General features: G+C 41.9%; 7 protein-coding genes and 1 long non-coding RNA gene across 12 annotated transcripts; 3 read left to right on the top strand and 5 right to left on the bottom strand.

Annotated features, from left to right (window-relative positions):
- Positions 1-18,204: 18,204 nt before the first annotated feature.
- LOC311022943 lies at positions 18,205-18,792 on the bottom strand. Its single transcript, XR_014598157.1, has 2 exons — positions 18,686-18,792; positions 18,205-18,380 (listed from the first exon to the last, which is right to left on the bottom strand). It is a non-coding gene; the product is annotated as an uncharacterized lncRNA (long non-coding RNA).
- An 18,003-nt stretch (positions 18,793-36,795) lies between these two features.
- ksr2 (kinase suppressor of ras 2) lies at positions 36,796-131,332 on the bottom strand. 3 transcript variants are annotated; one of them, XM_084024821.1, is made up of 22 exons: positions 131,135-131,332; positions 121,571-121,711; positions 120,180-120,330; positions 100,877-100,912; positions 99,580-100,081; positions 79,921-80,093; positions 70,273-70,342; positions 69,036-69,119; positions 68,657-68,742; positions 67,805-67,825; positions 67,431-67,540; positions 63,887-64,055; positions 63,153-63,194; positions 61,307-61,376; positions 58,459-58,507; positions 57,132-57,493; positions 53,069-53,165; positions 52,850-52,983; positions 51,097-51,231; positions 48,551-48,680; positions 47,225-47,358; positions 36,796-37,274 (listed from the first exon to the last, which is right to left on the bottom strand). In XM_084024821.1, the coding sequence occupies exons 1-22, from the start codon at positions 131,306-131,308 to the stop codon at positions 37,268-37,270; spliced, it is 2,877 nt and encodes a 958-aa protein (XP_083880947.1). In that variant the 5' UTR covers positions 131,309-131,332; the 3' UTR covers positions 36,796-37,267. The 3 variants fall into 3 exon arrangements, with proteins under 3 accessions (XP_083880947.1, XP_083880946.1, XP_083880948.1); XM_084024820.1 differs by lacking the exon at positions 36,796-37,274 and having other exon boundaries at positions 44,226-47,358; XM_084024822.1 differs by lacking the exons at positions 36,796-37,274; positions 100,877-100,912 and having other exon boundaries at positions 44,226-47,358.
- A 5,863-nt stretch (positions 131,333-137,195) lies between these two features.
- On the top strand, positions 137,196-141,301 carry rfc5 (replication factor C (activator 1) 5). Its single transcript, XM_084025155.1, has 11 exons — positions 137,196-137,343; positions 137,835-137,899; positions 138,114-138,250; positions 138,370-138,449; positions 138,570-138,643; positions 139,122-139,281; positions 139,640-139,721; positions 139,875-140,004; positions 140,359-140,436; positions 140,747-140,801; positions 140,909-141,301. The coding sequence occupies exons 1-11, from the start codon at positions 137,297-137,299 to the stop codon at positions 141,006-141,008; spliced, it is 1,008 nt and encodes a 335-aa protein (XP_083881281.1). The 5' UTR covers positions 137,196-137,296; the 3' UTR covers positions 141,009-141,301.
- A 153-nt stretch (positions 141,302-141,454) lies between these two features.
- Positions 141,455-146,223, bottom strand: wsb2 (WD repeat and SOCS box containing 2). Its single transcript, XM_084025156.1, has 9 exons — positions 146,037-146,223; positions 145,679-145,847; positions 144,703-144,905; positions 144,486-144,617; positions 143,608-143,708; positions 142,825-143,021; positions 142,480-142,569; positions 142,273-142,389; positions 141,455-142,089 (listed from the first exon to the last, which is right to left on the bottom strand). The coding sequence occupies exons 1-9, from the start codon at positions 146,074-146,076 to the stop codon at positions 141,876-141,878; spliced, it is 1,263 nt and encodes a 420-aa protein (XP_083881282.1). The 5' UTR covers positions 146,077-146,223; the 3' UTR covers positions 141,455-141,875.
- A 1,262-nt stretch (positions 146,224-147,485) lies between these two features.
- On the bottom strand, positions 147,486-155,277 carry vsig10 (V-set and immunoglobulin domain containing 10). 2 transcript variants are annotated; one of them, XM_084024722.1, is made up of 9 exons: positions 155,011-155,277; positions 154,595-154,906; positions 153,519-153,824; positions 150,814-151,104; positions 149,393-149,677; positions 149,027-149,140; positions 148,842-148,854; positions 147,906-148,048; positions 147,486-147,815 (listed from the first exon to the last, which is right to left on the bottom strand). In XM_084024722.1, the coding sequence occupies exons 1-9, from the start codon at positions 155,060-155,062 to the stop codon at positions 147,721-147,723; spliced, it is 1,611 nt and encodes a 536-aa protein (XP_083880848.1). In that variant the 5' UTR covers positions 155,063-155,277; the 3' UTR covers positions 147,486-147,720. The 2 variants fall into 2 exon arrangements, with proteins under 2 accessions (XP_083880848.1, XP_083880847.1); XM_084024721.1 differs by lacking the exon at positions 148,842-148,854 and having other exon boundaries at positions 149,014-149,140; positions 155,011-155,276.
- Positions 155,278-156,807: 1,530 nt separating this feature from the next.
- On the top strand, positions 156,808-158,401 carry pebp1 (phosphatidylethanolamine binding protein 1). Its single transcript, XM_084024837.1, has 4 exons — positions 156,808-157,002; positions 157,327-157,436; positions 157,721-157,821; positions 157,985-158,401. Exons 1-4 carry the CDS (start codon positions 156,868-156,870, stop codon positions 158,200-158,202), a joined length of 564 nt encoding a protein of 187 aa, XP_083880963.1. The 5' UTR covers positions 156,808-156,867; the 3' UTR covers positions 158,203-158,401.
- Positions 158,402-159,263: 862 nt separating this feature from the next.
- On the bottom strand, positions 159,264-219,782 carry taok3a (TAO kinase 3a). 2 transcript variants are annotated; one of them, XM_084024823.1, is made up of 21 exons: positions 219,638-219,782; positions 197,461-197,591; positions 190,102-190,338; positions 187,688-187,759; positions 186,749-186,850; positions 186,415-186,460; positions 185,338-185,434; positions 184,743-184,856; positions 183,701-183,792; positions 183,417-183,510; positions 181,151-181,232; positions 176,880-177,047; positions 175,803-175,997; positions 173,602-173,739; positions 168,121-168,357; positions 166,993-167,121; positions 165,806-166,009; positions 164,946-165,185; positions 164,259-164,471; positions 163,600-163,782; positions 159,264-160,656 (listed from the first exon to the last, which is right to left on the bottom strand). In XM_084024823.1, exons 3-21 carry the CDS (start codon positions 190,231-190,233, stop codon positions 160,495-160,497), a joined length of 2,700 nt encoding a protein of 899 aa, XP_083880949.1. In that variant the 5' UTR covers positions 190,234-190,338; positions 197,461-197,591; positions 219,638-219,782; the 3' UTR covers positions 159,264-160,494. The 2 variants fall into 2 exon arrangements, with proteins under 2 accessions (XP_083880949.1, XP_083880950.1); XM_084024824.1 differs by lacking the exons at positions 173,602-173,739; positions 175,803-175,997; positions 176,880-177,047; ... (9 more) ...; positions 197,461-197,591; positions 219,638-219,782 and adding an exon at positions 168,924-169,088.
- Positions 219,783-221,154: 1,372 nt separating this feature from the next.
- On the top strand, positions 221,155-229,463 carry suds3 (SDS3 homolog, SIN3A corepressor complex component). Its single transcript, XM_084024835.1, has 12 exons — positions 221,155-221,375; positions 223,115-223,184; positions 223,320-223,375; positions 224,203-224,274; positions 225,493-225,512; positions 225,627-225,783; positions 225,983-226,078; positions 226,305-226,366; positions 226,466-226,487; positions 226,688-226,793; positions 227,688-227,772; positions 228,595-229,463. The coding sequence occupies exons 1-12, from the start codon at positions 221,264-221,266 to the stop codon at positions 228,691-228,693; spliced, it is 957 nt and encodes a 318-aa protein (XP_083880961.1). The 5' UTR covers positions 221,155-221,263; the 3' UTR covers positions 228,694-229,463.
- Positions 229,464-243,793: the final 14,330 nt, after the last annotated feature.

The following is a 243,793-nucleotide window of genomic DNA, read 5'->3' as shown; positions in this document are numbered from 1 at the left end:
CAAACATAAGCACTGTTAGTTTACTTTAGGACACAAGAGGTTTAAAAGCTGTATGTTTTACACACCTCTGTACTGGCAGTCAAGTCAGTCCTAGTTTGGCAGACCCACAATGAAAATCATTAAAATACAAATACCTCGGGGTGCAAGGACCCCTACCATACCCTACCAAATTAAAACGCTAAAATGAGTGTAAAACAATGTTAAAAGTCTGTCCTACCAGAGCCACAGGGAACAGTCACAGCACTGGCCTGCACAAAGGATTTTGAAGAAAGAAGAATAACTGCTGCAGTCACACCTGCTGCCAATCAGTCCCTCCTCCTGCTACACTTTGAAGCCCAACAAGTGTTTTGGCGGTTATTTGAAGTCGTTTTGAGAGGTGTTATGGTAATACAAATTAATAAAGAAATTATCTAACGAAACGGAGCTACAGTAGACTACTTTGGCACACTGGTTTGGCAGTGTGTCCATGACGCTTCAGTTCACGAAAGCTCTGAAATCAAATTAACAGGGAATTCAATTAACTCAAATAGAATATGTGTAAAAGATGTATCTAATGTCAGCAGTTTGTTTCCCTGGCAACTACCAAGGTTGGGGCCTCTTCGTGTCATGTTTGAACTTAGTTGTCTGCGCACGAGCGTAATTTGCATTAAAAAAAAACAAATAAAAAAAAAAACAGTTGAACTCAACATGAACGTCCTGCGTTGTTCTGGTGGTGATCCAGCAGTGCGCAGCCCAGGGACCAAATGTCAGGGTCCCGTTATTAGATATGTTTGTGGTCACGTCCTGTAAAGTGACAATACCAATCAGCGTAATTGCTGTACTTTATATTGTGCTAAATTAAATGGCAAAACATTCATCTCAGACCAGTGACTCTTAGTCCAACTAGTTTTTATAGGCTACCTCAGTATGCAAAGTGGGCAGGTATTTTGTCGGCAATGCGTCATGTAAACAGGTTGGGTTACTTATGTTCCTTATATAAAAAAAACTACGCGACAACGTGTACGACGTGTTCCTATAATTAAGCACGCAAACACAGCTGCTGCTCGTACAAGCAGAAAAAAACAAGCAGTTACCAGAAATGCAAACAAAACAATGACATTATTTAAATCTCATTAGCGTAGGCTAATAAATCAAATTTTTCTAAAAAAAATATATATATATATATCCGAACTTAAACGTCGAGTCATTACAATTGTGCAAAAATGCGCAAGATGTTTCTGTTGAGCTTGAATTTAATGGGAATTTCCCAGAGCAACAAGTTTCATCACACTTTTTTACGGGGATAGAAACAACAACAACCCCATAATAAGGCTGAAAACTTGTATGTCTTGTGTGACAAGAGAGGAAAACGCATCATTCGTAGTCACAGGTTTGCGCCTCGTCAGTGCGGGAACGCTCCATCCATCCTCAACAAGAGCGCTTCTACATCCCCATCCAGCGGGGGAATGCGCAGCCTCACGCAGAAACAAAAAGGAGACATACTGGAGGGAATTATAAAAGGACCAACTCACCCCCCGAGAACAAGGTCGCTGTCACAACGACCTGCCGCAGTGAACTTGGAAATTAAAAACTCCTGCGCTCCTCTCTACCTCAGCAGCGTCTGCACGGGTCCGTCATCCAAAACGCGTCTCCAAGTCGCAGCGGCGCGCTCTGCCTCTAGAGACGAGGCATGCTTGTGCCTTTTCCGCGCACCGGGGCGCCTTATAAATGCAGAGCAACGGGAGACACGGTGACGAGCTGGGAGAGAGCCGTGCGCGGGCATTTAAATGAACTGTGGGTGGGTTTAGTTATGTCGGCTATCGTCATCACCCAGCATGCGGCAGCCGACTCTCCTCACATTCACAGTCCAACCCAGAGCACCACCGTTGGCCTTCAGAGGGATGCGAGGGATACAGAAAGGTGTGTCGCCGCTAAAGCGTGAACACTCGATTGGGGAGCTTCTTGAACTCGCAGGAAAGTGGGATTATAGGCGCGGGGGAGGACGTTTGGAGCACTGATCCGTTGGAGAACTGGAACCGAACAGGCTGGAGAGATGGGGATGCGACTAAAACACCCATCTTCACTTCTGTTACACTTTACAAGTCTTCTTGCATGACAAATCTACATTACAGACAGACGGCCCTGACCAATTTGGTGCCCTACACAATATTATAGGTGAGCCCCCACGCCCACACACACACGCGCGCGCGCGCACACGCACACACTCACTATAAATCTGCATACATTCAGATTGAACTGATGTCTTTGGGGTTTTTTTTTAATAGAAATAACCCCACGAAATAAAAATCGCATTAGAAACAAGTGACATCAATAAAATTATAGATAAGTTAGCCTATTGCACAAAATTAGCTATTAAAGAAACAAACTACAATTAATGCACAAACCTTTTTTTGTTTTTGCTGATGCTGCATCACTGTGCTGTGTGTTCTGTTTTAATAAAAAAAATTATAAAGGATGAAAAATTAACAGACACATGGTGTTTGCTAGACATAGGTCTCTAACCAGAGTGCACATAAGCAGCAAAGTGGCTAAGGCATGGAGCAGTATTAATGTGCACTTTAATACTGATGTAAAGTTTGAAGGCTTACAAAAATGTTTTCTAGAGGGGACAAAACAAATAGCATTTGAATTGACTACTACAAGTAGTCGGATAGCCAGATATAGGCTATGACACAGCCAACAACTGAGACCTTCCAAATGTATTTAAGGTGGGCAACGTTAATTGATGTCATGTCTAACTATTTGATTAGCAAACCATATTACTATCATCCAAAAGTAACTCTTCATTTTTTCATGATAACGCTTAAATAACATCTTTTCTGGGGTTACGGCACATCAGAATCAGATACCTCAAGTAAAAACATTTAGATCCCCCCCATTTGCAGCACCCCCTATGGATGATGGCGCCCCTTGCCCTTGAACTGTCAGCACAGAGAGACTGAGCACAAATACAATTAACCTGCCATACTTGTTAAGACATTTTATCAATTTAGCCTGAGATTGAGATTAAAATCCTCTATAAAAACTGAAAGCAATAGCCTTAAAACAAGACAACAGTTTATTGAGCATTTACCTTTACAGGGTTTTTGAATTGTGCCCTCAGGTGATCCCTTTTTAAATCATTATGCAGGGAGCCTCAAATAGAAAGAGGGGAGATAATTGCTCTTTATCTCAGCTCTATTCTGCAATAGAAACAAGTCATGTAAAAAGCCAGCCGCAGCAGACCTTTGAGGCATGTTATGTTCATGAAAATATAGGATGCATGTATGAAAGAAATGGAGCTACAGTGGTAGAGAGGCAGGGGAGAGGACCAGACTACTTACACAATCTGTGGAGACAGTGATTTAAAGGCAGTGTGTCCATAAGGCTTGCGAAAGCATTGACTGTCAAGCTCTGAAATCAATTCCTCACAATTAACAGAACATGTCAGAGTAAGTGACAGGGGTTGCAGATGAACAGTCAAAAAATTAGGTACTAACTCCGATTCTTAACTCCTATTTCTTGACCTCTGGGGCAAATGTCACGGGGTCAAGGAAAGGCGATAGAACTTAAAAGGACTTAGGAAAAGACGGCCTCGGTGCTCAGAGAATCCGACCGGACTTTCACTAAGCTACGTCATTATAATGCTGCTGATGATTGACAGCTGATGATCGGCACCGGTGAAAGACGTGGGTCTGCGGTGGAGAAACTACAATAATGGACTACAAAAAGCGTGTTGTCCACTTCTCCACATGTTGGTTTTATAAACAGCTGGTTCACTGACCGGCTTCAGGTCCAGCTGCTCCTCCTTCCTGTTTGACTGGTTGCTTTATTTATATTTTATTTGTGGTTTTAGTTTAGTTTTCGTCAAACATTTGTAACATGATTTAAATAAATAAAAATATCATTAAATTATTATCACTGTCCACACACATTTATCATCACAATTCCAATTACTATATGTCTGCATGAAAGGAATTGTTAAATATGCAAATAAGCATATCGTTTGTTTTCATGAACGGCCGAGGCGTGCAGCACTTTAAATGTTGCTCTCACAAGGAATTGTGGGTCGGTGTGATCTCCTTTCCTTTCGTATAGGAAGGTCCGTTGCATCCTATGCTAAAGGAGATCTGAAAGGAAGCATTGGAGCTCCTTTCCTTTGCATTTAGAGAATTTGAACGGCCTCACCTCTGCTCAGCCAGCCTCAGAGACTTTTGTGGACACCTCAGTCAGCATTTCCACTCAGAGAGTTGTGAAGCAGAAGTTTGTCGGATTGTGGGACAACCAGAGTGCTTGACTCCCATGCTTATGTCCATTAATGTTTGTGAATAGCAAAGACTTAACGCTGGTATTGCAAATCATGTTTACAAGTTTACTTGGTTTCCCCAACCAAACTTTCCATAGGGGCATCTCAATAACGAAATATTTTCTATAATAATAATACAAATAATAATAATAATAATACTTAAGATTACAATAATAGTAGTAATTATAATAATAATAATAATTATTATTATTATTATTATTATTATTACTATTATTGTTATGCATCTTAATTGTATTACAGTAAACGTTATAAAGTTGTGTTTTTCAACCTTTTTGTACTGCTTATTTCCTGCTGGAATAAAATAATTTAACATTTAATGTCGAAGTCGCTATGTTTTCGATGCCTTCACTTTTTTGGATTAAATCAGACAGGGATGTTGAATAAAGGTGTAGCACAGCACTACATAGAAACATCACCAGCCACCACTGGTCTAGACAATAATCAGATACAAGGCTTTGTAAAACATTGTTTCATTCAAACTCAAACAAGTGGCAATGCATGCAAGCAATTAGCTCGAAGTCATACAATTTTCCCAAAAGCAACATTTTGCAGTGATGTCCTCTACAGCCAAACACACCATCCAAAACACTAAAAAGTGAGCAAACTGTCCCCCCCTCCCACTGTGTTGCGGCTGGGATTCGGTGATGCACTCGGCTGTGTTATCACTTGCAGCTCCTACTTGGGGTTGTGAGTCAGCAGGCAGTCTATGGCAGTATAAAATAGGTAATAAAAGGTGTGTTGATAGTCATGACAACCATGAGAGGTCCTTGAGCATTCAGCCTCAACTGGCCACCCAAAATGTTGTTCCGTTTCCAACAGCAGAACGCGATTATCAGCCATGGACAGACATGGAGGAGCACACTCACACAAATCTTCTGGGTCGTCTGGTCACTTAGCCATGATATATTTGCTAAATCTGCATGAAGTTTTTTCAGCTTTCCAGCCTTTCCACTGCAATTTTTAATGCAGAAAGCTTATCATAAAAACAGTGAATCTAATATCAGTATCGAAAATACCATGGATACATCCCAAAATGCTGGATGGGGTATACCCTTCAGATATAAGCTCACTTACGCTACTCAGCAACTCAACAGTTGTGGTTAAACACTGTTGTGCTACCTAGTTTTCCATGAGTGTCATGCTCAATTGCACTTGCACATTGTAGCTGCTGCCGGACACACTTAAGGGCCATTTCAGGACCAACCCTTTGGCTGCAGAACCCCTTTTGTAATGCCTGCAGGCGATGCAATGTGACTGAATCACCAAGTATGAAAATTTGGCTCAACTCCTGATTACAGTGTCTAGCCCACTTTGGTAGAGGTGTGATAGCGGATGTCACTCTGGACATTGAAGCCCCTCTTCTCTGTTTGCCGTGAGCCTTTGTTTTCCACCAGCATTTCTTGAGGTTCTCCCCAGAATAATAGAAACATAATAACCTCCATCTCTCAGAACGGCTGAGAGTGGAGTCCTTCTCCTTGTGTTATCAGCAGGTGCCGCACAGACATTTCGGGAGGTACATAGATTCCGCTATAGCACATAGTTTATTAAGCTGTGGGATGAGATATAACCTGGTAGAGATCAAAATGCGCGTGGTTGATCATGTTCCATCACTGAGACTGGCCTTTGCCTCGCATCATCTATCACTTCATGTGTCTGCTCCCTGTATATCTCACACATGTGCTCACACACACACACACAGCAGGGTTTAATGAAAATTTAAAAAGAGAGATTTCATTGAATCCACTTTAAGGATGTATCTTTAGACACGCATACTCTCATTCACTGCACACACATACACCCACAATTCCGCGGTCGGCCATGTCATTATGTCAATCACTTCCTGCTTGAGTGGTACCATCTGCCCTCTCATAAAGCCACACACCATGTGGATCGCTGTGCAAAGCCCCTGCTTAGCCCAGTTACGTCGCACATTGCCCAGAGTTAAGACTCCCTGGTTAAAATGACATCGGCTTCTTTGTCTGCATCTCCCCCACTTCCTGTTTGACCCTTTTTTTTTTTTAAATCCCATTAAAAAAAATATTCATTCTGTTTGCATATGTTTTCACGGCTTTATGAAAGCCTGTGCCAATGATTTCCCAACGCACGTAATCCAGAACCACTATAATTCACATCTCTTTAAATTCTGTCTTTTCCATGTAAGGTTTTCCGTTCCATCAACCTGTTGAACCGACAGCCAGTCCTTCCCCAGAAAATAACATTGGTGCATGTAGCGTGCCGAGGGTCTGACTGTATTTGCAAGACAATTACTAGCATTATCACAGCCGGAGTGCAAGTGTGAATGTAGGCTATAGTGAATATTTAGCCTCAATTTTACAGATCCCGTGCAAAATGACACAATACAGCATACATAAGGGCACATCTTGTCTTGACACTGCAGTGCTTTCACATTTAAACATTTTTAAGGCATGTAATTTGTCATGTTTTGGACAAGTGTCTTTTGTTTCGATGGCATCTTTTACTTAAATATTTTCCCATTGTGTTCTTGCTTCCCGTCTGCATAGTGAATGGATCATGAATTAAAATAACTGTGTTTACAGACAGAATGTGCTTTAAATGATAGGATCGCTTTGTAGTGTTAATTGTGGAATCAAATTAACAATATGAATGGGGAATTATGTATGATTAAAAACAAAACCCTCAACTCAACTTGTGTGGAGTGATTACATGTTGGACTGAATGAATGTTTACTGATTACGTAGATGTCTGCAGCTCTATGAGCGAATACACGCTAATGAAAAGAATTCCAGAAATCTGTTTCAATGCTTTTAAGATTTTTTTTTTTTTTTTTTTTTTTCGTTTTGGACCCACTGTGGCCGGATATCTTGTGGCAAAACCCTAAAAATCATTCTTGGACCCCCAATTTTTAGCAGTGCAGCGGTTCACCACTGCTACAAATATTTATCGAGGACCAAAGGTCATACAGACATTCATGGTTCACTGAGGATGAATCCCAATGACTTGAGTGATCCCCTGAAGTTTTGTATGCAATGCATCTCTCTGAAATTTTGTACCGACATTCATGCTCCCAGGAGGATGAATGCTAATTCGGTGATCCCCAAATTCATGTTATTTTCTACACTCATGCTTCTCACCATTTTTGCACTTTTTCTTTTTCTCAGCCTCTGCTCAAGGGCTTGTTCTTTTTTTTTTTTTTTTTTAAGTCCCAGTCGGCAAGTCTGGCGGATCGAGGACACTCGATTTTGAATGTTTACAACTCTCACACTCCTCCCCCACGACCACGAGCTCCTTCCCCTCGACTTCGTGCCCTTTGAAATCCCTTAGATCACGCCACCTTTGAAACGCGGGTCCCATGTTGACTCTGGTTTTATCACGGGCACCGTCACAATCTTTCTTTATTTCCTTATATTCCACCGGTGTTTTCTTTTCCTTGGTTGTTTTGGACCTCCTCGTTTCGGTGAGGAATTGGAAGCTTGTTGCTACTTCCCTCCACCTCCCCCCTGTGATAGTGGAACGACCCGAGTGGGGAGGGGCTCTGTGTGTGCACAACACAGCCCTGCGTGCTGATTGGACAGGATGATCCAGGCTCTGTTGATTTTCTCGATTTTTTTCGATTTTTGCTCTACTGCACGTAGAGGCTTGCTTTTTTTTCTAATGATTTATGTTGTTCTATCGGAGCATAGTGTCGGCTTCGGTGAATATGATCAAAAAATGTTGCCGACTGGGACTTTATACATTTACATTTATTTACTATACATTTTTGCATATTTTTCCATTATTTTTCCAATTCACATCTATGTCCCTTTCTATGTCAGGTTTTGTGAAATAACTAAAATCAAACTTTGTATGATGACAACTTAAGCTTTAGATTTACACAATCAATGTCTGCCACTATTTTGAGTTATGCCTATACTCTTCAGTTTCTTAAATAATTTCTTGACTTGCTAGGTTTAATGCTCGAGGCAAATGTAACTCACTCCCTCTAGGAAGGGATCTGGCGGAGTACTAAACTTCATATTCACCATGACATCTATAAAGAGAGCCTTCGGGCCTACAATTTAGTCTTAAAAAGTGCGAGAGAAACATACTCTCCAATATCATAAACAACAACACTAATAAGGCGAAAACCCTATTTGCAACTGTTGACAGACTGACCAACCCCCCAACACAAATACCAGCTAAACTCCACTCCACACAGAAATGCAATGAGTTTGCATTCTTTTATACTAATAAAATTGAAGGCATCAGACGCGCCATCAATATCTCAAACAAAAAAGTTGGATCACCACCCTGTTCAGGCAAAAGTAACACAGCAATGATGGCAAGCTTTAATGCCATAGACTCTAAAACTCTAGTGGAAACGGTGACAAATCTAAAATCATCCACCTGCTGCCTTGATGCTTTACCTACCAACTTTTTTAAGAATGTTTTTGACTGCCTATCAATAGACGTATTGCAAATAGTTAATAACTCCATTCAATCAGGCAATTTCCCAAAGGCCTTCAAAACTGCAGTCATTAAACCTCTTCTAAAAAAGCGGAGCCTAAATGCCTCTATTATCAACAACTACAGACCAATTTAAAATCTACCCTTCATAAGTAAAATAATTGAGAAAGTTGTCCTCCAACAACTAAATCACTTCCTGGCTTCAACTGGCTGCCACAACAACTTCCAGTCAGGATTTCAACCTTTTCATAGCACCGAGACGGCCCTTATTAAAGTTGTAAATGACATCCGTCTTAACACAGACTCTGGCAAAACTTCAATATTAATGCTATTAGACCTCAGTGCTGCATTTGACACTGTCGACCACTCAATACTCTTGGACAGGTTGGAAAACTGGGTGGGGCTCTCAGGCACAGTCTTAAACTGGTTCAAGTCATATCTACAAGATAGGAACTATTTTGTTTCCATTGGCGACTTTGTATCAGAACCTACCAATGTAACGTGTGGAGTCCCCCAAGGTTCAATCTTGGGGCCAACTTTATTCAACATCTACATGCTCCCACTAGGACAAATCATGCAAAATAATAACATTGACCACCATTGCTATGCCGATGACACCCAAATCTATGTAGCACTATCACCAAACGACTATCGCCCCATAGATCTTCTGTGCCAGTGCATTGAGAAAGTCAAAGACTGGATGTGCCAAAACTTCCTACAACTAAATGAGGATAAAACTGAGATAATTGTTTTTGGTGCTAAAAAAGAAAGGTTTAAAGTAATTCAACACCTTCACCCTCTGTCCCTGAAAACCTCAAACAAAGCCAGAAATCTTGGGGTTATTATGGATTCTGATTTACATTTCGACAGTCACGTTAAATCAGTAACAAAATCAGCCTACTATCACCTAAAAAATGTAGCAAGACTTAGAGGGCTCATGTCAGCTCAAGACTTAGAAAAACTTGTACATGCCTTTATTACTAGTAGGCTAGACTACTGTAATGGTCTCCTTGCAGGTCTTCCGAAAAAAACTGTCAGGCAGCTACAGCTTGTTCAGAACGCTGCTGCTAGAGTTCTTACAAAGACCAAAAAATGTGAGCACATTACACCAATTCTTAAATCCTTACATTGGCTCCCTGTATGTCAGAGGATTGATTTCAAAATCCTCCTGCTCACATATAAATCACTACATGGTCTAGGACCGAAGTATATCACTGATATGCTCCCACTACATAAGACTTCTAGACCACTAAGATCTTCTGAGACCAATCTGTTAGTGATTCCCAGAGTAAACAACAATCACGGGAGAGCATCATTTAGTCACTATGCAACAAATGGCTGGAATAAACTTCCTGAAGATGTAAGACTTGCCCCAACTCTGACCACTTTTAAAACTAGACTGAAAACTTTTATGTTCACCATAGCTTTCTGCTAAATCTTTTAATGTCTGCACTGTTTTTAATTATTGCAAATATGTTTTTATTCTCTTTTCTTTCTGTAATGCATTTTTAAATTTGTTATTTTCTTTTAATTCTTCTATATATATATTTTTTTCTTTTTCTTCTCACTTTGTTTTATGATGTGAAGCACTTTGAGTCTGCCTTGTGTATGAAATGTGCTATACAAATAAAGTTGCCTTGCCTTGCCTTGCCTCTATACTTTAGTTCTGTATGCTTATATGCTTATCAGCATTGAATTTCATTACAAACCGAAGAGGTTGAAATGACAGGTGGCCTCTTCAATGTATATCTGCTTTTTAACCAATCCTGTGATTCAGCCTCAAACATACCGCATGGTGTGGCTGTGTAGCAAAGAGTGCATGGTTCCTAATATTGGCATCAAAGGGAATCATTAAATAAGAATGAAAAAGAGAAAGTTAGTCCATTTGGCAATTTACAATGCAACAAAAAACAAACAATGGAGGACTTTATTTTTCAACAGTTTAATACTTCAATACTGCTTTCAAAGAAATGTGCCGGAAAAGTTAACTTCAAAAGGCATTTTCAATTTTGAGCCAACAATTTCTTTAGTACGGAGCCCCCCTGGTGTCAGTCAAGAAAAAAAAAAGCCATGTACTAAACTGAGGGAACGGATTGCTAAACCGTGCGCACGGTTTACTAAACTGAGGGAACGGATTATTAAACTGAGGGCACGGATTGTTAAACTGAGGGAACGGATTGACAAACTGAGGGAACGGATTGCTAAACCGTGCGCACAGATTGCTAAACTGAGGGCACGGATTATTAAATTTGGCAACCAGCACCTCAGGATATGACGTCAGCTACTTCTTTTCAACATTGCGACCGCACCTCACAGGTAAGTCGATGTATTAATATTTACGAGTAGCCACATCAGACTGGACACAGCTCATAATAAAAATGCACGTGACTATAACATAGTGATCCACTTGGCATGCATGTTCTTACCTTATCAATCTGTCTGGTGGGAGCTTAGGTGAGCTAGGTTTCATATACCTTCAGGAGATAAAAACAAAACAACAACAAAAGTTTTAGTGGGGACATGACAACTTACAGTTGAAGTAGTGATGCACCAATATATCGCCAGACAGTAATGGCCTTGAGGGACTGTACTAGACATTCAGAACATTAATATAGCTGTGTGATGGTCACAGTCGTGGCCACACAGCCATGATACAAGGGTAGTAGCCCTTTGCACCTACACTCACACTATACACCATGTTTCTATATTTGTTACCATATTTTGTTTATGGGCATTATACATTCAATAGGTTAACATTTAAATATTGAAATAACTCACACAGGTTTTGGTTGTATACAATACAGTGTTTCCCCTAGAATTTTTTTCAGGCCCGGTGGTACCCACCGAAAAAACCCTAAACAGACGAGACGTGTGGGATGGTGTATTGGTGCAGTTGGATTAAGTCAGGTGGCACAGCAGTCTGCAATTCTGCAATTATTATATTTGCATTCAACATTGTTGTTCAACCAGAGTGTATTCAAGATCACAAGGAGAGAGTGACTTATTAAGGTGCTGGTTGATGGAAATGATCAGGGTCCAGAAAAATATGGCTGGAAAATGATGAGCATCACATTAATAGCTACAGATACTGTAAAACACTACAATGACATATGAGTGCATATATTGTCTTATTTTATCAAGTAAAATATAAGTTATAGGTTTACTCAACAGCAGTTAACTCAAAGTTCCACATCTTATCAAAAACAATCCTCCCCCCCGGGGAGGGGGGGCAAACGGGCCGGTTGTACATACGTCATCACGTCCTAATACTACACACACATGGCGTGATGTTGTTTTTAAGGAGCGCCGTCTCTGCTTATATTTCTCGACAACACTCGACCTGCATCAGCGCATGTGCGCACGAGCGGATCTGTGCGAGCAGACAGCGCGAGCGCAGCGGGTTTTGGACGGAGACACAGCGGCATTTTTATTATGTAAAAATAAATAATAATGTAATGTAATAAAATAAATATTATGGACCCTATGGACCGGTTCCGCTCACACCACGAGTCTGAAGAGTGCAACAGCTTATCAAAATACAGTGTCAACGTTCCGTGTTTTCAAAGTAGAAAGCGACATCGTGGTGGTTTAACGAGGCGGAACGGCATCAGAACAACATCAAGCGCGTAAAGGACAAGAAGAAGAACGTAGCGGGAGCGCGCGGCGAGGATTGTTGCGGCCGCGCGTCTTGCGGAGCAAGTCTACTGTGCTGCGCGGAGGCGCTCCTAATGTAAATGATTATTGATTTATGAATGAATTGATAGGTGGCTTATTTTTGGTATATTGATTTTTTTTTTTGGCCTGGCGGCAGGTCTCCTTGGCCTGGCGGGCCGCCAGGCCTGTACAATGGTAGGGGAAACACTGCAATATACTTTATTATTTGACAGTAGGCCTACATTAGTTTCTATTTGAGCACACGTGTTTAGTTAGCTTTTGTTCAGTATTGTTTCTAATTTCTCTTTTGTTCTTTTGAGTTACCGGTGCTGCTGGTGCTGTTGGTGCGGCTGCTGGGATCCTCCAGATAAAAGGATCCGCCCCCACAAGCTCGACCCTTTTATAACAGGCAGCACTAATTGGGCCAACCCAAGGACCGGTGCACCGTGGGGGGAAGTTTAGTGGTTTAGTTATGTTTATTATTTTCCTTAGATCATTAGTAATTTCAGTTTTGTTTGGTTATGTATAGACTGTGTTTATTCTATAAGTTACCTTTCCTAAGTTGTTTTGTTTGGGAATTAGCTGTGGTCTTTTGTGTTTAGGGTTAAGTTAACCCCTCTTTTGGTAGTATGGGCTGACCACCCAGTATATAAGTTCGCCCTTGTGTTCATTAGTTAGGTCTGTTTAATTCTGTTCTGTTTTGTCTTCTGTTAGTTTATTCAGTTGACTTTTGTACAGTTCTGTTAATTTGACCTCTTTTATGGGCCCAGACCTTATGTTCATTTGAGTAATTTTGTTTCTGTATATTTTGGGTAAATAAAACCCCCTTTTTTTGAAGTTACTATCTGTTGTCCTCATTGCAACCGACTCGGTCCCTCACAAGCTGCAAAAAATATTTTCTATCTTTCTGTTTCACCACTATGTATTTACGTATGGATTAAATTGTGTCCTGTTTGTTGTGACAGATGATCCAGCCATATATGCTGTGACTTTTATGACATTATGTAGGAAAAAATGTACTCAGATTTAAGGTAAAGAAAAGACAGGACTAGAATGAGGTGTGTGGAAAAAGAGTTGTAAAAAGCACAATATCAATAAACACTCTATATGTCACTCAAGTTAGAAACCATACAAATGGATTGTTTGATTGATACAGTATAGGCTTTATAGCGTGCAGGATTTATCTGTACATGATGTTTAAAACGGTGCATTTTAAACTGTCAATTTAAACAATCATCTATAGCCTAATGGCACGAAGTGGATGCTTTACCGACTTAAATTATCCATATGATATGACCCATGCGTGGCAATACACCGACACAGGTTACATGCGTGCATAAATGTAATATCTTACACATGACACCTTGTGTCCCGGTGTGGGTTGAATAGGCAGAGTAATTGGAAGTCTACAGACAAAGTTAGGCTAACATGATAGCGCGGGAGGCTAACTTTAGCTGCTTTGCTGCCAACGTTAACAGCCACAATAAATGCAATTTTACGAAAGCTGTCAATGTACAATGCTAAACACAATATAGCATTAACTGTAAGGCTACTCGTAAATATTAATACATCGACTTACCTGTGAGGTGCGGTCGCAATGTTGAAAAGAAGTAGCTGACATCATATCCGTAGGTGCGGGTTGCCAAATTTAATAATCCGTGCCCTCAGTTTAGCAATCCGTGCGCACGGTTTAGCAATCCGTTCCCTCGGTTTAGTAAATCCGTGCGCACGGTTTAGTAATCCGTTCCCTCAGTTTAGCAATCCCTGCCCTCAGTTTAATAATCCGTTCCCTCAGTTTAGTAAACCGTGCGCACGGTTTAGCAATCCGTTCCCTCAGTTTAGCAATCCGTGCCCTCAGTTTAATAATCCGGTCCCTCAGTTTAGTACATGGCTTTTTTTTTTTTTTGACTGACACCAGGGGGGCTCCGTACTTTTGTCTGTTTCAACAGACAAAGAACTGGTTTTCGACAGGAAAACTGGTTCAAAAGCGGCACCATCTCTTTGCTGGTCTTGAAATGTTTGCTAACCTCCTTAGGGGCTAGGGGCGGGGTTAACCCTTGAGGTGACAGGTGAAAATACTCTGCTGCAGTAGCAATTAGTAGCTATGCTTCCTTGAGTAATGTAAGCTGACGGGTTAGCTAGCCAGCCAGCATGATATTGCTAACACTAACATTAGCATGCTACTTTTTGACTGCCGCTGGCTCACTAAACCTTACCAACTACCAATGTAACTAAACATCTGGCTTCACAGCCTTGTGGACAAGTTTGTGATTAAACTGCTGTTCTCTTGTTTGTGTTTGTAGAGCTGTCGAACATCGACAATATTGAATAGAGGCCCAATCTGCAGATGACTAAACATCAAACACTCTGATCACTGATATTGCACACACACTGCTCTACACTTTTGAATACATTGTGAGTTCAGTATTTTGTGTATTTCATTGTATTATTTGCCAAAATAAATACATTTCCTGAAGAGACATGTCTGCTTTAGTATGCTTAATCAACAGAGAAACACATTGCAAGTAATGTAGATTTTGAAAATGATTATTCACACGCATGCACATTAATTATACACAGCTGCCTTTTCACTCGACAAGGAAAAAAATGTACATTCTAGTGTAATGAAAGTATGTATATATACATATGGCTTGTGTGAAGAAGCAACAGAGAGAACTTTCCTTTTGGTAACAGCTTTATTAGCAACCCGTGCTACTACCAACTACATTATAACATGGCCCGGAACAATAACAACTGCCTCAGAATATATCCGCCTCTGGCCGCAGGGCACCATGGGAAATGGAGTCCCCCCCCCCAGAGCAACCCAAGAGTCTAGCACAAAGTCCCGCAGGTGTTGAGGCAATCGGGGTGGCCAGCGAGTCCGCTGGGAAGGTGTGTCTGTCGGGTCAGAGGAACATATCAGGGTCTGAGGCTGGACCTCCGGGTCGGCCTCACCTGCAGTCAGGGTTGGAGTATCCCTGACAGCCAGTGCCAATGGCTTATAAGGGGCCAGTCTATCGCAGTGCTTGACCATCCGGACCCAGTACACTACATCAGAGAGTTTCCCCAATACTATGCACGGACCCACCCACTGGCACATGAGTTTAGGGGACAAACCTTTTTTTCACTCTGGGCTAAACACCCACACACAGTGTCTCACAGCAAAGTCTGACCCTCGAGAACGCGAGTCATAGGCCCGCTTCTGACGGGTCCCAGCATCGGCCAGGGGCTGGCGTGTCAGTTCGTGAACCCCCAGCAGCCACTCAAGGAGGTGGTAGAAGTAGTGCACGTAGTCGGGGTACACTTGGTGGATTGGACTGCCTGCAGAACTATAGGGAGGTGCAGGTCCCAGTTCCGCTGTCACTGGCTGGTCATGATCGCGAGCTGAGTCACCATGGTCTGGTTGAATTGCTCCACCAAGCCGTCACTATGCAGATGTAGCGGCGCATCTTCTTTACTCCCAGTCTCCGGCAGACCTCCCTAAAGACCCGGGACTTGAAGTTCTGCCCTTGGTTACTGTGCAGCTCCTCTGGCACCCCGAACCGGCAGAACATCTCGTTGATCAGGTATTCGGCGGTGGTAGTGGTGGTCTGATTGGGAACCGCATACGCCTCTGGCCACTTGGTGAAGTAGTCCATTGCCACGAGGACGTACCAGTTCCCGCTGCCGGAGATTGGAAATGGATTGAGGATGTCGACGCCCACCCGTCCCCACCTGGTACTGCTGTAGAGGGGCATGGGAGTGGTCCTGGCGACAACCCTGCCAGTAGAACCGGGACCCGAGGCGATGCAGCGTCTTCGTGACTGCAAAGTGCCTGGAGCCCACTGCACCATTGATCAGTTGGAGGATCTGTGAGCATCGTCGACGGGGAACCAGGAGTTGGTAGATGTGATGATGTCCCCTGGGAGCCTGCCAGCAATGATAGATGAGGCCCCCATGGAGGACCAGGCTGGACCACATGGAGTAGAGGGCTTTAGTCTTTGTGTCTAATGGGGATACAGTTGTCCATGCCGGCCGCTGTCCCTGCTCCAGCCAACTCTGTACCCGGGAGAGGACGAGGTCTTGCCTCTGATCTTCTTGCAGTTGCTGGTGGTCGAGGGCCTCAAGGTCACTGCTGTCATTGTCTGTGGGGTTCGGTGTGCAGGACTACCACTCTAGGGGTTGATGTCTCCCTCTCGTCAACACGTTGGCAGTATTTGCAGTCCCTAATCTCACAGGGCCAACGGGACAGGGCGTCAGCATTGTTGTGGAGCCGGCCAGCGATGTTGTATCTTAAATTCCTAGTTCTGTAGTATCTTCAGCCGCATGGCCAGCTGACCCTTGGGCTCTTCGAAGTGCAACAGCCAGGTGAGGGAAGCATGGTCAGTCTGCAGCACCTCTGTCCATAGAGGTAGGGACCGAAGTGGCAGAGCACAAGGATGATGGCAAGCAGTTCTCTGCGGGTTACACAATAGTTCCTTTCATGCCGGCTCAGGCAACAGCTGTAATAACCTGTTCCCCATGCTCCCCCTCCTGGGACAACGATGTCCTGGCCCCCACGTTGCTGGTGTCGATGTCAAGGATAAACGGCCGTTTGGGGTCGGGGTAAGCCAGAAGGGGGCTGTCGTAAGGGCAGACCGGAGCTGCGTGAAGGTGGCAGTGCAGTCCTCGCTCCACCGGAACACCTTGGCTTTCTGGGTAAAATGATGTAGCCAGCTGGCGATGGAAGCAAAGTCTCTCACGTAGCGGGTAAGAGTCCTTCCAGGTGGCTTCCTTGAGGAGGAGTCAGTAGTCCAGGCAGAACCACTAGGTACTATCTTTCTTCCTCACTGGGATGACAGGTGCCGCCCATGGATTATCAGAAGGCTCAATGACCCCCGCGGCATCTCTCTAATTTTCTCCTCGGCCACATTTCTTTTTGCAAAGGGCAGGAGGCGTGGGCAGAGATGAATGGGACGAGTGTCTCCGGTGTCAATGTGGTGCTGGACCAAGCTGGTCTTCGTCATTGGCTGCGAAAATATTGATAAACAGTTCAAGCAGTTTCTGCAGCTGGCCCTTTTGCTCCGGGTCTAGACCCTCACAGCGCCGCTGGAGCAGATTCTTGATGGCAGCTCTGGTCTCCGCTGACAGTGTTTTGGCTGGGTCGAGGAGCCGGGAATGGGCAGTGGAGTGACATGTGGCCTGGTTCCCAGCACCTGTAGCAGCCCTCTGAGTCTCTGCGGGCCTGCCCTTGGCGCGAGTGGACGTCACCTGGCGTCACCTCTCTCCGCACACCTGATGTCTCTCCCTAGGAGCACGGCCCCTTGGCTGCAGGATGTGCTCCGCCCATTCCACCTAGGTTAGTGCTGAGGGCAGTGTCATTGGCTCAAACAGGCAAATGTACTCCTGTAGTTACTCTGGTTGGAGGCCCCGGATGAATGCTTGGGGGGCGAGTTCTTTCTGTGTGGCACTATTGACGGTTGGGTAGCCTCGTCATGCATTGTAGGTCAGCAGCATAATCGCCCAGCCTCTTCCCTTCTCTCCTCTGCCGGCGAACCAGCTCATTCCTGGCGTCATCAGGGAACAACTGGTGGCTAAACCGACGTTGTATGGCCCGCTTGATGTCGGCCCACTGTAGGAGCTCCCCTGGCTGTAGATCAGTTACCCCTTTTCCACCAACGCGAACCTAGTTCAAGAGCCGGGCCGGTGCCATGCTGGTTCGCAGTTGGTTCAACTTGCGAACCGTCCGAGAACCTGTTTGTGTTTCCACCGGCTAGAGAGCCTAGAGAACCACGTCATTACGTCACTGTATACGTCTGAGGTTTCCCCGCAGCGCTAATTTCAAGCATAGCAGACATGTCTCTTCAGAAAAAGTGTTTATTTTGGTAAATAATACAATAACAATAAAATACACAAAATACTAAAATCACAACATTTTTTAAAGTGTAGAACAGTGTGTGATCAATAGATCGGAGTGTTTGATGTTTAGTCATCTGCAGGTTGGACCTCCGTTCAATATCGCCGATGTCCGACAGCTCTACAAACACAAACCAGAGAACAGCGGTTTAATCACAAACGTGTCCACGACGCTGCGAACACAGATGTTATGTTACGTTGGTAGTTGGTAACGTTTAGTGAGCCAACGGCAGTCAAAAAGTGGCATGCTAACGTTGTTCTTAGCAATATCACGCTAGCTGGCTAGCTAGCCGGTCAGCCTACATTACCCGAGGAAGCAAAGCCACTAGTTGCTGCTGTTACGAACGTAATCACTAGCTTGGTAAACTAAACAGAAATGTGTCATTGGTTTGCAATGAGGTTAAACATTTTAAAAGTGAAACTTACCGGGAACAGTAACGTTAGTAAAACTCCGCACTCCGCAGCGGCGTATTTTCCCCCGTTGCCTCGAGCGTTAACCCCACCCCCAGCCCCTAACGTAAGCCGGGCCCAGTTCCAGCCCAGCAAAGAGTTGGGGCCGCTCGGGAACCAGTTTTCCAGGCCGAGAGCCGGCTCTTTGTCTGTGGAAACAGGAAGAACTGGTTCGCGATTGGGCACGGCTCCGAACCGGCCCTCAAAATGCCTCGGTGGAAAAGGGGTAAGAGAGGGCCTTTCCCTCCAGGGCGAGGGACATGCCCCGCTGTCTCTCCCTCAGTCCATGCATTAAGCTGTGCCGCCAGCTGCACTTGAAGCAGGTAAGTCTCTGGTTGCTCATCCCCATTGTAGTGTGGGATTAAGGTAGAGCCGCGGTAGATCCAGAAGGTGCTGTCTCTACTCTGGACAGTGTGACGCTGGTGACAGCAGCAGCTGCAGTGGTTAACTCCGCTCACCATGGCGAGGGTGCACTGATGGCAGTGGTCCCTCCAGCTGCCGCCGCCAGCGGGGAGCACTGGCGCCGTCAAGGAGGAATTTGCTGTCCTCGCTTTGTCGGCCATAATGTCTGTCTAGTGGCAGAGTTGCTAATGTTTCCTGTACCTCGAGCCAGCCGATGAGCCATTGTATCTCCTCCTCGATGGTGATCATTTTCACTATCCCAATTCTGACACCAATGTGGCGAGCTCGGCTCGTGTGAAGAAGCAACAGAGATACCTTTCCTTTTGGTAACAGCTTAGTTAGCAACCCGTGCTACTACGAACAGAGTACACGTTATAACATGGCCCAGAACAATAACAACTGCCCCGGACTATATCCACCTCCCACCGCAAGGCACCATGGGAAATGGAGTCCACACTAGACAGGCGAGCTGGACTAAGCCATGCTACCTGTAACGTAGATAGCAAACACTTAGCTCTACATCAGGGATCATGGGAAAGACTACAGTAACATTCGGGTTTCATACATACCAACAAGGCCGATGCTCGTAGTCGTTGATTAGGAGACACTAAACAGGAGTGCCAGGCCGTAATCACGATCAGCTGCAGGTATAGATAAATAATTAACTAATTAATCGCACAATTTGCCGTAATTAATTGCAATAAATCACTTTCTTTCTTCTTAAGAATAAAGTATGTTATAATGGATATTTAAATGTAAAATGATGAAATTTATGTAGAATCAACAGATTCTCTCATGTGAACTACAGATTTCCAAAGAAACCATCAAGGCCATCAAAATTAACTGTCAGCTTGAAAAAGAACAGAAAACAGAACATTTCAAAAAGTTCCACAATAGAACATGCAAATATGGAAAAAAGAACAAGGAAATATTCTGCTGTGAAGTCAAATTGACAAATCCTTTTCACTCCATAGAACAACAAGTCAGCTTAGTCCTCCTTTACATTCAGCCCGTTACTGAGACAGACCAGTCTGTTTACATTGTCATAGGACAAAGCAGCACACGCCACATCTAGTGTTTCTCATGCAGACAAATTACCGGGATAATTAAAAAAAACTGCTCGGCGATCGCTCGCCCCGACCCCCGACCCCCCTCCCGCTGACGCCACAGCCTCGGCCAAAATCTTACACTGAACTTGGAGACCGTGATGGTTCTGCGTTGGGTTTACGTGTCGAAATGCAATTCAATGCCACACCGGTAAAGGGCGCTATGTATTTTGTAAAGACTGACCGACCGACCGAGACTCTTGACGTATATCGTCGTTAGCCTCGTTATAGCCTATTTGTTTACTCTCCGGCTTTAAACATTCACTATTTTTCAGAACTTGGTGTTTTATTTCTTTGTGCAAAAGCGACAAGGTGCAAACAATAAAACGAGGTGCAAACAATAAAAGTAGCCATTTAAAAGTTTAAATGGCGGTGTTTATGAGTGGAAACCGGATAGCGGTCTCCAGCGGATGTAGTTAGCGGACCAATCACAGCCAATGCCGCTGCGTTGGTGTTGCGTCGCCTCGACGCGCGTCTAGGATTTTTGGGAGGTGCACGTCAGGCCCTTGCGTTGGACGTAAAGGGGGTCTGCAAGGACGTAAGGGGTCCGCAAGCCCCCTTGCATTGTGTCGACGCTGAAGCATAACTTGGGCTTAACAGCTTTGCGGCACGCGTCGTCATAGGTCTTACGTCAGCCGCCACGGTAAGTAAACAAAACACAGCTGCATTCATTTCGTTAAAAAAAATTAACACGTTAAATATTTCATAATTAACGCAAAGATTAACGCGTTAATTTTGACAGCACTAATAAATAGAGATAACAAGTACTCTGTGCAACGAATAAAAGGGAGCTAAACCTTTAAAACCGCATACCTCGGGGGAGAGACAGCTAATGCTACAATGAGGTCAGATTCCCTATGGCAATGGCAGAGTTAGGGGAAGCAGAGCTACAGGTGGAAAAAGGAAGTATTAAGGCTAGGCATAAATTAACCTGAACAATACAGCGAAATAACAACATACCTGGCGACAGACTCCTGCGTGAAACCCAGAGACAGAAGACGGAGGGGGAGATAGTCCTACCCACCAGGCTACTTTATTCCCTGGTATAACCTGGAATCTAAGTGAATGAATGAACAAGTTACGTGCCTGCCCCGCCCCCCTCGTTAGCGGGATCAGAGTGTAAGGGAAGCAGGGAGGGTCAAACAGAGCCAGAATGCGACTGGCTACACCATCATGTCCTACAACACAGCTTGTTTTGAGTTTAAATGAATGAGTTTCACGTGTCAGCCCATTGGTGTGTAGTTTGGGGGGTTAGCCAATTGTATTCATTCAATCACACAATACAGAGGTGGTCATTGCAGAGGCAGATCTGCACACTGAGAGGTCACTTTTCTAGTTTTGTGTCAATGTTGGGTTTTGGTTCTGTTTTGTTTTAATCCAAACATCAATTCTAAAACAGTTGCCAGTTATTGTTGTAACTTGAGATGTTCCCCTCCCGATACCAATTCCGGCTGTGGGTATCGGCTGATACGGAGTACCTATACCATTGTGTTTAAAAAAAAAGAAAAAAAAGATCATACTACGCCTGCATGACTGTGATATGATTATCATTGTGGTAAGGCCTGGCTCAGGTTAAACCCTTTGTAAAACATGAATGAATACAGCAAATGGAAGCCATTGATTTCTTAATAGAACACTATAAAATAGAAATCCAGTCTTTGCATATGTTGCACAGGTCTCTCAAGTTTTTAACTTTTGGCTGAAGGTACGTGTCCACCGGCAGCGTTATTTCCACACTTCCCATTCATTGTCTATGTAAGAAGCCGTGCAATGCCTTTGCGTCGCGCCGAGTTACTAGAGACGGGGCGCCGCCTGCCACGAGCTCTCAAGAATCGTTTAAAATGACCTGCATAGCTTATTTCTCGCATAAAATGTTTTCAGAAACACATTTCGGTGAACTATTTTCGTAAAATAAGAGAATGTTTTTTTAAATTATCCCGGTAATTTGTCTGTGTGAGAAATACTAGATGTGGCGTGTGAACAGGTTGAAATGCATGTGAGACTTAAGAGCCCTGTGTTGCATGTCGCCGTCTTACTGGTGGGAACATCCACTGTGAAGTACTGCCAAACCGCCGACATGATGCACTAACATTAGCTCCTTTTAACAGGTGTCACGTGATCAATTCTTCTTCGCTCCTCGAAAAAACAGCAGCTGCCGATGGCAGTACAGCGCAACTGTTTTAAGAGCGGCGAAGAAGAACTGTGTCAAAGCTAACGGAAAAATAAATTACGTGGTATCGGATCGGTGCCTGGACTCCAGTACTCGCCGATACCGATGCCAGCTTTTTCAGCAGTATCGGAGGCATTTCCAATACTGGTATCGGAATCGGAACAACTCTAGTTGTAACATTGTGAACTACTCTTTGTTGTTTGCACCGGTTCGTCATGCATAGATGAAATGTAACAGCAAATCCTTGTTTTCTAAAGCAACGTCTTATTGTTTCAGCATTTGAAACCCACGCGTACTTGGCCTTTTTGACAGGAATGCAAAATATTCCTCCACACAGTTGTTTTTACATGACTGCATCATGCAAAACTAACATTATTAGGCATATTTCCACCAGTCTTCATATATCATATATCCTCCAAAAAACAAACCTTTCATGAATGGCTATTTCAAATATATAGGATTCCTTATATATGTACATTTAAATTCAAATGCATATGCAGTGCTAACCTTACCAAGACTCGCTCTCCAAAAGACCAAAAAATCCTTTTAGATTTTCACGATCAATTTTCAGAGAGGACCTGGAATATATGCTCGTCCGAGGCCCAGCATGGTGGTTAGGGGCTCAGAAGTTTTCAGCTTTACAGCTTCTGATGAAATTGAAGATGGGAAAATTCAAAGTGAAGAGGGCATTGCAGGCAAAACGGTGATAAAATGAGAAGGTCTGAATATATGCAAGTCGAGGCAAGCAGCTTTCCACTGGCTACGATGTGGAGAACTTGCTCCTTTTGATGTGATCCGAAACATAACATCACTTTTGATTCCCCGTAGCTCCTGGGTGAAACAGAAAATCTGGAAACACCAGCAGGCCATTGCGAGGCAGGAAAACAGCTAGGGCATTTTATGCAAAATCTCTCACTTGAAAAGAAAACACCCACACACACTTGTTGGCATTGAGATTGTCTTGGAACCAACAAATTGAGCACAGCTAAAAGGGTCAACGCTGGAGAGCTAAAGACAGACAAATTCAAAAAGCCAAGGGCTACGCCATACATGGAAATTTGCTGTTGTCAAGGTCATGGGGCAAAATCATTTTCGACACAGATGAGCTCTACTTTGTATTACGTTTCTCAGCTACACAACCGACTGTTGTGTATGATAACGGAAGTGTGTGTGGTTTCAGCCCTGAAATGCTCGTGGGTGTTATGCAAGAGCTTGCAGTGTTTGAGAGGTGGGAAGTCTTTTATTCAAACCATATCATATTTACTGGACTCCTCTTCACATTTTGTGAATATTTTATTATATGCAGAGTCTGAATCTGTAGCTCAACTTTTTGTATTTCACAGCCATTTCACTTTAAACAGATTTTAGCCAGCTTCTGGAGCTTTTTATTCAGTGCGGCGGATGCAACAAGGCTGTATATTATTTGATGCGTGCCCTCTGCATCATGTTCTTCGTCTTATCTCCAGCTTCCCATTTGAAAGTTTGATGCCTAACTATTTTCATTGGACTGTCACATTGTGCTTTTTTTTTTATCAATGTTGCTGGCAACAATGATTTTCCTAAAACAAATAAGCCAAAATTCATGCGGACCGGATGGCTACTATTGGCTCAATGTTCCGATCCAATTCTCGCTCACTCTCCTCCTCCTGCTCACGTCTCGTCCCGACTCACTTCCGCGTTTGAAACTACGAGCGGACAAGATGCTTGTTGCCCTGAGCAGTTCAGGTATGGAGCAGGGCTCTCACGTGAGTTCAGAGTGAGATTTTGGCTGAGGCTGCGGCGTCAGCAGGGAGGGGAGGAGGGGGGGGATTGTGGCGAGCGATCGTTGAGCAGTTTGGGATCAGCAACTGTATAGCTTATTTCTCGCCTAAAAAGTTTTCAGAAACACATTTCGGTGAACTATCTTCGTAAAATAAGAGGGAGGTGGAAGGCTGCTAGGGGAGAACGACACGAGCTCGGAGGAGCACAGAGGGGAGGGGTGTTTGTGTGTGTGTGTGTGTGTGGGGGGGGGGGGGTGCTTTTTTTCAAACCTTTCAAATTGTAGACTACAGCTTTAACTATGCCAGGGTTTTGGGGAATTTCCTCCTGTAGGTGGCACAGTGAACTGTGTTGCACCCTTAGAGCCGTTGAATTAGCATAGCCTGATATTGTTTAGTTCCTTCGTAAACAAAAAAAACTGAACTATTTCGAAAAGGGAGAAGGAATGCATTGAGTTGGAGGGCATGTACAGGTATGTTCATACCATGTTAATTTGAATCTGGTGATAGCAATGTGCTTTCCTTGTGTGTGACAAGAATGTGTGGCTGAAGCATTAAGTTGATACATTTTATTCATTAGTTTCGTTTTTTATTTCTGTTATTACAATCCTCCTGATTACAACCTCCTGCAGTTCTGTGCAAACCGAAACATTTATCTTAACATCAGTTTTACAATACAAAGTTAGCCTTCATTAACCTTCACCAGACTTAATATTGAGCATGCCACACATTTCAGAGTTTCCTGGAAGACACTTTGATTGGTCATAGAAGACAAAGCACATGTGCCACTGATACCGTCACACTAACAATGGCTTTGTACGATTAAGTGTTCCAACGTGTGTGAAGATGTGGAGTTTGCATGTTCTAACATCACAACATTTATGTGTACAACAGTCCATGTACAATATCAATGATCAGAGTGTTTGATGTTTAGTCATTTGGTTGGACCTCCGTTCAATATCGTCGATGTCCGACAGCTCTACAAACACAATCAAGAGAACAGCGGTTTAATCACAAACTTGTGACTTAACATCTGGCTTGTGAAGCCAGATGTTAAGTCACGGTGGTAACATTTAGTGAGCCAACAACAGTCAGAAAATAGTATGCTACTGTAATTGTTAGCAATATCACGCTAGCTGGCTAGGTAGCTGGGCAGCTTACATTACCCAAGGAAGCATATAATAATTGCTGCTGTTACCTACGTAATCACTAGCTTGGTAATATAAACAGAAATGTGGAGTTTATAACGAGGTGAAACATTTTAAAAGTGAAACTTACCAGGAACACCAACGTTAGTAAAACTCTGCAGCAGCATATTTTCACCCGTCGCCTCAAGGGTTAACCCCAGCCCCTGACGGAGGTTTGCGAACGGTTCAACACCAGCAAAGACTTGGTGCCGCTCTGGAACCAGTTTTCCTGTCGAGAGCCAGTTCTTCGTCTGTGGAAACAGGAAGAACTGGTTCGCGATTAGGCACTGAACCGGCCCTCAAAATGCCTCGGTGTAAAAGGGGCATTAGAGGCTTGGAACTTTAGAACTCTTTAAATTACTTTCCCAAATTGCACTAAAGCACAACTATGTGCTCCATGGGAATGGCAAATAATTTCGAATTCATAATCTATAAAATGAGGATGAGCCCACTGGTCCTATTGATCTCTGGAACTTTAAATTAGTTTTGAAAAAACTTCTGCCAAACGAGCGCAGGTATGAATTCTGTGTTGTGTTTCATTGGTCTTAAACAATTGGTGTGGTCATAGCAAAGAACCATAATGGCTCCTGCAAACGTCTATAAAGATGTTAGAATCTCTGTGGGAAAACAAAACGCAAATTATTTAGACGATATGAGCCGGTTAATGTCGTTATCCACTGAATGTTTTGCATTATCATCATATTTCAAACGCTTCTTGATAGCTTGCACACACGTCCAGTGTCGCCAACAACCTCGCACCAAAAGGAACGCTCACTGCAATAGCCTCATCTTTCTATCTTAATGTCGATAATCAAAGTTGAAGACAGACAACTTTTGTGCCTTTGTATTTTCACCATCTTCCCATGCAATCTCCCTTAAAAAAATGCTGCCAGCAATAACGACGACTCCGGCCCTAAGGTCAAACTTGCCATTTGCTGTGAATCTCTTCCTCGCTTCGTCTCATAAGTCAGCAGCCCCTCTGCAATTTCTGCAGGACTTCACCTCGGGCTCAGTAAGCTGTGCAATGCAACAAAACACGTTTGCAGTTTGCTTTTTCCAAATGTGTTGCAACATTATAGAAGATCGGACTCGGTGTCTTTCCAGCCAGTGCTTTGTTATAGTACTTTTATGAAACAGTGTGAGCCAGAGCTCTACACCATATTTCATGAAAATATTATTTTAGAATCACATGTGCAATGAAACTATATTTACCCATTTCGAATTGATATATTTAATATCTCGTGTTTCTTGACTTACATTAAAGCAACACTTAAGAAGTTTTTCTCTTCGGTCCCCCTACAGGTTGGAAGCGGAATTGTCCATTACTGCCGTCGTAAATAATTTAGCCTACCACAGCCTACCGTCGCACGCACGTTATTTGTTTGTATGTAGAACCGGCTCTGGAAACGATGAACGATTTGAACGATGTCCAGTGACAAGGTAGAGTAGCTAACGTCTTAGCTAAGATTAGCTAACATGAGCCATAGCGATAGTTACATATATATTAGCACAATAGCTAACGCCTTAGCTAAGATTAGCTAACATGAGCCATAGCGATAGTTACATATATATTAGCACAATAGCTAACGACTTAGCTAACATGAGCCAATGAAATGATCGACAATGTATTGTACACAGATGCACACTGTTGGAAAAAAAGTCCAGCAGCAACAAAGCCAAGTCACCATCCGTCTTGCATTTTGTAGCGTCCTTCAGCTCTTGCCAATGAGTGTGAGTCATGCTCCCGTTTTCTTTTCTTCGCCTCATCGGACATTATACTCCTCCTTTTCTTTGCAGGCTCTGCCATGACGCCAATTTAAAAACTACCTAGCTGCAAGGTATCTTCCATGCACCTGCCGGGTGTTCTCCCACTGATCTCCACGCAGAGCCTCCACCTACCGGCTTTTGTAATGCTTGCTGTAAAGCAGGTCAAATTTGTAGTCTCATTAGAACTACAAAACCGCTACCCGACGAGGCAAAGTCACATAGTGCGGTTACAGCTGATAGATGGCACTAAATACTCTTCAGTGTTGCTTTAACAGAAAGAATCTAATCAATGAGATATTACTCGCAGGTCAGCCCTGCAATGGACTGGCGACCTGTCCAGGGTGTACCCTGCCTTCGCCCAATGCCCCCCCCGCGACCCTGAATACAGGATAAGCGGTAGACGATGGATGGAGGTATTACTCACAACAATATATATATATATATATATTTATACATAACAATTCTGCTCACTGTAGCTGTAAAAATGCATGTTTGAAAATGCTATGGTGTAAATGATATTGTCCTCTTTTCAGAAGTGGTTTTCAACCCTGATACTGGGACTCAGGATGCCTGCTGGTTTGCACTTGAGCCCTTTAATCAAGGAGTGATGTACACAAGGTGAACACAAGGTGAACCCATATAACTGCAATTAACAGTAATTCACTGTAATTAAGGGAGTGGATGGACAGAAAACCAGCGGTAATCAGGGACAATTTTGAAAGCTGCTGGTTTCTTCTCTCTAAATTTCAATAACAGTAGAACAGCTAACCAAAAACAAAAACTTTCATCTTGTGATTCATCTCAAACAATAACTTTTAACCCCCCACTTTTAAATCGATTTTCATCAGACTTTGAAGTGCTCTTTTTTGAATCAGCAGACAGGCTAATAGACAGCACATTACAATTATGGGAGCATCAGGAGAATAAAGCAGAGCAACTAAGGCCTTCTGCTGGATGCTTATCAATAAAGGATCAGTTGCACCAACTGAATAACATGTTGTTATTTTGATTAGAAGGCCTAAAAGTTACGAGGATGCAGTTTCATCAAAGTAGCCCACTTCACATGCTATGGGTGTTTATTTATATTTATAATTCATACTTGGACAGTTTATTTGTGTAGCAACATTCAACAGTAAAAGTGCCATTTGGTAAATGGATCTGCTTTTTTTTTCAACAACTCACATTTTACATGTTTAAATTCACTTGTTCACACACAGTCATACACTGATGGCAGAGGAGCCACCTGCCCATCAGGATCTAATCTAATCTGACTAATTCTAATGTAACCACAGATTCAGATTCAGGGGTTCAGTGTTTTGCCCAAAGACATTTCGGCATGCGGGCTGAAGGAGTCGATTGGAGGACGACTCGTTCTACCTCGGGGACACAGCATCCCAAACAATAAAACATGCAGATGAAATAGCCACAGATTAAAATAATGAAAATAAGCTTTTACAGTTACGGGAAAGATGCAGTAAACACTAATGTTTAGTGTTTACTGCAACACTAATGTTTACTGCATCTGACTGACTTGAATAAGCGGATTGTTTCTCCACACCTTGGGTGTTCTGGGAGTTTGTTCCACAGGTGGTAAGCATAGAAACTAAATGCTGCTTCACCCTGCTTGGGCCTGATCCTGGGAAACCTGAGTAAACCAGTCCCAGATGACCAGAGGAGTCTGGAAGCTTCACAAAGAACAAGTAACTCTGAGATGAATTCAACCCCCAAGACAGTGCCTTAAAATCTATCCTGTTCCACATGGGAAGCCAGTGCAGTGATTTAAGGACAGGTGTGGTGGTCCATTTTCCTGGTGTTGGTCAGGACTCTGGCAGCAGCATTCTGGATGAGCTGCAGTAACAAACCTTCTGTTGTAATCCGTTAATTGACTGGTTGATCTGACAGGACAGTATAGGGAACGATATATTACTGCATGTTTGTAATACTGTAGAATAGGCAAACCACCTGTGTAAACAGAATTAACAACCCAACTGGTGGCTCTTTGGTTATTCATAGTTGTGCATAAAATTAAAATATGGTTTTCTTACTATAAATCTTACAACATCAGCCTGAACCTGAAAGGGAAGTCTTACTGTATAGCCAAGGGGAAGGCAACCTAAGATACGGTAGCTTGGGTGTGCAAGAGAGTTTTTTCAAATGGCCGAGGTGCCCTGTCATCAGCCGAATGCCACATCACCTCTTTCACAGCCATTGGCAGTTGTAATCACTGTATATAAAAAGTGGAGCATAGTCATCATGACGTCACTCAGTGGTCTGTGGACATTTTGGCCGTCCCAATCTTGAATTTTTGCAACCAGTGAACGGAAGTGACCATATTTGGACTGTGGAGGAGCGACGGGTGGCATGTCGACACCCTGAGCAGCAGCCTTACTGCAGGTGGCTCCATCTGGCTTCTGGTGTGAAGCTGTGAAGCTATCATTCAAGGTGAACTTTACAGCTAAACGTTGAAGTAATTTTAGTAGCTAATTGCATTGGTAGCGTGGTAACGTGGTAGCAAAAGGAGCGAGTTTACTTCCCCTTCACCAACACTGTGTGACTATGTGCAGTGGCTCTGATAGTCTGACAACGACCGGGTGGGTTCACATTAGAGTTAGCTGAATGCGAGTTGGTAGTGGGACTGGGTCGAAGTGGAAAGCACCCATGGTCAGCGTCCTTAAGCCCATATGCCACCAGGGTACCCTAAACCTTTACATTACTTGATCAGAATATAAAATTGATGTTAGAGGATCACTCATCCTGGGTCTTCTTGCCAATGACGTTCATTTTCTGTTACTCCGAGTTTCTTTAAAAAGGGCAATGAACAGTAAAATACACTTACATTCTTGTACATATTACTTTAAGCCTCATTTCATTCTTAAGAAAACAAGTAAGCAACCTGTCAGTTGTTGTTGGTCCAAAGGCAAGTCAAAGCTTACTTCAGGTGATATCAAGAAAGGAGTCCACAGAGGCAGGGAGGATGTTTCAGTCTTTTATGTCCGCTGATTTGCATCTCCCCTCTGAGGTTTGAAATTACACTGATTGTTTCCAACGGGGAGTTTCATGAGCCAAACACATCTCCAGCTGACACAATTTGTGCTATTCTCACAAGCGGGATGGCGGCTCCCGTTTCTGACCAAGGTTTTTTTATTCTCTGGAGATAATTAAAGGATGTTTAAACATTGATGACAAGTGGTAAAACTAATTGAGGAAATCATGTCAAAGTTCAGCATCTTTTTGTGTGCCAAGGTAGTAATGTTGTTTTAGTCAAGTACACATTTACATCTATTTTCATTTAAACACAGCAGTGCTTTGAGCAAAATCAACATGCTAAAATACTAATCAAATGTGTAAATAAAAAAAAATAAAAAATGTGTAACATGTCTAATGTTTACCATGCTCACCATCTTATTTTAGCATGTTAGCATGTAATAATAAGATCTAAAGAGCAACAAAAACTACAGTGTAGGATGTTGGGAATTCTATTCGATTTGCAAGTCTTTGAGAAATTTTCATTTCATCCTCAGGTCAAACATTTTCTTATTCAATATGCAAGTATGGTTTGGGTTATAAACAAATACCTGAAGCTGGTGAGATTTCCCATCAGAGTCTTTCATGCTAATTAAGAAATATTAGTAGGCTGACAAGCAAAACTCAAGTAGCATATGTAAGGGATAAGCAATAATTATTGCAAAATGTACTAACATCAGAACTGCGTCTATAGCAGCGTCTCCTAAAAAAGAAATAACAGACCAGTAGAATGCCGTAATTGACCCATCAGAATTGAGTATTCGACAAAGCACGTTAGCACATTGCTTGGTATTGTAGTCCCACAGCAATACATTCATGGGTCCAAGAGTTACAGTTAGGTTGCAGCAGGTTAGTGGGAGACTCTAGATCACCTGTACATGTGATGAATGTGTGAATGGTTGTGTTATAGGTCAGCTATGTGTGGGAACCTCTGTTTCCTCTTTTCCAGTGGAACTTTACAATTTCCCAACATGGACCTTTAGCATTTTGGAAAGTAACCTTGAATTGTACAAGCAGGTTATTAATCTGCCTAACAAAAGCACGTGCAGCTTGCAGATTTTAAATCGTGACAAATTACTGCCACGAGCTGCAATACAACAGCATCACATGAGTTCAGTTGGTCAATATCAAGAGAATAATAAATTAGCTTTCTAAATTAAATGTCAAAACAACGTAAGCTACATTAATAGCAACATTAATGAGGTCTCGGAGCACATTATGAGTCAGTTTGCTTTAAAAAGTATATGTAAATCTTTATCTCACAGAAGGGAGTCAAAGACATAACATGATTTCAGTGGAGTGAAGCTTGAGGTCAAGGTCATTCTGTGGTTTTCTGAAGGAGCGTGTCTTCTGTTACATTTCGAGATTTATTCTACATGTCAGATCATTCAGAGCAAACAATAAGAAAAATAGAGGGGTCACAACCTTCACACAAACAACACAAAGCATCACTTTGAGTTTTTTTTTTTTATTGACAATTTTCTCTTCTCTTCTGGACAGTAGAACAAACCCAAATGTTGCACAAAAAACACAAACTTTATAACAAGGCCTGCAAATTGTAATTCATTGACATTCAGTTGAACAGCAGAAACTAAATAATTTCTGGAAGGGTAGAAAACTTTTATAAATTTCACTGTACAAATTATACAAATGAAGATCTGTTACAAGCTTGAATGAAAAACAGAGTTATGTGTTGTTGGTGGTTATCAGGAGGGTGCTGATGCTCATGGAGAAGTGGTTTGTCTGGTGATGGGCTTGAAGATTTGTTAAATCAAAGTCAGAGACCTGGAGAAGGGAAAAGCATCATGGTGTCGCAGTATGACAAAAGCATTATAGGTAGAAAATGGCAACAAAAGGATGGAGGGGAAGAAACGGACATGATTTACAGAGGGATGAGCCCTGGACAAAAATAGTTCTATACAGCACACAGCTTTCAGAATGAAAGCAGATTCAGAGCACATTTGAATCAGCAATATGACCATGCATCAAAATATAGACCAGTTGTGAGCGGTTGTCATCGGAGAGGAGGATGCTCTGTATAATTAGGCTGATCTGTTTACATTGGATCGGCACTTCCTTTTTGGAAAAGCTGCTCGTATTTGACATCATCCTGTACGTTCTCAAGTTTACACGAGTGTGATTTGATGACAGCATTAGAGTCACCTTTTAAAACTTTTTAAACAAAACTCGGGGGGGTAGTACTAATAAAACAAAGAGAAGCGAGTGCTCTCCCAAAATATTCATGGTGTTTCTTAGGGCCAAATGGCATAATAAACTTGTCAGACTGCTGAATAGTATGTTTTGGAAAATACGTACGCTCCTTGTCTTCATGCCGGGAGATAGATGAGCAGTAAATGTGAAGCTAGAAGTGAGCAATCCTGCCGCCTGTCTTGTGTGTCGGTGTATTGTTGCTGTCAACATTGAACCGTGAACGTTTCTAAGTAGGAAACATTTTCATCCACTCATCTGCATGAACTCATAATCATTTGTCATGGAAAGCTTGCTTCCCACAGACGACTGCGGCATGATACTACCTGAAAATGATTTCCAGCTAGAAGGAATTAGGCAAGCAATGAAGCTGAGGACACCTCATTTTGCAGTCTGGAGCTGACTTTCTTCGTCGGTGAATTATGTTTTTTTCATGTCCTGCCACTGTGTTTGATCTCAACAGGCCCTATTAGTCAAGTGAATGTTGGAAGTTTAATAGAAATTGCAGAGAAATAAGTCTAATGGGGTTTGTCCCCTGCCCACACTGTGTGCGCGCTCGGGATGCAGCGCTTCACGGTCTAAAAAGATGTTTCCAATCAGAAGGAGCTAGTTAGGAAAAGACTTTCAAAACATTTATCTTATCTTGTGCAGGTGCCGAGTTGAACCTGATAATGATTAAGCAGCATAGAAATGACGATACATTTTCATTCTTTTCTTTTTGCACTACCATGATCATGGTTGAATACTACTTTTACGTTCACATCATGTGAATAGGACAATTATGAGCAGTGCAAAGTCCATAAATATCATTTACTCTAAGGTAACACCATGAAAACCCAATCCCAAGAAAAGACAAAAACCAACAATCCATTTATGCTACAAGTATTAGAATATCCATCCTCTTGTGCTTTCATATCAGCCCATTCTTAAAACAAATGTTGTATTTGCTACATTACAGTCCCGGCTTTTTCTTAAAATGAAAATATACTTGATATTCATAACTTGTGCTGTGTGATGAGGGTAGGGAAATCAGAAAGTTGTCGTTAGTTTTGGTCTTTTTGAGCAATCTGCTGACGGTAAGAAAAATGTAGAATAACATCAGCCGTATCCTTATCATGCCAGCAGCACATGTGAAGCATAACAGTGGTTCTAAGTGTTCAGGCTGCAGGTTTAAAGCCAAGACAGTATATAGCAGGAGTCTGTAAAGCTGCAGGCAGAGCACACAGCGCAAACATCTCCCAGATTTGTATTGTGTGCTCTAACGGGAGCATTTAAACATGAGCATATGGAAATAAAATGTGCCTAATTCCATGTAGTGATTCTTTACTTTGAATGAGAAATTCAGCATGTGTTGTTTGAAATTGAATAGCGGCAAGGCAAGGTGAAAATTAAGAAAAGAAAGCCCCTTCTCAATCCTTGAAGAATAAAAATAAATAAAAATCGCTTAGGAATAATTAATTAAAGGGAGCTGTCTTCAGACTAAGAGTAGCTGTTCAAACAAATAGATGCAGGACGACGACAAACCGGAGCTTTTCTAATTAATTCTGTTCAAGCACTGGCATGTTTGCATTGCATTCTTTGCTGTGATGGCTGTTAATCGAGTGCTACAGACCAACTCTGAATGGCCACTAAGTCATTAGTGGCCATTCAGTGGCGAGAGCACTTGGAGTTTGAGCATTCCCCTGAATTTTTTCAAAGGTCTACAAAGACTCTGCAGGAAGGTTGAATGTGTCATAACTTGGTCAAAATATCAGAATCAGACCTTATCGGAAGGTGTGTTCCCATAACAAATAAAAAGAAGGCTTAAATTTGTGTAAAAGTCACAGGTGCATTGAGAGACCAAAAAAAAAAGACTTGAATTTGCTTTTGGTTACCACTAGAAAAATATTAAATGCGTAATCAAAACGTTCAACAATGACTAGTTAAGTCTATTAAATTGGCACTTTAGTAAAATATGTATCTCTTCAAAATATTGGACTGTTTGCTTTATCTTCATTGCATAGCCTTGAGGTCATCAGACACTTACGTAGGTGGGGGAAGAGATTGAATAGTCCTCACAAACACACATTTACATATTGTTTTTGTATCTTAGTGTCTAGGGAATTCACTCAAACAGCGTGCAGCCGCGATGGACAGAGAAACCTCATCACTTTAAGATTTATTATTTTGTAAGCAAATTCCTCGGAGAAAAAAGAGAAGTCACAATCATTCCACTGGATGCACACATCAGGTGGAGATATTTTAACATTCATCTGGTGGGTAAAGGGTTTTGGGGGAAAGACAAACAAACGGCCGTGCAGATTTCCAAGTTAGCAGACCATGTAATAGAGTCAATTTAACTGAGATGTGAATATGTTTCAGTTAAACTATTTCTCCTTGAAAGAAAAACAAAACAGTGACTGTATTTCAGTGCGGGGCGGTTAACTCCAAAGTGTTGATTTTTCATGTATTGTTTGGGAGCATAGTGGAAGTAGAGCATTTGAAGAGCCTTAATTCAGGCAAAAAAAAAAACGCTGCTTGTGTTGGTTCTTTCTAATGGCCATCAGGGGGCGACTCCTCTGATTGCAAAAAGAAGTCCAACTATATGAGAAAATGGCCCTACTTCTCACTTGATTTATTACCTCAGTAAACATTGTACACATGAGTTTATGGTCTCAATCGCTAGTTTCAGGTTTTCTTCAATCCAGCATGATGTTCATTTAGTAAATAATAGTGTCGTTAGAGTAAAATAGACCATAAAGCAGAGTATGCTTTAGGGTGTGGCTACCTTGTGATTGACAGGGTCACTACCACGCCGTTGGCTGGTCTGAGCTTGTCCGTGCTTTTGTCTTAGAACTTTAACTGCAGCGTGTTTTCAGTTCATTAAAATGTTGCTTGTAAACTTTTTGGTTGCCTAAAAATGCCTTATTCAATATTCGGTTGTACTTAGCTCCACCATCTGATGTCACTTCTATTTCCAAAAATAAAACAAGATGGTGATGGCCAGAAAACGAGATCAACAACAGCAAAAATGCTCGAGGCTACAAAACAGCAGTGACATCATGGGGACAAGGTCCACTACATCCAGTTGCCTGGATTGTGTTCATAGGTAATGTTATTTTAAGCAAATTTACCGCACAGATGTTGTAGGTAGGTTCATAGGGCGTTGATCGTTGGCATATAGAGCACAGAACTGTGGTGTTGGAGCAGAACTTGAGTTCTGCTCGTGGATAGGTTCAAGCAACAAAAGCACTTTGGTTAAAGGTATAATATGTAGTCACATTGCCGGTTTCTGTTTCTAAACACAGCATTCAAAATTCGCCTTTCCTCTCTGAAAAAGCAATAGAGAACGAGAGAGAGAGAGAGAGAGAGAGAGAGAGAGAGAGAGACAGAGAGTGAGCAGCAGTGGTCGAGCAACTAAAGAGTGAATGAAGAGAGAGGCCAGTGTTATTAAGAACAAAGCTGTGAATCAGAAGAATAAAATGTTATTTTCTGATTGTTTCACGGCAGTTGCGTTCTAAAGTACAAATAAACATCCTCACAAACCTGTGGGAAGTTGCCGGATTTTTAAATGAATGCAGCCCAAGGCATGCTTCATATTGTGTGACAAAGCAGTGGTGTTTGACCTTGGAATAAGAACACTCCCTGCTTATTGGCTGGTTACACTCAGATGTGGGGTCCGAAATGCTCTTTGCTGACACCCAGAAGAGCAAAACAATAAAACAAGAGAAAATACAAGCAGGGGGCAGAGTCTCTGCTGATACAGATGCTGCCACACACTTCTAGGGGCTCATAAGTGATGATTGAGAAGGATTATTCATGTATCAGTATATACATAGTTTTCTTTTAGGATTTTGCATATTGTACCTTTAAGGTGAAGGAAAGAGTGTGTTTCAGTCTTGTATTTTAATTCACGTTTGAGTTTTTACTCAACTGAGTACTACAGACCGCAGTGTTTGTCTATCCTTAACCAAGTGCTGCTGAACATATCCATAAATGTTGATATGCTGTAGTTGACAAAAGCAGGCCCTGAATAGCATGGGTGGAAGATACGTTCAATTAAACTATGTGTGCCTCACTGTGTAGATTAAACTGCTGTTGAAAATGAATAAGAAATTATCGTTATTTCTAGGAGACAGGGTTTCATGTTGAGGTGTGGGACAGAAAGAAAGAAAGAAAGAAAGAAAGAAAGAAAGAAAGAAAGAAAGAAAGAAAGAAAGGGTGGAAAAAATGCAGTGGTGCAGGTATCACGGAAAATCTGACCATGCTTCTCTGTCTGATGCAAACTATCTCCATATTGGGTAACTTTAAGTACAGTTCCAGACTTATTAGGCCAAAACCACTAAAAATATACAACTGTGGATCTATTGTGGTTGTGACAGAACCTAGTAGAGTATTTTGCTTAAATCATCACAAGTTGACATTGATGAGTTAAAAGGTCTTTTAAGGATGAGATCAAAATGACTCCTTTGCATAATTTGCACACTCCAGATGTTGTAATAAACAGTTTTGTAGCTGTTGTAAAAATGTCTCTCGGGCTCGCTTAAAAAAATGATATGTTGCACAATCATGGTACTAAGAAAAGACATTTGCAGCTTAAGATGACTTGCAGCATGGCATGGATGGTGCTGTATGCGGGTTGAAATTCCTCAACAGAAATACATGGGTGTCATTTTGGGGAAGGGCTTCAGGCATAGAGCGGAAGAAAGGCCTCTCTGTTTGAAAGTGTTTGTAACCCACTCTGGCAAAGTGGGCCAATGCTGACCGCTAAAGGGTCCAACCAGGCATTAGGGGAAACATGTATGTCAGAGCTGGAACAAGGACGAAGAGCGGGAGAGGTGGGGGTTGTGGAAGCAGGGTGGGGCAAGAGAGGGTGGGCGGGTGGTTTGACGGGCGGTGTAGCAGATGTGAGCTGAAGACGAGCTTCACGCAAAGACACAGTCCCATCGATGCCTCCGTTACAGCCTGGAGCAGGAAGGGGGAGGGAAAGAAAACAGAAACAACATTAAATTGGAAGGCGTCTTAACACACAGCCCTGCAGGAGACCACACTGATAACAAGGCTATGTTCTGACAGACAGCTGATAATGCAGAGCACAAAGCGCATCCCCAAAATTGCATTGCAGGTGTTCTTTTAATTTTGCCGATCCAAGAATAACAAGAACTGCAGTGATGAGAAGAGCCAGCGTCTGGAAATGAATATGTTCTGCACTGTGAGTGGGAAATGTTGGGAAATTGTCATGATGAATTACAAAAAAAAAAAAAATTGCAGCATTTCTTTATTACTGAAAATGATTCTACTGTCAAACCCCATGAAAGAAATGGTGGAAGGTTGTTGCATGTGGCGAGGAAGCACCCATTAAATTGAAGAACCAAGTCTCCTACAAAGTTATGTTTCCATACATCTAAACTGTTATTTTCTCCTGCATTGCACTGAAATTTAAACAAAACAGAAACAGAACAAAAGTACTACTTGGTTATGATTAGGGAAAACAAGTGGGAAACACATGGACTGTTTCATTTATGTGATATGTCAAAAGCAAACCACAACAAAATATGTTTCCTTCCAAACGTTATTCACACTGATGTTTTGTCGGATGGGAACGTCGAAACGGGGCTAACTGATCACAAAAACGATTTTTCATTTCATTAACAGAGAATTGGCATGGGCGGAGGTCTCTCTAGTTAGAACATATTTGGTTATTTCATGCAAGATTTTTGTATTTGTAATTCTTTTTTTCATTGGTTTGAAGTGGGTGGTGTTCAGTTGTGATAGCATGATGTCACTTAGTACTGTTAACAATCAAAATCTGATCATATTCGGGACGTTATTTGCTTTTACTGCCATTACTGGCAGTTAAAACTGCTAGGCACAGTGAGTTCCTGGAGTTTCCACAGGTTGCTTGGCAACTTTGTATTGATGAAGACACACAAGGTGGAACTTGTTAATTAGTGAGTTTAGAGTTGTTGGGAGGCTGATTTGTTTCCTCTGAACAGAGACAGACTCTATGAACGAACCATCTGTTCATCTTCTCATCTGATTCTCAGCAAAAAAAAAGCAAACATGCGTAACTGTTCCTTTGAAAGATTCAAAGATAGAATGGGTTTTTCGATGTGAACTTTAAAAATCGTGTTTCCTGTTTTCTGAACAGAGATGTCTGCAGCACTCACTCAATTAATGATGTTCACTGTATCAATAACTCATATGACTTTTTTGACTCAATAATTTCTAAACGTTGGAAAAATTCCAAATCTAAACTTTAAAACCTTTAAATGCCCACAGAATCTATCATCACATACTGTGTGGACCAGATTCTTTGCATCCACAATGGATCTTAGCCAGTCTGAGTGGCACTGTCGTTGCACATTATCTGCCAGATGGGCCAGCACAGGGCCTGCTGGAGGGTAAGACAGGGTCACATCCTCCATCCTCTTGCATTATGTAAGATTTATTTTTGGGTTGTACAGTTCAAACCAGTGTGGGTTGGCCAAGTGGTTGTCAGACAGTCACCCACTCTCAGGCTCCTGAGCATAATGTGAAATCGGCACAGTTTGACCGCTAGAAAACTTCTTCCCCTAATATGTCAGACAGGCTGCCTTGCAGGCTGTTATTATTCAGTCAGTCAAGACATTTCCACCTGATTTGATAACAAGAGTATTTCTGGCATTAGCGTTAAATTTATTCGCTCACCTATTCAGGCCAACAGATGCGTGGGATTTATTGCGCTGTGCATACAGGTGTTGCCAGCACGTTAATTAGCCTTGAGGTTAAACATGTGTTTCCTTACTGGCACAGCTTTAGGCCCAGTAATACTAAACCAACCTATATGCATATAGTGCCAAAGCTCACTCGCTCTCCCTCTCTCTCTCTCTCTCTCTCTCTCTCTCTCTCTCCCCCAAACTACTGGTCTAATGAAATACATCTTTGGCATAATAAGCCACGTGGGTGTCTTTAAATGAATAAAGAGAGCCCCACGGTCCTTAGAGGCTATGTGGCAGAGCTAATCTGCTGCTCTAAATTGGCTATTTTCAAAGTCATATACAGCATGTTTTTGTGGACCTGCATCATGTACATTGACTTATCTAATTTGCCTCATCGATCTCACCAAGTCCCAGGGGAAGGAGAAACTCCCCTGAGATTACTGCTGCTATGATTGGATTTTTTAAGGTGTCTTGCCTAACACTACATCACTTAGTGATGAGAGCTGATTTCCTACAATTCCCAGAGTACCTCATTAAAAATCTTCAGAATAACTGGTTGTGCTCAGGTGTCTGAGTTATTAAAGTAAAGAAAGAATAGGCTCGTTCAAGATGAGCCGGATGCGCACACAATCGATCACCGGCGATTGCGGCGTAGTGCATGCTGGTTAGATTTGTAACCAGTTTGTGTTGGACGTGATCCCGAAACTGTCGATGTAAAGATATAACTGGTCACAAATGAATGCAAATGTGCCCAACTGAGGTGGAATCCCCCATCACTGAATCCCAATAAACTTGAAACTGAGTGGAATATTATGAAATTGAATTCAGCTCTGAAACTAAATTTGATCATCACTGAAAATGCAATTCTCTCTATATAACCTACTTCCACATTCAAGTTCTCAGGATTCAAATTAATAGACTACATAAGAAGGGAACATAGTCATTGTGACGTTACTCGCAACGCATGCAACGCAGAATAAGACATTTTTAGGTGACCAAAATGTTACTTGTAACTTCCACGAGGACGTAATGAAAAGAATAAAGACAGACTGATTCAGTAACATAAGTTACACAGCAATATATGTCTGTATCTGGCATAGAACCCAACCCTACCTACAATTCCCACTCTATACTCCCATGAATGGCATTTCACTTCTTCTCAAACCTAGCCTAACGTAACCCAGATTCAATCAGAACAGGAATCCAAATGATGAAATGGATCCCTTAATTACCATTAATAGAAGTTCAAGTAAATGCTGACATCACAATTCATTTATGGGTATTCATTAACCAATGAGCATGCTAAATATCACACGATGTACAGCATTAGCTTACCTTACAGTGCCCAAACCTGCTAAAGGACATAATTAGGCATAGCTGTTTCCACTCTCCTTGATTGAATTGCTGAGCAGCTGATCTACCACAACTTTAAAAAGTCCATAAAACAAATTAAACAGGCTTTTTTATACCACGTCATTGAAAGTGTTTCATCTGAAATGTTTGATTGGAATGATTAATTAAGCCCACCAATTAAAGGTTGAGTAGGCGATTCTATTCAGAAACACTTTCTGTTATGTCACTTGAAATCCTCATAACATACTGATAGCAATGAATAATAACGAATACCTGGCCATATAGTCTATACTATTATCAATATTAAACAGATTTACTGTCTAAATGTTTTTTTCTTCTTTTTTTTTTAGAAAAAAAATGCTGTTCCCATTTTGTGCTGCCTGGAGCAAAATCCAAATAGCATTCAGAAATCAACTTTTATTACCGGCAGTCTGCTTTAATTTTCCTTTCAGGTCAGACAGAACAATAATTAAAAAATTGATTGAATTAAAAATGGTGATGATGAACAAAATATCACAAAGAGATGAAAGTATATGAGCATGTAGCAGTGTAGCATTTAAATATGGTGAAATTAACAAGCAAGCTAGCTGGTTAGCTAGCTTGCTAATGACTTCAGCATTTTGCTCTACTGACACTGTATATAAGAAAATGACAGTCATGGTGATGTCACACATGGGTTTCTTGACTACAATTGAAGCTGCGAGGTTCAGCATTTTGGCTGTGTGACTTATTTTTACAACCAGAGAGTCGCCCCCTGATGGCGAGCAGGGAGAATGTAAGTTTAAGGCACTTCCACTTTTCAGAACCAGAGGTAGCTGCCTGCTACTAAATTACTAAATCAGGACAAATTGATGAGTTTTCTTTGTGGAGGAATGTCTTTTCTATGGGATCCCCATCAATTCCTTTCTTTGGACTTACATTCAGCATTCTATTAAAAGAGTCATCTTTTCTTTTATTCCAGCTGTACAGCTGTAACTATGAATAATAGAGCTCATTTAACTCAGGATGTTGTGAATAAGCCTTAGCATCCCTCTGGATATATTAGGGAGTGACAAATATTTAATTTATATATCAAATTTTTATTTGGATTTTATTGTATATCATTATTCCATGACTTAATTACCCATTACAAACTCTGTAAATGTAATATATTTATTAATTATTTTATTTTTGTCTTCGTCTCTGGAAGTACTTTAACATGAAATGCGCTGAACCTTATCAGGTTTTAAGACTTTAACACTTTTAAGAAACTCAACAGAAACCAAACATTCATGCTCCGATGCGCTTCAGCCTCCCTGAGATTGGGTGATGTGGATTTTTTCACGCCTCAGTGGCTGAGGCTGAACTTTGGAGGTGGAGGTAGAGAAGAAAAAGCAGGAGGACTGGCTGGCTCCTCTATCCATCCATTTATTTATCTATCCATTTTCCCGCTCCATGCCTCCACTAACTCACTTTCTCTCTTCAACCAGTGACTCACAGGTCTGACATTGTGTGTCATATAGACACACACAAGCATGCACACACTGTCGTCAGTATACTGGCCCACAGAGGATTCAATGCAACTGATAGCCAGAAACACCCTATCTTGGGATTCACACAGTTTGAACAGCTTCACTGATATTAATTCACCATACATGAACTTGACTACAGCTAGAAAAACCTGTTAAAATTTACATAAGAATGTTTTTACATGTTTGTTTGTTTTTTTTTACTGTTAATACAAGTCCATTTAGATGCTGCCGTCCGCAGTGTTCTCTGTCAATACTGGACCTACTTTAAATAATGAGTTCACTGCCAACAAAAAACATCGGAAAATAGAAGCCAGGTTGAAATAAATCGGTTATCCTTTAACATGCAACTTTCTTGATCCAGATAGGGCATCCACATACAGATTCATTCTTAAGGTAAATTGCTATGACTTTTCCCAGCTGTACTTTGTTTTGGGTTATGACACTCCGGAGTCCAAAATGCTTCCCTCTTAACCAACAAAGCAAATGTAATACTGCAGAATTTTGCATGCAGATTACATATTCCCAGATATCTGTGGGTTCTGTTCTGATTGAATAAATTGTTTTAAATATGACTTTTTGTTTTATTTATTTTAAAAAGGAATCAGTTGCGAGAGGAAACCAAGTGCAGACTGATTATCTCCCACAAAAGTAAATACGTTTATACAGTGCATTACTTAAAGGGATAATTTACTTTCAAGGGAATTGTGCTTGTATCTTTCCTGCTTTCTGTAAGATTTCCTGAATGTATGGATGTCTTCGTAATGTTACCGCCTGCAGGTTGAAGCTCTCCTGAATGAGGAACCCAGCTAAGCTCACTTCATGGATGTCATGGAAACAGAAACTCTCAAAGGAAGAGTAGAAATAAATAAACCAATTAACTTCAAAGATAGGCGTCTCTAACCTCGACGCTACGAGGGGACACGATCGACCACAGTGCGTGCTCAGATTTCTCCTAGCGAGGACAGCTCTTAGAATATTTCAGCTCATAGAAAGCAAATTAGTCTTTTCAAGTCACTGCACGGTCTCTTTTCTTCCTTCATAGAGAACTGCAGACGAGCTGATTGCTGTATCACAACTGCACAAGCAACAAGTGGAAGCAGTATTTCTATCCAGCGCTTAAGCGCTCGTAGAGCGTTCGTCTGTGGTCTGACAGGAGAGGGAGGGTTTTTACTGGACCAATAGTTTGAAAGAATGTTTACATTTTGCAATAGTTTGAAAGAATGTTTACATTTTGCAAATGTTTGAAGTATGCTTACTTGCTTTCTTGTTAAGAGTTAGATTAGAATATTGACATCACTCTCATATCTGTCGCAAAAATGGGAGGCTACAAGCCAGCAGCCAGTTAGTTTAGCTTAGCATCAGGCGTAAACAGCTAGCCTGGTTCTGTCTAAAGGCAACAAAATATGTTACCAGGCAACCTCACCGTGACAACAAGACCTAGTGGCTGCCTCGTAGGGGCAGTATGGTGAAGTGACCCAACTGAGCAACAACCACCGCTGCTTCGAAATGAAGTCAGCGCGGAAGTGTCAGAAAAACTGCAGTTCTTCAAGTTGCCACTTGGGACCCTTTCCCAAAGCAAGTCAATCTCTATTGACCCTAATGTTAATATGCCAATATTTACAGCAGAATACACGTTTACAGCATGGTAAAAAAAACAACAACAATAAACGATTTGACCACTATGGCTAATTTTCCTGTTCATGACACCTGTATGGCGGGTGAATTATCACATACCTCACCCGCTTCAATTGTATTATGATTGTATTTGCCGCTTTGAGTGATGGGTTTCATTGCCGCTCGCTGCTAGCAGCCGGCTCGGCTGTGTCACCGACGATCCAACTCTTTTTGGAATGTGCCATTACTGTCAAGGTGATGAGGTGGAGGCAGTGTACTTCACAACGGCTCTTCAGAAACCTATGGGTGTCGTCACGGCGACTACATCTATATAATTTATAGTCTACGATGGCGCCGCTTTTTCTACTGTGATGTCATCATTAATATAGTATCCTCCTCAAGTTTTCCTATGATCACTTTTTACATTATGCACATCTGTAAAGCTTTTACAGTCTGACTCCTCTGGAGTGCCCGCTATTGGAATCCTCCAATTATGTTAACAACGTAGCCGGCCATCTACGATCTATTCGATTTTGTATGCAGGTTCACTTTAAATATTTGGAACTTAAATTTTTTTAATCAAGATCACATACTGCTCGGAACGATTAATTAGGTACTAATCACTGTCTCAACACTTCATTTGATCTTGAAAGTTGTGATAAAAATTTCAACAAAGGTAAAATATGGAGAAGGGTTGACTGAGATAAAAGATGACATAAAAGGAAACAGAAAACGTCCAAAATGAAAACATCTTTTTATTGTCATACACTTTGTAAAGGATGAGTGCAAATAAAAGAGCTTGTGATCAAAATCTACTCATCACTAAGCCATGGACCATAAGGCATCATTAAATACAAGCTTTTTCGAGCTATCACCTACAATACAAGGACGGAATCAAGGAAAAGAAACAACACAGCATCAATGCTTATGCAATTAGAAGGAAAATGGAGGAAAATAAATTTAAATGAACAGAAAACAGAAACAACAACAACAAAAAACACAACACAATTTGTACATTCAAAAGAAAGAAGTCAAAAGAATTCACAAGGAATATTGATTATACGGCAAAATGACGAAAAAACATAGTCTACAATCTGTTATGTACACTTGGCACTAATGTTAGATCTTTGATTGTTGTCCAGTCAGGTTGTTGTCTCTAGCATATGCACAGGTCACATTTTTTTTAAATTTTATTTTAAATGCTAGTCTAATCATTTATATAATCTATAAATATTCTGAAACAACCATTCGCTCAAACAAAGCTGTTGAAAAGTTCAGCAAAGCCTGATGTAAAACGTCATTAGGTATTGAGATCAAACTGCTCAATGGACAACAGTTCATCAGAAAATGCTCACATAACTTTTTTTATATATATAGTGTAGAAGGATTTTTTTCATAACAAGAATCAATCTTTGATAGTCCATCTCATGCACTTGAAAGTTGTAAACAGTACAAATATAAATGATCCACTTACAATATTTGAATCCCAGCAATTCCAAAATAGACAGACAGACTTCAAAAAACAGCAGCAGATTGTTTGTATGCATTTTCCAACACAGATGTGTTTATAATGAGGTGGAAAATGGTTATTTAACATGATAGGATTGTCTCTATCTATTCCATGTGGCCAGAGAGAAGCAAAAGCAGTATACAGCTCAAATGACGCCGCAGCTCCCGATTCATGACGATATGACTTCAATTTGATAAATATCTCCAAAACACACTTTTAAAATATATTATGAAATACAGCATGAAGTAGAAAAATGGCCTGGGGTGGTCTTCAGCATCCTGATATGTCTTTTCTGATATGTTAAAGGGAAAGTTCAGCCAGATTTAAGTTACTTACTTGTTACTTTAACGATTCGCTCTTTAGAAAAAAATTTAATCTTTCAAGAACTTAAACACAAGAAGCAAAGTTTAAGATTGATTTGTCCTCCACGGTCACTTTTCAGCAGCGTTGTAGTCAACAGTGGCCTAATTAGAGCGTCATGGTTGACGAATGGTTATAGTGCATGATACATAATTGCATACCCCTGCCTTTCTTCCAGTTCTGTCATATGTCGGCGGAAATACATTTTCATAATTTTTTTTGTCATATAGGCGCACAATATGAACAGTGATGCAATTTCAAAAGATTACTTTTTGGGGTTTTTTAAACGTTGTATCGGTGCATTCCTACTTACGGCAATTGCAGTTATGCTTCCAAAATCCTAAAAGTGGGCTTTATTTGTAAAGATTGCCTTGTTGAACAAAACTTTTCAAAACGTATATTTAAATGTAAATCTATGGTTAGAATTACTTCAAACATTACTTCTAATTGATGCTCCATATTTAAAAATGCTCAACTTTTACTCATAAAAGTTTCTCAAAAATAAACAACACAAAAGTAAAGGAAAATAATGCAAATTAATTTTTTGGACAGTTAAAAGTTGCGGCAGGATGAATTTAACTACAAAGTGTCTACAACACTAGTTTAAGTGAAAGACAAACTTCCTGACTTCTCTGAGTTTTCGTGTTTCCTTTTTTAAAGGTCATGTGCTCTCCCTTTACGCATCTAACAGTCACATCATTGTCCTGTGAGGATCCAGATCATTCTAGTCCTCACACCCAGGCCTGTTAGCATCGGGTATTTGATGCATTTAGGGTTCCAAACTATTCTATAAGACGGCTTCCCACACTAATATGTCAGTTCATATAGCGATAGAATAACACAACTTCAAATTACTGCACTGAAGAGCGAGCTTTAGATTTGTATGTGTATATCTTTTATATTCCTGATCTATGGTTAGTTATTTTCCGGGAGGTGGGGGGCTCAGAGACAGCATTTCCGAAGTGGAATTAGTTCTCCAACAGTTGATGAAATACATTTCAAGTGTCAGCGATTTCACAGAACAGCGTCAAGTGAGAAAGTCCTGGTTTGACCAGCGGCTATCCCACCAAAAGACTGTTATTGTTCAAATGTCTCACTTATGTTCACAGGCAAATATTCAAAGCACAGGCTGATCAGAGAACATTCTCCCATCAAAGACCTGTGCCAACACATCCCCACACAAACAGGGACGCGGGCTTCTTCACATTCAAATGGTACGGTGTAAATAACAGGGCATTTCTTTAAGTTAAATAAAGCTTTTGTACAGACATCCACACATGAGAGACCATGAGGTAACATTGACTAAATGGTCTACACAGTTGACAGACATAAGGAATGGCAAGACAATGCTATGAAAATATACAATGTGTGATGTACAACAATGACTTTCATTCAAAACCAAAATAAATGAATAAGACATGAGGAAAATAGATCATCGACTTTGTTCTCAAACGTGTCTTTTTTTCCAAAAAGTTTCCAAATCGATGTGATCAGTCGAAGGTTACAAGCAAGATACATCCAGGAAATGAATCAAATATAATGGAGGGATCAGGTCATTAGTAAAAGACAGAAAAAGATAAAGGAAAAATCTCCAGTATGGTTGAAATCAAACCAAAGAAAATATGAGTCCCGACTGCTTTGAGAAGCTGGACAGTCAACTTGTCTGTCCACACACATGCCAACATTCCATGAAAATACACACAGCATGGGCAGTTTTCATCACTGGGCTGGCTTTTGGATTCAGTGCATTCTTTAAGGAGGTGGGTTATTTATGTAGAGTTATGGCGGCTGTTTTTTCTCTCTTTTATATTATATATATAGTTGCTGATTGTTTGCTGTTTTGTGTCCCTAACTCATTTGACATACTCAGCTGACTTCCAGAAGTGCCCTGGGTGGGAAAGGCGACGATTCCGTTTTGGCAACTTTTCCAGTAAATCTACCAGCTTGGAGAAGCTGGGCCGCTCGTCCTGCTTGTACGCCCAGCACAGAAGCAGAATGTCCTGCAAAAGACATATTGGAAAAGGGGGCTTTTAGATTGTGCATGAGTACTGAATGAAACAACTGTGTGCGAATAATCGTCCCTTTATTTACTGCGCTGAAATATACTTTCCTCGAATATGAATTAAGTCTAAAACTGTGAAGTTGATCAAGGAGAGATATGCTGCGAAAACACTGCATGAGGTGAAAAGGAAATGTGTTTGTTAGTTTGGCCCGGTGATTTGGACTGATTACCAACACCAACAAATTGTTTCCAATGATAATGCTTCATGCAGCCATTTCCAGAAAAGCGCCAGTGATGTCACTAGAAAATGGAGGAGAAGCATGTTTTGGACGTTACTGTCAGACAGATGCTGTCATGCAAAGACCGATAAGCCCATTTGTGGGAGCAGATCAAATCGAAATCGCGTTGGTATCACCGTACACATTATCTCTGACGGATCGTTCCTCAGATTATGTGGTGACGAGCTCATCATACAAAGTAGGAAGCAATCATCCTCTGGTGCTCATAGGGGGGAAAAACAATGTCAAACAAATAGATAGTAGGCCAAATAGATAATAAAAAGCAAATGGGCGAAGTTAGTCTATCATACAATAGTGCTTAAAGTGGTGATATATTGGTGAGATGGAGCGCTGGAATGAAGCGCTCCCCTGCAGCTGCTCTTCTGCCAGAAATAGGGGCTATGTGGACACATAGCATATATGTAAAGACATGCTAGCTAATAATTGCATGTGACCAGCAAAATCTTGCAGCCACAGCACGCTGAATTAGCAGGCAGGCTAACTCCCAGAACGGTTCAAATGGAAGCTGGAGGTGTAGCGAGGGGATGTGGGTCCGTCGCTTATTGTCTATATCACGCAAAGTTAATTCCAAAGTGTTAATCAACATTTCTAAAATGTGTTGAATCGCTTTGATTTTTAATGTAGGATTTCGGTGCGCAAGCATGAAAACGGGTCATCTTAAAATAAAAAATACATGATTCCTCATTCCTATTTATCAATAGAGATTGTTTTTGGTGTGAGTTGCCTAGTTTTTAAGATATCGGCCATAGAGATGACTCTCTCAAATATATTGGGACTATATGGCACTAAGAGCAATGTCTCTTTCCAGAATGAATGACCCATTTACTCAAGTTAATCCAAAGACCTCGTTGGAAAGAGTAGCAAGAGTCAAATGAAATAAAAAGCCCTTACTGATATCTCCTTCCCCATGCCAGTTTGGGCGAGGTTGGGCTTCATCCCGCTGCCGATCTGCCATATGATCACCTCCGCTGGCTGACTCTTGTAAGGCCACTCACGTGCGTGTAACTCGTACCAGATGGTGCTGTGAGGAAAGAGAGCAGTGGTCAGTGATTTGGACCGCCTGGTCGAGAGAATGACATCACAGCTTCATAACACACCTATGGAGGATCGACATCCAGTCCAACGCTACCAGGCAAGATGTCAGTCGCAACAACTGCAAACCATCAAACTCAATGTTTTGGATCAGCTTTTCAATTAATGCACCACTGTAGATGATGCATCGGCACAGTTGGATCGCGGTCAATGCAAACACTTGCATTATGTGAATTCATTTGGTCTTCAACTTGTGGAGAACAGCACATTTTTAATCGCTGCTGACGCACCTTCCCCGTACAAATAAGCGTGTTTTCATTCTGCTGTTGCACGTCCAGTTTGAGAAGCATAAAAATAGCTCCTCGCCAGGAGTGTGGGGGGGGGGGGGGGGGGGGGGGTGAAGGCTGGTTGTCGATGAATATGCAAACTAGCTATGGGGGGTCACCTCTAGATAACACACGCGCTAACAGAGCAGCTGGACATTGTGCGACAGCGCTGCAATTTTCCTCCCTTTAGAATGATATTGCGACAGAACGATCTCCATATGGGGGACCATCTGAAGAATGCAACTGTGCTCCGACTCAACAAAGCAGGGTCCACCCCCATAAATGAATCAGTAATGGCACTGGAGGAAGAACAGGAGCCCTGGGGATTTTTAATCAACTTAGGACAAATTTTAAATTGGACTTTAGAGCAGGAGATGGAGGACACTTTGGTCTGAGAAACCTGAGTGACACTCAGAAAAGCAATCTGTGTGTAATAACTAAAGGAGTTGGTGAGATGATTTGGGTCAAAATTATTCAAAGTAAGCTATGGGCTTGCTACATTTTCACCATTTTCCACCAAGCCAGACAATTAATTTCTATTTCTTTGTAATTTATTAAAAGTATAGTTCACTTCATCACTGACTGGCTGAGACTGTGATGAGAAGATTGATATCCCTCTCATGTTTGTATGTTCAACGTGAAGCCAAACCCAGCAGCCTATACAGACTGGAATCAGAAGGATAGACGTTGCCTGCCTTTATCCTAGTAAAGCTCACTTTTTAACACATTATCGTGTTCGTTTGCTCGATGACGACAGGACTTCAGCTCAACTTGTCTTCTCACACTTTGAATAGATTGATCTGACGAGATACCTCATAGATGAACTTGAAGGACATTCAAACCAAAGTAGCAGGAGTGGCGGCCATGTTTATGTGTACTGTTGCCATCACGATCGCTGTCGCAGGCGAACGTCCGTATTAAACCAACCTGAGGCTAAATTAGTCAAATTTAACAACTTAATGGTTCAACCACAAGCTCTTGTCGCAGCGTAGGAAAACACATTGCCATCACCAGAAGAGTAACAATTTTGCACAACACATTTTCTGTAACCAGTGCAGCATTGAAGCATGGTGGAATTAGCTAACTAGCTAGCAGTCAGCTGGTTAGTTTGTTAGCTTGGCAAAGGCATGACTCGCCCCACTCTGCTTCTGATTGGCCTGTACTCATTGCCTTCGTTGGTTGATTGGTTAGTTTTAGGGAGATTTGTTAGGGTAAGGATGTCAGAGTATCAACCAGAAAGCTTTCATGGTGGCCTTGGCTATTAATGTGTGTGAACGTGTCAATGTTGACATCCGGTGGAGGGCACTTTGAGTGGTCGGAAGTCTAGAAAGTCCATTTGCCATCCGCCTCATCAATTAGTTGATGCCACGTCGCCCCTCAACATTCACATAGTTTCCTTTTTCCTGCAATCATGCAATCAGTATAAGATTCAAGAAGGAGACTATTGGTTTTCAATCAACTAAGCATTCAAACCTTCTCTCGCACCCGAACGATGGAACCAATCACGAATCAGTGTGCTCTTTATCTACTCCAATCAGCTCCTCCAGTAACTCGCTGTTGTCCAGCTGACAATGCTTATTTGTGCAGCATTACTTCTCCTCCGCACCATCATGACGAAGGGTCCATTCATAAACGATGCTGAGTCACGGGATCTCACCATTCCTGAGAATATTCCGGGATCATCCCCCAAATCAGGTATATGGGACCAAGTAGGGTCTATGTCAAAATCAGATAATTTTTAAGCAATTAACTTTTACAATTTCTAATCCTTCTCTCATTAAATGGTTAGAAGTTGAGCAAAATAGTAATTTAGAGAATCACAAATTATTACATTATCTACGTCTTTCTGCAGTAAGCGGTGAAAATCTATAATGAGATCAGAAAATCTGTTAATGAGAGTTGTCCCTTTGTCATGTTATGTGAAGTTTTAAGACACTGCTCTGTCAAAGTGAGTAAGAATTTATTGAATTCACACAAACATTTGTTTATGCTCTCTACCAACAGTGGGGCTGAGACTGTCCGACATCGGGCTCCGCCGTTGTCTGGACAAACAAACAGGAAGCATCAGGGAAGACGTACCCAAAAGCAAAGACATCTGACTGTTTGGAGAAGGGAAGTTTGTCCTCCTCTGTGTCCGGAGAGAGCTGCTGGATTATTTCTGGGGCCAGGTGACACAGCCAGCCGTTGGGGATCCTCAGTTTGTCTTCTCTACGGCTGCAGGACGAGAAAACATGGGGATGGAGACTCGTCAGGGTTTATTGATCTGGCTTTCTAGAGAGACATTTTTTAGGGATGGGGGCTGGATGGTGTGGTGCACATGCACACGGCTACATGCATGAACGTATCAGCCACCTGGAAACATATACTATCATTACATTCAAGATATATTTTAGCCTGCTTCACTTCAGTGCGCCTCCTTGACAGACGACACCTTTATGTTTATTTGATACAAATGATCACAAATTGTTATGTGCTGATAAACATGCATGCCGACAAGTGCTCTACAAGTGCCTTTTATGTATTTCAGGAACCTTAATAGGCCTACACAAGAAAATATAGATTTATAAAAAATAAAAAAATGGCAAAAATAATTAATTCTTAATGGAGGCTTTCTGGGGAGCTCCCATCTCTTTGAGGGTACCTGTATCTCCCCCGCATTTTAACCCTGGACAGATTTTGGACCAGGCTCACCGTTTCCCTGTTTCTAGTCTTGATGCTGAGTTTAGCTAATAGACTCGGGGCTCCCGCGCCGTAGTTTGAGAGAGACATGAGAGTGCCATCGATCTCATCATGTAAATCTAAACAAGGAAGCGAATAAGACCATTTCTCAGAATGTCAAACTATTCCTATAGAATAAGAGGCACTGAACAATATAGTGCTTAATGTTTGACTGCAAAACACCAATGTTTGCAGGTACTGCAGCCTACATCACAACAACATAAAATCTTGTAAAAATTAACTATAATTCAGTTCTTTACGCTGCTTATTTTATTGGAAAACATCACTGTTGCCCTCAGAGGGCTCACAGTGCTGCTGTCACTGGTCTGTCTCTCACCACTTGCAAACACTTTCTGGAGGGTTGATGAAAGTCTTGGCCTCATGGGGTCAATCTTGAGCAGATAAAAATGTGTGAATACTGGTTTGCTCAACCATGACATGGTAAATGAGGGAAAAAAATACATTTGTTAATGTAGCGAGAACCATTTTATAGCGTTTTGATCATTACCAGTGATTCACTGTTTTCTTTGTATGATATTTTCTGTTTCTGTTTTTCTGCTTTATCCAACCTCTATTGCATCTCTGCCCATCCTTGACCTGGTCACTTTTTTTATTCCTCTGAACACCTCTGTTTATGAAGGACCTCTGTTTGCCTCCTTCATCAGTTAACAGGGGATTTCTTCCATGACAACGGTAGATGGTACATGATCACACGCATAGACAGGTTTAATATTGCACACAAAATTATGAACTTTAAATTGGATCTCATTATCTATAATCCATGTTTTTTCCTATCAAACAGGAGGATGTTGCTAATGACAACAGGGGAAATAGGGGGCCAATAACGACCCTTGACAAGAGTAAATCTGAATCAGATTAAATCAGAAAAGTATTAGTGTTTGTATTACACAGAATAGTGTATGTTTATCAAAATATATTAAATAAAATATTTAGAGAAATATGTAGACTATTTACTTCCACTAAATTTTGTGTTGTCCCTGTATCATGTGTGCAAATGCTGTCATAATAATCAGCCTGTCTCCAGGACAGAATTCCTACATCAAACACGCTGAAAGACATTCTCCTGTCCTTGATGTGTGCTGAATATAATTACCTGCCAGCCTGCAAAACCCCAGATATGGTGAAGAGTCCGAAGTCGGTGATGACGATTTTGCCGTTGTCATAAAACACGTTTTTGGACTTCATGTCTTTATGTAATATCCCCTTAGCGTGGAGGTAGCCCATCCCCTGAGGACAGAGAGAGATGTGACTTTTCTGTAATATCATGTGCACTGCAGAAATGTTCTAGGGAATCAGGGTTGAGTTGTTTTACCTTCACCATCTCTTGTGCGATCTGCCTGGTCTTGTTAACATCCAGGACAACCTTGGCATCGCGCACCACCGAATAAAGTGTCCTGCCTTTACACAAGCTGAGAGGAGACAAAGGTTTCAAGTTACTGTTTTGATGTCTTATGTGATGCATTTGTTTGATTTATGATTTCAGGTCAACCTTCCGATCACATTCCTGAGTTTGAGTCCGATCCAAGGTACGTTTGTGTGAGATTTTGCAACAGTTGACGATCTGTATGAGCCACAAGGAAGTAAAATATGAACACTGTTCTTCAACTACTGTCTTCAAAATAAAATAGTGTGCGGAATCAAGTTAGGCTTGAATGTCACTTAAAGCTTTTATTAAATTAGAATCAGGACTATTCATTCACTGCCAGTTTGATTTGTTCCTGTATTCATATTCAATATTAGCTTGTTTTCTATTTTATTGGTCACTTTCTAAATTGATTATATTTGTGAGGCATCTCTGTGTTACGTAGAGCACTTTGAACACTTGTTTAAAGGCGTGATACAAATTAACTTCAGTGAGGTATTTTAATCGCTGCTGTTTATCTTGCTAATGTTGCATTCAGGGCCTGTCAGTAGAATGGGAGGAAGGGAAACCCCATTTTTACTACGCATCATTCAAAGACGATTACATTTAGTATGGAAATGTGGCTTGTTTTTGGTGATTTGTTGAGATTAAGCGGGAGACCAGAACTAAATGTTTGTCATTAACATAGAATAATAATGCAAGAATGCCACTTAAGATGTCACGACACATGCACATATCTCACTACAGTGGATTGTGGACCAGGACCAGTTTTCCCCACCTTGTTCCCATTAACGCTGATGCTGAAACAGTGTTTAGTGTTGCTTTTCAAATACTCTCTTTTTAACTGCTGACACCAGATTGCCTGTATTGTCTCGGTTTACCTCTCACATTGCTGCAATTACTTAATCTAATCGGTCATATTTGAATTACCAGCTGCTAAACCTCACAGGTGTGTAGTCCATCTAAATGATGGATGATTTCATAGATGGGTGCGGTCAGAGCAAAAGCTAAATAGGGGGGTAGGAAGGGGACCCCTCCTCAGTATCCCCCTCTCACTATCTGCTCCTCTCTTGATTTGCCGTTGCAGCTGGTGTGACCCATGTGATTTCTGGAACTTTTAACAAGGCCTACTCTGAAGCTGGCCGTGTGTGTGTGAAATGTCATTTGTGGATAAAATGCCATCATTCTGCACTGATACGTGGGCCCGCTCTGTGCCAGGCTGTTACACAGTGATGCGTGGAGGTGGTGTCACATCTCTGGAGGCGTGCCATCACAACAGCGTATTAATAGACAGCTCTACAGCCGCCCCCTGCCTCACACCTGAAGCCCTCAACCCCGACTGTGCCACGCAGGTGACCAACAAAGGACCCGGAGCCAAGAGTTCATGCATATTCATTCCCAAAGTTGACCTGACAGCAGCTGCATTTTTAGCGGCTCTCTTCCCTCAGGCTCTTTTCAACACAGAAACGTTTGAAGCTTCAGGGCCCTAGTTTCGCGGCGCAGCGCAGGGTGGCGGAGCCGGCGTAATGCAAGTTTCGCCAAGATGGGTGTGGCGGCGCAGCAGGGGGAGGCGTCACAGATTCAGCTTGGCATAGCGGAAGTTTCATGGCAAAAAGCCTCGCCGAGACTGCGCTGAAAGCCCGCCAGCTCCAACCTGGTCTACTCTCGGCGCAAGGCGCAAGTAAAGTCCATTCATTCAAGGCGAATTACAGCTGGCGGAGTGGAAGTTTGTCTGACCGGCGCACCCTGCACGCTGACTACGCCTAGTCTACGAAACTAGGGCCCTCAGTGTCACTTTAATTGATGCCTTACATGACTTATGACAACAATCACTGCTACACCTCTGGCAAACAAGGCCTGTATGAGCCATACTTAAGACACAGCGGCGGAGTTTCATGGTAGTCGGCTGATGAAAAGCTAATGAGCGCCCCTTGACACATCAGCTATGTGAGTAATTTTGCCTCATCCATCAAGTAGGAACCCGGCAGTATCATCACACATGACCCTGTGCTCTGTTTGCCTGGGAAAATCGATCCGCAGTCACTTGTGACAAATGAAACGATCAATATTCATTTTCCCCCACTAATACAACTGGAAAACGCATCCTTAATAAACCAATGAGCCACACTTCATTTTTGCAAAATTCATTTTGCACGTAGAGCTGCAAGAGTACGAGAAAGTTTGAGTTGCCTTTGTTTCATGCCGTTAATAGGAGAAGCAGAGCATTGGTGGATAACAAAGCCACCTGTTGCATTGAAATTTGCTATTATTTCCAGCAATCAGCGGTGAGGAGTTTTGAGAGGCAGCCAGCTCATCTGTCAGCTCCCCTGCACTCATGACTATTTGTGCTGGCATCAACTGAAATCCTGCATCTCAATCAGCCAATCCATTAGTTCAAAGATATTGACAACCACAGTGAATGTGAAGGGAAGGGAGCCCAATTTTACATTTAGCTTTGTTTCCTGAAACACTCTTTAAACTGTGAACGTAGTGTGGACATGTGGGGTTTTCTTTCCCTTGCTTACTATAGAATGAAGGAAAAACACAAAAGAGGAGAAACAAAGATGTAAATTGTTTTTGTTAGTGAAACATCTTTCTTTGTTCACAGCATGTGTTAATGCCAGTGGGACAGTGGCAAATATCCAAACTATTTCATTTGCACATTATCAGCTAATTAATTAAGCAAGAGTCTTCCCTGTGATGTTCTTTAACAAGAACGTAGCCCCGTCTCCCGTGTTACAATTGAGAAAATACTTGCTGCCAAAAATGCAAACACTAATCCGTGAAATAACTGAAGTTGTTCGCCATGTGAGAGAATTCACTCCAACCCCTGTAGTCAAGACAAATACAGCAGGCGATGTGCTCGTGGCTGGCTCAGTTTGTCTCATACCCTATACAGATTTTATCCATAAAATATGTTCAATGATTTCAATAATGACATACTTTTCTGTATGGTGTATGGGGCTAACAATACACAACACATCTTTGCACAATTATAATGTGGACATATCTTCAGTTGTTCAATTATGGTTATTTCTTGGGTTTGGGTTGCAGTACTTTATCATATCCCAATCCAATTATTCTAAACTATATTCATATATTACAATAAACTGGACCGATTCCACATAATGTTTTTCCTTCCACATTTATCAATATTTCTGCATTACCTTGACACTGTGCGTACTTGCAGAAATCCAATACATTTACTTCAACTCAAAATGCTTTTCATAATTGTACTCAATGGTTGTTATATGTGCCTTTATTGTCTTGTTTATCTGCTACTTGTCTTCATGTTCTTGTATGTTTTTTTGGCATTGTGCAGTAAACACTTAAAAACTAAACCTGCGTCCCAATTCAAAGTAGGCTTTGAGTATTTAATTTGTTCACACTTGACATTGAGTACACTCAAAAATGTCAGTATGTATAATAAATATGCATGATTTTGGTTGTTTTTGGACACTGCAATAAATAAGGGACATGGAGTTGAAATAAAAAAAGATTGCAAATGGAGGCTAGACAGTAGATTTGTATGACAAAAGACAACGCAGCAAGTGTAATCTCACACCTGCAACACCTGCAGAGTTAAGTACAAGACAGCCTGTCATAGAGGTGTGTGACGTGAATGTACCACATCAGGAATGATGTGAATGTCTCCGGAATCTGCCTTTACAGAGAGATCTCTCCGGTCATGCGATGGTGCGAGACGAACAGGCGAAACCAGCTTTAAAAGTGATGTACCTGCTTGTTAAACTACTGCTGCATGGCAGATTACATGCAAGCAGATGTGAAGAGTTGTTCATGTGGATTTGGAAAAGTTAACTCATAAATATTTGAAGAAACTTTTGAGTGTCATATTTGAGAATCTGATTTTTGTAACCTTTTAGGGCTACATTTTTAAATAGGTTTATTATTTGATTGTAGTGTTAATTGAAAAAAAGTATTAAGATTAAACCTGCCTGAACAAAGATTGTGGTGTGATATTTTTACCATATCTCCCAACCCGAACCCTTACCTGGTGATGATTGCCAGGTGTGGTGGACTCATGCAGGCCCCCATAAACAGCACCACGTTCTCGTGGCGAGTGTTGCGGTAGGCCATCACCTCACGCTTGAAGGCCTTGAGCTGGTCCTCGTTGTCACGCTCGATGTCGATCAAGCGGATGGCCACCTCACCATGCCATCGTCCGTGGAAAACTTTGCCAAAGCGCCCCTTGCCGATCATCTCCCCGATCTCCAGCTGCTCAAACGGGATGTCCCACTCCTGCAGGAAGATGCTGGTCTGGCTGGCCTTGCGTGGGAAGTTACGGGCCGACAGAAGCGACAGGTTCATCTCCTCGAACTCGTCACCGGAGTCCTCATCGTTGCCCTCCTCGTTCTGTGAAAGGAAAATTGAAGAGCTGAAGCCCTGCGTTTCACATAATTACAGATTTGAATTGATGATGATTAAAATGTCCTGATCCAACACAAAGAGGTGGTGTTAACATATTCTACCAAGATGTTAAATTCTGACAAACCAGAAATTCAGCAGCTGGAGGATTACATTCTGCTGAATCCTCATAAGTAGCAGTATCAGAGATGAGAAACATACATTTATGTTTGTCTGCCAAAGGCAATGTGTTAAAAAATGCGCCATGGTATTTTCTCACATCGCTACATATGCAAGGAATCTACATGCATTTCTGAAGGATCTTTTCTAACCCCTAAATTACATGTTAGGGAAGTATGTATTCGACAAACATGTACTTAGTGCTCTTCTAAACATAAATATGCAAATATGACATATGAAAAAGAAACTCTACATACTTGCACGGTGCTTCAATATAAAATCGATTTAATCAAGTTGTATGTGTTTGAAATAATTAAATAAAAAAAATTGGCCATTACCAATAGAAACATAAGAGAGTCGTGAAAAGGGGAAACAGCCAGAGGACACGGACTGATTTATTCTGATTTGATTTTAAATATAATATACTGCAGGAGTGAAAATGACCCATTCAAAGATGCCTGCTGGAATGTTATTCAAGGCAATCTGCATCATATTTTTTACCAAGATATATCATTGTTGGAGCGAGGACGTGCAGTTGCTTTCCTTCTTGGTGCTTTTGACACAAAATGTACCTGCAGGCTCCTCAGAGAGCCGAGCCAAATTATGCAACATGAGAGAACACTGCAAATGACAATGACAAGTCATGGCGAGAATGTATTTTGTCTTCATTTGGATTCACAAGTCATTTCACACCGATATTACGGTGTGATGGGGGAAGCAAAACAACATTATGGATGGACGTTCATTCAAAAGCATCACAGAGGTCACGGTTAGGGATCGAAGGAAGGACTCACGTCTGATGTTGGTTCAACTTCGATTTGAAGTAAAGGGTTGCCCTCATTCCTAAACGCAAAAGGAAAAGATGTAGAAATAAATGAGAAAAACAAAGTACAGTTTAGAAGGTTGCCGCTCCCTCTAGGTGCGGAGACTGTGACGGGAAAGCCATTCAAAGGCAATTGAACTGGATACAAAACACTTATTATACTAATTACATTACATTCAACCATTTAAGTATCCATTAAATCTGTGTACATTTTGTTATGTTGCACCTTGTCCTGCTACTTAAATGAAGTGATTGCTCAACGATTGCACCTGTGTCTGGCAATACACCTGGAACCAGTCTGTAATCATTAAAACGGTTTTTACTCTTAGATTGGTTTTATCCCAGAATCTCTGCTCAGGCTGTGGATTTTAATAGTAACTGGATCGCAGGCTCTTATGCTCCACAGGTGGCAAGAGCGCAGTCACATCAAGACCATTTGACAGATACATGGATAAAATGTGAGCAGGCCGATATGGAAGAAAGGGCACCACTAATAACTGGCTGAGTTTTCAGACCCTCATTTTTAATTTCATAGTTGTTGTACGCCGTGAACTTTCGTCCCTATTCATTTCTGACCTCGATGAACCCACTTTACCCTCTTCCTCCTCCGTCCACATAACTGGCTGTGTAACATCAGTGTGTAACCTCTCACAACCTTTCTGTGGTATATTAACAGTTCGCAAAGCAATCCTGGACTCTGGGCGAAGACCACAGGTGAGGCAGCATATAAATAATGTGATTCCTGTGGCGCCATCGGCCCCGAGCAGCGGTTCGATTTCTGCTCTAATGAGGGGAACCTGCCGGGTGTTAGGGTCTGAGACAGACCCTCATTAACCCTGGGAGGAGGTCATTAAGGCCAAAGAAACCTGCCAGCTGCCACTGGAAGAGCATACAAAGATGTGGGAAAGGAGGGACAATAGCTGTAATTAAATCAGAGGACTATGGGTTTCATAACCGCGCTAATGTATTCACATTCGTCAAAGGCAGCTAGAGAACGAGAGCCTGTGGAGTGAGAAATGGTGAAATTGTCCATCCAGAGATTTAGTAATGAGCAGAGACTCAGAGACACGAGGCTTCAAGATGAGCATTTGAGCCCCCCATCTGAGGATCTCCACCCACAGCTCCAGAACTACCTTTGGAAAGGTGCACCATATTGGACCGGGCTTAAGGAGACGGACACTAAAAAATAAGTGTTTCAGACAATACACGCATGATAACAAATAATGTATTTTTGAACATGAAAATCATTTGGACAGTGTATGTGTATTTTATCTCTTGTCTTGTTGTCTTTGTTCTGACTTGTGCTGTTGCCTTCTTGGCATGGTCACCCTTATGAAAGAGATCTTTGATCTCAATGGGCGTTTACCTGGTTAAATAAAGGTAAAAAAAACATGATCATGTTCTAATAGAAACCCTCTTTGTGCATATATTTTAGAGTGAAGCCGTTTTCGGCCCTCAGGCTTTTTATAAGATCAACAATGGTTAGAGGCAGGCACTGATTGTTAGGCCACACCCCCAGTCAATCATGTCCAATCACAGGGCTGAGAAATGTGAGCTACAGCCAAAATAATTACTTCAAACAAAATGACAAGAGCCTACCACGTGAACACATTTCAATTTCATGATTTATTTTTGTTGTATATAGGAAAATGGAAAAATGCTCTAATTTTAGATTTCTTATAGATATCCTTAATGTTATAAAACAGGCTCCCTTTTAGTCCATTTTGTAGATGAAAACCTAACCTTTGCCAGAAAACTAAAGGAACATGAGGCGGAATTATCAACCAAATGTTAACAAAGGATATTATAAATCCAGATGCCACCACTATCATTATGTATTGTGAGGTTTGTTACACATCTGTAATTATTGGCTATAAAGATAGGTTGTCTCATCATGATCAGTTGTGTGACTGGAACATATAACAATCAGTGGCTGCGTTTTGATTATAATGATTATGAATATGAATATTGCTGTAGACCTCAAACCCTCCCTGTCTATTCAAACACACATGCAGTCTGCTGTGAAGTATGCATAACATTATTTAGTGTCCTATATTTCCTTTGATTCTTATTATTTCCAAACACTGCTTGACATTTTTTTTTTTTTATCTCAAAGCTGCCAGCTGCTTCGGCAATGTGGCACAAAGACATAAAATCCAGCTATTTATTTTTAATTTTTAATCCAAATACATCTCTAACATGTATGGACTGTGCTCTATAGCGTGATTTAAAAACTCATACCATCAGCCTTCCCCCGCCAAGGACCTTTTCAAGACTGTGTTGATATTTAGAAAATACAATTAATAACATTATTTGCTACTGATTCCTCCATTACAATCCAGAGGTATGGTCCATATTTCATCACAATTGACCATCCGCGGGTTCTCTTGCCCCGTTTCTGATGATAGATTGAGATCCTGATCTAATTAACATCCGGGTCGAAAGGCATCTCATCACTCCTCCTCCTCTTCCGGTTGTTCTCCCGTGACCACTGGCTTCCTCAAAAATCCTGTGGAAATCCAGTTGGCATCTCAAGTGTAGCGTGAGCTAAAGGCCATGCTGACATTAGTCTCCGAGTATTCGTCATGTCGGCTCTCACATTGAAATTGTCACCCAAATATCTGTGCTCCAATAGGTTTGACTTGGCCTTTGAGCAGCGGCCACGGAGAAGATGAGTGGCGGGAGGAGGAGACGAGGGAGCTGATGAAGATGAGGAAGATAACTGAGAGGGCCCGATGAAGATCAGAAGTGCTTTCTTAATGTCTTTAAAGGCAGACATATGGTCTCATTGAATTACTTCTGTAATAGAATCTACTCACCCGGGTTCAGACAGGACGGGATGCAGGATGACCTGCGGGGCTCTGCTCGGAGGAGCTTCTGGAGCAACATCTGAGAATATTGGAGTCACAATTTATTAAACCAACACGTTGGAACAAAGTTGCTTTCAGTATACAATCCTTTAAAATACTGTTCATGTTGATTTCAGTGTCAACGGAATTGGATGATTTCAGCTAAAGGTAAAATAGAAGTATCTCCATTAGAAACTGGATTTACAGTATAATTATGCATCAAGAGGTTACCACTGGTATAATTATAAGTTAACACATTCCAAACGTTTGGACAAAATGTATTTCACTCCCAGGAACGTCCTCTAGTGCAATTTACTCTCTGCCACATTCTTTCACATGATGAGCAAATTAACAACAACATGTATTATTTTTCTTTTTAGCAAGCAGCAACGTAAAAAAAGTAAAGTATTTCATTTCCACACATTATTGGTACATGGTAAGTGTTTTGAAAAGTCAACATCTAGTCATCAAATTCAACATATAATGAGGTATTGTGAATATGTGCATTCACTGCCACTCAAAAACAATGCAACTGGTGTGCAGATTGCTTGAATGCAGCAAAGAAAATGATAGCTGCACAATTGAAACCACACATACTTCCTATTGAATTCCTGTATTTCTTCCTTGACATAATTTGAATGGAGATATCAATCATTGTAGAAAATGGGATTTCACTTTGATGCTTAGAGAGAGCGTATTTAATTTGATCACCACATTAGCGCGTGTCATTGTCATCATTGGAGAAAAAGAGAAAGCAGGTTGAATTCTCTTCATGTAAGATGAGTGCGGTCAGCTGTTGTCTGGTATCTACCTCTGAACGACACCAGAGGAATCGCTGTGACGCTTTGCCGCTCGTGTTTGCACGCTGTGACAATTTGTGACACAAAGTGGGACCAAAAAAAATACAAAAAACAAGCATTGTGGCACGGTGCATTAGTAGCTGGCACCGTCGCCTCGCAGCAAGAAGGACATGGTTTTGCTTTCTGTGTGGTGCCTGCGCGGATGTTTTGCATGGATTAACTCCAAAGACCAGCAAGCCAGGAGGATTGGACGCTCCAAATTGGCCGACGGTGTGAATCCGTGCCAGTCAGTATGTCTGTGATCCCTGTGACAACTTTTACAGGATATTCCTACTTTCTCCCAAAAATGTATGCTGGAATAAGCTAAAGGCGCTTGTGCAACCAAATACGAACATGTAAAGACTATAAATGAATACATTTTATATCACACCGTAATTACTGAATCGCTGGGAGGCTTATGAAAATAGATTTTCTTTTCTTTTCTAAACAGCTAACATTTACAGTACGTTTTACATAACGTGGGCGTGTCATTAGCTCCACTTACAGCATAATGAGTTTGGATTGATGAGATTAACAGTAAGTGGTAGTGTTTGACTGTTCTGTTAGGCAGCTCATAAAGAAATCTGATGTCATTGAGCTGAAGAACGGTACAATAAGCAGAACCTGGGTATTGCTGAGTGACGTATATTCTATATTTAAAAAAAAAAAAAAAAACCTGTCTCCCCAGATCTCAATTACACCTCATTCTTTTCCTCACACCACTCCAGGTTGTCTAGGCCATAATAACCTGCCAAATGAGCAAAGAATGTGTGAGACCAGTGTAAAAGCAAGAGGCTGGGCATTGACAAAACATTAGGAGGCCCAAATGAGACAAGCAATGAGTGGGTGTAGGGGACGAGAGTCTCCTCTGAAAATCACCCAACAGCATCAAAAGAGCCCTTCTCCTCACTCAATTTTCCCTGGGACGGTTGTAGTGCATTATGGGTAGGGGAAATGATCAATTAGGACTTGCTTACCAGGAAAGATGAACTGTTGCTTGTATTTGAAATAACTGGAGGCTGAGGAGAGAAACAAAAAGGAGAGCTGGTTGCTCGCTCATTCAGTATTTACATTCAAATTAGTTCTTATTAGAGATTATGACACCGTTTTGCTTCACAGCACACATTTCACAGTTCACACAACATATTCTCCAAACACTCATTTATATTGATTAACTATTTGACTTGTTTTCTCTCCCATTATTTGCATTCATTTAGCATATTCACGATATGAATTACCCCAGCAAGCCTCATGCAAGTATTGTTATTTAGAATATATTGGGCTACTCAGAAACACCAATATAGATAGTTATCACCATGAAACTTCTCCAGTTGATTATTTATATTAAGGCAATCATTTGTTTTCTGAAAATGTATCTTTAAAAATGCTCATTTATTTAAACTTGCTATTTTGAATGCTTGATTGCGTTGGATTTGACTGCCCTCGAAATTCACACACTACACAACTAAGTACACAATGAACTCCATGGAAGTATCAACACTACAGCAATAGGTGAATTAGATATTAATAGTTCCAGTTTGTACTGTAACCATGGAAACATAAAACTATCTCAGTGAGATTTCTCTGATATTGAAGAACAATCTCCAAACGTAATGAATAAAGGAGGCAAAATCTTTAGGTCCAAGTGTCTGTTTTCTATTAAGGGTTGAGGGTTGAATGCTTCCTCGGTGATAACTCATCATTCTGATACCTGTCAAGTTGAACTGTTTCTGTTGCCGCGCCGACTGTGGAGACGGATGCAGGGGCGAGGGGGGCGTGGCACTGCTGGGCAGGGGAGGGGCCGGGGAGGACGGGGTGGAGGAGGTGGTGGATGACGGATTACTGCTGGAGTCTGGCTGGTACGGGGCTGCGATGTGATCCTGAGAAGAAACAGAAAAAAAAAATGCTTGACTTCAACTTGTAATACTGGTGATTTTGCAGTCATGACATGCTTGCACTTGGCTTTACTGTTGGCCTCTTTCTGAATCGTTCCACAAGTTTCTAGATTGATTTTCTACCTTCCAGGCAACACTTGGTTTGCATTCATTTCAGTACAATATGAAAATCAACTTGCAGAGATGTGAGACTTGCCCCACAGACGTAATCCATCACAATGAGCAATATGCTGCTTTACTTTTCTGAGTAATCATTGTGTGGGGCTGCAATTGTGGACAGGAAGCATTTTCTAAACTCCCCTCAGTGGTGCATCCATGGACTAGAAAACGACATGCCTATCATATTGCACATATTTTACTCAATCAGCGGATTCTGCAGATTCCAGCTGATTTCGTCTCACCATGATTGTCATTATTACAATTATCTTTTTTCTGCTGTGAGAATGTAAAACAGTTCTTCTTTCTTCAAGCTGCTTTTGCCATTTCCGTCTCATGATCATCACAGCCAGCTCCCGACTGACCTCCGGGTACAGTCCAATGAGTCCCTCCAGTAATCTGCCCCTAGTCACATCTCTTCAGCTGAAGATGGAACTTCTGAAGACTTCCGTTTCACCAAACTCAATTTTCAGATCTTTATTATGAACAATCTCTGGATATTAAATTCAGATAATGACTTAATATAATAATTTCCCTAATGGTTTTTGTGTTCCACTATTTTCAGTCATCACTAAAAATAAAAACACTTTTTTCCAATTAAATCCTGTTTGTAAAGATGCTAAAAATGACTATCAATTTCATAGTTTGGAAATCACAACATAAAAGTAAGCAAACATTTAAACAAAAGACCAACATTCTTCTCTTCAGCAGCCAAGCCTTAAATCTCGGATGCCATTTTAATGATATCATGATAAAGAGAAAATGTTCAATTAGATGTTTTATCTTTCATGTCTCTGCATGTTGATTTCCTTAGCTAATTGAAAAGAAGGGAAATCAATGGCTGCTTTGAAGGCAAGCTAAAGATAGGGCATGCTTTGAACAATATGAAACTGCAATTTGTATTGAATTAGCTAATGTTGGAAGTGATTAATGATTTGTCAAATTCTAGCAGAAAGTAGGAGAAACAGCTTTATCGACACATTGTGTACTGTAAATAATCATTGGGTTACATCAGAGTGTGTATAGATTCCTGATGTCGTCAGTGATGATTTCTGGGTGTTGCACAAGCAGATTGCAAAAGCTTTGACAAAATGTCCTGCAGGTACATCCAACCTATCAAGTGCAGTAACGAAACATTATTTAAAAGTTGTTGTTTTTGTATCTGCTCTTGATTTATATAATATTATCTTACAGTGCAAACATTGGCAGAACAATTAAATGTTCAGATAATAATAATATTATTATTCAACTATAGCAAGTTTTGTCTTTTTGGGTCCATCCATCGTCTACCGCAACCTACACAGTCTGTAGAGACAGACAGGTAACCAGTCTATCACAGGGTCGACATGTAGAGACAGACAGGTAACCAGTCTATCACAGGGCTGACATGTAGAGACAGACAGGAAACCAGTCTATCACAGGTAGACATGTAGAGACAGACAGGTAACCAGTCTATCACAGGGCTGACATGTAGAGACAGACAGGTAACCAGTCTATCACAGGGAGACATGTAGAGACAGACAGGTAACCAGTCTATCACAGGGCTGACATGTAGAGACAGACAGGAAACCAGTCTATCACAGGGCTGACATGTAGAGACAGACAGGTAACCAGTCTATCACAGGGAGACATGTAGAGACAGACAGGTAACCAGTCTATCACAGGGCTGACATGTAGAGACAGACAGGAAACCAGTCTATCACAGGGCTGACATGTAGAGACAGACAGGTAACCAGTCTATCACAGGGCTTACATGTAGAGACAGACAGGAAACCAGTCTATCACAGGGAGACATGTAGAGACAGACAGGTAACCAGTCTATCACAGGGCTGACATGTAGAGACAGACAGGTAACCAGTCTATCACAGGGCCGACATGTAGAGACAGACAGGTAACCAGTCTATCACAGGGCCGACATGTAGAGACAGACAGGTAACCAGTATATCACAGTGCCGACATGTAGAGACAGACAGGTAACCAGTCTATCACAGGGCCGACATGTAGAGACAGACAGGCAACCAGTCTATCACAGGGCCGACATGTAGAGACAGACAGGTAACCAGTCTATCACAGGGCCGACATGTAGAGACAGACAGGTAACCAGTCTATCACAGGGCCGACATGTAGAGACAGACAGGTAACCAGTCTATCACAGGGCCGACATGTAGAGACAGACAGGTAACCAGTCTATAACAGGGAGACATGTAGAGACAGACAGGTAACCATCCTGCATGTCTTTAGACTGTGGGAAGGAACCTGAACCAGGAATTGAACCCGGGAATCAAACCCAGGACCCTCTCGCTGTGAGGCGACCGTGCTACCCACTACACCACCCGTCTTTTTGCGTGTTATCTATAATAATAATGACAATAATAATAATGGTCCAAAATGATGTCAAATGCATGCAAAAATATGGATATCACACAGCATGTATGACGTCACTCTGTCACTTCCTATTCCCTGGAACCCAGAAGTCAAATTGTGGTTAATAATATACAATTATGTATTATCAAAACAGAAGATTATTATTTATGGTTGATAACACATGTACAGTGGTTCCAACACTCCTTGTTGGCCGTCTCACTGCTGCGTGCTACCTTTATCCTGGATGCTCTCTGGTGAATGCTAGAAGGGATGGTCCAGAGGGACAAATGAAGCCTATTGGTCAGGGGGGAGTAAGTGCATGTGCAGGATGTGGCAAGGCCATCCATAGCATCCATCATGCTCAATGGGCAGCCGGTTAACTTCAATCAATTAATTACTAAATTGACTGAATATCGGCTGATCTTCTAGTGTTTTTGTCGGTAGAGGGAAAAAATTATAAAAAAATAAAAAAATTGGAAATAAATCTCATATGTCATGGCCATGGTTTTACCATTAAAAAGCAGAAAACAACTACAGCATGATTGATTCATTGAGTTACTGATCAATACCAGTAATTCACCGAGCACTTTGGCAGACGCCGGATGACCAGTTGTTAAAATAGTCTTAACTGCTCAATACCAGGGATGGTCCTTTGTATGAAAACAAACCCATCTGTGTAAACATCAATACTGCTGAAGATATTTTTGTACGGTTGCATGATCCCCTGACAAAGACACGATGACTCATAACCATATCGGGCCACAAAAAAAGATAGAAATGTGATATCTAGGACAGATTACGCTCAGATTGTAACACACAGTTTTCGCTTTCTGCACTCACCTTGTTGATTTTGTTGGTTTTGGGGAGCGTCTGACTGATGTGCAGGTCTGTGTACCTGAGCGGGTTGTTGATGTCACATGGCACTGATTCAGTCCTTACCAGACGAGCTACTGCAGAGACAATGGAGAGGAACAATGAAGCATTTGTGGGAGACAGAAATTAAACAATACTCGCCTAATAGCTTCAGGAAAAATGAGGAGAAAGTCTTTATCACGCCCAGCTTCTAATATGAAAAATTAACAAACTGCCTTTTCACGAACACCATCCATTTATCTCATATAGAAAAAAAGTCTCCTTAAGCAAATTATGTATTGAGATACTGTCACTTTCTCTTACTAAAGCAAGGCAGAAGAAGTCTAATTAGTGTTCTTTACCTTGAGTTGTTCCTTGGTGATCTTATTTGGGGGAGAAAGGGAGGGAGTGAGACAGAAAAAGGACAAAAGAATCTCAATTCTGATAGCAGATAGCGGGAATTTCTTTCAGTGCAGTCTGTGTCAGTACAAACAGTGCATGACGCAGTCACATTTGTTCAACTTAAGTGGCTTAATTAATCAGCAGATAACCTATCTGCCTAAACCGGCAAAGACTCTTTCACTTTGTTAAATGAGGACTCAAGTGGAGAAAAAAAAACCCGTCTCTTCGGTAGTTTTAAGGACGCATTCAAATAATTGAATAATCATGAGGACAGAATACAGCAGGGTTTAATCTAGATCTAGTGCACTTTTAGAAAATAATGATCCCTATAGAGAGGACAGAGATTTCTTAAGTTGTGAATATTATTCTCTCTCAGATTCTGTGTCACTCAAGATTGCTTGCACATTTTTCAAAAATAAAATTAAAGTTAATTCAATATGCAGGCAAATGCTGCGGCGTACTATATCAGTTGAACCAATAGCAAAGAAAGCTGAGATACGGACGGAGGAATGTAATTTGCAGAGTCGCAGAGTCATTCCGACGGGGTTTAAGCTCCGACGGTTTTAAGTGTAGCCTGAATATAATATTAAATATAGGCTTCTGAAAATGGACATCAGAGTTGTGAGTGCGAAAGTGCGATAGTTTTCATAATATAACAAACTGTCAAAGTAAATGCAGGTCTCTAAACTGTGTGTGTGTGTGTGTGTGTGGAGCTGGATTCTCTGATAAGTGCTGCAGTTAAGTCGAGACAAATATCGGCATGAAAGTTAATGAAAATGTGTGCAGCCGACTACATGTTACATATTACATACCTTTAAGGGATTCTCGTCCGCCTCTCTGTATGATCAATAAATGGCAAGGTGGGGCTTCTTTGGTGCATTTGTTGTGGCACTTCAGCCTGAGTGCATACAAAAAGACAGGAAATGTGACTGGCATTTGTCCTGATTTAGAGTTTATTTACACACCAAGTGGGCGAATTAGCATGTGGCAAAACAGACAATGGATACAAATTGACAATTTATTCAAGTGGGACTAAAACAAAAGAGGATAATAAGCATGTTTCACCATGAGAAATGAAAAAAAATGTATTAAGATGTCATGGAATAATAACAGAGATTTGATTATGTGCAATCAAAACAAATTAGACAAATCACTACTATTGATGCAACGAATGGTACTTGAGGCACCTACTTGCAGTTTTTACATTTCAGTCCAAACAACATTCCCTTCCCACATACTATGCATGTCTGGGACATCCAATACTTGGTGGAAAACCTGCAGGCAGAAGAAGTGAGACAGATAAGGAAATGTTTTTAAAAGTCAGGACATCCTTTTCAGCTTTTTACACATCTATATGACATATAGGAGCTGTGGATTACTGTGAGGAGAAACACTACTTCTGACCTTTTGCCTTTCAGCACATCCTCTCATTCCGGCAGACGGCTTTTGCAAAAGAAGGCGCCGGTTTCCTGCCTAACCTTTCTGTGAGGATAATAGATGCCTGAAGAAGGTACTTCAGTTAAAGTGCTTACCACCCTAATCTCCCTCACTTGCTGATGTAATTTGGGCCCATTTCACTGTCACCTTTCAGGTAACCCTGGGCGATGAACGTCTCAGGCAGCCCCTCTGCAGTGCTGGACCGAGGCCTTGTGCTTTACATCAATGCAATGAGTCCAAGTGGGGGGAGTTCAGAGGCCTGCGCTGCTATTAAGCTTCCAACACGCTTACTTCTCACACAAACAAATCCACAATCCGCAATAGCAACCCATTCGAGCGGTTGGAGCACGTATATGACTATTGGCTGTATTTACTGCCAGCCGCGCCACTGGCTGGCTAATGGCAGGTGACTAATGCAGTTTGACAGAATCCAAATCTCTTTATTAGCCCTTCTCCGCCTCAATTGGGAGGCAAAACTCAATCCAACCCCTAGCAGATTTTTTTGTGGATTCCGCTGTCAAATGTAAACGATGATGTGGCATTAAGGGCAGATTCTGCATACAGAAATGTTCTTTCAGCACAGTGGAGGGCTCGAAAGCCAAAGTGGTTCATTGTGTACCGGCGACGCAAATGCACTTATCATCGCAGGCCAACAATGCAATCACATGTTAGAAATATGCAAATTGGTGCGTCCAGAAGATTGCTAGATGGAATAATGTTTCGATTTAGAGCTTCGCTTTCCATCTTGCTGACTTTTCAGCGGGAAAAACTCCCACGTTCTGCAGGTCGCTGAGATCCCACAAATAAAACGGTTACGTTTAGGATCACTAGCATTCGGGGTTGAGCCGTGCGAGAGAGAGGAAGAGAATTAAAAGGATTTATGCAAGAGGCAATCTTTAATTGGACCGACATTGCATCACAGGTGTGTGAGGATATGCATGTCAAAGCAAACTTGGCGCACACTCACCCACACGCTGTCCTTCAGGCCTACCTGTGTTTTATTGAGTTTCCCAGATCTCTCCGGGGAATCTGCGGGGACCAGCGAGGCACTGAGAGAGTATCTGGAGGAGGAAGAGACAAGAGAGAGGTTTGCATTAAACATCAATTTTACACATATGAAATTTGGGGGACTGATGGACTTTGTAACAACAAACTGACATTTAGGTGTCAGACATAATCAACTGTTTGGATATTAAGCAGACAGTTCATCATAACTCATCACTGTAAATGAGCTCAGATCGACAGATAGAATTATAAAGGAAACCCAACTTCCAGCACATATCGTTTTACTTTAAAGTTTGAACTATTTACTATTTTTTAATGTGGCGATATCTTGCATTGCTACCTGTATTCCTTTGAGAGGAACTCTCGCTTCAAATAGGTTTCTTTGCTTGGTCCATTAGCGTTGGCAATGACACGGCAGCCTGATGCATTTATTCGCCACCTCCTAATACCAGGTGAGAACGGCAGCCTACACAGCGTTGCCTGTGAAGGCGGCTGTCTGTGGTGGGTATGCACTCAGATGGTAATGATGTGCTGGCTGCTGACAATTCAACAACAAAAGAGCCTTGCTGAAAAATGCTGACAAAGTAATAGGTTATAGGTTAAAGTGCATCCTGCAGATCATTTTTCTTCATGGTTTTTATTTTGAGTTCTGTTAAATGCCATACAGGCTATACTGTATAAGTTATGTTGTGTTACACTTTTGACAATTTCGAAATGAGTAAATAAAACATAGAACAGGAACCAACCGACACCCTTTGGAATGTTTCTTTAAAAAGTACTCAATTAGTTTAACACTTTAAATTTGAGATTTTCCTTTAAGGTAAGTTTTATGTGCATGTCTTGAAGAATAAACAGGTTTTATATAAACAGGATAACTAGGCACTGTGATATACACACACACCATTCTATCTCTCAGCTTTTGCACCTTCTGAAAATAAGCTTTGTAATAATCAAGTAATTTTCTGGCTACCTTTATGCAGAGTTATTCATGAGTATCATGTTACTATTAAGCCGGTGATGAATACTAGGAAGAGTGGAATAGAGGGGACTTGAATGTTTTGTGTGTGGCTAGGAGGAGATGGAGGAGATGAACAATACATCAAATGTGGGAATTGTGAGGATAAAGGGAGAAAAACAAGCCAAAAAGGGCCTAGAAGTTCTTTCCCTCAATGCATCAAACTGCTAATGCCTTGAAATGGAATTGTGGGCCGAGGAGTGAGATCGATCTCCATATGAGAGGACAATTAAGCCCTAGAGAAAGAGGTTGCTTTCAGCTAGAAATATATTACCTAAAAGAACAAATCCTAAAGAAATTTGAGAATGGTTTTGTCAATTTTCATATTCACAGGATGTTTTTTGAAAGGAAACAGAAAAGACATTCACAATGTTCCCCCTTGAAAACTTGTGGGCTGGAGATGAAAACAGTTTTCAGAGACAGAACTCCTCTGGAGGCAGGGGAGTAACCGAAGCCCGAAGAAGGATATTTCAAATGACAATTTAAGAGTAGATTGAAGAGAAAACTACAACCACTTTTATGAAGCAGTAAACTTCTATTTATTCCTCTTCTCGCATAAAATGTACCAATACATTTGCTTTGTCAACAGATTACAACATGTGCGACTATTAACTTCCTACAGAATCAGGCGAAACGCACCGTCGAAAGAGTTAAAAAGTGGAAGCTGTTTTTTGAAATGCTTGCAATTACAAGGATCGTTGAAGAAAAACCACACATTTTTCATATGAGGGGCTAAATCAGTCCTATTAATTGATTGCACGGCTGCGAGTCATTGACTGTGCTAATCTCATGGCCCCGGTGGCCGATAGCATTTCCTGGTCCCTGAAACACCCTTCCTCCTACTCCAGCCTCTCCAGAGGATCGGTGCCTTCCCTCCGCACTCCGATGCATCACTCAATTACACTCAATCAACATGATAACTCAATATAGAGGGGGAACTGACATCATCTGCTTCTCGTCGGCCGTGCTGGCGACTGGCTGATGATTGGACTTGTCAGCAGCGTGGTCGGGGCTGTCTGTCATCGCGTGTGCTCGCTGTTGGCGTTGCTGCCTGTCTCCCGCGACAGTCTTTGGTGATGCCGCCATCCCATAAAGAACAGGAGGATTTCTCGTGAGGTACTCGTGAGGACAAAGAGCCAGTCATATGAAAAGCAACAAGCTTGTGAAATGACTGAAACCTCAGTGCAGGTTGGGTTTGTGGCTTGGTATTTATTGATGTATTTGGGTGTTTTTGTGGATATTTCATTATGAATGTTCGTCTGCATAGCTTTTGTTTATTTAGTTTTAAGATTATATTGTTAAATTGTTTGTTTTATGTCTGTCCTCTAAAGTTGTCTGCCAGTAGCATTTATTGCCAGTGCTGGATTCAGAATGCCAAACGGCAGAGTGGAAGAGATTAAATCACTTCTGCACACACAACACACCTCCAAGGAGACAACACACATGCAGACTTAATAAAACTAACTCGACATTTGCAGACAAACAAGGTTTCTTTGGGGGTTGAGTCAGGTCAGGTCAGGGCTTATTTTCAAGTAATATGCTGAATGAAATATCAGGTAAGTTGTGTTGTATCTAGGTGTGCCCGTCCTTTGAACTCTCTCAACTAGTTTATATTGGCATCGTCACTGTCATTTTTGCAAGGCGGTAAAATAACAAGAAAGAGAAGCTGTGACCTAAACAAGGTAATCAACTGTTCTTGTCTTGCTGTATGTGGAAAACTACAGCAAGCAACTTCAGGGCGTGCACAGCATGAAATCTGAATAGGGTTGCAATTATAAACATCATCTTTATCAAAACAATCAGTTTGGTCTGGTGCGTATCTGACAAAGTAGCTGCTCAAGTAGTGTTTGCTGTCTTATTATACCACACATTAACTGAGGTAACCACAGGCGTTGTCTAATCAACCACAAGTATGTCTTCACCAAGATGTTCAAGCTCTTGATTTGTTTTAATGATCAGGGTTTGCCATGGTAGTGTCTTTCAGATCCAGGTTAAGGATGTAATTCTACAACTGACCAATATACCTGTGATGTGTTGATTGTGAAAACACATCATGAGCTTCAGACCCGTGTCCTGCTCTGCCAGTTTATATTTCGGCATTGTATTTGTCGTGCCTAAAAGCGTAAGACCAGGTGTAACAGTCTCAAGAGGTACCAACGTGGCAGTGTGACAGTCCACAGAGGGGAAACCAAACTGATGTGCAAATTAAGGTCGATAAAGTACACATGCTCACACACAGGCTTATTTTTGATAAACAGTCACATGAATAAGGCAAAACCATGGGCCAACTTAAGGCCATGAACAATCATACCAAGGCAAACTAGGGTGTGTAGTTAAAGTGCCTGATTGTGTGTGTGTGTGTGTGTGTGTGTGTGTGTGTGTGTGTGTGTGTGTGTGTGTGTGACAGATGAGCCTGCAGGATCTAAGAAACCCCAAGGCGCCAGACAACAGTGTCCTCCTCCATCTTCTCTGATTGTCCTCAGCCTAATTAAGCTGAGGTCTTCCTTTCCCCTCCTCCACTCGCAGGTCACATGACACACAGCAGACCACGGGGTTGAGAAAGCTGTGTGTGTGTGTGTGTGTGTGTGTGTGTGTTAAAGACAGAAATGTAACTGAGAGATGAGGAAAGATGTTTCTTCCTGTGTGTGGGTTAAACAGAGGGGGGCGGGTGTATGTGCGAGTGCAACGATAAAGATACTACTTGAGTTGTTTTTCTTACATTAGGCTGAGATGCCTCTGTAAGTGATTGACTGAGCGCTAAACACTGCTCCTCCCCATGGAGGACGTTTCTACCGCAGGTGAAAAAAAGAGTGGAGCGTGTGACAATTAAATAATTACACTCACTGTCTGCAGGGTCACCAAGTCATCTCAGCCACACCTACTCTTACCATGATCACAATCACAAAGGTCCTACAGCTCAATGGAGTGTAGCACTTCTAGCGCTTGGGTTAAAGCTTCGATCAAATGGGTGAACGCAATTAACGGCATAGGTATCATCAGGAGAGAAGCAAAAACTTGAGCAGGGAACGCTGAACAGAGTCAGCACAAAACACTCACAATGTCCGTTTCACTCGCTGAGACTCCGACATGATGCTCTATAGAGTGGACTGTGCAGAGCAGCAGAAGAAGTGAAAAGGACTGTAAAAAAAAAAGCTGCGTGGGCGTTTGCTGCACAATGTGCTGCATTATAGCACGAGTGTTACATGAGCGATATGTTACAGGCTGTTGCTCACCATATTTATCAGTGTTTGTTCATCCATGCGTTTTAATGAGCCCTTTGCCGAAAGGTAATAGTACACAACTGAACAAGTATTCGTTTGGAGTGGCTGCGAGAAACAAACTAAGAGAAGGGTGGAAATAGACTTCTCTATCTGAATGTGAGGGAACTCAGACGAATAAGAGAAAATGCCAGGTTGCTCAGTTGCTATGGCAACAGCTACACGCCGATCCGCCTTGTTTGCAGAATATTGTGTTGACACCTTTGACGAACACACATACACGTTAACAAATAAGCCATATACCTAAAGCCTCTGTGATAAACTGACGATAGCAAAACCCAGCACTGGAAGACAATAGCAATTTTCTTGGAAGAAACGCGTATCTCCACACGGCCGGAGGCTTTTAAAAGTGGCGGTTTAAGTGTGCCAGTGAAACAGAGGGAGGAGGGCGGGAGAACAGATGATGCCCGGAGGCCTTATGGCTCAGTAGTGACTTCCTCAGTTGAAGAACTCAAATGGCTCGGAGCATGCAGCCGAGTGCCGACAGACAGCAGGTTTCGGAGGCGAGGCCAATCTGACGCCACGGAGAGGCTTTCAGTTGACGTAAGGCAAACGCAATCCTTGGCAGCCATATGACAGTTGATAGCTCGTGGACAAAGCTGATTGCAAACCGCTTATTGTTTTAGTGAATACACAAATGTCCTGCTCCTTCGCCACTTCTTCTTACGCCCTCCATGTGTTGTTATCTATCAAATTCATAAAGAGGCTTTAAAGCTCCCATAAGTGAACTGTAAGGATGCTTAAGTGGTGGCTGACAGATGGGAAGCTCAAATGCACACGCAGCATTCAATGCATCAGGGCTAAAGAGTGCCAAGAACACAACCTGTTGAGATTATGAGAACGATGCATCAGATATGTAGCTCCTTAGCTTGTACCGGGAAGCTTAAGTGTTGTAAACATCTGTTGTTACACCACCCTGCTGGCTACTTGGCTACTGAAGCTGTTTGTTTAGATCAGCTGAGGTGTCAAGTGATGACCCGGAGTTCTTCTGAGACTGAATTCACAGCGAGATCACTGGGATGTTCGGCACAAAAACAGCATTTCAATGTAGATGCAGTAGAAGCACAGTATGCACAAAGACTCCTCTGACTGGTGATACTGCTTAAAACATCTACCCTTCTTTTCTAGGAACTATTGACCAATCCACCTCTTTATTGACTGGAGTTTATGACCTCCTCTGCAGAGTTTCATTATCTGGAATGAGACATGAAGTTGACGTGAGGGCTCTGCGCCTGAAGGAGTCAGTCAAGTCCCACCTGCAAAACATGCTTCTTGGAAAAGAGATTTTCTGTAGTTGTGACCTGATATTGCAGGTAAATAAGATATAAATATGTGGTGCAGAGCAGACCAGTGAACAGAAGTCAAAACAAAGGTAAGATGAATGTTTTCTATTCAGCCTACAAGTCAAAAATAGAAATAGAAAAGCTGAATTGGCTCTCCGATCGTGAGTCAACATGTCAACATCCCTCTCCTCATAAATATAAAACTATGACATGACGGCTGGATGACAAACATGTACGTCTTTACTGAGACGCTACGTCGATGCCAACCTCAACTATTCTCCTCAGGTAGCTCTATTTCCTAGCCCCGTTTTAAATTTAGATGTTATTTGTGGCCACTGTTTATTGCCAACTCTCAAAGGGGCCTCCATTGCGGGCTTGGTTGCTAGGAGATCTGTGACGTAACTGCACAATGTGTCTGTGAGAGGTTAAGGCGAGTGGGTGACATCATTAGAACACATGTCGAAATAAGTGAGTGAGTGAGTGAGTTGTGTGCAAAGCGTGTGAAGAACATTTAAGCCATTTATATCCACAAGCACACACTCACAGACTCCTACACTCTCTCTTTCTTTGTCTCTCTCTCTGTGCAGCTCACGCACACGCACAAACACACACACACACACACACACACACACACACATACACACACACACACACGCATACATCAGGTCTGTGTGTTGGTTGAGTCCCAGCTGGTACTGGACCTCCTAGTGGACTCAAGGCATCCGATCAAGTCTCCAACTGTTAGCTGAGAAAGCGTGAGGTGCGAGAGGTGAACTGTGCCTGAACTGTCCCTCTGTGGCCACCATACATTTTCACACGGGAGACACAATGCTTTTTCAAAATCTTGTTCTTTTTCAAAAATCCACTTGCCTCCAGGGTTTTCATAGTTCGCTAACCTTGACCAAGTGTTGTAACCATGACGATGAAGCAACAGAATCTTAACTGGAAGTGGAAATTTTAAAACAAACCGTGATCTTTTTCCTAACCTTAAACTAGTTGTTTTTATGCCTTGATCTAATCAAATCTCATCAATCATATTGTCACACCTTAAAATAGATTTATTTTCAACAGTTACACCTACAAATTACTTTGCCTTAGATAATTGCATAAGATCAGAAACTGTTCCTACATGCCTTTTCGTGAAATTACTATTATTTTTAACAAATTAAAACATTTGTCACTGTATTATTAAAAGATTAAAATCTTCAGTAGGAACTGTAGGAACGTCCAAAATGATGAAGAGATGGAAGAACACGGTTTTGTTTACAACATGGAAAATATAGAAAAATACCAGACAAACATCAGCACAGTGTCTCAACTATCTGTAGATGATATAAAACCATCTGCATCTTTTCTCCAGAACCCCACAATGTGCCGAAGACTGCCCCAGCAAAGAAACACTATTTAATGTTATCTCACCGTATTATAACCGCACCATCACAAACAGTATCTCGGGGTGAAAAGTCACACAAACTCATCGGAAGATGCCGGCGTTCCAGCTTCGACTGTAGGCACTGACTCATCCTGAGCAGACAGCGTTTGGTCACCTTGGCCAGTGTTGTGGGTCCTCTGTCTGTTTTCATTCAGACGATTAAAGAGATGAGTGATTATGCTGTTGGCTTGAGGGCCCTGACGTATGAGATGGTAGAATTATACCATGATTCCAAACATAGACACGGGATGGATGTTTAGCCTGGCTTACCAGGCAGCACACACTCCCGTCTGCATGCTCACACAAGCGTTAACACAAACACGTACACACATCTATGCCATTCCCAAAATAACAGCTGGAGAGCCCCGGGGGTTAACTGAGGAGCTTCAGAGAAAAGGGAAAGAACAATGGATTTGTAAGTGAATACACCTTATATGGCCTATAAAGCAGTTTGTAAAAAACAATACGATTCAAACATCTGGAACTTACTAGTACTAATAATGAAAACATAAATTAAAAAACATCCCTCAAGGCGTTCCTGAGATATCCCGATTGCAACAGTGATATGGACAAAAACATAACGCCTCCGGCCACAGCTGTGTGTTTGTGAGTAAAAGGCTGGAAAGAGGGATACAGTAAATCTGCAAAAGAAACAACTAAGGGATCAAAAGATTGGAATCATACAGTTTAAGTGAAATGTGGGAGTTATGACAATAGAGGCAGTTATTACATCACCTTTAAAAAAAATGTAAAAAGAGAGAGATAAATCTTATTTTTCCCTCAAGGGAAAATTTGTCTTAAACTGCTGTTGTTAAAATAAACAACACACCCTAACAGTTCACCTAAATAAAAAAAAATGTCGATGTGAATTTCAGCAGTCAATCCTGTATTTGGAGAAAATAAAAAGCTTGACTCGGGAGTAGCTCATATTACCATTGGCTAAGTGGTATTTCTGCAAAGGCGCGTGCGGCAGAAAAGAAGCGCACAAAGCAGCAGGACTCTTCGGAGCGATGAATGACTGCAGGCTTGTGATCATTATTTACAGCTTTGTGATCAAATATTCAGATACTTGCCTTTCTATGTCTATTTCTATAAGCTGAATTCCCTGGTTTCAACAAGCATACTTGTCAAGTGTCAAGTTGGTTTGGTGCTGTGCTAGCATCAAAGTTTGTGTTTACCAAATGTTTTCTGTCTTTGACTAATTTTTGTTTTAACAATGATGGAACAATCTGAAGGCCGACTGTCATTTTGACGGAGTACAACCCTTTAGCATTGGTAAACTTTATTGCAAAATATCATAGCAGCTGAGTGTCTGAAGTGTCTTCAAAAACCCTTAAGGCCTTTGCAGCTAGACTCATATTTCTTGTGCCTTTTGCACGTTATTATCATTTTTCCAACCTGTATCCAGTCAAAGCAAGCTTTCACATCAAGGACAGAATTGGGGTTTTTTTTTTCAAAAAAATGAAATCGGATTCATGTGCGTTTGTAAGCACAGACCGCAAAAGTGACCTTACGGTTGTTGTCTCCATCATCTTTTCTCTCCAGGTTGTTATAAATAAACGATCTAGTTAGTTAGTTATGTATATTATACACACACCAACACTGGGAATGATCATCTCTGTAACTGTCTCAGTTGAAAAGTCGGAATGTATTAAAAAAAGATAGCTTTAATAAGTTCCAAAACTCACGTTGTATTTGTATCTAATGAAATGTGCTTTAATCCATCACTGTGCTCAGAAAAGTTATATGTGCTTGCCGCACACAAAAGGCAGGCCCACGGCTGTAGCCAGATATTCAAACCTTCAGCTTCAGTTTGTCATCAGTAGCATATGAATTTCATATTCTTCCCAGAATAATACATTTTATATGAGACTTGCATCACCAGGACACAATTTACTTTGACAGGTGATTGGCAGCCAAAAGAGTGACTTTGCCTTTGTTTAAGACAAAGCACGTAGCCAGATACCTTTCTGTCATAAGTATACTGCTATTTTACGCATAGCAAGTGAGATAATACCATTAAATTCACACATCATCAACAATTGTAATTCAAGTACATATTTGTCCTCTCATGCGTATGGTGTGTGATTATTCCCCTCACGCCTCCAACAACAAATATGCACCGCTGCACCCCACATACCTGTTAGTCAGTGTCTACAGCGAGCAGCCATACATCACTGCTTTCCTTGACTCATCCTCCTTCACTACCCATTTCCTCTTCAGTCTAATGGCTTCCGCAGCATTCCCATAATGCATCGGCCAATGTGCAGCAACACACCACCTCCGGTCGTAATGGCGTGGCCTGATTGTTAATTTCCAACAGAGGTGTACTTAAGCATATTCTCAACGATTACGGGTGTTGGTCGTTTTGGTAAAATGTCAGGCACAAGTTTAAGATTGACGCTAGACAAAATAAGGTGGGGACATTTTACAAAGACAAAAGAGTCATTTGAGGTTGAAAATCAGTGCAGCGCTAAGGTTCACAGGACTTTCCACTCTGAGGCATTGCCTGAGAACCAAATCAGCAAATATGAAAAAAGGGATTGGAATATGAAAGGCATTCAAAAAAATCTAATTTCATAAAAGCTGCGATGCGGGTTGATTAAAAATAGAAGACTTCACTCACTTGCAGAGGGTGTTTCGGCGTGGACAGGAGGTGTGGACGGGATGAAAGTAGGGAAGAAGAAGGATCGCAGAGATCGTTCGGTGAGGAGGGGCGAGCGTTGCGTGGGCAGATTCTCACAGCTGCCCACGCTGCTGTGGATCTTAAGGTTCAAGGGCTTGGTCTTCTTCTTGGCTCTGAGGGAAAGAAGGCAAAAAAGAATAAGTACAAAAAAAAAGTGCATTGACAGATATAGTGTGTAAACACGCCAAACTGGTTTAATCAAATGCCAACAACACTTAGTTATGCTAATGGAAATATAGGTTCGTCAGTCCACCAGTTTGGTCAAGACTGAAATAGTTAAAACACTATTAGATGAACTGCAATGGCATTTGGTGGAGACTTGCATGGTCCTCAGAGGATGAATCCTATTGACTGAAGTAATCCCCCGACTATTTACAATTAAAATTGTTACAGAAACTTTGGAAAATGACCAAATTTGTGCAAAACTAAGGACATTCCCATCAGTCTAAACTGGAAGTGTTTGTGGCCAACCATGGCACTATGTTGTTATTAAACTGGCATCCGTTGGTGGCTTCATAGTCTTTAATTACCAATTGTGTACAGGGCAGCAAAGTTACTTGTTTATTTGACAGAGTGAAAGTTAAGTTATCTTCCTTCTTTACTTTGGGTTATGGCAGCATATCCTTCTTGTTGTTGTCATAGTGTAGTTAACGCACAAACACACACACACACACACACACCTTCTATTCATTCATCCCATTTATCTACTGAACCGCTCCGAGACATCCGTGATATTATTCAGTGCAAGTCACACTTAATTATTTGGTTCAACTCAAGCATCGGGGCCTTAGTAGAGCTTGCTTCTTGATAAAGGCCCCAAGAGGTAAACACACAAGGAACTATCGGCTACCTCGGGTCTTCATGCACACAGGATTTTATGCAGACGAACCAAAATAAACCACATTGTGTTCTCGGGCTTAGCTGAAGTCAAATGACAAGCAGCAAAATGATGGCAACCGTGAATGAGTCCTCAATTTGGAAGCTGTCAAAACTCCAGCGACACTTCTGGTGCACTTTATCGGACCAACGCGTTTCTGTGTGTGGTGTTAAGGGTCATCAGCAGACAACATTTAAATAGGGTAGGTATGAAGCAGCAAAACTGGAGTTAAGGGGGTGGTACTAAGTACAGAAGAGGCATTATCTAAAAAATTTGCCTATTTGATTTGTCATTCTTTAAAAAACAATTTAATTTAAAACCTTTTAATGAAGTATAGGAGGAACACCAATATACATCATACCAAATGTCACAAGAAATAGATCATAAGAGAGGCCATGACAGCATTATATACTATCCTTATTGAGAAGTCCTCATACATGCCCCTTGGAAATACACTTTAGAAAGAGAAAAATCTGAGTTCTCAAATTGTCGTCAGATTCGTAACAATATAAATCGACTCCCAAGCTGATGTTTGGGTGATCCACATGTAGACAGTGAAGGACAGGTCTAAGAGATGCACAGAGAGTAGACAGACAGACAGGAGACTATTAAACTAAAAGCTGTAGAGAAGAACCATGAAATAACTAGTATGAGTGGCAAATAAACAAAAGCCAAACCAGACAACAGCAGGCTTATATCCAGACAGAAGAAACGACATTGCTGAAAGTCCAGACAGAGTAAACCATAACAAAGACAGACGAGGAAAAAGTAAGAAAACTAATGGGGAAAAAAGAGTTTTACCCTAAAAATATACTTTTGAAAGTAAAAAAAACCCTCAAAACTGTGAGTCCCGACTTTTCACACAAAGTAACACTCATTAAGGATTTTTCCCCTCCCATGTCGGTCTCTCACGCCCCACACTGAGTCATGCAATTAGACCTGTAAACCAGCCCAGCACTTCACTCCCATCTCCTGCAATAAGGAAGCAGCCCGCAGGTTATCACTTCTCCGTCATAGAGCTTTTGTCAGCTATTCCGATTAGCTCACTTTATGCAATTTGAATCTAAATGAAACCATTCATCTCCCTGTATGCATGCCTTTATCCTAACCCGAATGATTTGTAGATTTTCATTGAGGGGGAAAGTGAAAATGAATGTAGAGAGAAGGGAGAGGATTCCCAATTTTGGTTTTTGAAAACGGCTGTCAGTGAAGGCGGGCGGGCGTAGGAGGAGGAGACTGTCAACCCCACAGTTGTTAAAGCATCTATTTAGGTTGCCGTTTCTACTCTGCATATGAAAAGTTCAAGGAAAGAGAAACTTAGAAAATACACAGAGATGACAGAAAGACAGAAGAGGAGGGAGGTGGGTGACTCGTCAAGAGAAATCAATGAAGGTGAATACTAGAGTTGTCTTTTGATCTAGTCGAGGCTTGCACATCGCGGTGCTTTTCCCACAGATAGAAATCACTGCATACTTGTGTTCGGGGAGCATTTGAGTCTTGATTCCCCTTGGGACTTCCTTACGGAGTAAACAGGAAAAAATGTTTTTTTTCATGGCATGGTTCAGGCGTTTCCTCTCGACCTATTGCAGTGATGAAATGACCCACTGTGTCATGCTTATTACCTGCTGATTTGCTGATTTCTTTGTCGTATTCTTTCTTCCTGTTTAACCCGTTGCAATGAATCATTATTGTTCTATTGTTCAATTTTAAGACCACAATTTGTTCCCATTTTTGACGTCTGTGGCATTGTTCTGGTGCTTTCACACCTGTAATTTGGTTTATTTAGTGTGGACCAAGTGAAAAAACAACACAGTGTACACACAGTGACTTTACAAGTGAACCAAGAGGAGTAAACATAAAGTTCTACAGACTAGGGACAGTTTTGACGATTGCTTATATACATACCTTAAATATGTAAAGATTGCTTCCTGAACAAATTTCACGATAACAGATTACTATTTTATCTTTTGAAATCATGCCATCTTAAAATCTTTTGGTTTGTTGGTTGGTTTGCGTTGTTGGTTCGTTGGGGTGTTTGAGTGACAGCTTCACACCAGCCCAAACAAACCATACCAAATGTGTTAGGTATGAGGGTTGCTAATTGTCAAAAAATCAGCAACACTAAGTGGCTTTAAGAAGAAGTATGTAAATTCAACCGTTGACCGGTACAGATTATTGCATGAGAGTTGAAAAAGGTCTGAGGCACGAATCAACAGACATGGTGTTGTGTCGGGATTGGAGCATAACAAATGAACATTCTGTACCCAAACAATAAGTTGAACCTGAGAAACTTGTATGGTCCGACACACACGTAATCTGTATGCACTGGACTTCAGCTCTCTGTACCACCTACTGCTGTAATCTGTTATGTCAAATGTCACAAGTAAAAGAAAATGTTATGTCAAATGGAAAATGCAAAAGATAAGATAATATTATGATGACGATTTTATCCTGTGGGTAATGGGGGCGGGACTAGATAAGCCTTGGCTTCTCTCGCTTTCCCTTTCGGCCATGTGTATTGTATTATTTGAACAAAGATGTGTGATGATGATGATTTAACTGACATGCCCGAAATAAATAAATAAATAAATAAATAAATAAATCTCAATCATCTGCAGCCTGCAAGCTGTATTGTTTTTGTTCCTCGGTTATTTGACTCGTAGGCTTCAAAGGTCACAATCAAGCTAATTTCCACTGATTTTCAAGTTTCAAATTGAAATCGTGACAACCCCATTGTACACGACAGCTTGTTTCTTCTTAAAGATGATGAGAAGTTTACTTTGTCATCCGCTCTGTCAGAGGGAATCAGTCCAATGCTGTGTGAACCGAGAGGTTTTTACGAAACCAATAAGGTGGGATCAAAGCTTTGTTTTAACTTTCCTTGATGCTTTGTATATCTGAAAGATGAGTTTGCCACTTCACAATATGCAAGCGAGGATAATAAAACATATTAAAAATGAAATCTGACATTCATGCACACACATACATGCATTCAACTACCCACTTCCTCCACATCAACTCCCCCCACACACTTGCAGAGATGCTAATTACAGTGACACCTTCAAGTAAATGTTCCATTTGATCAAAAACAGAGGAGAGCACAGGAGAACAGCCATACTTCAAATGACATATTTCCTTTACCTTCAGACATATCAAGAGGATTTAAAAAGAAAAGGCAGCATCATGCATATTGCACAGCTTTCTGCCTCGCTAACTAGCTATCAGTTGCTCAAGCAAATGGCATATCTCTGTGATACTGCAAAGCATTCAAACTGTCTAATTAGCATATGTGTCTGTCTAGGATAGTAAATTACTTGTGCAGTTCCATCTGCATACCTTAACTTTTTACCACAGAAAGATGCAGAGAGCTCTGCCGGGACCCATATGACGAGAAAAGCACCCTGTTGCGTTTTATGCAAATTGAACTGTGGAATAATATCTGGTCGCCACTCTTTGCTTCTTTAATAAAGTTGGTGGAAAAATGGAATAAAGGCGGCTAGAATAATGATTACATCTGAGAATTACTGTGATCCCTTTGAGCGGTTTCCTCCAAAGCTGCGTGTCTTGCTATCAGAAGTCTGCCCTATCGAGCCTGAGTTGAATAAAAGTTGGCAGTCTGCTTACCTGGGTGGACTTATTATTTTTCTTTCCTGAGGCAGTGTAGTTAAGCCAATGCCAAACTTAACCTTAGGGGAATTTGCTGTTATTGCACAGCAAGTGCAACAATCCAAACATCCCAGTTTGTTAATTAAAAAGCTCTATAAACTTTAAACTCTTGACTGAGATTTTGTTTCCATTGATTCACCTTGTCACAGGAGGTTTAGAAACAGTGAATCCACAAACGTCGCCACGAAAGTGGCCAATGGAAACGAATGTACAGCATCATGGAACTGCGTACATTTTTTTTATTGCTATATTCGAACCGTATGTTTGTCCATAAGAAGAGCTGACTGAACCAATACATCATCCAAGGAGCCACAAGACGCTGCCGTTGCAGACGTCACCACTAAATAAACAGTTTGTCTGTTAACACACGTGAGGATGGACATGAGGCAGGTGTGTCGGTCAGGCTGTGTGTGTCGGTGTGTGTGCCCAGAGGGGTTTTTTTTTCTTCAGGTTGTCATTTGACGTCTCATTGTGACGACATCTGCTGATCACTGTGGCGATGGCAACAACAAATGAGTAGAAAACGTGCTTTTCACTCCATCCTTCCCTCGTCTCTCGCTGGGATGTCAGAGGCCAGTGGAGTCACAGCACTCAAGTGGTGATGGGAGTCTGCGTGTTGTGGATTTGGAAAGCGAGGTGGAAAATCAGTGAAACAATGGATTGCAAAAGAGAGTAAGCCTGGATGAAAAACAGAAAATGAGAGGGGGAAGGAGAGGGTGGGGGAAGCCGATGATCAGAGGCGAAGCGAGAGAAGTGGTATGGGACCAGGGAGCCGGGGCAGAGGAGTGACAAGTTGACAGGAAGGCGGACTTTGACATGTTGTCTTTTCAGTATCTTCTTGGGAATGCGTGTCGTGGTCCAGCACAGCCTGTCTGGTTTATAGTTTAATCCCTAAGTGCTGTTGCCATGTGAAGCCATGAACAGCAGTATGGTAATGGTAATGGCTTACGATGGGTTTATGTTTTCTTTCTACAGGACAGTTTGGAAAGAATACACTTTGCTATATACACTCTCAAAGGAATGCTTCTTTCAATTGTAACTTTCTTAAAAGCTGGTACCGGTACATCAGGCGCTATTGTTTACTTCCATCACCTGTGCTGTACACCAGCCATCTCCACCAGCTGGTGATAATTTGTTGTTTAAAGAGATATTCTGTGGCTCCATAAAATAGTCTGTATCTAACCAATAGCTTGGCTCAGAGTTACAACACAACAATTCTTCAGAGCCGACACACTCCGAAAGCCCGCAATCAGGAAAAGTTATTCAGATTAGTGATGAATTGTTATTGGCATCCAACTTTTGGATGTTTGCCACCGATTCAAACACTGCCTTTTAAATATATACAAACGCACTGCTCTAAGTGTACCTAATTTGCCACTGAATTATCTTGGATGAATGGGGATGGAGTCCCATTCATCTCTGAGCCTTTAAAATACAAACAGGTGTCCCAAGATCATTTTTGTTATTGCACACAGAACAAGGAAATAATGATTCCGTTGGCACATTTGATTTTTAACTTGCGGGCACAGTGAGTTTTCTGGTAAGTTATGGCCAGCCTGTGAATTGAAGATGAATTATAATGGCAACTGTTTGCTCTTTTAAGCGTTTTCATAACAGCATAGCCTGAGGCAGAAGAGCCATCTGCATGAATCAGTTCACGTCGGGCTATCAAATGAGCATATCAGTTTCTTGTTCAGGGCAAGCTGAGTCACTGCCTGTTAGTCTGTTGGTCTTGGCATATATCACATGTATCTATCTATATATGTCTTCTGCATTGAATTCTGTTGGCGCATGCATCATTTCCTGTGAATCCCTTGGCCTTCAGCACGCAAGCCCGAAAGAGTGACTAACTGAATGAAAATTACAATATCGAAAGGTAATTGCAATAATGCAATACATTGAGTGCATACTGTTGAAAGAAAGCCATTAATACATGAATACATGAATCATATTGCCATAACTGACCCTTCACAAAGTCTCATTGTCAACTGCCCAATCAAAGATAGCATCGGCCACCTCTGACCAGGGTCAGAGAACTATAAAGGTACAAGATTATTTCATTGTCAATGTACAACAAGATGCAGTTTGTAGTCCCATTCATGCTACATAAGAAAAAAAACAACATTAGCTGGAGGAGGGTGGAGGATGTGTTGAGGAGTCTCACTGCCTGAGGAAAGAAGCTGCTGTGATGTCTGGTGATACGGCAGCTGATACTTCTGTTACACTTGCCAGAAGGCAGCAGGGTGAACAGGCTGTGTCTGGGTGGGTTTTGTTTTTTTTTAATATCCTTTGGGCTCTCCACAGGCACCTCTTGTCACCAATATCACTGATTCTCAGTGGGTACCAATGATGTTCTGGGCCGTTTTAATCACCAGCTGTAGAGCCGTCCTGTCCTGGGCCGTGCACATCATCACATAGTTTATAATGTTTCCTAGCAGGAATGCTCTGTATCGCTCCTCTGTAAAAAGTTCACAGGAATTGTGCCTTCTTAACTTTCCTACAGAAATACAGCCCTACATGAGCTCAGCTCCATTGTCTACCAACTATCACCTCCTTGGCGAGATGACGGAACTGTCATCCACAAACAGCCCTCCTCCGTCGACTCTAGGGGTGGAGGGGTGGAAGTCGATACCATATAGTATCCTGTAATTTTGCATGGCAATTTTGTATCGGAACACCTTGCCTTTAAAAGGGTCTATTAGTGCTGCTATCTCCATTGCTCATGTGTTTAGCTCCTTTGTACTCATTGCTAATTTTCTTTGACTGGTGATTCAGATGTTTCTAATTCTAAATGTGTGAATGTTTTGTATGCCAATACATTCATGAATGGACCAATGTCTATCAAGGCATGCCTGGCTGTATTGTAAATGTATAAATTCAGGACATATACATGGAAGTAATTAAATCTTTTTGTGCAAAAAAATATAATATATTGCTCTTTTATATGTAAGCAATTAGCGGTCTTAAATGTTAAGGTTTTATTATGTTCCAGCCTGGTTCGCTTATCTGTCAAATACACGCCAACAAGTCTGTGTGTAATTTTCTCCTGCATCAAATTGAATAAGAATGTATTTGCTCGATTCATTCAAAATGAAACCATAGCTCAAACCTTAAACCCTCTAATCCAAGTATTAAAGCTACAGCATTGGAAGCGAAAACAGCTATCTGGCCCACAGCCGTGCGGGTTAAGTGGTAGTTTTGAAACATAGGCAGAGCAGTAAATGACAGGGAGCCCAAAAAGAAGGAGGGGGTCAGGGACAATATGGAACCTTAAGCAGATATTATCTGTCTTGACTTCGACATCAGAGAGAAACACTGAGATGAAAGCCTCCAATTGATGGCCTGAGTGATGTACGATGGTAATAACTCCCTTTATGGTTGTTGGACAGTGAAACAGTCATGCTCTACACCAGCTATCAATGTGATTTCAGCTTTTGTGGTCTCTGTGAGAGCAACGTTTTACTTCATTCTCACACAATTTAGTGTTTAATATTACAAAAAGACGGACAGAAATTCAACTTTAATGCTTGAGCTCAGAAACTTAGGATTCATATAATTCAATCAAAATAAAAAAAAAATAAAACGTCCATACGATGAACCAAATGCTTTGAGCACAGTGTTAATGCTATAAATCTTCCCTGTGTACAGCTTGGTTGTTTCTCAGAGACCCTTTCATCATGTTATTAGATAAGAACTACACAGGTTTTAAGGATAACTTCTAATCACCCACTCAAATCCTGTTATCCGCCCCATCCAGCTCCCACTTGTTCACAAATTACCACAGAAAAAAAAGCATCAGCCAAATAAATCCATTCTCCACCAGCAACAGTGGCATTTGGGCCACTCCTAAACACTCATATAAATTCATAATCATGACTCCAATTTCTGGGCCGCCAGTGGAGCCTGGGGTGAGCACTCATTACAGCCGATAGAAGGGTGGATGGATGGAGGGGAAGGTTGGCAGCGTCTGGCTGCTAAGGGCCTGGTGTTGACATCCCTTTTCACCTGACTTGTCATTAATGGCAAAGGGGCCAAAACCCTGATTAACATGGATGAGCCTTTGTCGGAAGGGAAAAGAAGACATACACTCACATCCCCCCTTAAGACACCGCTGAAGCCGCAGCTTCCTCCCTCACACTCATACATTATCATACTAATCTGACATACAAGGCATTGTGCAGTGGACTTAACTACGCGGTGAATGTCCCATGCTGCCGAGCATGTGGGACCAATAACGCTCCGGGGTCGGAGATCGCCGGCTAATGCGACGACGTGTGTGTCCCGGGTAAAGGCCGATCTGTATCTCAGCGGATCGTCTGGGGGAACAGCGACATCGATTTGATGCCTGCTGAATTTTTTTAAGCTTTTTTTTTTCTTCCTTCACAACAAATGGCAACAACCTTGTCCTCAGAATACAGATCACTCCATGGAACAAAGCTCTGCACCAACAAGGAGTCGTTTTAGTTGACTGAGTTGAGTCATGGAGGAATTGTGAGGTTTTTTTCTTTTACTTTTTGTGCTCCGGAGCAGCTGTTGTGTTGGAGCCACGGACCCTTCCGGTGTTTTATATTGGACAAACAAAGAAACGGACAAACCATACAGACTAAACAGGAACATACCACAGCCGCAAAAAAAAACTGTCTGTCCAATTCCATTTTGCTTTGTTTTGAAATTCTGTAACCTCTGTATTAACATCATTATGTCAACAAGTACCTGTGAGATTATTTTAATTTAGTTTTTCCTTAATTATGGCATTAATATAAATCAACAACTGCAATACATTAACATGAAGACATAAGCCTCAACCTGATAATGTAACAATAGGTTAATGTGATGATCACCATTATAAATATTACGACACTCATGAGCCTTGGCTACTGTTGCTATGGAGCAGAAGTCAGTCAGGGTCAGTCATGATCTGAAAATGAACTAATTTAAGGTGCAGCTGATTCTGTTTGCTGTTTTTCACAGGTTTTGCGATCTCAGTCTTTTGTTCTGTTTCCAGGGAGAGTTTCATGCTCATCGAAGCCAAAGAAGTGCTCCAAACAGGAGTCACATGGAGGACGTGAATGGGACTTTCCTGAACCCGGAGCACCTGAAATAGATCCTCTACTCTGCAAAACTCTGCAACTCTGAAGGACTTTTTGCACTTCTTGTCGACGTTGGCTTAAAAGTTTACCACCAAAGTTAATTCTTGACCTTACTTTAATGAGGTTATTTTAAAACAGACATTCTCCTTTCCCTTTAGTCATGGCCATGAAATAACCACAATCATTTGCTCTGTGGTACCCTGATCTAGAAAACAATGGGCTTGCTTCACCTTGTCCCATCTTTTCCTTGTTCTACACTTTATCTCATTAGGAAATGTTGCTTACTTGCTTCCTTTTTTATCTCTTACAAACAAACAACTCTTTTTTTATGTTACTAAGTAAATTACCAGCATCAACTTTACTGCTGTGTTTTTCGAATAACGCTGGTGTAAACAAACCTTAAACGGCATCAGGCGTGAGAACATTAATGTCTATATTTAGTTTAGGTTTACTGTTATTTGTGTGTGCAGGAGTTAACCTATGTGTTATCTCCACCAGGAGGATCGTGCAAGTGGACACATGTGTGCGTGCATCTGTGAGTAATTGTGCACCTCAGTGTCTGTCCATGCCTTATCTCGCATTCTACGGCAATAAACCGCATACTGTTTGGGTGGTCTGGTTTCGGGGACTCACTCTTTGTCAAAACCACTCTTATCGCCTGTTTTATACCGGCATCGACAGCCTGCTCACTCCTCACTCCCCACTCCCCACGCTTAACCGGTCTCCGGGGGGGGGGGGCAATTTGGACACTTATTGTTTTGGAAAGTATTTGTCTAATGGAGCTAGCAGCACGCACACGTGTAGCGGACAGCTTGGTGAGTTTAATTTTGTTTTGACAAGATGTTAGGAAATGTCTAATACGATGATTGCCTACCTGACTTGTTTTTAAGTATTAATGAAGAGTGTTTTATGACGGCTTACAGGCCATTAGTGTCTAGACAGGGAGTCAGTCCACATCTAGGCCACTCGGGTCATCATCCCAACACCTCCTATCCATTCCCTACACACACCTAAAGACAAAAGGTGACAGAGCGTTCTCTGTCATTGCCCCCAGGCTCTGGAAACCCCCCCTTCAGATCAGGTCCAGCCCTACCTTTCAGTTTTTAGTCTAAGTTAATAAGGCTTTGTATTTTTGGATTCCGCCAGAATTCTTTTTACTGGGAAGCACTTTGGGTCAACTGCTGTTGTTTGTTTGGTGTGCTATATTAATAAAAGTGACTTGACATGAAGTGACTCAATTATGGGTTGTAGTGAAAAATCACACAATACGATGGTGGTCATGGCAGATGCAGAGATCTGCACTCTACGGAGGGCACCTTTACATCTAGATCACAGATGTATCTTTAAACATCTACCGCCTCATAGCTGCCCCTAAGTGGATTCTCTCTCTGTGGTATCCGAAGCTTGATCTCAGTCAACACCGCACACACCATTATCATTTTCCTTCAAACCACTGACAAAACAAAATCCAATCTGTCTGAATAGGTAGATGTTATGGATGACGGTGAAATAACTCATTGACAGGTTCTCAAAAGAGACGCAGAGTGAGAAGGGCGAGGACAGAAAGAAAGGGGAAACTGAGGGAGAAAGGGGAACGGGAAGGGGGAGAGAGAAATATATGATGTGTACACCAGCTCGGTGAAAGCAAACAGCTAAATTAGTCCAGGAATGGAAGCGAATTTGCATCCCCTGAGCGTTGCATGGTAGAATTACCCTGAGAGAAGCAGAGGGTGAATCATGCCAACCCCCGGCACCATCTGATTTATTAGCAAACATCCAATTCAATAAGAAAGTACTTAACATTCAAAAAGCTGTGAAAGTCTCATAAAGTGGTATTAACTATATGATATTACCATTTCCACTGGTGGGGGGGGTCGAGAAGTCGTGGAAAAACAAACACGCCCATCTTCCAGAAGGATCTTGGTGTGTGTGTGACGCGCCAAGTGGGACTGTGACAGAATTAAAACTCACTTGGCCTTTTCCGTGCACGCAAGTTACTACTCATTAACATAGACAACAAGGTTCATTAATTGACACTCCATCCCAAAGAGTCTCTCTGGTTTGGAAAGGGCACAGACAGAGAGGGGGGGATGCTGGGAAATAAAGACAAGCGAGGGAGAGAGATAGCAAGGCTGCAACATAAGCTAAATGAAATTACTGCTCCACTCCTGGCTATAAATTAAAGTTTAAGCGGTGCTGGGTATCTGGCACTTGGGGTTTTAAAGTAAAACTATGAACATGTTGCAACTGCTATCATAGCAGAGACTTCACCGTTGGCTCTACCTTCCAGATGTGACAGGATGCGACATCAGATAATAGAAAAAAGGCGTTTTATAACTACATTCTATTCTCTCCTGATTCAGCAGCCCAGAACCCTTTACAGGAACTCAGAAACCCAGCCGGTATTTTGACATTTACACCCAAGAGAAGAAAGGTGTAGAATTAGTTCCTCTGCCCCCCAAAAAAGAAAACAGCTCATGGCTGTTACAACTTGTGCACATTCATTGAAGCGGTCTTCTTGCGACGAAGTGTTTGCAGGTGCTAAGTGGGACATGCAGAAGCTGATTGAATGCAGAAATTGATTCTCACATTTCAAAGTCAAATTAGTAAACGTGGGGGGGAAGGATGCCGTCATTAGGCCATTCTCGGCTCACTGACAAGATGTTAATGAGAACATATTAACAGGGAAAATCTTCCGATTTCCGATGAGCTATACCTATATAGGAATTTCAAAATTTATTTTTATACTGGCCGTAATCACTCATGTCACGTTGGGTTAGTGATTTGATGACATTTTCACGGCATGCCAGCTTCAGTCATCACACTAAAGTAAACAGTAATATTGGCACTCTATTGATCTCATACAGGTGTGCTCTTTCACCCCGTCTCCTTGGAGAACTGGTTGCCAACTGGTGCAACTTTTTTTTGCCTGATGACAAGAAGATTATGATTTTGTGTTTACCTTGGTGTAGATATGTATCTAATTAACCATTAACTGACAATAACACATTTTAAACACTGATGCTATCAGTCAAAATAAATTGTCAACATTTTGAATAAAAGCTGGGAGGACAAATGCCCCTTTAACCCTTTCAGATCACATCCCGATCACACTGTGCACCTATTTAACAATGTCGAAAAGTTAACAAAATATTTCTCTTCCTGGCAAACGAAATACGATGTGTGCTTATCAGCAACTACCAAGCAATTTCAACCAATAATATCACAACATCAATCTGCAAGTTCGGCTCTGCACAGATCTAGAGAAGGTCGCGAGCTAAACAATAAAATCAGATTCCTCCCAACGTCCAATGTCCCACCTCTTTATCCCGTTTCACCCAGAAATACATCACGGCATGGAAGCTCCATACTCTTGAAATGCCGTTTCAGCTCAACTTTAAAGACCAGTCGACCTTAAATGTTTCTGAGCCGGAGTTGCTGCCAACTTCAAGGCTAACTCCCTTCACTTTAATCAGCAGAAGCTGAGGGAACAAGACACGGGAAATTGCCTTTGGTCTTGAGGAGTTGTCGCATTTATTCACCGAGAACTAAACTGTGCTGACTTCATCCACTGAAGCTGGTGATAAAGGATGCATTTTATCTGGTTGTCAGTGCAGCTGGGCAGCTTGTTAGGCACATTATCCACAATACTCCTGTACACAAGGCACAAATCCTGTTAATGGTTAACAAGCATCTGCTATCAGTCAGAAGGAAAAAAAATCTAATTAGCACCCATCGCTTGGAGTTTCTCACCCAATTAAATGATCCTTTCTGTCTGGGTTAGTTAGTTTGAAACTCATGGCTCTTCTTTTGCATTCTTTGGATGAAATAAAATGTCTGTAGCTGTCGTTGTGAATCCTTCACCCACTGAACATGTTAATACGTTTTTGCTTTGGTCTATGTTGGTTTCATCCGTTGGCCTTTTCAAGCATGAGGAACATCTGGCCATCAAATGTCAACATCGTCAATCTTGTATCTATGAGGTTAGCTCACATTTTAGACGTAGAAGCAAATGAACCACACAAATAGGAAAGGTAATATAAAGGGCTTCTTTGACTATGATGCCTGAGATTCCACAAACCAATCATAAAAATTCCTCAGTGTAACATGCCTGGTGCATTTCATGTGGATGGAGCCCTGTGCAGGACCCCGTTTTCAAAATAGCCTTTTATATGTTAGATGGCTCGTCATCAAACATTCAACAACCATCTCTAAAAGTGACATATTCTATTTTCAAATAAGTGCTGCATGGTGGATCTGATTTATTCTGATGTAAAGAGTGGTTCATGTGGACTACTGTTAATATTTGGAAAATCAACTGATACATATGAGTGTTAAATTTGAGAACAGAATTTGGTGGCTACATGTGAATGTGAGAGCAAGCCAATCGGCAAAATGTCTTTGTCAGTAGACTAAAGACCAAACCAGGGCTGAAAAACAACTGAATATATTTGGACTTGCACTTGACAGGTGGTGATGAAGAATATTACAATTCCCCCACACAGGTGAAAGTGGGCTTTCTTTCACATTACAACATGCCAAATTGGCAGCTGTTTCATCTCAGGGTGAGATTTTCTTGGAATTATATATATTACTGAGCACATTTGGTAAGGAGGCAATTTGCTTATTATTTCTACGGAGGGATGGAAACCGGCCTGTGGTTCGCTGCATGCTGAAAGAAAAACACATTATCCCACAGACAAACGCATTAAACCAAGAAGCACAGAGCCATAAAGAAGAAGATGAGGGTCTGCACTGGCGGATCACAGTATTTGCTGAGTTTTTACAATAAAGTGTCTGGAAACAAATTTCCCACCATGATTGCAGAAACACCCCGGTACAGTATCTGAAAAATACATCTTGTGCAGCTGATGCCGAATAAACATTGAAATGGAGGCTATTACGCATTAGAACGGCCATTATGACGCCCTGGAATCACTTAATGGCAACTTTAGAGTCACAGAACCACATAACCAACCTTAATAAAAATGTTTCCTGAGTCCATTAAGCCACAAACATGAATATGGACCATATTTCAAAATCAAACGTTCCCTGATCATCAATTTTCAGTGTAATTTCTCCAGTTTTTACGTTGTAGTGGCAATATACCAAGGGAATAAAATGCTCAAGAAAAACAGAGTAAAATGAACTAACATATGCACATGCAGAATGTTACATATGGACAACAATAGGCAATAAGTGCATTTCATATCATGAAATGTTACTTATCTATCAAAACCAAACCTCCGTTTCCCTTCAGCATGATTACATTGTTGCACATTCAACTTCTTAGTCTTTGCTACATTTTTCATTTTGTAAGATAGTTAAGCTAAGAGGCCGTATCTCATTAAGAAATAGGGAGAAAAAGTCACCTGGGGTCAGAGGGTAATCCCTGGTTCTTGTGTCCTGGCCACAGGGCTAGCCAATTAAGCAAGAGAACATGAGGACCTAAGGAGCGCTGTGGGCTTATTAAAACCATGAGGTTGGTAATAGGAGGAAATATGTATGTAGTGTGGCAGCCTTAACATATGAAATATACCCTTTTTATGATATTTTAGACATTTTATTCAGGGATTGGTTTGGTTTAGGACGATTTTTAAAAGTGAAAATCAAGTTTTACTTAATAACGCTATAGAACCACCTGCCACTGTCTTCCTGCGCTCCCAGCGTTCATAGTACACACAACCTAAGAGTTTTCTTCAGCGTCCGACTTCGAGCAAACCTGCTGTAGTTTTCTAAAACCTGTGGCCACTAAAAGCATCAGCATTATCCTAAAATCTCAAACAGAGACAGCCAGCCGAGTGGGAGACGTGTGTGTCGCTGTGAGTTGCACTTTAGTAATCGCAATAGGAAATTAGGTTCAAGGTTCATGGCATCTTTATTGTCCCCGAGGGGCAATTTGTAGTGCAGCCAGCAGAATGGACACATCAATCAAATGGCAATTTAATAGAGACAAAATAAATAATAAATAATACATGCAGTCATGTTAAGTTATTAAATGACCAGCGAAAGCATGGACTTATGTTTACAACATTCTTTTTTTATTTTGTTAACTGTTTTTTATTGTTAAAATATAAACATATCGTAAATCGGGGGTTTAATTTTTGGACCATATCGCCCGGCCCTATGAGGAAACACCACTACGGTATGACCTTTCAGGTTTTTAATAATAATAATAATAATTCATTTTATTTATGGGCGCCTTTCTAGACACTCAAGGTCACCTTACAAAAGAAAACAATAATAAAATAATTTTAAGATCATCTACTCTTGCATCGAGGAAAAAGCAAACACCAACTTTGCGATGAAGCTGATCCCCTCACGCATCCAGATAAGAAGGGAGGACAAGTGCCTCATGCCACAACTCCACCACCAACTTGATGCTTGCCAGCACCATCCTCCAACCAATTATGATGTATTATGAGAGGTACTTGGCTCTCAGAGAAGCCAGCAGATCTGCCCCATCTCGATGAGTTGCAACATTTCCAGGCACACGCAGGCCATTGATTAGAGGGGCTCAACTCACAGCCTGCAGTCTATCAGCGCTCGGGGACCGGTAATCAATTCTCTAATGCCGTTTGAGCTTATTCACTGCAGCTATGATCCACTCCTCGCCGGGCAGATACAGACGCACACACCCACCACGCACGCTCATGCGTGGGTGGAACCAAGCACACGCCGAATATAACCCAGATGGCCATCGTAAAAGCAGAGGACGACTCCCAAATATTAACTTAACAAGTGTAGCAGTGATAGGGCACTGTCATCTAATGGCATTATCAAAATGAGTGCAGCTCTCCTGAGGCGGACTCTGGTTCCTGATTACCTAGCTGTGGTGGACCCTGTCCGTGGCCAAATCTGATCAGCATAGCACCAGACACAGGCATAGCCGGTCAGGAACTCGGCCCGAGGCTCCTTATCTCTACCGGCAGGCCGTTGGTTCTTTATGGACAGGAATTAATCTGATTGGGCTCTGGTGGAGGATTATGTTCTAGTAAAACTACTAATAGGAAAGGTGGGGCATTAACTTCCTTTTTGTGGTACTTTTGTGGATGAGATGGAATTATGTTGTGGGACTTTCTAGAGAGGACAGCATCTCTGTTTGTTGCCTTCTGCCTGAATTGACTGACCCGTAACAACTTTGAATATTGTATCTGGGTAACTTTATAAACAAGATTATTTCGACAGTCAAACAAATGTGTGCAATAAAATTCATGTGGCCTCAGTCCTAAATTACAGCAATATTCTGCATCATTTTGTTGATGCTTCCAGATCATCTTCTTTCCAAGCATACACACATTTTGAGTGCATTTAGTTTTAATACTTCTTCCCCCGATTATATCCCTATTATTATTATTATTATTATTATTATTATTATTATTATTATTGTATCTAACATTAGGTTTGATGTTGTAATCAATTCATTTTCAAACATAAAATATAATTAAAAGTGGGCAAGTAATGAGCATTACTGTTCGGGACTATGCTCAGAATAATTGCTAGAGAAAAATAAATGTGTATGAGGTGCAGTAAAATACTCTGGTTCATTGATTTCACCAGGTTTGTCTCGGCAATAGAGATGCACAAATTACCTCCCGATTCCTTGGGAGATTCCTATTTTCTTTCGAAGAACTATATTTGACAGAAAGGATCCAGAATGCATTTTTTCACCCAAACAGTCAGTGTAAACCATCAGACATTCTAAATGTTGTCTTTTTTCTTTATTATTGTCATCTATGGTGATTATTTGCTGTAAATACACTATTCAAATCATTAGGAAATAAATTACTATATATTTAATTTAAATACTTAAAATATCTTGGCATTAGTAGTTTAAATGATCTGTTATAAACAGCTTGGAGCTAACTTAAGCGTTTGGAAGTTACACTCACCGGCCACTTTATTAGGTACACCTTGCTCGTACCGGGTTGGACCCCCTTTTGCCTTCAGAACTGCCTTAATCCTTCGTGGCATAGATTCAACAAGGTACTGGAAACATTCCTCAGAGTGTTTGGTCCATATTGACATGATAGCATCACGCAGTTGCTGCAGATTTGTCGGCTGCACATCCATGATGCGACTCTCCCGTTCCACCACATCCCAAAGGTGCTCTATTGGATTGAGATCTGGTGACTGTGGAGGCCATTTGAGTACAGTGAACTCATTGTCATGTTCAAGAAACCAGTCCGAGATGATTCGCGCTTTATGACATGGCGCGTTATCCTGCTGGAAGTAGCCATCAGAAGATGGGTACACTGTGGTCATAAAGGGATGGACATGGTCAGCAACAATACTCAGGTAGGCTGTGGCGTTGACACGATGCTCAATTGGTACTAATGGACCCAAAGTGTGCCAAGAAAATTTCCCCATCACCATTACACCACCACCACCAGCCTGAACCGTTGATACAAGGCAGGATGGATCCATGCTTTCATGTTGTTGACGCCAAATTCTGACCCTACCATCCGAATGTCGCAGCAGAAATCGAGACTCATCAGACCAGGCAACGTTTTTCCAATCTTCTATTGTCCAATTTTGGTGAGCCTGTGCGAATTGTAGCCTCAGTTTCCTGTTCTTAGCTGACAGGAGTGGCACCCGGTGTGGTCTTCTGCTGCTGTAGCCCATCCGCCTCAAGGTTCGACGTGTTGTGCATTCAAAGATGTTCTTCTGCATACCTCGGTTGTAACGAGTGGTTATTTGAGTTACTGTTGCCTTTCTATCAGCTCGAACCAGTCTGGCCATTCTCCTCTGACCTCTGGCATCAACAAGGCATTTGCGCCCACAGAACTGCCGCTCACTGGATATTTTCTCTTTTTCGGACCATTCTCTGTAAACCCTGGAGATGGTTGTGCGTGAAAATCCCAGTAGATCAGCAGTTTCTGAAATACTCAGACCAGCCCGTCTGGCACCAACAACCATGCCACGTTCAAAGTCACTTAATCACCTTTCTTCCCCATTCTGATGCTCAGTTTGAACTGCAGCAGATCGTCTCGACCATGTCTACATGCCTAAATGCATTGAGTTGCTGCCATGTGATTGGCTGATTAGAAATTTGCGTTAACGAGCAGTTGGACAGGTGTACCTAATAAAGTGGCCGGTGAATGTACAGTATATTTAATATTGCTGTGAACTCATCTCGTTCAATCAACTATTCAAGTTTCAGGCCAAAAAACACATTTGACATGATTACATTTGAACACATCATGACAGCATTATAATCATATTGGCTTGATACTCATTTTTACTGAGCGACATAATGAAGTCAATGTAACCTCCATTAACTGTTAGCCTTGTTATGGTTCTAAGCAGGACCATGCTAGGGAGCGACGCCGTGCTGTCGGCACACGAGCCAATGTAAAACTATCACATGTCACGTGTGGAAATGTGAGTCTACCTGGTCTGTGTTCAGCTGATCGTCTCCTGTTGAAGCCGATCAAACGGTGCATCTCAGTAAATGTCCATTGCCTAAAGCACTCAGCCACCTGATCTTTGATGTCTAGAAAAATCTTAAAATCTAAGAAATATCTCAAAAATCATGCAACGTGGAATCTAACTCATTTTTGAAGTAGTACAATGTAGCAATGATCAATGAAACCACGAGGTGATCTTTTCGCCAGAGACGGACATACATGCTTGACATGTCTTTGTAAGGATAAAAAATATATATATTTTGTGCGCTTTTCAACTGATTCTAATTGAAATACAAGCCTGTTAACAATCTCCACAGGTGTAAATAGACCTTTGACAGCAAAATGCATTCATATATTAGAATGTATCTTATTTATCTCCTTCCTGCTTTCCCAGACCTGTCAACCTATTTGGAATGATAGTCGCTTCAGATCCTGAGCTTAGACATTTTGGTGAACCCATTTGTGTGTTCCCATTTGGGCCATGGTTTGGGCCTTAAAGAAAACACAAATCTCCAACTGTTTTCCATCCCAAACCCAGAAGACTAAAAACACTTACTTTGGCGTCTGCGTGTCCTCCACGCGGTTCCCCAGCTGGAACTCATGGGATTTGCTGCGGTGCAGTGCGGTGAAGCCCGGCAGCAGATGGATGAGCTTGCGGCTGGGCGGGGGTGGCGTGCCCGGGGCCTTCACTTTGTTCCTTCGCCGCATGGGGGGAGTGCCAGGTGGGGTCATGGTGTTGACCACCAAGGGAGTCCGAGGAGGCGTGTGGCCAAAATGCCTCTGGCGGGGTGACGGGGGCAGGGAGCGATGACCAAAGTCCAGGGGAGGGAAGAGCCCTGTGGCTGGGCTGTCGACGGTCAGTCGATCGGCATATAAAGGGGGGGCCAGAGCCTGGGGGCTGTGGCACATGTGCTGGTTGTACTTGGACTGAACTTTGGGGCTTTGGGAGAGCTGGTACCGGATCCACTGACTGACCTCTGGCTGGCACACCGGAGTGTTTTCTTTGCCCGATTCAGAGGTGGGCCACTGGATGGACCAGTCCTGCTTCGCCTGGCTCCCTGTTGGAAGTGAGAGAGATTTCTTTAACAAAGGAACATACCGTACAGTATCATCCTGCTTATCTGAAGTGTAGTTTTAGCCACGCACATAGCTTTGGCCTACATTTTCCCAGATTTTGAGTTATCTGTCTTTGAGCTACCCTCCTAAAAACATAAACAATAGTGGTAAGTTAATTATTGTTGATGCCAATCACAGCTTTTTAAAGATGCCATCTGAAAAATGACATTTCCAGAAACTATGTCCCAGTTATGAAAACTGTTTTGTCTCAAATGTCTCAAAACCTGGGCAAATAAAACCAAAACTACCTGCATACCATGTATGGAGAGTGAGAACATGTTATGTGTTCATAATGTTTGTGTAATATGGTGTATCATGTTAAACTAAAGGTGTTCTTGTCATGCATTCATTCGGTACTAAAACACCCATTCGCTCTCCTTCTTGATTGCGGCAGTAAGAGTTACCCCTCCACAGCGGGCGGACATTTACAACCAGCAAATGTGTTGAATTTGGGTGATGAAGAATTAACTGCGCTGTTATCTGATGTGAACGTGGAGTGCAGAGGTTGAAATATGCTGATGTGGAGCGGATTAAGCATGGATGGATGGAGCGAGAGAGCGAGAAAAATGGAAGAGCGCACCAAAACAGAACAGGTCAAAGCTGCATGAGTCATAACACAAGACAAGTTCTAGTGAAACTAAACTTTCTGTTGAATGGAAAAGAGAGCAGCATAGGCAACATAATTGAAGGTGAGCCGTCAAAATGAGTGCTTTTGAACTCAGATGACAATACTTTACCTCCGTTACTGTGCAATTTATCCTCCTCAAGTTGTTCTTCAGAAAGAAGAAAAAAAAGAATGTGTTTATTGATCTGGCAGAGACACAACAGAAATAAGTCTGCAGCATCCTCGTTTTCTTTCCATCTGCAGTTATGTTTAGCCAAAAGGCGGTTCAGCAAAACAAAACAGTGTTGGAAGAACTGATCCTGGGTAAGTCTCAGCAGATGCAGTATCTCACACATGACTCTGGGCAAAATTTACCTCGCAATCTTCAAAAACTGCTATTGACCGGCAAGCCACATTTCATGCAAATTTCTGTCAACAACACTTTTGTTTTGTGACATTATTTTTGACATTGTCTCCAAGGAACTATAAGCATCAAAAACACAAACTTCAAACACAATCTCAACACCAGCAACATCAAATGAACCACGGAAAATATCTCCCATAAAAAGATCCCAGTGGAATTGTTAAACTTGATGGGGAAAAGAAGCCTGCGGCCTTTCCTCTTCTGTAATGTTATGAAGAAGGGGCCGCGAGGAACGACGAGTTGTGGGAAGAGACGTTTGCAAAGTCACAAGGGACATAATATGCAGGCATTTTCCAGGGTCTCATTTTCTTTTTTTCCAATATACTTTAAATTTCTAATTTATACCCCAAAATATACTCCAAGTGTTTATTCACCAAAGGTTGTTTAGCTTTACTGAAACATAGCGAAACATTTTGTTTGCAGTTCATGTCCTGCGGTCCGACGTGTATTTATTGTTAATACTGCAGCAAATGCATATAGTTCTTTTACCGATTCTCTGAGAAGAAAAGGTTATGTCACACATTCATTGATTTGTCTCCATGAACAGAATAGCAAAGTGGCTGTGGTCACCCTCTGGTTTCTGAGGTAAAATAATATGTCATCACTTGGGTTAACTCTCCTGTTGGAATCATACGTACAAAGGAAGTGTGAGATTTCTGCGGGTCGTTTAACAAGTTGCAATCATCAAGCTTAAAATGATGTTGCTTGCACTGCTAATGGCAAGCAGAGCTGAACACAACACAGAGACGCAATCTGTAGAAACCTGATGATAATTTAAGCTGTTTAAAACAGAAGGCATAAAGATGAGTACAGTACAGTTATGTGAAAGAGCTTATTCAGGCAAGGAAGGAGAATGCAAGGACCATCTGTTAGTAATAATTGTACAATGTAGGGATGTCAACAAAATTCAAATATACATTAAAATAGTAAAAAGAAATCTGAAAATTAATATTAGATTTGCGGGGAGGTACACAATGTCACATGTGATTGTGTACCTTACAAGGTCAGGTCAAGTTGAATGATGAATAATTAAAAAACAACCGTAATGATGGAACTCTGCAGCAGAGGGAGATGCCGTGTCCTAACAGCGAGCTGAGATGAGACATAAAAAGATGAGTGAGTACTACTTGTTGCCTTCTAACGTTTGTTCTATTTAAACACAAAACGCACGTTTTATGTCGTGATATTTACTGGAGATGACATACAAAGTAGCCCACGGCAACAAGGGAACTTTCAGGCGACCTCGCTCCAGCCTCCTTAAGGTATCGCATAGATGACTCCTCATTTAAACAAATCAGCCATAAAATAAATAGACGGAGAAAAGAGTGCAGCAAAGGTTCAGCTCAGCAATTAGGACATGTGCCATCGTCATCATGCGCAAATATAGTTATTGAAATATTTTAACTTTCAAGTGGTAAAAATATTTTAGGAATCAGCCGTGGTCCCCGCGTTGTGACTCTATGACACATCCATCAAACGGGAGCAAAGAAATGTCAAAGGCACAGTACAGTTAAACAACGGCTGCTCTCTGGTAATCTGAAGGTGTTGCCTTTTGTTGTCATGGAAACCTTCAGCACTGCATGGCTGATAGTTATTGATCCCCTGCACCGAAGATGTTTGTTTGGAAGGTCAAAGTAGAAAATGTGAAAAGGTAAACTTGAATGCTTTAAGGACATGAAACCATGTTCATATTTGACACCGACTGATGTTCCAAAACATCACATTTGTAGGGATTAGACTCTGGAATATGCACCCTGTTGACAACTGTAATTAACGCCGATGGATATTAGTCAGTAGGGCCTCTCAAGTCAAGCTGTGGCTGCTGCTCTGCACTTGTGCCTGAACCCCTAAAAACCCCCTTCAGAAAGACATCAGGATGCAGGAGGGACAAGTGGGCCCAAAAGATCCTCCACATATGTAGGGGAAGATGAGAGTGATGCTCAATCATGCCTCTTTTATTGGCAGGAATAAAACCACAGCAGGCCACTCAGAAATGTAAAAAAAGTTCAGCTTGACCCAGCGTGAACCAAACCGATCAAAGGCCACAGGAGGATTCACACCACCGGGGCTGAACATACCCATAAGGGGCAACAGAGGAGCTGATTGCTTTTGGTCGGGTCAAGAGATCCATAATACCTCACGTGGTGCCAATGGGTCCTGTTTATTTCAAAATTAGCACCTTGTGAAATCCAACACGGTTTTGGAAATGCCAACCAATCACCTTTAATTTAAATTCCGAACTTCCCTTTTGGCAATTATATTCATGCACACGGCAGCCTCACTTTAAAAAAGCTTTTGACAGTGCTCTCATCAAGCTGATGGCCAAGTGAAATTTGCTGGGCGAGAGAAGCAATGGACTTGAAACGCACTCATGAAACTGTTGCTTCAAGTAATGAATCCATTCATCAAGCGCACTAGTATCTTAGCAACTGCTTCAGCAAAATAGTAACAAGACTTGACTTGTGAATTTTCTTGTTTCACATGATCTCACCTCGGCAAAAACAAAAACAAAATCTAAATGAGATGAAGAACACATACCGAGCACAACCCCTCTGAGAACTGTGATGTAAGGGATTTTTTTCTTTTTTGTTTGTGTTTGTTAGAGAGTAAGTTTTAGAAGTTATTTGTCACACAGCGCTTTGAAAGAAAAATGATTGATTCTTGTGGTTTATCACATTTCAACAGAGCAGTAGCCTGCTGATAGCACGGCTTGACTATGCTTAATCACCTTCTGTGAAACATTCCCACTGGTGCTGGATTCACATTTCAACGATGCTTCTCTTTGACAATGCTCCTCGTCTTTCAGACACAAAGTCATAGTGTCGTAGTGCAAAATGATCATAATACACTCGCAGCCAATTTTCATTTAAACATCATTTAATTTAAAAACATGATGATGCTCTGAGCATGTCACATTCTTAGATCATTCTTTCTCCGCATGTATTAGCCAGTGATTTAGTCAGAACCACCTAAACCTATAGAAAAAATAAATGAAATTGAATAATAAATAAATACATTTATTCCTCTCCAGAGGTTTGTTAAACAGGTAATGGAGAGAGAAGTCACTGCTGCTCTGCTGGTGAGCAGCGTGTGCCTTTAACAGTCTTTGTACAGTGAAAATGTACAGACACAAACTCCATCAAATGTCTCTCCGACTGACAGCTGATCCAGCTGTGATCATCCGTCAGAAACAGACATCACTTCATGCGACACTTCAGAAGAAACGTCTCATGTCTCTAAAAACATATTTCCTCGTTTTCCTCTCTCTCCACGTGGCTTCTCTCTGTGCATCCTCAGAGGGGGAGGGACTAGGATGCAGGGAAAAGACGCAAGCGACGGAGAGGTAGATGCAATTTAAGTGACTTGATTCCCGAATAAAGCAATTTGAGTGACTGAAATCCGATATCAGGGCTCGGTGCATGAGACGGGTCTCGAGTACAACACTGGTGTTAGAAAATGCTGTTTGTGTTCAAGCATAACTTCAGAGGGCACACCATCAACAACCCTCCATTCTCTCCCTTCACCTGCGTGACCAAAAGGATTGCGCCATTTAGCTCCTCCTCTGGATGAGCTAAATGGTGATTAATGCAAACGGCACACCTCAACACCACTATAAGGGCAATCTTGACAACCAGTGAGGCTTCCAGAAAGGAAGCCTCATAATTGGACTAATCACCTCTGGATGATAAATGGCAGTGAAATGCCACCAGGACAGTAGCTCAGTAGTGGTTCATCCTGCTGCCACTGTAAACAGGGTTTGACTGCGTTCAACAGATGCAGCGTGCCTTTTTAATCCCAACTCTTTTAAGTTGCGGGTTTGTGGGCCTTCTCGCGTGGGGCTCAACGTTACACTCTTCTAATTAGGTAGCAGACAACACAGACCACCCAGGGGCGTTCAGGAAGATCGGCGTTGGGGGTTCGGTCAACGCTTCGACACGACAACGTCTCTTCTTCACCTCCTGTCGTCGTTGCCTCGTTCTCTCCCTGATTTTCTCTGATATTTCTGCGTCCTTCTTCACCCACATGCCTCCTTCACTTTCCACCAATATCCTCTCTTGTGTATTCCGCGCATCCCTCTCCTCTGTTTCTTTTTTTTTGTCTTCATGTCTTTTTCTTGAAAATGGCATTCGAAGCCAATTAGGTGTATGCACATGAAGCTGTCAGGGCATGGGTACATTCCTGTTAGCTATTAAAGATTACTAAAGGAAAGGCATGAGGAGACCTGTCATGCTAAGAAAAGATCAACACAATTAGCCTGATCAACACAAGAACTCGTATTTGAAGACATTTTGTACTAGAGCGTGTGTGTGTGTGTGTGTGTGTAGGAGAGGACTTGTCTAGGGGCAGGCTGGATAATGTGTGTATATTGCGGCACAAAGGACCGACCGGCTGCCTCTGAATTGTATGACTCATCCTCATTGCAACTCGCGGACTGCAATCCCAAGAGCCTGTAGTGAAAAAATTCTATTAACTTGCATTAGTTTCCTTCCTCCACCATTACACCACGGAGCCACATACATTCACTTATTATGTCCTCCATTGCCTCGGTTACGTTATGTATAAACTGACAAGAAGTATATGAATGTTCATGCCTGCCAATTTTAACATAATTCCTCATGACTCATAAACTGGAACAACATTTTATCTTGGGGGGGGGGACACGGCATAAATCTGTAAATCCTTTGCTCTCATTCATGATGGTTGGATATATCTGTACTTTTGCAACAACCCCCAGATTTTTAAGAGAAAATATAACTCTAAATTACTAAGACTAAATGTAAGAACATCCCCTGCTGCTTGCTTAGCCTTGTATCACTACTAAATACCTTAATGAGGCTGCATAACCCTTTGAAAACAGCCAAGAAGTGGTAGGCCACGTAAAATGATGGGGTGAGGTCAGTGGACGCTGAGGCACATAGTGCACACTCAGAGGTCGCCAACTTTCTGCAGTCAATCACTACAGACCTCCAAACTTCATGTGGCCTTCAGATTAGCTCAAGAACAGTGTAGAGAGCTTCATGGAATGGGTTTCCATGGCGATCAGCTGCATCCAAGCCATACATCAGCAAGTGCAATGCAAAGCGACGGATACAGTGGTGTAAATCACGCTGCCACTGGACTCTAGAGCAGTGGAGACGTTCTCTTGAGTGACCAATCACGCTTCTCCATCTGGCAATCTGATGGAGAGTCTGGGTTTGGTGGTTGCCAGGACAACGGTACTTGTCTGACTGCATTGTGCCACGTGTAACGTTTGGTGGAGGGGGATTATGGTGTGGGGTTGTTTTTCAGGAGCTGGGCTTGGCCCCTTAGTTCCAGTGAAAGGAACTCTGAATGCTTCAGCATACCAAGAGATGTTGGACAATTCCATGCTCCCAACTTTGTGGAACAGTTTGGGGATGACCCTTCCTGTTCCAACATGACTGTGCACCAGTGCACAAAGCAAAGTCCATAAAGACATGGAGGAGAGAGTTTGGTGTGGATGAACCTGACTGGCCTGCACAGAGTCCTGACCTCAACCTGATAGAACACCTTTGGGATGAATTAGAGTGGAGACTGAGAGCCAGGCCTTCCCTCCAACATCAGTGTGTGACCTCACAAATACACTTCTGGAAGAATGGTCAAAGATTCCCGTAAACACACTCCTAAACCTTGTGGAAAGCCTTCAAGAAGAGTTGAGGCTGTTATAGCTGCAAAGGGTGGACCGGCGTCATATTAAACCCTATGGATAAGAATGGGATGCCACTTAAGTTCATATGCGGGTCAATGCAGGTGAGAGAATACTTTTGGCAATATAGTGTACATCTACAGAATCCCTGCACATGAATGCACACGCACAGATGTGCAAATGTGGAAGCGATGACATATCTCCGTCCCCGGGTTTCAACAAAGCCGCACAGCCTGCATTTCTCTCGTTTGAAAGTGTCACCGCTCTGTGTGGTGGTGCTGCTGTGGTGCATTCACACGTCTCTAGCCAGCCACCCCTTTCTTTTTTTTAGAGAGAGCCCATTAGTGGCTCTTTGTGGCCAGACCCTGCCTTTGGAGAGCCAGAGAGGGAGAGCGGAGCGAGGGAGGAGAGGACGGTCGAGGCAATAAGCAGACAAGAGAGGCAGAGAACAGAGTGATAAACAATAGGCAGGAAGACGGGAAACGAGAGGGAAAAAATGAAATTGAACAAATACGGAGAAAGACAAAACAGCCCACACGGCAAATATTTCTGTATGGCAGTTTCTTGGACAAACATGATACCCTTGATATAATACCAATATGTTTGACAAAAATAACTTCAAACTTTTCTGGAGCTTGCAACCACATCTCATGGCCTTTCTTTGCTTGACCAATGTTTGGAACTGTGGTCATGTGATGACAGGTGGTCATTGGGTGGGGGGGGGATAACTCGTATCTCTTATCTCTGTTCAATGATTGTTTTGGGGCTCCCTCTCACCGTCTATGCTATGGATGTCACTTTTCATTTGAAAATTCCTACTACAGTTCTAACTGTAGTATTCAATGTGTTTGAATTCAAAGCTGGCAGTAAGTGCAGCAGACCGTGCTTTGTATGCCACTGAGGGGGCTTTCCCAAATATGCACCCATTACTTATAATTTGGCGCTCTGAGTCAAGTAGCTGTTCTCCGTTTGATTTATTCATCCATAAATATGTGACAATGACGGCGCTACTAAGCCTCCCGTGAAGTGTGACCCTGGACAACCAAACACAGGGAAGACACAACGTAAGCTGAGCGCTAAATCAAAAGCAGCCAGAGCATTTACTTGGAAGGGATCAAAGGTCACTGAGCAGGAGCATTCAGTGGAAGGCCAGAGAAAAATCACATCCGACTATTTTTGAACAGACACAGGGTTAGCATGGTCCATGCTTAGGTGGTGTGACGGCAACTGAGCTATCTCCATCAGCTTCGGCTTCAGACAGTAGCCCGACGAATCTAAAAGCCTGTTCTCTAGTTGTAGTAGGCAGGACACAGACACTAAATGTGAGAGAGTGTCAACAACGTTAAGTGCATCAATATATAATAAATTACATAAAATGTTATTGCCATACCCACATTGGATTATTTCACACTCATTCTGATTATTAAAAAAAATATCTACGTCAGGTGCAAGAGGAGGAAGGTAAATGTAGTGTGAACATGGCAAAGACGGCAAAAGAGGGCGGGTCAGAGACATCTGAAGCTTGACTGGGCTGAAGCATGGGCGGCTGGGAACCCTCTGCCAGAGGACGCCCGCCTGTCTGTCTGTCTCTCTGGACAACAGCCGCCTACGCGCAGAAATCAAGCCGATGAGACACAAAGGAAGGATGTCAGAGAAGCACACAGGTGGCGAGCGACTCCACCGGTCTGACAAACGAGCAGCAGGGAGGTGTGAATGTTTGGAGAGGACAGCCGGATACCTGCAGAATCACAAAAAGCCTGGTTTCTAGGGAATGAGTCTGAATGGTTTGGTCCTTAAAAATTAAATAAAAGAGATGCTTTGAAAAATATCTCTAATAACACAGAGTATTGATAGTTGTTTTAATAATGACTCATTAAGTTAGTTTTGTTAATTATTCAGTGGACATCTGCTACAGAAGGATGTGTGTGTGTGTGTGTGTGTGTGTGTGTGTGTGTGTGTGTGTGTGTGTGTGTGTGTGTGTGTGTGTGTGTGTGTGCGCGCGCGTGTGTGCAGAACGATATCAAACGGTTTTACAAAAGGTTGCTACGAACCATAACAACCCAATTTTTGTGATGTTCTACTGCCCCCTTCTGGTTAATTCGTGTCATTGCAAAAGCTTTGCCCAAACGGATCGAAACCAAAGTGCGGCCTGTAACGCCACCTGGTGTACAACCATGGAACAAAAGAAATGCACTTGTGGCATCACAACAGATGCCTTATCAAGTCCACACTATTTTTTAAAAAGGTCATTAAAAAAAATACCAAAAATAATGGATGACCTTCATTTATTATGAGATATGCAATTAAAAAATGTGGCTTTATGCAACACATTTTTGGCATCAAATATCACCTGACCCAATAAAGAAACTCAAGCCCCTCCAACATACGTTTCCTTGTTAAATAAATACCACCATCATACATATTATCTCATATTTATAGCTACATATTTCACTCAGGATGCACCCCATATTGCTCGCTATAATATGCTTCCTTGTGGACGGCATTGTATAAACAAAGGCAAATTATTTTGTGTTGCCGCATGTGGTAAGTGGAAGATTCTACTGACATGATGAAGAACAGACCATTTAAACTTCATGACTGTGTTTTAGATTTCAAGTTTCTTAGCTTAGCTTAGTAAGAAGTCATTAGTACTGTATTTACTTCTTAGAAAGCCTTTATTGTCATTGTACGGAATACAAATGACAAAGGCTTTACATAATTTACCAGTCAGTGTCAATAAAGTGGTACAACATGGAGTTTACAGTTTACAGAATAAAAAAATGAATGGTTGAATCAATTTGACTGCTATTGACAATCAACTGCTTCAAAATGTGAACTTGAAAGAAAGGGTGGGTGGACCTGAAGAAGCTGGACAAGAAATAAGTTATTCACTGAGAAAGAAACACTATTTAAAGCAAGAAATAAACAGTAACGTGTGTGTGATGAGATCTTATCCGCTACAACAGGAACTTGTTTTTCTTTTTTGCACTACAAACATGTGACCAATGTTTTTGTCAGTGTTCATTCAGTCAGTTTACTTTAAAGGTCCCATATTATACTGTTTTTCCTCAATTCCACACAGCTGTCAGACATCCAACAACACTGTATTCGATATGCATTGCCCCAAACCCATCCATGGTCCTGAATTTCAGCTGTCTAAAAGTTGCTGTTTCTGTGCCTGCACCTTTAAATGCTAATGAGCTCCGTCTGTCAACGCCTACTTGGAGAGCTACGGAGAGGATGGCGCTTACGCTAGCGGTAGCATGCTCCAATGTTTACGTGGATGTATCGCTATGGCTCCCCTATGTGTCTCAGGTGAAGTTGCTGGGTCCCGTATGGTTGGGACAGATCCTTTTACGAGGGTCAGTGTCGAGGCAAAGCCAGCTTTGTACTGACCCTCGTTACTGAAGCAGTCCGATGTGAAGTGGTTAGCACACACATACAAGCTAACATGAACCGTAGCCGGCACATTGTCATTAAAAATGAACCGCAACCACGGTCTCTTCTGTTCTTCTGTAGCTGGGACAGAATATAAGCACTTATGTTGATTTGTACAACCAACAACTTCACCTCGGTGATGAACGCCCCTCTAGGATATCTCCTATCATCAGAGGAGTTCAGCCTATGTAAATGACTCCCTTTGTTACGTAACGACGGGAGCTGAATCTGAACAGCCTGTAGGAGCGCCGTTGTACCAGTGGGTGGGCTGCAGAGACCATGTGGGAGTCACTTGTTTTCCTCATTCTGGGAGTTGACAGGCTCAGGGAGCACCAGTTTATAGGTATAGAGACCAGAGAAAACATATCATCCCATATATCCCATTTCATAATATGGGACCTTTAATCTAATCTAATAAAGGTATTGTTGCTATTTTCTGGCTTATTATTCATGTGGTACGATTTGTGTGGATCTATAACATGCAAGTTCCATCCATCCATCCATTTTCTACCGCTTATCCTGTATTTAGGGTCACGGGGGGGCTGGAGCCGATCCCAGCTGTCATTGGCCGAAGGCAGGGTACACCCTGGACAGGTCGCCAGTCTTAACATGCAAGTTGTTCAATCTTAATTTTAAAGGGAAAATTATTACAATAATTCATATTATGATACATTAAAGTAAAAAAAAAAAAAACTACTAGCAGCTGTGCAGTTTTCAAATTATGTGAAAAGACATCTAACATAGTACTCTTTGCTTGGCCATGTTTAAATGCTGTTTTCTGAGGTTTGTATGCACCAGGCTCTCTGCTTCACATGACCACATGTCGGCATGACACAAACATTTGAAGCAACACCCCAAACATATTTTATATTGCTATATTACTTATGTCTTTAACTGTCTGCCACACAAGAAGTGATGTGTCATTTACAGTTGGTTAAGAAGAAAGAGAGGAGCTGAACCACTGTGGCTGAACATATGAAGATGAACAGTGCCACCTACAGAGACACAAAGGTACTGGGCCTACTGTGGATTAAAGAAGTGACCTCCAGGACTGGAAGGGAATTAATACCACAGCAAAGACTGACTAGCATATGGCAATCACACAACTGGAGGAAGGCAGAAAATAGTTCTTATGGTCCAGACATCATACATAAAGAATGGTTTTGGCGAGGGCATGACAATTTCAGAGATAATGTTAGGAATCTTTATTCAAATCTGTTTTTTGGTGCCATGAAAAAATAAACTGTAACCATTACATATAACATACAGTAAGTATAATTTAGTACATACACATATGGATTATATTGGTTGTTTTATCTGGTTTGTTAGAGTTAGGCTTTACTTTAATACACCACATGCTTGAACTAATATAATGCACACATGATAAAATGCACTCCTGTTCTATAGTTCATCTCCATCTCAAAAGCAATTCTCCTTTTCTCAATTCATTAAGAAATGACTCAATGCCTTTTATACATCTCATGTATACACATCGTGTAGATAAGGCAGGATAATGAGGTAATTGATGGTCGTTAGTGAATATAGTGAGACGTAAACAGTTATCCTTCAGCGTCTTCTGGCTGATTCACTACAAACGGTAAATATTTTACTGCAAATCTTATTTTTCTAACCAAACTGTAAGTTTTCAGATTGATTTTGTACTTTCTAATAGGGGTGGGACGATACGGGTAACTCACGATTCGATACTGTGACGATATTTAAGGGTCAGTTCTGGGTCCAAAGCTGTTTATATCATGGGCGAGCGGTCATAATAAGCTATAAATGCAGTGCATGCCCAAGCCCTTCAATAAAAATAATTGAAAATATTAATCTGGCAGTGTGTTCAATTATACAATACCTTAGTTTTACTGTTTTGGTCTTAAATCCGTGCCTAATCTGTCCCGTTTTGCTTGCGAAAAGCTGGAAAGCTGACAGCTTGTTTCGCGCATGCGCACTGTGACACCGACTAGTACAGTTACTGCTAAAGGCTGTTTACTGTAGATGAGCATTTTGAATGGCAAAAAAGCTGTCAGTGAAGCAGCTTATCTGCCAACGCGCATGCGCAAAAATTACTTGTTTGAATTGTTCAGCGGGAAACTGTCAGTGGTTCATTCATTGTGTAGCCTGGTCAAAATGGCTGAAAATATTAATTATATTCAGGCTTTGCGTTCAGTGCCGTTTTCGCGGAGACCTTTTGAGGAAAAGAAAGCTATAATTTCAAGTGGACGGCCTACTCCTGAAGTAAATATCACAAAGACTGCAAAGAATTCCGTCCGTCACTTTCAAGCTAGCACGTATGAGAAACATAAATGGCTAGCTAGCCGACCCCCCTCCCGTCAAACGATCCGGTCTGACAGCGACATATTGCCTGTTCATTCATGAAAACCATCTCGAAAAACACTCTCAATCAAACAAGGTGGGGAATGAGAAATCTGCGGCGCTACTAGCCTAGTTCGTTTTAAAAACACACCGGCAGCAGCGCCTACTGATCTGAGACGTGTCAGTGAGTTACTGTAAATGCTGTGCGGAAAACCAGCTGTGGTCTGTGATTGAGGTGCAGACGGGTGAGTTTGGAGCTGACAAGAGGATCGCGCTGACGACCGCTTCGTTACATTTTTCTCATTGAAAAACTATACAACTGGCATTTAGATGATGTTTTCCATAAAAAAAAGAAGTGAAATACTGTAATAACAATTCGGTTTTAGTAATCAACCGCTTATAGTGATCAAATGTACTCTGGACCAACGTGATCACTACAAGCTGTTTCCACTAACCATATTATATTTTTTATTAAAAAATATAATGCCCCCCCACGGGCGCGCATGGTATTGACACTTCAGCATGACCACAGCAAAAGGTCACCGCTCGCCACTGGTTTATATTATACATAAATGACATATGTAAAGTGTCTGATACTCTGAAATTAATAGTATTCGCGGATGACACAAATATTTTCTGCTCGGGGAGTGACTTGAACCAACTTGTGGAAACAGTAAATCAGGAAATGGCCAAACTTCAAGTGTGGTTTAACATAAACAAATTATCAATAAATCTTGGAAAAACGAAATACATGCTATATGGTAAAAGAGGCTGCAACAACAGTCCCAACATTCAAGTAAACGGAGTTAATATTGAGAGGGTCCGTGAGAATAAGGTTCTGGGAGTGATTATCGATGACATGTTAAGCTGGAAGCCACACAGCACAATTAAAAAGGAAGCTGGCCAGGAGTGTGTCCATACTTTGGAAAGTACAAAAAATATTAAATCAAAAAGCACTTCATCTGTTATACTGTGCACTAGTCTCTCCGCACCTGCAATACTGTGCAGAGGTGTGGGGACACACATATAAAGGCTCCACACAGCCCTTGTTAATTCTCCAAAAAAGAGCCTTGAGAATTTTACACTACGCCAACTACAGGGCACACACAAATCACTTATTTATCGAATCGAAAATACTATATACTATATGATTTAATAAACTATCGCACAGCCCAAATGTTATACAAAGCATCAAACAGAACTGTCACAAGGCCAGCGCCATGACAGTTTGTGTTGCATGTTTGTCTGTTTTGTTTTGTCACTCTACCTGTTTGTATGTCTGTCTCCTTCCCCCTCCCCCTTGCACTCTGTCATCTCTCCTGGGCCTGCCTGCCTCCCACTCCACACCTGCCCTGCTGCTGCAATCAGGCCACCTGGTTCCTATCAGCTCGTCACCCAGTCTGCACTTCAGTCCTGCTCCAACCGTCAGTCTCTGCCGGATCGTCACTCTGTCCACACGGTTTGTCGTGGTCACGTTCTAGCAAAGCCAAGCCTCAGAATTTCTACTAGAAAGTTTTTGCGCTTTTTCTAACTGCTGCCTTTTCCTGCCGCAGTTCTTGCCCTGCCTGCCTGCCTGCCTGCCTGCCCAACCAGCACCTCACAACTTCCAATAAAACTTCTTAATTCTGCCAGTTGGTGTCCGAATCTTGGTTCCTAGCAAAGTCGTGACAGTACGATCCGGCCATGCAGGACCAAAAGGACACCAACCCGTTCCACCAGGCAGTTTCCCACCATGGCCAGCTGCTTGGACAGCACACCCAAGCACTGAAGGAGTTAATGGAAGGCCTCCGAGAGCTCAACACCAGTGTGATGGAGATTCGAGACCACATGAATCAGCCCACAACCTCTGAGGTTCAGCCACCAGCCCCAACGCCAGCGGAATCCAGTTCCGGGCCCAGTTCTGTACCTGTTAAGGAGCCATGGGTTCCTCCCCCTGACCGGTACGAAGGAAACTTTGGTCAATGTCGTTCCTTTTTACTGCAATGTAATCTTGTGTTCAGCCAGCAGCCCCAGTCATACTCAACAGAGCAGTCTAAGGTTGCCTACGTGATGGGGCTCCTTCGTGGAAGTGCCTTGGCCTGGGCTGCGGCCCTGTGGGAGAAGGAGTCTCCCGTCACTGCTTCCTACGCTGCCTTCACCTCTGAGATGAGGAGGGTTTTCGACCACCCCATCCGTGGCCAGGATGCCTCGAAAAGGTTACTCACCTTACGCCAAGGTATGCGTAGTGTTGCTGAATTTTCTGTTGAGTTTCGTACTCTGTCCCTGGAGAGTGGCTGGAATAATGAGTCCCTTCAAGCTGTTTTTTGTCAAGGATTAAATTATGCAATTAAGGATGAACTTGTTTCTTACCCGGAACCCTCTGATTTTGAGGGTCTAGTCTCCTTAGCTATTCGTATAGACAACCGGCTGCGGGAGCGGCGAAGAGAGAGGCAGCGGCGGCCACCCACTGCTTCCCCAGGGCACCCTCCATCAGCCTCAGGCTCCCGAGTTCACCAAGGTGGTGGAGGCTCAGCCACGGACCAGCCCAGGAGGGAACCCTCACCAGAGCCGATGCAACTTGGGCGTTTCCAAGTGGAGTCAGAGGAGCGTCAGTGCCGTATTAAGACCAACAGCTGCTTGTATTGTGGGAGACCCGGTCATTTCCTGGCCTCATGTCCACATCGCCCGGCAAACGACCAGGCTCGCCAGTAACAGGGAGAATCCTGGCGAGCCACACCTCCATTCCCCTCTCCCCTCAACCCCGAGCACAGGTGCGAGCAACATTGTCATGGAAAGGTCAGTCCATTGATATTTTTGCCCTTTTAGATTCAGGTGCAGATGCAAGTTTTCTCGATGTCACTGTGGCCAAGCAGTTAGACCTGCCGTCTGTCTGTCTTGATAAGCCACTAGAAGCTAGTGCATTAGATGGTAGACTGTTAGCCAACATAACTCGAAGGACTGTGCCCCCACATTTGCTTGTGTCTGGTAATCATAAGGAGGAGCTCAGCTTTCACATAATTGACTCACCTTCAGTTCCTGTAGTTCTCGGTCTTCCCTGGCTAGCACGACACAATCCTCAGATTGATTGGAGGACAGGGAGGATCATCAGCTGTGGGTATGGTCTCCCTTCTGATATTGTTTCAGATCGTGGGCCTCAATTCACCTCTGCTGTCTGGAAGGCCTTCTGTTCCTCAGTTGGAGCCACTGTCAGTCTGAGTTCAGGATACCATCCCCAGTCGAATGGTCAAGCTGAAAGGGCAAACCAGGATCTGGAGACCTCTCTCCGCTGCATGGTGTCCTCCAACCCATCCACCTGGTCCACCCTTACGCCCTGGGTGGAGTATGCCCATAACACTCTACCTTCGTCTGCCACAGGGATGTCACCATTTCAATGTGTTTTTGGGTATCAGCCTCCACTATTCCCCTCACAGGAAAAGGAGCTTTCAGTGCCCTCAGTCCAGGCCCAAGTCCGCCGGTGCCACAAGACCTGGCACCGTGCACGCTCAGCCTTACTCCGTGCCTCGGGCCGATACAAGCATCAGGCCAACCGTCATCGGACTCCTGCACCTCAATATGCACCTGGAGACAAGGTATGGCTTTCTACCAAGGATCTCCCTTTAAAGACGGACTCTAAGAAGCTGTCCCCGAGATTTATTGGCCCTTTTGTGATTCAAAAGATTATTAACCCCAATGCTGTACGCCTGAAATTGCCTCGGTCCCTCAAGGTCCACCCAGTTTTCAATGTATCTGCTGTGAAGCCTGTGGTCTCCAGTCCATTGGCCCCCCCTCCTCCCCCCAGAATCATCGACAACCACCCCGCCTTCACTGTCCGTCGTCTCCTTGACAGTCGCCGTCGTGGCCGTGGCATCCAATACCTGGTCAACTGGGAGGGCTATGGGCCTGAAGAGCGGTGCTGGGTGTCCCGCCGCCTCGTCCTGGACCATACTCTTGTTCGGGACTTCCACCGGGCTCATCCGGGGAAGCCCAGGCCTGGTGGGCCACCTGGGGGTGTCCGTCAGGGGGGGGGGTACTGTCACAAGGCCAGCGCCATGACAGTTTGTGTTGCATGTTTGTCTGTTTTGTTTTGTCACTCTACCTGTTTGTATGTCTGTCTCCTTCCCCCTCCCCCTTGCACTGGGTCATCTCTCCTGGGCCTGCCTGCCTCCCACTCCACACCTGCCCTGCTGCTGCAATCAGGCCACCTGGTTCCCATCAGCTCGTCACCCAGTCTGCACTTCAGTCCTGCTCAACCGTCAGTCTCTGCCGGATCGTCACTCTGTCCACACGGTTTGTCGTGGTCACGTTCTAGCAAAGCCAAGCCTCAGAATTTCTACGAGAACGTTTTTGTGCTTTTTCTAACTGCTGCCTTTTCCTGCCGCAGTTCTTGCCCTGCCTGCCTGCCAGCCTGCCTGCCTGCCTGCCCAACCAGCACCTCACAACTTCCAATAAAACGTCTTAATTCTGCCAGTTGGTGTCCGAATCTTGGTTCCTAGCAAAGTCGTGACAAGAACTCTTCCCCCAGAACCTGCAAAAATTCTTCATACACAGAGAGAGACACAATCTTAGAGGGGACTTGATTTTCAGGCAAAGGAAGGTACGAACTACGCTAAAATCCTTTTCCTTATCGGTCACAGGTGTTAGGCAATGGAATGTGTTAGAAGACGAAGTAAAAAAAACACCAACACTGAGTGGCTTTAAGAAAAAGTATGTATATTCAACACTTGACCGGTACAGATTATTGCATGCGAGTTGATAAGGGTCTGGAGCACAAATCAGCAGGCAGGGTGCTGTGACTGGATGGGAGCATAACAAATGAACATTCTGTACCCAAACAATAAGCTGGACCTGAGAAACTTGTATGGTATGATGTCAGTTCTACGTGGTAGGGAGTATCAACAATGTGGACATAAATTAGGTATGAATGCCAAGCACAACTGCTACTCCCACAATTCACGATGGAGTTGCTGAGCTGGTCACTGAATGCTGTCGACAGAGTGTTCTCAACACGGCGTGCGGGTTCTGGCGAACCTGCATGCCCGGATGGGACCTTCATGTCCGGCTACATCATGGATGGTTGGGGAAAGTGGAGAGTCATCTGCCTTGCCACTCTGGATGTGGAAGACGTCGAGGACGTGTACGTGTTCGCGTTCATGACAACTGGAATGATCGCCTTGGGATGTGGAATCTTCATGCTATATCGGAAAATGCGAAAGATCGCCACTGAGCTGACCAGTGTGAGCGTGGACAACGCCACCACTCGGTCTGCTGTGGTTGGGATGCGCTCTGACATCTCTGCAGTTCGCGAGTCCGCGGCTCTGGTGCGAGTTGAACTGGCCACTAACCGGGAAGAAATAGTGACAAATCGGTCAGCCATGGTCGGGATGCGCTCTGACCTCTCCGCACTTCGCGAGTTCCCGTTACGGAAGCGAGGTGAAGTGGCCAATAACTGGGAGGAAATGGCGAAGTTAAGGGCAGCGAAAGCTGCAGAGGACAGTGATGATTAATAAATTAAAAGAGAAATTGATTGAATTTGATGGCTCCCACACCATCCCATCAAATAGTAGCTACACTGGACTTTCTTTTTTTTTTAATTCTTTTTTAATTTCTATTTTTAATTTTATAATATTTTTTTATTTTTATTTTATTTATTTTTTTTTTCTTTTCCCCCCTGGGTAATGGGGGCGGGACTAGATAAGCCTCGGCTTCTCCCGCTTTCCCTTTCGGCCATTCATGTTTACTGTGTGAGCAAGATGTGTGATGATGACTTAATGTACATGCCTGAAATAAACAAATAAATAAAATAAATAAAATAATTAAATAAATATTTGGCCCACGATAACAATAATATCACGATACACAATATCTGCGATATTCGATATATTGCAAGACATTTCTTCAACGATATATCACGATATGTGACTGAAAAAGAAAAAATATGCATAAAAAATAAATTCCCAAACTTCGTACAATGTACAGATGAATAAACACTGTCCAGCTGGACACATTAAAGTGCATGAACATTAATAACATGTCTTATGTAAACCAGGACAGTGCTTTCTGATACTGAAAAGTCAGTAGCAACTTGTTTTATGTAAACTTGGCCCGTTTTAGTTTAACAATAGCTAAAAAAGATACGAATAACGTCAGAATTAAATGAAATATTGGGCACATTTCCGTATGCAACCAATTATGTGCAGAGTTATGTTCACCCATCCAGTACCTAAGAAGTCGGGGCTCATGCCCTCAGAGCTGGGTGAAAACCGCTTGGAGCTCACAGCAACACCGGCTAGCACACGGCTCCGCGGATCCACACATGCGGACCCTCCGGCGGACGGTAAACACGCGCCGCCCGGAATCCTGCCCGTAAATAGGCAATCGAGCCCGGCCGAAAAGTGGGTCCTCATGCCCTCAATGCTGTGTGAAAAGCGCTTGAAGCTCACAACAGCACCGGCCAGCACACAGCCACGCTTACAATTACGCACCGCGAACCCGCAGTTCTGCTCCGTCCGGAGAACCGTAAACTCTAGCGCGCCGCTCGGAATCCTGCCCGTAAATAGGCCATCAAACCCGGCCGAAAAGTCGGCACTCATGCCCTCAAGGCTGTGTGAAACCCGCTTGAAGCTCAGACCGACCCCCGGGCAGCGGGCGGCCCCCGCGGATCCGCTCCGGAGAACCGTAAACTCTTAGACGCACCGACGGGAGTCTAAAAAAACACGTAGACCCAAAATATCGATATTTGCCGTCAGTGTATCGATTTATTTATTGCGACAGAGAGCACAACAATATATTGCAATATCGATTTTTTTCCCACCCCTAATCTATGCAGTCATACAATATATAACATAAGTGATACATCATAGTTAAACTCACGCTCAGAGAAATATTGTTAATAATAGTGCATTTCAGGATGCTACGGCTACATTGACGGCTAAGTTGATTGTCAAAATAAAGAATCCATAAGCTATGTTGTTGTAGATCAGACCCAGAGGACAAGTGTTAAAAATTATAAGAATGTAGCTTTAAAAATATAATTAATGAGTTGTTTTTATATGTATTCTAGCACAAGCAAATACAATACACAAGCATGACACAAGATTGTAACTTCTTGTAAAAATAAATTGATGGCAATCAATGGCAGCATCAATTGATGAAATAAGCCATTTTATTGAAAAAGTTAAGTACTGTATATATGATTTATTTTTTAACAGACTCAAATTACTGGCATTTATTTTTTTATGGTAGAAAAAACGTAATTCTGTAGAGTAAGATTATTACTCACAATAAACATAAAGGTTTATTTTGTTTGTCAAATGTGTAATTATATTACAGTACACAATACAGTTATTGAAACTGCCAGGGGAAAAAACGTATATAAATAAAAATGTATATAAAATATTTGTATAAATAGTGTCTTTGTTAGGACGGCAAATGATTTCAAGCTCGGGAGATGTTGATGTAAAAAGCTTCATTCCAAATGAGTTAGGAATTAAACTATTTACACATGGCAGTCATAAATGGTGATAAACCAGGACACATGTTTTTTGCTTTAAGGCCGTTCAAAGGCAGGTTTTTCTATGTGTGAGCCCGTCTGTGTTTTGGGTGGACCCTTACCGAGCTGGTGGGCCTTTCTGAGGCAGGAGAGGGAGGCGTTGAGTCGGGCACACTCCTCTTCGTTGGCACCAAACTTCTGCAGCAGCTCACACACCTGCTCCTCGCTCTTCTCCAGCAGGCCCTCCAGGGTCACCTCACCTGGGCTCATCTCCTGCAGCACGCACATGCAGACACAGCACGCAGATACGCAATTGTTAACTGACTTTTTTTTTTTACCTTTTTACCTTTTCCTGTGATTATGTTTTATCTTCAGTTAAGAGTGGAAAGAGGTCATGAACTGCAAAAAAGTTGGCTTGTCTGTCCCACTTGTCTGTGGATTTTCATCTCGTCACAAATAAATCAAACATTTCAAATCTACATTTTAATGCCAAACTGTAACCACTATGGAAAAATGTGACCTGTGCCAACCAAGTACAAATGCCTGTAAATACATTTTACATCCATCCATCACTTTCTCTCACAGTGACAAACTTAATTGATAAAGTTATTATAATAATTGTATTCATTTATAATTTATACTAATGCATGTTGATCAGAGTAATCTCAGTCAGCGTCTCTCCCTCTTCTCTTACATGTGCACTCGCATGCAGGAGTGCGAGTGTGTTGCTATGGTTACGTAAACGTTTGTTTCTTTGTCGCTTAGAAACTTCCTGTAAATAAACCATTCTTGATGACACAAGTGCAGGTGGATATTTAATATAAAAATGTTTAAGGACATTGCAGGACATTAGTATTCCCTGTATTTGATCCCCCTTTTAAAAACATAACCAGGCACCAAGGATGGGGAGCATAGATCTTTATTTATGGGCAAAAATATGCATGTAATATCTGGAGTCTATGTCAGAAATGAACACAAATTTGCAAAAAGAGAAAAAGAGAAAGATGTTAATTCATGAGGCCAGAAAGGGGTCGAGTGGGTCAGGGAAAATGTCTGGCCCGGGTCCCTTAGCTTTCAGAAAATGTGGCCCCCTGAATAATATAGTTGAACAGCAGTGGACTAAAGATTTAAGAGGAAAAAAAAGTGACATGCAAAACAGTCAGGAATCAGTAAGAAGGAATGAATATTAGCTAAATAACCTGGTTCAGTTCAGAGCAATACAAAAAGTGAATGTTAAAGGTGACAAAAGGAAACAGGATAAATGAAAGGAAAATTTTGAATAAATGATGAAAGAAACAAATGCAGATGATACCATGAAAGACACGAGATGTGACTGGATGCTTTTGAGGATTATGAAAATGATGTGAATGATATGGCCTTCACACATCAGAGCTCCAGGGAAGATTTTGTTAGACACCCTCTGTCACCCATCAGTACATTATCAGATACCACATCTTCAATTTGATAAGTGATATACTACATCCTTACATTATAATGATAGGAGACATATTACCTGTGTGACCTCCTTCCTCAAGTTGACGATGCGGAACCAGTGGCCGAGGCGAGGGAAGTCCTCCAGCTCGACACTGCGCTCCTCTAAGGCCACTTTGCACTTACAGGACAGCTGGCGGCTGAAGTACTTCACCAACTTCCCCTGAGGACAAGAGGGACGAATACAGTGAGGGACGGCTGCAAATAGGCATATATGAACATGTCACGTCACGGTTATCCTGGCAAATATAATTCATTATTATCCAGATCATCATCAAAATGTGCTAAAAACTCTTAAAATGGCACTAAAACATACTGGAATCACTTTACATTATGTTAAGATTTGTATTGTATCACAGATAAGACACACAACATGTATTTGTGATTTAGTGATCATCCTCTTTAGTGGACACTGAAAAAAAATGTTAATGTATGTTTTATCCTGTATTTTTTAAATTAGATTATATTTACGATTATTCCGTGTTTTTTTATCTCGATGTGCGATAAAATCCTATATCATCCCATCCCTAATAGCTGCAAATACATTACATTTTCTTTAATCAACCCTTTTCTCCCATTCAGAAGAGTTTTTTTTTTTTCCTTCTGTTGTCATGTTGTGTTTTTTCCTCATTTATCAGAGAAGGTGCCCTCAGTGTTGTTTTAACAATCAGAAGTGAGGCCCACTTCTGTGAAGTTAAAAAGGGCCGACATGATAACTCTGTGGTTCAGTAAATGTCTGCTGTCCGTCAGCCTGGTGAAGACAGCTTAGTGAGCTGCTGAGAGATGGACAGAGACATTTACAGAAGACAGAGTCAGTGTGCATTGGATTACAGATTGATTCGCTTCCAGGCGGGATTCCCAGACACACAACTACAAATCACATTTATATAACCACAATAAAACAAAATCATTCTACAGCTTTTCCTACAAGTATTACTGCTGGTTGACAGTAGGACCGCCAAGATGGTCTGACAGACCGTTTGGGTTTATATAACACAATTACTGTTTAAAAATGTGTTTAAAATGACTTTTTTAAGACTGAAAAGTTGAAGACTTTTGCTCCTCAGCCAGTCCAAACTCCATTTCTCACTGACCCTAACTAAGTGACAACTTTCAGATTATGGTTATGGACTTCTCGTGTATACTAGTAAGAAAACAGTCTACAGTATACCATATACATGATATACTTGTATCAAATACATAAACTTTATGCAAACAAGGCAGCTGAGAATTCAGTACAACAAAAAAGGCATCCTGAGTTCATGAACTACAATGTTAGCTAGTAAATTAGGTACAATTACTCAGTTACGACAAAGTATAGTTTGATGTACTTGTAATTTACAGTATATCCTGCATTTATGATTTATACAACTTTTACTCCACTGCAATTTGAGGGGAAACACCATTCTCCAATATACTGACACCAAGATTAAAAATGTAATATCTGTGTATGTAGCTCATTTTGCAGATACCTTTAATGGAGTATTATTTTGAATGCAAGACTCTTACCTTTACCAGTATTTTACAATGTAGTACTGCTACACTGTAGTTTTACAAAAAAGGGATCTGAATACTTATTTCTGCAACCGCTGCTTATATCTTGCTTACTCACAACACTTAAATAGCCTCGTCAAAACATCTGTAACACTGTTTGCACATTTTCTTTGAGACCTGGCAACTCATATTATTAATTAAATGATTAAAGAATGAGATAACTGCAACAATACATCAGATATATTTTTACAAATTTGACTGAACTTACGACATGGCAAATAGGATTTACAGCAAGTAATAAGAAACACTTGATTGAAAGTGATGGTAGAAAAAAGGTCCATGCCCACAGTGAGTGACGTGATGCTTGAAAACTTAAGGATGATACATTTGGATGGCCTCGTTCCAAACATACACCTACAAAATGACTGCTAGAAATGAGACAGTGCTGGCCTACATCAGTGCTTACCAAAGTAGAAACCAGTGGAGGAGGGACTCGCAGGTCACCTCTGTAGAAAACCCTACAGCAGCTGCCCACGGCCGCTCACACTCTGCCAGTAAGGTGACTGCTCAGTCCACACCTACAGAGAAACACGCTTACCCTGGCTAAATGTGTTGACTTCTTACTGTATATTGTGTTCTTGCAATATCTAGTCTCATGCTTTATCTACTTCATATATAACCAAACAGGCCTACCAGACACAGGCCCAAAGCATCAGGGGCCTGTAATCACCTAGAAAATGTAACTTAAATAGACACAAAGCGACTACAAAGACGCTGAAATGTCTACAAAGTGACTCAAAATGACCACAGACTCAAACTTACAAAGAAACTCAAAATGACTATGATGTATTAAATGATGACTACAAAGAGGTGCAAACAACTACAAAAATATGCTAAATAACTACAAAAATACTCAAAATTAGTAGGAAGAGATGCAACACAACTTAATTACTACAGAGACTAAAACAACTCCGAAGAGACTCACAATGACTAGAAAGACTCCAAAACAACTGCAAAGAGACTCAGTGAAAGACTCGAAACAACTACAAAGTGACTCAAAATGTTTAAAAAGAGACTCAAAACAACTACAAAGAGACTCACAGTGACTAGAAAGACTCAAAACAACTGCAAAGAGACTCACAGTGACTAGAAAGACTCAAAACAACTGCAAAGAGACTCACAGTGACTAGAAAGACTCAAAACAACTACAAAGTGACTCAAAATGTTTAAAAAGAGACTCAAAACAACTACAAAGAGACTCACAGTGACTAGAAAGACTCAAAACAACTGCAAAGAGACTCACAGTGACTAGAAAGACTCAAAACAACTACAAAGTGACTCAAAATGTTTAAAAATAGACTCAAAACAACTACAAAGAGACTCACAATGACAACAAAAAGAACAAAAAACAACTAGAGAGAGATGCTAAACTACAGAGACGTGAAATGGCTACAAAGAGATTTTAATGACTAAAAAGAGATGCAAAATCACTGCAAATAGATACTAAATGACTACAAAGAGACTCAGACAGGTGAAACAACTACAGAAGAAATGAATACAAAAAGACCAAAACCATTACAAAAGTGAAGCAAAACAACCACAAAGAGACACAAAACAACATCAAAAGACGTTAAACAAATTGTTCGTGTCATGTTCCTATAGCTGGGGGGGGCTTTTGCGTGTATGTTCCCAGGGGCCCATTCCTGTCTCATAATCCACCTACATGTAAAATAGATCTTGTCAACAACAACATGACATGACATAGATTAGGGGTGGGAAAAAAAATCGATATTGCAATATATTGTTGTGCTCTCTGTCGCAATAAATAAATCGATACACTGACGGCAAATATCGATATTTTAGGTCTACAGGTTTTTTTAGACTCCCGTCGGTGCGTCTAAGAGTTTACGGTTCTCCGGAGCGGATCCGCGGGGGCCGCCCGCTGCCCGGGGGTCGGTCTGAGCTCCAAGCGGGTTTCACACAGCCTTGAGGGCATGAGTGCCGACTTTTCGGCCGGGTTTGATTGCCTATTTACGGGCAGGATTCCGAGCGGCGCGCTAGAGTTTACGGTTCTCTGGACGGAGCAGAACTGCGGGTTCGCGGTGCGTAATTGTAAGCGTGGCCGTGTGCTGGCCGGTGCTGTTGTGAGCTTCAAGCGCTTTTCACACAGCATTGAGGGCATGAGGACCCACTTTTCGGCCGGGCTCGATTGCCTATTTACGGGCAGGATTCCGGGCGGCGCCGGAGGGCCGCATGTGTGGATCCGCGGAGCCGTGTGCTGCCCGGTGTTGCTGTGAGCTCCAAGCGGTTTTCACCCAGCTCTGAGGGCATGAGCCCCGACTTCTCAGGTACTGGATGGGTGAACATAACTCTGCACATAATTGGTTGCATACTGAAATGTGCCCAATATTTCATTTAATTCTGATGTTATTCTTATCTTGTTTAGCTATTGTTAAACTAAAACGGGCCCAAGTTTACATAAAACAAGTTGCTACTGACTTTTCAGTATCAGAAAGCACTGTCCTGGTTTACATAAGACATGCTATTAATGTTCATGCACTTTAATGTGTCCAGCTGGACAGTGTTTATTCATTTGTACATTGTACGAAGTTTTGGAATTAATTTTTTATGCATATTTTTCTCTTTCAGTCACATATCGTGATATCGTTGAAGAAATGTCTTGCAATATATCGAATATCGCAGATATCGTGTATCATGATATTATCGTTATCGTGGGCCAAATATCGTCACAGTATCGAATCGTGAGTTACCCGTATCGTCCCACCCCTAACATAGATACATAATAATGTAACACGTTCTTATTCAGCGTAACAGACGGGGAAGAGAGAGGACAGCCAGCCAAAAATACTTTTAAAGAGACTTTTCTCTTATTTCTGCACCTGACACCAAAACTATTCTTTCTTAACCTTAAATAAAAGCTGACTTTGAACACCATCGCCACTTTCAAGAGAGGTGGACAAGTAATTGTGTTCTTGTTTAATCTTACTTCCTCTGCAAGGAGAACGATACCGGTCTCAAGGAATACAATCTCAAGTTTTATTAGGCCTTACTTGGCTAAACATGTAGAATACTGTAATAGTAGGGGAGGGAGAGGAAAGAGAAAAGGTGAGTTGCTCAACCTTACAGCAGACGTTATGTTTACACTGAGCAGTCAAGAAGCCTTGTCCAGTGAGAACAATGTGAGTTAAATTCAACCGGATCTGATGAGTAAATTTTATCTTATCTGCCATCCTAGAGCAGAGCACATTTAGCAAGGCAAACTTTACTCGCTGGCTGTGGTGAAAACCAGAAGGGACTGAACATAGTGTACAGCAGGCAGGTGCACAAACATAAGCTGCTAGGGCTAGCAGGCTAACGATAGCACACCACGAGCTGAAAAAAGGTTCCCTGTTTTTAACACTTTAGTATCTTTGCCTTCTGTTTCCGCCCTGGCATGGACTTCAAGACACGGGGAGCCAATCGGACCCTTCCACAAACCGATCATTCCTGAGTCCTGCATCATTCAAACTTATTCAAGAGCATCATAAAACATCTTTCAGCAAAGATAAGGTATTTAACTTCAGTTCCAATAAAGAGACAACTAAACATAAAGTTAAAATGTATACATTTATGCCTATATCGTATTTTAAAACAGCAATCCTCAACCGGTACAAACCAAACTGAGCATACTAAGCTGCATCTTTAGCAACTAATAATTTAGCGAGCAACCTGGTTTGTGTGCTAAAATGAGCGAGTAAAAGACATCACATATGTAATGGCATTCTCAGAGCACGGATGGACAGGGACTAATAAACCATAATAAAGCAGACTCTTATCAAAATCATACTCCAATCATTCAGTGGTGCACTTCCTTAAATTGAGGAGATTCAATTTTCAGTGAGCAAAACCCCACTGCACATGACATGCTCAGCACCAATCAGCAGAGTTGGCTACAAGCTGGTGTACGTAGCGTTTAGCAACGGAGAAGCCAAATACTTCATTCAGGAGACACAAAACGTACATGTGCCAGGTGGTCAGAAACACGACAATGTTGCTTCGTTACTTCTGGATGTGTAAATTAGCAACTGTTTGGCAACAAGTTTGCAGTATCAACTTCAAAAGGCAGACAACGTGACAATCATGCTCGGTCTACACAGCAAATAGGCCACAGGTGTGTAGTAAGGTTGGCTCTGTGCCTTAAAGGAGAGACTGTCCAGACGTTTGCACCCTTATTTTCCCATTTTTCTTTTTTTGTTTACAAGATCAGGACGTCATGCAGTTTGATTCAGACAAGAGGAGGCTTTACTAGTCCTTTTGTACACCCTCCAAGTGGCCACAGGTATAAACACTCCTTCCTTTAGACGTGGTCAGACAACACTTGTATGACCTAGTTTGCTTCAAGCACAATGAACCCTTTTACCTTCTACGCTACCGTAAAAAAAAAAAAATACTGTTTCCACCTTTGAAGTAAAAAAGGACGCTACGCTTCTTGATTAAATGAACATTAAAACCGGTTTAATATTCTTGAACATGAATGAATAACAACACTCGTTTTGACCTGGCCTCCTTCTCTTACATGAATTACATAATTGGATCACATATCCATCGTGTGTCTTCATCTCGATAAAAGCCTAAAAAAAAGAGGGGGACATCATTCATCGTGTGCGTGGATCATTCCAGCGTATCCAAGGGATACCGCCGACAATGCATAATCATATTAATGGAAACCAGTACCAACACTTCATCCAGGTAATGAGGCTGTTATTCTTAGTAAAGCTTTTGGCCAAAGCAAGGTCAGTGCTCAGAGCCGCTAACAGATTGCGTCTGAGGCCCAATCTGGGTCCTTTGGTAAATAATAGAGATGGAAAACAGAGATGTGGTAGAGGAATCTCCCATACACACCACACTGCATAAAGATCAGGGGCAGGTTAACGAGGGGGGCTCTGCGTATGGCTGACGTCACTGTGAACCTCATCAAAAACCCTGGTGGACAACTGTTTGTCGTGCCAACCTGCAAAGCTCTCCAACTCAGAGGCAGATTTGACAGGAGTAACTCCTTTTGTTGCATTCGTGAATTCATTGTTGAGTTAAAAAAGCTGATTATGCGGTTCCACCCAGATGCATGTTATAGTAGCCCAAGCCAATGGTTCCCGGTTATTGATCAAACTGTTTTTAAAGGGACTGTAGCTAACAGAGGAGTTGCAGCCTACAATAGTGCATGACATCAAAACTATCTCACTCTGACCTGAATTCACGTCAGTCTTTTTATTATTTTGCCTGGCCTACGATAATAATAACGCATAGCCAATGATTGTGTTTTTCAAGCATTGGGATTGCCCTAGTAACATATAAAACCCTGTATCCAGCTGCAGAACACATCTGAAGCACTGATAAACCCACTGCTACCTGCAGCAAACAACAGAGAGACAACACCGGCGAGCCAAAGAGCCAGATATGATTTCACTCATGAGTTGATGGAGACCAAACCCGAGCTAAGGAGAGGGAACGCTGGACATAATATTCATCGAGAAGCCAAACGAACGCTTGTCCACCTGCGTTTGCTGGATGTGGAAATCTATGAGCCATTTTGTCTCAGTCGACTTAAATTGTTTTGTCTGATGACAATCTGTGGTAAACACAACATTAAAAGTGGCACTTTTATGTGATTCATTGTGAAGAAACTAAGTTTTACAGGTCAACATGTTAGTCGACTAACAATTTCTTCAGTCAAGGACGGCCAGGTTAAATATCAGACATCACGTGGCTAAAGAAATCTGTAAACTTTAAATCATAATTGCGTTCATCTGCTGGCTATGCTTTGCTGCAGGACCCATTATACACGTCATAAATGGGCTGCAATTTTGGATTAGATTTTTTTTTATTATTAATTGACTGCATCTTTCAGTAATACACATAACTTGGCATCACTTATCCAAGTAGATGAAAACACAATTAGCATCACAAAACAATCCCAACAATGTAAAACTGTTAAAGGACAAGAGTGAAAACTGTGTCCAACACAGATCAAAACATGGAGGAGAAGTGTAACGCTGCTCTGTAGAAGCCATGAAAGTGAAATAACTGTGCTGAAGATTTGCTGTCCACTTGGAAGAACTACAGCACAAACACAGAGTGAAGCTGCAGATGTTGCACTATTGTATGACAAAGACTACAAAACCCCCGGTGAGTTATATTTCCTGCATTCAACTCACTAAATATGAACAGTTGGATAACTTATGAATGCTGTGGAACCTGGATGGTCTACACAAGCGTTCAACGTTCTTCGCTTCGCTGCCCTCTCCAGTCGCCGTGTTTCACATCAGCCCTCATGCTCGGGACACGTGGGTCTGGTCTGGTCTGGTCTGACCAGTGACACAGACAACACTGCCTCGTTAAAACAGTGTCCAACAACTCTACAAGGCCCCTTTAACCACATGGATGTCCCTGCAACTATACAAGGTCTAATTACTTACTAATTATTACTCAAATTACTTTTTAAAGGGGAATATGTGAATTTAACTTGTATGTGCGCCATCAGTGGACACACAAATCAAACTATTGATGAAGTGTTTGTAGCTTTTCACAATATTGCAAAAGAAGGCTGGTATTAGATATCAGTTTGCTGCTTTTCACAAAGGGAAAATAAACGTTTCAACACATCCCCCTTTTCTGACCCCCTTTGAATACTTTCTGTAGTCTCTTAGCCCTGCAGCACTGACATGTCTGCACATGCTTATCAATTAAGATTGCAAATGTGTGTTTTAGGAAATAAAATTAGCTTTTTCTAAAATGAAGGATGCATCATTTAAAACAAAAGGTAAAGTTATGAACGTATGCATCTGTTTTTAAACTCAAGTTTCCACAAAGTTCAAAGTTCAAATCATGATCCAGTCAATCAAATCTTAGATTTAAAAATAAGCAATTCCTAAAATTGTGTCAGGCTAACATGAATATGTTGTGACATAAACACAATGCTTTTGTCAAGCTCACAAATCCAGTATCCACAATGCTTTGCGAGGCGTTCAGGCTGCACATTCATCTTCACACTTGTACATCTGCACATGTGTACTTAATATTAGTCCTCTGTCCTCTTGGATGACATCCCTGTCCCCCACCTGTGCAACACAAACTTAACTGACTGGGCCTATATATTAGCATAGCCACCATATGATTGTTTTATAATATGGCCTCGTGCTCCTGGTTGGGGTTAGTGTGGCACCCACAAGTGACTCCATGTTTTATGTAATATCTCAGATTGTATTCCCTCTGGGTCTAAAAGTGTGTTGATGGCACACAGACGCCCGGCGCTGAGTTTATGGCGACCTTATCGCACTTAATTGTATTTGTTTTAATCTCCTGAGGCATCAGCATAACATTCTTACAGGCCCTTAATGCTGAGCGGTGTCTGTGGTGCTCAATAGTGGGCTTTCCAGTGACCTTATCGCTCTTTATGGCTTTTTTATGTCCCAATGGTAAGGAGGAGGAGGGGGGGGGTCTGGTTTAAGTGGTCTAAAAAAAAAAACAGACAGTCTGGTATCTCGAACACAACACTGGTGATATTACGGCCATTACGTAACGTATACCCCCGCGGGCCAATTAAAGGGATAACGATATTTTGTAACAATTGTCGGTAATCTGCTCGCCTTGCATAACAGCGGGGGGCCTGGATGCGCCGCGGGGACAGATGCGCAGGCCGGCGCTCGGGAAAACGGGACCGTAAACACGGGCTTGCCTATAGGCCTCGGCTGCCTCTCGCGTATTACTCTGATGGAGAAGAGCCACCTTCTCTCTCCCCGCCACCTGCAGAATGCGCAAGTCTCTCTCGCAGCCCACTGCAGCCCCGCGTAGCCCCCCATGATTTATGGCGCTGCACAAAACAGACGGCCGGGCTCCGGCGCCGATCTCTGCACACATGCATGCGTTAAACAGCAATAACAGGGGTAAAAAGCAGCAGATTCGTCGTTGAAAGGGGTGAAATATGCACAGTGGCCTAGAAAGAAATAACAGACTGTGACAGCCCCCCCCCCCCCCCGTATTGATTTAGATGAAGATGCACAGCAGAAATCAGTCATTCCGCTCCAATGCTGCTTACCTCCAGCGTTCGTATCTCTTTTTGTGTCAAGTCGTTGGATGTGGCACATTTGGTCCGTAAACCCTCCAAACTAGAAATGCTTATGTCTATCATATTCTGCACCAACTCGCACTGCTGCAAGGCTTTCTGCAAACTCAGATGCTGCTCCTCGCTTTTTGTCATCTCCTCGTTCATAGCTTTTGTTGTTTTTTTTGGCGAGCGGCGGTTATTTTCCCCTTTGCACTAAAAAATAAAAAATAAAAAAACAGTAACAATAATTCAGAAAAGAAACGTGGAGAAGCCCACGGAGCAGAGCGACCTGCGAAACGCCATGAAACGAGATGCTGTCGGTTCAGAGACGGGCTTTGAGCCGCGACAGAGTCGACTCCATTGCATCAACAGTCCTCGTAGTTCCTGCTGTTTCATCAAGGTGTCTCTCTCTCGCTCTCTCTCTCTCTCCCTCTCTGCTTGAAGGCTAAATCAAACGCAGTGTGAAGAGACCGAGCGGGAGTACACGGTTCGCCACAGCATCCATTGGTCGCCCCTTCCTTTCAAATGGATGTTGGAGAGAGACGAGGAAGAAAAAAAGAGAAGAGACGCGGTTCGACGTGTGGAGGGGGGAAGCCTTCTAAAGGTGCTGATGTGGGGATCGGATGCAGGTACTCCCTGTCTCCCTTGGCAGCAGCTGCATCTCGGTTCGCTCCCACCACACCGACATGTTTCCTGTCAATCAAACCCACAGCAACAGCGTAGCATCGCCCAGGCACCGCCGCGAGGGGCCGCTCTCGCGAGACTGTGGCGCCGAGCGCGGTGGTGGGCTCGCGGCTTCAACCGGCTGTTTCAGGACCGCGTGAGGAAGAGGAGGAGGGAAAGTAACACGTTTTACATGTTTGGAGGAAAGATGCCGGGCTCGTGATCTGTACGAACACCTACAGGTGCACACACACACACACACACACACACACACACTGACTCCAAATCGCATACTTTTCTTTTTACTTTGAGTACATATTGCAACACAATGTAGGCTGCACACTGTGTTGCATTAGTATGCATTGGATTGGGACATCATTTCCATCCATCCATCCATCCATCCATCCATCGTCCTCCGCTTATTGAGGGCCGGGTTGTGGGGCCAGCAGGTTTAGGAGGGCATTCCAGACAACTCTCTTCCCAGCAACAAAAAGCATACTGCCTTGCATACTGCAAAATATGAACTGATGCAGAACGACATGGTATTGTTGGTGTACTATATGACATATGATACATACTAAATCTTTTTCTGGCATACGAAACAGTATGGCATTATGCACCGTAAAAAATGTGACCAATGGTTACTTAAAAAAATTATGGCAACAAAGTGACACGTAATATAATTGAATAGATTTTAAGTACTACAACTTTGATTAAAACGTATTGAATAAATGAACTAAATTTAAACAAAAAAAATAAGTACATGGTAATAGAAGCAACAGTTAAAATGTGTTGGATTTAGTAATAGCACGCCAAATTATGAGTTGTATTAGCCCAAAAATATTTAGTAAATCCAAATAAATTTCAGAAGGAAAATTGATTTATATTTACTAATTATCTGATCAAAAGTAATTTATATTTATTAAATATCTGGGTGAAATGTATTAATATGTAATAATTATCTGGGTGAAATTGATTAATATTTTAATAATTATCTGGGTGAAATTGATTTATGTTTACTAAGAATCTGGCAAAAAAAATGATTAAGATTCACTAAATAAAATAAATTATATCAACTCATATTTTAGCACATTGTTACTTCAACAATATTGGTTGTCACTTTGTTGCCATAATTTTTCTAAGTCTAATTCACCCAATATCATGCCTTTTTAGTGCCGCAGTTTACTTAAATTGGGTCACAGATCATCATGCTTCAAAAGTACAGCAGGTAAACATGTATTTGTTCAACTTTGTCCTAACATGTTTATCCAACATTTTTCACAAACGCAAAATGCCAAAATACAACAATAAAATAGAGAGAGGGGCTATAAGGAATCAATGACATATACCATAACGGGGCGTACCCACCAAACGCGATGAAACTTCATCGCGCGACAAGATTACATGTAAAGTCAATGCAAAGACGCGATTAGACGCTTCATCGCGCCGGGCGACGCGATGGACGCGATAGCGCGGCGCGATGGACGCGATGGACGCGAAAAATCGCTTCATCGCTTCATCGCGCCATCGCTCGAGTTGAAATAATTGAACTTTTGCGGCGAATTCGCGTGAAGACGCGCCGCGACAGCCTATCAGCGTTGAGATCGTCACCGACGTGCTGTCGTACGGACTTTTTGCCGGCTTGCCGCTCCAAACTGGGCAACAGTCAGCCTGAAGTACCGCTGGAACCGGCCGTCGTCCAGGCGCAGCTCCTGCAGGAGACGGTGGAACTCGCCGAGGTCACGCCGCCTCCGTAGGGTAGCATGCACCCAGAACCGACGTCGGCGCCTAGCCCGCAGACGAAGCTGGGAACTTCTCCAGAGTAGATACAGTGCAGCGATGGTGGTTATCTCAGCCATGATCGACGAGAGAATGAAATGGCGGAAGAAATGTTGTTGTTTGGGCGGGCTCGTCGCGCGACGCGATGACGCGATGCCGCGATGAGGCGTTTTTTGGCATATTGGACCGGCGTCAAAACTGGAGCGTCTAGCGCGACGCGATTTCATTTGTCGCGCGATTAAATCGCGTTCATCGCGTTTGGTGGGTACGCCTAAGAGGACAATAGGAATACAATTATACTGGCAATCTATTTGTCACTCGTGTTGATAAAGGTTTAATCATTTCATTGTGTTGTCTGTGCACTTGCAGTCATTACTGGCATAGATGACTTAAAAAATAAAAACAAACATGACACCACTCCCTGCAAATGAGTATAGTTTATTGTTGTTGTTTTTTTATCAAACACCTGCAGCACTGAATTTCAAGCACCCCCCCCCCCCCAAAAAAAAAAGTTGTACCTGAGCTCCTTGGGATAGGCCAGATTCCGTGCATATGCCAACCCAACGAGCATGGTGCAAGCTCACGGAAAGGTACCCAGAGCTGTCATAACTGTGATGCCCTTTACCACGATACCGATGTTGTCGGGACCCTCTGACGTATGAGTCTCGATGTAGATTTTCATACTCTGCTTAGCAAGGTCCTGCGACACACCGTCTTCATCAGAATCCTGAAATAGTAAGAACATTGTATATTTCAGACTGTGCAGCCAAAGTAGAAGGTCCTAATTGAACATCTCCCAAATTGCTTCCAACCATTTGGACAAGAAAACCTGAGGCAGTCAAAGCTGTGACACGTAATACACCACATTTACATCAGTATTTAGAAAATTCAGAGATAAAGCATATTTTCATGCCAGGTAAGTTTAAAAGGATCCAATCAGCTCACCAACAAATCAAAACAATTCACTGATATCAAAATGATGGTCTGAGTCACAGATGTAAATATTTGTAAATTACATTTTTGAAATGAAATCAATCCATTGTTACATTAATTAATTTCTTCTTTGCACTTGTGTATTGATGAATATCTAGTTCGACATTCACTAACACAAGCTGGTTACCTGTTAACCAATCTCTATATGGCACTGTAAGCTCATTCCTGAAGCTTGAAGTCATCCACAGCAACTGGATCAACTCTGCCCTTTCCCTTTTTTAGAAGTTGCCTCAGTCTCTCTGTAAAAGCGTCTCTCAGCTCTGAATATCTCTCAAGAAGAATCTCTTGACTAGGAACTTTTAAGAAGCAAATTAAAAAGACTTTAAACAATAGTAGACATCTAAAATACAACTGTTTGTAATGCACTTCTTGGGAGAAAGATAAGTAAACAACTGATAACTTTTGTATTCTGTCATTTGGTGAAATCAGATTGAGATGGTGAACATTTAGTAACACCTCCTACTTCTGTACTCAAGAAAACAAAAAACTTTACACACTTACAGAGAGGAGAATGATTACTTACATGACTCAACAAAACTACAAAACTATACTGAGAAATATACTGTAGTTATGACTGTATTTTGTGATTTGATCTTCCCAAGACATACCAGATCACCTTCTTTATATTTTAACATGTACATCAACTTACATCATACTCTTTTAAGAGTTGATCTGATGATTCCCCAAGGTACACCAGAATGACAACATCTCTGGTTATGTTGATGGTTGGATTGGTTGGAGCCTGAAATGACGGAAAAAAAAACATTATTCAAGTTCATGTTGTAAAAATTCTCCACTGACCTATAACTGTAGTATACTCTCTCACACATTTATAGTACTGTACTATAAATGTGTGAGACTTGAGAGCCCTGCATAACGTTAAATTACTTCTTATTTATTTACAGGCCAGGCCAATATGGCAGAGACATGGGATCAGCCAGCCACAAAACACACAAAGTATGAGGAAATAGCGCACTTTGTTTCAAAATGTAACGACACAAAACCTACTGATTATTCTTTCAAAATGTATGAAAGCTGAGAAGTATACTGCTTTTAGCAGCATTTTACTGTTACTTCAGTAAAAATGTTACTTGAGTACAATTTAGGCAATGCACGGAATGCAGTAAATGTAAGTGGTAATTACTCACCTCCGAGAAATAATTTTGTTCCTACATTTCTCTGCGGCTACTTGTTAGCTAGCTTGTTAAGGTGGGGGAGGGGTGGCAGCAGGGCGGTGGCCAGGAAAATACATAAAAGTAGCTGGTATCCAATAGGGCATGATATACGTATAACATTATACTTGGGAAAGTCACATGGAATTTGTGACATTGAACCGACCACTAGTTCAGTCCTTGCCATGCTTTTGGTCCAGACAACACAGACTGACTTCAATTCACTAGCGTTATATAGTTAGCTTAATTTTGACTTAAAGTGCCGTAAAGCTGGCATGTTTAGTAACTCGCAGTAACATAAAACAATGTTCAACTGCTATAGTTATAAATTGTTCCTAAACTAACAATAATTAAACAGGTCTCACCTTTGGGAAAATGGCAGTCCTGAAATGTTGATGTCCATGTTGCGCAAATGCCTTGGCTGGAGGTGGAGCTGTTCAAGTGCAAAATGCTTTGGGCGGTAAAAGTGTAAAAGGTGATCAAAACCAATGACCTCCCAATGAGTTAAATGTATCAATTTTCGGCATCTTTTACTTTACTGATAAAATATAATTAAATTCTACTCAGTGATTCAAAGCTGATTTTATTCAAACAAAACTGAGTAAAGTGCAATTAATAAATAATTCAAATTTGTTGATTTCAGCTCAATCTGATTCCAAACTTCACAAAGTCTTTTTATTATGTAAAGGTTACTATTATTTATTTAGTAAATACTAATTAACCCCAATCACAGTTTTTACAGTATTGTTTTTGAGACGTGCATGATTGTTTCTACTGTTGTCTAGTTTGTGTGTGACTGAATTGTGTGTCTCATCACTGTTCTTATCTCTTCTTCTGTACTCAGGTCTCTTTGGCAACAGAGATCTTGATCTCATTGAGACTACCTGATTAAAAGAAAGGTTAAATATTTAGAGCTGGACATCATCAAAAATAATTTAACCTTTGTTTAGCCAGGATAAACCCAGTGAGAATATTAATCTCTTTTAGGGGGTTGTGGGCAAGATGGCAGCGTAAAAGTTTCACCACATAAAAACACAGATAAAAACACTTTATTTACAGCAATAACATAGAAAACAAAATTAATAAATAATAAGTCAAAAGTCAAAAAGGTTGGAAACGATTTCCATAAGCATAATGTATTGGATGAATCAGTCTTCCAAATGCAGGCTAATCGTGCTCTCTGCAGTTGATTTTGTTGATTTTATAGAAATAGACATATTTGATTGCCATTGCAGTATTGTATGAAGACAATACATGTAAATATAGTGGAGAAAAGGTTTGTAAAACAAAGTGGATCAAATATGTTCAGCATTGTAGATGCTGTTGTTTTTTTTAACGAGAAATGTGACATTTGGTATTTTTTACAGTGGACATTTTTCTCATGGACGCCCCGCCCAAAGGAGCTGTCACAGGGATCCTATTGGTTGTACGCCGTGACGTTAGACGCACGTTTTTGTTGTGGAGCGCGCCAAAGTGCCAAAGTGGAAGTGCTTAAAACTGTAAAGATATTGAACCCAGGTTGGAGCATTTACAGTTTACGCAGCGCATGGATTCTACAAGTAAAACGCCGCTTCAGGCCAGAAACTTACCATGGTGAGTAGAAAGCCGTTGGTTATCACAGACAGGTTGAAAATAGTCAGCTAGCTAGCTAACCTCACTTTACCTAGCAACGTTATGGATTCAAGAGAGCAGCTCGCCGCTGCATCTACACGTTAGCTTTTCTGGTAACGCTTTCTACACTTGACGTTAAGATTTTACTCATATTTGTTAGCAACTTGATAAGCCAAGCGAGCTTCTCTTTAATTCGGCATACACAACAACTAGTCATTGCATCGAGCGTTGCCGTGTTGCCACTTGGACTGGCTCACCGGAAGTGTTGCAGCCTCTACCTTGAAACGTCATTTTATCTAATATATCTATGTCGGTGCATTCATGGTGCTACATATGGATGCCGAATTAAAATGTGGTAACCAATCATTCGAAGTCAGCGACAAGTCGAAGCTTACTTACAATGATTAGTCATTTTGCAATCGAAGTATCTGTTTAATGATAATATGACGATGTGTTTCTGCTCCGTATTCCAGGGTGGAGAAATACAGACCACAGAAACTTGATGATCTCATCTCACACAAAGATATTCTAACCACCAGTGAGTATGTGGACTGCCAGCAGATGATGCCATGCATTATCCTCATTCCTAAAGGACCAACATGTAACAGTGCAAAAGTATTAATGACACAGTTGTAAGATCATTATTTTGTCGTCTACTGTAGTTGTGCTGTAAGTGCCTGTAATAATTAACAGTATGGAAGCCCAAAATGTCTGGCTAGGTCAATTTTTAAGATTTGTTTTTTTCTGTCCAGTCCAGAAGTTTGTCACTGAGGACAAGCTTCCCCATCTCTTGTTCTATGGCCCCCCTGGAACAGGCAAAACCTCCACCATCCTCGCCTGCGCCAAGCAGCTTTACAAGGAAAAAGAGTTCAACTCCATGGTGTTGGAGGTATACTACAACTCTTCATTACGTGCTTTTATTGGGCTCCTCTTTTCACCTTGCATCTCCAGTGGTTGAGCCACGGGGCAAAGCTTGTCTGCGATTTGACGTCTCATTTTGTCTTTCAGCTAAACGCGTCCGATGACAGAGGCATCGGTGTTGTACGAGGACCCGTTCTGAGTTTTGCCAGCACCAGGACCATCTTCAAGTATAAACATCCACACTTCTGTTCAGAAATACATGTTCTTTATGCGTTAATGTGCAACCTGTCACTGCATGGGAATTATTTAACCTGCTGCCTGTGTGTCCGTCTCCGCTCATCCTCCAGGAAGGGCTACAAGTTGGTGATACTGGACGAGGCCGATGCCATGACCCAGGATGCCCAGAATGCATTGCGGCGAGGTGAGCCATCTGTTCGGCCGGGCGTTGCCCACTGTGAGCGACACGGCTCACTGAGCAGCCGGAAAACTTGGCTACTAGTGAATTACACCATATCTGTTTGTACAGCCTGATATTTATTCTAAAAAGCTCTCAGAAGATTTGGTTTAAATCATCAACAACAAGTTAAACTGGAACACTTTGTCTTCATGAAATTAATTTAACCAGTGGTTCTAATCACATAAGCTTGTGTAATCCATTTCAGTGATCCAGGTATGTTTTAGTACATATTTCTGTCATTATCGGGAATAATATCTTGAATCGTAAATATATTGTCCAGGATAATCTTGACATGGAATTTTCGCATTGATCCCAGCAAGAATTTAAAACCTAGTTTTAAAGACCTGAGGTTCTCTAGGCTATAAACGTCCTAGCTGGAAGCTTTTTAATTTAGGGTTCTTGGATGGAACATTTCTAATGTGTTTCTCTCTCTCCGTTTCAGTGATCGAGAAGTTTACAGAAAACACCCGATTCTGTCTGATCTGCAACTACCTCTCTAAGATCATCCCAGCTCTGCAGTCTCGATGCACCAGATTTCGCTTCAGCCCGCTGGTACCGGACCAGATGATCCCTCGGCTGGAGTATGTCGTCCAGCAGGAGAGGTGAGTGGGAATGTTTCCTCTTCATCTCCTGTTAAAGCAATCTGCACTTTTTTCCTGATATGTTCCTCCCAGTAAACTGAGACGATATCCAAAAAAGTCGGCAATGCCCGTTGGCCTTTACCTCCTATTTGTTATGCAGGACAGCTCAAAGATAATTAGTTTTCCTGCACAGAACAATAAGCAGCTCAGCACAGAATTCACCCAACGTTGTTTTCTTGCTGTGACCGATTTTAACATGTTCTATCAGTGATGGTTATTTATACAGAAAGCTGTCAAAATAATACATTTCTCTTTAATACATCAATTAAGCTTTGCATTGATTTGACTGCTGATTGAAGAGTGCATGTTTTTGTGTCAGTATTGACATTAATCCAGGTGGAATGAAGGCCATTGTGACCTTGTCATCGGGTGATATGAGAAGATCGCTCAACATACTGCAGGTACGACCTGAAGCTCCTCTCGTGGCTCATCGAGGTGTCGCCGCTTTGTCAGTGTTTTCATTCACGTTGTGTTTTAAAATGGCTGAAAATGTTTTATCTCCCCATCGTAGCAGAGAAAAGGCTCTGACTGTGTTCCTCCTGTGTGATTACTAGAGCACCAGTATGGCGTACGGGAAGGTCACAGAGGACACGGTGTACACCTGCACAGGTCACCCCCTCCGCTCAGATATAGCCAACATCCTCGACTGGTCCCTCAACAAAGACTTCACCGCAGCGTACAAACGTATCCTTCAGGATCTTTCAGCCCGGAAGCTTTGCTGTGGAATAATCTGTCTTTATTTATTTACCCTCTTGCATATAAGCTTCTTTTCTCCAACATGTTTAATGTGTACATATGTGTTTAGGATTACTTTGCACGATTCATGAAACGCTCCACATCTTGAAGTTGCTGTATATCAGCCTTTAAACTGATAATACTGGATAGAAGCTAGCTGTAGCTCATTGATCATCAAATCTGACTCCGATAACACTTTGACAAATATTACCTGTGCTGCTTTGCCTGATTAAATACGAGGTTTTGGGATTTAAATGACTGAACCGTTTACACTGTTGCAGCTCTTTAACACCTAATGCACAGAAATCCTTCAGCTGAAGACCTTGAAAGGTTTGGCCCTGAATGATATCCTCACTGAGGTCCATCTGCTCATACACAGAGGTAAGAAGTGATTCAAGAGTTTAGTATCTCTCTCTATTTAGATGCATTTGAGCTCGTTTGGCTTGAATAGCTGCAAGTCATGTGTACACAAGAGGCTTAGCTTGATGACTACTGTAAAATATGTGGGTGGTTTGTGTGACTCAACATTTTGATTCTCTTTACTCTCATAGTAATGTTGGTTTATGTGTTTGGATTTAAGATAATGCCCTTGAAAAATAATAAAAGTAGTTTTCTCTCCACTGAGCCTGCGTTATTTAAGGCTCAGAATCTGTTGATCTGAATTATTATTTATTTTTCTCCCCTTTTCTAGTGGACTTCCCTCCAGCTATAAGAATGGGTCTGCTCATCAAGTTGGCTGACATTGAGTATGTATTATAAACTAATATTAACATTACATACAAGTCATTTTTTTTCGTTAGTAACACGGATGCAGACAGATGTTGCTTTGGGACTCAGTGTGTCGTCTCCTCAGACACAGGCTGGCGTCTGGGACCAATGAGAAGATCCAGCTGAGCTCCATGGTCGCAGCGTTCCAGGCAGTGAGAGACCTCGTGGTCAGCGAGGCCTCCTAGACGCCGTCACCGTCGTACGCCACAATGCACACCACTGGGGATTAACCGTCTTCTTTTAAACAAATTCCTTGGGGACTACTATCTCTGATTGTTACACTATCCTGCTTATTTAGAGAGGAAGTAATTTCCCACCACTGCTCCACAGGTATGTACAGCGTAGAGTCAAACACTCACAGCTGTCTGAGTCACTCACATCTGCATACAGACGGAGACAAATGGAAGGCTTTTGTAACTAGTAACAAACAATATGCATAATTTGTGCACTTATGGACTCAGAAAACTGTACATGTAGTCAGTCACCAGTGTAGGACCAACTTACTGTCACATATCCATCCGCTGAAAATATGCGATGAGCGAAGCGATATTAAAGAAACGTGTCAAACATGCCATAATGTAACAAGTACAAAACCGTATACAGCTGTAAGAAAAGACCTTGGACATGTACATGTGTTTACAATCTGTTTAATAAAACTATTTCCTATTAGTCCAGTTCTGTTATCTTAATTAACATGTGCAGGTACAGTAATGTGCAGTAGTAGTGCATGTGCTGTTTTATGATAAACATTGAAATTAGAAACATACATTTGATATTTACACAATAAATTAATAGTATAAAACTGTGATATTCAAGTCAAATAAGCATGTGGACATTTAGTTTAAATGCATGGTCTTATAGCAGCAGTAGTGCAATAAGTAAATTCCTTAATGTGGGAATGCTGCATCTAAAGTATATTACAACGACGGATGCTGAATCAAGCTTTGAAAGCATCTTCATCCGCAAACAAAAAGGCTTTTTTTTTTGTATGATGATGCGTGACAATCACTTGCTGTTAATGTCGGTTGTTGCATTGTGTCCGTGTTCCTGTTTTAACCTTCCCAATCGTCGTCGTCTGAGGAGCAGCAGGTGTTGAGGCAGTCGGGGATGTTTCTGTAGGTGAGGTACTCCAGGATCCTCTTGGGGAGGGGCAGCGGCTCCATCTGGTGCGTGGAGACCGAGTGGCGCAGGATGGATCGGCACAGGTGGCGCAGGCTGGGCATCGTCCTGGGCGCCCTCCAGAACCTCACGTGGCCGTCTCTGGTTCTGTCACAGGAGGGGGCGGGGTTAGCGGGTGAAATGTTAATTGGTTTCCATGTGAGATGTTGAATAGGGGTCAAAGTTAAACCACTGGCAGAGTAAGGAATGAAAGCTGCTGAAGTGCCAGCCTCAGCCAAGTTTCGTGTTCAAATAATATTCAAATTGTGACTGGAGCTTGAGGATGTTTACCCTGTGGCAACCACGCCCCCTTGTGGATGGTATTTGCAGCAGAGTCCGTTAGCGTCCCGGTCTGCTTTCGTCTGCATCACCATCCCTTTCTGTCCCGGCTCCCAGATCCGAAGAGCTCTGCGAACACAACACATCTGTATGAGATCCTATTGTTTACATGACGACATAACATCAATGTCTATGAGGTGGAGCTGATGAGCTGCTCACCTGTCGTCTGTCACCATCGCCATGTGCAAACCGTTGGGAGAGAACTGTATTGCTGAGATTTGGTTTTGCCTGTAATCGTCAAAGTAGTCACTGTGAATAAAAGAAACGGAGGTTTTTAGGAATTAATTCCACATTATATAAAAAAACAAGAAAACACAAGGTTGTACAAAACACAGGACACCATCACATACTTGAGGCAGTGCATGAGATGTAAATCCGGCTCCCATCACATTTACCTTCTTGAAACTAATTTGCACATTCCTGGTGAAAACTGTCATCAAAAATAAAACTCGGAGCAAAATCCAGTTTTGTGTTTGACTGACTGACGGCGGAGTGGGAACTTACACCAGCGTGGCCAGCTTCTCTGCAGTGTACGGGTCCCAGAGGTCGATCCACCAGCTGGAGCCGCTGAAGGCCGCGGTGGCGAGCAGCGCCCCGTCAGGAGAGAAGTCACAGGAAGACAGGAGGTACAAGGTCTTGTGGGTCCCTCCCGCCAGGTTCCTGATGAACGTATATGAGCGCAGACTCCACAGACACACCATCTGACCAGATTCAAAGTCACAACGGGTTAATGAGTCTTAATGCCGCGCTGTAGACGTTTTTGATGTGGAATAACACGACCAATGCTGCCTTACGGCGTTGATTGAAGAAGTTTCAATGCAAGAAAAACTAGTAATTTGATTTTCAGTGAAGTGCCGACTCAGTGAATGTCAACAGGACGGGCTGAAACATGCAGCGGAACCGGTTTAAAGCCTCGCTGTTATCTTAAAGTCTGGTGTTACACACAGCTTGGTGTCAAAAATAACCCAATGGATAAATGTTAATGCAAATACAAATAGAAAAGACACACTGCTCTAATGATCAGGTAAACCAGATGTGTCACCAGGAGATTGTAAAAGCTGAACTTCTCCATGACTGTTTGCAAAAAAAATATTTGCCCCTTTAGCACAGTTCTGGTCACTTTAAGTATTTAAGTTTTATCTACACATTAGATTACAAGTGTATAAATACATAAAAACAACACGTGCACGAAACAAATGCACATGAAAAACAACGTCCTTTGGGATCATTCAGTCACGCAGATCTCTGTGCTTGTGTGCTGAATGTGTTACAACATATTTAACTCACTCTGTCAAATCTGCCCACGGACGCGATCATGCTGCAGTCTGATGATACGCAGCAGCAGCTGATCCAATCTTTATGGCCGGAAAGCACCTGCACCTTTTTACCTACAACAAACAGACAGAATACAAAGTCTAACTCAACGGAATGAGACACACTCCAAAATCATCTGGACATCAAAACAGTTTCTCTTTTTAAATCACACAATCAGCTCCTGAAGAAAACTGAAATTATACGCCCTGAATGCTTATCAACCACTGTTTCTTTAACGACAGGTTTCCCTTCAATATCATCAAACATAACATTCAGGCCCTTGAAACTTGTTCAGCAACACCTCAGGTGAACATTTAACAAGATTAATGTTTGACCAGGGTGCGTTCAAGGATCCTCCAAAAACTGATGTGCACAGCATGAATGCACAAAGTGACACCAGTGACTTCATTAAGTTATCTTTAACGTGTCAAATTATAAGATCGCATTTGCAGACGTTAACGTCAGAAGAAGAGTGATGATGTTATTTTGACAACAAAAACAAAGTTTAAGAGCAGTAATGGGCCAAACATGCACATTTACCAATAAGTTAAACAAACTATTATTTTAGAATGTGATGGCTTTTCAGTCACATCCACCCCGAGTGTCAACAACTATTTCCTGACACTATTTACCCACGAAGCAGCATGTTTGCATTGCATTTAGAAAAGTAAACACTAAGAGTGTATATCAGTAAAGACCATTTGTGAACACCACTCAAAACTATGTTAACACAAGGGAGGAGGTGAAAACACGACTCTTCTGAAAAACACTTGAGTGAATTTTGTCGTTGAAGAGTCTGGACCTTAGACTTTACGAGTTCTTAAAATGCACCAAAAAGAAGCTGCACACACCTTTCTGGGCCAGGTCCCAAATCCTCAAAGTCTTGTCCCGAGAGGACGATATGAGTGTGAGCGTCCCGTTCTGAGGGAAGACCAGGTCCCTCACAACGCCTTCATGGCCGTGGAGATCAAATACAGCCTGACCTGGAAAAAAAAACATAAAAGTGGTTTAAAAATCAGCAAGAAACAGCAAAGGTGACATTCCCACCAACAGAAATTAATGTCTCACCCGTGAACACATTCCAGATTTTGATCACTCCGTTCTCCAAGCCCGTAGCCAGAAGCAGGCTGTTGTTCCCCTTTGATGGGGTTTTGGACGGCCGTGAGGCTGCAGTGGTTTTTGGAGGTCTGGGTCCGAAGGCGAGGCCCCACACTGGATGACCACAACTGAAGCTCTTGTCTTCTCGGTTGATCTCTCCATTCTGAGCGTCTCTGTGAGTGAGAAGAGCAGATGCCATTAAAAACCTCAAATGTAGGTCAGTGGGAAGCCAGTGATTGAATGATGCTGCCTTCAGGTGCCATCAGTGACGATGCACGGAGCAATTCGGCATGATTTGCTAAAAAAAGAGGGGAAAAGTTAAACATGTAAAAGATATTGTTTTGATATTTGGTATCTAAATTCAGGAATTATATTGACACAAAGTGCAGAGTGTATTGTATGGAGTGTTCAATGTCAATAGCTAATAAATAAATAAAATACATTAAAAAAAGAAAAATTTGGATAAATAAAAAAGAAATACTTAATAGAGTCATGAAAAACGAATCCAATCCAATTTTAAACTTTGCTCATCGTAATGAAATGTTTTTTTTTTCTGGCTTCTAACATAACAGCAGTTGATTTCAGTGAATTTCGCAACCAATGTCTGCTCATCAGACATTGGTTGCGCAATTGTTTTCGTTTATTTGTAACACTTTATGTCTGTGTGATATAAAAGTCAGCCCAGAAACTGGTGTTTACAGTCATTGTGGTTGTGGCATTTAATTGTTTTGTTTAACGAGTAATCCAAAGCAAAGGGCGTTATTTAATAGCTAGATCTTTTTTATGTGTTATTAAATACATAAATTAATGTTTGTTCTAACCCAACGTGGCATGATTTCTCACACGGATAAAACAGCCGCTGTGTTTACTCTTTTTTACACAAACCCGAATGTACGGGGCACACCTGAATGCATCACGTGCGGATTAAACACACAGGTTAACCTACTCGGAGTCGAGAGGCCAGGCGACCACCCAGACGACCCCGTGTCCCATGGACCAGGCGAACCAGGCTCCGTCCGGGGAGAAGTCCACGCTCCAGGTCTCACATCCTGCCCGGCCCTCCAAGGACGGGGGGCGCCTGGTCTTCAGCTCCAGGACCAGAGCCGGGTCGGACTCTGGAAGAGGAAGGACACGTAACATGGACAACAGATTAAGGACTCATCCTTCACCGCCGCTGACAGCAGCTCCCCCCAGCTACAACAACAAACCACCCTCTCGGCTCGCGATTTCTTTCCACTGGCGGTTTAACCGCCGCCTGGTAACGGAGCGTTGCGATGACAACCAGCGCGGATATTGTCACTTACTCGTCTGCTGTATCTCCGCGTTGTTTACCGTGGAGCACATCGTTGCTTTCTTCACATCCTTCGCGTTTAGCTCCGTGAACGAGTCCTCTCCGTCCGACTCCAGCCGTCCATGTAAATGAACGCAGGACACTCGGTTGAGTCCGGAGAGAGTGGCGGCTCCGATTCGTCGTCCCGCCTTCGCGCTATGTGAAAAATGTGCGAGTGGGAAACAAAATGTTCAGCTGACTTCCGGCCGTCTGAGTCACTTCGCAGGCTGCCATTGGCTGTAATGTCCCCAAACGTAGCCGTGTTTTTTTGTTTAATTACGTAACCTCGAAGCCACGCCCCTCTTTAAATTACAACGCACTTGTTTCCACTGGTTTCCACTGGTTTCCATTGTTGTTAAACTACACGTGAGGAATCGTGATTCAATGTGATGTCATTAAAGAAATATGCTGCGGAGCACATATAGTTGGCGTCAAGAATGTTATTTTGCGTTCCTGCCGAGATCCTTTTAAACTGAACTGCGTAGGAAAGTGTGTTTAATGATTCTCAAACTATAGTTGATTTATCACAATAATATGATTTTAATTTGGTTTTATTTTGGACCTTTTGTCTTTCAAAACCAAAACCAAGTAAAAAAAAGTGTGTGGATGTCAAACCAATAACAACGGCTACTATTTAAAAAATATATTCATGTTTTAAGAATGCCCTTTCAATCCATATAAAAAGGTATATATATTCCAATCCCTGCCTTAACTGAACCATCATCTATCTGTAGGCTTATTTATTTATATATATATATATATATATATATATATATATATATATATATATATACACATATACGTACATTTATTATTTTATTCCACTTGATGTGATCTTGCAGCCATTAAAGCCATATATACTGACTTTGAATATTTTACATAAAACTGAATTATTTACTTTGAATTAAGTGTTGTCATTCACTTTAGATATTCTTCATTCATTTTAGGACTATTATTTTCATAATAGCTTAATCATTTTCAGTAGATTAAGTTTTATTAATTTCAGCTCTTCATAAAAAAAATTGTATTGTTGGCTGTATTTAATGGAACATTACAGTTACAGAATTTTTATAACTTATTTTACTGCGTTAGCAAATAATATGACTCAGTTTAACTATGCAGATTGTCAGTGATTTCACTCATGGCATAGTTTAAATACCGTACTTACAACAAAGTCATAGCCAACCTAAAATCTTCTTATATTACAGATACTGACATTCTCAGTCAAAAGGTTTTTCCAAGGTGTGAAAACTGAGTTTCTGTTGTTTTTACCCTCACTACATCCTACACACAAGACGACTGAAAAACTCACTCCACCACATTGTTTAAATGGTTCTCTAGACCGGCCGGCGGCCCGTCATAGTTAATCACACAGACTGTGATCAATGAACTGGGAGTAAGTTGAAGTAATTATCACATCACATTGTGTTCAAACAGCTCCATTTACTGCAGGAACCTCAACATCAGAGCAACATATTCAAAATCCTGTACAAACAAATCACAGAAATAAGCTTACAAAATTAAAAACCCTGTTTAAGAAAAACCTAATTAAAAGAGATTATCCTTTTCTTTTTTTAACATGTCATTCACTGATTCTGTTCACATTGTCATTGGGCGTACATGGTTTTCATCTCAATATAAAAACAAACACCGGAAACCTAAAATGTTACAAGATCTGCTGGCACTTCTGTCTGTACAGTATCGTCCTGCTGCTGCGGGCTTGTGTCAGCGGTTTCTACATCCTCGTGATCACCTAAAAAAAAACAAAAGGACATTTTTAGATTCCCAGACACTTCCTTCATAAGCCATGAAATGGATGTAAACTGGCAGGGGGAGGTCATACTCGATGGGATCCGATGTATCTGGACGAGCGTTGTGTGGTGTCCGTTGGTCAGCGGAGGCAGCCGCGGGACGGCGTCTTGAAAGATCTGCTCGTCGTCTGACTCCACCAGGCTCAGCACGTCGCCTCTGTCCTCCTCCATTTGCCTAAAGAGCAGAAACACGCTTTGACATCAGAGGGCATCTGCAGGTCGGGACATAGACGCGTTCACACGGCTGCATATCATAAAATCTGCGTTGGTGTGTGCATTCCAGGAGTTTGGTGTTGTGTCAACATCCACTCCAAGGAGGTTCAGGAGGGAAAGTGACCCTCTGAACTTTAAGTTCACGAGTAGCACCAAACAGCAACATTTTTAGGGTGGCTCCCTGTTTCCCAAATGTTACATGAAGAAGGAATTCAAATCATTCATCATGTTAATGGGGCCCACAGTATAAAGTGTGTTTTGGTGAGAACATTTCATAATGTTTCACAATGTTTACAACATAATGTTCGTTTAAAAAGAAAAACTCTACAGGCTAGCTTTACGTTTATTTAAAGATCTCAAAATAACTGCGTGATGTTGACACATTTGGCCCAAGCAGAAACACTAGGAGCGTATAGATACACGCGGGGGCCACTGATATATAAGTAAAATGTTTAACTTATCATTACTAATCACATGCCTTGCAGCAGCAATGCATTCTGGTCCATCGAGGCCACGGTACGTGCACAAGTTGTAATTCTGTAATAATTCATGACGACGTCTACGTCACAGATTGAGAGAAAATGAAACTCCTGAAAAAAATATATAACAAACTACTCAACAAGATGATTAAAATGAAAGCCAGATTGCAGTCCATAATCTAAATTAGAGCTGTTCCGAATCCCTCTACTGGCTTTGGTGGCTAAAATAAAATATTACATAGGTTTAAAAAAATAAAATAAATGTGAGATACTCACCCAAAGCCATCACCTGAAACAAAAATATGAACAGAAGTTGAGATTTTATGATGTATACTTCTGTTCTCATAAATAACATGTGCAGTATTTAATTGTGTGAAAAGTAGGATCGTAAAAAACTTAGTGGAGCAGTTGCAGGCATTTGTCACTTCCGTGCTTATGTGGCAAAGACGAGGCAACGTTACCCAGGCAAATTCGGTGTCTGCTGGAATAAACGGTTTTAGCTACGATAGCGGCAGATCCCACGATCAGTGCAGCTATGAAGACTCCGATGATCCCGCCGGTGTACGAGGAGGAGGCTGTTGGGACAAAACAAGGTGACAGGAGGAGATTATGAAGCAGAAAAAAGGGAGGAGCAGCAGGTTTATCAGCATTCCAGAGGTGGAGGCGACATCTGCCGTCACAGGCTTATTGTTAAAATCTGTGGTCCATTCATATGTAGTGAGGACTGGATGTTCAGATCAGCGTTTGTCACTTCCCTCCTGACGTGAACGGTTTCATGCAAATGCATATGACTGACAGCCCAAACCCTCCCCTCATCCCAAACTCACTCTTCACAGTGAGGTAGACTTCCAGCTCGCGGACGGCGATTGGGTTCTCGCTGCGGCAGAAGTAGACGCCTTCGTCGTCCTTGCTGACGTTGAGTATGGTCAGCTTGAAGACGGGGCCTTCCTCAGACAGGACGTACTTCGACCCGGAGACGATGTCGTCCTGCTGTAACCCTTTCTTCCATGTGGTGTTTGCGGGGGGGATGGACGCGTCCTCGGTGCAGCTCAGAGTTTTGCTGGACGTCTCCAGAGCCGTGGCCAGCGGGTCGCCTTCAGGGTACGGAGACTCTGGGAGAGAGGGACAATGGGTTTATTTTCATTCAAGCTGGCCTCAGTGGGAATCAAACACCTAATCTGATTCGATAAGGACACACCTCATCTTCAAAGCTTAACAACAGATAAAGAATGCAGATAAGCTAATGCAATCGTACGATTTGCACAGTCACCGATCTGTTTTGATAACCCTTCCACTACTGAGTGACTCACCAACTGTCCACGTGTCCCGCAGGCAACACTGTCCTCGTGGACGACCAACCATGTGTTTGGCTGCGTTTGTGCGCACAGAAGTACTCAAAGTCCAAAAGTAAACTTATTCTGAGAATATTAACTATGATAATTAAACAAGAAGCTGATTGGGAAGGAGCCTGAAAACTAGGTTCATATAATACAGCCCTGGCTGTAATATGGCTCTTCAATATTAAGTACATGTGTATGAAGGGGGATTCAATGAAAATAAACAAAATAGAAAATATAAAAAAGAAAGACGTATCACAGTACTATGTTTTGTGATACTGTATCTGTTGTCAAAAACACTATCTAACGTGCAAAGATTCATGGCAGATGTTCATTTTTTTTGTTTAAATCCCTTAACGTGAGACATCTTCAGCCATGGAAACTCATCTACTCCAACGCAACAACACAAACTGAGACAGGAAGTACTGGAAGGGTGCACTGCCATTTTTTTTTCAATATTATTAGCCTATTGAGATATATAATATATATCCTTGGTTAAAAGTATTGCAATAAATTGAATCGTAACCACTGTAGCCGTATGAGCGTTACGTCACCAGGTACAAACTGTCTAAAAGATTAACTGGGAAAAAGGAAACAACTCCTACAGGACATGCCATTAACAGTTTTACAGATTTGCATGGACTATGGACAGTTTCTATGTGGTTTGAGAAATAGAAGCTGCTACTAAATAAAATAAATACATAAAAAATAAAACTATCTGCAGGGACTTTTGCTGAATCGATCATTTGGAAAAACCGACCCTTTAAATTCAACTAAGGTGAAAGAACACGAGTGACCACAGTCCTCACTGAGGAGTGTCAGTGTGACTCTGGAGTGGAAAACACATAAAAGATTCAGCAGCTGCACGTCTCAGGATGGTTCAGAGGCTCGTTTCACCGTAACATGCTTACTGAGGGTAAGCGAACACAGCGCCTCTTTACTGGGAGGCAGAGCGTCGTGCCGGGCCCTGCACGTCAGCGTCTGCCCGTCGGACAGCATCGAGCGGTTCAGCATCACCGACAGGCTGTCCGTCACCTCCGATGCATAGATACGTTCTGTCCAGCCAGCTCCGTGGTCGTCCTCGTCTTGCCCCCAGCGTAGCGTCGGGGCGGGATACGCTCCAAACCAGGTGCAGTTGAACTGGATGTGGGAGGGGTCCTGGGCTGGCTCCCACATACACTCAGGGTGTCTGTCTGGGACATCTAGTCAGGACAAAAACATCAGTAAGGAACGACAGGAAGCAAATTAAATAAAGAGCTAGATAATGGCCACTGTCTCGCCATGTGCATTCATTACACTAGGATTTAGACACACCCACCCTTTAGTATTTAAACAAAGAACACACGAGGAAAAGATGGTGTCAACAGTGTTATCTGGAAGTGATAAGCATTCCAAGTGAGGACCACAGTTCTGCACTTCTGCGGCTCACCTTAGCGCAGTGTGTCAGAGAACTACAGTGGCCTGCAGGTAACGTAGAAATGCAAAAGGTTCTCTCTAGAGCCAGTGTTTGCTTTTCCCTTCTTGGCTACTTTAGGAACATGGTGGTGCAACATAGCAGACTCTGAAGAGGACTGGCTCCCTATGTAGATATGAGGGTCTCAACGAGATTCTAAACAAATTAAGTACATAAACTTACTATTTAGTCACCATCTTGTTTAGTAAAGTGCTCTCTGCATTTGTTCCCCTATTTAAAATTACACTGACTTTATGTTGAAGGTCCTTAATTGTGTCCTTAATCTCTCCTGCATACACAAAAATTACTGATACATTAATCATAACTCTTCACACATAACCAGGTAAAAGCTGATGAATTTATAAAAATCAATAATGCTTTATTCTGAGGGTTTGTTGTTTCCAAAAATGTTTCCTGGAAAGAAATAATTTGGTGAAATTAGATTCTGATTTCCAGATGAGTTTTTCTCCAACGGTTGAAGCCAAATACATATTGATTGATTTAATATTGGGAATGTTATGCTCCAAATACAGGATGTGATACTGTTGTAGCTGTTGCCAGTAGAAAAGCCCTGAATCTGTGAGTCATTGTAGGAAGTCAGCAAAAACACAAGATTTGCTGTGTGTTGAGAATTCAGGAAATCCTCTCAGTGTTTCACCGCCCTATCTCCTCACCCTGCAGATTAAACTGTTATGTTATAACAGAGGACACAGATTCTGTGGGGACGGTTGCTATTGGAGGATGACTCAGCTCTTTTCCTGCCTACCTTAACATTTCCCCTTTTCCCCACCTTGTTTACTCTCTATTATTTTCTCCCCAGGAAGCACAGTCAGAGATTACACCTGTGTATTTAACGTCCACTCATTCTTTGTGCACCAAATGGACAAAAGCCTCTACAAATGGATTATCTGTTGATACTCCATTAACTCTTTGAGCACTATTTTACATCCGAAAAGACATGAATATAAGCACAGTGCCTATGGAACAGGACATCTGTTTTATTGCTTTACAGGATTGAATGAAGGGGATTCAACGATATTTCTGACCACTGACATAAAAAGACCCTTTAATATCAAAGTGAAAATGTCTCTGCAAAGTGATCTAAATTATTGCAATCAATTGTTTTTTTGTGTTGGCTTAACTCAATCTCAATGGCTGCTGCAAGAACACGTAGAATTCAAATAATGAAGCCTCAGCGTGGGTCACATCATTATTGACTTTGGATGCAGCGGTTATTTTTTTCTGCAGGAAGCAGCTAACAAATGAGCCTTCTCGCCTCTTTCTCTATGGGTGCATCGACAGATACTGGTATCAGAGAACACTATAAGAAACAAATGTTTTTGATCAGATTCAGGTTGAAACATAGAAACAACGGTTTTACATAATAGAACATTTATAACTATGTTATTGCAATATTTCATGGCATTGTAAAACCAAGGCTGACTCTGACAGCTGACAGCTCTCCATCTAAAATGCAGCCCAATAAATGAAAATAACTATATTATATTAGAATCATTTAGACTCCTAGCTGACTCCTAATGCACTCAGTCATAGAATGGACAGTGAAACGGAGAGGCCTCATCATAGAATTTAGTCTCCATTTGAAATGTAATTAAATACAGTTTTATTTTAATGAACATCTCTGATGAATAAATTGTAAGCCACAGGTTGACTTGTGCAGAAGCCTATTCACATGCTGATGGGTTTTATATGTATATGCTTATTTAGAATCTGTTTAATATTAACAAGCATATGTTACTGTGATTGCTGGCCTATTTAAGAAGCGGTGTTGGTCGGCATGTAAATCTACAAACAGTTGTGAGTTTGTCCAGATGTCAAATATCTTAGTATTGTGATCACTTTCATTCCTGGTGTTATTGCCTTGCTTTGTCGATGTGAGATCGACCACAAACATTATCCACGCGGGATCTAACCTGTATTCACTTTCCCCTTCCTCTTTATTTTTACAATTTCTTCTGCTTAAGAAACTCTTAAGCCCCTTAATGGTCCTCCCCCTTTTCACAGGATCTTAGAGAACGTTATCAGAATTTTCTCAGAAATTCATCACTTGGAGCCACTCTGTGTAAGAGGAAGCTCTACGGATACAGCCCTGGACCTATAGTCAAAGAAGTGTATTCTGGGTGTTCGGCTCGTGGTACTCACAGTATACTAGCAGCTCTGTGCTCTTATTGACTGCCTGTTGAGAGACGGTGTTTTGGGCCCTACAGCTGTAAAGTCCCTGAGCGCTGGGCTGAATGTCTTCGAGCCTGAAGTCCAGCCAGGATCTGGAGGCTGAAGCCAGCGTCTCGTTGCTGGACGTAGCTCCCCTGAAGGCCCAGGTCAGCTGCTGAGCGGGGTAGGAGGAGCTGGAGCAGTTAAAGGTGATGGTGGAACCCCGACGGACCGTGAGCGTCCCGTTGGACAGGACACTCGCTGGACCGATGGACGCAGACATATTTTCTGGACCACCTGAAAGGAGAACAAGCAGCGCCTTAAAGCAGCGTGTATTCACGTCTCGAGTTCTCAACAGTGATGTTACTTTTTTGGGGGAAATTATTTAATTAACCTGTTATTCCTTGAAAAAAACATATTGTGTGATAAGTACATTGTCATGTTTGCAAGAGTAATTATTTGAAAATGTTAACTTCCAATATCCATAAGCGGACGTGATTTTAAAATGTATTGTGTGGGGTTTTTGGCCTCAGTTGAGTAATCAAACCATATCAGTAAAACAGAGAAGCTCCTGTGAAACATCCAGAGAGCGGTTTTGAAAAGGTTTAAGAGGTTGTGAATTAATTAAACACAAGATGTGCTGCAATGAAAGCTCTGTAGTGAGTGTTTAATTATTAATGCAAAATGTATAATAAAAGCACAATGATGATGTGTTTATGTGTTGTATTAATAATTTAAATCTGCAGTGGCTAGTAAATATGTCCAATAAATATAGTGGAGTATGAAGTAATATTAAATGGAAATATTCAAATACAAGCTTACCTCAAAGTTGTACCTATAGGACAACAGGCCAAGACAAAGTTTGGCATTAAATCATAACTAAATAAATGATTTACTCTCTAAAGCTAATAATTAATTGAAATAATAGCGGATATCTGATTTGATGATTAAAAATAATGTCCACGTGTTTATTACACCTGCTATGTTGAACAACCAGTTTGTGTGTACTACAAAAGCTGAACTCCAGTAGAAACTGGAGACCATACTGGTCTCGTTGGCGGACGTACTGGTGACTTGTAGCAGGGCGCGTGCGTGAAAGGTGTTGTTGCCTGGCAGCGTGGAGCTGCACAGGTAGGTGCCCTCGTCTCCGGGCGTCACCCCGTTGATGTTCAGACTCCCGTCATGCAGCACGGTGAGGCGCTGTCCGGCGGGCGAGGAGCCCGGCGAAGAACCGCCACCTCGAAGGACCACTGCGCCGTTTTTCGTCCACGTCGTGGAGAGCGGTGTTGCGTTACCGACGCTGTAACACGGAAGTACGGCGACGTCGCCCGGTGCGGCCGTCAGCGCCGTTTCGGTGGAGTCACTACTCGAAAGTGCCGCTTTGTCCAAAAATAAAATAAAAAGGAAGACAAGAAAGAAACGTAAACGGGGGTTACAGACTCACCTGCGTTACCTGGCTGGTGGGGCCGCAATTAAGACTCACCTGTCACACACAGACACGCGTGCAGAAGCGCTACAGTTGCGACTAACTCCATGATAACCCTCCGAAAGGCTACATCGCCTTCAAAAAAAAAGTGAACAAAGGGGCTTCCAGCCCAAACCTGTCCGACTAGTCCACCTGTGGGAGCCTGTCTGTCACAGCCGGGGACACACTGGACACCAGTCCGCCCATTATAGAGCACAGCGAACCCACTGTGGAGGTGACCCGTCTGACATGACCGACGCTTCAGCGGACGACGCGCTTTGTTTACTAGAGCATGCTAATCCGGAAACTTTGGTACGAACTCACCACACCCTGACCTCACCTTCTTAAAGAGACAGTAACACATCATGCTGCTGCAAAATCTAGGAATGACACAATCTAGGACAGGAGGATTATGGGTGAAACATTTTTCATACTTGATTTGTTACAGAAGCATGGAAATACACCAAAACCAGAACCAACGTTTGGACCCCTATGGTCATAAAATGCTAGATAAATAGATTTTAAAACACACATTCATAAACTGTGATATAATGCACATGCAATTTGTAGTAAATAGACTTTAACTGGCAAAAAATTGCCCTTATTGCCCTTTAATCGATTATCATCATATTTGTTGAAGGTTTTTAATTATTTGGAATGTGGCTTAACCATAACCCCTAATGGTTTAACTGTACAGTTATTGTTATATTTATTGTCTAAACATGTAATTCTTATAAAATACACGTAAAACACATGTATGATGGATGATATTTTGGCTCATCAAGTCAAAAACAATGCATGCAGGGAACTAACCAGATGTAGATAAACAGCTAACATATTGACTTTTTGAAATGTGGGAATTTGGGTACTGTGAGCATTTAAAATAGAATTCCGACAACGTCTGACTGAATATAAGTGTAGGCTAAGAGTTTACTATAATTAATTTAATTAGACCACCAAAGGCTCTAAAGTCATGTTTAACAAATCTGTTTTGGTGTGTGTTTTTGAGGTTCGGGTGACATGCAAATTTGAACCACTGCCATAAAGGAGATTATAGGCATGATGATTCGTGCTATAAACTGCGATACTGATTACCACAGACCTTTAGTAGGTTATAGTAGGTTACTGGGTTACTGTAGAGGAATAATGAGGACGTCGTTCACATTGCTCCGCTTTATCAGGTAAAAAAATCATCAATTTGCCGAATTAATTAAACAATTCTCTCGCTGTCTGACCCCTGTTTCTAAAAATGGGACCATGTCTGGAAACTTAATGGAGCATATGAACTGGAAGAGGGACAAGCTCGGGACGGGTGATCTGATTCACAGAAATTTGAACAAACCCCTATTCACATGGCAGACACGTGACAGTGCCCTCTGGTGGTCGGCTGCCGCTGGTTTTGTGCCCTTCACTGACAGATAGCTCGGAAAAATAGGTTTCAACAAACTACTAAACTATAAACGCAAGAATCACCAGTAAATTAATTTACTTTTAACTTATTGACGGAGCAATATCAGCATACATCACTACTAATATACCACTACTACAGTGAAAACGGGCAACACACTTGTTAATGAGCTACCAATTTCAATTAACATCAAAACGAATATGCGTCATTAACGCTACAGAAGGGATCTCACTTTCATGGATCCATCAAATGATTGACATCTACTCTCTAGTTATTTTAAGGCCGATTTAAAAATCAACAATTAATATATGGATCAAGGTGGTTCAACTTGTTATTTTAACGCGCACATCATTCACTAGTTGTTATATCTCCTTTTGGTACTTGAACGCACCACTTCGGCAGGTTTTTTTTGTGTTCCACCAAGTAGAGGCTGTACAGTGAACATCGTATGCGGAAAACAAGTGAAAATGCCCGCAGATTTGAGCCAGTGGACCGGTCCTCTTGAGCTGTCGGAGGTCGAAGAGAAGCCTTCACAGCCTCTGACTGTAAAATACGACTCTGTAGAAATCGACGAGCTCGGAAAAGTGCTCACACCGACACAGGTTCGTCAGCTAACTAACGTTGGCCAGCCAAGCTAACAGCAGCTAACTTTGTCACGTTTTTGTGTTAGCTTAAAAGATATTGCGGGCACCATGCTGGGACGTATTGTTTATTTAATCAAACGCTGGTTTGTAATTTAATATTTGGTGCAAGTGCATTCTTTGCTAGTTCGTTTGCAAACAATGAATTGACTTAGATAATGACTCCAGAGTGTCCGCAGCTGTAAAAAGATGGCGGACAGCGCCCCCAAACGGGGGGTCGGAGCTGCCAAACTGCGAACTGACGCAGCAGAAATATTAACAATTGTCACGGGTGTTTTTCTGCAGGTGCAGAGCAAACCCACCTGTATCGAGTGGGAAGGGTGCGACGCCAGTAAGTTGTACACGCTGGCCCTAACTGACCCAGACGCTCCCAGTAGGAAAGACCCTAAATTCAGGTGAGCAGCGCAGGCAAACCGGGATGGAGGCGCAGGGTGGTCATCGAGTGTGTCACAGAGTTATAAAAAAAAAAAAAAAGTTGTGAAAATTAAAATGCAAGTAATGGTTGGAATTAGTTTGTTTTCCTCTCACATCCCACTCACTCTCAATGCTCGTCAAGCACACAGTTCACACATGCACATACATAGATGGTGGTTATATTTTGCCTGAAGGGCTACAGTACTGCTTGGTTCCCTTTCATTCTGCTTAAGTCATATACATGTTTTGTGCCTTTGCGTTGTAGGGAGTGGCACCACTTTCTGGTGGTCAACATGAAAGGGAACGATGTGTCCTCAGGCTGCGTCATGTCGGACTACGTGGGCTCTGGTCCTCCCAAGGGCACAGGTAAGAGAAGAAGGGAGCTTTAAGAAACCACTTCTAAAGGTTTTCAGTTGTGTCCATGTTTTCCAAAACGTCCTGCATTTTGGGTGGGGTTACAGTTTTACATGGTTGTTTGCCTGCAGTGCTGTAAAACAACATCTAAAAACCTGTTTTTGTCCCCCCTCAGGTCTCCACAGGTACATGTGGCTGGTGTATGAGCAGTCAGCCAGCCTGTCCTGCACCGAGACGGTCCTCACTAACCGGTCTGGAGACGGCCGTGGCAAGTTCAAGATCCAGAGTTTCAGGCAGAAATACAATCTGGGAGCCCCGGTGGCAGGAACCTGCTACCAAGCCGAGTGGGATGACTACGTCCCCAAACTGTACGAGCAGCTGGCTGGGAAATAAATGAAAAGACTAGACTCGATAGCCTTTGGCACTAGGAATTTCCACAGAGGCGGATGGTCTGAAGGAAGTTCTTGTAACAATCAAGAAACCCCAACAGTAACAAAGCATTCCCCCCCCCCCCCCCCCCCCCATTGTTGCCTCACCGTGCTGTGACAAAAATAACTGCACCCATCTGCAATAAATCTGTTAAACACTGAAATGTTTCCTGATTCTGATAAATGCTTGAAGCACCATTTGGCCAACCTGGTCCCTCCATAACATTAGGAATTAATCACATTATAAAGTGTGGTGATAAAATGATTGTAAATGTGAGGAATTGTTTGAGAAATGTGTTCTTTGCTAAATAATTAGAAGCAGGAGCATAGAACACATGGAGGTGGGTTACATTTGGCAGTTGCTAAAGGAGTTGGCAGAGTGAATATATCTATTCTAGAAACTTGCTGTTGAGTCCAACAAAAGTCTTGAGGTGAGACATTCAGACTTAGCTTTGTTTGGAATTGTTTGTTTATTTCTGACTATATTACTAAAGATTGCCATATTATAACTGTTCTGTCTAGGAATTATTTAGTCAAACAGTTAAGGTCAGTAAACTGCAGTCAGGAGTCATCATGACCTTTGATCAGCTTTATCCAACGTAGTAAACTTTCTCTGCTAACAGCTGTCTCGACTTGTCGTGATGTCTGCTTTCATTTACCAGCTCTGCAATGTGATAAGGATATGTTACAGTAGCCTGATAATCAACCTGTATTACTCTTACTGTTCCCTACTGTTAATACCAGTGCAAATTAAAATCACTGAAATAACAGGCCTACATTACAGTCAATCCAAATGGATTTCTTGCTAAAAAAAGCTTTCTTTTCAAGTCGAATATTTAAAACATGTTGGCCACGCCTGCAAAATAATGATCAAATATTTAAGTGATTCTGTTTTCAGCTCAAAAGGTGCTGTAAAATTGTTTGTAAAACATGAAACTTAGGCTTTAACTACTTAAAAAAAAAACCCATAGTAAATAATTTCTGCTTTTCAACACAGTGAATATGATCACATATAACAACATGCCCTTAGTTTGTGTGATGAGCACTTTATTTACAAATATAATTAAAAGCTCTGACAGATTCATGCTTCTTTTTAACCTGGAAAAAAAATTAAAGTGCATGCAATAATAAAGCATCATACTGGTCTGGTTTATAAGAAAAATACACAGCTTGGGAGTTGTGTAAAGCCAAAAAAAAAAAAAAAAAAAAAGATCTGATGAAAATCCCATTGATACATGACTGAACCTCAAATACTATCTGAGGAGGGGGGAGGGAAAAGAAGCGCCATTTAAAAATTATTTTTTGATTCGAGTGACAAGTAAAATACAATACGAAAATAAGTAAAAGCTTTCCATAAATCCTTCTATACACAAAGTACAAGATCCCCCCCAGCCCCACGCCCCACGAAGCCCTTTGTGCTAGCTGGGAGTCGGAGTTCATGTGCATCATTATTCACATTGGCTGCCAGTGTAGAGAAATCAGTACAATACACATGTTGAGTACCGTGATTCACCCTGCCCTCAGTAATCAAATTCACCCGTCACATTTATTATAAGCGTACCTGTATGTGCGTGATATTTGTGTCTCAAAGTATCAAATTACTCAAATTTGTAAAAAATGTCCTGATGAATAAATACCCAAAAGTGTTGAAAGACGATGGAACGACTGTTTGATTTATCGCTTCAAGAGATTTCTTTTTTGCACTGCTTGAGACCCCATAAACCACCCAAACTAACCCAAAAGATCAATCACCTCTATAAATGCATGGTTGTGGAGCGATGTCGCTCATCCAACTGCACTCATGTTTTCTCTCCCTCCTTCTCTCGTCTTCCAACTTTAAGTCACAACAAAAGTGTCATCATTGCACAAGAAACAAGAAACACTGTGACTATGTTATCATTATTCTTACAAAAACATGACAACTACAGGAAGTTATCCAGCATTATTTTTTTTTTGTCATCTTGTGACATCATGAGAGGCCCGGAGGGGGAGGAAGTATAGGTGGGTTTCTGGGTGGGGTTGGGGGTGGGGGGCACTAAAACCTGCCATCGACTCTGTCTCACTGGCCCAGAAAACACACCGGAGCAGATTCTGGAGCCTTTTCTTTTTTTGCGTCTGAGTGTGTTTGTGTGAGGGCGCCAGCAACAGTGAACACCTGCACTGTCAGGTAAAAGGAGAGGAGGGGTGCACTGAGGCAGGCGGACGCCCGGGGACTACAAGAGGCGGTGGCAGCAGCAGCAGCAGCGACAGAAGCCCCTCATCTGTAGTCGTCCTTGGGAAGGTCCATGTTGCCCAGGTTGCCGAAGCCCAGCCGCATGCTCTCCATGTCGAAGCCGTCGGTCTCCCGCTCCTGGCGCTCCTGCAGGTGCTTGATACGGTCGGTTCCCTCCTTCTGAATGGAAACCAGCTCCTCTTCAATCTGCAGGAAACACAGAATCGTCTGTTTAGGGAGAATGACTGTGATGACTTGGACGTGCAATTAAAAAAAACAGTTAGGTATGCATAAACGATAACATAAACGATATATTGTCATTAAAAACACAACAACATATATATATATATATATATATATAGCTCTGGAGAAGTGTGCTGCAGGTTCACACTTCAACAGGGCTGCAGCTACTGTACAATAGAAAATGTTAACTTAAGAATATAACAGAATCATATTCGAACCAAAGTTATTATGTTAAGACATATGGCTGCTAAATGCCCTGCTCTCATTAGTCCGGCTTCACTGACACGAGCGCAGCTATTCAGACCTAAAGTGACGAGACGGTGTGTGTGGTTTATGTTTCTCAAGGTGCAACACAATAAATAGGAAAGTGAGGGAGAAGCCAACCAAGCTTCGTCTGTGTACACCGGCGGTCCTGATGAGCACAATGACATGTAACACAGTCGGCTGTGAATCATGGGTGTGTGGGACTTTTTAAAAACAGATTTTTTTTAAAGGAGCAGTTTTAGGATGGAATGTCATCTTTTAGTCTAATATTTCATTTCTGTTGTCGGTATTCGAGGCAGACACAATGAGGAGACAAGCCTTCCAGTGTAATGCAGTTCAACACACCACAGTACAAACTGCAGCCTCAGAATGTAGATCGAGTTAAACCAACACTTCTGACACAGTCACAGTTACCTTTACAAACGATGGGTTTCTTGCAGGACCGTGATGTGTTTGCAGGGTTGTTCATGATGGTTTTAGCCTCCCCCTGTAGTCATTTTATATTCCTGATGCAGCATACTGCCATACGCGTCGCTGGATGCAGACTTTCGTGTGCATTGTTTTCTACTGTAAAGGCGTCAGTGTGTTAAGTTGTAACACTCAGGTTGTGTCTGCTGGATCTTTCAGTCCAACACCCGCATTAACTCGCCGCTTTGTCTGCATCCACAGGTGCAGACAAAGCGCTGCATGGCGCAATACGGCAGTCTGGCCAACTACTGAGCATGCACAGAAAACTCCAGACTCTGACCATGAACCGAACCGGAGGACAATAGTGCTTTGAAAAACCATGACATCATCCCAGTCCCAGAGTGCAGATCCAGACGCGGCCAGGAGAGGGCAACACGCCACCACACTGATCCAGTGGACCCAGCAGAACTGGATCGGGCTGCATTTCAAACATCTCTCCCTTTGTTGTCGGAGTGCTGTCTACTAGACTGTGTCCATGACGTCGGTCACTTTGGAGGGAGGCGTACTCGCCCGCTCTAATCGTATCACGTCATTGGTCTACATGGCCGCTTGCCTGAAGAGTCACATAAAAGATGCGTCTCAATCGGGTCATTGGGGAACACAGATTGATAAAACTGGGTCAAATGTATGTGAAGAAATGGAAAATTAGAACAAAGTATGAAAGCTAGCTGCCAGCTTGCAACACAGCTGCCGATTAATTAATACGACTTCATAACTGATAACTACAAAATAAAAGCATGGAAATGTTCACGAGTATCAGCGTACCTAAAGGGGCATGTGCAACGACCCATTAAGATGAAAGCTATAATGACACGCTTAAATATATTCATTGTCTTATTATAAAGATAGGTGACGAAAAGGTCGTAAGAGAACCATACTGTCGTCTAGAGATTTCACCATCATTCGGAGTGTGTGGGAGGGAAACGGTTGTCTGCTCCCTGCCGGAAGGCACGCCACTGTCATCACCACCTGTGGTGAGGGAAATGTGTGTGTGTGTGTGTCTGGGTCGCCTTTCATGCCCGCACTGCCTGCTGAGGTGGATGCAAATGCGTATCCGGACCTGTTCCCCTAAGCATCAAGGCGTTGGACTGTTTATATTTCAAATGCTTACCGCCTGTTTGTTTGTCTATACACCTGCATGCCTCCTTGTTTAAAAGATGTCTTTACTTCCTGTATGTGATGTACTGTAAGTTGGAGCAGGATGCTGGAGGACAGAATACAAATAAGGATTATTCTAACATTTAAATGCAATATGAGTAAAGGGGAGCAAGGCTGGATTTTGTGTTTATGTTTTCTTGTGCAGGATGGGTCACTGCCTTTAACACGGTGACCTTTTTACATGGAGAGTGGAGACTTTTTAAGTTTTGATGCCACATACACAACAGTCCCTCCTGAAGGCTCACGTTCACGCTGTTACATCTGGTCGAACACAAAAATACCCCAGAGCTGACTCGCTCCCTGCACTCCTGGCCAGTCGCTGGGTGGGGTTCATGTGCTTGGCAGATTGTCGGTTTCAGAAAGTTGCATTTTGTTGTTGCCGTCTGACCATCTGACAAGCACTTTGTTTGAAGCCTGTTATGCAGCCTTTCAATTATGGTAGCCTCAACAACATCATACATTCTTAAAATGGACCAGTTAGTCAACGCACAATCAGATTAATTAAAGTGTGTCTCACATGACTTTATGTTTGTATTTATTTTCTTTTGCATTCTTAGGTTGCTTCCTGTCTCTCTTTTTGCTAGTCGTTTCCTTCTCCTGTCTGGAATTTGTGATGTGACCATTTTTCCCTTTTCCTTCTTCAGTTTTGTGGTGATTTTAAAGTAAAAAGTGTAAAAGTTCCACCACTGAGGTGGAAGGATTGGACCTCTGGAACGCAAACTGGTTTTATGTAAAAAAGAAAAAACAGATGTATTTATTTTTTTACACCAGAGAGGGAATATTTATTAATTAATTAATTAAATTCATTGATTGTTAAAAAAATCATGTCAATAAAGGCTTTTTTTGTGTGTACGTTTTGGAAGGAGTGTACCTACTATTTGGGGAATTAATTCCTTCTCTTTTTTCCTTTAAGTGGTCTGCGTTGATCACTTGCAGAAAATCTAAAGTATGTCCTACAGAGCAGTAAAAAATAAAAATATGGCTCCTTTAAAACAACGCGTGTTTCATTCACATCACCTTTTGTTCCAGGTGAGCCCGGCGCAGCGACACCTTCTGCTCCAGCTTCTGCTGCTCGCGCTCGTGCTGAGCCTCAGTCTGCATCTTGATCTTGCTCTGGTAGGCATTGAGCAGCTCCATCTCCTGCTGCAGCTGCTGCCTCAGAGCCTGGCACTCGGCTTCCTGGGCCTCGTCCAGACGCAGCTGACACAGCCGACCATGGACCGCAACAGGGGAGAGGGAGGTACAAAGAGACAGAGAGATGGGGAGAACGAGGGGGAGGGTACATTGATAAGACACCCAGAAAGAGAGAGAGAGGGAATAGAGACAGAACGCACAGAGAGGAGTGGAGGCGAAGACGAAAGGGATGGAAGAAAATGGAAGGGCAACGGAGACAGACAGGACATGGAAAGACAGTAGACAGGGAGAGACAAAAGAGAGACAAAAAGGGATTGAAAATGAAGGTGAGACATAAAAGGGATGGAAGGAGAAAAAGATATAGGACCGTGATAAGATATGAGTTGAGACAAACAATGGGGAGAAAAAATGTAAAATCATGAGCAACAGGTGGAGAGAAAGACCTCATAATCTCCTTCAAATGACTAAATTAATTCTTATCTGGAAATATGCCCAAATGATTGTGTCCAGAATGTCCAGAAGAAAAACGTCTCTCCACTCACCGCCTGAGAGGCCATCATCTCATTGATGCTCTGCTCATATTGCTCGGCCAGGATGGCCAGCTTGCGCGTCTGCTCTTCCTTCAGGGCCTTGAGCACCGTCTTGTGCTCGGCCTTGGGCGTAACTTCCATCTGGTGGTGGCGCAGGGCCTTGTACTGCTTGGTCTGCACCTTACATGTGTCCTGGAACTGCTTCTTGATCTGCAGCTCCAAAGCCTGGAGGACGGAGACAGGTAGAAAAAAAAAAGAGAAGAGGATTAGGACAATTTTACCGGGATTACATTGATTTGAAATGTTTGTTGTTGTCAACTCTGTCTTTAGTCGGGGCTTCATGGTTTACAAAAACCAGTGGCAGAGTTCTGGTCTCTGTAATGCTCAAAATTACACTGATTCAGATATGACACATGTTGTATGATCTTTCACCATTTTTTCCAGATTAATTTGTTACATCCACATTGCATCACTGTTTCATCAAAATCTTTCCAAAACATTAAAGACGTTGCTCATGGCTTGCGCCATCTTAGAGGTGGATCCGATTTGTGTTTCCATAGACACACGGAAAAATCTGAAAATGAATCCCGGCATTTCAAGCAAAGTTTCTCTTTGTTACCGTGAGTCCTACATTTCAAGCACCTTATGACCACAACCACCGGATAGATAATATCCTGTATCGTCTCTGCATCGACTCACTTTGAGGTTCTTGGGCTGCTGCCGGAGCTCCAGCACATGCTTGCGGTGGAGTTCACGCTCTCGCCGGTTGTTGTACTCGATCTGGTTCTCCAGTTCTGTCTGGTGCTGCAGGCGGATCAGGTCCATCCGCAGCTTCTGCAGGATCTTCAGCTGCCTGTGCTCCAGTTCCTGCATGGACTCGTCATGGCGGATCAGCATGGCGTGCTCCATCTCTTTCTGGGTCTTCTTCTTGTTCAGCTCCTAGGAGGACAGAGGAGGAATATGGATGACTTGCAGTAGGTATTGATTAACATTGTTAGCTCAGCTTGTTTTCAATGTGACATTCATGTTTTTACATGAAGAAATCAATTTTCCTCGTTGTTTGTTTCAGGATTAGAACATTGGGTGGCATTATCAACAGCGGGGGGGGAAATCAATACAAATCTTGCATTCATTAATTGAAATATTTCCTTTGTTCTAATAAGCAACAAATGCAAACTATCATCTAAAATGTGACCTGTTTTGTTTATGCGTTGTGTATTTTCTCAGAGGAGGATTTTGGCATTTCTAAGACCTCCTCCAGATTTAACAGCTTTTCAGATTGTGACATAGTTGCCTCGCTTTACCCTGTATTAATCTCCTTATAGCTAATAGGAAACACAGATCTAAAGAACAATGGGTGTCATTATGAGAAAGATTTTGGTGTAATCAAATCACATTGGGCCTGTTTGCAGCAACATCACAAACAATAACAACTAATAAACGGGGTTTACTTGAATGGTTCTGTGAACTTCAGCTGTACATTTAACAATTAAATGAACAACCGAGTACATTTATAATTTATGCACGTGATGTTTTTTAACAATCAACGTCCTCTGCACCTCTCGGATCTGTTCCTGCTCCAAGTCGTGCCTCTTAATCATGACTTTGCGCTTGAAGGTGCGGCAGTTCCTGTCGTAGAAAACTCTCTGCTGGGCCAGGAGATGGGCCTCCTCTTCGGCCTGGGAATGCTGCATGTTCTCCTTGTGCTTGGACAGACGCTCCTGCTTCTCCTTCTTGGGTGTGCTGTGGTCCTCGTTCATCTCCTGACACGGGGTGAGAGTTCAACGCAGAGGAATTAAGGGATTATACGAGACAAAGGAAAGTCAGAGATCGTATGAGGCTGTAGGTTAATCTGCCATTTTGGATCAGTAATGTATCGGTTTCATTTATATGTGAATATCGGTTTAACTTGTAAATAAAGACAATGGCTGGTAACTGCGACTATCCATTATGGGCTGTGGGTGAGGCAATATTAATAGTGGATATGTGACATGCAAGTAAAGTCGAAGCAGGCAGAAAATGTCCAAACTATGCATCACTGATGCATGATTTGAATGTGAAATTAAAAGCCTCAATAAATACAGTGTTGTTTGCGATACGTCTTTGCAGTGAAAGCATACGGCAAACTCCAATTGACCGTCTGTCTGGAACTGCAGATGACTTTCATAGCCAGAGGAGGGTTTGAGAAAAAACTCTGCCACATTTATCTCTCCCCAGTATGAGTTCGCTTTCTCTTTCATGGGCTTTAAGGTAATCTACAACTCGAGCTAATGCACTTAACACATGAGCCTGATCCCCGTTCTCTGTGGTGTCTAATTCCGTTACAGCCCTCAGTTGGTGGGAAATATCTCTCCCTGCCAGTGATGCTTTCTTTTAACTGTGCTGACCTAATTTTGGTCACTTATCTTGTAACTGAAAACACAGTGCATCACACTCCCAGCCCACAGGAGTATTCTCTGGACTCAGTTTGAAGGTTGTGGGGGCACACAAACGCTACACTGTGCGCATAGATTTGTGAGTTTCCTTGTTTTGTGTGGATATACACGTGTAGGTACACAGTGAGTAGGCTGAGTGACTCAACACAAGTTCCAAAAGACCACTTTCAGTTGTACTGAATGTGCATGTCTGTGTGGAGGAGGGCTGACTCAACAGTAAACAGCATACGGGACCATGTGTCACACGCGAGAGAGGCGTACAAAGGAGCTCGCCCGAGGAGGAGAAAGGAAACCAAGAAAACGCGGCACACCTCCTTAATCTTCTCCTTGCAGAGTTTGTACTGCTTCTTTTGATTATCCAGAAAAGTGGTCAGCTCCTTCTTCTGCTGGGCCACGATCTGCTGCTGGAACTTCTTCTCATCCGCCAACGCCGTCTTCATCTGGGAGACACAGGAGGAAAACGCCCGAGGGGATGTTATCTTCACATGAAGCTGAATACTAGACTCATGAGTTCACCACAACAGTCAACAAATAAAGTCGTATAGGTGGATTTAGATTGTTGGTCGGACAAAACTAAATCTAACATTTTTAACAACATTTTATCGTGAAAAAGTAATCAGTGAATCAAGAAAATAATCAGCAGAGTTTGGATAATTCTTTATATTTGTTTGTTATGTATATTTGATTAAAGTATGACCTGTTAAAGACACTTAAATGACTGGTTGGTTGAACATGTCATCGGCTGCTGTAGCTAATGTTATAGATGCATAAAGAAAATTGCAGTGTGAGTAAATCTTTGTAAAATAGGAGGTTCATAATGTCAGTAATTTGGTGATTTATTGTCCAGCTGTTGTACAGAGGTTTGATTTCCTTTAGAGCCAGGCCAACAAACATCACAGTGTTTCTAAAAAAAAGATTGAAATGCTAAAACAACCAATGTTCAGGTCATGTTATTGCATGACTAATTGGTTTAGCTGAGTCACGTGATTATGTGACGCTGCGTGTTTACGTCGCCGGGGTGCATGCTGGTCCACATGAACAGAGATACTATCTCCCCGGCTGGTCCGGCACGCTGTCTGCTAATCACAGAGATATGCAGCTTGTTTTTCAGAGCGTGACTTCCTGTTCCCTTCTTCTGTCCTTGTGTTTCATCTTATGTATCATTGGGTAGCAGCAGTGTGTAAAGTCTTAGCAAAACGTTCCCTAGCATTCAAAGCAAAGACTAAGGTTGGAGCGTCATCATTGTTGAACAGCATGAAACTTTACAACAAACTTTCCTCCAGCAGCTATACAATCATTCTAACTGTCCTCCCGTTTTTCCAAAGCAGACCGTATTGCCCAGCTGTTGATTGGTCGGTGTGATCATCTGTGAAACGACTTACTCTACTTATGCATCCACTCATGTCCTCTAACCCCCCCACAGCCCTCACAAATCCCACCTCCTTCTCGGAATGCACGGCGTGGCGCTTGGCCAGCTTCTCCAACTCGATGTAGGCGTTGTTGGCCTGCGTCTCCACCTCCTTCTGGAGCTTGAGCCGGTGCTCGTCCATCTCGGCCTTCAGCTTGTTCTCCAGGGCGATCAGCTGCTTCTGGTGCTGCCGTCGCATGCGCTTGTAGCCCGACATCTGCTCCCGCAGCTCGCTCTCCTGCTCATGCTCGTGGATCTGCTTGGTCACCTGTGGAGAAAGAGAAGTTAGGAGATGTGATCGCCGCAATGTCGGATTTTTGATCAGAATGAAATTTTTTTTTTTTTAACGAATACAGTTTATTCAAATACAGGGTGCTTCCAGACAGCAACACTTTCAGCTTGCCTTTGTAAATATGCAATTTGGATTTATCTTTTCCAAGACCGAATTCATTCAATACTATAAAGCCCCACAGTTCAACTGCTTCTGTAGCTGTCAGTTTTACAGAGGCAAGAAAGAAGTTTCAACCAAATGATGGGAAATTCTGACCTATAAAAAAAAATAATTCTGTGAAATCTCTTTGGATGCCGTTTCCACTAGAAGCCAACAAAAGCTCTTTTATCTGACCATTGCACATATACAGTCACTGCATAGATCGGACAACCGCAAAGGATCCAAAATGTTAAGTCAGGAAGAAAAGAAGAAAAAGTTCTAAAAACAATTTTGAACATTTACATAATGAAATTAATCAAAGACAAGTACTTAACTGACATGCCGTAAGAGCAACATCACCCATTTCCCCCCCAGAAAAACCTGACAACACCTGACACACCAACCTGAGGGCAGAAAGGGTTCTCCACATCTAGGTAGTACTCGCTCCGCATCTTCTCATAACTTCCACCTGAACCTCTCAGGCCAAACATGATGGCGACTTTAGCCAAACGCACCAGCATTCAGGAACCTTGTGCAGCATCCTATGCCCGACAGAACCCCTCCTGAGCTCCGATGCCACCCTGAGACCCACCCTTACTGGACGACGAGCCCCCTCCCTCCTCCTTAGTGGTTCGTGCCCTGGGCACGCAGCGGCCAAGGCAGGCGTGTGAACTGTGAATGAGGCAGGCCGACCGCGCGGGCCAACAAGAGCACAGAGCGGCTCTTTAGTTGGGCTAACGCTAAGCGGCGGACAGCAGGTGGGTCACATGAATACCTCATTGAGAAGGAGTGAGAGAAGTTGGAGAGGGGGTTGGGGGAGGTTTGAGACCAGCATGCAGAGAACTGGGGAGACTGCAATGCAAAGGAATAACAGCAGATGGACAGTGACTGAGAGAGAGTTAGAAGGGGAAAAAAATGGAAATTATGAGAAGTAAAAGAAGAGCATCTGGACAGAAAATAAGCAGCGTATTTGGCATGGAGATAGGTGGAGGTTGAGCCCCCCCCCCCCCTAATCTGTGTTGAATCAATACCCCACTGTAACAGCAGCTCCCAATCCCAGTCACTTGCTTCGCTGCCACCCTGCATGCTGCCACAAAGGGCCAAGTCACGTCATGTGACAGCCTCTTTCACACAAGGCTCAGGGGGGGAAAGGAGATCATATTCAGTAAGAGGGGAGAGGGCAGGGGGGGGCATGCAGGCTAAAGGTGAATGTTCCAATGAGATCAGTGGGAATTAAGCAGTTGAACTGGGTTACTTTGCTTATGTTGCAGTCCAAGGCTGTCTTAACGTTGTACTGATTTGTTGAATAGAGGGAATGCTGTGCTTGTGGTTGTTGATGTAACAAATAACTCGGGTGAGTTTTCACAAATTGTCTTCCGTGCATTTTTCTTTACATCAAAATGACATAACAGTAGTCCACTTAGACACGGCGTGAACCGTTTGAGCTCTGTGTGTTCACCAGGTGTCTGGTGTCAATGAGCATGAATTGACCCCAGCTCTGCTCCTCAGTAGCAAGTCCTAATGAAGGGCTTTGAGAAATGTCATATTCATTTTGCCTATGATTTGTGTACAGAGCAGGTCAAGGCATTAAATCTGCTGAAAACGGACGATGCTCTGCAGAACACAGCATAAAATATGTTTAACTCATTTAATTAACTGGCATAAAATATGATAAAGTGAGCATCTCTTTTATGTACGCAGCTAATATTTTATTGGAGAGTATAAGAAGAGTATTACTTCTTCTGAAAAATACTTACAATGTGGTTCCTTATTACATTGTACAAAGTCTGCATCCTAAACTGGCTCTTTGTCGGTACGAGATAGAAGAAGAAGACACGGCTTTGCTTTAAATGTTGACACAGATGTATAGCAACACGTGGTGAAGTCATCTGGCTTAAGAGGGGAAGCGAAAAGCCTGCAGACCTTTCTGTATTGTCCCGTTTCCCTGTTCATGCACACATATGGGGCGCTGCGTATATGTAACAAATATGTCTGTTTGGGCTTTAAAAGCAAATGCAAAAGTGTATCTGGTTCAACCATAACCTCTCACATCTACACATGAAATAAGTATATGTCTGCTATATAAATGCACAGCAGTCACCAGTAGAGCATAGTGCTGCTCTGTTGTTGATGTGTTGGTCGTTTTACAGGCTGTCAGGTTACAACCAGCAACAGAGAGCTGACGACGAGTCAAGCGGCACATGAGGTGTAATATCTTACAACCATGTTGTCTCTCACACAGCCTAACGCTTCAGCCGGTTACTATACATGACCTATAATAACCCCCCCTACATCCATCTCTTTCTGCCGTTTCCCTCCCATCTCCCTCCCTCCACATCATCTATCATCTGTCCATCTCTTCACTTCCATCCCTTCCTTTTCCCTCGTTTCTTCTCTCACCATGTTTTCACACCTCGACATCAGACTGGATACCCACCACCCTCTTGTTGCCTCTGCCCTCGTCCTTATTTGACAGTCTAGGTTTTTCTTTTTTGTGTCACCTCTGTTTGTTTATCTGTCCTTCTCATCCGCCTGATGTCTGCTGTCGGTGTCCTTCACCACATCTCTACCTCCTCCAGCCACCAAGCTCTTTCATTTCATGCTTTTTCCATTTATTCTCTTCATAGCTTCCTGCATCGTTATCCTTGTCCTTTTTGAACATATGAGCACATTACATTCAACATAAATATCTCAAGAATTTGCATACTTAAGGATGCAACTTATTGTTGGTGGTATGTTTTTTCTCTTTATCAATCCCTTCTCCTTGTTAATGCCCTCTCTCTTTTCCTTTTCTCCGTCTCTCTCTCTCCTTTCTGTGGCGATCCATCACCTTCACCATCTGGACCTGCCGTTCTTCTCTCCCTCCCTCTCTTTTGTCTACCTACTGATTCCGGGCTCAGCGAGTCGAGGCCAATGTGAGGACGTCTGCGCTCGGCAGACAGAGATGATGTCATCCCTCTTTCAGCGCCGGTCCTGCCCGCCGGCACAGATAACTGAGGTTTACATGATGCCGCCTCTTTTCAAGACGCAGTGTGTGCAACATCTGCTGCTTACATCAGAGATATTTTAGTTTGACTTGAATTCGCAGCAATACACAAAATTGTTTTAAAACAGGAGTGTTTGAGTTTGAACCCTGTAGCGTGCCGACTAGATTTATGTACTTTAAGTGATTGTTAATTATGAGGAAAGCAATCAATGAAGAGTTGGGGAGAGAGAAGGATTAATTGCATGCAAATAAAGGATACAGGATACAATTACCAGTCGGTACTAATCATTTTGAGAAAATTTGCAAAAACTAACCGTAACCATCTTGTGACAGCTATATGGACTTAGTTGGTAGCTAGCTTGTGCCAGCTGGCTTGGTTAGCAGCTAATAATACACATTGTGCGTACAGGTATATAGCTGAGGTTTCTTACCTGGGTGTTGTAAGATAACTGAAGGGTTGTGAGATGACCGGAAAAGAGCATTTCTAATCATTCTGAGATAATGTCAAAAATAATTACATAAATTATAATTATGGCCTATTAAGATTCTGATCATATTGCTTAATTATAAGTTATTGGTTTGCTTTACTAGATGGTTATACATTTTCAGCCTTCCTATATTTATTCAATTTAAATAGAAAAATCCACTGGTAGAGATACAACCAGTGACTAGTGGTTGAGACGTTGCTTAATTATACTATATAAGTCAACAAGGTTGGGGACCATTGGTCTAGACTCTAGAGACTTCTGAGAATAAAGTTGGGAACGTTGAGGATGGATGAGAGGATGAGAGGATGTTTGAAAGGGAACGGACATAATGCTAGCCATGTTTTGCAAGGTGTCCACAGATGGAAAGTGACAGTGTAGGTGTAGACAGTGTAGAAATGCAAGGTCCATCATCAATAGATGCATTAGGGAGCATTCTTTGAATTCATTGGCCCACGTAGGAATGTAAACGCTTCTGCTTTGTGGGGACCTACTTCAGTTTGGCAAGTTTTTATTAACAAACCCTGCAATCTTAAAAAGTGTATGCTGGAATTGCATCCACACTGAATCTTACAGCTCGTATGGATGATGACTTTAAGATGAACAAGAAAGTGTACAGTACTGCACAAATACAGATAAAGGCGACCTGTTGTCATTAAAAGAAACACACAGTGCTGGACTATCAGTGGTTCACGCTCTGATCAAGGACAGTATTAATTCAATTCAAGGACAGAGACACACACACACACACTTTGCTCATGTGCTCTCATGTCTGGTTTAAGACCTGACAGCAGGAAGGAACTCACAATTAAAACCACTGGGTCATGGATGGGTGACACACACACACACACACACACACACACACACACACACACACACACACACACACACACACACACACACACACACACACACACACACACACACACACACACACACACACACACACACACACACACACACACACACACACACACACACACACACACACACACCACAACTAGTTACTAGAGCCGGTTTCCATGACAACAGACAGGGAAGGAGAGAGAGAGATAGAGAGACATAGAGAACGAGGGAGAAAGAGAATTCCTCCCCTTTAACCCAGAATATAGTCAGATCTAAGAATGATGTAGTATCACGTGCAGGAGAGGTAGAAATAAAGGAGGGGGGGAGGGGTAATGTGAAGCGTAGTACAAGAGGAGGAAACAAAGTGAGGTGAATGAGAGGAAACAAGGCAGAGGAAATAGAGATATGTTGCAGAGACGGGGTCAAAATAGAATAGCAGCGACAAAGAGCCAAGAAGGGATGAAAAATACCGGAATAAATACGGTGGGTCCTCAAAGGAAGTGCTGCTGCTGCTGCTTTTAAAGCGTTTTAAAACATCAGTTTGTCACATCACATTTCTTCAGTGTTGAGACATTACATCACCTCCAGACTCAACGTTCGACCGCCTCATTCACAGACGGGTTTTACAGTTGCTTCTGCTTTCCCTTTTTTGTAAAGCAACAACGTGAATGTTGCATAAGTGATTGAAACTGAAACCCGTTAAGCACATAAAAAAGTGTTTTAGGATATCAAAAAGAAAAGAGGAAAGAGTGTTGATAAACGTACCAGTGAGGCTGATTTTATGGTGGCAAAGCGGCCCTGGTTCTTGTAGTTTTGGGACTGGCTGCTCTTGTCTGAGGAGGACGGCCTCAGGCCTTGCCGGTGGTCCCTGTGGATCCCATCATCCCAGTTGTACTGATGGTCCTGTGTGAAACACACACATACAGACAACATTGGGAAATGCACACTAAGCAAAATCATACAAATCATCGCCATCCATTAAGGCACAGTCGTCTTCTTTTAGTAGAAAAAGGGGAACGGTACAGTTCGCAGTAGAGGTGTAACGATTCATTCGATGAATCGATTGTCAGTCCTATAGATTCTACTAAATCGATCTGCTACAATAAATAAATAGAATGAATCGTTTTGACTTCACCAATAATCGATATAAATGCATTTAATTGGATTAATCGTGATTCTTACTTATGATTAATGTTTTAATACGTTTAAGACACTCTCTCCCCTGCCAGCATGTAGTCTACTGAAAATGTTAAAAAATAACCGAGCATATTTTAATTACATTTTTGTATTCAACGTAAAATATTATGCAGGTTTACTTTTTTATAGAATAAATATGTTATTTTTTCACCTTTCAGAAGAATACAAATAGTCTCACTCGCATTATTGTATGTTTATTTAATGGATATAGAATTTTGGTTACAAGTTACTGAATCGAATCGTGGTTTACAGAATCGAATCGAAAAAGAAAAATCGTCCTTGAATCGAATCGACTACTGTACCGTTAATCGAATCGAAGTGAAGCCAAAGATTCACACCCCTAGTTCGCAGGTTTTAACTCACTAAAACTCTTTGCCATCATTCCCTGAATTTTTAAACGACTAAATCCTCCACTGATTTAAATTGATTTGTTTAATCTACAAAAAGGCATCTTCAGCATTTGCTAAAACTGTGTCAACTGTAATTTGCAAAACATGAAGAAATCCCTCCCGACATTTTTAGGAACCAGGGCACCAAAGAGTTGAGTCATGTGAGGAACTTCATCAGCATCCGAAAACAATATGTGTCACTTTCATTTGTTCTCAGCTCAGCCCCTGAACTTGAAACAACACATTGGCTGTCTGTTCATAAAGCGACATCCTCATTCATGGACTGTCAAAACACAAAGAGCAGATGAAGAAAGAGAATGAAAGAGCAGTGACAGCCCTCTCCACAGATGTTTAAGTCACATGAGAATGTCAGGCATTGTGTTGACCAGTGTGTCCTGAATGTGTGTGTGTGTGTGTGTGTGTGTCAGAGCTGTAAGTAGGGAAATGGTGGGGAGTGTGTGTTGCTTGTCCACATGTGTACGCAGCCTTTGTTCTCCGAGTGCGAACGGTGTTTGTAATGAACTTGAAGCGATCTGCCAAACAGTGAGGACTGTGTTGATGGTTGCCATGGTTTCAGGGTGAAGGGAAGGAGGGGGGTTATGCATACATTTGAAAATAGAAACCCAGACGATGTTTGCAGGGAGCCATGTGTCCTTTCCATTTCATAGTAACATTGCATGTGTTGATATGCTTGTTGTGTTTCACTCACTGAGGACTGAGATTCTTAGTAACTAGGTATTCTAGCCAAAGTATTTACGACTGCAAAAGTACTACTTGAATAAATAAAAATCAGAATATGATTATTGGGAAGTTAAAAAGTTCTTTATGTCTTATCAGGCTTTTGCCCGCATTGATTTGTTTGTCTCTATATCACAAGGACATCTCAGGAACCTGTAGGGAAATCAATGGAATTTGGTGGAATGGTGGACAGATGGGTCTTGCGTGAACGAACAACGGATTGGAGGTTTGCGGTGATCCGGATTTGAGATTTCAGCCATTAGATATTTGTCTTTTTCTTTGCCATGATGAAACACTAATCCTTAAGTATGGGAATCAGATTAACGCAGACTGAAAATAAGTGAGTGTTTCCCCAAACAGAGGCGCAAGTACACTAGGGGGTTTGTGCAGTCGTCAGGGGTAACATGGAAACATAGTGGAGTGAGTCAGACGACATGAAAATATGGATTACTTATTTTATTATAATTGGTGTGATGCTAATCTTTGGTCACAAGGTTGTGGATGGCGGGGTCTAAGAGAAAACTCTGCTATTCCCTGCTTTCCAGCTCTGGCTTTGTATGGTGTGGCCTTTAATCCGTCATTTAGTCCAAAATACTGTCCGACTCCCTCTCAGCACCCAACACTTCACCCTCTGACATTTACCTTCTTGGTGTGTGGGGAGGACTCCAGGGTGCTGCTGTAGTCCGGGGGGTGCATGGTCATGTCGGAGCAGCTGTCGTCCGGCACCTCCTGGATGCTGTTCACGCTGCTGCTCTGGCTGCCTGTGCTGACCGAGGTGCTGGGGATGGAGTGGTTGCTTCCCAGGCTGTTCATCTTACAGCTGGCTGCCTCGCTGTCCTGCGAGTGGACATCCACACACACTTATTCAGCAACACATGCTTCCACAAATGAACAACTAAAGAGAAATTAAATCATACAGATACAACAATACATGCATGGACCGTAGTGTCCTTCACCCTCAATATACTAAATGCAGTCACCTCAACACAAGGGAAATGATTAATGACCTCTATATTGCATGAGTCAAAGGCATGCTAAATTGCCTATTATCTCAGATTGCTCATATGTGTATGTGTTATATCATTAACCTGTGTCAGTTCTAGTGTAAATGCACATCTGTATGGCTGAGAATTAGAAGGCCACTTTAGTGTACATGATAGATAAAGTGAATCATGCTGCACAGCTTTTAGATGCAGCCGACTATTCAGTTAACTCTGCAGTGATGTATTATATTATATTATTTCGGCACACAGAGCATCGTCCCCTGAAACCAGAAAGCGAGGTTTGGGAGGTCTGGTGGCTCCACTGAATTTCGCCTCGTGGTGTAGAATGACACTACTGTGGCTGCGAGCTGCCCATGCCTGTTCCTGCTGCCTCAGGCCAGGTCAACTAAGGGACAGTTCGTCTCAGTGTCGGGCTATTGTGGCTGCAGGTGAAAGGCTCTCGTTTGTTGTGATGTAAAAGTGCCGGGCTGCCACGAGAAGCCATAAACTCGGATTCCTCTGCCCTATCCACCCTTATCAGAACTGAAAAATCAGTTGTATATTGACTTCACTTTGAGGTGAGCAGAATTTCCATGGAGCTCAACTGAGGCGATGTACACCCCTCGTCTCCACTGGTTTCCTGCGTTTTCAGCTACTCCTGACCAACTCTATGATGCTCATTTCTGTGTTATTACTTTTCCACTGATCTTTTCCACGAACCCTTCCCTCCTCCCACCTCCTCCTCCTCCTGGCTCTCTCCCATGGGTCCGTTGTGTTTCTCCTGGTAGAGGATCTTCTTCATCTTGCGATACTGCAGGTTGTCCAGCTCACGCACTGCATCCTTTGTCCTCTGGATGAGGTCGAGGAGAATGCGCGGCGAGCGTTCCCGACGCACAAAGTCATGCTGGACAGAGAAGAAGAGGAAGAAACAGAGTTAGTGGGTTGGTTGGGTCAGAAGTTTTTTTTTTTTTAAAGGGGGGACAGAAATAAAACAATTGGTTTAGAACTTTTTAAAAAGGTTTGCTGATTTTATTAACGTAATGTTTCAAATCCAGTCATCATACCATACAATTTAGGGATGCCAATTACTATTTTTCTATTTTAAACAAAATATATGGATTTCAGACTATGTGTTAAAATGTAAATCAATTTAACCCATTTATATATTTATGGGAAACAAAAACCTTTCTTTGGTAAATAACTAATTAAATGACTGCTTTCGACCTCTTTCTTTCCAATGTATTATTTCAACAAGCACCACAACTGTGACCATCACTAGAGGGCGCCTGGAGGTTGCTCTGCCCATCCTGGGAGTCCCAGCACTCTCCATCCTCTAGTACACTGAACACATGGGATCTGTGGAAGATCTTCCATAAAAATTGATTTTCATAAATACTCTTAATCCTTCTCATTCCAATGAACGGCGTTTTAAATGTTTCTGCCTTGGCACCAAGTTAATATCCACTTCAAATAAATTATACAACCATTGAATAATGTGCTTATAATTAATTGAGAGGTTTCAGTCTTTTTATCTAACATTAACCTCCCTGGGAAGAAAAATGTAGTAAATGTAAAAGTCATAATTTAACAACAAAATATGTGGGGACGTACATAAGATCCCATAGTAAATACACTGGGTATTGGCCAATTAAATATCTGAGAAGACAATCAAAATCACACAGCAAGAAAGTTGTATTCCTGTCAAATTGAAATACCTTAAGAAAACATAATTTATTAATTTAATTATACAGTGTTATTTTCCAACACCGTTTTATATTAAACTGATTGGTGAAACTCATTCAGATCAGCTCTGCTGTAAGGAACCCACCTTTCTGTAATTTGATGGATGGGCCATTATGAATTTACGTAATTACTTATTTTGTGTTAGATAACCGGCGGGTCAGAGTGGGTGTATGGGGCAGGTGGGGGTTGGTTAAGAACGAGGTGGCAAAGATCTATGTGTGTGTGTATATTTTATGAATGTACTTTCTTTTTTTAAACAACTGCACTGACATCGAGATGAAAATAAATATAAAACACAGCATCTTCTCGCTCCTGTGCTTACAACACACTTGCAGAGATATATTCCCACCTCTGAGTCACTCTCATTCATAAAATATTGTGTGGCTGGAATGTATGCAGAGTACAGGACTGAAATATAAATAGTGTAGAAATGTTTTTTTTTTTTTTTCTATTTCCAGCTCTCCTTTCTCTGCATACCTTCCTCTCCATGTGACAGATGCTGGTGTAATGGGTTAGTCAGGACACAGGGGAATGACATCACGCTCTGAAAATAGAAATGGGAGTGATTTGTCCCGTTTTCTGACGGACCTACGCCAGAGTTTTGGGTGGACGGCCACCCCCGTCCCGTTGACCGGCCAGAAGTGATCTCCGGGATTCTTCCACATTATAAGGTTGACGTTAAGAATAAGCGACGGCATATTCAGTCCCTCAACGTATGTTGTAGAATCACCAGCTTCCTCTCAGAGATTTACTCTGTTAGCTATTGTGATGTTTTTTTTATCATTATCGTTTTTTTAGTATGATTATTGAGGTGTATGTGTGATAAACATTAAGATCATAATTTAAGTTATAGAAAGGGGGAATAAGTGTTAGCTTCTTCCTTTTTTAAAAATACATAATAAATATTTATCCATCTAGAATATTCTGTATGTTTCATGTTCACTGGGGTTATTCTTGCCTTGTTTTCTGATTATTTGTCACATTTGAAATAAATTATAAAAAAAACACCTTGGTGTGCACTACAGAAAAAAGACAAGTTCAATATTTGAGGAAATATGTTTATTCTATTTTGTGTAAAGAGTTGTATGAGAAGATTGATATTACTACGTAAAGTAAATATATAGCTGCAGCTGGTTAACTTATCTTAGCATAAAGACAGGAAATCTATTAACTGGCTTCAACTTCTTAAATGTGAGGATTTGCTGATGTTTTTATTTATACGGTAGCATACTAATATATCTTTGGGATTGGAATGTTGGTCTGACAGAAGAATCAACAATCAAACATCATCTTGTGCTATGGCAACTCTGTGGAAATCTGTGGTTTGCTCGTTAATTTATGGGATTAGAAAAATATATCCCGTAAACCCAACAACCCAAAGCTATTTAGAACTGTTCAACTGTATAGTTGAGTAGTATAGTTGCTTACACTGTGGGTACTTGTGGGAGCAGAGGTTTTTTTTTCATTATTTGCATAATTTCTATTAATCTGAATGAGGTATACAGGGAGAGAGTGTTTAACCTGAAGCCAGAACACTGATAGCTCAAGGCCCCCAGATTAGTGACCTGATTTCCCCTTTAAAGAGCTTGGAGGGGCGTGTGCCTGAGAGAGAGAGAGAGAGAGAGAGAGAGAGAGAGAGAGAGAGAGAGAGAGAGAGAAAGTGTGTTTGTGTGTGTGTGTGTGTGTGCACTGAAAGACAGAGTGATTCTGTGTGTGTCTGAGAAGAGAAAGTGGGGTATTAATCATGAGCTAACACCCCACCCCCCCAAGCCTTCGCTATAAAACAGCCCCTTCGACACTGATCCCAAGTCTGTTTGGTACTTATCCCTCTTTAATGGTTTTTCGGCCAGGATTTGGGTCAGCGGTGTTGGGAAGAGTGAATTTCAGTGCAACCGTTGATGCTCTGGAGATGACCAGAGCCCCTTATTTAAACGCTACCTAACCACAAAAGGTCCTCCAGGTGGGGCAGGTGTGAAAACTCCTCCTCCAGCTCTCGCTCTGTCGAATGTGATCACCAAGAACATTAAACTCTTAGTGGGCCAATAGGATTACCTGTAGTCCACTCAAACAAAAAGATCAACCCCTCAATTGAGCATACAGGGATTGACACTGTGTAAAGTCATTGTGTTTTAGTGGGGTGTTACTGGAATGGGTTCAGGGCTGGGCGACATGCAGAAAATCAGACAATATTTTAGATCCAAAATCTCGATACCATTTTTGGGATAATATTAGAGGGTTGACTGTTGGGGCGTTTACAAAATCAAATTGGATTTTAGATCAATAATCATCACTGACGTGGACCTAATGGGGACAAGTGTTGTTAAATTAGCTTTGGCTATAAACACTATGATGCACACATCAGATGACTGTTCTAGATATCTATGTTTTTGTATCTGTCCCTACTGAAATAAACCTTAAATAATAATGGCTAAGGGCAACTAATGGAAAATAATAGGAAAACCTGGTAAGTTTAGAAAATCACATCACTGTACTGTAATGCAGCCTTCAAAACCAGAAAGAGACAAGTTTTATGCCATATAACGATATCCAAATCTAAAACTATATCTTATATCACGATATCAATTATATATATATTGCCATTTCCAGGCAAGATGCCTAAAATATCATTACAAAGACAGCTTTGCTGTGACAATGTTTAAGTCTTTATTTTATGGGATCATTACTGGAGAGTGACAGGATTGGAGGGAGGGAGGGTGCCGTGTAGCGTCATCTAAATATTTGGAGCATTAGTATACATTTTGGACCTTGGATATAGCAGTCCTACAAATATGACAAGGTCTACTATTAAGCATGTATGTGGTGATGGTGAATTGTTGGATTCAGTGTGGCGGATTTGTACGTATATTGTGCACTCACTATGTTAAAGAAACATTATGTTAAAGAAAACAATTTATCGGACAAAGAACGGGGCACCCTAGGGTTTAAGACACAAAACATGAACCTCAATGTCGACTTTGTTGCATGTCCTTCACCATCTCTCTCTCTCTCTCTCTCCCTTCCCTATCTATACTATCAATAAAGGCAGACAATGCCCAAAACTGATGTGAATGCAGCAAATACACGCAGCTCTCTGGAGCCCTCAGCTCAGCGGGATGCTTGATTCCCGGGCTTGTAGAAGGCACAGTGTATATACTAGCGTATTAGGGAGTCGTGGGTGGGTGTGACTCATCCACATTGCTCAGGGACTGACTGAGACCGGAAGTGAGGTCACAGCTGGAGGGATTACAGAGGAAGCCCACTCACTCGAAGCAGCTCCCCTGACGAGGGTCTGTCCTGAGGAATTTTCAGTAGGCAGTAGTCGACAAAGCTCCGGAAGGGTTCAGACCTGGGTAAAGACAACAGGGAGACGGAGGTCAATGATTCCCCTTCTCATTCAAACATATTTAAATGGGAATAACTGGAGCAGAAGCAGCAGTGGCGATCTAATGCCCGACTCTCGACGAATGTCTAACGTGATGACTAATCTCTTCTTCTGTTGGGCTTTCTTTATCATACCCATGAGTTAAACCACAACCCTTCTATGCAATCTCCTTGTGCAGCCCCATACATGAACTATATATGCATTATGTAAATATGTGGAGCAATAAAAATATAGGTCACTAGAGCTGTGGATCACCATGCCACTGACTGATCTAAAAATATGCTCCTGATAACACAGTATATGTAACACTGTGTGTTCGGGTTGCTGCAATGGATCCTTAACATTAAAGTACAAAGTGGTGCTATTTAAGATACCAGGGTCATAGTAGGGTCAGTAAGTGCACCCATCGACCACCTACCTCCTCTTCAACCTCTACATCTAACGTCGTCTGTAGTGAGCCGAGGTCCACGAGGGCACTTGTATGTCACGCCAATGAGTGTACAGTCAGTGTGGCCTTGTGTCTGTGTACAGAAGTTACACTTTAGAGCTGATGTCTCTACTCGTCTCATCTGGCGGGATGTTGCTAACGCCCCGGGCGGCTGGAGCTCCTCCAAAAATACCACAACCCTGCACCGCCCCACACAATCGCTCGCCTCAGCGAGATGCTAGAAACCAACGCTGATTTTACATTTGATGTTCTCCGTGCAGTCGTAGGCAGCAGATTGTAACTTAAAAGACTCCACCGGCCTCATGTTTATGAAGGCAGTGACCATGATATATGCTCTCTTTCTGGGTGTAAAAGGAACACTCCTATTCAATTGAGAGCTTGGAAGATTCAGGAAGGCCACCGATGCCTTCAGGCTGCTCTGAGGCAGGTAGAGAACAACATTCAGCCTCTCGCCTCGGCTGTGCAGGAGATACAGATTCTTGCAACATACAACAAGGAGAAAACACAGACACGACTCTACGTGCTTAGGACCACACGCACCTCACTCTCATACCACAGTAGTGGTAGCATTTAAAGAGAAAGGGAAATTACAAGGGAAACGTCAAACAAAGGGTTAACATTTGAAGTGTTTCCCCCATGAGAATACCAGCTCACATGCAATGTGTGAATGGCTGCTACAGTGATTCAGATGAATGTAGAATATTTGCTGCCTTGCAAATTCCCATAAAGTAATATTTTAGATCATTATGAAATAGCAGAGTATGGTGGCCATCATAGCCTATACAGTAAGTGTTAACAGTGATGGTGATGTTCTGAATACTTTGACCAATCATATTTGTTATAAATAAAAAGCATATCAACAGATGCAGAGGTGATTTGTTTCATCAGAAACCAGCTATTTGACATGCAGTTTCCTAACTTATGAATAATGTCATTCCTCATCATGATATCCAGTAGCAACACAACCAGTCTTATCTGAAATGAGTGCATTTCAACACTGGGTGAAATGCTGTTGCCGAAAGACAGCTAAGAGCTGTTTAAAACCCGCTGGCCTAAATCAAATTGCTTTAAGTTTTTTGATGTCTGGAAGGACAGTCTCTAGAGAATCTATTAGCTTCTACAATCAAAAGCTGTGAGGCTAAGAGCAGCAAAAAGTAGCTGTTTTTCCCATAATACATTTAGAACAAAGAAACATCCCACTGTAGTTAGTATGGCAAACACAAGAAAATGTTTTAAACTAGAAGCATAAAATTAGAATAATCAAACTGCTTTGTTTTGATGCTGATTTTACATTTAAAAAAATGCCTTGTAGACCAGCAGGAATAGTATGGGTAATTATACAGTTTGGTAGATGTTTCCCAGGTAATTACATAAGAGACTTTGAGTGTGACCTTGCACAAAGCCTGTTGCGGGGATCACAGGTCATTCAGATTAACGAAGGGTTGTTTTACTCTGACTGAGCACAGATCAGATTGGGCCTTAACATTCACAGTTGTGTGGAAGTGTGGTATCAGCAGTTTCACTGAATTGAATTTATTTTATGTTTTTATAAATGTTTTCGTGTATCAGGTTGACTGATCACACATTGGACAGAATTCTGCAAAATATGTTGTTTGAATGAAAAGGATTAAAAACAGAAAGTAAAACAACAACAAAAACAAACTGATTGGTAATATTTGGGAGGTGTGTTTTCAACTCACCACTCATTGGACTGTAGCGTGGGAGAGTCGTTCTGTGCGATGTGATATAAGGCACTCATGGCATTCATGTTGAACAAGGGTGGTTTGCGCTCCGCTAAAATGAGAAAAGATGGCGGAGAGTGAGTAATGTTTTTCACAATCAGCTTCTCATTGAATGAGACTGATTCAAAGCCTCGAAACAATGCAGGAGCAAATCTGATGTTTTCTCAAATCACTTTTTATATAACTTCAATAAATTAATATAATAAAGCTATAAATGCATTCTTAGGTAGATGTTTGCTCACCAAGTTCAATACAGGTGATCCCCAGGGACCAGATGTCCACTTTCCCCTCATACTGACCCTCGTCCATGGCTAGGATCACTTCTGGGGCCATCCTGGGGACAGAGAGACGCACGTGCAAATGCACACACATGCATAGTTTATTAAGCATGGGGAAAAAATCCATGAAAATGTTATAATCTGCTAAGCCTCTCACAGCTTTTAAAGACTCTGGTATGCTGTGATAGCAGCTCAGTTTTAGGAAAATATGTGTGTTTCTCTAAAGTGTGACCACTGTGTGTGTGAATTTAACATGAGGAGTGGGACCGAGTTGTGTGCAGCTGGCTTTCTGGCTTTCTGGCGTCGTGAGAGTCCATCACTGGTTCAGCCGTTGGAGTAAGCTAGAATTAGCGCTTTGCGGTTGTATGGTTCCAACAACCAGGCAAGTTGCAGTTCAACCATGTCTGTCCAAAATGACATCACTTCATCGGCTTATCATACTAGGCATATGTGAAATTGTCACAATTAGCATATTCATTTTAAGTTACGGTCAAGAACGCGTTTTGTGAGGTCACAGTGACCTTGACCTTTTGACGACCCAATTCTAATCAGTTCCTCCCTGAGTCCGAGTGGAAATTCCCCCGAAGGCGTTCCTGAGAGACTCTGCTCAAGAGAATGGAACATACGGACGCCTTGAAAACATTGGACGACCTGAAAAAAATGTAAGCCTCTGACCACAGCTGTCACTCATGAGAAGGCATAAAAAACATCCTATAATGTATGAGGTTGGTTTCAGTTCTCATAATAAAAAGAAGAAAAAAAAAAATACTGACAGTATAATGGCAAACAACATGAACAACTCATTTTTTCAACATTGCAAAAAGACAAAAATAAAGCCAGAAAAGCAGCAAACTTTGCAAAACAGTTCATAATTTCTACGCAGAAGAAAGCAGATAAAAAAAATTCCCCCAACAAAAGATATATCTGTTCACACTGATCTTGTAGTCCTGTGTGGTCTTGTGTGTTGTGCCCTACTTTATGTGAATGTCTCGTCTTGTGTACTGACCAGTAAGGTGTTCCCACAAAGGAGTTGGCAGGTGAGGCAATGGAGGCAGAGCCAAAGTCGGCCAGTTTGACCTGACCCAGCTCAGTCAGCAGGATGTTACCAGCTTTCACATCTCTGCATGAGGAGAGGGAGATGAAGAGAGTGAGCATTTACAGGCAAGAGAAGAACTTCATCACTTCCAAAGATATGTTATGCTTTTTCTTCGATCTTGACAACCTGATCACTGGTATATTCACAGGTGTGATATGTGTATTTAAATGGGCATTAAGTCATTGTTAAAAGTATGCGATGAGACCTATGATGACACAGAACAGTAAAAAAAACTGTTGGATGCTAATCATATCTGTCTGCCATAAAAGAAAAGATAATGTGGACCGGTGAGACGGGAGGGTTGTTACCACCTCACAGTGATGTTCATGAAGGATGAAACGTACGTACAGACATGCAGTTTTACAGCTTAATTAGTAAACACTGCAATAAAGGGAGAACACGAGTGTCTCTCATCTCATCTTACATCTGTATTATCATGCCTTTGCTAAGGTCACTGTATGTTCCTGTTGGGAAATTTTAGGAGTTGGGAAACAAATTGACTCACCTGTGAATCATATTATGGGAATGTAGGTAAGCCAGTCCTAGCAAGGCACCATGGGTAATGGCAGCAATTTCCATCTCTTGCAGCGGTTTCTTATGAACTGGGGGAGAAATTAGTACAGTGGAAATGAGTAGGAGCCCTCTAAAGGCTTCAATTATGTAATAATAACCTGTAATAGTTCTGCACAAAGGCCTTCATACCAAATAAAGCTTCTGCATAGTTATGAGGTGCAGACATGATCAAAACATCACAGTATTAGTAATTAAAACAAAACTAAATTGTCTTGCTGACATAGCAGTAAGAAAATAGTCCCTTGGCATCTACCATATGGATAACACGGGCTCCTAAGCCGGCTCCCTGTGGACTCTTGCTGTAGGAGAGTGACTGCGTGCAAGGGAAAAGGTCACAGCAGAACTATGACTGAGAAATTTCACATCGTTCGAAAAACAGGCCAGGGCCAACTGTCATAACTGTGCATCTACATTGGTGACGGGTACACACATAGGTGCTTAAAATAACACATTAGGTTCAGGTCAGGGATGCTTCGAGGGTGCACAGTTAAAGGTTCAAGCTTTGAAAACTGGCAAATGTTCTTTGGCCTTCAGAAAAAAAGTAGTTGAACCAGAAACTACATCTAAGGAACATATATATGGTCTCCCATCTGTAGAAATTGTCTGAATTATTGGTGCTAATTGGTGTGAATGAAAATGGATGCTGCACCTTGTTTTTGTTTTTTTTACTAAGGTTCACATGTCGAATAACCACAGGAAATAACCACAGACTGTACATGGGGTTTTATGGGTTTTAAGAAGTAAATATGGCCATCTTTTTTCAGGAACGTCCTCATGTCTATAAGGCCTATCAAAACCTCAGGAATGAAGGTTTACCAACAGAACATTGTTATGATACATGAATCTAGAATACATATATATAAGTTTAGTCTAAGTCTTCGTCGGTCAACTAAAGCTAACTAATTAACATGTGAAATCTCGTTTGTCCAATCTGCACATGAAACCAAATGTAAAAATAAGTAATATTTTTCTGTAAAAAAATATTGCAAAGATTAGTTAATACACTTACCCTCTAATAAATCTGATGCGGAGCCCAGGCAGTACTCCATCACCAGCTGAAACAGAATACAGTTACAGCTGAATATCTAATCATTCACAATATCCGTACATACAAATCTGATGATATTTGTGAATACTTATGAAATTGTTCTCCATCTGCCAATCAGTACCACCCTGTTTGTGATGCCGGCAATTGGGTGGTACTGATTGGAACATGTGCAGAGAAAGAGTAGTGAGAAGTAAGAGACAAAAATAAATGAAAGACAAAGAGGGAAAGAATCAGAGGAAGAGGACAGCGAGACAAAGATTGAAATGGAGAGAGATGTGGAGGTGGATCGACTAACCCAGGCAGTGTTGTCTTTCAAGTAGCAGCCTTTGTACTCAATTGTGTTTGGGTGTCGCAGCTGTCCCAAAAACTTGACCTCCTTAATGATGTCCTGCCACTTCTGCCAAAAACACATTCAGACACACAGATGGTTACACACTACAGGTACAATCCCAGTAACACTTAAGAGGGCATTGCTGTCACTTTGATTGCAATGGCACAGCAGCTGGCCTCCCTGCAGTAACCACTTGAACAGGTATTATGAACTTTATACATCTGTAACCATTGTACATAGACAGAAAAGTTTCTCAGTAGCACTGCACCAAGATGAATGGGAACCAAAAGTAATAAAATGCAAAAACAGAAAGCTAGCTCTCTGCTTACCAGAAGAGTTATTATAGCGAGTGAAAGCCTCGGCTAGTTAGGAACATTCTGACAGTGTTATGCAAGAGGCCTCGCATCAAACCATCACTCAAAGGTTTATAAAAAGAAGAAAGTTTACTAAACCACAGAGATGTGGCCTCAAGTTCAGCTAAAGCGTAAGCTGTGGTCACATGGGACGCCTTCTGAAATATGCTGGTGCCCTAAACTTTTTTCAGTTTGCTTGAGGGAGGCACATGCTTCTCCAAACTTTGCAGCTGGTGGTGGTGAGTAATTCTTGCTAATTATTTTGTTCCATTAGGGTCTCTAGCCATCACAAATGAGACATCTCACAGTCTCACAACCTAGCATCAAGCTTTTGGTGAATATCATTAGATGAATGGCTTTTTGCAAATTTGGGCACTTGCTCTCCCTGTTACTGGATTTGTGCCCAAGCAAGGGCTGACCAAATGTCCTCTTGGCCTTGGGATGTGGTTTACAGACACAACCACTAAATAGCGGTGATGCCTTGACAGAGGCTCCATGATTTTGAAGGCGAAGCTCAGCATGTCTATTTGCTCCTGTGTGAGATTCTTACTTCGGTAGTCTGCTTGCCATTATAGGACATCTTTTTGATGGCCACCACCTCGTTGGAGTAGGAGTTACGTGCCTGGAGAAGAAAACAGAGATGTCAGGTTCTGGTAAAGTCTAAAAACTTACAGACAACTCTCACAAACACACATAGTATTCTTCTCATCACAGGATCAAGGCATCACAGGACTTTTCTTTTTTTGTCCCCTGGTCATAACACTCTATAAAAAGAATATGACACACATCGATGGAACACACCGACTCTAAAAGACATTTAACTACTGTATGTGACAGGACTTTTAAAACGATGACTCAAAATGTTAAATCTTTACATAAAATTACACCATTTTTACAAAAGCATCACATGCAGTATTGTACAACTACAAATGCAGTATTTAGATAATATTATCCAAACTGAAAAGGAATGGACACTTTACTTTAACCCCCTATTTATAATTTATAAGCACTATACATTTAATAACATTGCCAATCATTGTCTGATATACACCAGCCTCTACTTATGAGTGCCCACGAGAGGACTTAATGGTCTTTACAAATACATTACTAAACACTTAAACATCTGTTTACAACTACATTATTGTGTGTTATAAACCTTTCATTCAATATTCATATAATAATGAATTCCAAAAAGGGGGTAAAGTGTTACCAATTCATGTAATGTCTTAAGGGGGATCCAGATGAAAGATGGATACATTCAGTGCACGCCAAACATCATAATGCCTGCACAAAGCAATACATCTAACAGAGTGATACGGCAGTAACAGACTCTCTCATTTGAATTTAAACACATTGCTGCCTGATCAAAGCACTCAACAACGTGATTAGGGGAAGCCTGCAGGTAAGTGATATGTGGTTGTTGTGCAGCTACGGTTAGTGTTTGAGCTGTCTGAGCACATCCACATGGCCATGCTAAACCCCTGGTGTTAACCTCAAAGGCATTTGGCCTTAGGAACAGCTACGCTGCAGCTCAGCCTAAGCTCTTATCTCCGCTTCATCCCACTTACAAATGAATGGGAATTTCATGTTGAGATTCAAATGGAATTACAGTAACAGCAGGCGACCGAGTATTCCCATTTGATTTTTGTCTCCCCATATTCATTTGATGATCCCGTATGATTGCCTGTCAGTTCATACATAATAGTCATTCCCTCCGGAGTAATGTATAGATAGATGGCTATGAAGAAGAGAAATTATGAAATATTGAAGTACTTTCTGGCTAATTTTCATTGCAGAAAAAAGGGGATTCATCAATAATTACAAGAGGCTAATTCATACAACAGGGACTATATGGTAGTGGGGTGTATATGTGTGGATGATGGGCCCACATACCCAGCTGGGGGAATTCCCCTTGTACTCACTTAATTTCAACATGCATACACTATGGAGGCACATACAAATGCATACATTTCTATGCAATGCATCCTCGTATTTGTTAGCGGATTTCAGTATTTCAACTTCGAAGGAAGAAAATATTTGAGGTTACTTTTCCTGCTCTGGCTAGCAGCTAAAGCTAGCAGTGTAGCATTTGTAATGCGGACAGCATAAGTGTGTCAGTGAGCACATCAGGGCAGGATTTAGACGCACACTGGTGCCTGCTAGCCAGACTAATGTGGGCACCGGGGTTACTAGTGGTGTGTGTGTGTGTGTGTGTGTGTGTGTGTGTGTGTGTGTGTGTGTGTGTGACATGGGATAGAAGAGAGGATGGTAAAGCCCTGCCAGTCAAGACAATCCTGCCCCACTATCGACAGCTTCTGTTTTTCTAGGAGGGAGGGGAGAGGAGCGAGAGGAGAAGCTGATGAGGAAAGTAAAGGAGAAGAAATGACGATAGAGTGGTATACTTTCACGCTCCCTTCCGCGCAGCTTTAGAATCAAAGGCTTGATGAGTAATTAGTGATGATGAGATTAATAAGAAAGGCTACAGAGAAAGTGCTGGGAGGGTATCTGTCCCCACTTAATTGCATTCACTGAGCCATAATGTAGCGGGCTACACTTACAACATGTATACAATCAATGAATCAATCCATAAGGGAGGAATTGCTCATAAATAAATCTAAGTGATACTCTATGATGGCCACATAGTAAAGGGCGACGAGTGTTTTGCTTATAGGGCTGGGCAATATAGCATATTATATAGCAAATAAATATTCACCCTTTAGGTCATTTCATATCTCAATAACCAGAAAGGTACTGAGTTTTTTCTTATTTAATAAGAAATTACTGCAAAATAACATCTGAAATGTCTTCATAGTATGGTCATGTCAGCAGATTGAAGGCCATATTTTTTCCTTATATACACACACACAATGTCCTCTATTGAAATATGTTCAATATAGGAAGTTAATGGAGCAGTTAGAACCTTCATGGCTTGCAAATGTACACAAAATCTTAATCTGCACTTACAAAGTAGACGGCCCCAAAGCTGCCATGTCCGATCTCGTGCAGGTCACAGAAGACATCTTCGGGGTCATCTTTGAAGAAGAGGTCAGCCAGCTCGGGATCCTTTGGCACTCCTTTCCGCGTGGATGACGGCATTATGGGCTGTACATGAGCTAGGCGCCGGGGACGACACTCACATACACACTACTGCTGCTGCCGCCACCAGATGTCCACGACGGGCCCGGCATTGGCCAGCTTGACCTGGGAACCACAATGGACAATCGTTACCTTCAGGCTATGCAGTTACTCTTTCATTTAAGAACTAAGAACTCAGCAAATCAATACTTTCATAAATGGTGTGTAGAGTGAATTACTACTTATATAATCACTGTCATTTTAATTGATATCTGGAACTATCCAGACATTGTTTGTTCCGATATTACTTCACAGCCCCTTCGAAGAATATCACATGTGTGTGTGTGTGTGTGTGTGTGTGTGTGTGTGTGTGTGTGTGTGTGTGAGAGTGTGAGAGAGAGAGAGAGAGAGAGAGAGAGAGAGAGAGAGAGAGAGAGAGAGAGAGAGAGAGAGAGAGAGAGAGAGAGAGAGAGAGAATGCCTTTTTTATTGTGCATTTGCGTCTCATGGACAGTTAAAAAAAGTAATATGATGACGGCTAGCTGTCTAGTCCTGCTGCTCATTTTAGTCACAGTCACACTTGCTCACGTAAACATGCACATGCGCACACACACACACACACACACTCACACCACCCCTGACAGCTGAAGCTGAGTCACAAATGCATCACTTCCACACATGCACAAAGTGTAACAGTTGTTTGCGTGCAGACACAGACACACACTAACACTAAATGTTTTGCATTGCAAGGCTGCAGCCAGGCCGTCAAGCGTGTACGCATCCTGGACACCCTGCTCCAGTTAGCTTCGCTGCACATGCGTCTCTCTCACACACACACACACTCACTTTCTCTCTCTCATTCCTCTCTCTCCATGCGTGTCTACCATGAAATCTCTCTGCACATGGGCCAGATGCAGCAAGCAAATCTGGCTCCAAAGGCCAGCGCCGCACAGAGCAGACGCTGACAAACAGGCAGAGGCAGCAAGACACACAGGCACACAGGCCAAGACACTAAGCATCAGCATCATCCTAATCCCCTGTTCTTAAAGGGATCTGAGCCATCACACCCACTCCAAAAATATCAGTCTTAAAGGCAAAGTTCTGTACCCTCTGTTCCGTGGCACCAGATGTATAAAGATGGCCGCCTCGAGGCTTTGGGGGGGATAACTTTAGGAATGGGATTCTCAGGCTGGACTATTTCATTCAAACTTGAATGAACCGATTCAAAAATGTACCCACAATCTCATTGCGAATGTTAGATTTTCACATCTGCACGTTGCATCATGTTTGGTAAAATACAACCAATTACATCTTCCTATTGTTTTACAAACTTTACCCAGAAGTTGTAAAGTATGAGGTGTGCACACACACAGTCTCAAGTGTGGCCTCAAGGTTCAGCACCACATTGCTCTCAGTAACACTGGCTAAAGGCAGCTCACAGTTATTCTGCCAATGTTCATGTGTTGAAGGCCTACATGAAGAGGTGCTGGTTGTTTGTTACCCTGTGAAGACATGGGTGATCATTTAACTTGGAAATCTGGAACATTTTGATTTGAAAAGCTGTGAGGGGGTGACTATAAAATCAGGTCTTTTTTTTCTTTTCAATGATGACAAGAATACACATGCTCGTGACCAACCTGTATTACGCCAACCTGCTACCACCAACAAAGCTGCTGTAACATCACATCTCAGTGTTTGGAAAGGCAGCCTGCTGCACCGTTGCCTGACTAAAGTCAATTTCATGGCTTTGATTTCTTTCTCAGAATGCCCCAGAACATGCTTGGAAGCCACCACAGGTTGCTACATAAACAACAGGCAGTTTATCCGCTTACATAATATGAAAGATCACACATTCAGGCTCACATGCGTATTGCCTAAAGGCATCTCTTGGTCACCGAGGCATTTTGAGAAGCATAAAGCCTTTAATTATGACCTCCATGCATGTGATCGAGGTGTCATGAATGATACATGAACTTTAGAGTACAGGAACGCAACGATACGGGATGTATACAAGCTGTGTGTCGCAGATAGTTGGATATACTATTTATGGTTACTAGATATTCAATGAAAAACTACTTGGGTACACTGCTATTAAATATTCATATCTGTGGTAAGAGGCTTTCATTAGATGTATCATGTAATTATTTTAGCACTGACAGTTTGGTTGTTTACACAGTACCAATGCAATTATATACTATGTCAACAAACGTGGCCTTGTAAGAAAACCTTGCTGCCTCTCCATTTTGTGTGTGTGTGTGTGTGTGTGTATCACTATGTGCGTGTGCGCATTCTCTATCTGTTTACCTATAATATGAACTTGTGTGTGACCACGTGTGTTTAGAGAGAGAGAGAGAGAGAGAGAGAGAGAGAGAGAGAGAGAGAGAGAGAGAGAGTGTGTGTGTGCATGCATGCGTGTGTGTGCCTGTGTGTGTGTGTGTGCATGCGTGTGTGTGTGTGTGTGTGTGTGCATGCATGCGTGTGTGCGTGTCTGTGTGTGTGTGTGTGTGTGTGTCTCCTGGTTGCATCAGCGCCGTCTGTCTCTCATCTCTCCAGATAGTTACTGAAATAAAGCTCGACACAATCCCATTTCAACCCTCGCCCTATCAAAAACACACCCACGGCACACGTGCACCCACACACGCCTTTCACTAATATAAAATTAAATAAGAAGGAGAAGGTTAGAGAATAATAGAAAAAAGAATTGTAATAGAGAGAATGAGAGAAAGAAGCGTCAACACAGGTAGATAGAGTCATAGACCTACGGAGTCAGCTTTGCCACATGTTAAGGAGCTTTGAAAGCAGATCTAAACCACAAAGATGGAAGGTGTCTGCAAATGAGTTAAATACAAAAATGGAGCACTGATGTCATGTGATCACTCTGGAGACTCTGCACACCTTCCTCTCATCCTCTTTTTCACTCTTCTTCCTCCTCTAAGATGTGTAAAGTGATGCAATGTGGCAACAACAGGTTGCAACATGGGGGGCTCGGTAAAGCTGTCACTAGTCCGGCAAAGCCAGTGTTTGGACAGTTTGTTGTGCGTGTGTGTGTGGTGTGTGTGCGTGTGTGTGTGTGTGTGTCCGCGTGGTTACTGGGGATCTATGAATGGTATTGTGCTGAGAGAGAGCTGATTAGGCAAATGGCTTAGACAGATTTAACACTGGGTGTGCGAGTTTTGTGGGTATGAGCGCTTGTATACATGTGCACCACTAAACACAACTGCATGACACTGTACTTATGTGTAGGTGTGCATTCGTGTGGCTTGCATGCACTCACTGATTGAGTGTGTCTGATTAAGTAAATGAGACGGCGTGTGTGTGTGTGGGTTCCTGTGGGGGTGGGTAATGGTGCTAAAGATTTGCTATATACAATAAACTATCATAAAACCAAATTCTATGTAAAAGAGATTATAGGGTTTATGATAATCTGGCCTGGGTTACTGACACACAAACACACACGTGCACACTCACACCTAATTTTTTGAAGGACAATAAAAATGTTTCAGCTAATATCTAATTCCTTGACGCAGAAATTATATTTCTGTGTAGTCATCCAAAAATATATTTCTATATAATCATACAGAAATATATTTCTATATAATTACATAATTGTAGTTTCTACTGGCCTATGATTTCAACATAGATTTTTAAGTCAGTATATGCAATATTAATAAACAATAGATCTAAAGAATGTATATTGCGACTTCTCCGATAGTTGTATTTATGCATACAGAAGAATGCAAAAGCATTAATACACAAGAAATATAAACCCTCCCATCTCCAGGGCTCCCGTTGGTACTGTTATGACTAATTGATGGACCAACATGTTGTTGCAGGACCGAGTCCATCAGGCTGTTGGATACGGCTCCATATCATGTGCTGCAGCAGACATATTTAAATGGGCCATCCCATCATCTACTCTCTGCCATTTATATGCAAACATAATAAATATACCAGATGAAACAAAGGGTTGCAGAAATGCAAGTCACTTACCAATATTGTTTTTGTTTTATATATCTATAGAAGAAACAAGGACATTACTTCAGACACACCGTCTGACAGTCAGCTGAAAAACATTGTCTTTTGGGGAGATTATTTGCAGAAATTATTGCAAGTGCAAGATCACAGGTATTAACAGGTCTGTCACATCCATGACAGAAAAGAGGATAATATCAGAATAAATTATTGTATGTTTGCCTTTCCTCACCATCTCCTCAGTGAACAGAAACACCAGACTTCCTCTGTGTGGATTCATGTAATTCTCCCTCCTGTCTTAGCCTACATGAGTTACAAAGTCTTGCTTCTTAACGTCATCATTTCTACAACACTCATCTCTCTTTGATCATTTTTGTTTAAAAAAGAAAAGCTTTGAGAAGGAAGAAAATGTTATTTTCTTATCATTCGTCTCAGTCTCCTGGGTTTGTCTGTATTCTAGCAAGTGAAGTGCATTCTTCTGAATTTGAATGCACGTAAAAAATATATATCTGCGCCATGACGCCAGTGAGAGCACACAAGTGTCCATATGTGTGTGTCAATATATGTGTGTGTGCGTGCATAGCCAGGGGGTTTAGCGGCTTACTGGCCCCCCTACCGGCTTTAGGCAGGAACAGGAATTAGGCAGACTGTGGGAATTCTTACTGGGATTAAAATCACCCGCTCTAATCAAAAACTGAAAAAAAAGAAGAAAAAAAGCCTGGTAAATCTGCAAAATTGCGTTGAAACATAGTGAGGGCAGCATGTGTGTAAAAGAGAAAGAATTACGTAATCATTCAGTTCTATCGTGAATTTATAGAGAGCAGGCTTAGAGCATTGGATCGCGCTTTTTTCTTGTGTGAGGGTGTATAAGTGAGCAAGGAATATCATACACACGTTCTTAGAAACAAATGTAAATGACTGCACTTCAACAATCCCGTCAAATAGAAAGATAGAGCCTTACATCTCACCGGAGTGCAAGGTCCCTAGGGAGTGCTGCATGCATGTGTGTGATGTGTACCTGCGTGTGTGTGCATCCCTCCTGCATGACACTAAATGGGTCAACCTCGTTATGAATAATACAGAAGTCTATTTAAATGCACAATGCCGGGTTGCATGGTGATGACGAGCCATATTAAAAAAAAGGGCCAAATGTGATACGGTTGTTTCTTTTCAATGGAAAAATCTGTTCCTCCTGTCACTCAATACACATTGCATGGATGCATGGACAGAGTATAGGTATCCATCTTTGTCTGCAAACACATGCACATGCAAAAAAATTAATAGCACGATAGCTTAATTAAAAACTCCAATCCTACATGATGGTCATATTTCAGTCATAGTTACTATGAAGGGTCTGAATCGATCACCATCTTTTATGGCAAAGTTTGACTTTTTTTATGAACAGGAGCCCAGTAACTCCCAGCAAGAAACAGCTGAATAATACACAGCTGTCTCATATGAAACCCCCAGCTGAATCCTAAGTCTCTCTACATTTCCTCAGATTTAACATCTCGCCACTGTGCGCCACAGTTCACTCACTTTCAGCTTTGACTTTATTTGCCAGTGCCCTTTTTTTATTTTAATGTACTAACCACGAGATGAGAGCGACCTGTGATGGATGAAAAATGTATGCTCTATTTGTCAGATTCCAGAACAATACAACTCTCCCAGATGCAACCAGATCTTACACAGTCAGTGCTGTTCTTTGCAATGAAGAAATACTCTGCAGTTCTGATATAATTGACGCTAATGGGAAAATAGCCATCAGTCCTCACAGAACGCTGATTGGTTCGTCCTCTGGTTCACTGGACAGAAGCACATTTCTTGAGGCCTGATAAGATCGATATTCTTATGAAATGCGATTCTCGTGTGATCTTGTGACATTGCGAGAATCCAGCTGCTGTACAAGGTAAGCTTCTTGTGGACTGGATTGTGGATTCGTAAAGCCCGGGCACCTTCACAGGTACTCTGTCCTCAGGTTTACCGTCCTGCAAGTGAGGGGAAGTTCAGACATTTGTAATTTACTCTCGCACAAGTTCGCCTGACTTCTCAATAAATCCGATGGTTGATGTTGGCTCAGTGCAGTGATGAGAAGTTGTTGGAAGGATTTGCATTATTGCCCAATTCACAAAAGACTCCAAACCACAGACAAACCTCAGGCTTACTATAATCGCTACAGATTTAAAATGGAGCAAGACAATCATCTATGAAAAATGAAAGCAAAACATTTAAAAACAAGAAACAGTGCTTTTCAAAATAACACTGATAAATTTGACCCGCACCTCCACCTCAAGTATTTCAACCACTCTGTACAGTGCATGTCAGCATTCACACATGTCGTTCACACACTGATGGCACAGCCTTCTGGAGCAATTTGGCGTTCAATGTCTTGTCCAGTCTATGCAGACTGGAGGAGCTGGGGATTGAACCACCAATCTCCCAATTAGAGGGCAACCCGCTCTAGCTCTGAGGCCCAATTCAAGACAACCATTGTCCGACACATCCAAGTACAAAATGTGAAAACGCAAAGTCTAACATGAATAATCTAAGACGTTAAACAGGTCTGGGCGAGCAGGCTTCCAGTTTGAAGTATCCAACAATTTATTTTCCTGCATGCTGCAAACAAGCTAGATCAAATAGTTATGTTGCAACAAGCCCCACACAGGAATTCACATATGCACACAGACAGACAGACACACACACACACACACACCCCTACACACACACACACACACACACACACACACACTCACACACACACACACACACACACACACACACACACACACAGAGTCAACTTGAGAAAGCCTCGGTACAGTGTAGGCCAGAGAAACTTTGGCTCCTTTCAGACTCAGCTTTAATACAGTGTGACAGAGGGTTGGTCAGCTGCTATGTACATGAGCGAGCCGGCAGGGCAGCAAGCTTTCATCACGAGGCAAACAAGAGCCCATTTACAGTCGGCCGATGCCTGTGCTGGCTGTCAAGCTGCAGCATGGAGGGGATTTTGACACATAAATGCCTTTACTGTCCAAAGAGTTAAACTGAATGAACTGCATGGTGACCTCAATGAGACAGGCGTGACTTGGTCTTTTGAACAATCTGCTTAACAGATAAATCACTTGATATTTTGTATATTTAACTTATCTGAATACCAGTAGTAGTAATACGATAAACGATATACATTAAAAACAAGCACAAGGATAAAAAAAGAAATATATATATTGCCTAATATGGAAAAATAATAGACCAGGCAGCATCAGAGATGTGTATAACCTACCTGGAGGAATGTGTGAAGGGGGTATCAGATTAGTCTCCGTCTCTCTCCCTCGTTCTCTCTCTCTCTCTCTCTAGTTTTAGTCCAGAGTTGACTTGTTGGTGACTTTCATTGTGACTGGAATGATATTGCACCTGAGGTAAGAGAGGAAGAAAGAAAAATGGGTTAGATGGTTGGATTTATTGTACATTCAGGTCAAATGCATTAAAAAACTGTGGCTGTGATCACGTGACTACAACTGAAATGCTAACTGGATTCATTGATCAGCAGCATTGATTTTAGCAAAATTGCCAAAAATTAGTAAAGATGTTGGTATGTTAGTCTTCTTGGACAGTAAATCTCAGTGGCTGTTAGTTTTCATGCGATAGATTCAGAACTGCTTTACAGCACAATGGGTTGCTGCTTTGCAAATTCAAATACCTCCCAATAGCAGATGTCGGAACTCAACAGCCAATGAAAATGTCTTTTATGACAGTTATCAACACAACACCACCAGGATCCTTTCTTTTATCAGCTTCAGGAAAGCTGAAAATTGATTTTCCACATCTGCATGTCCATATTCAGGATCACTGCACGAAGACCAATGCCTATCCCAGAATGCATTGGGCAGACAATATTTCAACAAAATGTCTCCAGTTTACACCCGAACGCATCCTCTTTCTCCTTCTTTCAAACACATTCACCTCAAGGACACTACACACAGCGCCATGAAGAAGCTTTCACATGCATGCACCCACAAGCAAGCACAACCCCCCCCAACACATACACACACACACACAGTCCACAATGTAGTCCTAAATTACCTTATGACCTTTGCTTTGAGACACTAAATTCAGGTGTGGAACGTCTCCTTCCTTCCTCTCCTCTCCTCTCCCACTCCCATTTTATACATTTTTCACCGTACCATCGTCTTATCAGTTTCACTTCCTCCTCTCCCTTTGTTTTTTTTACAGATTTTTCCAGGCATAGACGCCTTTTTATTAGCAGTGGACAGATAGGAAAGACAGGAGAGAGAGGGGGGGTATGACATGCAGCAAAGGACCTCCGGCCAGGTATTCGAACCGGGGTCAGCTGCATATGCGTACGTGTGTACATGGCATGCTCTCTAACCACCTGCGCACCTCCTCTCCCCTCTTTTTGACCATGACAAGCAGCAGATTGGGTGCCCAGTGGAACCACATTCAATAATAAAAAACAAGTTTTATAATAATGCATTACTTGAAAAAGGGAAATGAATTGATTATCAAAAGAAAAGTATGGTTGACTGACTAATCAATCAAAGGAAAACAGGAAAATGATGCTTCGTTACAGCTGAGCAAAAGGATTTACGGAAGCAAAACAACATCGTCATCTCGGATATTATTGCTCAACTTTATAGTTGGTTTAAGAATTATGATGTCAGATTATCTGTTTGATATGAGTGAGACCAGATTATTGTATTAGCCTGTAGAGATATGGTCAGTTAATGTAGGCTCAATATAGTAATAAATCATACTCGTGTCACAGTGACAAGTTTTGGTCTATTGGCTAATTACAAAAAACAAAAATGTTGATATCCAACTCCTACTTTCGTTCCTCCTGTTACATGACACACGCTGTGATATGATTCATAAATCTCTAGTCACGAGTCGTCGATTTTGGGACGCACAACTCGGCCAGGCAACCTGTTTTCGAAAACAAAACCATGTATTGCATTTCTGTTCGTGGGCAAAACAAGAATCCAATACAACAGATTTCAGAGGGATTGGCCAAACAATTTCATCCAGCTGGATGTGATATCGGGTATCAAATGTGGAGTCCTCTTTTTGTCTTTTCAGACAGACTTCCAAGAGTTCATGAAATGCTAAGGAACAAACTGGCTGCTGCAGGTATCCGAGATGTCATCACTTCGCCAGCAGCAGTCACAGTCCCGTTGAGAAGTCACTAAACATGTAATTCTTTCAGAAAAACTGCTCATTATCCATCAGTACATTAAACATGTTGAATTGACTAGTTCCAAGACGTGAATGTATTTGCTGAGCCTGAATTACTACAAAACATACAACTGGTTATAAGACTGATTTGCCTGAATCAATAACAATGAGAGCGAAGGTTTAAATGTAGCGCTCAATGATTCCCTGGACACCTGATTCTGACTGCGGTGGGATTCTGATGAGTCATGCTGGAGGTAGGTGTGTTTTAAAACACGCGTCCCTCAGTGAAATGCTGCTTTAAATAAAGCGGAGACAACCGAAAAAATGAGGCGATTTCCACAATACGTGAAATTCTCACCGGATGAAAATAAACTAATCCACTGAGATAGAAGGAAACTAAACGTTATGTCCTGATTATCCTGCCAGGGCGGCATGGTGTGGATTTTTATAGCAGTGACTCATTTTCACACACACACACACACACACACACACACACACACACACACACACACACACACACACACACACACACACACACACACACACACACACACACACACACACACACACACACACACACACACACACTCTCTCTCTCTAAAGCAGGATTTGGAGACTTCGGGGCAGCTCTCGTCGGGGGAGCTTAGTGACACTATTGAGACATGCACACATGCACACACACACACACACACACACACACACACACACACACACACACACACACACACACTAAAGACCGTTACCTTCTCACATTAGCTTTAGGGCTAATGCCAACATAAATGCGGGTGTTGGTGGATTGAGGGACAAATACGAGACAAATATGTTGCCTATCCGCAGACTTAAAACCCAGGGCCAGCTCTAAATCCGTAGTTTATTTGAAGTGATTTCATCTCATTTCCCCGAACCAAAAAGAGCCCAAACCACACAATGGCTACTCCACTTGTGTTATGGATGTTTAAAAAGTTGAACTTGGCACAGATGACCTTTTTACGGATCTCAACATTTACATCTTGCTTGAGAACGCTGGGGATGAAGTGCTCACCAGAGATGAGATTTTGAGCCTTTCAAGCTTGCCTACTATGGCAGAGAAAAAACAAATCTGTGTCCTTACTATACTTGTATATACTTTTGAGCATTGATCTTCGTAGGACAGTAGGACACTCTGACACACAGTCTGTGCACATGGCATTATGTCTGTCTACATAAGGTTTCCACTTTTGGTCAACAGAGTGCTGCAAGGATGTCATATTTTTGTCGACCAACATGGAAGTTAACATAGCAACGGTTCCCTCGACTTAAAGCCAATGGAATTTCTACACTGGATTTTGGATTACTGCACAAAATACACTATGGCAAACAACAAACTTTATAATAGTTCCAAGTTTTGTTCAGCAAGATAATCTTCACATATGAACCCCACTTTGATGATTTGGAAGCAGGCGAGATGTTTTCTAGCCTCATTTAGTCACTTGTTAGAAACAGCCTTTTTAAGACACATAAATGTGTCAAAATTCATGACAGGGATATTTACTGACGTATCTTATATCATAGAACTAAATGTTTAAATCTCTTAAACTTGTGTTAACCACAGACCTTATTTCAGGTAGGCCAACCTAACCAAAACTCAGGAACGAGGGAACCGCAATTGCAAAAATGCTGACTCATTTCCAAGTTTTAGGACCAATTGCACCACTCTACATGTAGTTGTGAGATGCAAGAAGAAGGAACATTGTTTACATGGCTTTGGTTTTGGCTTTGCAGCATTTCAGTGTCTATGTCAGTTCTGGACCTGTTGTTGTTTTCACCGATCACAACCCCTTGACGTTTCTGAGTTCACTGCAGTGTCCGAACCAACGTTTAATTCGGTGGGCCCCGTTGTTCCAGTCATTTTGCCTTGAAATCCGCCATATCAAGGGCTGTGACAATGTGGTAGCTGACGCCTTGTCAAGGGCTCCATGTGATTAATCCGTTTGCTGTATATTCATATTGGTCTCTGTCTTGTTTGTTTTCAGGTGCCGTCTGCTTCCTTGTCCCGTTCCCTTGTGCTTCTCGGGCTGCCAGGGTTCCGGGTGGGACCCTGTCTTTATGGGGGGGGGGATGTTACGGCCCCAGCCCATGGCTGTGTCCTGTCTGTGTATGTCTGTGTATGGTGTGTATGCTGTGTGGGTGTGTTTTACAGGTTGCTGATTGTGGGCTGGCTGGAAGCACCTGTGTATGGCTGATTGGCTTGCAGATATAAACCCCTGACGTGGGCTGCCTCGCTCTCTCACTCATCCCTGAGACCTCGATCCTGCTTGTCTAATCAATAAAACACATTGTATTTCGCTACATCGCGCTGCCTTTGCCTGTGTGTTGTTGCGGCCTCAGAGCCGGGCGTAACAATTTAAATATCAATATGCGTTTTTGCTGAGAAATGCACCCATCTGATACAGATATTGGGCTGATAGTAATTACAATGCATTTAATAGGTTTGATTTAATTATGATTTAAAGTTTACATTTTGTCTTCGTTTTATGCAGGATCCTGTTTAAATTTTGGCCAAATTGCTGCTGCTTCCGACATTTTACCAAATTACACAATTAAGTATTCCAACAATAAATAACAATTCAGTTAATTTATAATCCATATATTTATTTGTTACATTTTGTTTTAAAATGTTAGGAGACAAGTGGACGGTCTTAGAAAACAGTGTGATATGGAGCGATGGAGTATATGTGGCTCCACACTCGCTGCTAAATGTTGCAGATTGATTGAAACTGGATGGTACTAAATTACGTACAAGCAAAAATATGAAGACATTGATCTTTTTTTTGTATTTGTTTTGCATATCTAGGTGCACGATATGGCCGTGCGATGTGATCGAAAAGAGTTAAAAAGGCATTTTTTATTTAATCTATAATTTAAATAAGCCACACTTCCAATAATAAAATGTGCAAGGTGCAATAATCCTCCCATATATCTATATATATCTCAATTTAAGTAGATTAGCCAAATCATTCACACTACCAGACTAAGCAGAGATGTGCATCTCCCCTTTTGCCCTAAAGCTTTAGGTCAATATCAATCTTAATCTCCACATTGATGTAGAAAGGCCACTTGCAGTGATGCAGATTTACAAGATATTAGTGTGGAGGAGCGCATGCACAATCACACCACATGACAGCCTTTACGCGTGAGAAATATTTTCACACTGTTTTTTCCCCTCACACATCTATGTGTAAAGTGGCAGCTATGCAATATTAAGCTAGCCTAGGGCATTTGGGAGGTGTTTGGAAGAAGCCAGGGACTGTGGGGGAAAGAGCTTTCTCCATTAACGAGTGTTGGACTGTGGTTTGCTCGAGCACAGTCACTTTAGCAACTTAATCACCAATATACCTATAGTTTTATCACTCATACACATACATGCACATATGCACTTTTGAAGGCCTGCAGTAAGATGGACAGCTGGAATAATTTGTCAATGGAGTAATTTAAAAATTACTACTACTACTAAAGACTATTTTACTGACTTATTAATCGTTACATCGAAGAGCCATTTTCTGAAACTGAAAATTAAGATATGTTGGTTGGACAAAGTAAGACATTAAAGACTTCCCCTGGACTCTTTAAACTTGTGATGGACATTTGGCAACATTTTAAAGACCAAATGGTTTCAAGATTTATCAATAATTAAAATGATCATCAGTTGCAGCCCTTAATTATTTAATGCAATGCAAGTGAAACAACTTTTAACTTTTGTCTGTCAATTAAGTGGTGGATTAAACCTTACAACTTCCTCAAACAGGCATAAAAAGTGAACAAATTAGTGCCTAATACACTAGTGACCAGTTCCTTTTGGGAGTCTGCAAGAGTTCAGTTGTGTGATATTTGACACACAGCACATAAAAACGTTGCTTCACTCAAAATTCCAGAATAATTAAAATGGGCCAGATAATCTAAGATAAGGCACATGTGAAGCAAGCTCCCACACAAACTCACAGCTTTGGTCACACACATCCTGCCACACAAAGACCATCCGTCTTTCAGTGTGAAAGCTTTTGTAGAGCAATCCCATGAATCCAGATGGGTGTGTATATGTGTGTCTGTCCCTCTGGAGCCAAGCCTGGAGTTTTCTCTATTAAAGCCATTCATCCTCTCTGGCAACTATCAGTGCGAGGGTCTTTTCAGCTGAGCTTCTTTTCCCCCCTCTCAACCAGGTCAATAGTGTGTGTGGTCTACTGTCTTGCTTTTTCGAATCCCACGCAGTTCAGACAAAATCAATCTCTGTATTATCTTTTTCCAAACTCCTCCCCCTTAAATAAACACAAACACACACACTGAATGAAACACAACCACACTAAGTGCAGTGTCACAGCGTGCCTTCACCAGGTTGTTAAATTATTCAACAGTCCTCCACAGACAATTTTGCATATCAGAGAAAGTGAGGGAGGAGGAGCAGCGGGTTGCTTATGGGTACCATTTGCAGGGATTGAGTGTGATAAGGATCAACAGGTTCCACACAAACACACACTGGAGAGAGCCGAAGAGCAGCACCTTTGCTATAGTAATTTAACCAAACACAGGTAATCAGAGGCTACATATCATTTTAGTAGACGTCCCCTGTAATCAGCTCTAACAAGCAACATGTAGTGACAGTTATTGCCCTAAACTGTTTGTAAAAGCCTTGGGCGGCCGGAGCTCAGGTGTCGGAGCAAGTTATCCATTAATTGTAGGACTGGCGGTCAGAATGAACGGACATAGGAAAACATTTTAAAAAGTCTGGAACAAACCTCTATTCTGTGTTAAATAGCTGACTTGTTGTGGCACTTAGTTCTCAGATAAAGATGGTGATAGTGTTTGTGTTGTGAATATTAAAGATAAGCTAAAAAAAACGTACTTACAACTTTATTATGTTACAAAACTGCTTTGAGTTTTAAAACATGCTTAAGATTAAAGACTAAAGATTTATTTCACATTTCTTATAAACATATTTATTTACAAAAAATTTAATCTTTCACATCACAAATGTTATTAAAAGTCATCCAGTATCAGCATTATAGCCGCCAAGCATAAAAACTGTTAGTTAACATCTTCATCACGACAGCATCCCTCTGCACCATGTGTCTTCTGTGACATGCCTGCAGTGAAACACCAATGTGGGAGTTTTCTCTATTTTTTGAAAACCCTTGGAGGCCCCGAACCACTTCATTATTTTAATAGCACGACTCCACCAGCACCACCTCCTCTAAGCTGACTCACTGTACAAACACCAACATGCACGAGTGTTGGATTTTATGCAAATTGTGTCCAAAAAACAATTAATCTGAAGGGATTTGCAGAATTTGTGCATGTGCACCTTCACAACAATGCCTTAGTGACTGTCCCTGGGAGAAGTTGAAAGGACAAAATAAAAACCTAGAAGAACACTTGAATCTCGCAAGGGCTCACACTCATATCTACACATGAGCAGGAGCAGCTTCGGTCCACACAGTCACACCGGTGACCCGCATTAGTAAGTAAATGGGGTTGATTAAGAGAGAGAGAGAGAGAGAGAGAGAGAGAGAGAGAGAGAGAGAGAGAGAGAGAGAGAGAGAGAGAGACACATGAGGAGAGGTTGAGGGTGAAAGACGGTGATCGAGTCCATCACATCACAGATGAAAGATGTACTGTACAGGAAGAAACAGTTCGAATAATGTTCTAAAGTACTCTCAATGAAAACTGTTGACAGCAGGGTTTTATACTGGTGGTTCCCCAAATGTTTGTTCTGTGACCACTAAAAACAAAGCAATGTCCACTTGCGACCCTTTACGAGCCATAAGTTCAACTGAGCAGAATCCTCCATTGTTTTAGATAGGCATACGGTAATTATGAAGCATTTCACTTGAAAACTGTTAAGAGACTTTTAGGTTAAATACTTCCATTCACCTCCAGTGGCTTCTTTGACATGTCATAGCAGGACTAGAACAGGTTCTAATCAAAACCATGAATAATGACTGAACTAAATGTAGGTGTGCCAACTCCAGGTCACTGGTATCATGCATGCTGGCTCACAAACATGTCTTACAGGAACATTTAATGAAATAGAGCCACCATTAAGGTTATGAGTTATAGTTACACCTGTGCTTTCACCGCTATGACATATCAAAATGTCTCCATTAAGTACTATCAACTACACTAATTTGCTCATTTGTGACAACTCAGAAGCACAGTATCACTGTAATTACTACACTGATACTGTGCTTCTGAGTTTTCACAAATTACTCTCTGCAGAGCATAACAACACAGAGACACAACAGGTGCGGTGATTTGACCAGTGCAAGTGAAATGCCATGTTTTGCTAGTAAATCAAATTACATTTACATTTAGGGCATTTAGCAGACGCTTTTGTCCAAAGAGACTTACAAGTACATTTGTCGAAAGAAAGAAACCACAACATAACGTTGCCGATAAAGTAAGAGCGAAAAAATAGAAACAAGTGTTAGGCCTTCGTCTGAGTAGTAGCTGTTCAGGAAGGATACCTTAAGTACAACAGTGCTATGATCAAAGTGCAATAAGAACATTGATGTTGGATGTTCGGAAGATGGCAAGTGACTCTGCTGTCCTGACATTGGTCGGGAGTAGGATTACACCCAGGTTACTCGCAGTTGACGAAGGCAATACTGTGATGTCCTTGACAGTGACCGACAGGTCCATGCAAGGGCAGTCTTTCTCCGTGATGAAGAGGAGTTCGGTTTTATGCAGGTTAAGCTTGAGGTGATGTGCAGTTGTCCAGACGGAGATGTCTGCCAGACATTCCGAGATGCAAGTTCTTAGTGATCCGGTGTATAGTGAGAACAGAAGCGGTCCTAGTACTGAGCCTTGCGGGACACCCGTTTCCAGAGAACAGGATTTGGACATAATGCCATTCCATGTGACCTGAAAGGTGCGATTTGTCAGGTATGATGTGAACCAGGTTAGAGCAGAGTCAGTGATGCCGAGTTCAGCCAGGGTGGAGAAGAGGATTAGGTGGTTGACTTGATCGGGAAGTCGCAAGAAAATGGTGCTGCGTAAAGACAAACATTTATGAGCTGAAGCACAAGCAAGTGTTTCAATTACCCTGAAAACAGGAGTTTATCTGGATGGCGTGAGAGGATGGGGGCAAAACTCCAGATTAATTTCCCAAAAGATAAAACATGACAATTAACTTTGGTCTTGGTTGTTATTTGATAAATGCTAATAAATCCAACAATTTGGAAAGGGGCAAGTAAAAATGACGAGAAAGAAGAATTTTATAGCAGCCTATGGCTGATTTCTGCCAAGTGAGACAGACATTTGTCCCATTTGATCAAAATAAAATTAAAAATGTTGACATTTCAGTCTTTGTAGAACTCTAAATTGAATTTAAGGAGAAGTAATCCTTGTGTAGCCAAGCCTTCAAAGAGAAGCACATTCATGGCTCCTTGATCCTTAGCTTCCTTCCCATTGCTATTAGAAGCCACCAACATGCAACGTCACATTCAGCTCATCAAATTTTTACATTTTTGCAGATGGAATTCTTGATTTCTTCAGGAAATCAGAGATCAAAAATCTAAGTGGAGACACATTCCCATATGAACACAACCCATTTCACATGTACGGTGGCCTACTCAGGTGTTGGCCCTGCTGGCTAATGAGCCCATATCAGGAGTTAATGACAGGGCCGGGGACTGGAACCCGTTCAATCAGAGGGTTAACACAGGGTGTAATCTGTAAAGCATTGAGCCATACACAAGCCACATTTAATCCATAACGCTGACCTGGGGTCACTGGGTTCAACAGAGACTCTCCATCAGCTCAGCTTCATTTTGAGAAATGAAAATGAACACAGTCTCAATACTAATATACAGTATGTACAGTACTTATCATAGTGTTAAAGATATCTTTCCATCAATTTGTTAATGACACACTCCTTTATAAATCATGGTGCTTAGAACATCAACTGATTCAGGGTTTAAAGTGCAGGAAGGCAATGTTTAGTAGCTGCATTAGCATGTACACACTGGCTCAGCTTCTTAATACACAACCACATCATCTTTAAAATGAAGCTTAACACACTATTTGGGTTTTTATTTTATGAACAAGGTTCAAACTGCCATGAACTTTTAATCAATGGTTGGATTGTTAAAAATGTGTGTAATTCCTAAATACTTGCTGGCATTAAAAAGGTTCGTCTTTGGCCAGTTATGAGTACTCACCAACAAAACCATGCATAACGTGCATTGGTTGTAATATAGGGTAGGCTACAACATTTAAACTTCAGACATTGCATTTTTAATGCCATGACAATTCTACGGGGAAAATGAAAATAAAACAACACACAATTAAACTTTTAGACTCTTTTCCCACTGGAATGTTTCCCTTGCTCTCACAGTCTTACACGATAACAGCTTGATCAGAAATAGCACAGTCACATGAACAAAGCAAATTGTTCTCTCAGCTGGAGCCTTATTTGAGGGAAATTGAGTCTAAATACAATGTGTTTACAAGGATTAAAATGTGTTATTGTTAAGTTTACGGGAAATATGACAAATATGGTGCCATTTATTCCACATTAGATGTCTGTCTGCCATTATGGGTGAGTGGAAATTTGAGGGAAAAAGTATGGTCGGAATTTTTTTTTTTAATCAAAAATGGAGGATATGACTAATAGACAGGCTTGCTTACATAAGCTGATAGATAGATAGCATTCTAGTGACCTGAAGTAATACAAATGCATTATTACCTCTTTTCTATCAAACCCTTCTGGTTCAAAATCTGGGGTATTTTTAAGATGTGGTACAAGTTTATGTTGGTGTGGATTGTGCATATTAATAAGTAGCTTCCCTGCAGGCAAAACACAATTATGTTCCTGTTGTTAATTCTTCAAAAAAGCAGAAGAGAAGAGGACAGACAACTTATAACGATAAATGTCAATTATGTTTGGTAACTGAGGTCTCGGCCTTTGGGTTCCCATTGACCCTGGCAAACACATACGGCTGCTGCTGATGCTAAACTAAAGACAAGGCAGGCCATTTTATAAGTGCTGGTGTTTTCATCAGGATGTGTAACACTCACCGCCATTGGCCACATATAGCCAGACTCAGCTGGGACTCTGGTGATGAGATGGGCCATGTATCGACTAGGCAATAACCCTGGGCCTGTTTGCGACACTATCAATTCCCAGCTGTATTGATTTTTCATTGAGGTTGCAAAAATACTCTTCAGTTGCACGCCCAATCACATGTTAGCTGTGGAATCATGTATGCATCCACAGTGAATGGTGAAATCAAACAAACAAAGACGACCTCACCGTGCAAGTGCACTAAGGCACATGTGCACACAGTGATCGAAGACCGACATCTTGTGCAACTAGAAGCAAATATTCAGTCCTTGAGCTAATAAATGGGGTATGTCAGATGGGAGAGTAGTGAGAGTGGTCAGTCTGGGTCTGTCTAAACAGGCCACATCACAGCCAATCAAAATTAACTATGGTTTGCTCCCACTGTGTCCTGGCTGAAGTTTTAGCCCCACATCAACTATTCTGGCCTAAGAACTCTTTGCATGTGAGGCCTAGAGGATAGTCGTGCTGAGGGAGTCCTAGATATGTCCCTGACACCACAGTTACAAGTGTGGATGGTCAAAATGCCTAGATTGGCTAGTGAGTCATCCTGCTGCTGTAGCCCCGTTCTGCTTTCCCACAAGGCCATGCAAAATGCACGAGAGTTTGAGTGTATGAGAGAAAATGCACATGTGCACAGTACGCCCCCCCCCCCCCCACCCCCACACACACACACACACACACACACAGAATACTTGTTATCATTACACAAAGTGCTATAGTCATTTAATCAGTAGTGTGGAGGGACACAAACATACAGAGGGGCTTCTCCTTGTGGAAGTACACACCAGCTGATCTAGTTTCAGCTTCCAGTGTCTGTGCGTGTGCATGTTTGTATGTGAGCATAGGCTGAAGTGCGACTCTAAAACCCAACAGGATTTTCCAATCAAGAGCAGCAGAAAGATTAATAGAGGCCTATTGCATTTTCTGTAGTGATGTAGTGAACAGTGCAAAACAGAAATGTTTAGGACACGGCAATCGCTGAGTTTTTTCCTAATTAAATATTAAAGAGAGTCAAATCAACATACATGCTGAGCTGCCATTAGCTGGAGTGGTACTCCAGAGTCAAACTACTACGGTCCTCACATGTGTCCACCTTTCACAAATAGGTTGAGCGAACCAGGTTTCCCCTCATTCTGTGATCTGGTGCCAGAGACTGAGAACAAAGATTTAGACCACTTGCCCGAGGAAGTATCTAAATCTTTTCGACTGCCTTCTTCCCTTAATCTGCCAAGCAAGGTTTGCCGAATTCAGAGCAATACCAACTGCCCTCCAGACAAAGTCAGAGCAATGAACATGAATCTACTCCAAGTCTCTCAGCTCAGTGAATGGATTCCATGTAAGAAGCCTATACAGGAATGGATAAGATGTTCTTCAAGGGAAAATGATGATGTCATGCAATCATTCGCAAGGGCCTCATGGGAAGACTGGGGATGTTGTGATTCAGGGTTATACAGTTATGGCTGTGACTCCCACAGCTGTCAGCTTCATAATATACTGGATAAAAACATCCTGCAGCCACTAGTATCACAGGGAGCGCTCTCAGATTTTCTGAGGGAGCCAGTGGCTTTCAGTTGACCGTGGAGTTCAACCGTGAGGAGAAGGGTAAAAAAAAAAACAGGATGGGGGGTTTAGGATTTTTTGTGTCAAAGTCTTCGAGCGGTTCCAGAAAAACACAACAAACTTCTTCTCCCTCACTAAATGCTAACATGTCAAATGTGATCCGTGTGATAGAAGAGCTGTTGGTGTGTCAAAATCAACATATGCTTGATCACACGGCGCTTGAGACAGCCCCGTCTCTTCCTATGCGATGCAACCGAATCCTGAATTACATTTCAAGGGGAAAATATTTTGTCAGGGATTACGTTTGCTTTTGACGTATCACAAATAAGTTTCAAATTAGTCTGCAGAAGTTGGGGTGGTGTGTCGGTCAAAAGTCAAACCTAAGTGGTTTTGTTTCCTAAACCTATAGGTTTTGTAGCATATTTTGTTTTGATTCTATGCTGTTTGAACCTGTGAGTGTAATCCAGAAGAAAATACGTTTCCCTCGCAACAAAACTGAGAACGCAGTTTAGTTTTACGGGAATGTAATTTTGCAGGAGACGTCATTTTGCAGGAGCGTGTTAAACCCTTTCCCTCCTCTGTCTTTCAAAAAGAAAAAAGAGAATGATCAGACAAAATGAAAGAGTCAGAGAGAAGGAGGAAATATATCAGGGGAAACCCCAAAAAGGAAACATGCATCTAGGCCACCGAGTCATTTCCCTTGTGTTTTGCCTCTTCCTCTTCTACTTTTTCAAATATACACTGACAGTATAAATTATGTACATCATCACTGAGGTTTACACAGAGTGGGAGAGGGCCGATGGGTTTTAGGACTTAGCATTTCAGCTTTTTATCCCCTGAAAAGTCTGCCCGCAATTAGTTTGGGAATTAATTCAGGCTCAGAACTTTGCCTCCCCCTTTCCCTTTCAGATCTGTACTGATTCATCCAGGACTCACACACACACACACACACAGTAAAAAAAATAAATTTACATGCTTAAAGTGTGTATATGCAAGACATAAAGCTCTAGATTGGTCAGGCCAATTACATAAAAAAAATACCAACTGCAGCTTAAGCATTGGGTCTTTAAACCTCCAGGCACTGAAGTATTGAGGCGTTTTGTTAAACAACCATTAGAAGCTACCAAATAACAACCGGCCTGACTTGCATGGGACAGGACAAGACAGCAGCTGTTCCACTATAGGATATCAGGGAGCAGATATACTCATCCTACTTGCTGCCTCCCTCGATGACATTTATTATCTTGACTTATAAATTATGTGTGGGGACGTATAACCAAAGTTCTTTATTTATTAGAGGTGATAAACCGTTTAAAAGCGAATCAATAAATGACTGCTTACTTATGCTGTGTGTTACAGTGATCACATAGTGTATCAGCAATAAAATCCACCCTGTGATTATTGGTGGGAAAAGTAACTTGAACCATGACATCTAAGCCGACAGTAATACTGGCCTGCTTCCTGCTCCTACTCTGTGGATTGGTTCCGAATGAACAATAGGCTTTCCTATCGGACATGGCCCCTGTCTCACACCAGGAAACAATAGCTGGACATGGGTCATGAAGGCTGCGGTCTATGAAGAGCCAGGAAGGGTGTGTGCATGCATCGGCGTCTTTGATACTCGATGATTTAACTGTTTCCTCACTTACCCTCTGGGACGATATCACCCGTGCAATTATCCTCGGGTTTGTGGCCTCCTGGCTTTGCAACGCTGCACATCTGGTTCATTTGTGTTATGATGAGAGGAAACGAGAGCAAGAGTGAGTGAGGGGAAGTAGTGGGGTGGGGTGTCGACTGGCAGAGTTTCCTCCAAGTCACAGTTTAATTGGACAATTGTTCAGTTCAACCTCAGGCTCTCTGGGTTCATAAAGGCATACAAAGCTGTCCTAGCATGGGCTGTTAAGCAAGAAAAGGGTGGCAGAAGTAGTCGCTTTGTGGCATTTATTTTTTTTCTCATGAGAAACTGTTATGTTTCCTTATGTAATATGACGCACCATTCACGTCCAGTCTATTGAGAGGAGAGATAATGGCAGCAATTATTGGGTGAAATACAATGTAAGAAACTGTGTTGTCCTTTTGTTAAACATAATTTGTTATCCTTGATGTTTTCTTGAACTATGAATTATTGGTGGGGAATCCTGCAACAATATATTCAGCCAGGCCGAGCCACAGACTTAACTAAAAAATAAGAAATTTAAGTCACATTTAGCCTGATTCACTGCTGGCTGGTGGGAGCGCAACACAATCTCCCCCAGATTCATCAGAGGCAAATCTCCACTTGACCCAATGGAGGTGGTCCAGTCACAGCATTAGGGCTGCATGGTGCTTGGGCAGAGGCCTATTTTCTCTTAGGACTGGGGGGAAGGGGTGGGTTTGGCCCAACAGATGAGGAGTTATCAAGCATTTACATCAGGTTCCGTGGCATCCAGACCAAAAAGCTTTTGTGCAATCTTGCCAGGCGACATCATCCTTAAAAGCCCTGCATCGTTTGGTAATGCTATGGACTGAAAGCTTGTCAACAGTCATTAAATAACACCAATATTGGATACAGTGCCCACTGCTGCGCTGCCGTGAATGTGCTCAAGCAACACACCAGTCAAATGTGCTCTGCAATGGCACTTTAAAAGAAAAGAAAGGCATGTTCAGAAACATGTTCTAAAGTAAGAGAGTCGAAATTATGAAGAGACACAAAAGCGCTTTGGGCAGTCAAAAGGAAGCTCCCAAAATAGACCAGTGTGGTGCAGTGTGTTACTTCACCCCCACTCACATAAGCAAATGTGTCCATCACAATCATGCATCCTAAGTCTTGCTGACATGCCCCACTCTCAAGCTAGCAGCGCACGCTGGAGTTTTCCCAGCCGCTTGCATATAGAGGAGAGTCAGCAGAACGGATGCAAATTGTAGGCCTATGACATGACACTTTGAATTTTTTAAAGACCTCTATTACAGTGAACCATGTTGTTCTAAAATTACTCCTGCCTTAGCCATTCCCTTCATTCTGCCGTGCTAAATTAAGCTCTGGAGCCAGTAGGGGTGGTGGTGGTGGGCAGAGATAAGGCAAGGCAGCCATCAGCAATGGTGATGTCTCCTTGGGTGATGATGATGGCTGCTCTTAATTCCCCAGCACTTCAACTTGTCTTGGTCATGGAAGAGCAGAGAGACGCTTGCAGATTTCACAGGAGAGCTGGAGACAGATGTAGCCAGACATAATGGGGGTTGAAACGGGGGGGGGGGGGGGGGGACTCATGGTCACAGCTGCAACCTCGCCAGAGGATTGGAGACGCGCTTCTAATGAAGGGCTGTAATCAAGTCGATCATGCTAACCTCCCACACCCAGTGAGGTCGACTTGCCAAAATGCCTCTCTTATGACAGAGGGTTTAGTATGCTTGAGGAAGAAAACAATGTGAGGAAGAACAGTCCATGTGATGCACAAGATAGAATGACGTATTTAACAACCAATCTGTTCTGCATTTTGGCATATAACATATCTGTATTGCGTGCGGTAAACAAGTTAAGCCAGATGTCACACTAGCACAGAGCCTATGAAAGGCGTGAAAAAGTATGAGATATGCCAGGTGAATAAAGGAAGGCATGTCCCTCCAGACACAAGCCTACATTTAAAATGCCACAATAAATGCCAAACAAACTGAAATTGAAGATTTTAATGGATGACACATGGATCCTATGGCTTACTAAAGATCTAAACTCGTTGGTCAGACAAAGACAATTTTCAGCAGTGCGAGGTGTCGACTGAACAAGCAGAAGTGGCACAGTCACTAGGGAGGCATTTGTTGATGAGACATCTGTTGGGCCGTGACTTCCCACCCTGCGAGACAGCTTTCAGTAGACCAAGGCCATGACTCAGGTCTGCACCAGCTGCTGGGCCATGACTAGATCCATTTCATATTTTTTCCCTGTGACTACCATCATGGTCAGTGGTGCAAACAGTTTCCATCAAATCCAGAAGTAAATGCTGATGAAGTTCCTGATTATGACTTGGCCTTTTGAGCCTTCAGATGGATTATAAAAATATATATTTTCCCTTAAGAACTGAAGTTTTCAATTAAACACACATTTAATTAAATTGAGAAGATAGATGGGTTGAGTCTGTCTTGGGTACGAACACAGCTTTGGTGCCCACCAAAAGAAGGCTTGGGCACCCACTGTGAACATGGGCATGTGTCCTTGGGTAATTAATTTAACTACTGCTACTGGAGATTAATCCTGTTACCAAATATCTGTACTGGTTCTCTCGATTGCTGGCTTCACAAGACCATGATCTTGCAGCATTGCAGAGTTTTGCTGTCTTTTGAAATAATCATTAAAAGCTGTGCGCGTTAACACATCTGCTAGTAGAGGGCGGTGGGGGGTAGGGAGGGCATAATTCTCCTTGTCATCTGAGACAGCATTCCTATATTAGACATGCTAAACCAGATCACTGCAGAACATTAAGCCTGACAGCAGCGCTTTAATATTTGATGCACTCTGCTATCGTGGCATAAACCACCAAACTGCTGTAGCACAGGCTCAACTGACAATTCTCCGATATATTTTTTTCAAAAGTCAGGCCTCCATCACATGGAAGTGGAGAAAAGTTCATCGCTTTCAGCAGAGTTATGAAAGATGCTGAGATGGATTAGTCAGCAGGGAGGAGAAATGCATATTATTCAATGTTGCTTTCAACAGGTTGCCCTAGATGCAGTGCAAAACCTGCCAAGACGTTCTCCACTTGCATCAAGGGTTTCAACTTTTGGAAAATATCTTAATGGCTGTCTCACGGATATGCACAGCTGACCTAGCACACAGCCAGCAAACTTATTACAGGATTGGTGAAAAGCCATGAGAAATATTTGCCAACCAGTGGGCCTGCTGTCAGTAGGTAAACTTGTTAAATTTGACATTCACATAGGAGGAAGGAAGAGTCACAGAACTAAGTCATAGCAGGGACAGACGAGGTTGTCTGAAGCACTGTTTCCTTTGCTAATTAAAATCGGCCCAGGTTCTGTAAGGCCAAAAGCCTGCCTGTATGCCTTCTGGTTGTTCTTAAATTAGACAAGTCAGGATTCAACGGAGACTGACAAGAGATTGCATTAGGCACTGCAGCACATTAGGAGAGCAGTGAAGCAGAAGCTAAAACAGGCAAACGGAGGTCACACCAGCAATGTAACGCCTATTTTACACAGCGGCAGACAGTGATGTGTTGTACACATTAACTGGTATAGCCTATTATATGGATAGGCACTCTACAGAAACAAGACATGTTTGTGATTAAGGAGCAGAGTCATGAGGTAATTGTAATATTTTACAGCTCCCATGAGGACAAATTCACTCATCAAGGTCAGAGGTTAGGCTAAGCAAAAGAACAGACTCAGAGCACACTAAGACTGTCTTTCTCAAACACTCTGCAGCATATTGGATCCTTGCCACCATGTGGGTTTGAATCTGGCCACTAAATTTGGAGATGTCCTTCACACTGCTCTATACCATGCTGGTGTGCCTTCCTGCTATTCAATTTGTCCCCATGAGAACATCTACAGATCACGGTTCCGATTACATTCATTTGGTACTAAATGTTGCGGCCATTTATGCTGCTGTGAATTTACCGTAACTATTGTATTACAGCCATTGTGTGATGAGAGACACCACCCATTTTATTTCATATATTAAACACACACCCAGATAATCCAAACCCCTTTACAGAGCAAGGCATTTTTGCGCCTGCTGCCAGGGCTTTAAACCTCCTCCTGCCAATGTCATGTCTGCTGGTAGTGTCAGGTCATGCCCACACTAAGCTGGCTAAATTTGAAAATGCACCTTTTTCCCCCCTCTCCTTCATTTTAGCCTTCCATCCATACCAAGCCAACATATTTTACCACCCAAAAATGCTGCATTTTGAGCATGCTCTCCAAAGTGGCTCAATCTAAAAAGACTGATGCATGCCGTGCAGCAGTAATGATAAAGATGCAAACTTAAAGATGCAAACTTTCTGTCACTTCTGGCTCTCTCCGTTATTGCTAATTTGAATGGTAAGGTAGAGTGATTACTAGGGGTGTATGTAAATATGGAAAATATAAAAAATATAAAATTATGTTATTATACTCTGGAGTATTGTATATTATAATCTCTGCGAGGAGGATCATGTGACCAGTCGCGTGTGTGCCTGCATCTGTGAGCGTTCACCTCTCTCCTCGGCTAATCTCGTATTCTGCTACAGCAAAGTGTATTATATTTTGGTTGGCCAGTGATGCTTGCATGCTGAAGGACCTCTCGTGGTTGTGGTGCCTCACACTTTCGGCCATATCGGCACTGCCATTGACTGCCTGCTAAATTCTCACTCATTTAACAGGCCTCCAGAACAACCAATGCATGCACTGCAAAACAGTTTGCTCACTTTTATTGTTTTGGACAGTTTGCATGGCTAACAGTTAATGTAACTGCCAGTAAACATTCTGCTGAGTACATGCAGCCGCTGCTACACAGGTTTGTTTTTGGCAAGATTGTTTGATGTGTCTTATATGGTGACCTCGAGCTGATTGCCTGCATATATTCCAGCTCGTTTCAAGTTTGAATGAGGTACATTTTAAGACACCTTACAGTACATTGTTGTACAGATCGGGTATTAGACAATTGTGAGTTGTATTACAGTGGTGGTCGCTGCAGACACATCTGCACAGTCCTCACAGTGAACCTTTCTAATAAATAATAATTTACATACACAACACAATACAGGTTTCATCATTAATTTGGTTTAATTAACCCATGTCAGGGAACTTCTTAAGTAAAAATAGTTGTCTGGCCAATGGTCTATGCCAAAGCAGAAATGACTGGTTGCCCTGGTACTCTATTCTTGTTGTCAGACAACAGCAACAGAGAACTATGCCACCATGTACAACTACATTGTGTTGAGTGCAGAAAATCATGAGCGATCCACCCCTGTAGTACGAGTCATGACAAGTCACTGGCCACTGTATTAATTTGTTCAGGACAAACAACATGGCTTGTTTTTTGTATGTCTGATTGTTGAGGGTAGGACTACCACATTTAGTCTTTTTGTGTATGATATTTGTCCACAAACAGCACAGGCCAGGTCGCCTTATATGCTACGTTTAGGGTGTTGATTATGCTAGTGGCAATAAGTGGCATGTATCAGGCTGAAAAGAGCAATTTATGTCAAGTTTGTATAGTTAAGAGAGGTTGGTGAATCGGATTTAGAATAACCATGAAAAAATGCTTTTAGGATGAGAAAATGTTCCCGCTTTAGTCCCAATGTGCATTTGGATAATGTCTGGCTAATAAAATGCAATATAGGCCTACTGTTAATGATGATGGAGAATCAGTGATAAATTAGCTATGTGATAATCAGACTTGTGAATATCAATATTTTTTGATATAGCTGGCTGCCCTGGACATTTGCCTTGAACATGATTAACACCTGCAATGAGGGGCAAATGGGAGCATGCCCTTATGGCATCAGTGTGAGCATGTGTGGCTCAAAACCCCCTATCCCGCCCCCGGTCTCTGACAGCCACATCAGCCAATTGTCAACAGCAGCTGATGTGTCCTTTACAAGTGTCAAGCCACATACAACACTTGTGCTCTAAGGAATTTGTGCAAATTCATGAGAAGACTCCTGGCTAACATCTCCATAATCTCTCACACAGCTCTATAAAAACGTATGACTGTATATAATATGCTTGCCTGTAAAGGAAGCTTGTTGTGACATTATATATGGAAACCTGTATCGTCCAGTGTGTTTAACAAAGGCCAAACTAAAGTGCCTGACGATGCATCCAAAAAGACAATAGTCTATTGATTATGTGTCTATTAAGAAATAGTGTCTTCAATTTCTTGGCCCTTTGGTTTTCACAATAAAAAGCTTTTACCTAACCAGATGTGGCTAACCTCGGATGGGTCCAGCTGTTCAAGAAACGTTCTCAGGCTGCAGTGGCCGGCACCAACAACACCCGGCATGACTCAAACATTTACCTGAATATGACCCAGTCAAAGTAAAATCACAAATGTTGTGCTGCCCTCGAAACCACCCTCCCGAGGAAGTGTGTCACTTTCTGTTCCCTCCCTTGGTTGCTTGTTAACAGGTTGTGACCGAGCCTACCAGATATGTGAACAATGGGGAGGACTTGCACAACAGTCCTGTGCCCTTTGAACGACGGCATGTCCGCTGCAAAACCGAAGTAGGGCACTGAACCTCTGGAGCAGAGACTTAATGGCAAAAAGAGTGTAAAGAAAAACACAAGTCTTAACAAAACAATAGTATTCTCTTTCTTACTCTGCATTACTTCAATACAAGTCATGTGAAACAAGCGTGTGTGAAATGAGTTTTCCATCCCCTGCTTTGCACCTCCGAGTAGAAAAAGACATGCAGAACATGCATCGATTTGAATGACATGCATGTGCAAATGTCATAATACGAGATTCAATTCTTCTGCGTATGTTTCTTAAAATAAATATTTACAAATGACAGTTCAGCAGTGATGCCTCTCACTCATGCACAGACGCGCGCGCGCACACCCAAGAGATGACATCATGTTGGGTCAGCTTGTGTTTTAGTGCTCAGCTCGCTATGTACATCTGCCATTTCAAGCGCGTCACGTTAGCCTACATTCACTTTGAACGCTGGTTATTTAACCAAGCACCGTGCTGCTGCGTGCACGTCAGGAGCTCTTGCAGCACTCTCGCCAGGAAGGACTTTAAATTAAATATATAGCCTATATATATGAATGACGTGATGAACGAATGACGAGCTACTACAACGAACGCGTGCCACTATTGCAGTCGAAATCACACGAAACAAATGTGACGGGCGCCGACGACGCTCGACTGATTAACGAGTGCAGACGGACGTAGTAGAAATGTGGCTCGGGTCATGTGTAGCCCGGCGGACGGTTACACCGTCTCCACCGAGAGCCATCGTGAATGTGCGTTGATAGTAAAACATCTCACTCACAACAATGTAGGACGCAGCGGAAGGTACCACGGTCGTTTCGGATGTGACAGACTCGCGCAGACTGGCGCACATTGCGTGACAATGCTAAAATAACACCTGGGACAAGTTTACTCAGCCTCAAACCGTCTTGTCATCTTTAAAAAAACAACCATAACTGTTCACTTAATTACAACCTGTCGTCTCTTTGCTCTCCATACTCACCTCCCGAAAAACAAACGGCGGAGCGTCTCCCTCCGTCAGCTCACGGCGTAAATATCCAAATATTTTTTTAAGCAGGTGCACAAACGCGTCAATCAATAAACATGTACTTCATTCGAGACGTAAAAAAAAAAACTACGCACTTGTATGATGCTGGTCTCCCGTACTCACCACGTTCGAGCGAAGCGGCGTTGAAACAACAACAAGCCGAACCAGCGTCGAAAACCAGGCGACGTTTTCAACTTCAGGTGCAACGTTTACATCCGCTCTTAACCGCTTTGACGTTTAGCTTGGGTAGTTTAGCCGTTGAGGCAAGAGGAAGTATCGTTGCAGTTTGAGAGCGCGAGGCTAGCGCGAGCCGTTAACCGTTGGGGTTAAGTTGGTGTGGGGAAACAAACGGTGACAGCAAAACAACAACGGAGAAGGAGAAAACAAAAGACGCTCACCTTTTGTAAAAGTCGTCGTCGCTGACAGGCGGTGCTCACTTCGGGAACATTTAGTCCGACTCTGAAGATGTCAGTGCGACTTTGCGAAGTGCTGTCAGTCGGCGTGGACTTCCTGAATGACGGAGCAGCGGGAGCACAACCCCTCGCTCGTGTTTGACAGCTACTTTGACAGACGGCCGGAAATAAAGTTGTCTCATGTAGTGAAGGGTGTGCACTTTCCAGACGTGCTCTGCACAAATACTACATTTAACGTTTGCCACCTTATGCACAATTGGTTGACCCCAAAATCGGCAAAACAAATAGATAGCGTTGAATATATATGTACATATACCATTCAAAACGCTGCTTTAAACCAAAAAGATAACAACATTGCACCTTATTTCCTTTGCGAACCATTAAAGATACATGAACTGAGTCACACCGATTATGTTGCAACTTTCAGTGATGGCAAGTCAGATCAGCTCCTGAATATACTCAGTACAATGCTGCCCCCTGCTGGTGCATGTTTGAAGTTCAACTAATTTGTCAGTGTCAAGAATTTATTAAAAGGGACAGTTCACACCAAAATACATGTCGTCCCTTCTACATTGAGTTACTATTTCATATCAATATCAATCAAAATGATGTTGGTGTGATTTGCCCAGTTTTGAAGATATCTGTCCCTAAAACCACATAAAGCAGAATGATTTACCTGGAATCCGGGTGAAAGTGAGTCATTTGTACGGATTAAAACACTTGACGAGCATAATTAGGTTGGAAAATAACACACTTTTATTCGTGTATTTTTTATTTTGTAGAAGCACTGTGTCAACAGAACCAAATAATAGCATTAATTGAATAGTATAGGCAACACAATACGTAATTCGGAAATGTATTGACAAGTAAATACATCATATTGGTACATTACAACATAAATAAGTCTAATACCGATGAAAAAGTGCAGGTCTAAAAGTCTGGTTGGTGGAATTCATACACCAAAATAAGCCTGAACAGAATTGATCAAATCTGTCCTATATTCCGGTTATGTTTTGTCAGCCATGTGATCCAAAATTCTTATCTGCCTTGAAAGATTCTGAAAGACCACATCAAGTTTGAAAAACACATGCAAGTAGCAGGCATTACCATTGTTTTTGTCCCATGAGTGATGGGGTTAACTACTGGATACACACGCTGATGGCAAATCAGACAGGATGCAGCAACACATCGTAATCGGCGGCGGCCTAATTGAAAAAGAGTGGATTTCCCCAACATTTACTCCGCAGATCATTTTCTGTGTAGAAAAACAAATGGATAGCGAGTAAACCGGGAGCCAAAACAAAGAGACCCCACAGACCCTGATGTTCGCCGACATGCCTGATTGAATATTTTACCGTATAATCCAGTGCGAGTACAGACAACCTACATTGACGTTATTCTTCATCTCAAATTATTTACTTTAATAATTTTACATTTTTAATAAATTATGTTTTTATATTACAGGTTAACATTACAGACATTTTATACAGGCATAAGGTCAGACAGCTTGGCACTCGGAGGTCCTGCCAGTTGTAGGCGCTGTTCCTAGCAAGCTGCGAAACACAAATCGATTGTTTATTTTGTGTTTGTTTACATTTTCCTAGCGATCAAATGGCTTCAACTTTGATATCACCTATGGTGGATTATTACAACGACGAAGAAGAACTTGATAGCGTGGATGACGACGACGACCGTAGTTTCAGGGGAAGAGACTCAGAAGAAGGTAACGTTAATCGAATTGACCAAAAGCTCCCTGACAGTCGGGCTCGGTCTACTTGTTGGAAGACACTGAAGCGCGCAAATATTGCGTACATTTAGCCATTTTTGATACAGCGTTTAACGTGATCAAAATATTACGCTGGATTTGGTTTATTTTAGCACTTCCTGAATCAAATTCTAACGGCCTCTACCCAAATCTGAAAAGCTAATTAGTCCAATACTAGCCTCAGCCACACGCCGTTAGCTTGCTAGCTACATAACAAATTGGCTTCCCGACTATCGACAGTCAAGTTACTGCCCGATCGAGGAACATTTCGGAAGCATGTGATGTAAACTTACGTTAGCTAAACCGCTTATGCTATCTTAACGTCTCCAGTGCCGATATAAAATTAAACCCGCGTGAACGATAATAATACAGATAAACTCGCATTTGTTTACAGGCTTACTGGCTAGCGTTTCGATACGAACGTTAAGCGTGGGCTATCAGTCAACTTTAACCACATTATTGGGCATATTTCCTCTACGTTATCGTGTAGAAAGACGTTGCAGACCAAACGTAACGACATGTTAAACTATGTTCGGGTGTATCACACTGCATCCGGATTAATGTAGTTGTAATACATTGTACTCCGAACGGGGTACGCTTATTAGCCAACTAGCTACGTAACGTTAGCTCCGAGCATTGACAGGTCGGCAGGCAGGCGAAACCCTGCGTGCTGTGTCCACTGCACTGCCCTTTTCACACTATTCAATGAGACAGGACGGATAGCAGTGAGAGAGGGAAAGACGAGAGGAAAGCGGGGCGATGACAGCACTACAAGGTTAGCTGGATTCCTGACATTGACTTCCATGTGAACTGCTGGACATGTATATATATATTTTTCTTTCCTCCTGCGGATATGTTGACGGTTCTGTTGTGTCTAACTGCGCGAACTAGGATCGCGTTACTGTTTAAGCGGCGAGCTAACTTAAGCTAGCACATTATTGCTAACCGAAAATGAAAGCTGCTGTGTCAGTTTAATACGAGTGGGCCTTACCCTTCTTAAGTTGGGAGCTAAGTTTATGAGCACCGGCTAACCTCGGTCAGACAGCGTTGCCTGCAAAGCCACCCGTGTGTCGGGTCAGAAAGGTAACGCTTTCCGACGGGGGGCTAGCCGGTGCTCCGGTAGACCTGGCTCACAAGTTTGCCACATCGCACTAGCCCAGACATGTTAGCTTTGCCTCGAGAGAGTTGCCGTTGAACTGACAGCAGCACCAAGTTAGCCGGGGACCGCTTCTGATTGATCCCACCATGCGGCAAATGCTTGACACTCAAATTAACAGCTGCATTTCCGTCGCTTTGATTTGATTACATTTACGAGCATTAGCTTTGTCTCGCAAAACTTTGTGTGTGTGCTGTTGTTGTGGTAATATACGGTGTATGGTCTTTCATGACAAACGAGGATTGTTCCCCGTGTCCTTCTTCTAACAGACCGGAGGGCATTCCCGAGCAGGGTGTTCACCATTACCTTGCCGGTGCCACGCACGTCCTTGTGATCTGTACGGATCTCAGCTGCCAGTGGACTCTACTTAATTGCATCACGGTTTAATAGTGGAAAAGCTAAAACGACCTTAAAAAAACACGGTCATGTCGTGGAACAGCGTGCTGACATGATCACCTGTAGGGTGTTTTATCAGCAACAACCGTTTAAAACTAGCTAGGAAATGGTTCTGAAAAGTATGTCCTGTCCCGATCTTTTCCAGACACGGAAGATGCCAGTGAAACAGATCTTGCCAAGCACGACGAGGATGACTATGTCGAAATCAAAGAGCAGTAAGTGTTTGTAGACCAGGGATCAGCTGTTTTCAAGGATCAACCTTTTTATCAAAAATCATTTGAAGGTGAGAGTTTTGAATGTGTGCCCGATGAAAGGAAACGTGATATCAGCTGTGGATTCTCTCATTGCAGGATGTACCAAGACAAACTGGCCTCTCTGAAAAGACAGCTACAGCAATTGCAAGAAGGTAAGCACTTGGCTTTTTTTAGGACCGAAGTGTGTCAGGAATTTTTCCAAATGGGAACGGCTGCTGCTCTTTATCTTGTGGGATGTAAATCCTGTGATCATTTGTCAGTTTTTATGAGTTTGAGACACAGACGGATCCCTACTGGTTACTAATGGTGGTTTGGGATTACATCATCAGGCCACAGATGCCGTTTCAGAGACAGCTTGAAAGAGCAGCTACTGTCTCTGGCTAAGAAACGGATAATAACCAATGACGAACAGTCCTCTGCCATCACATGCAGCTCATCTTGACTCTTGTTCTCGACAATAAATTAGACGGTGTAGAAATTGTGCAGTGACATGTTGTGTGCTCTTTGTTAAAGTAACTGAGTGATATATTGACATTATGGCGTGATATAATGTATCTTAAATTTTGGTTCAATGGCTTAAGAATTTTCTTCTCCTGTTTTATTGGCTGCATTGCAGTAAAGTGATGTAATTCAGACCAGACATTTCAAGCTGTTCTATTATTATATCCACATTAATGGTGGCAATTCATTAGAAATCTCATTATATAAGAATTTTGAAAAGGCACCAGTAGTTATGCATACAATATCGTTCCATTATTGAGGTATTTGGGCAAAAATATATTTTTTTTAAATTTGTTTTTCTACATTAGACTTTGGGTGGGTGATGATAGCAGGTATAGGATGCCAAAATATTGGCTTAAAGTTACTGGCTCTCATCCTACTCAAATATCTAAGTCATAATTAGATGGTAAAATTATTCAAACAAAAGTTGTGATTCCATAGATCTTCATGTTTGGTAAATGACACTTTTGTGCTGCAGGTACACTACAGGAGTATCAGAAGAGGATGAAGAAGCTCGACCAGCAGTACAAAGAGAGACTCCGAAATGCAGGTAAATTGAGCAATATGCTGTGCTGTGCTTCTGCTGCATGCACACCAACAATGTTTTGGAACAGATTATTCAAATTGTGGAGTGCTTCCTGCCTTAATTCGGTTTGTTTTGCCGGGGGAGAACATTGGCAATAAGCTCTGTTGCAAAACAACATCATGGCGGTGAGACATTGAAGAAATATAAGAAAGAACAGAACACTTATGGATATAAGAAGAGAAGTGTGGGCCATGGAAGTATTTATATACACAACAATGGTCTGATTTCCCACATGGCTGCCACCTTAAGATTTGTTATAAACAGTAGTGAACTTTTATTATTATTGTAGTCATATTGTACATGTGGTTAACTAGTCTTGACTTTTAGTCTTTTTTTTTTTCCTCTCTCCTGCTTTCTGTTCAAATTAGAAATGCACAAAGTAATGCTACCTTTTAATTTGTTGTTGTTGTTTTTTTGAGAACGTGAATGTGTTTTAGTTTCAGTACCGATGTCATGACTGGTCGATTGAACCATGGAGTGTGAGGACAGGAGTCGTATAATTTTTTGTTTTGCGGAAAGAGTGAATACAAATGAGTGTGACTGAACACAACTACCCTCAGTTTGTTTCTGGTACATTTTTACATATTGTATGGAAAAGGCAGAAGTTTTTAGATTTTGGAACCGTTTCTCTTCAAGGCATTGGTTTTACTGTGGAGTGAAGATACTTTATTGAGATTTACACCCCAACACTAATGAGGTTGGCTAGCTGGCTGACCGAAGAGCAGCTGGAAAAAACGCTCCCGCCACTTTGGCTAAAACAGTTATTTACTTTTCTGGATATTCCTTACATGAAACAGTCTGTTGCAAGGACACGAGATGCAAGGCAAAATAACACAAATATTTTAGATAATGGTGTTGAAAGAATATAGACGCGTGTTGCTGTAAGAAATACGTAAACCCCCACAGGGAGGAGTAAGGGGTGGTTTTTTGCTTCTGAGTTTTGTCATGGTCGAGTGGTGAGGGATTTACCTTGGTGGAGCTGGTGGGTCGTCATGGTACCACTTTGGCACTTGAATGGCTGTCAGTAAGTGGTCCAATTCAGTACATTCACTACATTTTATGGTATGTTGTTTCCAAAGTTTCTTTAGTTACTACCATTACCTACAGAAGTTATGTATACGTGTGTGTACTATGATACCTGCACTACAAATTGAATTGATGTGTTTGTCTTTCCCTTTCCAGATCTCTTTCTCCAGCTTGAGGTGAGTGTAATTCTCCCTGCTGACTGACTGACTGATGTAGTTCAGACATACCTTTACTTCTCTGATTACAAGGAAAACAGCATTCTCATTTCTCTCTCTCTCAACGTTCTGCAGACAGAACAGGTGGAGAGGAACTACATCAAGGAGAAGAAAGCGGCGGTGAAGGAGTTTGACGATAAAAAGGTTGAACTGAAGGAAAACCTAATTGCAGAGTTGGAGGAGAAGAAGAAGATGATTGAAAATGAAAAATTAACAATGGAGTTGACAGGCGGTAAGAGATTATTAACAGGGACTTGCTCAGCAGAAGAGAGATAACGGGATTAAAAAGGGAGTGGAGATTCAGTAAATTAAGATGTTGCTGTCGACCACTTTTAATAATCTGTGCAAAGGTTGTGCTTTTTGTTAAATGTTTGACTCTGTTATGATGTTATTGTTGAATGCCAGTTTGTCATTATTTTCTTCACACGTAGACTCAATGGAAGTAAAACCTATCATGACTCGGAAGCTGAGGAGACGGCCCAATGATCCGGTCCCAATACCAGACAAACGGAGAAAACCTGCACCAGATATCCTTCCCATAAACTCAGAGTCAGCTGACACTTTATCTGAATCTGTGAAAGTTAAAGTGTTAAGTGTTTATTGTACTTGTAACATTTGCTCAAGATACTGTTTGATTCCTAGGAGAGATATTTTGTTTCAGTCAAAAGGAGGTCAGACGTCAGGGCCCGCTACATCGGTGGCTAAATATCTTCTTTGTTGTGTTCATAAAATACCTTCCTTAACTCTTCGAACCTCAGCTAAATTATTTGTTAACAGATGAACAGATAATGGAAGATCTAAGAACACTTAATAAGGTAAGTGTTTCTGAATGCCTTCATATTATGCACCTCCTTGCAGTAGTAGTTTTTTCTCTCATTTATTTTAACATCTTCACACACCTTCTTTTTTTACAGCTTAAGTCACCAAAACGGCCAGGTATGTCACAATTCTCACTTTTTGCAGTTATTTTCCACTTGTCACGCAAAACGAGTTCTGTAGTTTAAGAAATAAATCATCATTCATCATGAGAAAATCGACAAAGCACCCATGTGTGTATGCTGAATATGGTTAGCTTAGCACAAAGACCGTAAATGCATTTGCATGGCGATACTAATGGGGTGTTTCTCCCTCTTCAGTGTCCCCCACGTCTCCAGAGCACGTCCCCACCGCTCCCATGGAGAACCCCTCCCAGCGCTTCGAGGCCCGCATCGAGGAAGGGAAACTCTACTACGACAAAAGATGGTGAATTTGTAGTTTTATTGTCAAAACTGACACCACCTCACATTGTGCCATGTCTCCTATAGCTTGACTGCAGCTTGTTGCCACTAGGTGGCCACATTGCCATGGGCTTGATGTCTGGTGTTTCTCTGGTCTTCAAAAGACATGTTTAAACCACTTTGATGGCAGCTTTAGTTTTTTTTCTGGGGTACAGATAGAGATATTTCTTAGGAGCCGCTGAATGATCGCTGGTGTTTGAAGCCACTATAAAAAAAAATCCAAATTCAGTGATGGTGGCTCCATGAGACACAATGCTGCATTCGGCTGTGGTGCAGAGATAAAGAGAGTGAAAATCCTTGACCAGACACAATGCTGATGACCTTTTCCTTGAAAGCAGAACTCTGCATCAGACATGTGTCAGAACATAAGGTCACGAGAAGAGGGGTTACAAAAATAGAATTTTGTCTTATTAGCTGCTGATATAGACGGAGGCAGTTGAGAGGAGTGAGTGGTGAAGTATGTGCACTTTTCTTTCAAGGCAAAGTCTCATTTATTCTTCGCTAAAGAAGACACCACCACGGAACGTCTTCACAAAGAGCTGCAGGGAGACACATGCGTCATTATTCTTCAGTGGGCCCCTAATGATCAAACGTTTGGTTGTCTCTTCCCCTGGGTTGGTTCTGTCCTTTGACAGTTTGGAGCCATTTAAAAAAAAAAAAAAAAAAAAAAGAAAGAACGTCTTGTTTTGACTTTCGAGTCCAATTATCTATTTAGTGCCATCTCAGGAAGAATGGGATTTATTCAGCCGGGTAAAATGATCTATAATGAACTCCTCTCCTGTCTGCACGTGTGACTATTTCTCATTTCCCACCTTCAATGCTGAATAAATGCCATTTCTGTGTTGTTTTTTATGCACAGGTACCACAAGAGCCAGGCCATCTATCTGGAGTCGAAGGACAACACAAAGATTAGCTGTGTCATTAGCTCAGTGGGGACCAATGAGGTGAGCTTGGGTCCTCATCCGTCTCTGGTTTACTGCTTTAAACATGAGGCTGCTGATATTCTCTGTTGTCACCAAAGCTCACAGATTGATCCTAACTCATTCTCTGTAGCCAGAGCTTGATATATTTTATTCCTCTGCGCCGTAGAGCTACATTGTCGTCCAAAACCCATTAAAAACACATTAATGAGCCGCACTGTGGCACTGGGTGACATGTTCCCTCATTACCACCAACACTCCCACTGTAGATTATTTCGAGACAATCCCACCGCCCTGCTGCTGGAGGCACTCACCAAATGTGTATTAATCCACAGCTGAAAACAGTCTCCAACAAATGCACAATTTACTCCTGTTTGGGTAACATTTGTCATTGTCAGTTTTGGTGGGAACTGCCAACAATAAGAACATTTAAAAAAAAATAACAACAGTCTTATCCTGAAAGCTGGGGTTGGTAATTTTCTTCAACGACTTTGTTGTTGTTGTTGCATTTGTTGAAATTCTCATTACAGCCCGACAGCAATCAATAAATCGAAAGCTATGACAACAAAAGGAAAAAATACGGTATTGCACCGTCTTTCAAAAACTGCTCGCTGGAAAGCTGTGACTACTGACATGTTTACTTCAGTTCATTATTATAATTTAGGGGGAGTGGCTTTGGAGGGAGGCCTGAAGTGACGGGCTGCCAGTGTTGCCGACTTTGCTTCTTTCTCGCTCGATTTAGCTACTTTTGAAGCTAGTGCTGCTACTGTCATTGGAAAAACTGGGCTGGGTTTTTGGTTGTATAACTTTGGAACACTGTATTGAGGAATCATCTTTGTTCTCCAGATTTGGGTGAGGAAGACGAGCGACAGTACAAAGATGAGGATCTACCTGGGACAGCTTCAGAGGGGAGCGTTTGTCATCCGTCGACGGTCGGCTGCGTGAAACATTACCCCACCCAACCCCATCTGTTAATTTATCCATCCATCCATCCATACGCTTGTTCATCCACTGTTTCTCTATTTGGTGCATCTCCATTGACGCACTCTGCCGTGGCCAAGAATATGTCATTTTCGTCCGTTTCCCCCACATAAACCAAATGATAATACAGTAAAAGTGGTCGTTCAAGCAGCCGACGGTTTTCCAGCATTATTTGTCACTATGTGGCTCGTGTGTGAAGGCAGCTGCTGGTCATAAAGGAACCGGCTTTAAATTTGTGCGTCTCATGTTGTCAACACAGATCTTTTCTACACCATGCAGTCTTAATTACATTTGTCATTAAGTTATTTTTTCCACGAAAGGCTTCATGTTGATCCACAGAAAAAACTGTCTTCAAGCCTTTGAAAGTGTGTCACTGGTGACTTGTAACAAAGCAAGCACTGGAAAAGAAGCTTCAGTTTTGGCTGATTATCATGAATACCTTGAAGTTACAGCATCCTTGTACCAGGAGTCATGCTATTTTCAAACAAATATGCCTTCTGCACTGTCATCAAGAAACGACTGCTTGCTTTGCTGATCCTTTGTCCGAATAACATGTTTAATTGTCCTATGTATTAAAACCTTTTTTCCTATTTTTTTGAAAAAAAAAGTATTTTGAGGTTTTTGTTATTTCTTTGCCATTTTGTGTGATCCTCTCCATGCGTGAACGATCTGGATTAGTTTGACTGTATATATGCATGTGGAATGCAAGTTGACTGCTGATTCATACTAAGTTCCATTTTATTAAAAAATGTTTTCTGCATGTTATTGATCCGACGAAACAGTTCATTGCTTTAATGATTGTGAAATACACAAGCTGGTGTTTAACTAGTCGTGTTTATGAACGCTATGATCCTCAGCTAGTGTTCTGTTTGGTGCCGAGCTGCAAGTTTTGGGCCAGAAAACCAAAACACTGAGCTGAAAGTCCAGCCTTAATTCTTTGAGGGTCCCTATTTGAGGAATGGTGTTTTTCAATAACAGTGCCATAATATTCATAGAGCATGCTCATTGTAAAAGATTTCAGATCATATTTTAAAATGACCATTAATATTTATAGTAGGGCAAATAGAAGCAGTTGAACTGCTGTGTATTTTTCCATCCCAGCGTTCATATTATCCGTAAGGGGGTATTTTTCCACATCACGTTGATTTGCCAGCGTTTCCATACAATCAACCTGAACAAGTCACCTCACTGTTCCACTCCAGTCACACAGCTGCTCTCAACCATCCCTCCACTTTGTAAACAGCCGAATCATTTGGCATTCAGCACAGGTCCTCCGCCAGCCGACCAACCTGCCTTGCCGCTCTTGTGTGTCCTATCTATCGCTTTCACCGGATGGCGTGTTTCACTTCGCCTGACTTAATGACACAGCCTGACAAGGAGGGCAATTACTGTTTTGCCATGCTGCACAAAAAAGCAAGGCTCATCTCGGTAGACTTGTTGTCCAGAAGCCTCAGGTGTGATTGCTGAGTCTCTTGCGGGGACATGAAATGAGCTGATGGTGAATGTGATGACCGTCTGCTCCCTTTATTGCATCTCATGTCTGGATTTTGGTTAAAGCCAGAATAACATACACTGAAGTGTTTCATAAGGGGTTTTGGGCTCAGTTTCATATCTAACCACCATGTTTCATCACAGGCCGCGTTACTTGATCTTGAATCGGGCGGGGACAGAGAGGTGGCCAGAGGTGACATCAAACCCCCAGGAAGAGTGGTGTCCAAACCATAGAATTAAACTTTGGGTTGGTCACATGATTCCACTTGGCCCAAAAAGACCCTTTCCCTCAGACTTGCATTGGGAAAGTGACATCAAACGCTGCAACGCTGTTCCTTTTAAACATCCATGAGAGTCGGAAGGCGATAGGTAGTTTGCTGATTAGGATCATGGATCTATGACTGAACAAGCATTCAAGGGCCGTGACTGAGCATGTCTTGTTAAAAAGTCAATGAAATGATCACAAACAAACGTATAAAGGACCTCAATGACCACAAAGAGGAGCTAAATGGCTACATAGAGATGCAAAAACTGCAAATAGATAAAGAAATACAACAAAACATGCAAAAGGACTACTAAGAGAAGCAAAATGACTGTAAAGAGATACAAAACAACTACAAAGAGACAGAAATACTACAAACATGCAGATGCAGAAGGACTTCAAACACTGCCAGATCAGTCATTTCGTAGATGTCTTTTGTATATTCTTTTGCGTTGTTTCATATAAAATTGTATTTAGTTGGCAGTCATTTATTTCACTGAATAAACAATGTAACTTTTAATAATGTGCTGTTTTCATTGCCAATAACTTGAAGGGCTTCAATTGTCTGAAAACATTTCTGTTCATTTTACAAATTATGTAGCAAATTATCTCCCTTTAAAAAAAAAAAAAAAACTCAATCAATAGCTCATCATGAGAAATTGCCCCCAACACATCACCATAAAGTAGGAAGGAATGTGAACAGATCATTATTGCTCAGAGTTTACCTGAATGGGTTTACTGGTGTTGCCCACACTTTGGCGGTGTGTCGATGACCCATTATTTCACTGCCTTTTAATCTTCACATTGAACCAAGCCACATCCACGCCTTGCTACCGATCCACTGCTCTCTCGTTGGGATCGTTTCAGTCAGTACGCTCTCACTGCAGGTGGCTGTTCCTACTTCCTACTGTCTTGAATCAATATGCTGAGCAAGCAAGGGGACGAGTGGGAGCATGGGCTCCGGATGGCTCTCTGGTGATGAATCAATTGTTTTCCCTCATGCGCCATCTCTCTTCACCGGAGTGTGTCAAACACCTGCTTACACTCACCGTGCACAAAGCACAAAGGAAGCTCTCCAGCCGTCCGTGACCCCCAGGTCATTACCGCCATCCGGCTGTGGTTTGGGTTTGTTGGTGAGTCTCACTGGAGCTCTTATACTCGTTGCTGGTTATTGCTTGTGTGCATAAAAAGTCACCCAGGGCATCAATAACATTTTTTTTTTAAATCCCCCCTTCCCCTCCTCACAATCTCCCACCAGTCCCGTGGTTCCAGCAGCGAGTTCCTTCTTTCATCCTCTTCCTCCCTAAATTGAGCATTCGCTCCAGTGCATGTTAGCACTTGGATGCATGGCTTCAGGGCGCAGAGCTGCATTTCTGCTCGTCGCTATCTGGTGGGAAGCGAGTGGGATCCAGGCAGACTCAGATTTGCCTCTGGTGGTCTGAAGAGAGAAACGGTAGCTCCTTGACAGCGCTGCCAGGCCGTGTACGTGCATGTGTGTGTGTGTGTGTACGTGCATGTGTGTGTGTGCCTGTTTATCACTCTTCAGCAGGTCCTGCACTGGGAGAGGAATTCATTTACAGTACAAGCTTCTCATTTGACTCTTGGTGTTTGACCCAGGGGTTACTGAATAGAGCTGCAGTCTCACCAGACCATTTGGGGCGATATCGGTCCTAAACATTCATGTTGTTGAGCAGCTGCTGCTCATTACAAAACCAGGTCACGGTATCAGTTATTTAGATGCTCAGCAGTATTCTGTTTAGCTGCTCGTTTGATGTTACACTAAGACAGCATGACATAAAGCAACGTTAAATAAACCAGCCGTTTTGGAGGCCGTGTGTGTGTGAGCTTTTGAACTATTCTGTATTTAAGTTTTTTGTTGTTGTTTTTTTTGGAAATATTATGTTATGTGTGGCAGGAATGATGCTCTGATTTTACAGATCCCACTTCTAATGCTTCCAAATAAAACCCAAAGCAAACTATTTGAGATAAGCCAAACATTTGACATTCACCATCTCATGCTAATAGAGCACATTTATTTATTTTATTTAGTTTGCAAGTTAAACTTGTACAAATTAAACTTGTGTATGTGTGTGTGTGCGTGTGTGTGTGTTTTCTCTCTCTCTCAACCCTTCTGCTAATTCAAAGAGAATTGCCTAATGATGATGGTCTCCTTTAAACAGCATCTATGTTTAGCCCACTTTGCACTTGAAACGTCTCCCACCCTTTCTCACGGTTTCAAGGGGTGCAGCGTTATCACAGCTCACTTCATCCTCGAGCAAAATGTGATTTCCTGACTGGTGTTAATTTCACCTAACATCGTGAGAGCAGTCCCTGCATTGTGCAATGTAAAAAACAAACAAAAGTGTTTAAATACAATTTAATGACTTTAGGGACATTTTGAGGTACTTGCACATTATATATATATATATATATATATATATATATATATATATATATAGGAGTACTTTCCATATAAGGTCATTAAACCAGGATCCATGTGAAAGCCTGCATCATTGCAGTTGGTAATTTGTAATGTAAGTAATGCACATTCCTAAATTCCTAAAGTAATATAACAGAAAATAAAAATACCAGAAGCCAATTACAGTGAACACCGGTAATCCAGTCCTGCTCTGAAGTTTGTAAAATGATCCATCTCAAATCCAGCTACGATATTAAGAATATGCTTATGTTGATGATAATAATAATATGTTTTGATAGCAAGTGTGTTTTGCTGAACAATATATATGTACATTTACTTTAATAACATTTTGAATTGATCTGTAATGAATATTTACATTGAGGTTTTGCTACTTTTGCTCACGGCGGGATCTGACTTCCAGTAATGAAAGTAGATTTACTTAAGTATTATTCATTTAGTAAAGCGCTAAGCAAGATACTATAATTAAAGGAGAAATCTGGTCATTTTTGACCCAATTGTCGTTGTCCCCAGGGTCATCCCGACTTATGAGAAGCAAAAAACCAGACAAAAATTGACTTGACCTAGCCCGAGATGTGTACTTGCCTGGCAGCCTTCCAGACTCGCTCCAATGCTAACACATAGGGGCAAGTTTTATCTGCTTTTCTGGGCCTCAGAAAATAATTCCAAGACCTACGCAACACAGGTTGGGTCCTTACGAGACACGACAGCGCTTGTTTAGCTCAAATTGTGGCGAAACAACATTTGTGTTTTTGCATGGAGTTACGCACCTCAAATCACCCCGTAGACATTAGCAGTAGATAGCCGAGACCGCGCTCTTCCCTCCCAGTCACCGCAGAAACAAAAACATTTTCCTCATAGTTTTGATTTTGTATCCACAAAGAAACGATCAAGCTTGAAAACAGCTCCAGAGTGAGGACATCAGACGGGAACTTGCGCAAGACTTGCATTGTTTTGGCTATGGGCTGCTGTTTAGCTGGAAGCAATCGTTGCTATGTTGTAACACAGTCATACGGACATAACAGCTTCATGGATTTATTACAGACATGACGACTGCACTGCTCGATCGATTTGAGGTGAGTAACTCCATGCTAAAACACACATATTTATGTCGTTTCACCACACTATTTGAGCTAAACGAGCGCTGTTGTGTCTCGTACGGACCCAACTTGTGTTGCATAGGCCTTGGAATTATTTTCTGAGGCCCAGAAAAGCAGATAAAACTTGCATTGGAGCGAGTCTGGAAGGCTGCCGGGCAGGTACAGATCTCGGGCTAGGTCAAGTCAATTTTTCTTCTAATAAGTCGGGATGACCCTGTGGACAACGAAAATGGGGTCAAAAATGACCAGATTTCTCCTTTAAGTATTTCCATTTTATGCTACTTGATGCATCTACTCCTTTGACTTCTCTATAATTAACAGCATTAGAAACTTAAAAGAAAATTAGAATTAGAATTACAAAATTAAGATTTAAGATTTTACTAATATCCTGTGAAGATGGAGGTTTATTTTAACACAATGCATGTAACAAGTGGAAACAGACGCCACGTCCAAAACTGACATTACAGCAAGTATTGTAATTTGACGAGTGAGAATCATTTTGAAATGTGATCCATGCATCCGTGTTCCCTCGCAACACTCATGACCTTTTCTGCATTAAAATGTCACATCGTTGTTGCTCTATTATCCTGCCATCAACTGTCTATAATCATCTACCTATGGATGAAGCAGTCATAACCTCTTACCCTGACATGCCGCAAAGACAGTCAACATGGTCAGTACGACTAGTCCTTGGCATACAGAATAGATGATTTCTAAGAGGAATGGCAAACTAATGGCGGGTAATTTCAAGGGGAAAAATCCCCAAGAGAGAGGTTTTCACTATCATTATTGGCACTAGTGGTGGAAGTACCAGCAGAGAAGTGCCGTCATGGCCGTGATTACTTTAAAGAACACCCTCTTGGGCATAATTTCTCTAACACTTCAGGGAATAAGCCACGTGCAGCGTGAGAAGGATAGAAAAGTAACTCACCTTGTGCAACTCGATTCAGCACGGCAACCAGATTCTAGTTTTTGCAGAGATGCTTTGGTTTATGGGATTTATCTATCTATATGCCTTTCAGCAATCAGCTTCCCAAAGAAGCGATAGAGGACGAGATGGTAAGCGACACAGAGCCACACCATCATCTTGACATGAATAATTGAACAGGGGACTGGGGAACAAAGACGTCAGGAATCAAAAGGGAAAAGCATCACGAGAATTCAGAACTTGTCTAGACAATGAGTGTGATGTCATATATGCATTCGGTTCACATGAACACCGGCACTAATGTTTGTGTGGCGTTTTGTGTCATTGCTATTCAGAATGAGATCCACCGCCAGAGACAACAAAAAGCTTTCAAGACCACCCGGTCTAAGATTTATTGTTGCCTCAATGTCAGTACATCTTTCGAGATTTTCTCTCACTCATTAGAGCTTTTGTATGAATCTGAATTCATTTTTGACACCCCTGACACCTATTTTATTTTTTATTTTCCTTCACAACAACGTCTGAACACTCTCAATTAATTCCACTGTGAGCCCTTCTGTCAATATCCTGAGCAACAACCTTCACACTGACTCTGGTGTTCACTTGGAAACGTGAGATCACTGTTCCACTGATAAGATTTGATAACAGAACCGATAACAGGAAGATATCTAGTGAGCCATCTCAGTCTCTCCACACCAGGTTCCCAAAGGAATCAAAACTTTGCTTCCTCTGAAACCTCCCCGTTTTTGGAATTTTATTCAGAAGCATTTCGGCGATAAAGGGAAACCTGGGTTTTCATGGATTGAAAGATGGACCACGCTCTCATATGAAAATTGTGATACAGAATAAGTTTGTCATGCAATTTCTGCATTCACGGGGCTCCTTGAGGTGCTCCATCACCAGCGGAAAGGCTTCTACCTTGAAAAGATAGATTATGCTTTGTGGGAGGCAGGCAGGCATATGGAAGATGCTGCATACATACAATTAATCTCTCCTTGGACTGGTGCTATACTTTTGTGCAGCGACCTTAAAGAGCCTGAAAACAAGGCTCCTCCCATTTTTGAGCTTCATCAGATGTGGATTTAAAGATGGGTTTGTACGCCTACTCTTAAAGGAATAGTTTCACATTGTGTAATATCCCAAGCCGTCAATTATACGCAACTTTACTATCATTCAAACAGGTGAGTTGGATAAATATTCATCCCCCATACAGTTGTCATGAACGTGGATAATAAAAAATAGTCTGAGACACAACTTAATTTAAAACCGAGGCAATTTTACATTTTGGTGTTTGTACAGGCAAGAAATAACATCTTACTTAATGAGTCATAGATGTGCTGGTGGGTTTGCTGTTTCCACTTGTTTCCAGTCTTGATGCTCAGCTAACCAGCTGCCTCCTTAAATAGTTAAAAAGTGGAATTTGACCTCCACGAGAATGTGACATTCCAGGTGTGTTTACCAAGTCTGATATCGCAAAATATGATCTGATGAGTAGAAACACTTAAAATGATGTAGATGACTCTTTCAGTGAAGATGGGCTTGTTGTCAGAAAGTTGAGGTTAGTTTACATTCTCATTAACTACAAAACCCCAAAATGAGATGAGGTGTTCTTCTCACGAAATAAAAAAAAATATCTGGAGTTCAAATAAACTGCACCAATCATGCTAGAAAATGTGTACGCACTTTAAATTCAGGGTCTGATCTTAATGTGTGCAATGCCCTCAGCCAGGGATACTGGGGCAGACACACCTTCATTTTTTAATTCATAAGTGAATATTAATCGACTGCAGCCCCAGCAACTGAGGAGAACGGATTAAAAATTAATAAGGTAAATGTGATTAAATGAATAACATCATTGAGCTTTGCCTCAGCGGTGTGATTATGTCGGATTGATATTTTTTAAGGCTGAGGCAGAGAGTTGTTGTTGTTGTTTCTCTTCTGTCTCCCTTGCTGTTATTTGTCTCGGTCAAGATGGCTATCATTGTGACAGTAGTGGCCTCAGATGCCTATAACGTATATCACACACTGCATTACATATTCATGACGGTGATCAATAATTAGCCACTCAGTGGAAAGTTAGAAGCTGTGTTATGGAAATGAACACAGTGGATTTGACACCTGATTAAAAAACACAAGGCTAGCTAATCAATACTTTTTAAAAAGGGATGTGAAATGTGGCAATGACAAACCAAACTCTGGCTGTAGGAAGCTTCTCAGCCTCCTTAATACCGATACTACAACAGACTACAACTCAAATACCGATACTACAACTCAAATACAGATACTACATCTCAAATACAGATACTACTGCTGGCTACTACTTGCTCTATTTCAGTCTCACTACTCTCACCAACCCTGTTTCCAGCAGCGTCTCAGGATTATAAACCGGCTTCCCACAAGCAGTTCTACATCCTGATATTTTCTCAGCGTAGGTGGAGACCAAAATCGAGCTACAAGAGAGGACTTACATTCTTCAGGTGGCTAGAAACAGAACTGAGTGTGAATGGTGCTCCTTGTCTGCTGGATGCATATTGTTGCTGCTTACATCTCCGCAGTAAAGACTTCATAAGGCAGGGTGTTAGACATTTGTTGAGCTCTTCTGCAACACTGTTTCCAGCTAAAGCATACAGTGTGTGCATGAATCACAGATCCTGTTCCACAACATCGTGGAAAATTGCAGTAAAATGAACTTACGACCCTTTCACTGTCCCCCAAATGCCTGCCTGTCCATCCATGTGAACATCGTGCTCCCTTTCAATGTTATTAGCCGCAATTGAGCTTGAGAGATTTTCTCCTCTTTATTGAGGGGAGAAAGAGGAGAATGGACGTGATTAAAGCCCATTGATTGTGAGATGTCTTCGCGAGGCATTGAGGAGTACTCTAAGTGCTTGCCGATGCCTCATTTGGAGTGGAGAGGAGGGGATAATGGATTCCATCTTGCCAATCGTGCCTTTCTTTATGGTTTGTGACAGTCGGGATGTCATCAGTTTGATGGCCCTGTTGTCGGTCAGTTGTGACTCCTCCACACTGACTTCCATTGCTGCATCTATAAGAGTATTTTCAGGGCTGCACGGTTACTGACAGCACAGCCAGTGAATAGGTAACAAAGACACTCCCTGCTCTCAGCGATTCAAGCTCATGAAAAGAGGAATGTGCCAGACCATGATATGATACCTCTGCTTCCATTAGCTTTATTAGAACTGAGTGCAAAATTACTTCCAATTAGGGTTTCCTAGACAACCTACTGGCTATGCATAACAATATCCGTTGCCTCTCAATCCCCGCATTGGCATCCACTGTTTTTGCACTTGTCAGGAAATTGTTTTGCCACTCCCCTGGCCTTTCAGAGGTAATTTTGTGTGCAGCTATGTCTGGGCCATTGAGGAAGGCAATTTGCTTCTATCTTTCTGTTCTCTTGCATGTGCAGAGCAGAGAAACAGCCAAACCCACATGTATATCTGTTCTTGGATTTGTTTGTAGATGTGATGTGAGGATCCTTTGTTTTGCACTTTACCTCGGTCAGTGAGTGGGGGATGTTATTTACGACATTGTTTCCGTAAGTTTATTTCTGATGTGACGTGAGTGCGGGGATGAAAAAGCAGCAAGATGTCTCTCGTGCTCCACTCGCCTGGCAGCCAGCATGCTGTGCTAGAGATGCCATGTCCCATGGAACACAACATCTGTTTCCATTAGGTCCGATTATAGCAACAGACCCGTCTCAGAATACATCAACTGAGTTCAGCCGTTACAGGCGTCGCATGCTGATGACTTCACTTTCCATCTGCCACGGTTTGAGTAATGGCAAAAGAAAATGTCCAAATCATTGGAGAGTGAAATGCAATCACGTAACCCCTCACAGAGGAAGCGCATCAAGCTGCAGTGCTTAATCTAAGATTTCTCTGAGGATTGAAATACAGCCTCAAGTTCTCTGTTTAAGGGGTTTACAGTCGTCTAGGTGGGCTTTCCCCAACAGATCAATGTGTATCACAGCTGGAGTTCTGAAGAAACATTGCTTTATATTTATTCAGCATACCATTGTGGACTCATAGCTTAGCAACTGTATAAGATGCATCCTTGCGTCATATAATAAGATAAACTATAGCTATATCCTCTGAAAATGATATTAAACGTTTGTAGGGCAAAATAATTATTGTCCAGTTAGCATTTTATCATCCATAAGTGTATCACGGCCACACAAGGACAAAAATATCCAACAGCAGACCTCAGACAGCTGCAGGAGTGTTAACCGCTGTGGCATTCCAGTGCTGTCCAGAGGCTCTCTGCGGACTTCTGATTGACTGAGGCAATGCATAATGATGCTGGTGGGTAATGATGGTTGGCATGAAATGATGCCATTTGTATGCAGCAGAACCACTTACCTTGTGTTGGTGTCATAAAATACCAGGGATGTTTCCTTCCTCAACATTTTGTCACAGTGACACAACAAAGATGCATTTGTGGAGAGTCTTCACAGTTACAATCCAATCTTAGACTATGTTACCACTGGAAATGGATATGTTGTTTCATGAAGGTACGGTAATAAATACCTAACATCAAAATACATCCAATAAAACTACAATTTACGTTTGAAAAGTCAACGTTTAGAGATGAAATCTGTACGTTTAGAGCACAGAAACCTATCCAACACCAGCCCATTCTTGTATACATACACACGTTTCTAAAGCATACAGTGTTTAAAATATGGACACAGTCCTTGAAAAGTAAAAGCTCAAAGATTGTATTGTTGTGTTTTTTATTTTTAATAAATCATATCTGAGAGGCTCTAACAGGATGTAGTTTCTACTTTGACTTCCTGGAAATTCTTTGAAGGCTTTTCTCTTTGGCTTCCTGAAAAAAAAGTACCTTCTTTGAAATCATTTTTAGAAATAAAAACTTTATTATTGGTGTGGCAGACTAGCCACCAGAGGGGTATTCCACCAAACTCGCTAATTAAAGCGGCGCTTACCTGGTTAAGCCTGGTTAGAACTAACGCCAACTTCCACTTGCGGCTAAACCCTTTCCATTAACGCATTTCAGCCGCGCCTTGTTGAGGCTTATTCAAGCAGGTTAAAGTTGTCTTGTGTTACGCCGTTCACGGGATATGAAGCCAGACCAGAACCGTGAATGTCAAATCATCGAGAAAATGGCAGAAAAGACCAGAGCAAAAATGATTGATGGAACTGTATGAGGAGTACAAACCCATCATAACCAATAAAGGGAATACTGTAGTGATAAATAAAAATCGCGAGGCTGCTTGGGCAAGAATTGCCGAGCGATTTAATACGGAAGTACTGTTAAGAGTAACATGTTCTAATATAACACTGACTACGATTTCTCTAATGTGAGGATAGTGTAGAGGTAACGTGCCGGCTTTACACACAGCTGCCCACGGTTCAATTCCCGACTATGGAAGTTTGTGAAACATCTTTCTTTGGCCGGAACTCTCTCTCTCTCTTTCTCTCTTTTTTTATAGATAGGCCTAGTAAATGCATCTACACTGACCAAATACATTCAATGAACCTATTAATGAACTCACCTGAAAGGAATTTATGTGGCTGAAAATTGCATGCAGCAATGCCTTTGTCATTGGGATCTATAACATGCTATTATATCTATCATGTTTTTGCAAGTTATATTTGGGTTCTGGGGAAATTGTATGACATATTTATCATAGTTAAGGTAAAATGTTGGTCTAATTCTCTGATCTAAAGACAATTATACAGGCAAAAAAAAAAAAAAAAAAACACACATGAGATGCGAACCTGCAATGCCCACATTCAAGGGCAGGTGCATCACCACTCACCCAACTGGGGGCTTTAAGTTATGATATGGCCAGTCGGTGTTAAACAAAATAAACAATTTATTCATATTTTTATTGCAAGCATGTATTCTTAGACGCTTGATGAAAATATAGTCTGTTTGTACTTCATATATGTAATTTTGGTAATTTTTGGTCTTTCACGTGACGAAATCACGAGGACTAGGCTTGGCGGAACCTTCTGCTGGTACAGTTGTTTCCGACAGACGGACTTCTCTGAAACCCCCGCTAAAGTAAGCCTGATGGTTAGCCTGCCCCGGAGCAGGCTAGTTTGGTCGGATAAATTCCCATGGTTACTTAGCGGAGAGTCCCTCAAGTCACGTTGATGGAACGCAACTCTGGCTAAAGGTAGCGAGGCTTATCGAAATTAGCCCGGCTTTGCGCTTAGCTAGTTTGATGGAATACCCCTCAGGTTTCTTGCAGCTCAGTGAACACAGAGACTCATTTCCACTTCTTAAATTCTCTTATTTTTATGCACACAAACAAACAACTCCCAGATCCCTATGTCCACAGGCTACGCAACAATGCACCCAGCTATGACGCTCAGACCAAAACCACAGTTCGTAGTCTCAGTGTCGGTGTGAGCTCCGGGTCTGCCCTCCTCGGCCATCTACTGTGGGGTCTATAAAAGCTCGTCAATCACCCAGATCACCTGCAGCTGCGTCAATCAGCTGACGCTGCTCCCTGGGCCGCCGCCACACACCTCTCTCTCTCCCGCCATTAGATCATAATGACATCAAGACAGCTGGCGCTCACACTTGCAGGAGCAATGTAAAAGTTCTTGCAAAAACACGGCTAGAAATCGACTCCAGATGTCAATGAGAAAGGTGACAGAGAGTGAAATAGTGGATCTGATCAACACCACCTTGTTAGTCATAAAAAAAATAACACTCTCGCAGTTAATAGATTCAGAAACATGAATCATATTTGGGTTTACTGCTCAATCAGAGGTTTTAAATCCAGGTCTTTTAATGTGAAAACATATTTTATTAGAGAAAGAGTTAGCATTTGCAACTTTTTTCATCGTAATTAAAGGAGATTAATGACATTAATGTTCACTACAACTAACAACTTTTTCGTGCATGTTTTATTAATGCTTTCTCAATGACTGCATTTTTATCAGAGAAGCTATTGCCAACAAATTTGCACACATTCACTATTCCCTCAGGATGAACTAGGATGAACTGTATCCCTAAACGTCTTGCTTTCCTAACCCTGGACACTAATACTCTTTATTAGACTAATACACTAATTTCCTGAAGTGTTCTCATTGGTAGAACGTTGATGATAGAAAGGCCGACTGGCAGACTGCACCCACACCAAGTCTGAGTCTGTTGATGTGAACCTGCTGAGACGAGGCATTAAAGGGTGTATTCATCAGGGCCCAGTATTTCAAAAGTGATCCGACTGGATTATCCTGGTCGGATTGGATTAAATCGTGATCTGATCTGAAAACTGGGTATTTCAACACAGATCCAGAGAATCCCGATCCTGAAGATCAGGATTCAGCTTTGGTAATCCAATCCTCCCTTGAATCCAGATAAAGGGCTGGATTTGGGTATTTCAAAACGTAATGCAGAGATCTGGATCAGCTTGATACCAAAATTTCAGGATCATTTGGATCCCACCTCAGAGGTGGATTTGACTTGGATTGACAATGTCTCAGCTCCGCTTCTCCTAGATATTGTTACTCAAGATGTTCATTACACTTAATCTAAATCGTCAGTGCATTACTTGAAACAAATTGGAGTAATTTAAGAACATTTAAGGTGTAGCAAAAGTGTTTGGCTATATGTTTGTGTACAAACTGATTATTTTACTTAACCAAATCAGATGCTATTTTGCTTTAAATGACCACAATTATGTTTAGTGAGAGCCTTCTACATAAAGGGAGACAAATTAGGATGGAAAAAATGTATCTAATTGTGTCACTGATCAAGCAATAATACATGAAAATAATGCAACTACAATTTCAAACACTTTATTCAAAATCCAACTTTATCACTGCAATTGAATTGAAGCATTTCCAAGGATTTCCAGCACTCATCCAGACCCTGGCCTTAATAGCTGAGTGGGCTCTGAAATAGAAGAAAGGGAAGGATTGATATCTTTGTCTTCATTTGGAATCCACAATAGTCACAGAAATTGTGTGCATGATGACAACAGCATGATTTTCCCAGCATTTATCTTTATGTGAAATGTTTTTCTTTGCGAGTGTAAATAACTTTGTATGCCATGTGTACTTTTATATACCGAAGGCCAAACGGCACCGTTTAATAAGCAGAATAGTGGAAAACCCCCAGGAAAGCCATTAGACACAGAAAATCACAGGGTTAGATGGACAACAAGCTATAACACCATCTCCACTAACAAGTTTAAAACAAACACGCCCAGTCGGACTTTAATGCAGGCATATACATACACACCCTCTCCTTCCTTATAAAGCCTTGCAGCATCTGGTGCGTCCCATGTGAGCACAGTATTGGATCTTTGTCTCGGCTTTAGCAGGACTGATAGCATTGCAGAGACTCAACAAAGGTCTCGCTGATCACAGCTGCTGCATTATTGGAACATTACTCACCTATCTGTGAAAAGAAAATCCTTTGTCAGCACCATAAACCCCCTTTTGTTCCTTTTCCCCACGTTACAGGTTAAGATGGCTCAACGACTGAAGATTTTGTTCTCCTTCAAAAGAACTCAATTTGGCTGTAAAGCAGAATAACTATTGTGTTACTATTGTCGTTTTTGCTGGGGGAAGGGGGACAAAAGGTTATTATGACTTTCCTGTGCATTTGCAACGTTGCTGGTAATTGCTCTGGTTTGTGGAGGCAGTTGGATGAGCATGAATCAACTTCATAAATGTCATCATGTTTAAGCCAAACCATGATGTTTTTTTTATGAAACCTAACGGTTTTTGCTTAAACCTAAGCAAGCGTATTTGTTTGAATTCACAATGTTAACCACACGTTTGACAATTAATTAATTATATTTCAAACCTGTTTTTATTGGTGTCAACGCACCTTTAAAC

This window comes from Eutrigla gurnardus (assembly GCF_963514095.1).
Source record: "Eutrigla gurnardus genome assembly, chromosome: 13".
Taxonomy (NCBI): Eukaryota; Metazoa; Chordata; class Actinopteri; order Perciformes; family Triglidae; genus Eutrigla; species Eutrigla gurnardus.
The sequence above is the reverse complement of the archived record's forward strand: the minus strand, read 5'-3'. Positions and strand labels throughout refer to the sequence as shown.

Coding starts and splice junctions, on each gene's coding strand:
- suds3 (XM_084024835.1), top strand. CDS start 221,264: ATGGCTTCAACTTTGATATCACCTATGGTGGATTATTACAACGACGAA. Junction 223,376..224,202: donor GCTACAGCAATTGCAAGAAG/GTAAGCACTTGG, acceptor TTTGTGCTGCAG/GTACACTACAGGAGTATCAG. Junction 225,513..225,626: donor ATCTCTTTCTCCAGCTTGAG/GTGAGTGTAATT, acceptor AACGTTCTGCAG/ACAGAACAGGTGGAGAGGAA.
- taok3a (XM_084024823.1), bottom strand. CDS start 190,233: ATGCCGTCATCCACGCGGAAAGGAGTGCCAAAGGATCCCGAGCTGGCT. Junction 165,186..165,805: donor AGCAGGAACAGATCCGAGAG/GTGCAGAGGACG, acceptor CTGTCCTCCTAG/GAGCTGAACAAGAAGAAGAC. Junction 163,783..164,258: donor AGATGATGGCCTCTCAGGCG/GTGAGTGGAGAG, acceptor CGGCTGTGTCAG/CTGCGTCTGGACGAGGCCCA.
- pebp1 (XM_084024837.1), top strand. CDS start 156,868: ATGCCCGCAGATTTGAGCCAGTGGACCGGTCCTCTTGAGCTGTCGGAG. Junction 157,437..157,720: donor AGGAAAGACCCTAAATTCAG/GTGAGCAGCGCA, acceptor TTTGCGTTGTAG/GGAGTGGCACCACTTTCTGG. Junction 157,822..157,984: donor TGGTCCTCCCAAGGGCACAG/GTAAGAGAAGAA, acceptor GTCCCCCCTCAG/GTCTCCACAGGTACATGTGG.
- rfc5 (XM_084025155.1), top strand. CDS start 137,297: ATGGATTCTACAAGTAAAACGCCGCTTCAGGCCAGAAACTTACCATG. Junction 140,005..140,358: donor CTTCACCGCAGCGTACAAAC/GTATCCTTCAGG, acceptor CCTAATGCACAG/AAATCCTTCAGCTGAAGACC. Junction 140,802..140,908: donor ATCAAGTTGGCTGACATTGA/GTATGTATTATA, acceptor TCGTCTCCTCAG/ACACAGGCTGGCGTCTGGGA.
- wsb2 (XM_084025156.1), bottom strand. CDS start 146,076: ATGTGCTCCACGGTAAACAACGCGGAGATACAGCAGACGA. Junction 144,906..145,678: donor GCCTGGCCTCTCGACTCCGA/GTAGGTTAACCT, acceptor TCTCACTCACAG/AGACGCTCAGAATGGAGAGA. Junction 143,709..144,485: donor TTGGGACCTGGCCCAGAAAG/GTGTGTGCAGCT, acceptor TGTTTGTTGTAG/GTAAAAAGGTGCAGGTGCTT.
- vsig10 (XM_084024722.1), bottom strand. CDS start 155,062: ATGGAGTTAGTCGCAACTGTAGCGCTTCTGCACGCGTGTCTGTGTGTG. Junction 151,105..153,518: donor CACAGAGCTGCTAGTATACT/GTGAGTACCACG, acceptor TGTCCTGACTAG/ATGTCCCAGACAGACACCCT. Junction 149,141..149,392: donor AGTCTACCTCACTGTGAAGA/GTGAGTTTGGGA, acceptor TTGTCCCAACAG/CCTCCTCCTCGTACACCGGC.
- ksr2 (XM_084024820.1), bottom strand. CDS start 131,308: ATGAACGAGGAGATGACAAAAAGCGAGGAGCAGCATCTGAGTTTGCAG. Junction 70,343..79,920: donor CGCCGAAACACCCTCTGCAA/GTGAGTGAAGTC, acceptor TTCCTCCTCCAG/ATACTCTCTCAGTGCCTCGC. Junction 67,541..67,804: donor TCACCAAGGAACAACTCAAG/GTAAAGAACACT, acceptor TTGTCTCTGCAG/TAGCTCGTCTGGTAAGGACT.